The 288,358-nt window shown below is 38.8% G+C and overlaps 5 protein-coding genes across 14 annotated transcripts; 1 reads left to right on the top strand and 4 right to left on the bottom strand.

Annotated features, from left to right (window-relative positions):
* Positions 1–24,458: 24,458 nt before the first annotated feature.
* Positions 24,459–102,670, top strand: frem2b (FRAS1 related extracellular matrix 2b). The gene is made up of 24 exons (XM_047391437.1): positions 24,459–29,601; positions 30,690–30,779; positions 63,235–63,381; positions 67,552–67,782; positions 69,748–69,873; positions 72,308–72,559; positions 82,176–82,325; positions 85,465–85,674; positions 85,756–85,953; positions 86,060–86,224; positions 86,457–86,639; positions 86,730–86,860; positions 86,951–87,106; positions 87,807–88,110; positions 88,278–88,409; positions 88,923–89,254; positions 92,105–92,297; positions 92,430–92,534; positions 92,789–92,916; positions 93,813–93,947; positions 95,148–95,274; positions 96,264–96,451; positions 96,543–96,689; positions 100,318–102,670. Exons 1-24 carry the CDS (start codon positions 24,555–24,557, stop codon positions 100,819–100,821), a joined length of 9,381 nt encoding a protein of 3,126 aa, XP_047247393.1. The 5' UTR covers positions 24,459–24,554; the 3' UTR covers positions 100,822–102,670.
* Positions 102,671–103,516: 846 nt separating this feature from the next.
* LOC124884187 (tripartite motif-containing protein 3-like) lies at positions 103,517–124,176 on the bottom strand. Its single transcript, XM_047391937.1, has 13 exons — positions 124,021–124,176; positions 114,876–115,055; positions 114,038–114,278; positions 113,772–113,923; positions 113,472–113,652; positions 111,795–112,524; positions 111,607–111,710; positions 111,355–111,522; positions 111,091–111,259; positions 109,426–109,485; positions 109,125–109,195; positions 105,560–105,700; positions 103,517–105,464 (listed from the first exon to the last, which is right to left on the bottom strand). The coding sequence occupies exons 2-13, from the start codon at positions 115,019–115,021 to the stop codon at positions 105,312–105,314; spliced, it is 2,316 nt and encodes a 771-aa protein (XP_047247893.1). The 5' UTR covers positions 115,022–115,055; positions 124,021–124,176; the 3' UTR covers positions 103,517–105,311.
* A 1,527-nt stretch (positions 124,177–125,703) lies between these two features.
* On the bottom strand, positions 125,704–135,878 carry LOC124884222 (FH2 domain-containing protein 1-like). The gene is made up of 12 exons (XM_047391999.1): positions 134,074–135,878; positions 133,214–133,603; positions 132,331–132,392; positions 131,595–131,697; positions 131,405–131,490; positions 130,288–130,388; positions 130,120–130,190; positions 129,924–130,031; positions 128,889–128,959; positions 128,687–128,804; positions 128,432–128,596; positions 125,704–128,349 (listed from the first exon to the last, which is right to left on the bottom strand). Exons 2-12 carry the CDS (start codon positions 133,562–133,564, stop codon positions 127,069–127,071), a joined length of 2,517 nt encoding a protein of 838 aa, XP_047247955.1. The 5' UTR covers positions 133,565–133,603; positions 134,074–135,878; the 3' UTR covers positions 125,704–127,068.
* A 143-nt stretch (positions 135,879–136,021) lies between these two features.
* On the bottom strand, positions 136,022–142,813 carry LOC124884224 (arfaptin-2-like). Of its 10 annotated transcripts, none has more exons than XM_047392002.1 (10): positions 142,513–142,813; positions 142,280–142,388; positions 141,281–141,389; positions 140,795–140,863; positions 140,172–140,258; positions 139,935–140,035; positions 138,449–138,670; positions 138,219–138,376; positions 137,939–138,113; positions 136,022–137,340 (listed from the first exon to the last, which is right to left on the bottom strand). In XM_047392002.1, exons 2-10 carry the CDS (start codon positions 142,376–142,378, stop codon positions 137,185–137,187), a joined length of 1,176 nt encoding a protein of 391 aa, XP_047247958.1. In that variant the 5' UTR covers positions 142,379–142,388; positions 142,513–142,813; the 3' UTR covers positions 136,022–137,184. The 10 variants fall into 10 exon arrangements, with proteins under 10 accessions (XP_047247958.1, XP_047247957.1, XP_047247956.1 ...); XM_047392001.1 differs by having other exon boundaries at positions 142,563–142,813; XM_047392000.1 differs by having other exon boundaries at positions 142,589–142,813.
* Positions 142,814–173,263: 30,450 nt separating this feature from the next.
* On the bottom strand, positions 173,264–287,799 carry LOC124884088 (protocadherin-16-like). Its single transcript, XM_047391718.1, has 21 exons — positions 287,348–287,799; positions 275,102–276,922; positions 202,547–202,735; positions 200,283–200,514; positions 199,955–200,191; positions 198,806–199,834; positions 196,595–196,782; positions 196,426–196,522; positions 193,132–193,289; positions 191,038–191,887; positions 186,286–186,525; positions 185,546–185,668; positions 184,097–184,306; positions 183,122–183,988; positions 182,924–183,037; positions 182,617–182,828; positions 181,950–182,101; positions 181,522–181,652; positions 180,971–181,257; positions 180,716–180,857; positions 173,264–178,277 (listed from the first exon to the last, which is right to left on the bottom strand). The coding sequence occupies exons 2-21, from the start codon at positions 276,863–276,865 to the stop codon at positions 175,696–175,698; spliced, it is 9,804 nt and encodes a 3,267-aa protein (XP_047247674.1). The 5' UTR covers positions 276,866–276,922; positions 287,348–287,799; the 3' UTR covers positions 173,264–175,695.
* Positions 287,800–288,358: the final 559 nt, after the last annotated feature.

The raw sequence follows: 288,358 nt of genomic DNA, 5'->3' as shown, positions 1-288,358 counted from the left end.
TTATCTTGCAATACTGGTTTTTCATGGTTGAATCTTAAATCTCTTGCATCAGACTGTCCTCAGACATCCCAGGCAGTCAAACTGACACCTGTCAGCAGATCCAGGCAGTATACAACAGCTGGTTTAAGACAGTGTTGTAGGATTAACAGGTTAGTAGGCTACTGTTTTATCTCCTCTGCCCCTCCCCTCAGGAGCAGCAATTATTTAGTATTTTTCCTGAATTTGGGAATTATATTTTGCACTGGTGCTGTTCTTATACATTTTGCTGCTATTATTGCAGTTTTATGGTGAAGCAGCAGCACTTTAAAATTGATCAGGGAATTATAGGAAAAGTAGTGAATATTATTAAATAATGAAAAAAATACTGTCAGATGACTAATTAAATACTTACCGCCTGCATAATCTGAAAGCATTTTCTCCACTGAGGAGTATTTTCTGGGTGTTTTAGAAAATACTGTGTTTGAGAGGACAAAGCTAAGAATGAGACATGGATTTACATTCATAGATGGCTCTAAATCACTTTAATCTGTTCAATTCACAAAGCAAACAGATCTAGTGAGAGTTCAGCTACATTCGTTAGCAAAATTTGCAGCAAAAACGAAAGTATACAAGCTGGCAGCCACTGATTGGAGTAATTCAAAACATAGTTCATATATTTTTTGCCATCACTATTCTAGCTTTTTGTGTGTATAGATTATTCTGAGGACTGTTGTTACATAAAGATGTCACTTTTGCTAAGAAGTGAAACTCTAGTGCATGCAACAATCACAGGCACCAAGAGACAGTTTAACATAACCATCCCACCAGTGTCTCCACCAGAGAAGCCAGAAGATCTCAGTCTCTGATGTCATTATTCCTTTCTGCAGGCGAAAAGCTTACCGAGGATGCCTGATGACTTTTGGAAGGTTGTCACCGACTCCACAATCTGAGGAATCCACTTCCAGGATAAACTGGAAGGATGTATCGGGGTGAAAGGCATAAAACAATGTGGACTGGAGTAAAAAACCCTGGCACCTACTGAGCTGCCCTGAGAAATGTTCTGGAGTGGGGGAAGATGTAGAGAGAACAGATGCATTGGGGTTAGCACAGAAACGTTGGAGTTTGGAGTTTAGAATTTATTTAGAATGTCATGAAACTGATAGGTAAGATGGTTCAGCTTTAGGAAGACACCCTTTACAAACAATTCTTATTTGTAGAGGTTGGTCCGTAATTATGCCACAGAGTCTCGATGGACAGATTGTTCTGTCATGTTTGTTTAGGGGTGAGACTCTAATGCAGGCAACAACCACAGACACCAAGTAATAGTTTGAAGGGTTCATTGGCAAATGTGTACAGTGAGATGATTCTTCCAGGTTAATATCTGTGGTCCTGGACAGCACTAGGAGGAGAGGTAAGAGGTTAATGTCTGAAATCCAAGATGATTTAGATTCATTTTGTGATGAAGTGAAAATAAATACTACTGATGGAGGAGAAGATGGCATTCCAGGAGGAGGTGAGTACATCCACACAGTAGATGAGGTCAGTTGAAAGGTGGACAGGCAATTGTGTGATGGGAAATCCAGGTGGGATGTTCCAGGAGGGCGACCAGAGAAACAGAGAGAGATTCACTGAGGGAGTCCTGAGAAGAGTTCGCCCAACAGACACAGGGAATGAGGAAGCAGGCTGCTGTAGTCCAGGAATAGAACATCAACAAGGGGATGGAAATTTCTGAGAAGAACTTGAGGAGCGTAAATATGCACAAAGTAGACAGCTTAATTACTACTCATCTGTGTAGGGATCTGCCATTTTGGACTTTGTTGTGGTTTTGCGTTTGTTTACTCTTCAGTTAGGTGTTTCTATTTCTTTAGGGTTAGTATACATGTTTGTTTATTTCCTTCTGTTTCCTGATAGTTTTGTTCTCTCTCCTGCCTCCTAGTTTTAGTAAGTTCTTCTCTCCCCTCGCTCATAGTTCCTACTTTCTCATTTATTTATTACTTAGAACGGTTTTCTCCTTAATATTAATATTATTATTATTATTATTATTATTATTATTATTATTATTACAGTTCTCTTGCTTCCTTGGGTTTTCTAGTTTAGTTTCCCGTTTAGTGTCTCTGTGTTATTTATAGTTAGGTTATTTGTTTTTGCCACATTTTTCTAGTTTATTAGTTTATTTTCCCTGATACTCCTCTTGTTATTAGTTCCCCTTCAGTTATTACTCAGTGTTCGTTTCTCTTTATGTTTGTAGTTCTTCCCAACCTTATCTCTAGTTTAGTTACCCATGTTAGTTTTTATTGTTTCAGTTCCTTCTATAGGTTAGCTTGTAGTTATTGTTTGCCAGTGTACTTAGTTCCACTTATTGTTTACGTTTTGGTTTGCATTTATTCTAGTCTTTGCTTTCTCTGCTCCCTTCCCAGTTAGTTTCAGTCAGTGTTTGTTTGGGTTTGTTTACTTTTGCAGTTAGGGTTTCCTTTATGGTTTCTTTTGTTAATTCTTATTTGCCAGGTTCTTATATCTTAGGTTGTTATAGTTTTCTTAGATCTGTTTCTTTGAGTTTGTCAATTAGTCCCTTCTCCCATGGTTTAGTTTTGTATTAGTTTCAGCTGTATTTCAGCCTCCCTGCTTGCCTTGTCATACCTGTCCTTAGTTCTATTGATTACCTGTCTTTTGTTCCACATTCATTTCCCTCGGTATATTAGTTGGTCTGTTTTCCTTGTTCCTTGCTGGTTTGGTGCGTGACCTTCCCTTAGTCAACTTCATCAATTGTTTCTTGTACTCTGTCTGACCTGGACTCCTGCATACTCTCTGTTTCACCCTGCCTACCTGTTTTCTGTTTAACTGGAGTTTGGATTTAAATAAATCATCGTTCTGTTCGCCATGCCGTATCCTCGCCTGCCTCTGCATTTTGGTCCACAACAACCAAAGAATATGACAACCTGAGCAAAACAATCTGGTAGCTGCCTCAGGGAACCTGCTCCTCTTTAAGCTCCTCTTGATTTGACACGAGCTCCAGCTGGAGGACACACCTGCCTGAGAGGAGGTAGGAGAGACACACACACACCAACCTGCACACAGCTCTGTGGATATGACATAGGTAGCCTAGCCAATTGCATCGGTTGATTGATTATGCAACAAAAGACAGCAGCACTGTTTTGCAAAGTGAACTCCATTTAAATATTTTAAAATATAGTCTTGACTTTGAAAAAGTGTAGAACAACCAGCGATAGTGAGTTTTTTTCTTCGAAGGAGCTCTATAGCATATTACTATTTGTATCATTTCATAAGTCCCAGATCTCTTCAGCTGACTTTTTATTACAGGTCCTTCTCAAAATATTAGCATATTGTGATAAAGTTCATTATTTTCCATAATGTAATGATGAAAATTTAACATTCATATATTTTAGATTCATTGCACACTAACTGAAATATTTCAGGTCTTTTATTGTCTTAATGCGGATGATTTTGGCATACAGCTCATGAAAACCCAAAATTCCTATCTCACAAAATTAGCATATTTCATCCGACCAATAAAAGAAAAGGGTTTTTAATACAAAAAATGTCAACCTTCAAATAATCATGTACAGTTATGCACTCAATACTTGGTCGGGAATCCTTTTGCAGAAATGACTGCTTCAATGCGGCGTGGCATGGAGGCAATCAGCCTGTGGCACTGCTGAGGTCTTATGGAGGCCCAGGATGCTTCGATAGCGGCCTTTAGCTCATCCAGAGTGTTGGGTCTTGAGTCTGTAATGGAAATTCTTGCAGTAAGCATTCCAAAGTGTGTGACCTTTGGTTTACCTCACTCCAGTGAACATCTGTGTTAGGGAGTAAGCTGTAAAAGCCATTATCAGAAGTATAATGGTTAAAACCCACAGTTAGGATGATGTGTTGGGAAGGACAGATGGCTTCCCAGATAACTTTGTCACCTCTGAACTCGAGAAGGGTCTGGGGTCGTAAAACACAGACTCTTTGCAGTTGAGATAACACTGTCATGTTCTGGTATAAATACTGTGTGTAAATGTTGATCGGGGCTCTGTTTCACTGACTAACCTCAGTGTCAGGGTCTTCAAATGCTGAATGCCTTTGAATAAAACTTATAAAGACAAAGTCCGGATTTTCTCTTGTTATGAGTCAACTTCTACCCACTTTGATAAGAAAATTCCACAACAACTCTCTCAACGTTCTCTTCACAATATCCCACAGATTCTCTATGGGGTTCAGGTCAGGAGAGTTGGCAGGCCAATTGAGCACAGTGATACCATGGTCAGTAAACCATTTACCAGTGGTTTTGGCACTGTGAGCAGGTGCCAGGTCGTGCTGAAAAATGAAATCTTCATCTCCATAAAGCTTTTCAGCAGATGGAAGCATGAAGTGCTCCAAAATCTCCTGATAGCTAGCTGCATTGACCCTGCCCTTGATAAAACACAGTGGACCAACACCAGCAGCTGACACAGCACCCCAGACCATCACTGACTGTGGGTACTTGACACTGGACTTCTGGCATTTTGGCATTTCCTTCTCCCCAGTCTTCCTCCAGACTCTGGCACCTTGATTTCCGAATGACATGCAGAATTTGCTTTCATCCGAAAAATGTACTTTGGACCACTGAGCAACAGTCCAGTGCTGCTTCTCTGTAGCCCAGGTCAGGCGCTTCTGCCGCTGTTTCTGGTTCAAAAGTGGCTTGACCTGGGGAATGCGGCACCTGTAGCCCATTTCCTGCACACGCCTGTACACGGTGGCTCTGGATGTTTCTACTCCAGACTCAGTCCACTGCTTCCGCAGGTCCCCCAAGGTCTGGAATCGGCCCTTCTCCACAATCTTCCTCAGGGTCCGGTCACCTCTTCTCGTTGTGCAGCGTTTTCTGCCACACTTTTTCCTTCCCACAGACTTCCCACTGAGGTGCCTTGATACAGCACTCTGGGAACAGCCTATTCGTTCAGAAATTTCTTTCTGTGTCTTACCCTCTTGCTTGAGGGTGTCAATAATGGCCTTATGGACAGCAGTCAGGTCGGCAGTCTTACCCATGATTGGGGTTTTAAGTGATGAACCAGGCTGGGAGTTTTAAAGGCCTCAGGAATCTTTTGCAGGTGTTTAGAGTTAACTCGTTGATTCAGATGATTAGGTTCATAGCTCGTTTAGAGACCCTTTTAATTATATGCTAATTTTGTGAGATAGAAATTTTGGATTTTCATGAGCTGTATGCCAAAATCATCCGTATTAAGACAATAAAAGACCTGAAATATTTCAGTTAGTGTGCAATGAATCTAAAATATATGAATGTTAAATTTTCATCATGACATTATGGAAAATAATGAACTTTATCACAATATGCTAATATTTTGAGAAGGACCTGTATGTTCATTGTTTGATCTGACACAAAACATCTTAACTCATTTCTGTCAAAATGCTGCAGTTACTCACATTTTTCAAAGCACTAAATTAGAAGCTATTATCAGCTCCATTTCATGAGTACACCAATTTTTATTCTCATTTATTCAACAATACTTATTGTTATTTGGGGAAGAAAAAAAAGCATAAGGACTGGAAGGAATTAATTACCACTTGTTTAAAACGATCAAGACATAAAAACAATTTTTGCAGCATGCAATTTTCTTAACAAGAAAATGTATGAAAAAAAAAAAGGTTCAGTAGTGTCACAACAAAATGAGTAAGTACAGGTGTACAGATTCATTTGTCTTAAAGGCTGTGGGTAAAAATAAAATAATTTGTAACAGTGATGAGCTTGAGTAAACAAACTCTTTTATTTTCTCAATGAAGGCAGTGGAAAGCACATACTTTAACAGTAATGAGATGAATTATTTTAAATATTCTGTTTCCTGCAGCAATAGTTGCAGATCCAAGTCATAGAAAGCAGTCTATCACAACTACCATGATCTTCATTGCTCTACTCACTCTTCTATCTCATCATTTCTACTTTGCTTTGCTGTTTTCACACTAGGAAATTATTGATTTATTGAGCATGCTTTCAGTGGTACAAAAACCAAACAATTTCCAGCTAAGAGATCACAGTAAAGATCATTCTGTCTACTGTAATGTCAAAAAGACTATAAGGCTTTTTTGATCACAGATGCATTTTCTCTGGCAGTCACGTGTCAGCTGTTAACAGAACTCCGTTTTGTAAAATATTTTATCACCTACATTTTTTCTTTTAAGCGAGTCAAGGATGTCAGCTGTTCTACTCCTACCCTTCCATAATGACTAATGTTTTTGTGCTGATAATTGCAGTGTGTTCAGCTAACTTTATGATGTGGGTGAATGTAAACAGGGCAGAATGATCTGGTGTCAGCAAGGTGAGCAATAATGGGCTGAATAGACACCCTCTGGCTGATCCGTTGTTCACTGTGAAGGATTTAGTTTTATTGCTGCCAGTTCTGACAGTCTGGCATCTGGGTATTAAAAAAGGTCAGGATCTAGTCACAGCTGTTAAGAGTTTGCCTCCAACAGCTACAACAGAAGGCAGCAGGATTGTATTGAACACTAATTATCAGTGTCTGGCATAGTTGTGGATGCAAAGTCTTTGGGGCGTGGTCCGGATTGACGGGAAAGGCTGAAAACATCTGATTTCTGTATGACTAAGTTCAGAGGGAGGCATTCAGGAAGTCTATGAAGACGTCTTTCAGTTGCTCTGGAAAGTTCTTCAGAACATGCCTTGGTACCCTGTCTGGTCCAGTGCTGGGGTTGATTAAAAAGAAAAAAAAACTCTTATAAGCTAGCAGACAGCCTTATTGCCTGGCCATGTGGGAATGATGAAAGCTGGGATGTTGAGGTTATCATCCTGAGAGGAACCTTTGCACTCTGCTGTTATAGTGAGTTTATAGGATGTCACTGCCTAGAATCCTTGTCGATTGTGCTATATTTCTTTGTTGTCAGTGAAATGACTCACCAGTTTATTTCAGTCTGCCTTTGTTTCCCTTCCAGATGCTTCTTTTCTTCCATATTCTTTCTTCTTCATACTGCTGCTTTGTTGCCAAATGTAAAGGCAGTCTAAAGGCAGGGGGTCTCTGCTGTCAACCATGGATTTTTATTTTGTGATACTCAGTAGTTTTAACCATAGCCTCTTATGGGTTTTCCTGTTACAGCCTTTGAGTAAACCTCCACACTATATTGCCTCACCTGTCTCATTCTGAGTCTGTATGCAAACATCAGCATAAAATTAAATAGTGAAACTCTGCAATAGCTTTTCTTTAATGTATAAGTTGTCAATATCTTTATACTCACAAGTAAAGAAGCCTGAATTCTAACTGAAACAGGAAATATGCACATGTGCATTATCTTATGTTACGTCACAATTATTTGACCACATAACAAATTCAGCACATACAATAACAGATTTGCCACTAGATGGCAGTAAAAGATTGACCTGTTTTGGTCAATTTGTTGAGTGCTCACTTTTTTTCTTTTTTTTATGCATTCATATGACTTCCTAAAACCTCTGTCATGGAAAAATACACCTTAGAACGGTTAAAACCCGTTAATTACATTAAAACTTAAAAGATCGACATAAGCCTTAACTGTGTTCATTACACAGGCTTGATTTCCTTATTTGCCGTTGCTGTGCATGTGGGTAGAGATTCATTTAGCATCACAGTCCTGTCAATTAGATGCAGTGTAATGTGGCCAGGTTTTTTCTTTGCTTCTAAAAATGAACACAGATGCAATAGCCAAGCTAACAGCAGCATAGTCATTAAATAAGGATTTGAGCTAATTAGGCCTGTCAGCATCAGTGATGAGAGTACACAGCCACTGTTTGCAAATCTTTTGGTAAAAGTTGACCAAATGTTTATGGCACAGTTTCAGATATGTTAGTTAACAATTACTTTAACATTCAGTTATGCACTTTTAGCTGCATTTTCTTATTATAATTTCTTATTATAATTTTTATATTATCTTTGCAAAAGTATTCATACCCCTGGCACGTTTTACAATTTGTCACATTACAATCATTGTATTTTACAGTTACTATTGTAGTTTTTTAAGTACAGTAGTCGAAAGAAAAATAATTAATGCTTTTTTAGGTTTCCAAAGAAAAATCTAAAAAGCGTGGTGTCCGCAAGCATTTAGCCACACTGGAGTCAGTACTTTGCAAAACCTCCTTTTGCTGCAAAGGTTTGTCTCTACCAAGATGGGGTCAGTCATTTTTTTTGTTTTTAACCGTGTCCTGTCCGGCAGAGTAGCACTCAGAATTGTTGTCTGGGTCCCAAGAAAGAGCCCAACAGATTTACTTTCACAAGTGGAGCATTACAGCTAACACTTTAAAGTTCTGTTTGATATTTATAAATGAAACTTTATTAGAAACTGCTGTGGGATTATTTCAGTTGTTACGACACTGAGACACAAACGAAAAGAAAAAAATAAGAAGCACGAAACAGAGAGAGAGGTTGGGCAAAAAGGAAAAGTTGAGAGAAGAAGAAAAAATGGAGGAGAGAAAGAAGGATGAAGAGGTTACAAGATATCATCCTGCTTGCTTCTACACCTGCAGAAACATATATAACAACAGCTTTTTTACTGAAAAGTGCACGATACTTATGAATGCCAGATGTAATTAATGGTAAATGTGGCTCATTATAGAACATTTGTGTATCTGTTAACACCTGAATCTAAACACCTGTGGGTCTGAGTGTGAGTATACAAGGTTTCTCCTTTAAAAATATGCAATAGCGAGTGTGAGGAGCCACAGACCTGCCCCCCTTCAACTGGGACAGATACGGAGGATATCCAAGCCATAGATATCCAAAGGCCCCCCGGGTACCCCAGGAGAACCATCGCAGGGACCACCGCAACCCCTCCCAGAGAAGAGCAGGGGAGAGTCCCATGGGAACCAACCCAGCTGGACATATCACTCCCCAAGCAGAGGCCTGACAGACCCCAAATGCCATGAATCCCCTCTCCACAATACAGGGGCACATCCCCACAGGTAAGCTCCATCCCCAAAAAGCCGACAAAGCCACATCCATAAAGCACCAGCTCCTCATATAGCCCTGCTCCAAGCACCGCCGCTGCATACTGCCCCCCACCACACACCGCGCCACGATGGCAAGGCAAGGGCCCCGCACAACGCTACCCCAGCCCCCACCCACAGGCATTATAACGGAAACACCGACCCCACACCAATATGGGACAAACTCACCAAGCAAGAAGGTTGGCATCCCCCACCACGCCCCCGCAACCACACAAACACACCACATCCCCGCCACTGCAACAATAGCCCAGGGAGAAACATTATCCAGCCCAGCTCTACCATCACTGCTCAGCTGATCCAAATGCTTGTGATCCCACATCGAAGAAGCGGACACAACCCCCCACTCCACACGGTGCAGCCCCTCCACGCCACCCTCTAGCCCACCGCCCCGATCCCCCCCACCACCAGCTGGGTAATCAGGCCGGACAGGCCAACTGCTCCAGGCCAAGCACAACCCGCCAGCTGCCCCAGTGCAGGCACAAGACATACTCCGCCGCCCCACCCACCCGACCACCGACAGCAGCCCGGCACCTGGCCAGGGGCCAGAGCCACGGAAGGAAGCATTGGAGAAAGGCCAGTCAGCACACCAATGACAGGGCACCCTGTCAACCCCACAACCAAACCCCGGAGGTGCCCCAGCATGCCGGCCACCATCACTCCCACATGGTACACCCCATCGCACCAAGCAGGCAGCCTAGAACCCTCAATGTATACATGCAACTTAACCCTTAGAGGTGAGCACAGGCACCAGAGGTTAGGTTAAAATAATACACTCCCTCCCAACACCACAGCACGCCATACAATAGAGGACAGAACGCATCTAAGAGCCCCAAAGCAAAAGCCATGCACAAAGCCCACACCATGCAAATGCGTCCCCACCAGCGCCCCAAAAATAGAGCCCCCACACAAAAGTGCACCCTTGCGAGAAAAGACCCACAGCATCCAGGTCCAAGAACATGTTCGACACCCACACCCCTGCCAGAAGTAGCCCCGCATGAAAACCCACACCGATGCCCACAAAAGGCAGAGAGCCCACAGAGCCAAAACCAAGCCAAGACCAGCCCACCCCGAGATCAACCCCGGCCAACCCGCCCACCCAAACCATGCATACCCCTCCGACCCCCCTCCCCCAGACAGAACCAGGACTGGCATCAGGAACCGGAACTCAGACAAGGAAACAGAATCCGAACCGGAACCACCCAGGTCCAAACGATGCCTATCCCCACCCAAGGTCAACCAACCACCTCCATCCCAGAAGAAAACCTACACCCACCCCAACTTTCGAACAACTCCCAGAACACATAAGACACCCAGGCTGACTCCGCCCCACCCCCTCCCACAGACCCTCCGGCTACGAGCAGAATGCACTTCTTGAATGAGAGAGCGCCTGCAATGAGATGGTGCCTATGCCCTCCAAGCCAACCAATGCACCCCCAGCCCCGGGCGCCAGAGCATGCACTAGCCCAAAACCCAAGCGACATACCCGCCAGGACGCAAGCACCACAGGCCCAGCCAGGACCCCAGCCTGGGGGCGACATGCCCCAGGAACCCAAATCCCCCAAGCCCACCCCAGACCCGCCCAGGAGCAGCACGGCCACCAGGCCAGTAACCTATATCTGCCGGCACAGGCTCCACAAAGGCATCACATGCAGCCACGAGATGTCGCACCGAGAGCCACCAAAGCCCCACCCCGGTTGGGGCCACAGCCCAGGCACACCCCAAAACATGTCACTTTGTGACTCTTTGTCTGTGAAAAGTGCTACTTACTTACTTTGCTAATCTAGTTACTGAAATTTGGTCTTCTTTGCAACATAGAACATTTATTTACAAGTATTGCCACAGATTCCCAATTGAATTTGGATCTATACATTGACCTGGCCATTCTAACACAGTAATATGATTTGATCTAATCCTTTTGGTTGTAGTTCTGACCAAACATGATGTGAACCACAAACTTTTGCGTGTGTCATCTGAATTGTGGTTGTAAAGTTCAGGGGAGTACTTTTGTTAAGCATGTTCAAGTTTAATGACTTTTTTTTAATCTGCTAATATATTAAATACAATCACTAATCAAGGTTTTAATCATCCATATACTATCCACACATACTATTTTTATGTTCACTTTCAGACTATGCAGAAATCGGTTGCCTCTGTTTGATGGCTGCAGAATAAGCAATGATGTGTGACATCTTTGTTGATGTCTGTCTACAGCTTAGTAAAATTAATAAAAACCAGCAATCTGACACACCTCAAGTTTATGTGCCCGTGCTAACCAGCTGTCAGCAGCACACGTGTTTGTATTTGTGTGTGTGTCTGTGTGTGGTGCTGGCAGTCAGCGGGTTAAAATTCACTTGGAAGTCTTGTGGTCAAAAGGCAGATCAAGAAGCTGTAACAAACCCCTTGTTACAGCAGTTAACATAAATGATGACAGTTCGCTTTGACAACTAGGGGCCAATGGAAAGTTTAAGTCAATTATAGCTTGGCAGGGGGCTCAGAAATATTTGAGATATTCTCTCAGAAAAAAACAGCACCCACATACAGTAGGTACACCTTCTGTGACAGTAAAAGTTCTTCTGTTTGTGTAAAATAAAATAATATGGTGTGAGAACAAATTCTAAAATATACAAAACGGTAGGGCTTCTGCAATTTGCTTGACCAGCGTGTGCTTCTTTCTAATATAATCCTTTCTTATTTTTCCATCTGCTGGTGACATGACAATCTGCAGAAGGAACATTGTAAACATTATCATGTTGATTTTCTTTTCTCTTTCCTGTTGAGCAAAAACAGCCATTCCTCGGCCTAAAAAACTCATCAAGGGTAGGAAGGCTTGTGTGGGACACATCAGAAACCAAATTAAATGATGTAACGTTTGACCTGGAGTTTAACAGAACTCCACTTGAAGCACACAACATGTGCTATAATTACATATATATACAGAATCCAAAACCACAGTTACAGATGAATGGTTAAAGCCCTGCCGGTTGGTCTTGGCGTGCCACTGAATAAGTCAGGTTAGTTAGACTGTAAGGAGGCGGGTTTTGACAGAACCCTGTTGCCCCTACAATCTGCGTTTGCAATGTTTTACTGCTGAGGCTTTCAGGAACAGCATTATACATCATATTCCATTAAAATCCATTGGAAACAGGGAGTTCTCACAAGAGTGCTATGCCAGAAAACAGTGACTGTTTGGACTAGTTTCAGTAAAAACAACAAATGTTCAGGAATGATGTCAGTTTGTCCAAAAACCTTCTGCAGAATTCATGAAAACTTGAGACTTGTTGTGAACTCTGAACTGTTACATGGGCTTTAATCATTGTATGACCAGTTAAGACAGAAATCTTGTTTCTGTTAAATTTTTATTGTTTTAGTATTTAATTAGCTCCTACAAGAAGTGTCAGTATGTTTAAAAGAAATGCAGCATGCGTATATTCTTAGACACATTTCAGGTTGTAGATTTTTTTTCTTTTTATTGCCATCCTGTTCTGATTTTTTCCTAGTTTTTATCTTGTATAGTTGTGTAAATCTCGATCACCTTCACCTTAATCAGAGACTGATGCCTGCCTGGTTGATAATTTGTCTTCACTGATTGCATATTTGTTGCAGTTTGCAGAATGCTGACGTTCATATTTCTTATAAATTATGGATTACCAGCCAAAACACAGTGCTCTGTTGGCATTTGCAATCCGCAAATAAAGTTTTGTTTTGCCCCTCTGTCATCTGTGAGTCATTTTTTAAGTACTTCTGTGAAAACCTGCTTTCCTCTTCACCCCACCTGCTAAAACTCAGTCATCTGAACCTCAGCACCTGTCGATTGAACTGCTTCTCATTCCCTCTGGAAATGGCCATGAGATTTAGTAACCTAGTTTTTTCTCATACCGTGCCAGGTTGTCTCTCTTAGAGTTATTTATCACTAACTGGACTGTGTTAAATGTCTTCTTGATTCTGTATAGCGTAGCTTGCTTTTCATCTTTACTTTAACTAGAAGTTCATGAAATGTTCCTGTTTATATCTGGATTGCATTTTTCTGTTACTTATGAGAAGTGACAAATGTTAAATAAATTAATAAATCCATGATTTTGTTATTTCTCAACTGACTTGATGATCTTGCATCTGTAAAGTCAAACATAAAATAAAATTTACTGGCAGCATTGTTGTGTGTATATATATATACAGGTCCTTCTCAAAATATTAGCATATTGTGATAAAGTTAATTATTTTCCATAATGTCATGATGAAAATTTAACATTCATATATTTTAGATTCATTGCACACTAACTGAAATATTTCAGGTCTTTTATTGTCTTAATACGGATGATTTTGGCATACAGCTCATGAAAACCCAAAATTCCTATCTCACAAAATTAGCATATCATTAAAAGGGTCTCTAAACGAGCTATGAACCTAATCATCTGAATCAACGAGTTAACTCTAAACACCTGCAAAAGATTCCTGAGGCCTTTAAAACTCCCAGCCTGGTTCATCACTCCAAACCCCAATCATGGGTAAGACTGCCGACCTGACTGCTGTCCAGAAGGCCACTATTGACACCCTCAAGCAAGAGGGTAAGACACAGAAAGAAATTTCTGAACGAACAGGCTGTTCCCAGAGTGCTGTATCAAGGCACCTCAGTGGGAAGTCTGTGGGAAGGAAAAAGTGTGGCAGAAAAAGCTGCACACGAGAAGAGGTGACCGGACCCTGAGGAAGATTGTGGAGAAGGGCCGATTCCAGACCTTGGGGGACCTGCGGAAGCAGTGGACTGAGTCTGGAGTAGAAACATCCAGAGCCACCGTGCACAGGCGTGTGCAGGAAATGGGCTACAGGTGCCGCATTCCCCAGGTCAAGCCACTTTTAAACCAGAAACAGCGGCAGAAGCGCCTGACCTGGGCTACAGAGAAGCAGCACTGGACTGTTGCTCAGTGGTCCAAAGTACTTTTTTCGGATGAAAGCAAATTCTGCATGTCATTCGGAAATCAAGGTGCCAGAGTCTGGAGGAAGACTGGGGAGAAGGAAATGCCAAAATGCCGGACGTCCAGTGTCAAGTACCCACAGTCAGTGATGGTCTGGGGTGCCGTGTCAGCTGCTGGTGTTGGTCCACTGTGTTTTATCAAGGGCAGGGTCAATGCAGCTAGCTATCAGGAGATTTTGGAGCACTTCATGCTTCCATCTGCTGAAAAGCTTTATGGAGATGAAGATTTCATTTTTCAGCACGACCTGGCACCTGCTCACAGTGCCAAAACCACTGGTAAATGGTTTACTGACCATGGTATCACTGTGCTCAATTGGCCTGCCAACTCTCCTGACCTGAACCCCATAGAGAATCTGTGGGATATTGTGAAGAGAACGTTGAGAGACTCAAGACCCAACACTCTGGATGAGCTAAAGGCCGCTATCGAAGCATCCTGGGCCTCCATAAGACCTCAGCAGTGCCACAGGCTGATTGCCTCCATGCCACGCCGCATTGAAGCAGTCATTTCTGCAAAAGGTTTCCCGACCAAGTATTGAGTGCATAACTGTACATGATTATTTGAAGGTTGACGTTTTTTGTATTAAAAACACTTTTCTTTTATTGGTCGGATGAAATATGCTAATTTTGTGAGATAGGAATTTTGGGTTTTCATGAGCTGTATGCCACAATCATCCGTATTAAGACAATAAAAGACCTGAAATATTTCAGTTAGTGTGCAATGAATCTAAAATATATGAATGTTAAATTTTCATCATGACATTATGGAAAATAATTAACTTTATCACAATATGCTAATATTTTGAGAAGGACCTGTATATATATATATATATATATATATACACATCATATATCTGGTCTATTCATATAGCAGATTTTAATTAAGTAATTTCAATGGTTGCAAAAACACGATTCTGTATGAATATAATCAGTTTACATCAATAGATATCACACAATGACATTTCTAACACAATTTTTGAGGACATATGTCAAAGGTTTTGGAGAATTGTGTGCACTATGGAATGATGCACATCTTCAAAAATGACATTTTTCCCATTAGAGCTTGATTGTAAACCCTATAATGAGCAGTGATGCTGAAAAGGTAAGTGATTACCCTGGAAGAGGGCTTATTTTGGTTGCCAAAAAAGAAGATAATACCCCAGAGTTCCTCATTCTCTGATTTTGTAATTTAGGTAAGTATGGATTTCTGCAAAGTGCTTTGCAGTATACGTTACTGTTTTAAGCATTCAGTAAATAGACATGAATGGTTGCAAAAGCTGTAGATATGCTCTGGCCTTACGTTTATGTCTTAATAAATTGCTCCCTATATTCCTGGAGAATTTGCAGCCACAGATAAAGAAAATGATTAAACCTGACTGGTTCTGCTGCCTTTTTGTTCTGTAATATCCCATGAGGGACATAACCTAAGGAAGATGGATTTTGGTGTCGGCCGGCTGTGTGTTCAGCTTCTATAGAGTACATAATTTACTTTTATGGGGTAGGATTTCAGAGAGGTTGCTGCAATCATTTACTATATAGAGCTTCAGCTCAGAGTAGTAAATGATAAAGACAAAATAAGCAAAAAAATAGCTTTAATGAGATCAGTGAGTATGGCATTGTGGTGTCTTTTGAGATTAACCAATTGCATAATTTGTCCTAAATACAAGCACTTGTTAAAAATGTTTTGCTTTAAGAAAACTAAGAGAAAGATTGGGGTAGGACAAAAAGATACTGTTATCTAGAGCTTTTCTTAAAAGGACAGGATAATAGTATAATAGTGTCAGAAAGACAAAATATGGACTTGATTTTATTTATGTGGAATATGATCTGGTTTTATATTAAAATGCTATATAATGTCATATTTCATGGAGACACAATTTTCAATTTTAACTTTTTATTTTTATTAGTCCAGATCATGACTTCTTTCAAGTCGCTTTAGTCACCTTAAATGAATAAGTATTACTGAACGATAACATAGAAGCAGACTAACATAAATATCTATTGATTTTATTATAAGTCAACATATACAGGTCCTTCTCAAAATATTAGCATATTGTGATAAAGTTCATTATTTTCCATAATGTAATGATGAAAATTTAACATTCATATATTTTAGATTCATTGCACACTAACTGAAATATTTCAGGTCTTTTATTGTCTTAATACGGATGATTTTGGCATACAGATCATGAAAACCCAAAATTCCTATCTCACAAAATTAGCATATAATTAAAAGGGTCTCTAAACGAGCTATGAACCTAATCATCTGAATCAACGAGTTAACTCTAAACACCTGCAAAAGATTCCTGAGGCCTTTAAAACTCCCAGCCTGGTTTATCACTCAAAACCCCAATCATGGGTAAGACTGCCGACCTGACTGCTGTCCAGAAGGCCACCATTGACACCCTCAAGCAAGAGGGTAAGACACAGAAAGACATTTCTGAACGAATAGGCTGTTCCCAGAGTGCTGTATCAAGGCACCTCAGTGGGAAATCTGTGGGAAGGAAAAAGTGTGGCAGAAAACGCTGCACAACGAGAAGAGGTGACCGGACCCTGAGGAAGACTGTGGAGAAGGGCCGATTCCAGACCTTGGGGGACCTGCGGAAGCAGTGGACTGAGTCTGGAGTAGAAACATCCAGAGCCACCGTGCACAGGCGTGTGCAGGAAATGGGCTACAGGTGCTGCATTCCCCAGGTCAAGCCACTTTTGAACCAGAAACAGCGGCAGAAGCGCCTGACTTGGGCTACAGAGAAGCAGCACTGGACTGTTGCTCAGTGGTCCAAAGTACATTTTTCGGATTAAAGAAAATTCTGCATGTCATTCGGAAATCAAGGTGCCAGAGTCTGGAGGAAGACTGGGGAGAAGGAAATGCCAAAATGCCAGAAGTCCAGTGTCATGTACCCACAGTCAGTGATGGTCTGGGGTGCCGTGTCAGCTGCTGGTGTTGGTCCACTGTGTTTTATCAAGGGCAGGGTCAATGCAGCTAGCTATCAGGAGATTTTGGAGCACTTCATGCTTCCATCTGCTGAAAAGCTTTATGAAGATGAAGATTTCATTTTTCAGCACGACCTGGCACCTGCTCACAGTGCCAAAACCACTGGTAAATGGTTTACTGACCATGGTATCATTGTGCTCAATTGGCCTGCCAACTCTCCTGACCTGAACCCCATAGAGAATCTGTGGGATATTGTGAAGAGAACGTTGAGAGACTCAAGACCCAACACTCTGGATGAGCTAAAGGCCGCTATCGAAGCAACCTGGGCCTCCATAAGACCTCAGCAGTGCCACAGGCTGATTGCCTCCATGCCACGCCGCACTGAAGCAGTCATTTCTGCAAAAGGATTCCCGACCAAGTATTGAGTGCATAACTGTACATGATTATTTGAAGGTTGACGTTTTTTGTGTTAAAAACACTTTTCTTTTATTGGTCGGATGAAATATGCTAATTTTGTGAAATAGAAATTTTGGGTTTTCATGAGCTGTATGCCAAAATCATCCGTATTAAGACAATAAAAGACCTGAAATATTTCAGTTACTGTGTAATGAATCTAAAATATATGAATGTTAAATTTTCATCATGACATTATGGAAAATAATGAACTTTATCACAATATGCTAATATTTTGAGAAGGACCTGTATATGAATATGATAACACTAGATAACTCTGGTTCCAGATTTAGCTCATACTGAATACACAGATGGCCTGTTAATGCAGCTCCTTATTATGCCAGCATAAGGTCAACTTTATGTCACCTCAGAACTTAAGACACATTACATGATGCATATCTCTGTTAAGAAGATTATAAAACCCTAACAGTGGTGCCACTGACAGTTAGGAATGTAACGCCTATTAGTGTTTGGTTTGGTCCAACTGTCCTATGATTAAAAGATGGGAGATTCCGCTGTGGGGCGTCTCCGTAATGGCCCTGCAAAACAAAATATTTGCAGTTTACAAATGCATAAGAGTAGTTTGGTTACCCTTCTCCGAACTGAATTTATTATGTAAGTTTAACGGTAAAAGACACTTTAAAAAAATATTAAAATTCCAATAATTTTTACTTGTACTTGCTTAACAAAATGTATTTATATTTTTTTTAAGGAAATGAAAATGCAAAGTGTTTTTACAGTCGACAGGTCATAAACAACATGATAACATTAAAAATGTCTAAACTCAGAATAATTTATTCTTAATATACATTAAAAACCCACAAGCTCTGATTGACCAATACCTGATACAGGTAATGCAAGGCAAGATTATTTTCTATAGTGTCATTCATTTTCACAAGGTAATTCAAAATGATAAAAAGAATACAGTTTCACAGCTGTTGTCATGAGTGTGAACAAACCAGTTTTACGAAGGCAGAAAATAATCTCTATCATAGCATACACCTCCGCTTTGGCAGAACCATAACTAACAGGCACGTTCACTTTTTTGATTACTAAGTCATTTGGTTTGTCCTCCAAGAATGTGTGAATAAAGCTAAATAAGATGGTAATAAACATTTTAAATCTTTTTTGTTTTCTGTTGGACAATGAAGAACAAAAGATTAGCTGAACTGAACCAACATCTTCAGTTAAACTCTAATTAAAATGCTTACATTGATGTTGAAGTAGTTTTAGCCTCCTAACATATTTTTTCTGTTTTTGCTTTTTATTTTAGATCATCAAACAAAATTTGTAATTAGACAAAGACACCATGTCCTTTCCAGAATTGTTTTAGTTCATCCACTTCGGATGATTTTTAAGCATGGACGAGCTGTTTAAGGTAGTCACATCCTCGTACTCGTACTCGTCGTCTTCCGCTTATCCGGGACCGGGTTGCGGGGGCAGCAGACTCAGCAGAGACGCCCAGACGTCCCTCTCCCCAGACACCTCCTCCAGCTCCTCCGGGTGGAGCCCAAGGCGTTCCCAGGCCAGCCGAGAGACATAGTCCCTCCAGCGTGTCCTGGGCCATGCCTTGGGCCTCCTCCCGGTGGGACGTGCCTGGAACACCTCCCGAGGAAGGCGTCCAGGAGGCATCCGGTATAGATGCCCGAGCCACCTCAACTGGCTCCTCTCGATGTGGAGGAACAGCGGCTCTACTCCGAGCCCCTCCCGGATGGCCGAGCTCCTCACCCTATCTCTAAGGGAGTGCCCGGCCACCCTACGGAGGAAGCTCATTTCAGCCGCTTGTATCCGGGATCTCGTTCTTTCGGTCATGACCCAAAGTTCATGGCCATAGGTGAGGGTGGTAACGTAGACGGACCGGTAAATTGAGAGCTTTGCTTTTCAGCTCAGAGCTCTCTTCACCACAACGGGCCGGCACAGTGCCCCCATTACTGCGGCAGCCGCACCGATCCGTCTGTCGATCTCCCGCTCCATTTTTCCCCCACTCGTGAACAAGACCCCGAGATACTTAAACTCCTCCACTTGAGGCAGGAACTCCCCTCCAACCTGAAGAGGACAAGCCACCCTTTTCCGGTTGAGAACCATGGCCTCGGACTTGGAGGAGCTGATCTTCATCCCAGCTGCTTCACACTCGGCAGCGAACCGCCCCAGCGCATGCTGTAGGTCTTGGCTAGAAGGGGCCATCAGGACCACGTCATCTTCAAAAAGAAGAGACAAAACCGGTCCCCAAACCAGACCCCCTCCAGCCCTTGGCTGCGTCTAGAAATCCTGTCCATAAAAATTATGAACAGGACCGGTGACAAAGGGCAGCCCTGCCGGAGTCCAACATGCACCGGGAACAGGTCCGACTTAGTGCCGGCAATGCGGACCAAACTCCTGCTCCGCTCGTACAGGGACCGGATGGCCCCTAGTAAAGGGCCCCCGATTCCATACTCCTGGAGCAAACCCCACAGGGCATCATGAGGGACACAGTCGAATGCCTTCTCCAGGTCCACAAAGCACATGTGAACCGGTTGGGCAAACTCCCACGAACCCTCGAGCACCCTGTAGAGGGTATAGAGCTGGTCCAGTGTTCCACGGCTGGGACGAAAACCACACTGTTCCTCCTGAAGCCGAAGTTCGGCCGGACTCTCCTCTCCAATACCCTGGCATAGGCCTTACCTGGGAGGCTGAGGAGTGCGATCCCCTATAGTTGGAACACACCCTCCGGTCAGCCTTCTTATGAAGGGGACCACCACCCCAGTGTGCCAGTCCAGAGGCACTGTCCCCATCCGCCACGCAATGTTGAAGAGGCGTGTCAACCATGACAGCCCAACAACATCCTGAGACTTGAGGTACTCAGGGCGGATCTCATCCACCCCCGAAGCCTTGCCACCGCGGAGCTTTTTAACCGCCTCGGTGACTTCAGCCTGGGTGATGAAAGAGTCCAGCCCCGAGTCCCCAGCCTCGGTTTCCACCACGGAATGTGTAATGGCAGGATTGAGGAGATCCTCGAAGTACTCCTTCCACCGCCCGTTAATGTCCTCAGTTGAGGTCAGCAGCCTCCCACCCCCACTATAAACAGTGTTGGCGAAGCACTGCTTCCCCCTCCTGAGGCGCCAGACGGTTTGCCAGAATTGCTTCGAGGCCAACCGGTAGTCCTTCTCCATGGCCTCATCGAACTCCTCCCAGGCCCGCGTTTTGCCTCTGCCACAGCCCAGGCCGCAACACACTTGGCCTCATGGTACCCGTCAGCCGCATCGGGAGTCCCACAAGCTAACCACAGCCGATAGGACTCCTTCTTCAGCTTGACAGCATCCCTTACTGCCGGTGTCCACTACCGGGTTCGGGGATTTCCGCCGCGACAGGCACCGCAGACCTTACGGTCGCAGCTACGGGCAGCAGCATTGACAATAGATGCGGAGAACATGGTCCACTCGGACTCTATGTCTCCAACATCCCCCGGGATCTGGTCAAAGCTCTCCCGGAGGTGGGAGTTGAATACATCCCTGGCCGAGGGCTCCGCCAGGCGTTCCCAGCAAACCCTCACTATGCGCTTGGGCCTGCCAAGTCTGTCCGGCTTTCTCCTCCTCCAGCGGATCCAACTCACCACCAGATGGTGATCAGTGGACAGCTCAGCCCCTCTCTTCACCCGAGTGTCCAAAACATGCGGCCGAAGGTCTGATGATACAACAACAAAGTCGATCATCGACCTCCTGGCTAGGGTGTCCTAGTGCCAAGTGTACTGATGGACACCCTGATGTTTGAACATGGTGTTCATTATGGACAATCCGTGACTAGCACAGAAGTCCAATAACAAAACACCACTCGGATTCAGATCGGGGAGGCCATTCCTCCTGATCATGCCTCTCCAGGTGTCACTGTCATTTCCCACGTGGGCGTTGAAGTCCCCCAGCAGAATAATGGAGTCCCCGGGAGGGGCACTATCCAGCACCCCTGACATGGACACCAAGAAGGCTGGGTACTCCGCACTACCGCTCGGCCCGTAGGCCGAGACGACAGTCAGAGACCTATCCCCAACCGAAGGCGCAGGGATACGACCCTCTCATCCACTGGGGTAAACCCCAACACGAGACGGCTGAGCTGGGGGGCAACAAGCAAACCCACCCCAGCCCGCCGCCTCTCCCCGTGGGCCACTCCAGAGTAGAAGAGAGTCCAACCCCTCTCAAGGAGATGGGTTCCAGAGCCCACACTGTGCGTGGAGGCGAGCCCGACTATTTCTAGTCAATATCTCTCAACCTCCCGCACAAGCTCAGGCTCCTTCCCCCCCAGCGAGGTGACATTCCACGTCCCTAGAGCCAGCCTAAGCATCCGGAGATTGGGCCGCTGAGGTCTCCACCATTGTCCGCCACCCAATCCTCTTTGCACCGGTCCCTCACGGTTCCCCCTGCAGATGGTGGGCCCACTGGGGGATGGCCTCGCGTCTCTCGATCAGGCTTGGCCGGCCGGGTCCCGCGAGGAGTGACCCGGCCACCAGGCGCTCTCCAGCGAGTCCCGACCCCAGGCCTGGCTCCAAGGTGGGACCCCAGCTCCGCCGTACCGGGCAACGTCACGTGCCTCGATATTTTTGTCCTCATGAGGGATTCTTTAACCGCTCTTTTTCTGACCCATCACCTAGAGCCTGTTTGCCATGGGAGACCCTACCAGGGGCATTTAGGCCCCAGACAACATAGCCTCTAGGATCATTTGAGCACTCAAACCCCTCCACCACGTTAAGGTGGCAATTCAAGGAGGGGGTAGTCACATCCATTGGATTTAAGTCTGGACTTTGACTGGGCCACTCCAAAATGTTCCTATCTTTTGTTTTTAAGCAATTCAGAGATTGACTAACTTGTGTGCTACTGATCATTATTCTGCTGCATATCCCAGGGAAGCTTGATCTTAAGGTCACAAACTGAGGGCTGGACATTCTTCATCAGAATACATGCCTTGTGTTGTCAGTATTCCGTAGAATTGTTTAAATGAATGAGCTAACCAAAATCATATTTTGTTTTTGTTGATATAAATGATGTAAGCAGGTTTGCTGAGCTGAAATATTGCAACATTAGTTCCCCTTGCACCCTGTGTAACAGCTGAAGGATAAATCTGAACCTCAGGTGTGCAATTGCAAGCTTCAGTTCTTTATAGACTGACACTTCTATCTTCTGGCAAGGATTGGTCATTTACAATAAATTTGATATAAATGTAATATGACAGAATATCATCAAACTCCCCCTTGCTTGAAAAGTAAGCTTGAAAAATTGGGTATGATCCAATTCCCTCTATGCAATAATTGCTGTCAGAAAATTCTACACATCTTCTTTTTCATTTTCTCTTGTAACTAGATGCTGTCAAGGCCCAGGGGCTTTGCTGCGCAGTTTGCTTGGCTGTATTTATAATTGGACCCTGTCAACAGTGTCCAGTGCAGCTGAAGTGCAAGGTTTGTTATGGCATCTACTTTGTGCCAACTTCAACACATGGCAGCTGTGAGATGGTTTGTCTGTCATTAATGTATAACAATGGGATGGTGCAGACACAATAGTTGCCCCTACATGTTTGTGGAAGGAATGAAAATTATCTAAAGGGAATCAAAGGAGAGTGAGCACAGCTGAAGTCAAATCTTTGCTGGAAATATAAAGACCTAAGGTTGCACATTTACAGAGAGATACTAGTGTGTGTGTTTGTATACAAAGAATGGGAGGTGAACCAAATAATGAGGCCTGGTGTGCCCGTCAGTAACAGAATCAGAGACATTTTCTGCTGACATGTAAATTGTATGTAATAGTAGTGCCAATGCCAGAGGGATCTTAAATTTATCATGGCCCCATCTCTGCGTCAAAACTCCACATTGGACATGTTTCAGTCTCCCATGTTTTCAGCAATCTTTCTTTGTTTCCTGATCAAATTTCCTGTTAACCAAATTAAGGGGTTTGACCTGCTTTGCTGTTTCACTAAGTATCTGTGTGGGTGTTCTCTTAATTAGTGTGGGAGGCAAAAAAAAAAATAGAAGTTGTATCATGACTGAGCTTGTCAAGATGGAAATGCTCTGCTTGGCAAAGTGTCAGACACCAGGAGGACAGATGGAAATAGGACAACGTGATGCATGACTCCAAAAAGACACAGTAGAACCTAGATCCATTTAGAGCAAGGTGTGGGCAGGGTGAAACATGTTGAGATAAGACTGTACTGTAAAACACGTTTGTGGGTGAATCTGTTTATAATCACAGTGCCTTGTTCTATAAATATACATTTCTTAATAAATTCATGAGGTGTATGTGTAAATTAGCTTTTTTATGTTTTACATATAGGAATATTAGTGAGCAAACAGCGTCATGAACATTAATGAACCCACCAGACAGGTCAGGGGAAAAGTTGTGAAGAATTCTAAAGCAGGGGTTTGGTTTTAAAACAATATACCAAGCTGCTGTCAACATATCACTATTGAATCCATCATCTGAAATTGTAATAAATTTGACGCAGCTGCAAACCGACCGAGCCAGCCAGAGTCAGTGGTCTTCAAAAAAACACTCCACGCTTTTTAGCCCTACTGTTCTGCTCCACCACAATCTATCTATCAATGTCAATACAATCCACTGAGGTCAGTGGAAATAGGGTGACAACATGAGTACAAGTTTAAGGCGTGTTATGAAAAATTTCACAAGGCAGTGTATTAAGTTGGACGTGAAGAAGCCGCCTCTCCTTAACGATGCAAACCAGGAGGGGGAGACAAAGGTCCACTTCGATCCGAATAAGATTCGAGATAGTATTTCTAAACAGACCTGCTTGTGATTGCTTTTCTTTATTGTTATTGAGCGTGGCAGGGATAGTTTGGTGTCCTTGAGCAACGTTAGAGATCCTTTTTATTTATATTTACCTGTGCAGGATGTGTTGATAACATACCTCCTTTCATCCACACATCCTTAACTAGTAAGACTACTTCTCACGCGAATTTCATCTTATCCAATAAATGTTTTGCTTAGTGAAGCTCAAAGGTCTATCCTCCCCTCGTTCTTTCTGGCCGGAATGACACAACCTCCGTCCATTCAAGACCCGACAAACGCATTCCAGGGGAGACACTGGCCAATGGGGTGAGAGGAGGGCGTGACTTTTCTTTTACTCCAGCCAAAGCAGGAGTATGAAGTTTCGCCTAAGAGTGCACAGCTGCTGGGAGAGAATGGTGCAGCTTCGCGCTCAGCTCAGGTGCGTGATATTTTCTAACTCCGTTTTTATTTTCCTATAACTTCAACCGACGTTTGCAAGAGTGCATGCACAAAGTTCGGCGCTGTGGCTTTGCTTCCCAAATGGCTTGGATTTTTCCCCCGCATCTGCACAGCACTGGCGCTTCTTTGCTTCTGCTCGCACTGATTCTGACAGGTGATGCAGTTGCGAGTGTTTATGACAGCTATGGATTATCATACGCCCTGAGGCCCGAGCTCTCGGAAGACACGATACTGGTTGCCAATAATGGGATCCGTGTGCCTTTCGGGAGATCCGTTTTCATTGATCCGATTAACGATTTGGTGGTCCAAGTTCAGCCGGGAGACAGATGCAGCATCACAGTTTTGGACAACGACCCATTGTCTCAAAGACCAGGACACCTGTCTCCAAAAAAGTTTCCGTGTGAATTTGGCCCCAACGACTTGAAGTATTCTCACCTAGGCTCCCGGAGTCCCTCGAGAGACAGAGTGAGATTGCAGCTCAGGTATGACACCCAAACTGATACAATAATAATACCGTTCATGATGGAGGTGGAGGTGATCTTCACACAGCTGGAAGTGCTGACAAAAAATATGCCACTTACTGTTGACAAACTGCTGGGCACCAGTAATCCCATCGATAGAGGAATTTTGGAGTTCACCTTTGATAGAAGCACACAGCAATGCAAAATAGCTTCACTCACTAGTGGCAACGTAATTCCCAGATATGGGAAACTTGTGGATGAGGACAGTCTCGGAACAATAGTAAATTGTGATGAATTCATTAGGATGAACATCCGTTATCAGCATACTTTTGCTTCAAAGTCTCCAAACAGAGATTACATCCCTATGGTGGTGGAATTATATGATAAAGAAGGAAATGTACTTAAGCAGGAATTTTTCCAGATTTTGGTGAGAATAAAAGATGGAGAGGACAACACGCCCCCTAAGCCCAGCTTTGTTGCCATGATGATGATGGAAGTCGACCAGTTTGTAATGACAGCAATAACCATAGACATGCTGGCTGCTGAGGATGTGGAGTCTAATCCTGATGAATTAATTTTCAACATCACTTCCCCTCTCTCCTTTGAAGAGGGCTACATAGTCAGCACAGATGACAGGAATTTACCAATAACCTCATTTTACCAAGGAGACCTCAAAGAATTGAAAATAGCTTATAAACCTCCTGCTGTGGATTCAGACACCGAGAGGATTTTCCAGATTGAATTTGAAGTTGTGGACACAGAAGGGGCAGTGTCAGACACATTTGCATTCATGATTGTTGTCAAGCCTATGAACACGTTGGCCCCTGTGGTTACGAGGAACACTGGTCAGTTACTGCATGAAGGCCAATCCCGGCCATTGTCTAGTTCACAGAATCTTGAAATCAGTGATGAGGACAATTTAGAAAAAGTCATAATCAATGTTATTGCTGGCTTAAGGCATGGAGAGTTAACTGTTTTGGGGTCCAAGAAGAAATATTTTACCCCAGCTGACCTTGATGCTGGAGCAGTCATTTATCAGCATGATGGTAGTGACACATACAGTGATAATATTATCTTCCGAATGACAGATGGCACAAATAAAGTGGAGTTTTTGTTTCCCATCACTGTTGTGCCTACAGATGATGAAGCACCTATTATCAATGCCAACACTGGTTTAATTTTGTTCAAAAATCAAATCATACAAATCTTCCCATCTATGCTCAGCGCTGCTGATATCGACTCAGAAGATTCTACAATAACATTTGCACTGGAGCATCCCTTTTCAACAGTGGGACAGGTGTTGCTGCGTCAGTCTGAGGCACCAAAGGACCCATCTACTTGGAAGTTTAATACAGAGGATGAAATGTATGAGAAAGTAGTGACTGAATGGTTGCAGCACGATATTACTGATGGAAAATTGTTCTACAAGCACATAGGGCCGCACAGCACGAACACAGTCATGGATCAGTTTGTGTTTAGAGTACAAGATGACAATGATCCCCCAAATCAGTCAGGTAAGAGCACATTCATAATCAAAATTCTTCCTGTTGATGACCTCCCGCCTGAACTTTACCCTAGCACAACCTTGCAAATGACGGTACACGAGTATCAGGTCACGTATTTCCGGAAGAAATTCCTCCGCTACACTGACCTTGACTCTGAGGATCGAGATCTCAAATACACTATCATCCAACCACCTACAGACACAGATGGGAACAGCCCCGTTGTACTGGGAGCCTTGGTATTGACTGAAAACCCAAACATTGAAGTGACAACTTTCACACAGGCACAGATCAACCATCACAAAATAGCCTACAAACCACCTGATCTCGAGCTTGGAATTACCAGTCATGTTGTTCAGTTTAGGTACACTGTGGAGGATGTTTCTAGAAATAGTGTTGAGGGGATTTTTACAATATTCTTAAAGCCTGTGGACAACAAACCACCAGAAATAACAAACTCTGGGTTTACTGTGCTTGAACGTGACAGACATATCCTCACCAGAAGCGAGCTGGACACCACAGACACAGACACAGACACCAGCAAGATAATTTTCACTATTACACAGCCCCCTCTTCATGGCCAGATCCAGTTTACATTCACTGACATGACAAAAGGAGATACTTTCAACCTAGAGAATATTAGAAATGGGATGATCTCGTACATCAACAATGGGGATGAATCAACGTTAGACTTGATAAAAATAGATGTCACTGATGGGGTGCACATTGTTCCAATTTCTGTGAAAATTACAGTGAAGCCAATTGATGATGAGATTCCAAAAATCAACCTACCAGCTGGTACGTTAGGCTCCTACATAGATGTACTAGAAAATAAAGCTACAGAAATCACAAGTAATGTGATTCAGGGAAGAGATGAGGACACGGATGACCTCCGTTTGACCTTCATCGTTGAAGACAACCCATCATTTGGGCAAATCCTTGTGAAAGGGGTTCCATCGAGCACGTTCACTCAAGCTGATATCATTAACGGCTTTGTGGTCTATGCTCATACGAGCGGTGAGATTGGCATGAACACAAAGGAAGACTTTTTCAATCTGACTCTGACTGACATGTCTGATGAGTGGACTATAGGAGGAAATAAAATTACAGGTGTCAGAGTTCATGTAACTATTCTTCCTGTGGACAGCCAGGCTCCTGAGGTCTTTGTTGGGCCACAGTTCACTGTTACTGAAGGAGAAAAAAACGTCATTCAGATTCTTCATATAAGCGCTGATGATGTTGACACCCCTGATGATGACCTCCTTTGTACTATTATTGTGCAGTCAACTTCGGGGTATGTGGAAAACATCTCTCCAGCTCCAGGCTCTGAGAAATCCAGGTCTGGGACAGCTATTAGTGCCTTCACCATCAAAGACATTAGACAGAATCACATTTACTATGTTCAAAGCATTCACAAAGGAGTCGAGCCAGTGGATGACAGGTTTACCTTCAGATGCTCTGATGGCATCAATTTCTCTGAAAGGCACTTTTTTCCCATCTCCATAATCCCCTCTAATGATGAAAAGCCAGAGATTTACATGAGAGAATTTGTGGTTATGGAGGGGATGAACATAGTTATTGACACTCCCATTCTGAATGGTGCTGATGCAGATCTCCCATCTGATCAGCTCACGTTCTTCATCACCAAACCTCCCAGACATGGATTTATTCTCAATCAGCTCACTACTGGCACTCTCCCTGTGTCTAACTTCACCTTGGATCAGATCAGGGATGGCTCTAGTATTGTGTATGAGCACGATGACTCAGAGACAACAGAGGACAGCTTTGAAATTGTCCTCACAGATGGAAAATTCAGTGTGGAGAAAACAGTAATAGTTATGGTCATCCCTGTGGATGATGAAACACCGAGGATGGCTATCAACGATGGCCTAGAAATTGAGATAGGTGACGTTAAAGTAATTAACAACAACATTTTAAAAGCCACTGATCTGGACTCTGAGGATAGCACACTGACTTATATTATCAAATATGGGCCCGGCCAGGGGTATTTGCAAAGAACAATACCATCTGGTGAATTGCAAAATATCTCAGTTGGGATGAATTTTACACAGAATGAAGTAGACCACGGACTGATTTTGTACATCCACAATGGGCAAGAGGGAATCCGTGACCTCATCAAATTTGATGTGACAGATGGTATCAACCCTTTAATTGACAGATACTTCTATGTCACAATTGGTGGCATCGACATAGTTTTCCCTGATGTAATCAGTAAAGGAGTGGCTCTAAAAGAGGGAGGCCGAGTTACCTTGACAACTGACCTTCTCAGTACAAGTGACCTAAACAGTCCAGATGAACACTTGGTTTTCACAATCACCCGTGCTCCTGTGAGAGGACACCTGGAATGCACAGACACACCGGGGATGCCAATCTCATCCTTTACACAACTCCAGCTGGCCGGTAACAAAGTCTACTACATTCACACAGCTGACGACGAGGTGAAAATGGATAGCTTTGAATTTGAAGTGACCGATGGCTACAACCCAGTGTTCCGCACTTTTCGCATCTCCATTACTGATGTGGACAATAAGAAGCCTGTGGTTACAGTACACCGCCTGGTGGTGATCGAGGGAGAGAATAAACTCATCACACCTTTTGAACTAACAGTTGAAGACAGAGACACTGTTGACCGCCTGCTGAAATTCACAGTAACTCAAATCCCAGTTCATGGTCGCCTACTCTTTAACAATAGTCGGCCTGTCACCTCTTTCACAAAGCAAGACCTAAATGAGAACATGATCAGCTACAAGCATGATGGCACAGAGAGCGCAGAGGACAGTTTCTCCTTCACTGTCACTGACGGTACCCACACAGACTTCTACGTCTTCCCAGACACGGTATTCGAGACCCGAAAACCTCAAATGATGAAGATTACTGTACTGGCTGTGGATAATGGGGTGCCACACATTGTAGTTAACAAGGGCGCCCAAACATTGCGGGTGTTGGCGGGAGATCACTTGGGGTTTGTGATCACAAGTAAGTCCCTTAAAGCGGAGGACAGAGACAGCATTCAGGATTCTGTGACTTTTAAGATTACTGTAGCCCCAGAACATGGTTACCTGATCAACCTTGGCAAAGGAAATGCAACTGTCTCCACCTTCACACAAGGTAAGAGATCTGTTTTTAATACTACTTTTTTGTTCTTGCAACATTTGTAACATCCTGCAGATATTCTCTTTGAAGACACATTTTCAATGTCAAAGGTGTTTGATGCTAATCTTCTCTTTATATTAACCTGCTATGTTAAATGTGCTCCCCATTTGACACATAAAAGGAACCTTTCCTAACAAAGATTTTTATTAATGCTTCATCCATTTTTAGATAGAAGAAAAATTTTGGGGCCCCAGGCATACCAGATCTCGAGAGGAGTGTTTTTTTTCAAACAGTGCCCTGTGGGTTCACTTTTGGAAAGAGCTGGTGGAGATTTGTACATTACCGGAGAACTATTTTCAAAGAAAAACCAAGGGAAATATAGACATGGTGGTAAATAATATGAAGTGCAAACATGCTGAAGGGAGACTGGCTCAAAGGAAATCACTAGCTTTGTAAACAATACAAGGCTGTGGAGAAGTTATGTTTCAAACAATCCAGAGGGACATCTTGGTTAATGGTAAATATAGGTGTAGCAACACATTTGTTGTGTCAATATCCATGTCATTTCTGCTTTGATTTACGGAGCCACTGTGCAAAGTGCATCACTAGGTAATTAATATTTCAGCAGTTTTCACAAGTGTAGTTTGTAGATACAAACTATGCACCTGTAATAACATTTTAGTGATGCATTTTTTAACTCAATATATCATTTAATTGAATATAATTTGACATAAGTAACTAAAGGCATTAAGTGTTAAACTTTACAAACTACCCACTCAATCTTTACAAAGGATACACACATCAGAGTAACAGTGAATCACTGAATGCCATTCAGGATTTCAGATAAATATACAGCACTTTTTTAGCAGGTAGGTTTGCCTAAAATCTGAATATTCCAGGACTTTCAGCATGCATATTTCATCACATGGTCTGAGTCTGCATCATAAAGCCGTTTTCAAAGGTTGTTTTTAAGAAGCACATTGGGGAAGGAAAAAACAAAATATGAACATATTTTCTTCCATGGCATTTTTAAGCCAAATAACCCATGCAGATTTTTGTTTGTAGGATTTAGCTGCCACTAATCCAAATGCTTTCTTTTTCAGCCGAAATCGATGATATGAACATATGCTACATTCTGAAGGATGGTGACAATGCGACAAATGACATTTTCCATTTTTCCATTGAGGACAAGGGTAAGTCTGCTTTTCTTCAAACACCATCTCATGAAGATATTTGTTAAGTTTGACATAAATCCAGCTTATGCTGACATATGAGCCTGAAACACTGAAATATGTTATACTCTCAACTTGAACCTTGAAAAGATTGTCCACATGTAGGAAAGCCTAGCACGCATATCACAGTGTGCCTAATTAGGCCAGAGTTATGTGCAAAGATAGCAAGGAGTTCCAAAGCTATATTTTTACAAAAACATAAATTAGAGGGAAAGATTTACTGTTTACATTGTAAAATAGGTTTAGCCTCTGTTGTGATTTGTTGCTTTCTTACTTACAAACATTTTATCTAAGCTTGTGTTTTAGTTTACTGCAAATTACCCCATAGGTAGTATTGCCTAATGGCTCCAACCCATAATTACTGGTTATTTTTCAGAAAGTAATTATTCATTTAGCAAATGACTAATTAGTAAAGCAATTAACAAAGACTAGCAAAGATTTGTAACCAGGCACAGGCTCAGTGAAAGGTTTGGGGCAATGATGTCGGTGTTGCCGATTAGCAGAAGCAGCGTGCCTTACAGTGTGTCATTTTCAGTACCCTTCAGCTGTGTTGTGAGCACAAAGAGCTGCTCTATTAGGGGCCCTCTTTTCCCACAAGTACGTCTGTGGCCTCCGTATGCATATTCACGTTTTGCATTTTTTTTAGGACAAATCTGTTGCCTGGGTTTAAATCAATGGCAACAGGTGGATGGGGTGCTGATCAGTGATGACTGAAAAGTAGACGCTGGCTCTAAATTACAGTTCTTTACCTGAGCGGCTTGTTTGTTTTGACTGTAGGACAAACTTCTTTACTAGTGAGGCTTCATCAGTCACCTCGTTATTACCACACCTGAGTTATTTGTCAGGAATCTCTGCTGGTTTTCTTTCCTCTCTGTCACTCTCTTAATGACATACATGGCATCCATGCCAGTAGTTTGTATTCCAGAGCTGATAATTAGATTCACTTTCTCAGTTCTCACTGTAATCTTAATGTTGAGTTTGCACTTGAAGAGGTGATTCTAAATAATATGATCTTATCTGTGCCAATTACAGTTATATCAACACTGTCAGACAAAACATTCTGGGATTTGAATTGTGCTTCAAAATTTGAATTCCTTTACAAATCTCTAAATAGCTGGTCGGCCCATCCACAAAGACTCGTCATGTACTGCAGTGCAGCTGGTGAGGCAGTCAGTGAACATTTTTTCAATGAGTTTTGAGCTGCGCTGGTGGCAGCCCTGATTCCCCAGACGGAGCTTGCAGCTCTTTGAACAGTCGTGTCGTGGAGGAGCTGAATGTTTTACACTAGCACACAACTGCGCCATGCCATGTTAAACAACAGAAAACATTCTCCTCCTCAGTTCAACCTCATTTAGCCACTGCAACTCCTCAATGTTTTTTACAGTAAATAGTTGCTTTTCATGGTGGAGCTGCTTATGGTAAATCCTAGAGTTTGTGCCAACAGATGTCAACTATCCAGCTGTGCACTATTTAAAGAGCATGTGGACTAAGTGCTTTCAATGCTGATTGCCAGCATCCCAAAATTTGTGTTACTTGCTTGGCACATGTCATGGTTATGTAGTCATCCTAATCAGAAAGTACACCCTCGCTGACATCTGGCCTTTTACGTATCAGGACATCATAAAAAAAGATCTAGTTAACTGGCTTCTATCATTATTTAGACCCTAGTGTACAAGAACCTGTATATCCACACTGTCAGGATTTATAAAAGAAAAATAAAGTCAATTAGGACAAGCAGTATGTAAAAAATAATTTATCTCTGGCTTGTAGAACCAATTTCATTCAGCAGTAAGTTGAACTGATTATTTTCTTTATGTTTTTATTAGAAATTCAGGTTGAGATTTTGACTTTGGTGATTGCTGATTATTTAACCCCTTAGCTGTTTTGTATCTATATAATTCATTTGCAGCTTTTTTTGTTATGTCTCATCTGATGTTTTGTATCTACTATGCGTAGTACCCTTTCACAGCTGACAATGAGTGGAATTTTATATATTCCACTCATTGTCTACTGTAAGGAAAGCTGGTTACTCAAATAAATCATACTTATTATCAGGAGGTCACTCAGATTTTTTATTTTAGTTTGATCAGGGGTCATAATCTGATCCAAATGGGGATCAGAACCCAAATTAATGAAGGAAGAAAGTAATACAATTAACTTTTCTTATTCATTAATTGAAATGGTTAACCTCAAAGGAAAAATAAATTGAGACAAAAGGGTTTAATAACACGGGAAGTGGAAATAGGAAGGGACGATATGGCAACATGTTGATATAAAATCCGGTAATGAAATGGTGGACGGGGGTGAATTGACCTAGAGCCTTGCTGGGTCATTGGGCTACATGCATTATATGAGTTAAAAGACTATAATATCAATAATAATAGTAATATCCACATTTCTGACTTGATGTGTCTGAAAGAAGGGAGTGTTTAAATTTAATTGATGAAACTAATTTGTGCTAAATAGTTTTCTACGAGGAAATCTTCTAATGAAGCATCTATTTATCAAGACTCCTAAATGCGTAAGCCCAGTGATATAACCTTACATTTCAGGCAAAATAAGCCACCATTTAATCTTTTTGTTAGTCATTTCAAATGCGTTGGTTTACTATTCCAAATATAAATTTGCAGCATAGAATCCAATATTTCCATTATTCGGCTGAAGGTGCGGTGGGTAGTGAAATGTCACTTTTATCTATGTTCACCAACATCAGTACAGATTTAACCAGGTTCACTTTGCAGTCTGAAATACTTCCAGACTCCTCAAATACTTCTAGAAAACAGGGTGGTGAATCAATGTATCTTCAACATACATCTACATTAAGTGAGAGAAGGAGCCCACTATGATAAGCAAGATTTGGGTCTGAGCAAAGGGTTTAATTGATATGCTAGTGGTAACCTGACATATTAAAAAATCAGTAACTACTTAAGATCTGACTACCGTGTACCTCTCTCTGTAAAGTACCTCGTATAGGCTTCCTGCCAAACAAATACAGACTGAAGGATTGGTGTAAAAGTTTTAGATCATCTCTGTAAAAGTTTGAAATGAAATTACTTTACAAATTGCTTTTCTTATGTTCAGACATCTTAAACGCTGAAACTGAACAATTGTCCACCTTCTTGACTGCATGTATAAATAATTACATCAAAATGCATATTTGTACTCTTATTTTTGCATGTGTTTGCAACATTAGGATAAAAACAAAACAGTTGTCATCAATCTACAAATTAAGCACTGAATAAATACATAGTGACAAGCCATTTATTACACTTCTGTCATGTACTTAGATTAACTAGATTGCAGCCCACAATGTTACTTTGCTTTGTTGAAAGTGATATTAAAATTTCTCTATTAGCTGACTTGCCTTTAACTTTCTGTGACTTTTGTTTGTAATTGAGCTGACGGGGAATAGGCTTCCTCCCTGCAGCAAATAATCTACAGCTTTATACACTTTTTTAGAGTACATGGTTTGTTAAGGGCTCAAATTAAAATATCAAGTAAAAGTAATTAAAACTAATTTAAATTAGCCACATACAAACAAAAGAGGAATCTTTCAACTCCCATGAGCTACACAGTTTGATTAAACCCCAATATTTTCAACATCAGGATGTAAAATCGGAATTCTTTGTTGAAGTCCAGCTATCTCCTAGCTATCTACAGTTTTTTTTCCAAAGCTAAAATCATATACATCTAACGCTGTTTTAAAACATTTTTTTGCCCAAAAAAGAAGATAAGGCTTATTTTTAAAAGAATACAAATACATTTTAAGTTTCAGTTTACTACTTTGAAGAGACACAACACCTGAAAAACAAAGGTGCAACCACAGACTTGGAGCAAAAATCTCCATATTCATTTGAAAAGTGTTTTGTTTGAAACCAAATTGGTATTGGGATGTTTGTGTTTATGTGTATGTGGGTTCGTAAGGACTGGGGCCGCTCTTGTCAGTCTAAATCAGTTAATTGCTGTGTTTTGGTGGACTCCAGCACTCCCCTTGTCTCCTGGGGATTCAGGTGCATTCAGGTGAGCTTACCTGAGCACACACAAGCCCTAGCATTCCCAGGTAGTTGTTTATTGAGCTGAATCCCTGTCTGCTTCCAGACACTCAGTCACCATTACAGATGTTCCCAATGACAGACACAATTGCTATGGTCTTTGCTTTTCATTCCAGGCTCTTTTTTTCCTTTTGCTGGGGTACCTGGAGACTGAAATAGATTATTAAGAGCCCAGTTCTTAAAAAGGATGCCTGAAGACAAAAAAGGTTTCCTTGTTTTTTCATGCATGCAGTAGAGAGTGCACAGGTCAATAATTCTGATTTGTGGTGAAATTATTGAGAATAATAAAAAATAGTGGAAATTATTTGGTGAGGGCCCTCCTAACACTGAAAAATTGTTCTTTAATGCACTTCTATAAACTTAACACATTTGTTTTGTTTTCTATTTCTGCTCTATGTAATAAGATAAGCTAAAGTCACTGTGAATGCCTTTAGCTAATAAATCCTCTGAATCATTTCAGGCCCCTAGTAATATCTGACGTGTCGGTTGTCAACATCTTCCATGTTACCAGCGTGTAATCGCCTGTGACACTGAGCACATACTCCATCTCCCTTGTCTCTCATCCTGTTTAACTTCAGGTTTGGAGGGATTATCTTACTCCCCGTAGCGTGCTAAAGTACAACAAAGTAAGATAGAACATGCACTCACATGCAACTGTGAGGTTAGTATACTTTATTATTCCCATCACAGCTTAGGTGATGACTCTGCAAGTTCTTTTCTGTGTGCTTCTGTCCTGTTATTAATGAAACTGTCTGCCCTATACCTTTCTTGGGGGGTATCACATTCCTCTGTCCTTGGGACCTGTATGGTAGGAATCATTTGCAAAAAGCATGCTATTAAATTTAGGAAATTAAGGGGATTTGGTTATATAAAGTTATTTTTCGGTTTCCACGTGTGCTTATTTGTTTTTCATATTTTGTGACATTTGATTGCTAAGCTTTTCCTGGGAAACGGCAGCTTCATGTCGGGGATAAAAAAAACAAATTAGACTAAGGATTTAGGTTAATCCTTTTTATTTGGTTAGTAATTTGGGTCATTTTTTGCTTCATCACTATCTTTCTAATTTTCCCACCAGACTGCACTATTGCTATACTGCAGCATGCTGCAATATATTTAAAAGTTTATTTCCTTAAATATAAACATGCAAGTAGCAAAGTTTTTTAGGTCAAAGTATATCTGATAAGTCTTACAGCAACTAAGCAAAAATAGAAAGGATACTGCAGTTTTGAGTGCAGAGCTTAATTACTCGTGGTAATCGAATAGATTTGATACAGAGTAACTCTTCTATCAAACATGCTTAAATTCAGACTGACTTTGGCATTGATTAGCATGTGATTCCCTTGGTTATAATAACTTTGAGTAAAAATACCATGGTTTCCCGGCATCACAGTATTCAGACAGAAATTTTAAACAAAAATGTGTATAGTGATCTGATTGCTTGTATTTAACAGAAAAGTAACAATTATTCCTATTGCTGCTGATATAATTAAACATGTTGATAATCACAACTATATTAATGTTATCTGAAACATTTCCTTTTTGCTATTTTGAATTAGACATATAGACTTAGTCAGAAATCTAGAATAATGCCCACTAAATTTGGCAATAGTTTCTGCTGAACAGACATGCCATTTGGAGTTTGCCAGCTGTAGTTTTGAAACAGTGTTTTAAATATTAAAAGTGATGGGTGTACTCCTTTAGTTTCCATACCATGGCTGTTTGTGTTTTTATGTAACTGGACATATTTCCAAACAGCCAAATTTGACTGTGTTGTATAAGTAAGCCTACTTTCAGCCAGCTGACCCATGCCTATTTGTTCTACAACTGTGTAAACCAAATTATGTTAATAATAGATTTCATTCTTAATAAATTCAGCATTGATATATTGTCTTAAATAATTAGTGTTTTCCTTTGTTTTACACTCATTTTACCTTTCAAAAAATAAAAGGTAAGATAGGTAGATAATTATAATTTTTCCACTGCCTTAATATGCTATCAGTAAGTGTAGAGCCAAGGTTAACAAAGCAGAGACAAATTCCCAAAAGTATTGAAAGCCCATGCCCAGGCTTGTCCTGAGGAGGGTAATATGTGTCGTCATGACTGCCTTAGGATTCGGCATCTCCTTTGTGGATTGTCCCAGTTCTCAGAACTGGAAAAGCTGACAGCTACATGTACAAAATACAAATCCTATCAGCAGCCTTAACAAAGATTAACTCATCCCAATGAAACAAATAAGTATTCCGTCCTCTATGTTTGAAGTTAAATTAAAATGTCAGCCTCAGACATACTGTTTTTAAGGTTTTAAATGACTTGAAAAGATAGTTTTGAGAGAGTGTCATTAATGCTAAAGCTGCTGCAGTGACATACACTACCTGGCCAAAATAAAAGTTGAAACCAAAAAAAAAAATGTCACCCACTCTAATATTGCGTCAGACTGCCTTAAGCTTTGATTACGGCTCGCATTCACTGTTGCATTATTTCGATAAGCTTCTGCAGTGTCACAAGATTTATTTCCACCCAGTGTTGCATTAATTTTTCACCAAGATCTTGCATTGATGATAGTAGAGTCTGACCGCTGCACAAAGCCTTCTCCAGCACATCCCAAAGATTCTCAATGGGGTTAAGGTCTGGACTTCATGTTGACCAATTCACGTGTGAGAATGATGTCTCATGCTCCCTGAACCACTTATTCACAAATTGAGCCCGATGAATCCTGGCATTGTCATCTTGGAATATGCCCATGCCATCAGGCAAGAAAAAATCCATTGATGGAATAACCTGGTCATTCAGTATATTCAGGTAGTCAGCTGACCTCATTCTTTGAACACATACTGTTGCTGAACCCAGACCTGACCAACTGCAGCAACCCCAGATCATAAAACTGCCCCCACAGGCATGTATAGTAGGCATGATGGGAGCATCACTTCACTTGCCTCTCTTTTTACCCTGAGGCGCCCATCACTCTGGAACAGGGTAAATCTGGACTCAGATGATGGGTCCCCACTATCCTTCCAGTTTTTAATAATGCTTTGCACAGTTCTTAACCCAATTTTGGTAGTTTCTGCAATTTCCTTAGATGTTTTCTCTGCTTGATGCATGCCAATGATTTGACCCTTCTGAAACAGACTCACATCTTTGGACATGGTTGTTTAAGAAATCAGAAGCAGCTCATTGCACCAGTTGGGGTTAAACAACTTGTTGCCAACTGAAACATAATCGCCCATGCAGTAATTATCCAATGGGAGGCTCGTACCTATTTGCTTAGTTAAATCCAGGTGGCAACTTTGTTTTTGGCCAGGCAGTGGATTTTTTCTTACTGTAGCAAAACTTGTGTTGGTTTTGCTAAATCACTCTTGATAATGCGTTTTTTGGCCCCCAAATCCCAGCAGTGGGCTGGAGGTTCTCTTCTCAGCAATGCTGCACGTTAAGCCCCGGACAGATGGTCTGTAATGTCCTAGCTCTCCTCAGATGAGGCTTGGTTTAGCTATTTTGAACCCCATGCATAATACACCTGTTTTATGTGCAATTGTTCTGCACATTCACAGTGGCACTATGAAAGAATCCAGCCTGCACCCATTGTGGGGCCAGCTGCCTGGTTCTTTAATCAGAGAGCTAAAATCATTCATTAGAATTCTTGGCTACAACTGTAGTTGATGAAAAATTGTTTTGTCTTTGATTTCGTGTCATTTTCTGTTTTGATTACAGCTACATGAAATAGAGATCAGTCAGTCTTTTAAGTCAATAGCAGGTCAGTATTCCCAAAAAGTATAACATTGGGGTGTATTATTGTAAGTATTAAACAACCTAATCCAAACTCTCCAGATAATATTCATTTTTAAATACAAGAGTATGTCTGGTGTATGAAAAGTCAGCCTCATAAAGGGTGTTGATAAAATCTTTTGAGGATCGAGCTCCTGCTCCCCACCACATGCTTTCCATAAGTATGGTCTGAAAGACAGGATATAAGGTATCAGCTTGTCAAGAAATTGGAAGAAGGAACAAACTGAGGAGATGAAAGATAGAAGTGTTTTGCCAGTGCTGCTGTTGGTGAGAGCAAGGCGTCAAGTTTCTTCCTGTCGCCTGAAGTGATGGTGCTGATATGCAGTTCACTCCCCTAACACCGCCTGTGTTGACAAGAAGTGAAATGTAGTAGAGTAGTAGTAGCTTCATTTGCATATGAATAGAACTCACCAGTGACGTGATTAGCTGTAAAGTGAGGTGCATGCTTGTATGTGAAGTAGAATATTACATCTCTACATTTATGAGGATATTTGACTGCCTCAAATGGTGCGGAAGGAAGTCAGTGAACATTCTAGTTTAGCTATTTAGGGGCCAAACATTATCTTTGAAAAGTCAACCTTTAGCAGGTATAAAAAATATGATATCCAGTTGCAGCCTACAAAAGGAGTATTATCATATGACTGGTAATTCAAGTACAAGCAAGCCTTGTTTGTGTTAGAATGATATGTTCACTAATATGTTTTTTTTGGTTTGGTTACCAACCTGATTACTCTACAGTGCTTTATCCTGATACAGATTTCCTTTGTTTTTGCTTTTTTTTTGTCACACGAATCTTAACCCTTGTGTGGTGTTCATATTGTTTTTACTCAGCCAATGTTTCTGGGTTTGGTGGACCCGTTGCATTTTGTGATTTTTAATGCCTCACAATCAAACACTTAATTAAAATCATGATATGAGTGGAAACAAATTAACAATTAATTTACATTAATTGTATCATTTTTCCTTCACTAAATAATGAAAAGGGGTCCCACAGACCCGAACACCACACAAGGGTTAACAGACAAAAATAACCTGAATAAATACAAAAAGCAGTTTTTAACTGATAATTTTATTTATTAAGAGAAAAAATGTTAAGCTCACCAACATATGAGTAAAATGTAAATTCCCCTGAAACCTTATAACCTGTTGTGCCAAACTTGGCAACAACAACTGCCGTCAAGAGTGTATGATAACTGGTAATGAGCCCTTTCCATCGGGAATTACAGTACAGACCAAAAGTTAGGACACACCTTCTCATGCAAAGAGTTTTCTTTATTTTCATGACTAAGAATATTGTAGCTTTATACTGAAGATATCAAAACAATAAATTAACACATGTGGAATTATATACTGAACAAAAAAGTGTGAAACAACTGAAAATATGTCTTATATTCTAGGTTCTTCAAAGTAGCCACCCTTTGCTTTGATTACTGCTCCACACACTCTTGGCATTCTGTTGATGAGCTTCAAGAGGTAGTCACCTGAAATGGTTTTCCAACAGTCTTGAAGGAGTTCCCAGATATGCTTAGCACTTGTTGGCACTTTTGATTTCACTCTGCGGTCCAGCTTACCCCAAACCATCTCGATTGGGTTCAGGTCCGGTGACTGTGGAGGCCAGGTCATCTGGCGCAGCACCCCATCACTCTTCTTCTTGGTCAAATAGCCCTTACACAGCCTGGAGGTGTGTTTGGGGTCATTGTCCTGTTGAAAAATAAATGATGGTCCAACTAAATGCAAACCGGATGGAATAGCATGCCGCTGTAAGATGCTGTGGTAGCCATGCTGGTTCAGTATGCCTTCAATTTTGAATAAATCCCCAACAGTGTCACCTGCAAAGCAACCCCACACCATCACACCTCCTCCTCCATGCTTCATGGTGGGAACCAGGCATGTAGAGTCCATCCGTTCACCTTTTCTGCGCAGCACAAAGACACAGTGGTTGGAACCAAAGATCTCAAACTTGGACTCATCAGACCAAAGCACAGATTTCCACTGGTCTAATGTCCATTCCTTGTGTTCTTTAACCCAAACAAGTCTCTTCTGCTTGTTGCCTATCCTCAGCAGTGGTTTCCTAGCAGCTATTTTACCATGAAGGCCTGATTCACACAGTCTCCTCTTAACAGTTGTTCTAGAGATGTGTCTGCTGCTAGAACTCTGTGTGGCATTGACCTGTTCTCTAATCTGAGCTGCTGTTAACCTGTGATTTCTGAGGCTGGTGACTCGGATGAACTTATCGTCCGCAGCAGAGGTGACTCTTGGTCTTCCTTTCCTGGGGTGGTCCTCGTGTGAGCCAGTTTCTTTGTAGTGCTTGATGGTTTTTGCGACTGCGCTTGGGGACACTTTAAAAGTTTTCCCAATTGTTCGGACTGACTAACATTCATTTCTTAAAGTAATGATGGCCACTCATTTTTCTTTACTTAGCTGCTTTTTTCTTGCCATAATACAAATTCTAACAGTCTATGCAGTAGGACTATCAGCTGTGTACTGTATCCACCTCCTGCACAACACAACTGATGGTCCCAACCCCATTTATAAGGCTTGAAATCCCACTTATTAAACCTGACAGGGCACACCTGTGAAGTGAAAACCATTTCACCTCTTGAAGCTCATCAACAGAATACCAAGAGTGTGCAGAGCAGTAATCAAAGCAAAAGGTGGCTACTTTGAAGAACCTAGAATATGAGACATATTTTCAGTTGTTTCACACTTTTTTGTTCAGTATATAATTCCACATGTGTTAAATCATAGTTTTGATGCCTTCAGTGTGAAGCTACAATATTCATAGTCATGAAAATAAAGAAAACTCTTTCAATGAGAAGGTGTGTCCAAACTTTTGGTGTGTACTGTATGTACCATTCTTTGTTGCTGAATTGTCTTAAATCAGCCACAGGGGATGGTTTTCAAGCATAAACTGTCATTTATAGTCATGCCAAAGCATTTCAATGGGATTTTAAGTCTACACTTGAACTAGGCCACTGCAAAACGTAGAAGCTGCTTCCTCCCAGCAGCTGTTAGAGTTTATAACCATCACTGCTCCCACCACTCAATAAGTATTTACATCCCTGCTTTTGTTTCCATGTTTTTCCCATTTTGTGTAAATAGTTGTTTCATGGTTTACTACTTGTGTTTAAGTTTGTATTCAAGAGTCTCTGTTTTGCTCCAGCCATGTTTTGTTCTCTCCTGTCTGTTTTCAATTATCTTCATTCGGTTCACCTGCACCTAGCATTCAGTCTCCTCGTTTCACCTGGTTCTTGCTCCATATATACACAACTGTTCTGTTCATTCCTCACGGAAACATTTTGGATCATTCACTCACTCTGTTCATGTCTTGTCCTTTTGCTCGTGCCAAGCCTGTCTTGCCAGCCTGCCTATGTCTGTTTTTGCCATCACCTTCTGAAGTAAGTTTTTTGTTCATTAAATCATTTCACCTACAGTCATGTTGTGTGTCCGTCTGCATTCCGGGGTCCTCTGCTACACAAGCCATGACAATAATAGAACTATTGAAACTGAACCAAATAATGTGGTCACTCTGTTACTTTTTATGTACCCAGGGCTACCTTAGTTTTTTTTGCTAAATAAAAAAAAAAAAAAAGTTTATTTACTCAGGTTACCTTAGTTTTATTTAAAAAAATTGTTTTATGGTCTAAAACAATTATCTGGGACAAAAAAAACAAAAACAGAAGAAACCTGTTAAGGGGAAAATACCTCTTCACCACACTGTATATATTAATATACACTGTATATATCAATATAAATACTTGTATAAATACATGAAATTTTTAGTGCAACATTTGTTATACTTGATTTATAGTTGATGAGATTTTGCTTGATTGGGTATTTTGATCGTTTATCCCTTAAACTTTCTGTTTTCGTGATGGACAGACAATAGAGAAACTTTGAAAAAAACTAAAGGCAAAACACTTGTCCTAAAAATGTACTAATGAAAACTGTGCAGAGTTTAAATGAACCCTCCCCCCATGAAGCAAAATAGGAATGTCTTGCTGACTGAAATTAACTAGACCATGCATGGGCTTATCTTAGTTTTCCAGCACTTGGGCTGGGAGTGAAGAGTTACATATTAGCAAGCAAATAGGAAGATGGAAAAATAGACCAGAGGGTGCAGGTCTAGACAACTGGGCAGTCTCATACCGTGCTCCAATCATTCTTTAAATCCCCAAGTAATTGGCTTATGCATAATAGTTACCACTAAAATGCCTTGAAGGTTATTACTGGTCAGTGAAGAACAAGATTTTTGAAACGGGGGATTATTGTGCCCATTAGGCATTGTGAAAAAATCTAAAAGTAGTAATTAAAATTTTAAATTTAAAGAGCATGTTTAATACATGTTTTCTTTGAACATATGTGTTTTGACTTATACCTCACAATTATTGCATTAATTTCCATGTCTACAAAAATGTCCATGTCCAAAAAAAAAGTTAAAAAGTATGAAAGGAAAGAAGCAAGTGCAAGGCACCCAGGTACACACCCAAAACCTGTGGAAGAGTTGTGACGGTACATTTGGAATGCCAACCTTTGGCATCAATGCTTAACACAATGGCCAACCAGGACAAAACTAGTTATAGCAAAGCTTGAACTCAGCTTAATTTTGAGTGTATATAGTAAATTTTTATGCTGCGATTTATCCAGTGACCAGGAGCAGGTCAGAAGATCTGTTGTCTGAGTGGGTTTGGAGATTGAACAAACCGGCTTCTAACAAAGGATTTTAAAACACTCTGTGGTAAACCCTGTGGGCCTGTGAGTAACTAAAGTGGTGAATGATTGCTTGTGACAAAAGTTGTAAACAATGAAAACACTAAACCTGTGGCAACATTTGGGTTAGACGTTTGTTGAGTTTAAAAACTCTGCATGTTCCTTGATCTGAAAGAGTTACAAACTACTGCTCTGAGATGAGGATTTAATGGATCTCAGGATTCGGTTGCACAAGGACCCCTCTCCGATCAGCCCACCACACATGCTAAGTGTGCACGACATCATGAAGAAAAGGCAACTTTTCATACAGTGCATACATCCTTTATACAATAGATAGTGTGCATTAAACATAGCATTCAAACATATTTCTTTGCGCTTGAATGCTGAAAAGAATATGTGCATTTCCGGGGTTACTCTCATCACTGTCTAAACATTATTCTGAGGACACTGTCATACCATCTTACTCAATAAGTCTGTCATTTGTTACATTTTCTCACAAGATGTTGTTTGGCCCTAAAGTCACTGAAGGTAAGCTACACATGCTCTGGTTGGAAGGGAAGTTGAAAAGATTCGGTCATCTGCACTCGAAGACTTGGCTTAGACACACAGAAAAAGACCAATAATGTTACAGCTAAACATAGGTAAAATACTTTATGCTCACAAACAACTATTGTCGCCTCGTGGTCTTACTGTTTTGTCTCTGCTTGAGCTTAAACGGCTGTTTTTGTTTCAGAAAAGTGTGCTTTAAAATGACTTATCAGCTTTGAAAACCACTTAAAGGCCTCTTGAGACTTGAGACTTATTTATGTTTAATACGTTTCTCCAAGATATGATATGACGCCCTTTAAATATGAGCGCTAAACATATTTTAAAGGGCGTTCACTGTAACTAATATTTTGAAGAATAGACTGTAAAAGGGGAAGACATATTTCAGTTATGACAGTCAGTAACGGATAAAAGGGTCTGAGAAATAAAATACATTGCATTACTTTTGACTCCTTGACATGTGGATGGCCACCCACTTGCTAACAGGTTTTGTATTTTCTAGCAAGTTAATGTCTGCCACGGATAAATTAAAACCGTCTTCTGTTATGAACTACATTATAATGCAGATTGAAATAGGTTAGTGAGGTTTAAATTTGTCAGAGAAACAGTAACGTAACCGTTGATCCACTTGAAAACAAAACTGTTAGTTTGTTAGTCCTATTGGTGTATTAACAATCATTTATATGTAAACGCTGGATAAAACAATCTTTAACATAACATTTCCAAGCATTCCTAGAAGCTTTTAACTTGCCAGTGCAAATTTTGATCTAAGGGTTTGTTCCCCTGCACAGACTAGTCATCGGTCTAAGATTACAAGCAAGAGACAATACAAAAGGAACAGTAAATGCAGTAAAAAATAGTAAATGCTTAGAAACTTTCATCCCTCTTTTCATGAATGCAGAACAGAATTTTTATTTTTTACATGCAGATTTTTAAAGTTCTGCTGGATGTCTCCTTTTCATCAGCTGTAAACAAAGGACAAGGAGTAATCCAAAACCTATTTAGGACTCACCATTTCATTTTTGCAAGGAGCATTTTTCTTTCAGGCAAAAGCCCTTCCACATGTTGGGGATTTGCAAGTAACGACTGTGAAATGCAGCTAAAACATGTTCTTTTAAATGACTCTAGTAAAGGCCAACCTTGAGAACAGGCTCACCAAATTCCCAGCTTTATTAGTATGGTGCTCATGACTGTGGGACTGGGATGGGGTTTTTTATATTCTATGGCCTCACACTGTTGCTTTCAGCAAACAGTCCTGCATTATTCGGTCTGACAAGAGAACAAACACTTTGCATTCTGGGGTCAAGAAAAACACATCCTCTTTTGTCAGGTCCTTTCTTTCTGTATTTGTATGTTCTTTCTTTTTTCTTGCATTTTCACACTTACCCATGTCTCCTTCTTATTTCATGATCTTTTTTCCTCTTGGTGCACCATTACACAATGAAGGCATTAAGTTCGGCAGATTTTTCTCTTCGTGAGCTCATTCTCACTAACATTTTGAATAATTTATAAAAAATATTACTCATAAAATAGCTAAGACTAACTACATATTCAAAGGACTTTCACCACTCCTTTCTCAAATGGACAAATATGTCTACACAGCACAATTTAAAAAATATAATCTTTTTTCATATTAAAAAAAGCAGACACAGTGAAAGTGTTGGCAGTGTTGTGACTATGAATCTGAAAATATTATAGAATATTTAATATTAATATTTTTATATTTTATCAAATAATATTAGGGCCTGTTAAGGGTTATCCTGTGAATACCAGCCCAGTAAGGTGGTGGTATCAGAACAAAATAGAAAGGTGTGAGACGAGCTCTGACATTATTGAACAGCAAAACTCTGCACACACATGGAATAAATTCACACAATTTCTTAAAATACAAGAATTTATTAACAAAAATAAGTCAACTCAAAGTCAAACATATTTCAATCAACAAACTCTTTACTATGCTAAAACAATCCAACTAAACTACCAAGCAGAATTAAAGGATAATGAAAACTAATGGGTTATGTACAATATAAACAAGTTGATTAAAGATGATTAAAATCATGACCGAAAGAGTGATGCAACATTACCATGCAATGTTTATGTTTGAGAACCAAGGATTATCTTGAAGAATCTGGAAATGGAGTTAAGTTAGTCTTGGAACCAACTTAGGCAGTAATCAGCAAACATTTAGACAACCATTCACAATGCAAGATCAGATAAAATATTATTTTAATAAAATAATGTTTTAAAGAATGATCTGCTGAATAAAACCAGCCTTCTGGATGACTAATTCTCAACGGTGTCTCATTAGCTGCCTTTATTTATTAAAATATTTAAAGAAATATTATTAAGGAAAGGGTCAAATATTTAAGGAGGTATTTTGGAAAAGAACCAAATCTTTCTGGAGAAATGGACCTAAGTATGCAAACATGTGTCCTTACCTGTTAGCAGTGAAAACTAACAAAAGAAGCTTATAGCTTAGCACCAGAATCAAACACACACCTTTAAAATACAGTTAATAAAAGGGTTAACATGCATAAGCGCGGACGGCGCGTTATGGCCAATCTTCTGTGTTTAAAATCACCCTTTAAATAAAGATTGTCTTAACTTTAAAAACACATAAACAGAACACAAAACTGAGCATGTGAGCTGCAGATAGCCTGCTAACACTAAGATAGCTGAGTTTCACAAACAAAACAAAACTTCAGAAAATGAAAACGTTCAGATCATTTCACCCTAAATCTCTGCCCAAACCCTTACCTCGTTTGAAACGTGTTGAGGAGAAGTTGTCCGGGAGACGACGACGTTTGAAGAAAGCTCTGTGAACAAAGGGTTAGCTTCAGCTAACCTCCAGAGCAGTGACTGGAAGGCCGCTCTGTCGGCCGACCAAACTGTTTGTTACCACGGTGATGCGGCTCCTATTGTCCTCCTCTCAGACTGGGAAAACTGCTCCACTGGGCTTTGTGGAGAGAGCGTCTCTACTGGGGACTTCTCTGGAACACAGTTTGCTTCTGCAGGCCTCAGAGAGAGAAAGTCAACCACAATGCTTATACTTTAATTTCCCCTTTTTATGAATGAATACCGGGTACACAAACACTGATTCATTCGTACTTAACTCGTGCATATGATCGCGTGATCTTATGACACTCTCGGATCCAGTTGAAGAGTTTATGTCTGTTTGCCAGCAAAGAGACATTCGCACGCTGTCTCCCCGGCCAGCCTCGCTCGGAGTCCGGGTGGTAGAGATCGGACCATTGGGAAGGTGGGGGTTTTATACAGGCAGTGGCATCATGGGAAGTCCGCTGTTACCCCCCTTCCCCTTCTGAAGTTGTGCTGGAAGTCGGTTAAAGGCAATTTATTTTGAAAGTTCCAGAAAAGTCTGTACCGGAGTTTTTATGGTGCAATCCATGGCGGTGGTCCCAATAGCAGCAGTATGTGTCACAGGAGTGTAGACGTATGCAGTTTCCTTAATAAAACATTCTTCAGTGCAGCTAAGTGCAGCTCATGCATGGTAAAGCTTGAATTAACAGTCCTAATATGAACTAGAAAAGTTAGAACTGGAAATAACAGAATGCATTAAGCTGCCCCTTAATTCATTCGCTTGTCTCTGTTGTACCTGTAACCTTGACTTAATCCTTGCCTGCAGTAGGCTCCCACACAAGAACACACACAACTGGGCATAATTTAAGCTTTAAAGTTAAGGGAAGAACCTTCATTTTATTTTGGAATATTTAAGGTTAAGGGAAAACTATACATTAAGCTATATAAATAACAGATACACAAAAAGACAGAAGAATGTGCACAACAGCTTGAATCATACCCGTGTGCAGATATATACCGTTACACAGAGCAGTCACAAAGCTCTTCAGAGGAAGTACAGCAAATATTTTCTGCACAAAGATGTTGAAGCTTGTCCAAAACATTTCTCAGTTTATTGAGTATTCACTTCAGATAAGAGTGTCATTTAATGATGCTAGTAAGAGTTATTGCACTCATTACACTCATTTGAATTAATTTGTGCACAACATTGACATTCTGAGACCTATTTCACAGTGTAGTAGGTAAGGAACAGTTACCAGTATCAAGGTACATTAGCTTTTAAAACATTATGCTTTCAAAACTGCAAATATTTTCACCAACACTGTTTCTACAGTTCAAAACGCTGTTAGTAAGATGTTAATGAAAGTGCCTAATTGAACTGCGTTTTCTACAGCAGCATGGAGCAGCGTAACACAATCCCTTCCCTTCCCTTCCCCTTCCCCTTCCCCTTCCCTTCCACCTTCCCTTCCACCTTCCCCTTCCCTTCCCTTCCCTCCCCACCCCACCCCACCCATTGCTGCACACTGCCAGTCAGCTAGCTGAAAGAAGGCTACTACATTTTCTCTGTCATTATAGTTTTTGTAATTGGACCAATTGCAGACAGGAACTTAGGGGGATCATGGTGGCGAAAATTTAATGAACTCAAAAAGTTAACTCTAAGAGACCACGAAGAAAATCACCCAGTACCCAGAGCAAGAGCAACAGTAGAATCCAGCAGTGTGAAAACAAATCCAGGAGTGTGGGAAAGAAATCAATGAGCTTAAATGAGTACCCTGGAAACCAGGTGAGTACAATCGACAGAATGCAGAGCAGCTGAGGGAGAATCTAAGAAGGGAACCGAGTGAAGGCTGAATTATGGGCACAGTAGAAATTGAATAGAAACAGAGCATCTAACTAACCAAAACCTAAGGACTATTACCAACATAAGAGACTTAATCAAAATGCACAGAACAGAGTGCAAGAAAGAACTAAGAAGCTCAACACTAAAGAAAGATCTAATATGGAAAGACCCTAATGGCAATAACTTTAAAATGATCTATATACAAGCACAAGTGTGAACCAAATCACAAACAGATGTGAATCATGACATTCTCCTAGATACAGTATATTAAACAAAATTCTGGCTGTTTGGAAATATTTTTGGTTGCAAAAAACACGAACAGTCTCTGTGAGGAAGCTGAAAAAGCCTTCTTATGTTTATGAAGGTAACTCCTCTGTTTAAAAAACATTTGGCAAACTATTTTAAATTAAAAAAGCAAATGCATTTTTCATTTCATTTGCAGGTTAATACCATGGAACTACTGTATATTTTAAGGTTGTCATACCCTGAGAATCTCATGCTGACCCATTTCTAGTGGTTAACTGTATTTTTTATAAGCAAACATGTAACATCTTCTGCTACTAATGTCCTAATCTTGGCTGTGTTTGCAGTTGCTATGCAATCTGGAGTACAGTTGTATACCATACATTGCTATTTGAAAACAAAACAGAGTAAGTAAAAATATTTACCATAGTAAATTTAGAAAAAGTTACATAATCTTCATTTGTATCATCCGTAGGAAAAGAATATTTATCAAAACACCTTTGTTTGCTTGTGCAGTTCATGAAAGAGTCTTTTCTGCTTTATGGCAAACCTTTTTGGACGAAATAGGAATTCACCTAAACCGTTTAAAATGACTTAATGTTTTTTTGCTTAAAGACTTGCATAGATTTGCATTTTTATCCTCATGTGCTTTTAGTGGTGTGGAAACTGTTTGCAGCAGCTGCTTGAATAACCTGTATGTTCATCCAATAAATAATTGACTGGTAAGGAGTGAGAAACTAAATCCTCAATGACCTTTATGTGAGTGCTGAAAAAGCCCTGTAGCCGCTAATTCAGCCTTTTGTTGGTCCTCTCTTTTCTATTGAGACTTGAGGCTTTTGCTTCTTAAACCTTGCGGCTCACTGTTAATTAAGACACTTGAGGCTGCGTCCTCCTTGACTGACAGGAATGTTATTCAAGGGCAATCAAGGAATCTTTTTTCAGACCTTTTCTATCGATTCAAAGACAGCAAGCCACCTATCATCTGCTTTTATACTGTCAGGAGAAACTGACCTTTTATACACTTCATTTTTTCTACTATTATTTTTTGAGTGCACTAGTTACAAAATTATACAGCATGTACCTTTAAGAATTCTTCAAAAGTGACTTAGCATTAATTATGATCTTGCTATATGATTGGATTTTCCTGCACATGGAGGCTTCATCAAGAAGAGCTCCTGATCTTTAGAGCTTGGCAGGGCATTCTCTGTGCTTGATGGAGAAACGGCAAACCAAGCAGAACACCAAGCACATTCTCTAAATTGTCTGAAGTTTGTTTGCTAACGCAAAGTAATCATTTGGAGATTGCTTAGTTAAACATGTCCAGCCAAGTCTAATATAGTTATGCTTCAGAACCCATCAGATTTTTTAGTAGATTTTGATAATATTATTGAATAATTGTGGTATTTTGTGAAGTCAGTAAGTATGCTTTGAGTTATAATTTTCAAAACAAATATTCCACTGTATCATTCAAAACAAATTTAATTGGTGTTTTAATGACGGTTGTTGAAGTTCTGTTTGCTAAACACAACTGACGTCATGTCTGGCACTTTGTGAGGACAATGAACCATAAAGCAGACTGCCAGGACAAGAGTGACCTTTACCTATAATCAAATTACTTCCTCTGCCCTGTTTTTCTCTATGACCACAAATAAAAAGGGGCTTCATTTAAAATAAGAGCTCTATGGATTCCTCTTTGCCTTATTAGACATATGAGAGGCTCCTACTTTGTGACCAAAGATGACAGTTGGTGTGGTTTCTATAGCCACCTTAAATCACAGTTAGGAATAACAGAATGTGAATGGCAATGATGGTTTGCTTGCATTTTACTATGTTGTCAATCATGCAGCAAAGGACATCATTTCAACTTTATATGAAGTGATTTGTGTGAAATTATGCTATTTCCTGTCTTTCCATTTATGCTGGCATATTAAAAAAATGCATGTCATGTGGGTCTAAATGTGAGGAAATTAATAGGCCTTTGTGGAACATCAAATCCTGTCATGTCTTTAAAGTAAGTGTCACTTTTGATTAGGTCCTGTTTTGAATAGTGTAAAGACTGCATTGGATCAAGGTTCTGGAATTCAGTTTTGCGTCAGAATGGGAAACGTTACTTTTGGCACAACAACACCATCTTATTTTATTTTTATGTTTTTATATTTAAGAATAAAATGACCATCTGATACTGAAATTTACATGTTCTATGAGTGCCCCTAACTAGGCAGGTGGTAATTAAGTAAATTACTCAGAAAGTACAGCAAGCTGTTAGTTTCACTTTTAGTTTCAAGGATCCAGCTTGCTGAGGTGAGTGAATATCCATCAGTGAAAACAACATAGTGTAGCAAATGATTAAATAATGACATTATTTAGTCCTTTTTTTATAATGTTTGATTGGGATTTTCATCGATTCTATAGGAATTACGTACATATGTGGTATCATATACATGGTCCTTGTTAGCCTGTGTGTGAGCTTGGGTGCTCATGAGGTGAAATTTTACAACAAATCCAAAAATCCAAGGCAGTCTGTCTTGGCTGGTGATAAAATGTTATTTTCCTATAGTATCAGGTCTTTCTAAGCAATTGAAATGAAGCAGTAGTGTGACAGGTGTATAAGCTTTATTTTGTCATTATTTTCCTTAACTCACATTCTACTGATCAGTCATGGGTAGATTAGAGTCCATGACCTTTTCTTGAGCCAGAGTTTTAACAGTTTTAACAAATTAATCAGGTATATATAGAATATGGAGGACCAATTCTGACATAATTAAGATTAAATACAGATATAAATAAATAGCTTGATAAATGATTTACTTACCCAATGAACTGATCAATAAATCAGACATGAATGGGTATTTGTATTTTAGTCTTTAGCTGTTATAATTTATCTTTGTTCTCTTATTCTCGTTTTGTATTTTAATTTATCTTTTAATTTCTTTGTTTTTTTTCTTTTTTGACAGATGTATATATATATATACAGGGGTTGGACAATGAAACTGAAACACCTGGTTTTAGACCACAATAATTTATTAGTATGGTGTAGGACCTCCTTTTGCGGCCAATACAGCGTCAATTCGTCTTGGGAATGACATATACAAGTCCTGCACAGTGGTCAGAGGGATTTTAAGCCATTCTTCTTGCAGGATAGTGGCCAGGTCACTACGTGATACTGGTGGAGGAAAACGTTTCCTAACTCGCTCCTCCAAAACACCCCAAAGTGGCTCAATAATATTTGGTTTGGTGACTGTGCAGGCTATGGGAGATGTTCAACTTCACTTTCATGTTCATCAAACCAATCTTTCATCAGTCTTGCTGTGTGTATTGGTGCATTGTCATCCTAATACACGGCACCGCCTTCAGGATACAATGTTTGAACCATTGGATGCACATGGTCCTCAAGAATGGTTCGGTAGTCCTTGGCAGTGACTCGCCCATCTAGCACAAGTATTGGGCCAAGGGAATGCCATGATATGGCAGCCCAAACCATCACTGATCCACCCCAATGCTTCACTCTGGGCATGCAACAGTCTGGGTGGTACGCTTCTTTGGGGCTTCTCCACGCCGTAACTCTCCCGGATGTGGGGAAAACAGTAAAGGTGGACTCATCAGAGAACAATACATGTTTCATATTGTCCACAGCCCAAGATTTGCGCTCTTTGCACCATTGAAACCGACGTTTGGCATTGGCATGAGTGATCAAATGTTTGGCTATAGCAGCCCGGTCGTGTATATTGACCCTGTGGAGCTCCTGACGGACAGTTCTGGTGGAAACAGGAGAGTTGAGGTGCACATTTAATTCTGCCGTGATTTGGCCGCCGTGGTTTTATGTTTTTTGGATACAATCCGGGTTAGCACCCGAACATCCCTTTCAGACAGCTTCCTCTTGCGTCCACAGTTAATCCTGTTGGATGTGGTTCGTCCTTCTTGGTGGTATGCTGACATTACCCTGGATACCGTGGCTCTTGATACATCACAAAGACTTGCTGTCTTGGTCACAGATGCGCCAGCAAGACGTGCACCAACAATTTGTCCTCTTTTGAACTCTGGTATGTCACCCATAATGTTGTGTGCATTTCAATATTTTGAGCAAAACTGTGCTCTTACCCTGCTAATTGAACCTTCACACTCTGCTCTTACTGGTGCAATGTGCAATCAATAAAGACTGGCTACCAGGCTGGTCCAATTTAGCCATGAAACCTCCCACACTAAAATGACAGCTGTTTCAGTTTCATTGTCCAACCCCTGTGTATATATATATATATATATATATATATATATATATATATATATATATATATATATATATATATCACCATACTAATAATCCTTCAAAAGCTGAACTGTCTATAATTCATGGTTGATTTCTGTCCTGATTTAGAGCCTAGTTTCTATAAATGTCACTCAAAAGCTTTAATTCATATATCATGTGGAAAGTTTTAAATTAAAACCCCATAAACATGGTAAAATGAATAATTTCAGCATTTTATAAACATTTCAAAATAAAACTGTCCATTATCCAGACTGATTGTAGTCCAGATTAAAAGTTAACCATCTATAGATGTCACTCAAAAAACTGTATCCATTTCCATATGAAAATAAAAAAAGATCTCAGAAAAACTGTAATATCTACTGCCGATTGCGCTACTCTACTGCCAAATCCGTAATGCTTCTAAGTTCAATAGCAAAAACATGACAAGGTTAGCCATTGCTACCAGCTCCAAGCATCCATAATCAAACATGGTTTGGTCTAATCTAATATCATGTTTTTTCTGTTTTAACATTCCAGATGCATGTTGAGAAAGAAAAGACAAAACAGCAACCAAGGAATGTTAAAAAAGAATGATGGCAATAAATACGAAATCCATTGGGGAACAAAATACAAAAGGCCTATATTAGGGGAAAAAATACATCTATGTTTAAAAATTAAAAGGACAAAAATTAATCTAAAAAAATTATGTTTTTACAAACTTTGTTGTATGGAAGTTTAGTCAGTCATTTTCTACCGCTTCTTCCACAGTGGATTGCGGTAGTCTATGGGCGGGAGGGAGGGTACACCTTGGACAGGTCGTCGGTCCATCGCAACACAGACACACAGGACAAACAACCATGCACACACTCATTCACACCTAAGGGCAATGTAGAGAGACCAATTACCCTAAAAGTCATGTTTTTGGACTGTGGGAGGAAGCCGGAATACCCAGGGGGAGAACCCAGGCATGGAGAGCATGCAAACTCCATGCAGAAAGACCCTTGGCCGGGAGTCGAACCATGGACCTTCTTGCTGCAAGGCAACAGTGCTACCAACTGCGGCAACAGCACAGTGGCACAGTTGGTAGCACTTTATTTGCAGTTGGCAATTTATTTGTCAGGTGATAAATATGAAAGAAAAAATGGCTGGGAAACAAATATAAACAAAACACATCTGTCAAAAAGGATAAAAGCAAATAGAGAAAATTACAATTATAAAATGAGAATAAGAGCACAAATTATAAAAACTAAAGACTGAAATACAAATATTAATTTATGTCTGATTTATTGATCTATTATTAAATAAATTTACACTTTTTATTTTGTTGTATTTAATGGCACGCTAATTAATTTCTTAAATTATTTATTGGGTAATTCATTTATCAAGTTATTTATTTATTTCTATAATGGTTATGGCAGGATAGGTCCTCAATCTATACAGTGCTTATCAGAATCAACTTTTAGAATCCGAAACAAAAGTATTGCTAGACATTACTTTCCAAATTAAGAATAAGCACTAAGAGTTTAATCACTGTATTTGGTTAATCTCAGAAGACGGTCCTGCTGAGAGCACAGCTCTTCTTGCCTTAAGCTTTAAAGGGCTCTCTGACCCAGCATTTTTGTCCGTAATCACCTCTGGCCTTTTTGTTAGGCTCAACGAATGTCGCCTGAGAGGGACCACAGTGCTAGAGAGGCCACAGAGGCAGAATGGGTTTTGAAGAGAGGTCACATTTACTGCAGAGAAGTTCCCTTAGTGGGTTTAGGCCTTGTGAAATAATTGTGTGAAATCTTTCAAGCCCTAGCCAATTCCCCACTTGTTACTGCAGAGACAAGGCCTAGGGTGATTAGACCATATCATGTTTTCTCTCTCTGTAATCCTTCAACTGGATTACTATATCCCCATTCCCTTAATTGGAGAGGCATAGAGTATGCTGGTATGGTCTGGTACACTGAAAGGCCAGGCCATTTAGTAGATATACTATACCTAAATATTAGGATGATGAAATAATTTTCTCTGAAAGGAATGCATACTTGTTACCAAAACAAAAACATTCACTGTTTTTTTTTTTTTTTTTTTGGCTATTAACTTAGTTGATGGTTAAAAAATGTATACATCTTCAATGAAATATTGTTTTTGCAACAAAAGTGAAAAAGAAAAAATGAAACTCTTAAATATCTACCAACAGGTTGACATTTTGGCTTGTAGATCACAGTCTTCTTCACTGATATTAATAGAAGATAAAGTACAATGAAGGAGAAATTCTAACCTCTGAAATCATCCCATTTATTAGGTAAAGGCATCAACAGGTGGCTATGAGTATTTTTAGATACCTTCTATCAACATACAGTACAGACCAAAAGTTTGGACACACTTTCTCATTCAAAGAGTTTTCTTTATTTTCATGACTATGAATATTGTAGCTTCACACTGAAGTCATCAAAACTATGAATTAACACGTGTGGAATTATATACTGAAGAAAAAAGTGTGAAACAACTGAAAATATGTCTTATATTCTAGGTTCTTCAAAGTAGCCACCTTTTGCTTTGATTACTGCTCCGCACACTCTTGGCATTCTGTTGATGAGCTTCAAGAGGTAGTCACCTGAAATGGTTTTCCAACAGTCTTGAAGGAGTTCCCAGAGATGCTTAGCACTTGTTGGTCCTTTTGCCTTCACTCTGCGGTCCAGCTCACCCCAAACCATCTCGATTGGGTTCAGGTCCGGTGACTGTGGCGCAGCATCCCATCACTCTCCTTCTTGGTCAAATAGCCCTTACACAGCCTGGAGGTGTGTTTGGGGTCATTGTCTTGTTGAAAAATAAATAATGGTCCAACTAAACGCAAACCGGATGGAATAGCATGCCGCTGCAAGATGCTGTGGTAGCCATGCTGGTTCAGTATGCCTTCAATTCTGAATAAATCCCCAACAGTGTCACCAGCAAAGCACCCCCACACCATCACACCTCCTCCTCCATGCTTCACGGTGGGAACCAGGCATGTAGAGTCCATCCGTTCACCTCTTCTGCACCGCACAAAGACACGGTGGTTGGAACCAAAGGTCTCAAACTTGGACTCATCAGACCAAAGCACAGATTTCCACTGGTCTAATGTCCATTCCTTGTGTTCTTTAGCCCAAACAAGTCTCTTCTGCTTGTTGCCTGTCCTCAGCAGTGGTTTCCTAGCAGCTATTTTACCATGAAGGCGTGATTCACACAGTCTCCTCTTAACAGTTGTTCTAGAGATGTGTCTGCTGCTAGAACTCTGTGTGGCATTGACCTGTTCTCTAATCTGAGCTGCTGTTAACCTGTGATTTCTGAGGCTGGTGACTCGGATGAACTTATCGTCCGCAGCAGAGGTGACTCTTGGTCTTCCTTTCCTGGGGCGCTCTTCATGTGAGCCAGTTTCTTTGTAGCGCTTGATGGTTTTTGCGACTGCACTTGGGGACACTTTCAAAGTTTTCCCAATTGTTCGGACTGACTGATCTTCATTTCTTAAAGTAATAATGGCCACTCGTTTTTCTTTACTTAGCTGCTTTTTTCTTGCCATAATACAAATTAGGATTATCAGTAGGACTATCAGCTGTGTACTGTATCCACCTCCTGCACAACACAACTGATGGTCCCAACCCCATTTATAAGGCTTGAAATACCACTCTTTAAACCTGACAGGGCACACCTGTGAAGTAAAAACCATTTCAGGTGACTACCTCTTGAAGCTCATCAACAGAATGCCAAGAGTGTGCGGAGCAGTAATCAAAGCAAAAGGTGGCTATTTTGAAGAACCTAGAATATAAGACATATTTTCAGTTGTTTCACACTTTTTTGTTCAGTATATAATTCCACATGTGTTAATTCATAGATTTGATGCCTTCAGTGTGAAGCTACAATATTCTTAGTCATGAAAATAAAGAAAACTCTTTGAAGGAGGTGTGTCCAAACGTTTGGTCTGTACTGTACTTTAACCTTCTATGGGACACATCCAGTTATATACCGGTATACACCAAGGTTTTCAAAAGGTCACCATTTCAAAACTTTTACCTTCATAATGTTTTTACTGTTTGAAGTCCTTTTAATAAAATGCCAGAGTAAGGGCTGGAGTGAGTTTTCTCCAGCAATCAGAAGGATAGAGCTACCGGATTATGTTAGATGGCTAAAAGAGCACTGCTACACCTTCCCTAAATTACAATTACATTTTTGCTTAAATCCATGTATAAAATTGAAATAACAGTACATAAAAGTTAGCAACAATAACATTAGTATTATAATAAATATGTTTAAGTATTTCAGAAGCAATTGTTGATTTTCTGTTTTAAAGTAAAAGCAACTGGATGTAAAACATTTTTGTTTTAAATACCACATAAGGTTAACATAACATGAAAAACTTAAACCAACTCATCCTGTACAGATCCACAACACTGAAAATAAGCATGCTTTCAAATTGAATTGTGAGTGAATTGGCTTAAAACAAACATTTTATGGATTCCAGGTAACCATGATTTTTCTGTGCACAATGTTTGTCTTTAAAGCAAATAACAATGACCGCTTGCTTGTGTCCATAGTACACCGAGTTACTTAAATGTTACAGTAAGTAACTTCAAACTGAGTTGTTGAAGCAAAGCTATTTTCTGTTAGAAATTGAAGTTTAGTTTCAGATAGAAAAAAAGTGGCTGGCATAAAAACTGATTCACCAACAGTTATTATTAGTAATAATATGAAGCTATACTTGTCTTCAGTGAATACAGTGTTCAGATTTTGTGTTTAATAATTTAGAAAACCCTATAAAGTAAAATGATCTTGCTGCTTTTACTGCCAATGTAGTCAACAATATAGAATTTAATCTCTTTTTATTTCTCAATAAATAAAATCATTACAGCATAGTGGCTAATTTCTAAGCTGTTTATGCTGCAATATGTTGTTTCATAAGGGGAATGGACAGATTAAGTTTGAAAATTAATCTTGGCTGGATGATACATAGGTATTTTTAGGTGTGCTGTCATTTAATCAGTATTTACAGGTTGGTACCCGTTTATCCTGTCTGATGCTATCCATGTGGGCAAAGGGGCGCCTCTCTGTCTGCCGTGCTGAATTAACAGATGGCGGTCCATGGGGCATTACAGCTATACAATGGTTGAAGGTACCCAAATAAGGTCTGACTGCAACATGCATGCAGGGAGGAGACAGGGGCTCAACGTTGGCACAGTCGAGCCACTCACATTCTTTAGCTTCTCTGAAAAGCCTTCTGTCTCTCATCACACAACCACCACCATGTGAGCATAGAGAATGTGTACAGCTTAATGAACTGCACAATTTTTTAAATGGTTAATGTACAAGTGGTGAAAAAAAATTTAAGATTGACTCTTGTTGTAATTTGTACTACAATGCTAAAAAACTTTGCATATACCAGCCGGACAAATAAGCTGAATGAACTTGTAACAAAGCTTGCTCTATAGATATTTATATGGTGTATAATATATTTTAACAATTGTCAAGCACTATTCAGCAAAGTGCAGTGCAGTGAGAAGGAGTGGACAGAAGAGATTTTGATGTAGTTCACTAAATTCTGTCTCAGCGCTTTAAGGCCAAGTTAAAGATTAACTCTGGTGTTTTCCTTGGAGCCTCTTTGAAGTGGACTTACTCCAACCCCTTCTTATCTTAATTAGAAGGAAATTTGGAGGAATGAAGTGGTCCTTTCCAAACTGGCACCTCCACTCCCCAGTTTCCTGAACTCCATGTTACTGCAATGTTACCAGGTTGAAGTTTGCTCATGTTATTTTGGGATTGTGTATAAAACACTTGTAGCTAAACATGCTGCTATGCAATTTCTTGGGTTCCAAACAGTTCTTAATATACTGTTCTTAATATCTGAATATCTATTGATTCCAGGATTTTCTCATCCAGAATATATTTACTATGTCTTTACAGTGTTGTTTTTGGTCACAGTGTTATAGTGTTGTGCAAGTTCAACCTTATCAAAAACTAGTTCTAAGTTCCTGCAATTCCCACATTTTTGCCATGGCGTCATTGGACGTGAAGCAAGAGCTAATTTGCCAGACTAGGGATAAGGAAGAGGAATACACCTGTCAGTGTGGCACAGAGAGTGACTGGTTGCTCTGAGCAGTGTGTCACATATAAAATAATAGATGTGGAGACTTTTTCCAGCCAAGCAGTTAATTGTGTGGCACAGCGTGCGTGGTCGTAAAAATTAACCTTTGCGCATATATCCGCAGGATTAAGTATGCCCGTCTGTTCTGCCCTTTAAGATTATTCAAACATTTTCGTGTTTCTTATTCTATTTTTTACTATTATAGTTTTCACCATTTTCTGTAAGCTTAACATCTTAGCTACTAAACATATATAAGATCTGCATCAAGGGCGGTTATAGACCATGAAACTGGCCAAATATATTATTGGCAGTTATAGTTACTTCTGCCAGTGTACAAAATTTGTCTCTGCAGTAACTGCAAACCTGCAGTTAGCTCTAACTGCCTGGTGTGGACTAACAAACACAGACAACAACACTGCAGTCATCAAGCTCTTACTTTTAAGGGAAAATGTTTAGACTGTTCTCTGCATAAAGAAGCTACAGTTTGCTCTGAAGGTTTATTAGTTCATATCTTCACTTACAATTAAACCACCTTTTTTTACACCTATGGGAGCTGTGGTGGGTTTAGGTTTGCCATGTAAAAAAAAGGCACTGTTAAATTCAAAATTTTGCAAAAAGTTAATTCCACTGATGAACCTGCACAACACTAGTGTTATATAAACTAATATTTATAAAATATAGGCACTGTTAGTTACACTACTGCAATTTTTGCCCATATCTTCATTTGTATTTATATCTCCAAGATTGACAGTTAAATAATACACATTAGCTTGTGGGTTTGGGTTACACAATTTATGTATATGAGACGTTTATAGAAGTAACATCAAACAAATCAATAGAATAGGAGTTTATTATTTTTGTAAATAATTCCAAAGTCTTTTAACAACCTGCTGACATTTCCAAATCCCACATGGTACATGGTTTATAAGGGTTAAAGAGTCACATTCTCTCCTGCGTTATTACTATAACTATCCAGCATAACCTATGCTGCTCTAAATATTTGCACAGAACCCATAACAAATACATGTGTGGCAAGACTAAAATATCTCCAAAAAAGGCCATGCTGAGCAAGCTGACTTACCACCGTGCAGCCAACATACTGTCCTCTACCTAATTTGAGAAATACATCTGTTCATGCATATTAAATATTTGTTTATTTACAATTTGTGATAAGACTAATAAGTATAATGTGATAAGTATGATGCAATATCCAGCTTTTTGTCTGTAAACCTAAACTTCCAGAGTAAAATCGTCCAGAATATGGAGTCTTGATCAGCAGCACTAGCCTGATGGCCCATCCAGGAATGGATGTGGTCCAATGCTGATATTGGATTGAATCCATTTCAACTTTGTTTTTTGAAATCTGAAAGTGCATCAAGGGATGCATAATTTTCAGAAGTTGCTAAATGTAAAAGGTATATAGCAGGAATTACCAACTTTTGAGTGGAGCTTGGAGTTTTGGGGTTCTGGGTGCAATTAGTATTAAAAAAGTATGAACAAATTTATATCAAAATACAACAGGGTGTCAACAAAAGAGAAAAAAAAACAATGATTTGTTGCATTGATACTTAAGGTGGCTGAAACACTGACAAAATGAATATATGCACAGGCTGTTCTTAAGGTGAGAGCCAATTTATATGCAGCTCATATTAACATGAATGTCATGTTTTCATATAGTATGATGTGTTTGATCAGAAAACTGGATTTTTTTTCTTGTGGCAATCAAAGCTTTTTAGCATTGTATAAGGTGATTCAGAAGGTCTTGTTACCGATAATCTATACTTAATAATTTAATTTACATTGGTTATCCTTAAACAAAATCTCTCTGGAAAACATACACAAACACCAAAACTCTACAGAAAATAATACAGAGCTAGTGTGAGATTATTTTTAGCTCTTAGTTGTTTTAATGATAAATGATTTCCTGATTGATGTACAAAGATTAAAGAACCATCTTGCTCTTTATTTAAAGAAGTTTGGATCAGAAAATTCTGATGAATCAGCTCTGATTAATCTAAAACAAGTGCAATCACAAACTAGCAGATTTATGACCTTATGTATCTTCATGTGTATTCATGCAAACCTTCCATTCTGGTTCTTAAAAATCACTCCTTTTCTACACTCTTAGTGGTGTAGCAATAAAAAAGAAAATGTAAAAAGTACCCCTGTCTTTAGAATGACTAATGACAAACAGCATTGTGGGGAAATAGGTGTATTGCTTCCATTGCAGGCATTGTTTGGAGTGAGATTTATCTGTGCAAAGTGAAAGAGTGAGAAACAGAAAAAAAAGTTTGAGTTTCACTCAATAGTTTCTATTTGTAATGATAACAGGAGCTTAAAATTATTTTTCTTAGTAAGAAAAAGCCTCATTGAGCTTCAGTTTAAAGGACAAATTATTTCTTCACTGTCATGTAAGTACTGATTTGTAGTATATAATTTAATGATAGTTGAGATGGTTTCTCACTGTATTGGGTCATTCCCAGTATATATGTTTAACTGCGATTTGGATTTTTTGTATAATATTATGGTTAGTTTAAGTGTTTTTAGCTTCACTTATTGCAAAACAGTGGCCAAGAAATCATGTTAGACAGATGGCCAAAACTGTTCGTTTTTTCTCCTGCCTTGGTGAAGGAAAGGCTCCACAGCTCAGGGATCACACATGCAGTGTTTACTACTGGTATGAGTGCCACACTGCTGGCCTTAATCCACGTGGTGCAGTGAGGTCCTGTCATACAAAGGTCACCTGTCTTTAGAAGAATAATGTAGAACTCACAGGAAGAAAAAATCCTGCTCTGTGATAGACCTTAAGAAACCATGACTCATACAATGTTTTTAGTCTCCTATTACCAGACATGCTATACTTTTCACCAGAATACCCTTCATTCTACATTTGCACTTTTTAACCAAAACATTAAAGATAAAAAGTCAGTCTTGTTTTTTTGTTTTGTTTTGTTTTGTTTTACTGAATATTACTCAATTTAAAATCTTGACAGTTTTGTGCTCTGTGCTAAAATATGTCAATGTGCTCATAATGTCAAAAAACCTTAGATGTTAAGAGAATTAATGCTTTAGGGTGATTATACACAGTTACACAGGTGCAGGGGAGGTTTTCCTTTCTGTTCAAACACACTCACTCACACACACACACACACACACTCCCACATACATTCTCCCTCACACATAATACAACACCCATGGTGAGAGTGTAATGGCATTACAGCGCTTAAAGAAAGGAGGAAATGAATGCAGCGAAGTGGTTGGCTGGAGGTGACAGATTTACTGACCATAACAATAAGGGTGGTGCTGTGCAGAGACTTTCAGTTGTGCCTAACACAAACAACGGCAGCCCTCTAAATCTTTTCTGCATCGTACCTGAACCCTCTTCCCATTTTTGCTTTTATTCCACCAGTTTCAGTACTGTGAGCTGTTTAGTGGATCACTCATCTGAATCTCTCATGGCTCCTTCCTAATAGGAGAAGCCAGCAGGTCTTACTGTGCAGACTTTAACTTTTATTAACCTTAACAATTATTTAGGCTGCTAGCTACTCCAATGGCAATTAAAATATCAAAGTGTGATGCAGTGTCTTTATGATTCAGTGTGTGTGCTTCTTCCAATGTTTTGTGGTGGAGTTTTTGTGTCCTTGCACGTTTGATGTCTGTTTTTGTGCCCATGCTTTGAGTCTTTATGGTCAAATGGTAGCAGTTGTGCCCTTCGGTGTTTTGAGCTTACAGTCTTTGAATAGAACTTCAAAAGGGAATGATAAAACATCCCAGTTCAGTCAAGACGCAGACAACCTTTATCTTAATTAGAAATAAAGCAATTAGATTGCACAAACCTTGTTCCTTTGGCATAAGGGTTAAACACGCCTCATACCTCCCACTGAATCCTGGCTAAGACTCAAAATCAAGTTCCTAAGACGTCAAAGAAATCACTCCTAATACAGGATATTAAATTTCTGTGCCAGACTAAAACCAAAACAAATTTTCAAAATATATTTTGATTACTAAGTCGTGGTTGGGTTATTTCACTGGGTTTTCTTTTGCAACTTCATAAATTAAAAAGCATATTTTGCTTCTTTTTGCAGGAGGCAACAAACTGAGAAACCAGCATTTTAGATTAAACTGGGCTTGGATTTCTTTGGAAAAGGAACACTATACGGTGGATGAGGAAGTCAAGTTCCTAGAGGTGGTACTGAAGCGTCGTGGCTACCTGGGGGAGACTTTGTTTGTTAGTAAGTAGACTTTTTTCTTAACCTACATTTTAATGGTAATACAACATGGTGTCAATGCAATGAAAATTGTGGTCTTCAGAATTTTTTTGTTACTAACATAACTCAAGATCCTAACAAAGAAGCAAACAAAGAAGATATTGTTTGGCAAGCCATTATATTGATAGACAAGCAGATCCTTTGATATATTTTGCACAAAAGTAAGACTTGCTCAGATATTCAGTAGGGTCACTCAGGTTATGACCTTTAACCTCTCTCCTCCGGCCAGTGTTTGTGCTTCAATCAAACAAAGGCAAAGGGAAGTCCCTTAATGGTGTGCGTGCACATGCATAAGGTCCATGTTAGTGACCATAAAGGGATGCACTCAAGCTGGAAATTTACTGGATAGAACAAAACTTTTTTTGCATCTTGTATTTTTGGTAAAGGTTAAGCTATTATTGAGATAATTTCTTTTGATATTCTATATGTTTTATTTTCACATGGCCCCAGAACTAATAAAAACTAAAATGTAAATGTTGTAAAACTTTTTTGGCCTACATTTTACAATGTGTCTGCTCCACCCTAGTGACCTTACTTAAATGACATAATATGCAGGATATCCAAGTAGAAGAGGATGTTGGCCCCTGCTCTAGAGCCAGTTTTGATGCTCTGTCTTTAAGTTTCTGTTGCACATTTAAAGATTTAAAGATTTTTAGGTTAGGTTAGTTAGGTGTTCATTAACTTTAAGGTTTTATCCAAAATATTTTTTTCTGAAATGATTTTTGTGTTTGTCCTTTCTAAAAAGCTCCCTGTAAACATTGTTTCTAGAAATCTCTGCATCCATATAGGAACATTACGTAAAATTATTGTTACTTTGCCAGACCTATGTGTGAAAATGTGATGCAGTCACTGAAATACACCAAAAATTAAGAAGGTGTGTGCATATGCCTAAAGTTTGCAGTTGATTAACTTTGTGTACTTGTGGTGAAGACGTAGGTTTATGGCATCATCATTTTCTGATAGTTGCGTACTGGTTATCCACACTACAATTCAACAAATTACCAGCTGTTACAGTGATATAGGCTTATTTCTCTTTGGAGACATATAAAATGATCATGTTTTCAAAACATCAATTGATTAAAAGTATATTCAACTTTGTGTTAAGAACAAGAGAAACTAAAAACTGATCTAAAACAAATTGGCATCACAATGATATGAAACCACAAACATGTCTTTTTATTTGCTGCAGAATTAACATGTTTTATTGATGGTTGCATTTTTAGTTAGTGCTGCATTTAACTGTGCATGCTCCTGGATCAGTTTCTTGAGATAAAAAAAAAAGCTTTTGTTGTTGTATCTGAACTATTTGTTGTCTTCTGTAAAAGATCTAAAGGAAAATTGTTCAAATATTTAGAATGGAGGGGGGATTTCATTGGCGTCTCTGAAGTCACAGCCTCACTTTCGATCCGCCATCTTGGGTGTCTTCGAATCGCTTAATGTTTTTCACAACATTGCAACATTGCATACTTTTTCGACCATGGATAAGGCCATGTACCCCAACAAAATTGCGATCCTCAACAAGGTGGATCCATATGGTGGATCCAATCGTCATGCTAATCGTCGAAGATTTGACGCACATATCACGCAATTATATTGTGATGTACCTTGTGCATTGGGGGGAAACAAATCCATGCTACATTTAATATTGCCTTTTATTGGATAATTACATAATAGGTATATTACTAGATAATACATTTACAGTATAACAGTAAAGGTAAATTGCAGCCTACATCTAGCTGTGGTGAGTGCTACTTTCCAGAATATTATTTCAATACATGTAGATGAACATTATTTGTTTACCTGTCACAAAATGTGCACTGCTCACTCGGGCGTAAGGAGTGAGATTCAAGCCGTCCAAATCCGCCCTGGATATCCGATTCAGCCACAGTAGTCGACGTTGTGTACTCAGTGTTTTTGTTTTCTCTCACTCATTTTCTGTCACAGCTGGCAGACGATAGAATGAACTTTGGTCTCGACCACCACGCGCTGCACAACCCACAATTAAGCAAGATTTCACCATAGTTAATTTGAATGGTTCGGAGTTTTGCTTCACTGATCACGCTAAAACAAAGAAAACAGGCTTCAGCTACCACCCAAGATGGCGATCGCGAAGTGCCGTTACATGACCGCGATGTCATTTGAAAACCCCCCACTGGCTTCCTGTCTTTGTTTTGGTGTTAGCATGCTCACAATTTGTTTTGCATTTCCTTCAAGTTTTATATTGTCCTCTAACAGAGGTAACAGTACTTCTCTACTAGCTGTGGTTTAGAAGGTGCCAAAATCTTCTATTGGGCTTTTTTCTTAATAACATAAAGTGGATACATGTTGGCTCTCGAGTCAAGTCAGTCCCAGTAAATCCGTTTGTTTTGTTTGTCGTTTTAGTTTGTGAAGATACACATTTACAGAGTTGGGTTAGATATTGGGTGTGTTCTATACCAATGTTATTTGTAGCTGGTCATTTTAGGCAACAAAATTTCACTGTTTTAGTTTAATAAAATCTGCATTATTTTATCTTCAAACCATAGGTGATATTCCTCTTGCAGATAAACATCTAAAAAAAAAAATCTCCCATGACTTTCTTACTGCTAGTAAAGCAAGTCTTGGTAGCTTGATTGCATATTTCACAAAAAACCTTTTCATGAAATAGCTTCATTCATGACCTACCATGCCAGAGCAAACTCTGATCAAAGAATGCCCCCAGTGGTGGGCTATTGCTTCAATGCTGAACATACACAGTGAGGGTTGCACCAGTGTGGAGACTACTGTTAGCCCACCTGCCATGAATCCTTAGAATGACTGCTGTGATCGGGGACATTCATAGAAGGCCTTGTGTAGGGCATAGAATTCAGGGAAATTATATTTTCCCCTCTCATGGCTCTTTGAAGACTACCGATCTTTCAAACCCCATTGAGTGTGACTGTTTTATCTCTCCATAGATGTGCTGACATTCTCCCATTATCTCCACTTGCATATCAAAGTCCAGTTTCATTTCATTAAAGACTGAAACCACAATTTATGAAAAAGCTAACTTTGTAACCCCCAGTCTGCTGAATATATTGTTAATATTCACACAGATCTTTCAGGTTTCATCATTTTTTCTTCTTCAGCTACCTAACTGCTTAAAGTGTTGTTGATTTTTTTTGTGTGCTGCTATGTTTATTGTCTTTCCCTGATGCATGTTGTGTAAGGAGTTAGCAACCACAATGGAAAGGCTGTGTGACATTTTACTGGCCTCAGTGCTCCTGTCCAACAGGAATCGTGCCAGAGACACAGCTATGGTGACTACAAGTGCCAGTAAACAATGAGCAGACCATTTCTGCCAAGATCGGGCTGATTTTTCACTTTCTTTTGTTCATACCAGGATAATTAAAGAATTGTCCAGACGGAAAGTTTATCGATACAAGTTAGATATATTACTATTCATAGCTCAGGTGGTCTCTTTTGTAATCAAAAATCTAAGTAGTCTGATAACTCATCAGTATAGTTTTATTCATGTGAAACATGCATTAATAACAAAGAATTAGGTTTCTTATAAGTTAGGACTAGCATTTAATGAGAGAATAAACAGCGAAATGGATGACTGAATGTAGCGTGAAATGCTTTGGGGATCTTGATAAAGCGCTATACAAGTACAGGCCATTTAAATAAAACGAGCTGTCTTCCAGGCATTATTTTGCACATTCAATGTATTTTAAACATATAACCATTTTACTGAATAAAAGAAGACTTGCATTCAGGATTTAGACACAATAACCAATAAGTTAAACCCGACAGTAACTTTCGAACTAAAAAACATGAAAATAAAAATGTAAACCTTCGTGATGCCATGTTTGTTCTCATATTGGAGAGTTCAATTCAGCTGTATATGTCTTTCATATAAACAGAACAATACAAGAACAATTTAAAAGCTCACAAACACATTTTGTATTGATCAAAGTCATTACTTTGAGAAAAGATCTTTAACATCTTAACTAGCAGTTTATTTTCCCTAAATCATAAAAACTGGCTAAACGTAGTAGGCAGGAGAGTACAAATGCTCTGGAGATTAAATGTCAAAATTCAAAGGTTAGTTCACACTGCACAAAATTTAGAGTAGAATTATTACAAACATTTATTTCCACATCCTTTCTTAAGGTATTCGCACAAAGGACGGTTCTGCAGTGAAGGACAAAGACTTTCGTGGTAAGGCTCAGAAACAGGTGCAGTTCAACCCAGGCCAGACCACAGCTATCTGGAAAGTCAGAATCCTGTCAGACAGCGACTATGAGGTGTCGGAGACTTTCCAAATTGTTCTGTCTGAGCCAGTGATGGCTGCTCTCGAATTCCCAGAGGTTGCTACAGTGGAGATTCTGGATCCAGATGATGGTCAGTTCTTTTTCGCTTAAAACTTAACTGTGTGATTCAAAGCGTTTTTCCTGTAAATGAAACAAAACAAGTCATAGCTGGTGCTACAGTTGTCTTTGATTTCTACAAAGATCAAAGACTTCATCACTGATTTGCATGGAGTTAAGCATACTAAGAGGTTTATTTTAAGAGACAAAGATGTTTGTTATATTTTTGAATAAGTGGCACAATATCAAACATACACTCCCATGTCAAACTATTTGTTGTTGCAACAAACAACAGCATTTCCACACTCTGTCTTTCTATAAAATAGAACATGAAACCCTGAAAAACACAATGCATTTGTATGGGTCAGTCAGTCAATCCCGTTTTGTATGCATTTGTGTGGGCACTATAAAAGAATTGGCTAAACCAGCGATATCAAAATGGTTTTGTTTGTCATTTAAGCAGTAGACAGATCACCTTAAAAAAAATCCCATCCCATCAAAGCTATTTTCATGTTTGGATTTGATCATGGAAAGTCATCTTTCGTCTGAGGGCATCAAAGCTCTATAAATACGGTGCTAATCCAGAAAGTAAGTAGGGCTGACAAAGGAAAAATACTGTAAGCACCACCCTATTATGAAGGTAGGTGCAGGTTCTAATTAAAACAAAAACTGTGAGCTTTGAAGGTATTGTCTTTCCTCATATGTCATAGAACTATATCAGGGAGATGTGGTATTAGTGGCATGTGAAATGCTCATTATGATATGGAAGAAGCAGTGCTCCAACAGATAAAATGTTGCTGCTGAAAATGAGGTTGACTCCAGTAGAACTGGGGGAAAAAAATAGCAAATATTGATCCCACGGGGCTTAACTGAGTGAAAGAGTTTGCTACAAACATTGTATTATATTTAACATATTCAGCAAAAGCTTGCTTTAGGTAAACACTAGTCCCTGATGGCTAGTTAAAAAAATTAAAACTGTCAGCTACCTTTCTTAAGTAAAATATTTTCTTTCTTTCCTCATGTGCCAAGCAGACTCTGCCTTTCTACAGATAAATCAATTATCATATATTTCTACTCTTTATAGTTTACAAAGTATGAAAGTATTTCGGCCTCTCAAGGTCACATAAACTCCAACGGCCTATAAAACATTTCTGTTCTTTTTTTCTGAGAGCCGATAAATAGAAAAGCCACAGGACCTCCATGAAGAACCAGTACAAATGCATAATTTCAGACCAGACTGAATACACTAGCTCAAACTGGAAAGAACTAAGTATTGTGGAGAGTAGCTAAAATATTACTTGGGTATTGGGTTTGCCCTGGGTTAGGTAAGGCCAGGACATGTTTTGCTACCTGAACAACACTATGGCTTTCCCTGGGTGGGATACAGAATCTAAGCTGAAACTTTTCAGAAAGATTTCATAGCTAAAATGCTGCAAGCTTATTAACTTTTTGAATGTCCTACAAAACTCAGGAAATAAAACAAAAATATTGAGTGTTGTCAAAAAATGCTCATCAAAAAAATGTGATTTTCCAGTTTAGGAATAGGTTGAAAACACATTGTTATTCAAGCAAATGTATGCAGATAACTAGCAAGAAACCTCTTCAATGAAACCGAAGGTGTAAAAAGCAGATTAGCAAGATGTTTTAGTTTTAGTATCTAAAAACATTATTTGTGTTACACACATTTTCCACATTCACAAGTCTCATCTCATAGGTTTAAATACCACTGTATATATGGTAAGCGGTGTAAGCCAGTTATAGGTGATAAATCTGCCTCAGATAGATAATTTGCTGTTTTTGGGTTTGATTAATAAAATAACACTTGTACAGAGGATAGTGTTGTAATACAGTTGCTTTTTGTGCCCCCTCATCTCTAATTAAAGTTCAATTTCTTTAACTTCACTTTACATCCAGCTTATTTCAACGTTGTGCTGTTTGCATTCAGGTATTACAGTCAGATAAGATTTAACACAACTATTTAACTTTTTCCAACATACAGAGTCAACAGTGTTCATACCCTCAGCCGTGTACAACATAGAGGAGGACATTGGGGAGCTGCTCATCCCTGTACGCAGAAGTGGGGATGTCAGTCAAGAGCTTATGGTTATATGCTACACCCAGCAAGGTAGCACTATGCCTGTTTGCAATAATATAAGTATGCAAAACAGTTTTATTGTCTTAGTGATTGCTGATATAGGTCCCTGATAGATCCTAATATGTTTTACTATTGGGTAATCAGTAGAGATACACTGATCCGAATTTTGTTGTAAATTTCTTCTTTCTGGTTTTTATAAAGATTTGACCTGCCGATACAGATTGTAGTTGGCCATAGAGGTACCCACTGCTCATTGAGGAACTAAGAATGATATGTGCTGTTGTCTCTTAGAGTCTCCAAAACTCTCCAATAACACCAGAAAAAGTCGCTAGATTTATCACTGGTCGCTTTAAAAAAAAAAAAGAGTTGCCAGAGGGGTCTGAATACTTATGAAACATAGCAATAAAGTTGCTAAGTAGAAAAAGCTGTCTTCACTCAGCAACAATTTTCCTTCAACTTTTGTCAATCTGGCAAAGTGATCAGGTTCACTGATTGGAAAAAAGAAAGTTACTTTCCAGCTGGTTGGAGCACATCAAGCTAAACAACTCCCATCGGTCCTGCATGGGTGCAGCTCTAGTAATTAGTATCTACAGGTCCTTCTCAAAATATTAGCATATTGTGATGAAGTTAATTATTTTCCATAATGTAATGATGAAAATTTAACATTCATATATTTTAGATTCATTGCACACTAACTGAAATATTTCAGGTCTTTTATTGTCTTAATACGGATGATTTTGGCATACAGCTCATGAAAACCCAAAATTCCTATCTCACAAAATTAGCATATCATTAAAAGGGTCTCTAAACGAGCTATGAACCTAATCATCTGAATCAACGAGTTAACTCTAAACACCTGCAAAACATTCCTGAGGCCTTTAAAACTCCCAGCCTGGTTCATCACTCAAAATCCCAATCATGGGTAAGACTGCCGACCTGACTTCTGTCCAGAAGGCCACTATTGACACCCTCAAACAAGAGGGTAAGACACAGAAAGAAATTTCTGAACGAATAGGCTGTTCCCAGAGTGCTGTATCAAGGCACCTCAGTGGGAAGTCTGTGGGAAGGAAAAAGTGTGGCAGAAAACGCTGCACAACGAGAAGAAGTGACCGGACCCTGAGGAAGATTGTGGAGAAGGGCCGATTCCAGACCTTGGGGGACCTGCAGAAGCAGTGGACTGAGTCTGGAGTAGAAACATCCAGAGCCACCGTGCACAGGCGTGTGCAGGAAATGGGCTACAGGTGTCGCATTCCCCAGGTCAAGCCACTTTTGAACCAGAAACAGCGGCAGAAGCGCCTGACCTGGGCTACAGAGAAGCAGCACTGGACTGTTGCTCAGTGCTCCAAAGTACTTTTTTCGGATGAAAGCAAATTTTGCATGTCATTCGGAAATCAAGGTGCCAGAGTCTGGAGGAAGACTGGGGAGAAGGAAATGCCAAAATGCCAGAAGTCCAGTGTCAAGTACCCACAGTCAGTGATGGTCTGGGGTGCCGTGTCAGCTGCTGGTGTTGGTCCACTGTGTTTTATCAAGGGCAGGGTCAATGCAGCTAGCTATCAGGAGATTTTGGAGCACTTCATGCTTCCATCTGCTGAAAAGCTTTATGGAGATGAAGATTTCATTTTTCAGCACGACCTGGCACCTGCTCACAGTGCCAAAACCACTGGTAAATGGTTTACTGACCATGGTATCACTGTGCTCAATTGGCCTGCCAACTCTCCTGACCTGAACCCCATAGAGAATCTGTGGGATATTGTGAAGAGAACGTTGAGAGACTCAAGACCCAACTCTCTGGATGAGCTAAAGGCCGCTATCGAAGCATCCTGGGCCTCCATAAGACCTCAGCAGTGCCACAGGCTGATTGCCTCCATGCCACGCCGCATTGAAGCAGTCATTTCTGCAAAAGGATTCCCGACCAAGTATTGAGTGCATAACTGTACATGATTATTTGAAGGTTGACGTTTTTTGTATTAAAAACACTTTTCTTTTATTGGTCGGATGAAATATGCTAATTTTGTGAGATAGGAATTTTGGGTTTTCATGAGCTGTATGCCAAAATCATCGGTATTAAGACAATAAAAGACCTGAAATATTTCAGTTAGTGTGCAATGAATCTAAAATATATGAATGTTAAATTTTCATCATTAACTTATGGAAAATAATGAACTTTATCACAATATGCTAATATTTTGAGAAGGACCTGTATATAAGTTTGCTTCTGTCAGATCAGATTCTTGAATACTTGATGAGATTACAAAGATTACCTGCAAATTTAAATAAATGCTTTTAGGGAAGATAAGTGTATTGTCTTTAATCTCAGATTTGGATTGGTAATATTAGTTATTTAGGGTGTGTAGGAGACTTAATTACTTAAATAGATTGTTAGAAAAAATGCTGAATTTTAATCATTGTGGCAAAGTTCAGCTCATTAAATTTGTAGTCTGTAATTCTCTTTCTGCCCGTTCAGTTTCCGCTACAGGCACTGTCCCCACCACAGTGCTGTCCTACTCTGATTACATCTCTAGGCCTGAGGACCATCACAGCATCCTGCGCTTTGACAAGGGAGAGATAGAGAAATCCTGTCGGATAGTGATAATTGATGACTCCCTGTACGAAGACGAGGAAAGCTTCAATGTCACCCTCAGCATGCCTATGGGGGGACGCCTCGGCTCAGAGTTCCCCACAGCCAAAGTCATAATCATTCCAGATATGGATGACGGTAAGAGACCATTTCACTGATTGTAAGTGTGCATTAAAATGCAATCAGGGCAATAAATTACAGGGCTGTGATTTTTCTTTTTGGTATTTTATTCTACATTTTTTATATTTTTAGATACCGTATGTTTTAGGACTCAAGAAGCCACAACGTTTTGCTACTAATTGCCCTTCTTTACTTAGAGGTGTTCTTCATAACAGTTATAAAGTTTAAAGGTATGAATGCTTACAGCAGAAAAAATTAAAGCACATGAAAGGTAACCGTGTTTCTGTTTATTTTCCTTGTGTTTGTTTGTGTTTCACTGAATATGACTATGAGCACTATGACAGAAAAAGTTTGGGTGTTCAGTCTTCTCCTTGGGGGGTAAGAGTTTATTTCACATCTGCTGCCTCAGATTGTTGGGCTGCTGGCCCCCATATCTTCCTGATTCCCTTTTGTTCTCTAGCACCTGTCTGCCTCTCCTCACTCCCCTATCAGTCTGACAATCTCTGAAAGCACTGCTGCACAGTGAGGGCTACATGATTGCAGGCAGGTAACACCGGAGCTGAAAGTTTAGTCATAATAGAAAAACCATTGGTAGTTTACATAAATAAAAATGTATTTTCAGCCACATAATTGAAGTGATCAAACAACATATAGTTTAGAAAACTGTGCTTGCTCTAGGAAGCAAAAATATGACTGCTGGAAATTTATTACTGTGGTCAAAGCAGGAACGGCCCCTGGCCTCCAAAGCTCTGGGGCACTCGGGCGCTCACACTCAGGGACAGTCTTTTATTTGCATGAACGTACCATGGCAAACAAATACAACAAAAAACTACCAGATAATAGCCACCATTATATTTATAAAAGACCAAACTGCCAGTTCATCTGATTGTGTAAAATCCAGCACAGTAGACCATATTAGCAAAGCACACATGCAGTTATTTGATTTTTGATCAAATTACCATAAGTTACAGTTATTTTACTTGTTAATGGGTTCAAATAATAAACTATCTCGTTTCACCCACCTCTGTTGGACATTAGCCAATCAAGTAGGTTACCGATTGATAAATGGCTTCAGTAGTCGATGAAAAAGTATTCTCAAACATATTTTGCCAGAAAAATTAGACTGGGAACAATGTTTATTAGTGGGGTAAATATTCTGAGCTTAAATTTGAGATTTTTTTGTCCATCACTAAGAGCCTATTGGAGTATGGAGACTATGTCATCTACACAGAAAATCTCAAATTAGAAGCCAGATTTAGTGTGTTATTATAGTGATAATCCACCAATAGCAGAATCAGCTACTCTTACCTTTAGATCTGAGCTCTTACCAACAGATTTTGACATTTGTTTTTCTTTTTTCAAAAAATTTAGCAAAATGTGCATTTCAGTAATTATTTTCCCAGTAATGTTAAATTTGTGACTATCCGTATTATCATTTAAGATCTATACTTTGAAGTTCATATTTAGTTGATGAATTCTGTTTTATTCATCTGAACTAATTTGAGATGGAGGACGCCACGTGTTTTCAAACTGCTGTAGCCTCGAGTGTAACCTTTAGACTGAGCTCGGGGACTTTTGACTCTTAGTACCCTGGAGTGTTGACAGCAGCTGCCGAGAATTACCAGTCAGTTCTTACAGCATTCAGTGTTTTTTACAAAGACGTCCTTCTCTATTGAAAGTATAAAATTTCAATTTCACAGTCTTTGGCTTTAAATGTAACAGTGTCTTTCGTGGATGTCTTTTAAACTCCCACATGTAAAGGTGACATAGTAGACTGTGTCTGCTTGTCATTTCCTCTCAGAATGAAGAATCAAAGGCGTTTGAAAATCTGTTCAACAGATAAAGCACACAGATATTTGGGTGTGTTATGTAGCATGAGAATACTCAGTTTCTCTTTTAACAGTTTTAGATGAAGAAAACATCAAATTTAAAAAGACTAATCTCCTAATGGGGCACGATTTTGTGTTGTTGATATATAGCATGTTCATGGACATGCATTTCTATGAAGCTGGAGAAGGTGGACCACATTTGCTCAATAGAGTCAGCCAGAGTGTGTGATGTGGTGACTTTACTGACCATCTACTTGCTGATGAATTTTTAATCGTTAAAAAGTTAGTTCATTTGCTTCAATGACTGTTTTGTCAGTGACAAAAAACGACTTACTTGATTCTGACTGATAGCCGTCCTTAATAAGCTGCACGCAGCAACCAGGTTTATTCCAGTTTAATATTTTCAGTGTCAGGAAACAAGCCTCTTTTCAAAGAGTCAGCTATCATGTGCATGCTAGCTTTCTGCTGTTTTTTATTTGTTTTTAGATTTCTGCCAATTCTGGAACTAATATTTGTTTCTTAGCTCAGTGATTTCATATCATATCCTATCATATCATAGTCTCACATTTGAATTTACAAAGCACTTACAATTACAATAAATCTAAAATAAGGACAAGTGGTGTGCTGTGACTTAGAAAAGTATTCATACTCCTTGGAATTGTCTGCAATTTGCCATGTTACAACCAGAATAGTGAAATAAAATGGAATAAAAAAAAATTTTTTTGGGTGTGTATTTGTCTTCAGAACCCCCCATGTCAATACTTTGTATAGCCTTCTTTTTCTGTGACTGACACTTTTTTCTCTATGTCTCTAATTGCTTTGAACGTTTAGAGACTGAATTTTGTTGCTCATTCTTCTTTGTAATTGAAGCTCGGTCAGATTGAATGAAGAGTGTCTCTGAACAGCAATTTTGAAGTCTTGTCACAGTTTCTAAGTTGGGCTTAGATCTAGATTTTAACTGGGCTGGTTTTATCTAAACATTTCCATTGTAGGTCTGGCTGTTTGTTCAGGATTGCTCTCCTGATGGAAAGTGGATCTCCTCCTGGGTCTCAGATCTTTTGCAGCTTCTGAAAGGTTTTTATTTTTTTTCCAGGTTTGATCTTTTTTTAATTTATCCATCTGCCTATCAACCCTAAAAAGCTTCCCAGTCCTTAGTGAAGAAAATAATCACTTGGGCAGGATGCTGCCATCATCCTGTTTCACTGTGGAGACAGGTTGAAATGCAGTGTTAGACACACATAGCATTTTGCATGTAGAGCAATTCAAGAGCACCTCATTGCTATGTTCTCTACATGGCTTGGGGCAAATTGTAAATGGGACTGTTTATGGCTTTCTTTTGACAATGGGTTTCTTTTTGCCACTCTTATATAAGGGTTTGATTTGTGGAATGCATGGCCAAGAGATACCCTAATGACAGATTCTTCAACCTGAGTTGTTGAGCTCTGCAGCTCCTCCAAAATTACAAAGGGGCTCTTGGCTTTGCCTCTGATTATTGCTTTCCTTGCCAGCTCTGTAAGTTTTGGTGGACAGCCATGTCTTGGTAGGTTTGCAGTTGTGACACTGACCAGTGCTTAGTGAGATGTCCAAAGGGTGGGGATAATGTTTCATTACTTAACTCTGCTTTGAACCTCTGCACAAGCTTATCCATGACCTGCCTGCTGTGTTTCTTGAGCTTCATGATGCCGTTTATTCACTAAGCATTCACAGAACAGCTGGATTTATACTGAGTTTAAATTTGACAAAGGTGGGCTATTGTCAGGGAACGTATGAAGGCATTGGTTGCACTGTTTTTTTATTTATTTATTTATTTAGGTGCAGTAAATTGGGCTGAGTACAAATGTACACCATGCCTAGGTGGACATTTATACTCATAAAATCATAATAAAATATGTTGTTGCTAAGTGTCCGACTGTGAGAATGTTCAAGGGATGTGGATTCCATGTTCCCTGTATGGAGAAGTGCTGTGTTGCAGGGGTTATATTGATTGCCTTTTCAGCCTGAGGATTCTGGGTTCAAACCTAAATGGAATTTGTGACAATTCATTGTATACTTATTGCATTATTACCGCATCCTTCTGGGTTTATTTCTGCTGCACATTCCTAACACAATCCGAATACAATGTAAACTGACCATAGTGATAAGTGTTTGACCTTATGAAGGCTGTCCGAGTTGTGCTCCGCCTCTCAGTCAGTGTCAGCTAAGACATGATCCAATCACCCACTGCCCTAAACATGGTAAGGTTGATATGGAAATTGAATTATTGCTGTCAAAGCATGAAGGGTGAAGAGAAATAAGATGATGTCAACTCTTCATGTCTCCCCAAAGGAGCTGATAATGAAAAAGCTTGAGCACTGATGTTGAAGTAAACAGCTCTGAGGCAAATAGAATAAAATTGATCTCCTGTCTAAAAGAGTAGAGGCAGCAGAAGATTCATTCCCACTGTTAGTGCAGCTGTTCTGGCTACAGTAAAGGTTCTAATCTAGGCTCTAGACACTAAGTACGCATATGAGTCTAAGGCAAATGGGGGCATCACATCCTTCTTTGTCATCTCTTTTCTAGAATAGCTTTCAAGTGCAGCCCCTACAAGTGCAGAAAGAGTCTGTGCCCAGCCAAATACCTGACCAATCCTGAGATGTCTACATGCTCCACATGCTCCACGTCCCCAGGAGGCGTTTTAGCAGTGTTGCACATTTGTTGCCCAATACGTTTTAAACACAAACTACTGATTTAAAGAAAATGCATTTCAACAAGGCACTACTATGAAATTAGATGCAGGTCAATAATGTAAATGTTTCTTGCTTCACACAATGAGTCCTTGTCAGCCTTTAATAAAATAAATGCAATAAGCCATAAAGTAAACTAAAGGTGAGACTTTGTTTTAAAGTTTTTCTTCCAACGTAAATTAAAGTGAGCCGCTCTAATGCCCAGATTTGATGGCATTTAACAAGGAGGGGAGGGCATGTTTTCTTTACACCTAAAACAATATTAATTCACCTCTTGCATTCCAAGTTATCCAGAGAATAAATGATGTGTTAAACATTGCATTGTGAAAGCTAAACATGCAGGTATATGTTCCAGGTGTTAACAGTCCAAGTCCGTAGTCATTTTTAAATTGTTTGACATCTTGAATTGGTGAATAAAATTTAGGATTGAATGCCATAAGATGAAGATGTGTGATTATTTAACTTGATTTCTTAAGGACAAAGAAACAATTAGTTATTTTATAGTTGTGTGTTTTTTATATGTTTAAATTTTCTAAATGTGAATCATAAAGACAGATTACATTTACTACATCTTTCCTTTTATTATTAGTTTACATTTTAATTCAGGGGTGAGCTTTCATCCAAGATTTTTGGATTTCAATCCAATAACAATATTTATATTTATATATCTGCCAATTCAGACTGTCTTTAATCCAAAGTGTTATTACTTAAACATTTAAAGTAGTTTTTTCCTGGTGTTGGAAAAGTAAATATGAATAAACCCCATAGGTTATATTCAGCATTAGTACTGTGATTTGTGCCCAAATCTTCCATTGTATTTATGTTCACAACAATACGAACATTCATGTTTCTGCTGGCTGCAGAGCTGCTAAATATGAATAGAAACGGCTAAGAAAATGAGGACAGATCATAGCTTTAGTTTGAAAACCTTCTGCTGTCAACTTAATGACTTTAATGGGGTGTATAATGTAAATGGCTGGCACTTGTATAACGCTTTATCACGTCTGAGGGCTCCAAAGCGTTTAACACTACAGTCATCCACCCATTCATGTACACATTCACACACTGACAGTGGTAGGGTATATGCTAGGCTATATAAACATTGGGTTACAGGACGAACCCCTACCACCTGAGCCCCGTTTTTGTTGGTAAGATGGTCAAAAAAGCAGCATCTAGCAGCAAATTTACTTGGTAAAAGTGTATTAAGGTTTTTTTTTTTCATAAATGGTCATAAAAGATTTTTGAGCAGAATCAATTAAACACTTTGTTTACTTTTTTTGTGAAAAAGATCCAAAGCATTTGTGACTTTTTTAAAACAGATTGTAAATATTTCTGCCTTGTGTCAAAGTTTACCAATAGGCTGCTAACAATTCCAGGTCCTTTATGCTCCATTGCAAATGAAGGGGAATAGATCTAAAAAAGAAAATAAATTAAAGTTATGCGCTCCAATTAGCCGTCCTGTTGCTCCTGAAGCCTGTGTTGCTTCCATGTAGCGCTCCAGATTTCTCTCTTCATTTATTATTACCGTAACAATCCAATATAACTTCCATTGCTTTGAACGTTTGCTCAAACATCTGTCTTGTATTTGCACCTCTTTAACACTAAAAAGGTGACGCTGAACAACAATCTGTTCCCTCTGCAGTATATCCAGTGACAGCTGGCTTCTTCAACAAGTCTGCCTTATGTTTAAACTTTAAATAATCTGCCAAATCTAAAATGCACATCTATTGATATTTTTGAAACATTAAATTATCTACAGTTCATGAGATTTCTCTGTATGTTTAATTATTTAAGCATTCTTAAACATTATGTAAAGCCATATCAATGGCCTTCTAGCTGAAACCATTAAACTGGAAAAAGGCGGCTGATGAATTGTAACGTCCCATTTTTGTCTGCTAAAAGGTGAATTTTATAGAGCTAAAAGACTGGTAGGTTTACAAGCTGTCCAGGCTTTCTGCGTTATGATGGACAGCAGCAATCCTTACAACACCAGCTGTTTTCTCAGTCGCAGACAATAAGGCAGCCAAATCCCTGTGATTTCCACCCTGTTTTTTTTGCCTGCAACACTGTTGGAGAAACTTGTCGTTTCTTGTGGAGGTAATTGCTGTTTGATATTGACTCTGCTTCCGGGGGAAATGTTTTGGTGGGTTGAAACGGTAAGACATGAGACTGCTTGTACAGGTGTATTTATAGCCATGTGTCAGTTGCCTGTATATTTGACTCTGGTTCTGGGGGTATGATTATAAACCATTTTGACGATGGGCGGCATGAATCTGGGGGAAACTTCCAAACCCTGCCATCATAGCTCACCTGGACTCTTATTTCCACATGCTTTAACAGATGTCCACAACACTTAAGTGTAGAAGAGCTGTCTTTTGACAGTTTTTTGTTTTGTTTGAAAATTCAGGTGTTAGTCAACTTCTCTACCGAAAATAGCAATGCACTTTGTAAGCAATATAAATTTGTCTAGACTAGAGCACAGTTGGCAGTAGAGCATTTACCTGAGTTCAAAATGATTCTCAACAATAAAGAAGCTACTTAGCACTGTGGGAATTCTATGCAATGTTAAGCAGTATCAAGCTATCACAGGGAGTTTAACAATTTCACAAGGGAAGTCTGTGTCTCTCCCTATGTCTCCTCTTTTATTTTATGTTCACATGAATATAACATAAAAGATATTTACTTTGTTGAATGTTTTACTTTCATTTTGTAGATTATGTGGACCAGCATGATAACTATAACTATTTTTAATTTTAAGTAAGAAAGAGTCTGGATTTTCTTATTATTTAAGCAATCAAACTGGTTTGAACAGGATGTTTACTTTAACATTTTTAAATAGTTAAAACAAAACATCTAATTAGTCTTGATTTGGATCTTCTCCATTGACATCCATGTAACCCTATATGTGCTTTCTGGTGTCAGAGGTTGCTGCCAAACTGATGGAGATGAATGATGGTTTACCTTTCAGTTAATGGGCCTTGAGTCTTTGAAGGGTTTCTGTTTGTCTGGTGCACAAACCTTATCTGATTTCTGGGTTAGCACAACTGTGCCTGAGTTGCTGGCTGCCAACCTCAGTCGTGTAGATCTTATTACTCCTCCAGGTAGGGTTTGTGTGCAGGCAGCCAAAACCATCTTTATTTGGCTTCTCTGTGGGGAGAAATACTGGCAGCTGCAAGCCTCTTGCAGCATTTATTGTTTAGTCCATACCATCATAACATATTAAAACATAAAAGTGTTCTGCCCTTTGCTTGCACTTAGGTTTAGTGCTTTTTGTTACCATGTATTACAAAAAAGACTTCTCTGAGAGGTACACAATTGCTTTATAATCAGCCTATTTTCACCACCAAGAACTGTTTTTTAGCAGATAGTATATAATTAGGCAAAGTGGTTACAAAATTCTTGATTCCTTAGACAAATAATTAGATAGTATATATTAATATACACTTTTATTTTTTACTTATGAGGATGTGGGTCTGAAAAGTATGAATTGTTTTTGTATATGTATGTCTTTTGGGCTATGTCTTTGTTGGCTTTGCACATATAGAGACTGACATATTCTCTGCAAAACAGCCAAAACCCAGTCAGACTGGATGGAGAGCTTTGATGAACCTCAATTTTCAGGGTTTGCTTCAGATTTTTAATTGGATTTAGGTCTGAACTTTGACTGGCCCACTTTAACACATGAATATTTGTTAATATCTGTTTCTTGATAACTGTTTTGTTGTAGCTCTGGCTATATGTTGTCACTCATTCTGAAGCCTTTTGCAGCCTCTACCTGGTTTTCTTCCAGGATTATTTAGCAGTGACAGGGAAGTCACTGCTAAAGAAAAACAATCATCCCACAGCATGATGCTGCAACCAGTATGTGTCACCATTGGGATGGTGTGTTCAGGGTGACAGCAACATTTTCAATTTTAATCTCATCTGAGTACAGCAACGTCCTCCACATGTGTGTCCCTTACATGACTGGTGGCAAACTGCTAGAAGGACTTCTTATGTGTTTCTTTCAACACTGTCTGCTAATCTTCCATAACGTTTTATTTATACTAAGAAAATAAATAACATCCAGATGGACTCTATTTACAAATCAAGAGATTTCTGAAGACGATTGGTTGCTCTGAGTTTTATTGAGGGATATTAAAGTAAATGAACACCACATTTTTCTGATTTTTATGATCATTCATTATCTTGTACCTCACAAATATGCACCACTTTGTGTTGATCGATCACATAAAAACTTACTAAAATATGTCTAAATTTATTTGTGGTTGTAATATTACACACTGCAAAGGAATACTTTTGCAAGGAACCCTCAACAATTGCCTAAAACTCAAAATTCTCACCAGCATTATAAAGAGCAAGATTTGTTTGTCCTACTTCTAATTTTAAAAAAGGTATGGGAATGCACGGCTCTGTTGGCTAAAATTGATGAGCGATTGGTTTCAACATTTGTCTTTCCCTGTTCTAAATTTGCTAGTTGCTCACCAAACATCCCGAAAATAAACATCCCCAAGAGTCCAAGATCTTAAGCAGCTATTTCACAAACAACAAAACGGACACCACTAAAACAGGAGCGTGGTCCTTTAAAAGTTAAAAATCACAGTGAGGAAGTTTGGCTGCAGTGGAAACTCGTTTTATAGATACACTAATTGCAGTCACACAGGCCTGGGCTGGCACTCGAAGGCATACATCCCCCAGACCTCCTGTCAGGCCTCCTGTCTGCCTCTCAGATCCATCACTATCAAAGTCAGCAACTCCGCCAGGCTCACCCAAAACAGAAAAAGGAAGTCAGTTTTGCCTCAAGGTTGTTATTTTGCCTATTAATCTTTGTTTCAACATTAGAAACGCTTCAACATTGTGACAGGAAGTTTGAAAGTACAATTACAGTGCTGCTAATTTGATGGAAGAGAGTCTTCAGTTTTCCTGTAATTAGAGATAATGTGTGTGCAGCTATTAAGTATTCAGCTGTGCTACTAAATCAAAAATTAACTGTCTTTGTTTGACGAGTTTATTAGACTCTATACTGCAGTTTCCCTTTCCATATACCATATGTTTCACTCCCACCTCTTTTGTCATTCCTAGCTCCTGTTTTCTACTTTGGAAACATGGAATACCATGTGGATGAGAGTGATGTCTTTGTAGAGGTGCAGGTGTGGAGGACAGGGTCTGATCTTTCCAAAGGAGCAACTGTCACAGTGCGCTCCAGAAAAACTGATCCGGTTTCAGCTGAGGGTACGTACCTTTGTTAAACTTGTTTACTTGTCAGCATCCTCTACTACATGTTTACATTAATACACACCACATTAAATAATTGGCTTAAGTTGCTGTGCTGTCACTCTTTGTCTTTCTGAGCTCAACTATGAAAGATGATTTCCACTCTGGATATGTTGAGTGGATGGCCTGGGGAATGTAAACAGTTTAGGGGGGGAGTGATACTCGTACACATTGTTATGAATATAAAGCGAGTCTGACTGAGAACTGAGTTTCAGGTATGCATGCTGATAACTCTGCATTTTGCCAAGCACTTTGGAGAATAGGACTGATTGCTGTTTCCCCAAGTCTTCCCTGCAGCTCCTATTATCTCTGACCCCCAGGCAGTTATCCTCTTTCCCATGGATTCTTAAAAGCTGTTTTTCTACCTGTGCTACAGCTTAAAAACGATTATGCATCTAATCATGTGGCTATAATAAAAATCCAAGACCACATATAGCTAGGTTATAAATATGTGAAATATGGCCTGCAGGCAGAGGTTGAGCTTTCAGTACAAAGGATCTTTAGAGATTTCTAAAAGAAGAAACAGTCTACAGTTGGAGAGCTGTCCAGGCCCTGACAGTGTGGTTTTATTTATTAAATAAATGTATATATCTTTCAAATGCTACTGTCAAAATAATACCAAGTATTTTGTCCATGGTTCTTTTTAGTTTTGCATGTCTTAAAGGGATAGTTCAGATTGTGTGCAGTGAAGTTCTGTGAAGTTACTATCAGTAATATTTATCTTATACATAGTAGAAAGTTGGTGTGAGATTGAAGAAAATTAAAGAAATTCTCACAATAGACAGAGGCTAACATTTAAGTACAAGATAAAACAACTCAAACTTAAAATGTTAATACTCCTGGGATACAACGTTATATCAGAGTATATTAAACTTACTGCACTTTCACAAAAGACCGTTCTTTAATTTTTTGGTCCATATTGACATGATAGCATCACACAGATGCTGCAGATTTGTCGGCTGCACATCCATGATGCGAATCTGCCGTTCCACCACATCCCAAAGGTCCTCTATTGGATTGAGATCTGGTGACTGTGGAGGCCATTCGAGTCCAGTGAACTCATTGTCATGTTCAAGAAACCAGTCTGAGATGATTCGTGCTTTATGACATGGCGCGTTATCCTACTGGAAGTAACCATCAAAAGATGGGTACATTGTGGTCATAAAGGGATGGACATGGTCTACAGCAATACTCAGGTAGGCTGTGGCATTGACACAATTGGTACTAAGGGGCCCAAAGTGTGCCAAGAAAATATCCCCCCCACCCTTACACCACCACCAGCCTGAACCATTGATACAAGGCAGGATGGATCCATGCTTTCATATTGTTGACGCCAAATTCTGACCCTACCATCCAAATGTCGCAGCACAAATCGAGACTCATCAGACCAGGCAATGTTTTTCCAATCTTCTGTTGTCCAATTTTGGTGAGCCTGTGCGATTTGTAGCCTCAGTTTCCTGTTCTTAGCTGACAGGAGTGGCACCCAGTGTGGTCTTCTACTGCTGTAGCCCATCCGCCTCAAGGTTCGACGTGTTGTGTGTTCAGAGATGCTTTTCTGCATACCTTGGTTGTAACGAGTGGTTATTTGAGTTATTGTTGCCTTTCTATCAGCTCAAACCAGTCTGGCCATTCTCCTCTGACCTCTGGCATCAACAAGGCATTTGTGCCCACAGAACTGCTGCTCACTGGATATTTTCTCTTTTTCGGACCATTCTCTGTAAACCCTAAAGATGGTAGTGCGTGAAAATCCCAGTAGATCAGCAGTTTCTGAAATACTCAGACCAGCCCGTCTGGCACCAACAACCATGCCTCGTTCAAAGTCACTTAAATCACCTTTCTTCCCCATTCTTTGCTCCGTTTGAACTGCAGCAGATCGTCCTGACCATGTCTACATGCCTAAATGCATTGAGTTGCTGCCATGTGATTGGCTGATTAGAAATTTGTGTTAACGAGCAGTTGGACAGGTGTACCTAATAAAGTGGTCGTGAGTGTAAGTAGTGCTGTGTTCCTACGTTTTCAGGTCTCCTAGTGTTTCATTCTGCCAGACTTCTTTGACAAGGCCTCTACAAAGCTTTAATTTTGCTTTACTGAACCATTCATACTGGTGGACTTGCTGGTATGATTTTGATCATTATCCGACTGCTTAAGTGCTCTTTTGCTTTTGGTCAAACTGATTGCTGGACATTTCTCCTTGAGGATTTTCTCCAGACCATGATTTTTACCCAGTCTCTGTCCATATTGTTGTTAGGTCTTTTGTGACCTCTTGGATCAATCACCAGTATACTTTTGGAGTCATTTTGGTAGGTTGGCCACTCCCCTGTTCTGTTTTTTGTTTTTGATTTTTTGTTAAAAGCTTTCAGTTTGGTTCTTTTGAGTCTCAAAGAATTTGAAATACCTTTCCAATGCTTAGAGAATAATAGAATGTTACTGACTTTGCCATTTGTTTTTGGTTTTCTTTAGTTTGGTTCATGGTTGGTTGCTTTTTTACATCTTTTTTTCAATTTTGTTTTATCAGACTGGTTCTATTTAAGTGGAGTTTTTTTTATTCTAATGTCTGGCAGGAATCAAGCCTGGGTGTGGCTAGTGAAATTTTTACTAAAATGCGGTAAATCACAGCTAATTTATGATTTGCCAAGAAGGGAATATATATGTTCATGTAGGGCCCAGTTGATTTTTGTTAACAAATCGTCATTTGGAAATGTTTAATTACTCAGTTTTGTTTCTCTGATATAAAATTTTGTTTCATGCAAGTGTGATTAAAAAAAAGTGAAAATGTAAGAAGTCTGTAAGCGGGCTTGTTCCTAGCACTGTAGGAATGTACTTGATGGATGTGAACGTTTTTGGTTGTTTTTAATTTTATAAAAACAGCTTAAGTAGATAACCCTCTTTGGCTAGTTGTTAGCCTTCTGCTGCTTTCTGGATTTATTTGGTTTTCTAAAAAAACTCACTACAATATAACATCTTTCTAATATAAGTAAGGGAACCAAGTATGAAAATAACCTTTACAGAAAATCACTTCAAAAAATCTATCTCTTTAAATAATTTTCAAAATAATGTTGTTCAAAATATGCCTGAATTGTGTTGTGTTGCGGGGCAGCTGGCGTGGATTATGTGGGAATCAGCCGGAATTTGGACTTCGCACCAGGGGTCACCATGCAGACATTTCGCGTGACCATCCTGGATGATCTTGGTCAGCCAGTCCTGGAAGGGCCAGAAAGGTTTGAACTGGTACTGCGGATGCCAATGAATGGAATCCTCGGGGAGCCGAGCAAAACTGCCATCATCATCAATGACTTCATTTCCGACTGTGAGCTAAAACTCATTGTTGAAAATTACTCAAATGATTTTGCAATGTTTGTGATTTCTGGATTAAATTATTCTGTTTAAGTGCCCCAAGTGCAGTTCCGGCATGCTGTCTATGTGGTCAATGAAAACTCAGGACCGATCTCAGCTATGGTGTACCGCAGTGGTGACATCAGCCACAAGTCTACAGTCCGCTGCTACAGCAGGCAGGGGACAGCTCAGGTGATGATGGACTTTAATGAAAGGCCAAACACAGATGCGTCCATCATTACCTTCTTATCAGGTGGTGTTGCAGAACCTAACATGTGTCTGCTTTCTTAGCTACATACTTACTGATGCAAAGATTTGCAGGACCAAGGTACAGTTTTTCATTGTGATCTGTTTTTCAGGAGAGATTGAAAAACCTTGTTTACTTGTACTGGTTGATGACACGGAGCATGAGGAGGAGGAAGAGCTTCGTCTGGTCTTGGGGAGTCCCAAGAGTGAATCTCCATTTGGAGCATCTATTGGAAAGCAAAATGAAACACTTATTAAAATTAAAGATGATGCAGACAGTAAGAATTTTTTGCTCTTTTGTTGAATAAAGATGCTTACATTGATGCACATAGTAGTCAAACTTAAAGTTATTACATGTAGAAATTTTACTGTAATATTAATTATTTTAAATTAAATCAGATATTCCATAATAATGCATTTTAGGACGTTGCAATGTTGGCAGCATTTTCTGAGTCTCAGTAATGGTGACTGTAATACAGTATTTGGTTTCACTATGGGACATTTTTACAGGACCTGTTATTAGTTTTGAAGACACCAAATTCAGTGTGAATGAACCAAAGGAAAAGGGTCAAGTCTCCGTGGTAAAGATCTCAGTATTGCGTGTTGGAGACACTTCCAAGGTCTCTGTTGTTCGAGTGCACACAAAAGATGGATCCGCCACCTCTGGGGACGACTATCATCCAATATCTGAGGGTAAATATTAATATCAGCCTCTTTTATCAGGCCACCAGCTGAAATAGATTTGGTAAAAATGCTTATCAAATTTCTCTCCTTTTTCTGCAGAAATTGTATTCAAACAGGGAGACACAGAACACCATGTGGAGGTGGAGGTTTTATACGATGGTGTCAGAGAAATGAGGGAGGCCTTCACAGTCCACCTTAAGCCTGATGAAAACATGGTGGCAGAAACAAAGGTCCCACTTTAATCTTATTTCTTTATAATCAAATGACAAGTAACATTTTATTTTCCTATAAAACTAATTCTCTTGTTGGTCAATCAACAGATGACCAAAGCAATCATTTATATTGAAGAGAGGAACAGCATGGCGGACGTAACGTTTCCCTCCATTCCCATCGTGATTTCTCTGTTTAGTTATGATGACATCAAACAGAACAGACCTTCCCCGCCCATGGCTGGATACCCTGTCATTTGTGTGACTGTATGTGCTAAACCAATCTCAACATTCGCTTTACAGTGTCAACTGATGATTATCTTTGTCTTACAAGCCAGGCATATATATAGCCAAATCTGTCATTAAGTTACAATACAACATAAGTCTAATATTACACATGTAATTCAATTCAAAGAAAGAATCTGGTTGTGCAGTCATGTATGAAAGCATATGGAAAGTTGAGTGGAAGAAAAAATTGTAGTAAAAGGAGGGATACTTTGTCAGGATTGTGAAGCAAAGCACACACACACACTGATGATTTAGGGAGTCAGTCAGAGATCTACCAGGAGATTTTAGAGGACTTCATGCTTCCCTCTGCTGACAAGCTTTATGGAGATGCTGATTTCATTTTCCAGCAGGACTGTCAAAAGTACCAGTAGGCTACCCTGTTTAATTGACCATGCTATTACAGTGCTTGATTAGACAGCCAGCTAGCTTGACTTAATCCCCAAACCAAATCTATGGCATACTGTCAAGCCGAAGATGAGACGCATCAGACCCAGTAAGGAAAATTAACAGAAAAAAACATGTTTTTAATTGCATTACCTTAAAAAAATAACATATTTTAATCCACTTTCGGTTAACTTATAGAATGATAAGTATCAGCTAAAACTGACACAAATTTTGCTATGGAAATAAAAAAGTTTCTAATTTTCACTTACAAACACGTTTCTTTTTCATCTTCCAGGCCTGTAACCCCAAGTATCCAGACTTCCATAAAACAGGCTCTATCTGTGTGAGCGAGAACATCAACAACACTTTAACTCGTTATCGCTGGCTGGTTAGCGCCCCCACCGGCCCAGATGGTGTCACTAGCCCAATGCGGGAGGTAGACTTTGACACTTTCTTCACTTCCTCCAAACTCATAACTCTGGACTCAGTCTATTTCCAGGCTGGCTCCAGGGTCCAATGCGCTGCCAGGGCTGTGAACTCTAATGGGGGTGAAGGACTAGAACTTACTAGCCCCATAGTGTCAATCAGCATAGATGAGGGTGAGTACAACCTATTTCCTAATGTAAACAATGTACACTTTTTAAAGATACAGCAACATGAATAGCAGCTGGTGTCTTGTATTATGTCTCCCATTGATATTACATTTTCTTCTATCAGACTTTTTTGGGTAAAGGCATTTTATTTTTCACATATTGCACATTTTCAGGAATGTGTCAGCCTCGGGTTGCAGGCACTGTTGGGGCTGAGCCTTTCTCTGCCAGGCTGCGATACATTGGAGCAGAGGATTCAGACCATCCCAACCTCATCAAATTAACGGTCACCATGCCGCACATTGATGGTAAGAGAAACGGGTTTAAAGTTTAGAATATTAAGTACCTCAAAAGCAGGGAATTTTCTGGAAGCATTCTATTCAACATGTCAATAATATGTTACCAGTAAACCCATTTTTTTAAAAGTAGCTAATTTTTATGAACTGAAGGTTTTCAAACTTTTAAACAGATAAAAACTCTCAAAAGTGTGGCGTGCATATAGCCCTAATAAAATAAAGGACAGCTGACTTCAGAAATCACCGCATTAGTAAATAGAGTCCACCTGTGTGTAATTTAACCCCTAAACATTTGCCCCAAAATGTCCTAACTTTGCCCCTTAAGCCTCGGGGGCCCTTTCTTCCTCTTCACAATTATACATTGCTTTGTGTTGATCTGTACAATATAATACATTGAAGTTTGTCCTTGATAACTTGTGAAAATATGTTCAAGGGGTATGAATACTTTTGCAAGGCCTAATATTTTTACAATGCTTTAGACACTACTAGGACACTTTGTTACCCACTGTCTGTATCCTTCAACAGGAATGTTGCCTGTAGTCTCCACCCGACCCCTTTCTAATTTTGAGCTGACGCTGAGCCCCGACGGGACCCGTGTTGGCCACCATCGCTGCTCCAATTTGTTGGACTACACTGAGGTCAAGACCCGCTACGGCTTCCTAACTGAAGCCACCAAGAATCCAGAAATTATTGGTCAGACGGCACCTTACCAATTCAGCACTTCCGTAAGGGGGTCCAGCACTCTACGGTTCTACAGAAACCTCAATTTGGAGGCTTGTTTGTGGGAATTCACCAGCTACTATGACATGTCAGAGCTCCTCAGTGACTGTGGAGGCACCATCGGAACTGATGGACAGGTAAGAACTACAGCTTTTAAGCTTCAGCTCACCTTTGATCCCTTCTTTTCTCTATAAACATTTGGAGCTTCCACTCAGTTCAGAATAGCCTTTCTGCCTCTTGAGGACAGGAATGTAGCTTTAGGAGTTAAAGATGCAGTCTGTCTTTTTTTATTCATTATCTTATTAAAACGTCTCTTCTCTTTGATTCCCACCCAACCAGCCACTCACCCAACCAATACTCCAAAACTGAGTTCAAGCATGTCAAGAAGCCAATAATTGTTTGTAGGGTTATCCTCTCTAGTAATGTCTAAACCAGCACCTGCTCCCCTTTGTTCCCGGTAAAGCAAGTTATTTGTCTTGTGAAAGTGACAAGTAAATGGCTGGCAGTCTCATAAAAATCCCTGTTCACCATTTTTGCCTTTTTGCCCCGTGCACAAGCTGCTCTTACGCAGCAGCAGATGTTATACACAGCAAGAGAGGGAGGAAATCTCAAATCTCCCCTTGGCCTTCTAGCACACGTCTCACAGCCTTCAACATTTGCATTCACCTTGGAAACGTGCTCTAAGTTTACATTGAGTTAATTAAGGTAGAGAGTTGATAAAAGAGGTCCCTAAGAATCGGGGGGCACCTCATGGTGAAAAACTTTAACTTCCTTCGGAGGATCAGTAATTTAACCCTGAAGCACTGTGTCACTATATTCTATTTCCCTGCCTGTTGGAGTCTACCAGTATGTTTATTTTTCCAGTATATTGTGAGATTTTTATTTTACATAGCTTTTTGGTTTGTTTTAATAACAAAAGCATCACCCAGGTGATTCTCAACAAGTGAAAAGGTGTTGCCTGTAACCGCATAATGTACATGTGAATGTGGCTGTAAGGAACTTGTCTTGACAAGTCTCAGCTAGTATGCTGCCTTGCAAAAGTATCCATACCTATTAAACCGTTCCATATTTCTGCTACAGCCACAAAGGTTACTGCATTTTTGAGGGTTTTATGTGAGACTTGAAATGAAAATGATGTAGGTTTTAAAAAATCTTAAAGGTGTGGTGTACATTTATATTCAACCTATCTGAGTCAATACTTTATAAAACTACTAACTAAAAACTATGTTTTTCTGCAATCAGTTACAAGTCTATTGGGGTTTGGAATGTACAGTTCTTCTTTGCGAGCTTACAGTTATGTAGATCAATTTTCCCATCAATTTTTTTGTCTCACCACAGTTTCTCAATTGTTTTTAGGTAAGGACGTAGTCATTCTACCTCATGAAAATACTTAAAATTCAACCATGCTATTGTAACTCTGGCTGTATGCTTATGGTTGTTGCCCTGTTAGAAGGAGAACATCTGCCCTAGTCTCAAATCTTTTGTAGGCTCTTAACAGCTTTTCTACCAGGATTGCCATGTATTTAGCTCCTCCCCATCAACTCTCAAGAGCTTTCCTGTACCTGCTGAAAAAAAACCTCTCCACAGCATGATTCTGCCACCACTAGGGTTTACAATGAGGATGGGGTGACAGCAATTGCATGTAGACCAAAACGTTACATTTTGCTGTCATCTGACCAGAGTACCGTGTCTGCTGTGTCCCCTACATGGTTTCTGACAAACTGCAAATGGGACTTTTTGCAGCTTTCTTTTTTTGCCACACTTCGATAAAGGTCAGATTTGAGGAGTGCAGACCTAATAGTTGTCTTGTTAACAGATCCTTCCACCTTAGCTGTGGATTTCTGCAGTTCCTCCTTGGGCCTCTTGCCTGCTTCTCTGATTAATGTGCTCCTTGTCTGAGCTGTCAGTTTAGGTGGGCTGAGATATCTTGTTGGGTTTGCAGTTGTGGCATGCTTTTCCTTATTTTAGATGTTGCATTGAATTGCGCTCAGTGAAATGTTCAAAGTTTGGGATATTGTTTTATAACCTAACCCTGCTTACATGAATGAGCATACATGAATGAGCATGTTAATTGTATTTCCTTCGCTGATGAAAAAATGCATGAATAGTTAGGCCAAGGATAATTTATATGATAACTGTGTGTTTTTGTTCAGCCTCAATGTTTCCTCAAATCAGAGCTATAGGTAGATGTGTAGAATGAAGCTCCACCAGCACAGATTCAGGACATGCATGAGAGAATCAACAGAAAAGAGAACAACCTTTGCTTGCTGGTGCCCTGTGACCCAAGTGCTTCTTTAAGTGGGCTGGCAGGCTGATTGGAGACAGCTCAGTAGAGCTCGCTTTAGTGTCATGTCACAGTGCAGGGCTTAGTGGCCAGCTTAACAAGACCGCAGGAATCTATTAAAACCCAGCAGGTTGTGTCAGAAGGCCATTTAGCAAATCATTCAGCTGAGCTCTAAATGCCCAAAGGCGTAGGCATGTCTCCACATGAGCACAAAGCTAGTGCAGGCAGGTACCTCTCATAGGTCAGAGGAAAGTGCAGATACCAAAGAGAGGTCCCTTTGAGGATTTTGACCATTTTCGGATAGCTCTTTTTAGAGAATGAAATGTATAGTACAGCAGCCGTGATATTTGCAGAAACAGAAAATGCTGAACTCAGACTCTGGTGGCGAAGGTATGTGATTTACGTAGAGAATGCAATAAATATTTCAGCTACAGATCAATAAGTGAACTTTTTGCCTCCTTAATGAAACCTTTATTGCCATGAAGAATAGTAAATGGTCATTTAAATTCTCTAAAATATAATTGTTTATCTTTATCTGTTGCTTTGGTGCAACAGAACATTGATCAGCCATAATGCCAATTTACGGTTGTACATTTAGTATATTGCATGCATTCTGTATTCAGAATGTCTTGTCGCAGGAACACAAATCTTAACGATTATGTCTGTAGCCAAAAAAGTCACCATCATGCTATTTTCACTGCAGGTGCTGAATCTTGTCCAATCCTTTGTGACACTTCGAGTCCCGCTACATGTGTCCTATGTCTTCCATTCTCCTGTGGGAGCAGGAGGGTGGCAGCACTTTGACTTGCAGTCAGAGCTGAGGCTCACATTTGTGTATGACACCGCCATCTTGTGGAGAGACGGTGTTGGGAGTCCACCAGAGGCTGAACTTCAAGGAAAGTTTGGGGAATGGGGTTGAGTTGTTAATGTTTGATGTTTTAAAATGTAATGTGTGTCATGTATATTGAGAAAGGTGGTTAAAATGTATGAAGTTAATAAATGACAATAGTCTTTCACTGTCCCTGCAGGTGCCCTCTACCCAACCAGCATGCGTATAAATGGCCTGGGGCAATTAGTAGTTAACTTCCGCACTGAAGCTCGATTTAAAGGCCTGTTTGTGCTTGCACACCCAGGTACAGCATGTATGATAAAACCTACATTTAATGTGATAGATTATTTGACTTATAATTTTATTTTGAATAAAGATTATAACAAATAATTTATAAAATAAATATATATATATATATATAATTTTTTTTAATATTATTTAAAATATAGTTTTTAATGTGGAGGTTTGATACCTTTGATTTATAGTCCCTTTGTTTGGCAAATTTTCATATGCATATATTTAAAAAAATTTTCTCATGCATATGTTTTTTTCCATCAGCTTCACTACTGACCTCAGTGGTCATGTGTGCAGACCACCCTGGTTTAACATATAACCTTAGCCTCGTTAGGAGTGAGCCAACCTACAGTCAGCCCATTCAACAGTGGACATTCATCTCTGATTTTGCTGTAAGGAAGCGTTTTGCATGAGTATTTTGTATATATAAAAGCTTTGTGGAAAAAGTAAGAAATTTGGTGTTCATTGTTTTAATAATGCTTCCTGGCAGTAAATCTTAAACTGTTGGGAAGGCTGTTTATTTCCCTTTAGATGGTGCCACATTTATTAAGAAAATGCATTTGTAGGTTGTGCAGAAATGTTAAGTATGTACAGCTTTTGGCAGAGGCAACATGATGGTGTGGGGAGGCATTTCTCTTACTGTAACAACAAGACTAGACATCATTGGAGTCAATCCCAATGCAGAGAGCTATCAAGATTATAGCAACTAGAGGCAGTCCTGTATGTCTGCTCTTAGGGCCCGAACTCGATCCTTTAGTGGTCAGTGCTCACCCAATTCAAGGCAGGGTTTGTCAAAGACAACCTCCAGAATAGAGGATGAGAGAGAACTGAATGTTCTGCCTCCAATCAACCCCACTGAGAACTTGTGGTATCAGATTGCTTGTGCTGTTCATGGCAGTGACCAACATAACCATATTGGATGACTTGTTACAACTGCTGATTGAAAAATGGGATGCAATCCCACAACGGTGTGTAAACACGCTAGTGACCAGCATGAGGTAGATGTTCCAGGCTGTTGTGTACAGTTGCCTCATGCACTATTGAGGTCTCGGTTTGTTAAATGAATAAATTGTTCAATTGCCAACATGCTTTGTTTCTTCAGACTGCAATCATCCAAACCAAGAAACCACACCAAAAGAGTCAATAATATATTATGCAGTTTGGCATTGAAAAAGAGGATTTGGCAAGTTTTTCATGGACAAATAGAAATACTCAACTCTGCTGCTCAACCAGCAAAATGCATTTTCCTTGCAAACCTTGTTTGACATTTTCTAACATATGATCTCAGGTGCGTGACTACTCTGGCATGTACACAGTAAAACTGATCCCCTGTACTTCCCCTCTGAGCTTGGAGTACTCCCTTCCTCCGGTCTGCAATCCTAGAGAGCCTCTCACCTTTGATCTGGATATCCGCTTTCAGCAGGTACATTTACCTTGATGTATTTAAATGTAAAGCACCATTATTTATGCTCTGTTTTATCATTTAATGTCAGATCATAATTTAGGGTCATGATTTAGTTGAACTAAATTATTAATCCACAAAAGAGAAATTATAATTTGGCGGATTGAGCCCAAATGTACGCTGAGTCATGTATAATTTTCTTGATATACTGTCACGATGTGGTTTTGGATCGGACCAAAGTGCAGACAAGAGCTCGGCAGGATCATCTTTGTAATTCAAGGATTTATTTACAAGGTCAAAAAGCATAGTAAAATCAATGCAGGTTTCCCAAAGCAAGGCGTGGCAAAAAAACAAAGCATAATCATGGACGAGAACAAGGTGTGACGAACACAAGGAACCAGCAACGAACAAAGACACAAAACCAACTTATATTCTGTGAGATAACAAAGGCAGATAATCAACGGAACAGGGAACAGGTGTGACAAGGAGGCAGGGAAGCAGAAGGAACAGGTGAAACAAATACAAAGGCTGAGGATGGGCAAAGTAACTAATAAACAGAAACACAGACCAAGCAAACCTATAGACAAAGATTAATAATCAAATGGGGAATAAGAAAACTAGAATAATCATGACTAAAGTAAACAGAGAAAGTAGAGGAGACATAGGAACAACAATAACAACCTGAGAACAAACAAAGAACCCATAAAGAAAACAAACCTAACCACACTGACTGAATTAACTGGAAAGGAAACAGAAAATAAACTAGTAAACAAGAAGAGTGCAAAGGAACAAATAATAAAACACAAAGATACTAAAGAGAAATAAAACTAGAGAATCCAGGGAAGACCAAGAACTATAATAATTACAATAATAATAATAATAAACCATACCAAGTAATAAGAAGACAACCATAAAAGAACTTAAGAAGTAAACACTAGGAGGCGGAAGAGGGAGAAAAGAAAACATGAAACAAAAACCAAAATAGAAAAATCTAAGCAAAAGGGTAAACAAACACAAAGCCAACAAAGTCCACAAATGTCACTACGTGACATATAACTCTTGTTTTTGTATTTGTTATGATTTTCAGAAAATACATTTTCAAAGGATCCTGAAGATACACTTACTCTTTTCATGATTTATGTCCATAATATTCTTAGCTTTGTCTTTCTTTCTTTTTTTTTTTGTTATTTTACTTGTGCTGAATCTTCTGTGTAATTCTAGGTTAGCGACCCAGTGGCTGCTGAATTCAGCTTAAACACACAGATGATCCTGTTGTCTAAACGGACTCTCTGGCTCTCAGATGGTTCCATGGGCTTTGGACAGGAGAGTGATACTGCTTTCTCACAAGGTAAAGTACAACACAAACCCCAGCAACAGATGTCTTTTTTTACAACACATACATTTTTGGTTGCTCTACGCTTGGGATTCTTTCATTTAACTCACCAAAAACAAACATGTTGGTGTTAAATTTATATTTGTAGATATAGCAGATCTGTTTCACATTATTTTCTGACTTGGTGAGAAAAAAAAGAAAAGAAAAGAAGCCCTTCGGCTTCTTTGCTCTTCCTGAGAAAGGAAATAAAAAAATGAAGATTTCAGTCCAGGTCTGAAATTTAATATAAGTCAGAAATTACTTTAAATAGAATTAGTATCATCTTTTTTTCTCAAGACTGGTTTTTTTTGTATTTATTTAGGATCGAGGACACTCTGCCCCTTAGCAACTTCATAGCCCAATTTCCTACTTCCTTTTAATACCCATGTATTTGACTACCTTTTAACAGGTTATAGGTCTTCGTATTTAGGTATTTTGCATTCATTATTGATATGAATGATAACAAATCTGCCTAAATCTCATATATAATTTATTTTAATGGCATACTCTTTTCTGAATATATTATAATACCTCCTATTTCTGTTGATTGTGGTTCAGTTTCAGTTTTTAGCCAGTTAACTCCTATGTAATAAAATAGATTATGACCTCTAATCAAACCAAAGTAACTCTGAGCAATATCTTGCAGGTACATTTAAATGGAATCCCACAACCACATTTCTTTACAGTAGGTTATAGCAGATTATAGCAAATTACTTTAAATCCTCAGTAGTCAAAGTTTAAAGTACTCAGGTAAAAATAGACCAACATCTATTTCTTTATTTTAATTCCAAGTGAAAATTATTTACCAATAATAACTTGTTTTTTATAACAGCCATAACAGAAATATTTTAGCGACAGTCCTATAAAACACAATGTGAACTTTACCAATTTTTGTATTTGTTTTGGTTCCCTAACAGCGTACCTTTCTGAATGACTAAGACTAACATTTCCATTGTTTTTGTCAGGAGATACAATTTATGGCAGAGTGATGGTGGATCCAGTTCAGAACCTGGGCGACTCTTTTATCTGCAACATAGAGAAAGTGTTCCTGTGTACTGGTGCTGATGGATATGTCCCAAAATACAACCCGAGCAACTTCGAGTTTGGCTGCCTGGCTGATACTCTATCATTGCTGTACAGGTTCAAGATTATTGTGAGTAAAATATAACAACCCCTTTATTTTAACATGTGTGCTTTGTGATCATTCATACCTCAGTGTTCATTACATTAATTTGTCACTGTAGGACAAGGCCCAGCCAGAGACCCAGGCTCATTCATTTGGCAATGTTGCCTTTAATGCCTTCCTGGCAGTGGATGACCCTGGTGCTTTAGCTCTAGTCAGACAGTCTGGAGCAGATGGTTTCAGAATGGATTCGGCAGCTCTCTTTCAGGTCAGTGTTCACACTTTGATAATCCTGCGGGTATTTTATCAGCATTTTATTTGGCAGCTTAAACCCAGCCTTGCAATTTCCATGAAACTAGTATGATCAAAAAATTCTCCTTTGTAAGAAGCAAAGTATAAAGAATAAAAATAGATAAGAGTCACACAGTGATTATAACATTATTTTTATACAGACATTTATCTTTTAACAAGCTGTAAGAAAGGAGATTCACTGACCAGACTGTTCTGTCTCCACTTAAAAAGTTTACAGCAAGTACATAATCCTGGCTTCTAATGACCTTGAATAGCAGAGTCAATTATGACTCAAAGTTTCAACCTTTCATTATGTCTACATTGCGTCTTCTAGTCACAGAGTCAGTTTTTCTTGGCTTGTTAGGAGGAAAAAGAATCATGAGGTCTACAGGAAGGTAGTCTCCAATAGCCTGATTACCTCTCTGCTTTTCTAACCTCATTTCGCAATTTCTGGACTCACTGTTTGTGTGAAAATCACATCATATTGGTTTTATTAACTAGATAAACGCTAAAATAAATGTTGATATTTGCAGCAGTCTACAGCAATGAATGAGAGTTCCCCGGGTTCTCCAGAAACAAAGCGTTTTCATACGTAGATACCAATCCTTACCATTAGGCAAGACAAGGAATGATTTCTATAGCAATATTCACAAGGGCTTTACAAAAAAAAGAACAAAAACTGTTGGACATGTATTAAAAGAATTTTGTAAAACTCTGTAATATGAGCTGGGGGAGCATCTAGATTTTGAATAAAAGTAGTCTGATAATGGAGCCTTTAGGAACCCTACAGGAAGTGCTAATTTTTTTAATTAGAATCCCATGAATCTGCATTCCAATACCTTTATTTGAATACTATTAGTGTTTCATAATAGCTTATTCGCTTTAATTAGTTTCAATGAGCCCTGCAAAGTCAGGAATTATTTTATTTTATCTAAACAGTTAATTAGGACAGATATACAGGTCCTTCTCAAAATATTAGCATATTGTGATAAAGTTCATTATTTTCCATAATGTCATGATGAAAATTTAACATTCATATATTTTAGATTCATGGCACACTAACTGAAATATTTCAGGTCTTTTATTGTCTTAATACGGATGATTTTGGCATACAGCTCATGAAAACCCAAAATTCCTATCTCACAAAATTAGCATATTTCATCCGACCAATAAAAGAAAAGTGTTTTTAATACAAAAAACGTCAACCTTCAAATAATCATGTACAGTTATGCACTCAATACTTGGTCGGGAATCCTTTGGCAGAAATGACTGCTTCAATGCGGCGTGGCATGGAGGCAATCAGCCTGTGGCACTGCTGAGGTCTTATGGAGCACGGTGGCTCTGGATGTTTCTTCTCCAGACTCAGTCCACTGCTTCCGCAGGTCCCCCAAGGTCTGGAATCGGCCCTTCTCCACAATCTTCCTCAGGGTCCGGTCACCTCTTCTCGTTGTGCAGCGTTTTCTGCCACACTTTTTCCTTCCCACAGACTTCCCACTGAGGTGCCTTGATACAGCACTCTGGGAACAGCCTATTCGTTCAGAAATGTCTTTCTGTGTCTTACCCTCTTGCTTGAGGGTGTCAATAGTGGCCTTCTGGACAGAAGTCAGGTCGGTAGTCTTACCCATAATTGGGGTTTTGAGTGATGAACCAGGCTGGGAGTTTTAAAGGCCTCAGGAATCTTTTGCAGGTGTTTAGAGTTAACTCGTTGATTCAGATGATTAGGTTCATAGCTCGTTTAGAGACCCTTTTAATGATATGCTAATTTTGTGAGATAGGAATTTTGGGTTTTCATGAGCTGTATGCCAAAATCATCCGTATTAAGACAATAAAAGACCTGAAATATTTCAGTTAGTGTGCAATGAATCTAAAATGTATGAATGTTAAAATTTCATCATTACATTATGGAAAATAATGAACTTTATCACAATATGCTAATATTTTGAGAAGGACCTGTATAGGTGTGAGGTGGCCAAATGATGCTGTCAGTTTTATAGCAACTTGGTGCTTTATTGTGAGTATTTTACACAACTAATGGAGCAAGATGTGATTGTATGCTCACAGAATATAAACATGTTGAAAGTGAAATGCTTAAAGGCAGTAAAAAAAAAGGGCCAGCACAAAAAAATAAATAACTGCTTCAGAAATGCTAAAGAATGCTTTCTGTGTACCCTAAAGATGCCTCTGGAATTGGTTTTTTTTTTTTGGTACCAAATGGAGAAAGTACACTATTAGGCATGTTAAGACAGAAGCTTCTTCTTGTTAGGAATGCTTCATTGTTTCTTCACCTCCCACTGTTGTTCCCTGTTTAGCTTTTGATAGGGCTGGCTCAAAAGTTACTTATGTTACTAATGTCATACAATGTGTGGTAGACGCAGGGCCAAACTCCAGACAGGGACTTTGGATAAGCATAGTGAAGGTTTAATGAACAGAAAATCTACAGGTCTTGCACAAGGAGAGCAGGACATGGAAGTAACCAGCAGAAAACAATAAAAACCAGTTAACTTATATCGGAGTGGAGAATCACATTGAATCTAGGATATCAGGGGATTAGGACCAGCTGCGGAGGAGAGCAAACAGGCGGACTGAAGGAAGATAAATAATTAAAACAAAGGAAGCTGAACTAGACACAAAGAAACTACAAACAAGAGGGAAATAAATAAATACGAGAAATAAATCCAAGTGCACAAAGAACGGGACACAATAATGAACTAAGAAACTAAACACAAAGGAATGAACTAATATGGCAACATCTTTCAAGCAAGAATGCACACAGAGAAACAAACTGTATATGGCAACACTTGTTAAACAATAATAAAGAACTCAGAAGTGATTAAAGCACAAATGCAAATGAATAATCAAAATCCAAACAACCCAGTATCTTAATAAATTGATGTGATGAAACATGACGGAGAAGGAATAAGATAGAAACAGAAAAGGAGAGAGGAAAAACTGATTCACTTTTGATGTAAATGCTAATGTAAAATGCATTTTTTGTGAAACTAACTTCACTTTAAACAAGATTAAAACATATACATATCCAATAGCACATAGTAGTTTTTAATTCCATTGAGTTTAACCATTTTTCACTAATATAAAAATCTACAAAAAAAGTAAAGTAAACCATTTATACTAATTTAACTGGCAAGATGCTTGCTGTTAGCTTTACAGGGAACAGGAGAAAAATTAAAAGGTGCCACAAAATACTGAATCCACTCAAATGAATGGGGAAGCAGAGGAGACAAAGCTCTAGGTTCATGAAAAAGTTCTTTAATTTTCAATTTTGCAATTGATGGAACTGTTTTGTGTCCTAATATTGTGCGGAGATGGCTTCAAGCACAATTTAGAAGCTGTGCTGTATTAATAAATATATTTACTGAAAGGGTTGGTTAAATATTTTTTTGGGGTTGGACTCTTCACAAAGTTTTCCCAACTTTATCTAAAATATGTAGCATATCGACCACAAGGGGGTGCTGCAACAATGTTCTGAATGAGAAACACTTTTGATGTGAACTCCTTTTAAACCTATTCCAGTGGATCCATAAATGAATGAAATATATGTTCATTCTAATCACTTTTTTCTAAATCTTTTGTTTTGCTTTTGTCAGGTGGCTGCAGGGAGAGAGTGGTACATTCATGCCATCTACACAGTCCGTTCCCGGGACAATGCGAACCGGGGAATAGGGAAGAGAAGCTTGGAATATCATGTGATTAGCCAGCACTCATATCCACTTCCTAAGAGTCACCATCGCACTAGACGATCTGCCAACAATGAGCCTGACATAGTGGATGAGATCGGCGTGGAAAACAACCGCGGTACCAACATTTTGCACATTGCTCTGGATCGCAGTAGTCAGCAGAATACGAGTCCAGAGAGGGAGATCTTCACTAAAGGAATCATCCCCCATGAGCTCAACAAGAGAGACAGTGATGACGGACTGGTGTTAATCATTGGAATCTTTGTTGGATTGCTCCTCACTGTGCTTCTCATTATTGTAGTGGTGTTGCTGGTGCGGTCTAAGCAGGAGAAGAAAGAAGTACCCAGGAACTCCAGCAGTACAAAACCCATGATTACTCAAAACCTCAGCAACAATGACAGTTCTGAGGTCTAACACACCAATGATTTACAGATTTAGTTAATTGTTATTTTGAAAGTGCCTCACAGTTAGCTGTAAAATATATTAAGATTTCATGTGAAGCAACACAAACCACAAAAGCTTTGATATTATTCAGAAAACTACTTGAAATACTGCTTTACTTCCAAAGACAGGGAGTAGACTGAACAGTAAATAGGTGATGGACATAATCAGTCACCATCTCAAAGTCCTCTTCAAGTTGTCAGCACTCACTTGCTGTTATTGATTGGCCTTTATTGCCAATTGATCCAAAAAAAGATATTATGTTTCCAAAGGTGCTATAGGAAATCCCCCTTACCTTGAATGGCTTTGGCTGTTTTGCTGAGGAGTTCAAAAGAAGCAGAATTTTACGCTGAAGTTATTGAACATAGACTTTGTAGACAATGCCCACAGTTTGCTCACACACACAAAAAAAAAAAAAAAAATCTTTTATCAAGAATGAGTTGTCTTTAGATTCAGAGTGTGCCTAAGATGTTCCCAGGACTTTGAGGTTTTATTATGTAAAATGTTTGTCTGGTGTGATCAACTAAACATACATTTAAATGAAAGAAAACATTTCATTGGGGATTTTTGTGTTCATGTCTGTGCATGCTTTTACGTTCTGTATTTTAAGAAGTCTAACTGCTAATTTCAATTGAACTTGTGAGAAGTGTGTCTGATTTGCTCTATTTTCCACCACCAGGCTTTACACTGTATATCCCAGTATTTATCCATAGTTAACTGTTTGTATTTGCATTGCTATCCTGCTATTGAAACACTGTAAAAAAAAAAAAATCTGGATTTCATGATTAACACATGGCACTAAATCAAAGAAGAGCATTTTTTGATATTGAAGCAGATTTTAAGACAGCTGGTCTGCAGCGTACAGCTTTCCCTCATTTTCGTAGTACTCCCAGTACAATGACAATAAAGACTATTCTATTCTATTGTTATAGCAATGGTTCAAATCAATCGTTTTAAAGAGGAACCATTATGAAATTAATGAAATAACTTGTACACTTTATTTGTGTTGACTGGTGGAGTTATGTAGAGATTACTGTAGCACTAAAGCTTTGTGTCATCTGTGCTGTTTAGTTATTTTCAATCATAAAGGGAATTAAGTGTTTTCCTTTAATCACTGTTGTTCTCCCTAAAATATGATTTGCTACTGTCGAACATGTTAACTTATTTTCATTGCATTCTTTTAAGGTATGAATCATTTATGCCTTTTTTTGCTTTTTAAGAATGATTTTATCTGAACTTCCGTGTGACATGAACATTACGGTGCCTGTTTTCTTTGAAACATGGTGTACATGAGTTGAAACTTTGTATCTTTGCTCTTCTTCATCATATCTCGGCACCTGACTGCCACAAGTCAATTACCTCTTCATGCTGTTTTAAACGCTAACTTCAATATATATTTTATAAATGTTCCGCCATCTGCAGTTTATTTTGAGATTAAAAACGGTTCTAAGCTCCTTCTTTAACAGCTGCCACACGTGTATTTTGAGATTAAAAATGGTTCTATGCAACATTTAATCTAATACCTTTATTAAATGTCATTGATTAAGTATGTTTTTTCTTGTTTGTTTCACACTCAGTTTGCTACCTTACATTTAACCCTATGTTTATCTATGTCTTGTGGTTGTTTTAACACACATGCTTTGATTGCATTCAGAGAGTTTTATGTATTTATGTATATACATATTTTACACATAAATGTACCATTTGGAAGTTTTGGGAATGGTTATTGTTATAAAAAGGCATACTGTATTTGCTGTAAGAATTTGTAACATAGACCTGAAGTTTATCATGGTCTGCAAATAAAATAATTTTTCAAGAAAAATGTTTGAAATCTATTAGTTTTACAGAAAACAATATTGGTAAAATATAGGTATGTTTGAGAAACTATGCAAATTCATGAATAAACCATCCTCACCCATGGTACAGATCTGTGAGAAGCCTTAAAATAAATATATGTTAATTGCAGTAGCATAATCTCACAATGGAAAATTCAGAAAGAGCCAAATTTTAATTTGAGCAATTTTAAGAAATAATTGTTTTCAACAAAATGTGATTATGGCTTATAGGCAAACAACCCCCCCACTATATTCTGTTTTGCAGAAAATTGGAATATAATCCAATAAAAACGGTTATTTAATATAAAACGTTATGGCCAGCATAATAATATAAGATTGCTGATTTGACAGTTCCAACAGACAGCTATATCTACACCCTCCACAAGGAGGGTAAGCTACAAAAGGTCACTGCTAAAGAAGCTGGATTTGGTTGTAACTAAGCATAGAAATGGAAAGTTTAGTGGAAGAGAAAAGTGTGGGAAAAAAGCCCATTCAAGATTTTGTGAAAAAATTGCAATATATGCAAAACACTGTCAATGAGTATTGTCATGAGAAAGATGAGAGAAACCAGAGCTGACCTGGACTTCCTTTATACTTCAGCGATGTCATAGGCTTATCGCCTCCATACCACGTTGCATTGATGCAGTAATTCAGGTGAAAACATTCCAACCAAGTATGATGTGGTTATACTGTACAGAATATGGATATTCTTATTACTAATTATTGAAATAAATTAACATTTTGATGTTATTCTAATTTATTACACATTTATATCCTCTTCACTACAATTGAGATAAGGTGCATTGTTCTAAAAGCAACATTCATTACTATAATTCAGTAAACCATGTGCTTTTATTACCAGTGCATATTCATTGAGAAAACAAAAATATGGGTAAGGTGGAAAACTTTGAACACGTCTCAAAAAAAGTTAAAAAGGCGAGCATTTGACTCTTAAAAGAGGTCATTGCTTCTGTTTGGCAACAGGTCAAACAACAGGTTAAGTGCATTAAAAAAAAAAACTTCCAATCATACTTAACCAGTGATAATTGAGCTCAGAAAGCACCACAGCATGAAAGGCTAAATCAGCGATTAGACGATAAACACAGCGCTGTGGATAACTGAGTGGAACCCGGAGCCTGTCTCGACCACATCCTTCTTCTCTGCTGCGGTTCCTCTGACATTACAATGAATGAACATGAGGAGCAGCAATAGCAGCAACACCACCCTCTGTGCATCTTCGCTTTGGACTTATGGTTTGGCATCATGAAGGAAGGAACGTAGGCAGAAAAAACAGGTAGCTTATAAAATAATGATTCTGAGTGGAGTTTTAGGTGTCGATGTGTTCACTAGCCAATCCCATCTAATATAGAACAATGTACAGAAAAAGGTTGTGCGAAGCCACAAAAAATGCAAACACCCTGAAACAGAATTCATATCCCATTTTGATAATTCACGTGATTTTAGTCTGCCAAATCAACATAGGTTTGTGCATAAAACATAAAAAATTCATACTAACATTTTATATAAACTTGGTGGGCTTTCCTGAGATCTGTGCAGTGTTATTGCCAGGCAGTAGCACTCAGACAAAAATAGATATTAACTAACTTATTAAAGGACATAATTTAAATTAAAATGCTGAACCTAAATTTTTATCAAATCAAATTGGCTGCGGAAATAAGCAACCCAGCTGCACAAATCTTGGATCATTGAATTCTGCTTCAAGGCGAAATTCTCCCTTAAAAGTTTGAAATAAAAAAATAGCACATAAAGAGAAAAAAAAAACAGAAAAATAATCTCTATAGACTGAGCTAGTAGAAATAAAATAAATTAGCATTTTACATAATTTTCGCCTTAAAAACAACAGTTGTAAACAAAATAATCATTGTGCTGCTAACAAAAGCATCTATAGGACACTCGTCTCTAATATGTGTGCTGGGTGTGTTCACAAAAGCTCCTTCTTTAACAGCTGCCACATGTGTAAAAAGTCCAAGAATCCTTCATTTGCTCTGAAAAGGCAAAAAACTGCGTGTTCCAAAATCAAACAGCACTTACAGACAGGGTGATCTAATATACACAATGTACATTCATGTACAGTATATACAGTACGTACATCAAACCAATGCACAGATGGCAATTACGTTTTCAAGATAGATGCCGGTAAAGGAGAAATGTTTACGATTCATCCCAATGCTGAAGAAGCAGAGCATTGTTTACATCACTAAGTAAGGTAAAAACAGCAAATGTGCACTATGCCTTTGTCTAGGAACTGAGGGAAAAAGAAAGAAATTTCATGCATCTGGAAAGGTTTGAGCTGATTAAATATATCCTATAGTGTTACTGACAGCCTGGTTGTATAATATCACACAAAAATGCCTTTGCACATTCTCCGAAACAAGTCCAAAGATTTGTGTGACCATTTGTCCCGAGGATGCTACATTACTGAGCTTGAATAAAAAGAGAATCAACCTTCAATACACATCATAAAATGTAAAACAAGTAGACAGTTACATCTGAGAAATATGCTGATGTGCACGTCAAAAGGCTGTACTGGAAATATCGTTGCACCCTGTGGATTACATTTGTTGTGTCATCAGTGCTCGTAGTGGTGGAAATAGCCTTCTCGGGTCTCTACTGCAGGTAGCGGTAGACTTTAAAGCAGTGGTTCCCGGAGTCTGCCACCGCCACATGGCCGTCAGATGTAAGGGCCAAGCCCTGAGGGCCGTAAAGCGGATCAGCGGACGTGTTGATGTAGGAGAGGAAGGACCCTGAACTGTCAAACACCTACAGCAAAGAGACCACACCTAAGATGAGTGACTAATATTGGACTAATATTGTGTCCTTTTTGATTTTATAGAAGTCTGTATTCTAAAGCAAACCTGGATGCGACTGTTGCCCCAATCAGCAACAATAATGTTTCCATTGGCATCAACAGCCACGCCTGTTGGGGCATTGAACTGGCCGTTCCCCTCACCATGGGAACCAAATTTATACAGGAACTCCCCGTCAGCATTGTACACCTGTCAGTGGGATTAAATGTGGAAAAGAAGAAAAAAGAAGCACTGTTACTAACGTAGAAAATATGCATACAAAAAGAAAGAATACAAAGCCTATTCAATTCAATTCAGTTTATTTATATAGCGCCAATTCACAACACATGTTCCTAATCCATTTGATAGCAACCAACCAGTCAGGTGAGACAACTGCTAGACTTCTGTTTCTCAGGTTGTTTGGTTAAACTGCTACTTTTCACACTAAATGTAAACCTTTAGCTGTAAGAAGGAGACTGGAAAATAAGTTGAGGAAAACTTTACAAACCATATATAAGAAGCCCCAGCAAGTTATTACAAGTCTTCCCAAAAGCATTTATGAGGTCCTGATGTCTGTTTAAAAAAACTGTTTATAAAGTAGTATCTCCTCTGCCCTCTTAGACCCACAGCTCCTTCAGACTCTGTTGAAGGTGTCATCATCAGCATAAATGTCGTTAATTTGGGGATTTTAATCATGCATTTGAATGGGTTTTTTTTTTTTTTCAGGGTGTAACCATTTTACAACGTACAACTTAAATAATTTTTATAAACAAGAGTTGTCTGCAAAGATTTTAATTTGTGGTCTGTTTACTCTTTACTCACCTTGGGCCAAAATTATACATACATATAGGCTCAAGTAAATACATAATCCTGGCTGGATTTTTGTCCACTATTGTTGGCCGAATTGATAGTAGTTTTCATGTAAATTCGTTGGTTCTGGGGCACTGTCTGGCTTTGGAGCATAGTCCATAAATTCAAATATGGTAGAGGTCAGAGCCATTCCAGAAAAATAATGTTAGGTGCTTACTCATCCCAAAACCATTTATAATGTTTGTCTAGGATCACTGACCCTATTGGAACACCCAACTGTGTCAAAGTTTTACTCATCTGACCTACTCACTGTCACCGTGAAAGGAAATAGATCAAGATGTTCAAAAACAGCCTATTGACCACCAAGGCTCAAGGTTATCATAAATTGGAAGAAGCTGGAACATCAGTGTCCCTGTCCATAGTGAAGAGAGTTTAGCATAAACATGGACTGCAAATATGTCGACTAAGAAAGAAGCTGAAGCTCCAAAATTAAAACTTTCAAGCTTGAATGAAATTTGTAGTTGCCAACATGGACAAGCCAAGTGCCTTCTGGAGTAAAAGTTTATAGTCAGAAAAGACAAATATTGAACTATTTGGCAATACAATTACAAGAAGAATGTTTGACGGAGCTAAGGCGAGGCTTTCAAAATAAAGAACACTGTCAACTATCAAGCATGGCGGTGGAAGCATCGTGTTAAAGGTGTACAGAAATAATGGAGATGAAGGATAACCTCCAAATTTATGAAATGCAGCTAAAACTAACAGCTAGATGAATGAAATGTGGAAATATCTGGGTGTTTGTAAAAGACAATGATGCCAAACACACATCAAATGAAATGGATAAAACAGGCGCTTCTGTAAACGGCTTCCCCTCTATGCTGGGTCCATGTCAGGAAAATGACAACTATAAATCAGTTCTATCGTTTCTGATAAGAACAGGGAGCTTGTTGATGGCAACAAGTGGGGATAAGAGAAACTCCACAAAAAAATTCAGAAATATGCACCCAGGTCGTCTCCTTGTACAGTACAGACCAAAGGTTTGGACACACCTTCTCATTCAAAGAGTTTTCTTTATTTTCATGACTATGAATATTGTAGCTTCACACTGAAGGCATCAAAACTATGAATTAACACATGTGCAATTATATACTGAACAAAAAAAGTGTGAAACAACTGAAAATATGTCTTATATTCTAGGTTCTTCAAAGTAGCCACCTTTTGCTTTGATTACTGCTCTGCACACTCTTGGCATTCTGTTGATGAGCTTCAAGAGATACTCACCTGAAATGGTTTTCACTTCACAGGTGTGCCCTGTCAGGTTTAATAAGTGGGATTTCAAGCCTTATAAATGGGGTTGGGACCATCAGTTGTGTTGTGCAGGAGGTGGATACAGTACACAGCTGATAGTCCTACTGAATAGACTGTTAGAATTTGTATTATGGCAAGAAAAAAGCAGCTAAGTAAAGAAAAACAAGTGGCCATCATTACTTTAAGAAATGAAGGTCAGTCAGTCCGAACAACTGGGAAAACTTTGAAAGTGTCCCCAAGTGCAGTCACAAAAACCATCAAGCGCTACAAAGAAACTGGCTCACATGAGGACCGCCCCAGGAAAGAAGACCAAGAGTCACCTCTGCTGCGGACAATAAGTTCATCTGAGTCACCAGCCTCAGAAATCGCAGGTTAACAGCAGCTCAGATTAGAGAACAGGTCAATGCCACACAGAGTTCTAGCAGCAGACACAACTCTAGAACAACTGTTAAGAGGAGACTGTGTGAATCAGGCCTTTGTGGTAAAATAGCTGCTAGGAAACCACTGCTGAGGACAGGCAACAAGCAGAAGAGACTTGTTTGGCCTAAAGAACACAAGGAATGGACATTAGACCAGTGGAAATCTGTGCTTTGGTCTGATGAGTCCAAGTTTGAGATCTTTGGTTCCAACCACCATGTCTTTGTGCGGCGCAGAAGAGGTGAACAGATGGACTCTGCATGCCTGGTTCCCACCGTGAAGCATGGAGGAGGAGGTGTGATGGTGTGGGGGTGCTTTGCTGGTGACACTGTTGGGAATTTATTCAAAATTGAAGACATACTGAACCAGCATGGCTTCCACAGCATCTTGCAGCGGCATGCTATTCCATCCGGTTTGCATTTAGTTGGACCATCATTTATTTTTCAACAGGACAATGACCCCAAACTCACCTCAAGGCTGTGTAAGGGCTATTTGACCAAGAAGGAGAGTGATGGGGTGCTGCGCCAGATGACCTGGCCTCCACAGTCACCGGACCTGAACCCAATCGAGATGGTTTGGGGTGAGCTGGACCGCAGGATGAAGGCAAAATGGCCAACAAGTGCTAAGCATCTCTGGGAACTCCTTCAAGACTGTTGGAAAACCATTTCAGGTGACTACCTCTTGAAGCTCATCAACAGAAGGCCAAGAGTGTGAGGAGCAGTAATCAAAGCAAAAGGTGGCTACTTTGAAGAACCTAGAATATAAGACATATTTTCAGTTGTTTCACACTTTTTTGTTCAGTATATAATTCCACGTGTTAATTCATAGTTTTGATGCCTTCAGTGTGAAGCTACAATATTCATAGTCATGAAAATAAAGAAAACTCTTTGAATGAGAAGGTGTGTCCAAACCTTTGGTCTGTACTGTATATTCATTCCAACATGGAAAAAGAACTGTTCAAATGCATCATTAAAGCTATGAACTATGAGGGGAACATTCATGCTACTAATGGGTGTATGTAAACCCCCAACACTGTAACAGGTTTAGCTTAGGTTGTGAGTGACATATATTCATCTGACATTAAGGCAAAGGGTCTTACCTTGACCGAATGGTTATGAAAGTCTGTTACCACAATCTCATTTTTGTTATTAACAGCCACAAAGTGAGGACCTGAAAACAGCAGAGCGAACAAAAAGGGGAAAAAGTAACTATTAGCTATCACCTGATGTACAACATGCAAGAGGAAGTCCCACAAACTTTGAAAACAAAAAGAGAATCCTCTCAGCGACAATCAATAGGTTGATGTGTGAAAAGACGTGAGATGTGACAGAGCTGATGAATAAACATTTAAAAGAAGATTTGTTTTTCCAGTTCAGACTCATGAGGAATTCATTACTTACTGAAAAGAGGGCCAGATTTACTAAGCTTTGATTCCAGTGCAATGTTTGCACCACTTTTCTCTAAAAGAAAAAAGAAGTGAGATTTAAAGAGCATGTGAGTTTCAGCTTAATAGGCCCAGTAACAGAGGGACAGCAAAACAAGCAATACTCATGTTTCCAGCATCTCAGTGAGGCACAAAGGCTATCAATAACATACCGCTTCATACATACGTTTTCTGTCAGATCTATGTGTCTTACTGGATTTGGTTTTGTGTGACAGGGAGTATATGACTTGCTAGATTATTTATACAGTTTGAACTTTCCAATGTTGTTACATTACAACCACAAACATCAATCTGTTGGAGATTCTATCATAGACTATCACAAAGCAGTGCATTATTATAATGTGGAAGAAGAGGATATGTTGTATTTACATGAGTTCAGCCGTGCTGAGTTAATACTTTGTAAAACCACCAATCGCTGCCATTAATGCTGCAGGTCTTCGGGGGTATGTCTCTACTGACTCTGCACATCTACAGAACAAAATTGTTGCCCATTCTTCTTTGCAAAGTCATTCAACTTGTGTCAGATTGGATGGAGAGCGTCTGTGAACATAACTTTTTAAGTCTCACCACAGACTGTGGATTGGATTTAGGTCTGGACTTTGAGTGGGCCATTCTAACACAACATTTATAGCTCCAGCTGTATGGTCCTGCAGGGAAGAAAAAAATCCAGCTCAGTGCCACATTTTTTTGCAGCCTCTTTAATGTTTTCTTCCAGCATTGATCTTCAGTCATCTTCCCATCAAGTCCGACCAACCTCCCTGTTCCTGTTGAAGAAACACATCCACGCAGCATAATGCTGCCATCATCCTGTTTCACTGTGGGGATCTTCTGGTTGATGTGGAGTGGGAGTTTTTAGAATATTTTGGATAACAGCTAAAGATAATCTGTATTGGCTTCATCTAAACCAGAGCACCTTCTTTCACAAACTGGACTTTTTATGGTTCTTTCATTGCTCCCCCTTCTTGTCATTCCTCCATAAAGGGTAGATATGTGGGGAGCACAACAAACACCCTGTTAACAAATTCTTCCACCTGAGCTGTGAGTCTCTGCAGCTCCACAGAAGTTGCTCTTGGCTGTTTCTCTGATTAATGCTAATTTTGTCCAACCTGTTAGTTAGGGTTGACGACCATTTCTTAGTAGGTTAGCAGGCGTCCCACCCTTTATATTTGGATTATAGACTTCCCATTTAGTCGACTTCTGGGGGTTGCACTGGATTTTTTAAAGGGGTATCAGTGTTAAGCGGGCTGAGTATATTCATATCCATAACAACCGCATATACGTTCTCCTTCCTCTTCACAATTATATACTACTTTGTGTTTGTCTATCACATAAAATCCCAATAAACAGCAAGTAGTTTGAAGCTATAATGTGGCAAAATTTGGAGGTGTATAAACATGTTTTGGGTTATCAGTGCAAAAACAAAAGTAAACATGCAGATACTAGTGAGACCCTAAACTTAAAGAAACAGAAGCATGCTGATAACCGAAGCACTTTTAATATGAAACATTAATATGTGTAAATCTGGTCCATATCATGCTGCTTCATTTGAAGTACATTTCCTCTTGTAGCAAGCATTGATTAAACAATTACACTGCATGTTACATGTAACAGCACAAAATACCTGCAAAGTGTCTCTCCGAGGTTCCTCTGGCTCCAAACTTTGTCACCAGCTTCCCATTTGATTGGAAGATGAAGACACAGCAGGCTTTGTTATCAACAGTGATTATATGTCCATTTTTATCCACAGCCACACCTTTGGGTCCCATCAACCTCCCAGCACCAATTTTATTCTGTGGTGGTCAAAGGGATATTTTGATCATTCACCTTACACTCTTCACATATAGTATGTATCAAAGAAAACTATTCCAGCCAAAAAAACGCTCACCTTAAACTTGCCATCTGATGAGAAAATGCTAATCCATCTGTTGTCATAGTCGGCCACTATTATGTCTCCGTTCATGTCCACCGTTACACCCGTGGGACGCTGCAGCTGTCCTGGGGATCGACCCCGCACACCAAACCTCATCTTAAACTGGCCGTCATTAGAAAATACCTACACACACACAAATAAAAAAAAATGAAGTTGCAGGGGGAACTAAAAGGAGATTTATTTTTTCAGGTTATGATAAACAATGACCTGTATACACTGGTTGTTGCTGTCTGCAACCACGATCCGTCCATTGGTGGAGGCAGAGATGCCCTGAAGGTTTGTGAACTCGCCTTTGTCCCGCCCTCGTGTCCCTATCATATAAACATACCCTTATGGGCCATTTTGAATTTATATACATTACACATTTACATTACATTCAACAGTTTTCCACCCACCAACTCTGTAGATCAGCTCGTCCTCTATTGGGTTTTCCTTTTTCTTGGTGGTGCTGTACATGCTGGAGGGCCTGCGTACAGCCTTCTGTCGGACATGGCCCCCTCCTCCACTTGGGGACTTTACTCTTCTCTTCACATCTTCTGGCGACTGCAGGACATCTGACAGCTTGACAGCCCGGAGGCGGAACGGGCTTCCCCTTACAGGCTGTTCATATAACAGCAGAGAGAAGGTGAATTCTCCCTCAGAGCGGAGGGAATACCCAACCTCGTAGGTGCCATTCTTGTTGTCTACCACCTCTGCTTCAGTGCAAACTCCATCTGCAGAAACTATTTCTGCCTTAAGAACAGCGTTCCCAGATTTCACCAATTCTCCATCCTTGTCTTTGGTGGTAACAGTTATGGTGGTGTGCTGGCCAACTACTGCATGTCGCAGGCCTTCACCAGTGGCGACACTGGTATGGCCTACGGCCCCAGTTGTAATGAGGACCCCCAGGTTCTGAATAGAGCGCCTAAGTCCATCTGTCTCTACCTGGCATTTTAAGTGTCCATTTTCATGAGGATGCTCAGGGAAGCTGTGTCTTGCCAGAGCGCTGACCCGCTCGCCCATTTGTTTCTGAACCAGCAGGATCTCAGTGGCACTGCCATGGCTAAGAGCATGTTCTGTGAAGCTGCCGCTGCTTTCAATGTTCTCTTTGCCCTGAAGCAAAGAGGCCAGCTGGGTCTGAAGCACCTAAAATGCATCAACAAAGACACGTGATACAATAAGCAAGGCACATGCAGTGCCTTGGATAAGTATTCATACCCACAGTACAACCACAAATGTTAATGTATTTTAACAGGATTTTATCTGACAGGACCAACACAAAGCAGCAAATACTTAGTAAAGATATAAATAGTAAAGAAAAATGATACACTGTATATTTTTTACATAGAGAAATCTGAAAAGCGTAGCACATTTAGCCCTCTTTAATCCGACACTCTTATATAAATACCCGTGCAACTAACTGCCTTTAAAAATCACCTCATTAGTATATAGTAGAGTCCAGCTCAGTAATTAAACTCAGTATAAAAACAGCTTTTCTGTGATACCATTTGAGGTTTGTTAGAGAATTAGTAAACAAACAGCACCAGGCAGATCAAGGAACACAGCAGACAGGTAAGGTTTAAAGCATGGATGTCTAGGTCTTAAAACACCTGCTTTAAAATATCTCAGAGGATAGCACAACTGCTAACCTACCAAAACATGGCCGACCAACTAAACTGCCAGGCCATGCAAGGAGAGCAGTAAGCAGACAAACATTCAAGAGGCCTATGGTAACTCTGGAGGATCTGAAGAGATAAACAGCTCGGACTTTCGGTGTGAATGTGTAAAGCTGGTAGAGACATACCCTAATTCTAACTGGAGCGAGGCCAAAGTTAAATTAGTATAAAAAAAATGTCTCTTTTTTCTTTCTACTTTACAATTCTTGGCTACTTTGTGTTGGTCTATCTCATAAATTCCCCCAAAAGGTTCTGGAGGTTGTGGTTGTAACCTGACAAATTTGAAAAAGTCAAGGGGTGTGAATACTTTTGAAAAGAACTGCATTTAGGCAAGCATTGCTTAAGCTAATGCACTTAAAATTATAGCATGTGCATCTTCTACCATAATACAAATCATTATAATCATAGCTTGCTGACCTTTTGCTTGGTGCTGCAGATGTTTTCCACCTCTGTAATAAGAGCAGTCTTGCGTTGGTGCAATGCCTTCTCAAGCTCGTCAAAAGTATTACTGATATCCGTCACTGCCTCGTTTTTCCTCTCCGTTAGCTGCTTGGAGATCTCATTTACCAGCCCAATGGCAGCAGTCAGCTGAGGTAATCTAACAGAGAAATAACAAACGCAGGTTAAAAACTTTCTAATCTATTTGGTGTCAATGTTTCTAAAAGCTCCAGAAGGAAACCTCAGATTTATGATTTATTAAATCCCTGAAAGCCATACCTGTTGCGCACAGTGTCCAGCTGGTTTTTAAGAACCGACTTGTGCTGCTCCAGCACATCCCTCAGAGGAACGGTCACATGTTCCCTGTGTTCCCCTTCTGTGCACTCCAGACACATGGCTGTCTCACATGACTCACAGTAAAACTCCATTACCTACAGAGGGTGCAATACAGCATCAGACAAAAGAGGAACAAATTCATCAAAACTGATTTAAAAAAAGTGTAAAAGCTCTGTTTTTAATGTGGTGGACATTTTATTCGGGTTTACTTTTCCTTCGTGGTTGGGGCAAGAAAGGGGTTGACAGGCTGTGACTGCATTGGCTGACTCGAGCACGTTGCACGCCTCGGCTCGACTGCATTCTGTGTCTCGTTGTAACACTTCCATTAGGTTTGTGATGAAGAAGTTGTTCTGTAGGGCTGCCACGCCCTTCTCCGGCAAGATAGACGTCTGTCTGCATACTGGACAGGAGAGTGTCAAAGACTGGGGAGGGATGTAGTTCTGTAGACATCTACAAGAAAAACAAGAAAGTATGGAAATACAGCTATGATTAGGTGTCAGCAGTCTGAATCATCGTTTCCATTATTTTCACAGATCTCAAAAGCTTGACAATATGCTGTAAACTACAGAAATCAGTTTTATCCAATAACCCTAAATAACTGAAATGGCTAATAAAACATGAAAAAAAAAAACTCCAGACACAAATGTCCAGAGTTTTCACTCCATTTTAAATGGTAAAACACAAAACGTTCACTTCGAACTACAGTGGGGGGTTTAAATAACATGCAAAAGCCAGAGACTGGAGGGAAAGACAAAAGGAAGGAAAGACATAAGGAAGGACAAAATGAGAGAAAGGAAGGGAAAAACAGAAGGTCATGTGGAAGGTAAGAAAGCAAGGCAAAAAGGAAGGAAGCAAAGGTACACAAGAAAGAAACTGAAGAAAGGAAAGTAAAAAAGCAAGAAAGAAAGAAAATATAGAAGGAGGGAAAGGAGAAAATGGAAACAAAGGAAACCTGCAGTTCAGAATATGTGTGTGGTCATATCAATCACAGTTTTCCAGTCACTTGACAAGAAAACTAAAATCAGATCTGAATAACAGAGATCTTACCTCTCACAGAATGTGTGCAGGCAGGGCAGAACCTTGGGGTTGTGATACCGGTCCAAACAGATGCTGCAAACCAGGAACTGCTTGTCTATCTGCCTGACCACGGGGCTGGTGCTGCCAGTCTCACGCTTAGCCATAATGAGTGACATTCAAAAGAGGTGGGGGGTAAGCGGACCACTTAACCTGCACACATGAAGAGGAAGAAACAGAGGAAATGTTAAGAAAAACCTCGAGGAAATTGTCATAAAGGGTGAGGAGGGTGTGTTTGCTTGAACAAACTGAGGAGAAGTGAGTCATAGTTATGCTGGGATTATAAAACCTCCTTTAAATCCTGTACCGGCTGGTATTCTATACTCTCCCTCTCTCTCTCTTAACAAACTTTGTCCAAGGTTTAAAGACATTCAGGCAAAGGTCATTTGACTCGACATGTGAAAAAGTCCAACAAGTTAGGGCAGTAGAGGAAAGAAAATCATGTGATCAAAACCACAGCGTAAAACAATGAATCATAAAATCTTCCTTGATCCAACATCCCAGTGCTTAGACTGCTCTGTACAAATGTTTATAATAAATTTACAATATTCATCTCATGTTTGATTCCTGGTAATAAATTGAATTCCAGATAAGAGGCTGTTCCACTGGTTCTCTGCCTAAATGTAACAGTATCACTGGGTCAAGCACAGATTAACTCCGCATGTCTATGATGTGATGTACATCTGTCATGTTGCACACAAGCACCATTAGAGATTAAATCAGATCCACAAAACATGCAGCAGACATGTTGCATCATTAAGAACAATCAGAACGGTTATGAAAGCATCAACCTATATTTTACATCTGAGTCAAATTTCAGGTCGCAGCTTGAGAGAAAAAGCAAATAAAAAAACAGGAACAATGTGAAGCCACACTATTCCTCCTCATTTACTGTAAAATATTAATAGGAAACCTCTCGCTATATCAGGTTGATATAAAAGCTAAAACTAAAAGAAGCATTTTTAACCTTTTGCTCTAAATATATACTAATCAGGCGTTTTGTGGCCGATACCAATTAAAGTTTTCTGTGAGGTCTGACCTGCATATTCTGATTTTCTTTTTAAAAAGGAATACATTACATATGAAAGAAACAAAGTGTGCTATAAGTTCTGTGGTAGAGGTTTCAAATTCCCCAACCTTCATCAAATTTTTATCGAACCCGAAAAACATGCAACCAATCACATGGAAAGTTTTTAGTTTTAATGCAGTTAATAGGAAAAAAAAAAGACAGATCTTTCAGTATTGACCAATTCCAAACTATGGTCAATAGCTTGTTGCATCTCTACAAGGACATATGCAAATGCATCCTCCTTTTAGTAAACATAGGAATTAAACTCATCCGGAAAAATAAATGTGCATAAACAAGCAAAACCAATACCAGAGTAAACTGTAAATTGCATCATGACTGACCTGATGCAACCACAATTTAAATAGTAAACCAAACACTAGACCCAAATAATACTCTGTTACAGATATTACTCTATCACTAAGTATAAAACATGTATTTTCTCCAAGTGATGATACAAAATAAAAGTTAAGAATGCTTAAAGGTTATGGATGTAAGGACATTGCAAGTTAAATATCGTGGTGATTGATATTGTTTGTGATTAAAACACATTTTCCTCACTAATCTCTCCCTTTTCCATCATTATCATGTCATATTCCCACCAGTCTCCCTGACGTTTCTGATCTTGGTCACTAGGATCTATCTCAGATGTGGGCATGAATGACAGTGGAGGTCCAGTCCAAGCAGCTAAATGTATTATTGAGAAGGAGTTTCAATGCATGGGACCTAAAATATTACAGCCTGCCAGATTTTAAATCGATGAAGCCCTTTGTTACTGTGATATTGCACACACTGCGACACCGCAATTCAATAGATTTTGCAGCTTTAAAGAAAATGAATGGATCGAGCACATCCTGCTCCCTGCAGAGCTAAACACTGATAACATGAGTCTGAATCCACGCCTTCTTGCAATATTAGGTTCAATCTAATTTCTTGTTAAAATTTAAGTTAACAATGGCTTAACTGATCATGAAAAAATGATTTGGCTAAAATCCAAGCAGAAGGTTAAAGCTTACTACACTTTTAGCTTCTACATTTGCCTTAAAGACATGAGATCTTTTTCTTTGACAGTAAAAACAAGGAAATAGGAAGCTTTAAAATCACCCCTCCCCAAATTCCTTCCAGTTCCTTCCCCTGACTCCTAGCAGGCTGATTTCAGGAACCACCTGTCTGCCTGCCGAGGATGAGGGGGGGGGGGACTCCACTGCCTGTCTCACTCTATCTAGCAGGGCTCAGATGCAGCTGTTCCTCTCTGCAGCAGTGAAACAGCTTCTAACAACAATATCCCAGCTCTGCTCACAGCTATGCGCCATACTTCATCGTCTTTTTTCCCCTCTTTCAGTTGTATAAATGCACTCATAGCAACAGAAGGGTTCATCTTAACCACAGACCTTTTGCAAATGGAGGATTTTCTCAGGCACACAGATTATTTCTGCTTCCCAAGTGATTAGAAGTAGATTTCCTTTCACTGTCCACACAAGGCCTCACCCAACCATGTAAGCCTCCCCTTTACTTGTCTCCCCTGACTGACCCTCCCCTCCCTGTGTTGTCTTCCCTGCAGCATGAACAGAGACATCAGGAGGAAGCTGGATGAGCCAAAGCTTCCAGGCTCCTCCCCCTTTCGGCTCGCTAGCCGCTCATGCTTTTGGATTGCAACCATCTCCCCCACCTTCGTTTCCCTTCCTCCCTGCTTCTCAGTTCTTCCAGCAGCCCTCCTTGGCTCAGTTCCTCCCCCTCGTCTCACCACAGAAAGATCATCTTTCTTTAAAAACAGTCTTAGCCTGACAGCAGTCCTTAGAAGTTCCCTGTCTACTAAAAGAAAAGCTTAATAATTAGAGCAAAATGAACACCTTAAAACCTATAAATAAACCAAATCATAGACCAAAGCTCTTTAGGATTTACATGTTACAAAAGCCACCCTGAAACCAAATCAGTCTCAAAAGAAAGAGGGGAGATATGTGAGGTGAGCTCATTAATATGAATTTTCCAGATATATCAACATTGGCATCAAAGCAAAAAACAAGAGTTGTAGTATCAGCAACCAATTTTGATTGATGATGAACATGTATAGAGACTTGCTTTATTAATACAAATGCACAGTGACCACTTCTTATATTGTATGTTAACTTTATCATTTCTATTAGCATACATGGCTTTCTGCTATGTGCAGCATCCAAATGTTAGTTAATTTAGCTGTTTGACTGCAAAGTATTGTTTGGCACTCTCTCCCTGTATTTACAGTTAAGTGGCTTAACGCCCTCCTGCGGGGTCAAGTCCTGTCTGCCATCTGGATTACTGGATCTACCAGATTCAGATGACACCACTGAGCTCATTTAACTTAAATCTGTGGTAAAGATAAACTCTTCATGTGAACAGAAAATATTAAATCACTCACAATGGTTTTCATCAGACCACATTATGCAAAGATTTGGTCAAAACTTTGATTTTAGTATGCTTTTTATGGGCGGAATACATTGTTTGTGCACTCCACACTATTTTATTGAAGGCCAATGTGTCACTCTTTAATTGAATTCAAAGAAAGTGAATGTGGCTGGATTTGGATTCTTAGACGGGACACGTGGCAATAACCTCCTTGTGATTTGTGTGGTAAACTAACTTTACAGCTTTCACTAGATTATCACTTGTAAGCACTTAAACGTTTTGTGTAATAAATGTGATTTATTTTACTCTTACAGTGGTTATAAGTCACTTTGCCTTTAGATAGCAGTTTAATACCTGTTTCAGTTAGGGATGGGCAATATGTATTGTTTAGAAGAAAAATGAACATAATAAGAATTATTGATATCGATAAACTATGATGATGTTTGCAAATCTTAAATGAATTGTCATTTTTCCTCTTTGAACAATTTTTCCACTGTTGGGTCCATGACATCAATAAATATTGTGTTTAAGTTTTTAAAATGTGATTCAATGTAATTATACTACACTGTTAATCAGTATAGTTCCACTACTTAACTGGTAAAATGAAATAGTCGTTAGGTCATTTTTATTTCTGAAGCAAAAGTTGTGTTTTAAGAGCTCTGACTGTATGCAGTAAACATGGACTGGAGTAAGATTCCCACTGTATTATAAGCACGAGTAAAAACACCCCAGTTTCACAGTAAAATAGTATCAATTTAAAATTTGTAAAGAAAAATACATAACACGATCAAACCGTGTTTATTTAAAAACAGCTTGATGACCAGCCCCTACCTTACCAGCTAGTTGTCAAACAGCGTTACCTTAATATGAAGGCTGGCGTTTCTTTAGTTTTTGCAACACGAGGAAATATGTTTTTCACTATCAGAAATATTTCCACTCACCTAAATATGAGTTTGTTGTATATAAAGGCTTGAGGCCTTTTTCAGCCAGCCTATTGGCAGTGCACAGCAATGCATAGGAGAGTGGCAGTGCTCAACTGAAGAAAACTCCAGTCACCCCGGCACTTTCACCAGCATCTTATTAAAGTGACATGACAAAAGTTTTTTGATGATTTTGCTTTTTAAAAACTTCGTATACCTTGATACCTGTAACCGACCCATTCCTAGTATGTAATGAGACATTTACAGCCCAAACAACTGAAAGATTTAGCAATATTTATAGCCACTTTTATCATCTTCACAATAAATGCCATAAAATATTGTTATGAAGTTTTAAGTCATTATCACCTCTTTCTGGTTTAAATGTTTATCTTTAATCCTGTAGTCATTTTATTTAAAAAAAAATATATATAATGGCAATAATACTGAATTGTGTAGGACAGTGGTTAATTAAAATGTAAAAACTGAGCACATTTTGCCCATATCTTTTCTACTACTACATTCAGTCTATAAATGTGTATAAAAGTAAAATATTAAATATTAGGGATGCACCGCTGTGAAAATTTGGGCCAATAACTTAATAATGTTGCCGTTATGCCCGATAACGATTTTTACTATATATTTTGCTATTTATATTATATACATTTTCCGACCCTTTCAACACCGTGAAGAAAAAACGACCACCTCACTGACATTGCTTCTCTGCTTCAGTTAAAAGCAACATAATCCTGCGCTGCATCTCCAGCACATCACATCACCAAACAAATACCGAATGGCCAACCCTCTCCCCTCCCACCTCCAAAACATGAACACAAACGGCAACAAGATGGAAATAAACATCAGTTATTATTATTGACCCAGCTTTACTCATTGGACCGATACGATATGTTAAAAAAAAAAAGACTAACACCAGCCGACACTGATGTTAATGCAGAAATATCGCGCATCCCTAATAAATATTTAAACATTTTTCTACCTCTGTGCTAGACTGCAAGCGATATCCTAATGATAGCTTTGTTCTGCTGTACTCTGTATATGACACTGCGGCATAGGAAACCTGGGACAGTTTATCTCTGCTGCCGGCTGTGTACTGAACAAGCAAACTTTGCCAAAAGCCTCACTGACCTGAAATCAGAAGTGTTGGCCCTCTGTGATGTTGTCAAGATGGGGTTTAAAAATAGACTGCGGTTTACGTTTCAGCCGCTTGCTCACATGTCATCATGCAGTAATTGTTCCTACAGTCTGCTTGGATAGTTTGTAGTTTAAAGGAAAGCTGCAGTGCATTGCACAGAAGTAAATAGTAGTCAGGCAGAAAGAAATAAAGAGCACAGATCAAAGTGAGGATGGCAGCTCAGGAATTGCTCTCTACATTTATCTAAAGTCCCTTGTTAGCAGTAATGCTTTAACTATCTTATTTGAAATTTGAATCTTATGGTTTTGAAGCAAAGTATTCACTAAACAGTAAATCTAGAAACAAGCTGAGTCTATGGAACCTCGTTTAAACAAGTCAAGAATATTGACTGCATTGTTTAATTTGTGATACCAGTAACAATCCAGGGAATGGGAACTGATAGTGACGTTTGAAAATTGCCCACCTTTTTTACTTTTTAAAGGTACGGCTGTGAGGCCATCAGGGGTGCTATGGCTCCATAATGAGTCATCAGTCATTATCCACATACCACACAGTACCTTGTACAAAAACTAACTAGCCCTGCCGCTTACACTTGGCAGCATCCGTTGAAGGAATCTGTCAGAGGGCATCAGCCTCTGTAAGAAGAGGCACGGCAATGAACTTCAGGATGAATGTTAGCTTTTCTTTACAGGAAGAAAACAGTCTGTAGCGTGACAGATCAGGCATCCAAGACTGTTCAGCATAAGACATGATTTGGACCACTTCTGCTTGTATTTTATTATTTTTAAGGAGTTCATCTTGAGAAAAACTGAGTCCCTGTTTTTATTCGTGGACTTCCTGACACTGGACTGGCTTCCTGACACACTTAACTACAAAGAAATGGAATGCATAAGATATCTAAATATGCTCAATACTGCAAATGTATTCTATTTCCTCACTTAGAATAAAAAAAAAATCAAGTAATCGCATCTGTTAGACTGTTAAACTGTGACAACCTCTAGATGTTGATATGAAAGTTACCGCATCATGTTGGCAGATATCACTATCATCATGTGACCCAGTGATGATAAACATTGGCAGAAGACAATACAGCATGCTGGCCTGCAGGCACAACATGCACTGCAGACTCTACGAAAGGTTGATCAATGCATGGCCAATGCCTGCAATATTCATACACCTGCAGAGAGAGCAACAGAACAACTCTGGGCCCTCAGTTCGTGACACGTATTACATAAATAAATACGTTAGCCTTTTGGAACCACACCGTTAATGACTTCAATGACTCTATGACGAGTGAATGTTCAGAATCAGCGATTCAATTAAAGGTTCATTTGAAAATACGTATCTTTGGTTTGGTGAAGCTAAACTTTATTGATACCAGGTAAGCAAAAAAAACAACAAAAAAAACATTTTACATAGCCTTTTATAAAATAAAAGTAAACTTAGTAAATTATAGAAGAAGTGCTGCATGTTAAAATTATATAAAGGGCTGGTTTTACACAGCTTTTGAGCAGAATAAAATCATTAAGTGCTGATTAGATTTCCTAGTTTAAAAGCTAATTAATCCATGTGTTGTGATCAAAAGTCATATTGTACTGACCCATTTTTTTATTGTCTCTTTTGTTGTTCATTATACCAGTTAAAATGCATGGCTGTGCACTGCAGTGAAGTTCAATTAAGAGCCCGTTAAGTATTTACGGCAAGAGCATTTAAAAAAAAAAAAAAAGGTCCAAGCTTGTGTAGATCTCCAATATGTAAGAATTTGGCATCATATCATTCCTACTGTTTAAAGTAATTTTCATTAGATACCATAAAAAGTGCTGAAGTGACCAGTGTTTTCTCTGATCACATAGAGTGCCCCTCCCCCACATGTTGCTGCTCATTGCCAGTTAACTTTCCCTTTGACATTCAGTCACTTAGGAACATTTCTGGCCTCCAAGAAAAATCTTAGTCATATTGCAAAAATTTAAATAGCGCCTCCTATAACTGTTATTACTGCAACGCTGTTTTAAACCCACCCTTGGTCAACATCTAAAAGGCAGTTGACTGCAGGTTCTACTGGAACTGATAATCCGATTCATTAACCAGCTAATGTTGACTTACTAAAAATGTGTCACTCTGCAAAGAACGGCAAAAAGGTGTAATACTCTGAAATTCTAGATTTTTGTAGAAGTATACATATCAAAAGCAAAATAAATGTCATAGATAACATCATTGTTAAAGGATTTTCTGACTGAAAACTATTTTTGGTTTGCTCTGAAGACTGGTTCACCTGTAATTATTAGTATAAGAACAAACATGATCATATTTAAACAGCACATGGAACAACTCTTTTCTTTTTTAAATGATAGCAGTAAAATCAAGTATACATTGTTGCTTTACTGTTTTGTATAAATACCGTGACACAGTGCTCCCAAAGTATATACACATAAGGTTATCGAACTGGTCCATGCCTCCATACAGCATGAGAAATAATAATGCTTATTAGCAGTTTGATCCAAAAACAGAGACACACTGTTTAGGGTATTTTATCAGTCTGTCAGTTATTTTCACAGAGAAAGTTGATTTTACAAACATGGAGTCCCTGATGGATCTTCTTTATTTACAAATAAAGAAGATCTGGGTTCAAAGGTCATGCTGTATCTGGTCAAACTGAAGATACAATTTAAAATCAGTTTCAGGAAATGCACTGTAATCAGTCAGGTTTCCTCAGTATAAACACAAATAAAAAAAACAGTCTAAAGACCATCACCCCAAGTATGAAAACACTAAGAGAAACCTGAATCCCTGACACAGATATGCAACAACTGCTAAGTATCTGCCCTCTGGCGCAGCATCCAGCACCGTCTGGCAACCTCTCAGTGACCCAGTGAAAGTAGCCAGCAGACAAGAAAATCAGCTCAATGCCTCTATAATCTGCTCTCATTAAAGTAACCTTTTAACAAAGTTAAAGAAGCAAGATACGAAATGATATAAAGAACCACAAACACGTCAGCTCACAGTCTCGACCAGGGGTGCAGGAGTGATGCATTGCCTTGCTGTTGCTGCAGTCCAGTCTCACAGGGCTGCCACAGGCAAGCAGAGTGCTGATTTATATGAGCCTCTGAACGCTTCCCAGCTGCAAAACTCTATACAAATTCAGATCAGAAACGCAATCAAGGATCCCCCTAATCCTCTAAACAAAAGAGCATGTATGGCTGATTGCAGGGCCCAGCCCTCAGACTGCAGCAGAGATGCCCACCTGCCACAGAGCCCAGCCGGCAACCAGCTCAAAGCCAAAATGGAGAACTGAGTGGGCTGCTGGAGGAAGCAGAAAAGAATCAGAGCATAGCAGAATATTTTAATGCATAAAAACCTTCCACGAATTCACAGCGTTGGATAATAAAGAGAACATATTCCATAACAAAGTACGCCAGATGATCAAAAATAAGAGCCTCTGTGGATTTTATCAGTGCACGGCTGCTGCTTCAGATGAGTCAATCAATTATTCATCTGCTTCCTCCCTGGTCATTGCATTATGGAGGTACTCCAAACAAGATGAGAAAGCAGAAACACGATCCCACTAAAACAATTCAACAGCACAGATTGGATTGTACTCACATACACTCCCAAACAGGAGGGCCCGGAGGGTCAGCACTGCATGCGGCGGAGAAAGATCCCCATTGTCAGGCTACCCAATTCTTAACGACCGATCCCACAGACAGGGCGACAGAAAGGAAAGGGCAGGGTCTGTCTGGACGAAGACGGGGACAGTAAGGAAGAGGACGAGGGAAAGGAGGAGACAAGAGGCGTGGATTACATGCGGTATTGGTCAATTCCACAGTGGGAGGAGTTGAAGAGCCCAATAGATGAAGGCGGGGGCAGGGTATATGGAAATAAGCTGACATCTCAGGATCTGACTGAAGGGAGAAGTCTGTCTGGTGCAAAGGGGCTTGGCTTTTTTAGCAACCACCCATTACCCTTAAAAGGACAATGGATACAGTTTATTGCATTGACAACTTAGATTGCCGCTATGCAAAACATTGTTGGGCAGTGAATACAAAAGAAACCTGGATCTAAATAAAATAGTTCTCTAATAACCGGTTTTATTTACCAACATTGAAGTTTCATTTTCCTCAACTCTCTGTGGAGAGATGTTTTTTTTTAGAACTACAAACAGGGAAGTTGTCAATCACTCAGTGTGTGATGTGATGTCAGTGAGAGTCATTGCCATGCCTGGATTTAAGAGGATGGGGGCCTGTGGCTTAGCAGTGGTGCCACTGGGGTAGGGGGGGGGGGGTTGTCATCAGCATAAATGTGCTGCCCCCAAAGTGGCTTGTCTTGTAAGAAGAATATTCCTTATGCATGAATTTAAGACAGAAAATGTAACACAACATTTATTTAACTAATGTGCTTTTCGTTCTTTAAGGTGGCATTTTTTTGAACGTATATTAAATGTACATAATAAATCAGACAGTTTTACTTTGTATGAACTTACATAAACACAAGTTTCTTTTTTGCATTCAAAGTACAATAGTTTGATAGTTAAGTACTGGTGTTTGCTGCTTATGCTCATAAAAACAGAATATTTCCAAAATACTTCCTAATTTCTTTTCTAAAAGTTTTCTCAGCTGTAGAAATGTCTTAAGACACACAAAAAAGAACAACCTGAAATGTTACAGTAACTTTGCTAGGGCTCCAGGCCGGGATGTAGCATGATTATGGAAAAACATCGACTTTGAACTTTAAAAGATTAAAACACCTCTCATGGATCTGGGCTTGCACCTTTTTGAAACTAAACTATACAGTAGATTGTTTTTAAATGAACACTGACCAGGTTTTTATACTGGATGAGTCTGCTTTCACCAAGGATACAGAAGTTCATAGACAATAGGACATTTCTTAGAGATTCAAAACATCTAGTTAAAGAAAAAAAGCCTAACACACATAACACCTTTGAACCTTCTAACGCTATGAGATTGTTCAAAAACTGCATCTTCTTTGTTGGAAAAGACATGAAAGACAGAAGATGGAACTGTATTGTGTCTGTGATGAATGTGCTGATACATTCAGTGGGGAATATACTGGGGTGGGGGTGGGGTCTGGGATTAAGGGCAGACAGACTTCTTTAGCTTTACTCTGCAACGTGGTGTTGCCATAGAAACTGCCTCCAGCTTAGTCAAGATGGCTGCTGCGGTCTTGCAGCAGCAGTGAACAGAGCACCAGCAGGACTGAGATTGCCTGAACATATCACAAATATTATATACAGTTACAAATAAGGAAATGATTCAAATTTATGACCAATCATTTTCATATTTTTAATAAATCAAACACAATTGGAAAAAAAATTATCACATATTATACTTAGTATTAAATAACTATACTAAAATTTTGAGTTAAGGTTGTACAAATCCATATGGAATTTGTGATTGTAAATATACATAAATACACTTAGTGGGACACTACACACCACTGCTTTTTATATATGCATACTAATCTTATTTACTGAATTTATTTCTTCCTACATACTGATAGTGCTACAAAGAAACTGACACTACACAACCTAATTCACAATGTTCTTTGTCATTTGAAAGTGAATACATCTCAGTCATTTTAATATTCTATTACAAATATTAGCTCATTCTCATTACATCGTAGTTGCTCATAAGTGGGACAGGCAAATGAAGCGTGAAACCAGTTGGATAATCTTAGTCACGTTGCAAGAGTTTACAAAAGTTGAAGACACCTTAGGAACTCATATGCTACCTTTTGCCTCTTCTCCAAATTAAAGGTGGACAATGGAGGTGTATTTAGCTGTGCTGTAGGATCACAGGTTCTCTTATATTATTTCCATTAAAGTGTTTTGTTTTTAACAATATGAAACATATCTTCTCAAGTTAGATTCGACATTCTTCTCTTTGACGAATACTGCCCCTCATTCAGCTCGCCTCAAATACAGGCAGCCTTTGTAACACTGACCCATTTCACGTAAAAACAATAGCTGAATTCAGCGTGACTGAGAGCAGCGACAAGCGTCTGCCACTCTGCTGAGCTTCAACAGCAACAAGGCTGGGAATCAGAGGAATCAGAGCTTACAAATACAAATCATTGCACTATGTTAAATTAACTGTAAACAAACTTACATTACGTTTAAACACTACAGAAAAAATAAACAAATAGAAATGTTAACACATTTTCTTTTCTGAATTCTAACCTTAACACTCTCAGCACTTCCTCTGTACTTTCTGTTTGGTTTAATCCAGACTAAGTACACACAATGTAAGATTTCCTAATTTATTCAACGTGTGATTGAATGTAAATATGTTCAAAGATTTTTTTTTTTAATAAATGGAAAAGTCTTACAATATGTGTGTCTTTCTTTTAGCAATCAACAACTTACAAACTGCCTGCAAAGTCTCAAAGCCTCTACAACTTACTTAGTGTCAACTCTCGCCATCTAGTGGTAAAACATGCAAAATACCTTCTTTTAATAAAACATTCGCCAAACAATTATTCACAACTTTCTTCATATCTTAAACCTTCTATCAAATTCAAAAATAAAAATGCTAAACTGTTATGACCTAACGAGTAATTAATCATTATATTTATCTCTGATTAGGTAACACATAAATTACGTTTATATTCATCATTTATGAATATTTTTATAGCCTACACACTGGAATCTGAGCCCTTTGGAGTGGTTTCTTTGCTGTTGGGTGATTTGCTTATATCTCCAAGGCGTCTTAAAAAGCTGAAAAAAGATCCAGAGGTTTCAGTCTTAAACCACACACTCCTGGGGAGAATGTTTTCAACAATAGTCTGTTGGTGGCTGTCTGTGTACTCCATTGACTTTTGTTCTTGGTTTTCCTGAAGCCCTCCTTCTGACAACAGGCCTGAAGAACCATTTGGTTTACTTTTCTTTTCCGCAGATGGAGAGCTCTGATCCAGACTATGAGATTGCTTTATCTTGATAGAAGTGTCAGTGAAATCAAAAGCTGGTTTTGAAGGTGTGTGTCCAACATCCTGTCCTGGCTGGGGTTCTTTGATTTGTGCCGGATGATCTGGACTTCCAGCTGTAGCCTGAGGCTGCAGATTTTCTTCCTCTCCCTGAGTTTTAGAAACATTAGTAGGAAGGGTGTTGCGGCGGCCAAGGTTGCGTTTTGTGGAGGACTGAGGGCCAATCAAAAACCGAATCAAATCCTCATCTGTTGGGTCTCCAGGATACCTTTGCGTTTCTTCATCAAAGGTGAGCTGACGAGCCATGTTCTTTCTGGCAGGAGGGGATTTCTGGTTTTCCAGAGAGTGATCCACAGAGGAGGTACTTCCACGACTGTTCTGGTACTGCAAAACCTTTTTAGAGGCTTCACGCAACTTCTGAGCCTCTTCCTCATTATTGTCTTGTAAATCTTCCTCCTCATCATCATCACTGGTGGCAGAGAAAGACCTAATTGTGGGCAGAGGGCTGGGAGTTGCTTTGGATTGGCTCGTTAAGTCCTGAAAATACTCTCTTTTGAACATTTTTCTCTTTTCTTCATAAGTAGCCATGTTCTTTGAGTTATTGTCTTCAACATGTGACTGTGCTTGCTTTTGTGAGAAGTTCTGTGTGAGTTCAGTTGCAGAATTCCACTCTTTTTTGAACTGGTTATTTTCTCTGAAAGTGTTCCTGTGGTTCATAGTTCCAGTTGGAAGGTTTTTCTGAGAACTGATCTCTGACAGGCTCCCATTAACTGGGCTCCCTCTTGTGGGGCTTCCATTGTTTGATGAAGACTTTCCTGATCTCCTCCTAGAGACGCGATCAGTTAGAACGTTCTGCAGAACATACTCTAATGCAATACCCTCCATTTCCTTGTCTCTACTTGAACAGGTCGCAGTGGACCGGCGCTTGGCTGCACTCTGTAATCTATCGATGTGTTTCCGTTTTATCTCGGCCATCTCTCTGGCCTTGTTTTCCTGCAGAAAAATCTCCATGTTAATGAATCAAAGCAAGATTTTTTGTTATTAAGATAATAGACATATCAGCATGTAGATTTACCTGCATAGCCCGGATAAACCTTTGGCAGAAAGATTGAAAGATGGAACAACATTCCTCCAGTCTAAAAGTCGTGGGGTCTTCACAGAAGTACTCAGACACAGAGTCACTTACAGCCTGCAGTTCCTCAAAATCAGTCTCTATTTCTTCCAAACAAACATCCGCTTCCTAAATCGAGTCCAAATAAGTCATTAGAAAACAGACTCATTATTTTAATCAGAATTACACAAATGTACCACTGCTGAAGGCAACGCTTACCTTCAGAAAATCCTCCATCTGCGCCTTTAGTTCTTCCTGTTTCAAGGTGTCTGCTTTGGCGACTTGTACCTTCTTCTTCTGTCTTTCAATCTCAGCTTCAATGTCACCTTTAGTTATCCTAAAAGAATGTTAAAACTATTCAGCAACATTCTGACTACATTGCAAATAAAAAGGGAAAACAGATTATTTTCTTTAGATTTACCTTGCTGCAGCTTCAATGTGTTTGAGTTGTTCTGGGAATTTAAGCAGCGCCACATCGACCTTCTGTGCTTGCTGTGGTAAAGAAATAAGTCAGCTTAGGAATCTCATTTGTTCTCAAATTCAGTCACACTTCAGTAGGTACATTTGGTCAATTGTTTGCAAAGATAAGTAATAAATCAGACAATCTCATTGTAGTAACTTAATGTATTTAGACCTCTAGACATGGTGAAGAGATGACTTCCTGAAGTTCAAACTAAGCATCGGAATGAGGAATAATGTGGATTTAAGTGGCTTTGAACGTGCCATGGTTGTTGGTGTCAGACTGGCTGGTCTGAGTATTTCAAAAATTGCTGATCAATTGGGATTTTCACACTGAAAACAAATCTTTTAAGTTTATACAGAATGGTCCGAAAAAGGAAAATTATCAAATAGTCCAAATAACAACTGGTTACAATCAAGGTATGCACATTTTTTTTTAAACAAGACATCTACTTCTAGCAGATTAATGCTAGCTCAGATATTCTCCAAATGTTTTTTTGAACAAGATAAGGAGTTCATGGCCTCCACAGTCACCAGATCTCAGTTTAAGAAAGCACATACTGGAGATTTGTACCATAGATGCACAGCTGATAGATATGCAGCAAGTCTGAGATGCTATCATGTCAATCTATCCCATGTAGTTCTTTAGGCAAAAGATTGTCAATGCCATACTAACAAGGTAATAATGAATGTAAACTTAGATAAAGAAACAGGACTTCAAATTACAATTAATCATTCATCCTTCTATCCATGGTCTATACCTGCTTGTCCTCACAGTGTCATGAGGTGGCTGGTGCTTATCTCCACCAGTTATTAAATGAGAGACAAGGTACATCCTGGACAAATATACAGGCAATTTAGACTAGCCAACTAACCCAACAATCTTGTTTTTGAACTGTGCGAGGAAGCTGGAGTACCCATAAAGAACCAAAATATTGCTAACAACTGCTCCACTGTGCAGCCCTAAAGTCAAACAAACTAAATAAAAAGTACTTGCCATCACAACGTAATGCATAAGATTCATTCCAGGTTTGTTTGCTTTGGTATCCGCCAACTTCAGGAGAGATGACATACGGAAGCCGACTGCACTGCCTGCATAGCCACCCTGTGAATAAACACATATCTTCAGATCAATGATGCAAACCACAAAGGAAAATTCTCCAATAACTCCACAGTGCAAATTAAGTGCTTACAGCATTCATGTAATTTCCTGTTTTCAGCACCAAGTGAATGACAGAATGTAGATTATCACACTCCAACAGCTCTAAAAGAAGAAATATAGTGTTAGCAGTGAAACTCAAGGGTTTCCAGTTCTACATTATCAGTCTTGTTTATGGTGAAACTAATTCAAACAACCATACCTTTCCCAGCTGATGTCAGAGTACCAATGAATTCTCTTATTTCATTCATGAGAGCGAATAATTCCTCCTTCAGCACCAAGCAGCTCAGACGCTCTTCATAACTAACAGACCACACATAAAACAATATTTAGCCAGCATTGACAGTTTTCAGATTCCCTGCACTTTTGCTCATTTTGTCACATTACAGCAACACACTTCTATTTATTCTATTTCTATTTCTAATAGCATTGTCTGTGACCGACCAACACAAAGTAGTGAATAATTATGAAGTGAAATGAAAATGGTGCATGGTTTTGTAAAAAAAATAAAATAAAATAAAAATAAAAAACATGAAAAGTATGGTGAGCATTTGCAATTCACAGCTCGTGTGGAAGAATATGTTGACAGGAAAACTATTAGCCTGCCTTTATCGAGGAGTGGCAAAAAATAACGCATAAAAAGGCAAAAGAAGTCCTATTTGCATGTAGGCATGCAGCAAACAAGTGGAAGGTTCACTGGTCAGATGGACTGAACTTTTAGGTCAACTTGTACAACACTGAGTGGTGAAAACTAACAGTGTAGATAACCACAAACACCCTATCCCTACGATAAAACATGGTGGTGGCCGCATCATGGTGCGGGCATGCTTTCTTTTAGAGGGGAGAGGGAAGCTGCTCACATGTGACAGAAAGAAGGATGGAGCTAAATACAAGACAATCCAGAATGAAAACAAGGTCAAGGTTCGAACCTAAATCCTATTGAGAATCTGTAGCAGATCTTGAAAATTACTGTTAATAGATCCTCTTTACCCAAACTTAACCAAGTCTGAATGATTTTGGAAAAAGACTGGACAAAATTAGCCAATACAGCAAAAGATTTCAAGTTATAATTTGCAGCAAAAGGTTGTTTTGCAAAGTATTGAGTCAAAGGGGGCTGAATACGAATGCATGTCAGGCATTTCAGGTTTTCATTTATAAAAGAAATTTGAAAAGTTTGCTTTCACTTCTCAATCATGAACTAATTGTGTTGGTCTAAGTGAAAAAATATCAAGGTGTATCAACACTTTTAAAAGGCACTGTACATCAGGCTACCTAAAATTAAAATGACCTATTCATAGAGGTATTTCTGGACTGCTTACCTGGGCATCTTTATTAGCATTAGCATAAAAAGATCAGCTTCAGGAAGGGCCTTCGGGTCGCCTTTGAAACCCACCAACTGCTTCATCTGAATTGTTGAAAAATAAAGTGCAAATCTTAAAACCTTTAAACTTTTATTAATACTGTAAACATTTAATGAAAACAATTAAAATAAGAAATGGAATGAAATACCTCTGCTTCATCTGGCAGCAACTTGCACATCTCCCGCAGCTTTCCTGTGCCAAAACTGAGCCCATTTCCTGACTGAATGTCTTGAATCAGATCCTTTACAGGCCTGTGGATGGAGGCGGAGATATGGGAAGGGCCCAGTTCACTAGTCATCAATCATAATGTAATTAATGCTTGTGTCGGCCTGTAAATCATGAGCTGTAAGTCCATGTTAAGACCATCCTTTTGTATGTTTGGAAAAAGTTCAGTTACCGTCATCTACAAGCCTCTGCCTGTTCAAAATCATTTGCAAAAGCACGATTTCAATCATACTGCTGTAGAGGACTTAAAAATAATGGATTATTCTAATAAAAACATGCTTTTGGAGAAGTAAATAGTGATACTAGACACAGTAACATGCCTTCCACGTGTTCTGTTTGCACTGCCGTAGAGTGGCCGGCCAGTTTTACAGGATGGTATACTTCTATTTCCTGTTGGGTCTGTTGTGTTTCCCAAACAGCCTCAGACAATACATTTACAAGACTTTTCAGTTACTGATCTGTATTGAACTGAATACCGCAGTAAGATTACAGCATAGATCAGACCTGTCTGGGCATGTTGTCTTCCAAAGGCTTGTTAGCATCATGTAGCCATGTCCCGCACAAATCTATCTGGCTCATCATGTGTTGTTCCACACTTCAATATGAAGAAATCGTTGTGCAAAAACACTTACACCCTAAAAGCATAACCTCTGACTCACCGCTTGAACTGCTTCAGGAATATTCCAATGTTCATGCTCCTCTTGGAGCTGAGGATAGTAACCTGGAAATGGAAAGAGACCAAGACATGGCTAAAATCAGCATCAGTTGTTAAGATAGTTTCACTATTAGCTTGAGAAGCATCTTCTTTTATCACATACTTTCGGCGTTCCAAAAAAAGACAGCTGATTCCAAAGGTTATGGTTTCTTTGAGTTGTTTGTATCGAACAGTCTGAGTAAAGATAGCCTTGTATTTTGAAACAGCAACGTATTTACTTAAGGTCCAATTCCAAAAAGCTACAGAAGGCCAAGTAAAACATGTTTCAACCTACTTTATACGAAAAAACTGGAATCCTTCAAATTCATTCTATTACTTATAATATAGTAGAGGACATTTAAGGTATAAGGAGCCCCTTTATAGGTTCTACTGTTCTCTGAGGAAACAATTATGCCTTCCTTTGGCAAACATGATCAATAGTGAGACTCCACCCTTGTACTGAGTGATCCTTATACAAAATGTTCCAAACATACATTACTGTTTCCAACACAGTTGTGGTAAAACATTATTATTATCAGTGCAATTACTTCAGTTCATAGAAACAGTTAAAGGGTATTAGAAATCCCCGCGTTATAAGAAGCTAAACAAGCGATCACTTCCTAATAAACAGTTTGAAGCACAACAGTCAGTAAGAATTTGTCAGAATGTTTTCTGTTTATCTCGCATGCAAGCGGGGTGGGGGGGGGGGGCGATCAATCCAGGTCAAAAGAACAAGTTTTCATATCTTAATATGACACTGCAAAACTACCGACATTTCAATCTATTGCTTCAACGCCTTGAGCTCAAGTTTCTAAATGAGAAACAGGACACTGTCTGGCTAAACTCACCATCTCTCCTCCAGAGCCAGAAGGTAGCTGCCCCCTTACACTTGAGCGGTTCAGGCCCTTTGGATGTGGCTGACCATTGTTGTGGCTAAACAACTCCTCCATGTGATCAGTGTCCAGCTCATACTGCCCATTGGTCTTATCTGCTGTCCAGATGTTGTGCTTTCCTATCACACTATGTTTAGGAAGAGTTTCCCAGTTAAAATTGCGCATCCTGGACCGCCGGCGGTCTCCCCAGTCCATGAGGCCACCTCCATGCTGGGGAAGTCCAGAAGCTGGAGGTGGTGGTGGGGGAGGTGGTGGTGGTAGAGGAGGAGGAGGAGGTGGAGGAGCAGGAGGATTTGCTGGTCTCATCTTCGAGGTTCTCAGCAGGTTTAGGGAACATTCAAGATCCTAGTTTAACACATGCAGGATGTTAGCTTGTATAGAAGGTACACTTTATTTTAAGACTTGAAGTGAAACAGTGAAACTGAATATAGAGTAGATATGGATAATAAAAACACAAATCACTGCAACAGTTTTATTTTAATTCAAATAAATCTTCTCAATGAGGTCCTGAAGCATGAAAAAGGTCATACTTTTTCTGTAGTCTGCGCCAGAGCCTGAATCCACAGGTCATTCTCTTATTAACATGTTTTTTTTTTTGTTTTGTTTTTTTTTGTTTTTTTGATGGGGAACAAACAAGGTCTACCCAACACATGATCATGCGTCAAATAGACTAGAAATCAGTTTTTTATTCAAGAAAAAAAAAAATCAACAAACGTTTACAGACTTGAGGGTTTTCTCTTCTATATTACCTTAAACTGACAACAATCGTAAACTTTCTTCAGTAAGGAATTAAAAAAATAAAATAAACAACTTACATGTAAAAGCCTATTAGAAGCAGCTCCATTATCCTTCCTTATGGTCCTTCTGTTGAAACCTACAGAACACAGTTACATTAACCTGGAAATAGCAGAGCCGAGGCGTGAGTGTCGAAATTCACTGCGGGTTTGACGACACGCCCGGGTAGGTCACTTGTTTCCATGATATTCCACGCCTTCCCAACACGAGATAGTCCGGGAAGTTCGGCGTTTAGACCGAAGTCGTTGCTGTTTTTGGCATGTTGGCCAGAGTCTGTGGCCGCACTATTTTCTCTGTCCAACAGCCAAAATTCATGTGAGCAGATCGCTGGATTCAAAGACTGCCTGATAAGTGTCCTATCTGAATTCCTATTGATTTTGTGAATTTTTGAACGATTACGCCCAGTCCAGGTAAAATAAGTCACAGGCTGTGTAACGACTAATTTCTTCTTAGCCATTTTTCTATTTTATTCTTCTTTTAATTCTCACTCTCCTCCTTTCTTTTCTGTTCTGCTTACTGTTCAGGGGTTAAACATGGTGATGGACTCACACGGAGACGATCTCAGTTCTAGTAAACAGTGGCAGGAAAACAAATGTTAATCACAGTTAATGCATTTGGGTAACTACATTTTTTGGAAAGCTGAGTTTAAGTTCCTTATCCACACTCAGATCTGATTTACCTTTGAAGAAATACATTATAGAGTACCTATCTGACATGAAGTAGGCTTACGGATCTTAAAAAGCAACACATACACCGGTCTATAGAAATTTAAGAACAAATGAGAAACAAAGTCAGTAACGTTTGACAAAGAACCACAATGAGCACCATTATCCACAGATGCCTTGGAACAGCGGTGAACCGGCTTACCAAAATTACTCCAAGAGGTCACTGAAAATTTACCCATGTCACAAAAGAACCCAGAACACCTACATAATGGCAGACTGGTATCAGTTCTGTGTTTATGCTTTAACAATAAGAGTTAAGGCAAAAATGGCATCCAAGAGAGAACACCCTGGGGAAAATATTTTGCACACTGACAAAACAGAAGTGGACCATTTTAGATTGGCATTATTACATCACTTATAACAGTATTTCAGACTAACCTTACCATATTGACAGTAAAACAACTTACTTGGTGGTATGTTGATGGTCTGGGGCTGTTTTACTGCTTCAGGACCTGGATGACTTGTGACTGATGGAACCATCCATCCTCTTCCTTACCCAGGGAATCGGGAAGGAGAATGTCTGGCCAGCAATCTGTGACCTTACACACCCTTGGGTTAAGCAGCAGCACAGTGCACACAAATACACCATTAAGGCCATTACTGAACTGTTCACAAAATAATAATAAATGCAGGTGTTGGAGTGGTCTTGTCAAATTCAGTCAACTTAAATCAAACTGAGATGCTGTGCCATGCTCTTAAAAACCTCTACAATGTGGCTAAAGTAGAAAGATTCTGGAAAGCAGAGTGGGCCACAATTCCTCCACAGCAATGTGGAGAAATTCTTCTTTAAAAAGATTCAGTTAGGAATGGGTGTTTTAAAAAATGGCTTTTGAACGTGACCAATATGCATTTCCACTCTCTGGGACCCAAATACATTTACTGGGTAAAATAAAAAATGAGCATATAACATCTTGGTAAAATTATTATTTTTTCTATTAGTGCTTTGGTTAGTTTTACTAGCTATTCAATAAGCAAAACATAACAACGATAGAGTGCTTCTTCAGTCTACTCATATCACCATAAAAACAGCCACACTAGTTATGGGGAAATGCATTCCGTTTATGCAAACAATCCCATTACCAGTTGATGGAATGAATGAATAGACCTAGAAGTCATGATGATATCATTTACTGAATATTAAATATTCATAGAAACCACATCATATACATATAACAAGGTTTTAGGTCTGAACAGTTCTTTGAATGTGACAACAATAATATACTGAGGTTAACCACACAGTTCATGAAACTTCTAACATCCAGCGCTTTATTGGAAATGCAGGAGGGAAAACAACCAATCGACTACAACCTTGAAGAACCCTCAGTGTTACACACTGACATGTTACAAACCAGTGAATAAATAACAAAATATGAAAAAGCTACTTTGTACATTCTGTCTTGGAAGGGACACTGACCTTTACATTTATTCTAAAGTGCATTTGGTATTAAGTGTTTACTGTTTGAGTTTTAGGGTTTGAGACTTTAAGAATAAATTTGGCAGCCTGTTCATAGCTTCACACAGGCACCTCCTGTTCTTACCACACTCAACTTGGCTGACACTGGATTTTGATCTTTTTTAGTCTAACTCAGATCTACGCATTTATTATTAAAGGATCAAAAATATGCACTTATGCAGAGTACAGGAAAACATTATATTAAAAGGAGAAGATTTATGTGTGTGAACTCTGGAATAGCAAAAAGAAAGCAAACACATAAGCCTGTAGTGGTGCTGCACTCATTACAACATACTAGATCTGGGGATAACCAAAGTTAAAAAGACCAAAGTGATTATGATTGTTTTTCAGATCAAAACAAAAACATCATTATATTCCCGATATAAGTTCACTGTAAGACCGTTCTTCAGAAAGGTACTTTTAACAAAGTGACAGTAGAAACAGTAGGTTAATTCGGAGAAATGTTCTATATCCTGATATCTTGGACATAAAATATTTTAAAAGGTGAAGAACGTGGTTTAGAAAATAAATACCATTATGGATGATATGTCCTAACATTATGTACACTTTCTCAGTGTTCTGTTCCAACTTTTGGAATTTCTCAAATATACACTGACATGTTAATGTATCTTTAGGCAAAATTAAAAGAATGTGCAAAACTGCCCAAGGGAACCTCTATACTAGACCACAATCTTATACACAAATAGGTGACAGGTAGGTAAATGATTGCGCTAAATATAGCAAAGAATAGCAAAATAAGAGTTTGTGATGTAACAAAAGAAGAATATTTCCATCTATGCCATAAATGATACTAAAAAACATTACAAAGGGTTTATATCGTGATCCTACAGATTCTACAATAACCTCCTTTAAACAATTAACTTTAATCCCTCTAACCACTCATCAGTGGTGTCACCGAAAATGTCAAGAAGCAAGTGAACCTTGTGCGCCCATTACTGTTCCTCCAGCCAGGATGGCTTGTCTGACCCTGGAGGCTTTAACTTTACATTGAACTGTATAAGAGTTTGTTCCAACTGCTGCTGGTTGCCAGCAAAGTAAGCTGAGATTGCATTATGGAAGAGAAGCAGCTGCTTGTGCATCACCTTCACCTAAAGAAAAAAACAAAAACAGGAAAATTATCTTAATGCAAACAAGATGGAAAAGAGATCATTTAAAAATTCACACACTGGGCTGTACTTTTAATATTCAGAAAGATTACGGCAAACTAATTTCCAATAGACATTGAAAAGCAGCGCCTTATTCTTCTCCTTGGTTTGAAGCTTTGTGATAGTTTCATGTCAGGGACCACATCAAACATCAGCGAGCTCAAAGTTTGGGTGTGATCCCTGCGTATGTGTAACCACATCCAACAGTGATGTCATGGAGTCAGCACTAAGGCATGGCCAGCTTCTAATGACTCCATGCTTACATAAGTATGATCGTAATCCTATTCAAAGACTTTTTAAGGATTAAGCATAGAATATTTTTAAGGCAGAACAAAAGCTTTTTTTGAATTGAAATAATAATAAATCAAAATGGAAATTGATGTAGCCCAAAGTCATTAAATGTTGAGACTATCCAACTTGCATTCATTTGACAAATCTTCTTAAAAATAACTTTACACATTGAGAATTTGCGTTCTTTGATAACTGGGGTTTTCAACAGAAAAAAAACAAGGTGGAAGATGCATAAATTTGTAAATCAAACCTTATTTTCCTCCAGAAATTTAAGTTTGATGGAGACATCACTACGAAGCCGTTCGTATTTCTCTCTGTAGATCTGGTATTCCTGCTGAGCCATCTCGATGCGAACCACAGCAGCGGCATCCCTTGGACCCAAGCTTAACTCCTCCAGATCAGAGCGATAGGCGTCAAATTCAAGTCTTCACACATGAAATTTGGAACAGAAACAGTAAAAACTTTGTCCAAGCCATAACCTAACATACATTTTAGTAATGTTACTAAACTCTTAAGGTATCAGGTTTTACCTTGCATTTTCATACTGTCTGATTGTCATCAGAGTATCCTCCATTGTTTTATTGACCAAGGTGTTAATGCTGGACACGAAGAAATTGATGGCACCGAGCAAAGCCTCGCCATTCTTGCACAGCAGCTTTTGTGTTTCTGCATTATAGCCAAATTCATCCTGCAGGGAAACACACAAATGTTACCCATCTGTTTGACACCATGCCACGTGGACATTTTGTCAGGAGTGTACCTGTAACTCAGGGGACTTCTGACTCAGGTCTGTGAAAGTGTCTCCGAGAGCCTGCTGCGTTTGCACCATGCTTTGGAAGTGAGTGATGAGTGCTGTCGCCAGTCTTAAAATGTTTTCATATTTGATCTTTGTGTCCCTCAAAACGTCGATCTGGGCTTCCAGTTCCAAGTCCACCGTTCGGGAACCTCTGCCGAACTTCTCCGAGAACAACTGCTTTGTACACTGACAATACCACAAAGATTTAACAAAAACTATATCGAAGCCAGCATACAGTGTTGCGAAAAAACTAAAGAAATATTCGGAAGGCACAAAAGTGTTTCCAAACGTTTATTCCAAACAACATGTACGATGAGCTTTAAGTCTTTGCTCAGCAAATATTCCTGCTCCAGGGGCAATTTCAGTAAATTAGAAACTTATCAAAAAGTTACATTTATTTCAGTAATTCCCTTTAAAAAGTGAAACTCATACAGACTCACTGCACACAGAGTAATATATTTGCGGTTGTGGCTGGAATCAGTGGTTAAAGAGTCACCACACACAGATGGAACCAGCACATGAGCTTCAGCTGTCGCATTCCTTGAGTTAAACCACACCTGAACCAGAGACGACGTCAGACGTTTCTTACCTGAGCTACAGAGAAAGACGGAAAGAGCAGTCCAATGGCCTCTTTTGATGAAACTAAACTTTACGTTCATTTGGAAATCAAGGTCCAAGAGTGTACAGAATTAAGGTTTATCTCTGATGAGGTCCAATGTGAAGTTTCCGACCTTCAGTGGCGATATGAGCCATCCCATCAGCTGGTGTTGGTCCACTGTGTTTTATCAAATCCAAAGTCAGTTCAGCTGTCTGCAAGATTTTAGAGCACTTCATGCTTCCTTCTCCTACAAGCTTAATGAAGATGCTGGTTTCATTTTCCAAGTGGACTTCACACCTGCTCACACTGCAAAAAGTACCAACGCCAGCTTTAATGAGCAGGCTATCACTGTGCTTGACCGGCCTATATCCATCGTTTCTTTATGGGGTACTGTCATGGGGAAGATGAGAGCAAGCTGAACCAAACAGTGCAGATGAGTTATAGGCTGCTATTTAGGCAAACTGGGCTTATTTAAGCCTTACCAGAACCACAGGCTGATCTTTTCTAATACTCTTATGTAATATTCTAACTTTCTGAGAAACTTTGGGTTTACTTTTTCAATGGAATTACTGAAATTAACTAACTTTTCAATAAAATTGTAATTTATTAAGACGTACCCAATTCTTAAGTCACTTTAAGTCCTACAAACATAATGTAGCCTGGTTTAGTCATGCTGGATAAGGTCATATATGCTATCCAATACACATTATTTAGGAACCAATGATTTCAAAAGGTAAGCTTCCAACTAATTTTACAACTATTGGGCCAAATAGCGAGCAAAGTGACATTAATCTATGTAGTAGTATGTAACAAATTAAATTAAAACACACATAAATACACAGTTGAAATTACCTTGTATGTATTAATGCCCCATTTCTTTACAGTGTCCAGTTTCTCCACCGCTACACCACGAGAAACTTCTTCGGTTGAATTAGTGTTATGATTCAATGACCCTACAAAGAAAACAAAAAAAGGGGGGACAAAAAAGAAAGTAGTATACACCGGACATGAGGAAACCTTTCAGGGTGATGGTTTATTACATGGATTATGACAATGGGTGAGGACACTTGGTGATAACGTTAGTGATACCTGGATGCTGGTTTGTGTGATGGGCAAGTCGACTGGCTGAAGCATTACTGTTAGGCAAGTTAACACCCCTGGATTTCAGGCGAATGTCTGAAATGAGCATGGTACCGATGAAAAGCAGGAATGAGAAAAGGTCACAGAAAACGAGGAAGAAGAGATGATAGTGAAATATCAAGCTGAAGGAAGACATGGAAACCTAATTAAAAAAATGTGGGGTTTTGTGATGATGCTGTTATTTTGTGGTTTGGAAGACAAAACAGTCCACGATGCAGGTTTCTCATGCAAAATAAAATTCCTTCAAGAAAATAAGACAATGCACAATTTTAGGGTTACAATGAAGGTGCAGAGTAACAACAACCTAGTCACCCAAAGCTCATTTTACAGCCCACAGGGGTAAACTGGACATGAAGTCAACATTTTAAGCGACAAAACCATAATATCATGTTAGTGCATCCCCAATTCTGAAAGCTGCCAAGACATTCCCTTTTGCTAATGCTGTGAGTCAAGTAGATACAAGCATGGTTGCATACAGTTCTTAGTCAAGCAATACAAAAATAAATCATCTTGAAGAAGGTTATAAATCTCAACTTATAAAGGTTAAAAACAAAAAAACTGTCAGAACACACAGCCACCTAGTCCTGGTGCAGGGGCTCGTCTTCTGTCCAGATACTCTGGGTTGTAGCAAACTGCAGGCCCTATGGAATATGATGTTTGGAACATGAACCAACAGCTTAGAGGTCATGAGTTCCTTAGAGGCACAATAGCATACTAGGAGGAAACGTTCTAGCTCTGCTATGGCTTCCTAAAGGTACATTACATTATTGAGCTACTTGAGTTGCTTAAAAGGCATTCAACAACACTGACAGATCTCTGGCAAAGCTCAGAGCAGCCTGCAGCTGACAACAGAGTGAAAACAGACAGTGGATAAGACAGTGTGATACTTAAAAGCCATGTCTCTCCTGGAATGGTACATATATAGTCATTTTTTTTAACATCGAGCTATGAAATGGTAACTCAGTGTATCTACAAATTTGAGCTTTTAAAAGAGTGTTCACTTTGAAGAAAAGACATTAGGGCATGTTGAGAATGACAGTATGATCTGCTAACAATACCTTTGATGGAGCTTGTAGGAATGATGCCCCCGGCGGGTCCTCCGTAGCCCCCTGAGACAATACTGGTTTCATTCAGGTTGGGTCCAGACACCATCACCTGCTGCAGATCCTAAGGGATTTACATCCCAAAAAATAACCATACATAGGGTTTACAGGGCAGACAACAGAAGTATATTCGCATCTTTTCATTATTTTATGAACTGGGTTGTGTGCCATTAGTAAACCGAGTTCTGTTGATGGAAAATAAAAGACAACATTATTATTATTTTGTTTCACAGTAGTGTAAGCATGATCCATCCTATGTTTTATTCGCGCAAGATTCGTTTGTATGTTCAGTTTTTTGTTGTCTTCAGTCACCAAAAACCCCAAAATGATCATCAGGTGCGTACGAGCAGAAAAGGCATAAGATGTCCTCCTTGAGTTCACAAACCTACTTTTATGTTCTCCAAGTTTGACATTTTCTATTTACTCCAGTGGGTTTTTGGAGGTACACATTGGTCCCGGGCTGAGCTTATTTTGCCCCGGCACTACTTCAAAACACTCTTACAGGTGACGTCCAGGTACATGATGATGTCATTACAATATAAATGCTATAGAAATACTTGCTATTATTGCAAAAGGTGTGCCATTTGAAAAGTGGCTTTAGCCACAGAAAAGAAACATTGCGGCTATAATTTTAGTAAAATGAAATTGTATGATCCAAGCTGACCTAAACTCAGTCGCAACTACCTGTTGAGTGACAGAAATATGTTGTTTTTACTCAATCGTGCCCATGTTATTTGGCAAGTGCTTATCATGAAAGTGGAATATTAATACTTTCAACAGATGCAGGCCTTTGCTTGGTTGAGCTAACATTTGGCCTTGACAGTTTAAAACCTAAATACAAAGCCAGGTAACAAGCTGATCAAAAAAAAAAAAAAAAAAAAAATCCCCTCATAGTGCCATCATGTATAAAAATGTCAAGAAGCTTTCAGCGAGGTGGAATAAAACTTGTCTGACCTGCTCCAGGCTGTCATCCTCAGTCAGAGTCCCTGTATCTCCATTGCTATTAATGGGGATCTCCATGGTAGCAGCCTTGCTCATGATATTGTCTGCCATGATAAAATCTCTACAAGACACCAACACAAGATGATGAAATGCTTTTACTTTGGCAAAAGTTTAGCTTAAAGCTCTTTAAATCCACACAAAAAAAAAAAAAAAAAAAACAGTAGCTAAATAACACAGATGCTAACGTGCGTGACTGGGAGCAGCGGTGTTGATGTGGCTGCCTACTGCCTGCTACCTGACAAGCTAGCCTCCAATCCTCACCGCTGTGTGTCGACAAGGCAAATCCACTCTTTCGAAAAAGATCGTAGTTCAACGGAGAGGGGAAAAAAAAAATAAAAAAATGTCAAATGAATTTAACAGAAGTGCGACATTGTTATTAGCGTATTATCGCCGGGAGCAAACATTATTAATCCAAAATCGTTCACATGATTTTCTCTCAGCAGCCATTTAATTCAGACACAAAATCCCTGCATCTACCCAGCTAGCGGCTTTGATGAAATCCCTTCCAAATAAAGGTCTCCATTTTATTTATTTGATTTATTTAAACATGCATCTTGTGTAAAACATGTAGAAGCATAAAATATGGAATAAAATCGTAGTTTACGCTGTTATGCATGTCATGCTTTGCAAAACAAGAGGGTGGGATTGGTAAAATCAATCAGATGCTCTTATTGTGAAATGTAATAAGCTTAACACAGCATCCCCTACGAGCTCCTCCATCCCCTCGCTCCATCTTCCACGTAGTAGTGTTGACGTAGCCATGCAGGGTTTGCATCAGTTGCAGTTATATAACGATCCACTAGATGTCACTATAAGTTCATAGATAATTTGAAAAATGTCAGCTACATTTTCTATGGGGTCTATCGACTAGTAAATTATATTTAATTAAGCCTTTAAAATCAAGTTTGCTCCTCCTAGTTCTGATGACAATATCTCCAGTAATAGCCGTTTGTTTTGAGATGTGAACTGCCTGAAGATAGGCTTAGTAGTAAACTAATCACACTTTATATTATTTGCCCCATTTGTTCTAATCAGGGATGCATGGGAATTGCACATGGTTTCCAAATGTGGAGGTTTTTCTGTAATTAATCTCTAAACAGAGAACCCTCCCTCATGCAGATACATGCTCAAATACACACCTACACACTGATAATTTTGCTATGGTTGATCGTCCTTGATACTCTTTTCTTCTAAGTCACTTTCTTTTCACAAACGCTTAAAATTGCTTGTTTGAGAACACATCTTTGAGAAAAGAAATAACAACTGCAATTGTAAGATCAAAGCCAAAAAAAGCCACACGAGGGAGGATGCTGTGTTATTGTTTCGGACCTAATCAACAAATGAGCACGTCAAAGACTTGCAGATTTATATGATTCTGTTGTGCTATCACCTCTAATTTTATTAAGCATTCGAATGATAAAATAAGTTAAGTTAAGATATACTTTATTGATCTCACAATGGAGAAATTTACTTGTTACAAAATCTCATAGCAACACACAAGTAGAGTGCAGATAGTTCTGAAAAAATGTGCAATCAAAGAAGAACAAGGTAGATGTGCAAAAACAAGTAGTAATAATAGAATAAAATAAAATAAAACAAAACAACTTGTGTACAATAAGTAGTGGATGTTATTGTTCTAACGTGACAATGACTGCAGGTATTTACAAATACAGAGGTTATTACACGACTTATTATACAGTAGAATTGAACAGTCGGACAGCAGGTGGCGATGAAGAAACTGCGGTAGCGCTCCATCCTGTACTGAGGGTGTCTCAGTCGGCCACTGAAGGAGCTGCCCCGCTCCTCTATAGTCCGGTGCAGTGGGTGAGAGAATATGTCCATGATGGATGTGAGCTTGGCTAACATCCTCCTCTCACCCACCACTTCCAAAGAGTCAAGTGGGCAGCCCAGGACAGGGCTCCTAACCAGCTTGTTCAGTCTCCCCCTGTCCACAGGCTACCACAGAGTCATACAAAGTCCTGAGCAAAGGCCTGCACACCCTGAAGGAACTCAATCTCCTCAGAAGGTGGAGGCAACTCTGGCCCTTCTTGTATGGGGCATTGGTGTTATGGGACCGGTCCAGTTTATTGTTGATGTGAACTCCAGGGTACTTAAAACTGTCAACTGTCTCAAGGTTCTCCCCCTGGATGTTCACTGGTGTGTGAGGTGGTGTCCTTATCTTGAAGTCTATCAACATCTCCTTCGTCTTACTGGTGTTCAAGCACAGATGGTTGCACTCACACCAGTCCACAAAGACCATAATGACCGACCAGTACTCTAGCTTGTTCCTTTCAGACACATAGCAGACAACGGCTGATTCATCAGAGAACGTCTGAAGATGACAGCTGTCCTTGTTGTAGGCGTAAGTCTGCTATGTAAAGGGTGAAAAGGAATGGGGAAAGGACAGTACCCTGCGGCACCCCAGTGCTGCAGACAACCACCTCTGATTCCAGGCTGCACAGCCTCACATACTGTAGCCGGTCAGTCAGGGTAATCAATGGTTCAGGCAGCAAGGAGTCCATCCACTCCCACGTCCTCCAGCTTCCCTCGTAGCAGCACCGGTCTGATGGTGTTGAAAGCGCTGGAAGTCAAAGTACATAACTCTCACAGCGGTCTCTAGGTGGGTGAGCGCCCGCTGCAGCAGGTAGGTGGCAGCGTCCTCTCTGAGGTAGGGCCTGCAGGCAAACTCTCGCGGGTCCAAGTGCAGAGGTGGCTGAGGATGAGCTGACCCACCGTTGCTGCCTCCTTACTGTTGGACTGATTGCAAGTTATGAAAGGCCTAAGGATATTGCCGTTAACTGCTTTCAACTTCAAATCATTGGCCCTGTTTGTTTTTGTCAGTTTGTTTCATTGTTACTCATGATTTTCCTGACAATTCAGCAGTCTTTTTGCATGGTGTAAGATTCTCGGACTGCTCGGTAACAGGAAGAGCAGAAAAGTGGATCCACACCATATTAAGCATTAACAACTGTTTACTCAAAGATTAAAAATAAAAAAATAGGATTATTTGAAACCTGGACAAAACTATGTAAAGAAAAGATCTTATATTATATTGAAAATTCTGACCTTAACGTGCATTTAGTGTATAAACCCAGACAAGTACACCTTTGATTGGAAAGGAATTGTAATTGATTTATAATCACCCCTTCTGCAAAGTAGTTGCCTCTGTTCCAGGGGTTTTGGATAATTGGATCCAATGTTTTGTAACCTGTACCACCTCAGTAAATCCCACTAGAAAGTCTTCTAAAGAATATATTCCATGTGGGAAAATTTGAGATTTTCGAAATTTGAAAATTTCTGCCACGTGTTTCAAACAAAGAGATAGCTACTATAACAAACAGTTTATGTGTAGTTCTGACAGTTTGCATCTCATTAAATTTTTTCTCTCATGTATATTACTGCATGGCTGCTGTTACTGAGCATGTTCCTTTAGTGGTTGGCTAAATAAGATGCAATGAAACACATTCCTGTTAGCTCATATTGATAATAGTAGTACTTTATCACTGAGTACAGCAGTTAGCATTTCCCACTAGGTTTTCCAATTTGTAAATGGAACATGAATGAACTGGTTATTACTAGATCCATGATTTGTTTTTAAGGGCAAACATTAGCCACCAGCTCTCCTAATTGGTTTAGTGTTGTCTTCTTCATTTTAACAAATTTCTCAAAATGTTTGCTGCTCTATTTCTGTCTCAATGATCGTTTTTGCTTCAACAACAACACTCGGCTTTGGCTGTGGCTTATGAGCTCTACATCTCAGAAACTTAGTTTTGTGTTTACATTGTAAACTGTTGATACCAAACTGTCTTCTTACCACTAATAGCAACCCAAGTATTGCCAGTGGCACTTGTACCACAGCTGGAGAACATTTTAAGTAAAACAGAATGATAAGCACATTGTTTACAAATGTTTTGTTTCTGATTGTTTCTGTTTTATCTTGTAAAAGCAAAACCTTTGCAAGTTGCATAAAATGCAACGTGTTCCTTTGTGTTTCCAAGAAGTCAGTGCTTCATGAAGTACCTGCTGACGTCAAATACTTGATGTTGATCAAACAAAAGATAAAGCTCACAAAAGGTTCAGGTAAATTGATGAATTTACTTAGTAAGTGAAGTAGAACTTTTCCACTCAAAGCAAAAATATTTTTTCTCCAAATTGCTGTTTAGGATTCAGTAAAGACAACAATATTTAGACTATTCTCACCAAATTCCTAGTCACTTTGCAGATCATGTTGGTGGTGCTGCCTCAGTGCTCCACAGGAACTCAGTTGCTCAGGGTCCCCTGGAAGGTGCAGCTGATGTTTTGACTTCTGTCTTCATTTTATAAGATCGTTTTGTTTCACTTCTACTTTAGTCGTTTGATGGTTAAGTTGTGAGGTTGTGTCCTATGTGTCACATCCTTAGTTTTATCAGCATTAAACCAACAAAGGTTTTGGTTCCATTCTTCTCTGCTCCAACTAAAACTGAAATAAAAGAATATTTTGTCAAGGTAGCTGTCAGCTCTCCACAGGGCTGTGTACAGGTTAGTGTGTGTATGTCTCTACCTCCTCTGATTGCAGGGTGTGACCAGCAGGTGTTTCCTCACAGCTGGAGCTGGTCAAGACTAATCAGGAGGAGGTTATAGAGGAGCGGATTCCCTGAGGCAGATGTCATATTGTTGTGCTCCATGAGTGGTAATCAGGCCTACTTCTTCTCAGCTCCTGCTTTCTTTGATGTTTTATGCTTACTTCTTTGTTGTCTTCTCTCCAGGAAACAAGTTTTACAGTTCGTGCTCTGTTCCTGGATTCCAGTGCTCTGCCTCTCAGAACTCTCATTGAAGAAGTCACCTCAAGACTTTCTCTCTGAATCTTCTCACCCCTCCTCGGGCTGCTCCCCTGACTCATGCTGTGAGCAACCCTTTACAACCATCCATTGTTACTCACCTGCCTGTCCACCCTGTCTTTGGTGTCTGTATGTGTTGCCTTCACAATGGTCTCAGACATGACCAACATGACAGTAGCATGATAAGATTGTGTAAGATAACATTTCTGTCGGTCAGTTTGCCAGACATGTATTAGATAATACCACTGCAATATTTTGGTCAAAAGTATCTGGTTTTGACATACATGTACATGTCACCACATATTCCCAGCACTTCAGCTCTTTAGTGGGACAGCTTACTACTAGACTTTGAATACTATTGACCATGTAGGCCTTGGTTCATAGGAAAGTAAACTAACAATTTCAAAATGATATTTCCCTTCTATGTCAGTTATATAAGTCAGATGTATAGAAACACAACTGATTATGCTTTCAGTTGAGCCACTTGCATATGTGTGCATGAATGAAGCAGAGAAGCTAATGCTGGGATTAGACTGTGAAGAGTTTTTACACTTTTTTTGGGGACAAGGCGGCAAATGCTCGGGCACAGATGGTATCCCCTCCTATATTTTCCACACCAGTCATAGTCTCTTGCTCTGTTTTTCACCAGTTTGAGCTGGTGACCTTTAACTATTTGGGAGAGTATCGATCATCTTAAGCCCTCTGGTTCTCCCATGGATGTGCTCTCACCAAGGTTTTTTAAAGAAGTAATTTCTACTTTGGGGCCTCCTCTTGTTGATGTTATTTGCAATAGTTTGTTCTCGGGTGTTTTTATAAACGATTGGAAACATGCCATAGTACAGCCTCTGATTAAAGCCGAGCCTAGATGCAACTGTATTGTCAGATTTTAGACCGATCTCCAAGCTGCACTTTCTTTCAAAAATTTTGGAGAAAATCGTCTATGTACGGTTGATGGTTTTTTTTAACTGCATTACATTCCTGAGGTTTTTCAGTCTGGCTTTAACTCCCTGCACAACACACAATCTGCACTGCTCAGGGTTTTTAACGAGATTCTTTTAGCTACTGATCCTGGTTTTATTGGATTTGACAGCTGCGTTTGACACTGTGGATCACAGCATCTTAATCTCATGCTTAGAGCACCTCATCAGTATTCGAGGGACTGCCTTTGAATGGTTTAGGTCCTACCTGTCTGAAAGGGCTTTCTGTGTTGGCTTAGGAGATTTTAAATCATCTTCTGCTTCCTTCTGTTGCGGGGTCCCGCAAGGCTCAGTTCTTGGGCTTCTGATGTTTTCATTATACCTCCTTCCCCTGGACTCTATTTTCAGGAAGCACAGTTGTGCCTTCCATCTTTATGCTGATGACTGCCAGATTTATGTTCCCCTGAAAAATGAGGGAACCTACTCTGCACAATCACTAGAGTGCCTTGAGGAAGTAAGACTCTGGATGACTTACCTTCCTTAATTTTAAAGACAGAAGTTTTGTTTTTTAGTCCTGGAGTTTTCACTGGGTCGTCAACCATAGAGCTTGGCCCTCTGAACCAGTATATAAAACCCATTATCGACAGTCTTGGGGTAAAAACGGATAGTAATTTTAATCTTGACAGGCAGATCGGCCCAGTGGTGAAATCCAGCTTTTATCAACTGAGACAACTGGCAAAGGTGAAATATATTCTTTTAAAACAGTGATCAACACTTTTATCACAACACGCCTCAACTACTGCAACTCTCTGTATTTTGTGGTATCGCAGACAGCCCTGTTTTGTCTCCAGCTAGTGCAGAATGCCGCTGCCCGCCTTTTAACTGGTACACGAAAGAGAGCACATAACTCCTGTTTTAGCCTCATTGCACTGGTTGCCTGTTCAGTTTAGGGTTCATTTTAAGATTCTTTTATTTGTTTTTAAATCTTTTAATGGTCTGGCCCCACCCTACCTCTCAGCTTCTGCAAGTGCATTGCCCTTCCCACTCACTCAGGTCAGCGGACCAGCTTCTCCTGGACGTGCCAAGGACTCGGCGGAAGCTCAGAGAGGGGACAGAGCTTTTTCTGTGGCAGAAAATTATATTATGTTTTATTCAAGTTGTTTATCATATTTGTACGTGTTTTTATATTACTCTAGTTGTTTGTAACTTATTTTATGTGTTTATCCTCTATGCTGTATATATTTGTTCAGCACTTTGGTCAGCTGTGCTGTTTTTTTTAAAGTGTTTATAAATAAAGTTGGCTTGACTTGGCTTGGCTTGGGATTGAAAAACAAAAAAAGGCACCAACACATGAGATATTTATATATGCTATCTAAAAGTAACACATAAACATTTTTTCCTTTTCTCCCTGTGACATTTATCAGTTCATATTACTAAAATTATTTCAATATGCTAAATCAGTTAGTCATTCATTTTTCTATACTGCTTCTTCCATAGTGGGTTGCAGGGAAGCTGGTGCCTATCTCCAGCAGCCTATGGACGGGAGGCGGGGTAAACCATGGACAGGTTGTCAATTTGCTAAATGCCATTATCTATTTTAATATATAATAGTATTTTTTTTATTATTACTTTCTTCAAATTTAGATGTTCTCTATTATTTTTTATTTTAATTTGTTTTGTGCTTTTAAACAATGTGGGACATCCAAGACACTGCTTTCATATGTAACATTAAGGGAAGTCAATAGAAATTGACCAAGATATAAGGAAGAGAATTGTGAACCTAACCAAGCCTGGTGTAATCCTTGGTCACAATTTTCAGATGCCTGAAGCCACTTTTATCTATTCTAACAGGTGTAAGCAAAAAGCAATTACTCCAAAACGAACATGAAAAAAATAGTTTTCAAATGCACTCAGAGAAAAGGACTTTAATAATTAGAGACATTTTATGTAGTCTTGCCCGAATGATAAGTCTTACATCTGTAAGAATAAGGGTGAAGCTTGCAAGCCTGAGATGTGACTGTAAAGTGCGAAGGTGGAAGCATCATTTTGTTTGTATCTTTTGCTGGTTGAGGGTATGGCACACTTCATAAAATAGATGGCATAATGAGGAAAGCTCATTCTGTGCAAATGTCTCAGGAAGTTAAAGTTTGGGCACAAATGAGTCTTCCGAATACACAATGAGCTTAAGCATAACAATAAATCAGCTAATAAGTGGCTTAGGGACAACAGTTCCTGTTTTGGAGAGTCCATCACAAAGTTCTAGCAGTATTTTAAAAAGTTGGGGGCTGAGCTCAAAAGCTGTTCAAACAATGTATCGTGAGAGGTTTGTGGAAGGAAACCCGAAATGTTTGACTTAAGCCATACAGTTTAAAAAATGATTCTACCAATAAAATGTCTCTCAACTTCTGAAATTGAAGACAATAAAAAATAAATCTCTCTCTCATTATCCTGCCATTTAGCAAATACAGTTTTGAAATTCTGAATTGATGTAAAGCAGGAAAAGATTTGCTTGATTTAATGCCAGACAATGAGGAGAAGCCTGTTCATCGGACCTGTTCCCGGTGCATGTTGGACTCCGGCAGGGCTGCCCTTTGTCACCGGTCCTGTTCATAACTTTTATGGACAGGATTTCTAGGCGCACCCAAGGGCCGGAGGGGGTCTGGTTTGGGGACCAGTGGATTTCGTCTGTTCTTTTTGCAGAGGATGTGGTCCTGCTGGCCTCCTCTAGCCAAGACCTACAGCATGCGCTGTGGCGGTTCGCAGCCGAGTGTGAAGCAGCTGGGATGAAGATCAGCTCCTCCAAGTCCGAGGCCATGGTTCTCGACCGGAAAAGGGTGGCTTGTCCTCTTCAGGTTGGAGGGGAGTTCCTGCCTCAAGTGGAGGAGTTTAAGTATCTTGGGGTCTTGTTCACGAGTGAGGGAAGAATGAAGCGGGAGATCGACAGACGGATCGGTGCGGCGGCCGCAGTAATGGGGGCGCAGTGCCGGTCCGTTGTGGTGAAGAGATAGCTGAGCCAAAAAGGGAAGCTCTCGATTTACCGCTCGGTCTACGTTCCTACCCTCACCTATAGCCATGAATTTTGGGTCATGACCAAAAGAACGAGATCCCGGATACAAGCGGCTGAAATGAGCTTCCTCCGTAGGGTGGCTGGGCACTCCCTTAGAGATAGGGTGAGGAGCTCGGCCATCCGGGAGGGGCTCGGAGTAGAGCAGCTGCTCCTCCACATCGAGAGGAGCCAGTTGAGGTGGCTCGGGTATTAAACCGGATGCCTCCTGGACGCCTTCCTCGGGAGGTGTTCCAGGCATGTCCCACCGGGAGGAGGCCCAGGGGACAGCCCAGGACACGCTGGAGGGACTATGTCTCTCGGCTGGCCCGGTAACGCCTTGGGCTCCCCCCGGAGGAGCTGGAGGAGGTATCTGGGGAGAGGGACGTCTGAGCATCTCTGCTGAGTCTGCTGCCCCTGCGACCCGGTCCCGGAAAAGCAGAAGACGACGAGGCGAGACAATGAGGAGAAAAAGTAATGTTTTATGCAGTGTATGTAAACATTTGTTTTAAATGTTGGTTCCCAGATGTGCTCAATCGGATTCAGGTCTGGGGAACGGGCGGGCCAGTCCAAATCTTCAATGTCTTCATCTTGCAGGTACTGCTGATGCACTCCAGCCACACAAGGTCTAACATTGTCCTGCATTAGGAGGAACCCAGGGCCAACCATACCAGCATATGGTCTCACAAGGGGTCTGAGGATCTCATCTCTGGCAAGCACATGGAGGGCCATGGGGCCCTCCAAAGAAATGCCACCCCACACCATTATTGACCCACTGCCAAACCGGTCATGCTGAAGGATGTTGCAGCAGATCGCTCTCCACACTGTCTCCAGACTCTGTCACGTCTGTCACATGTGCTCAGTGTGAACCTGCTTTCATCTGTGAAGAGCACAGGGCACCAGTGGTGAATTTGCCAATCCTGATGTTCTCTGGCAAATGCCAAGCGTCCTGCACGGTGTTGGGCTGTGAGCACAACCCCCATTTGTGGACATCGGGCCCTCATACCATCCTCATGGAGTCAGTTTCTAACTGTTTGTGCAGACACATGCACATTTGTGGCCTGCTGGAGGTCATTTTGCAGGGATCTGGCAGTGCTCATTCTGTTCCTCTTAGCATAAAGGTGGAGGTAGCGGTCCTGCTGCTGGGTTGTTGCCCTCCTACGGTCTCCTCCACGTCTCCTGGTGTACTGGCCTGTCTCCTGGTAGCGCCTCAAGGCTCTGGACACTACGCTGACAGACACAGCAAACCTTCTTGCCACAGCTCACATTGATGTGCCATCCTGGATGAGCTGCACTACCTGAGCCACTTGTGTGGGTTGTAGAGTCCGTCTCATGCTACCACGAGTGTGAAAGCACCACCAACATTCAAAAGTGACCAAAACATCAGCCAGAAAGCTTAGGTACTGAGAAGTGGTCTGTGGTCCCCACCTGCAGAACCACTCCTTTATTGAGTGCTTCTTGCTAATCGCCAAAGATGTCCCCCTGTTGTCTATTTCATTTGCACAACAGCTGTGAAATTGATTGTCAATCAGTGTTGCTCCCTAAGTGGAGAGTTTGATTTCATAGAAGCTTGATTTACTTGGAGTTATATTGTGTTGTTTAAATGTTCCCATTATTTTTTTAAGCAGTGTATTTGTCAAAACAGATCATCCATCAAGAATTTACTTGAACGATATAAAGAGAAATCATAGAACCAAACAATTTTCCCAAGGCTAGATGCCACTGGGATTTCTGAACTCTTTTTTTTAATTACTGCAGTTCAGTAAGCATATCATTGAAATAACATGTTTTACCCAAAGCTTTTAAAGCACTGACTAACTTAGTATCTTTTAGTATAGATACCTTTGAACTCCATAAGTATTCTGTTTTTGAGATATTGAAAAAAATAAAAGCAGCTGTTTTGCTGATCAGAGCAGAAACAAAGGAAAGATTGCGCCTATATATCAGCAGTGCAAAAGATTGCAAGTTGCAATTAAGAATAATTAAGCCAGAGTTGAATGGCAAATTATCTCATGATTAAGCATGCTAAACTGTTACACATCACAGATGTAACTTTACAACAGCTAGATATTTCAACAAGGGAGTGGTTGGGGCTGTGCAGTAAACCTTTATTTTCACCCTTGGATAGAAGCATTAATTTCTCACGCAGGAGAAAGTAAGTTTACTGTTGGCTATAAATTTAGAACAGGGCCAAATTAAACTTTAAAGAGCTCAGGCGAGGTCTCCTCTGAAACCAGACTGCCTGTCACAAAGGCAGGGTACAAAATCTGAGGGGGGAGCGTGAAACCCAAAAGGCAGTCTACCCCTCCCTGTGTCATTTTAGAAAATAGTTCATCTTATTTTTCAGTGATCATTAAGCATGCTTCCAGATGTGGGGAGTGAACCTCATCTTCTCACAGTCATCTGCTTTATAGCAAAAAATAAAAGGCTCTGGAAAGGGATAGTAAAACTAAGAAGAAAACAATAGAAAACAATGCAGCTTGCATACAAACTCCATTAGTATTAATAATGTTTCACAATTCTTATATGAGAGTGTATGGAAGTGATTTTTTTATGGTGTCTTAAATACCATTCAAAAACAGTCAATCAACCACTTTTCCAACTGGCAGTTCAATCACCAAAGAGAGTAATTCATCATTATTTGGGATCTTTGAATGCTGGGATTTTCAGCGACTGGATTTTTAAAGACGTAACTCACCAACAACAGCGTATTTTTTATATGCTTCAACATCAGTACAGCTTAAACAACAATCATAGTAATGAAACTACAAAATCAGCAGGGACATTTGGTTCTATGTGATATTACATACAGTTCTGTGAAAAAGTATTTACCCCGTTATAGATTAGATTTTTCTAGTTTTGATTTTGGCCACACTAAAATGTTTTAATCTAATGAATTTTAATAAACTGAGTAAATACAGAAAGCAGTTTTCAAATGATGATTTCAGTCATTAATGGTAAAAAACCTACTCAAACCACCCTTGTTCTTTGCAAATTATTTAATAATAATGATAATAAATTACATCATTAATTACAGGATTTGCTATAAAATCCAGATCATGAAGCAACAAAGCAGTCCAAGACCATTACACTGCCATGACCATGCTTTGGTGTCACTATGGTGTTCAATTCAATTCAATTCAATTCAGTTTATTTATATAGCACCAATTCACAACACATGTTGTCTCAAGGCACTTCACAAAAGTCAGGTACATACATTTCAATTAATCCTAACCATTGAACAGTGCAGTCAGATTCAGTTATTTATTCAAATTGGATAAAACGTTTTTCTGTCTAAGGAAACCCAGCAGATTGCATCCAGTCAGTGACTGGATCCCCTCCTCCCGGATGAGCATGTAGAGACAGTGGACAGTCACTGGCGTTGACTTTGCAGCAATCCCTCATACTGAGCATGCATGTAGTGACAGTGGAGAGGAAAAACTCCCTTTTAACAGGAAGAAACCTCCAGCAGAACCAGGCTCAGTGTGAGCGGCCATCTGCCACGACCGAATGGGGATTTGAGAGAACAGAGCAGAGACACAAAAAGAACAAAGAAGCACTGATCCAGGAGTACTTTCTATGGGAAGGAAAAGTAAATGTTAATGGATGTAGCTCCTTTAGTCGTTTCATCTTGAAAGAAAGAACAGATAAACTCTGAGCCAGTTTTCAAGGATAGAGTCTGAAAGAGAGCACATAGAGTTAGTCACAGTAAAAGATCAGTCAATTGCCATGTCTAGGAGAGAGACTGGGTTAAACACTGAAAGACAAGGCCAAGTGGGTCATCTGTAGAAGGTGAGCATTAAGTTGTTGCCAGCAGAAGCTCGGACGATGCCCCCCTCCAGAAAGGTGTCACAGGTAAACACAGAGTCAGGCCAGGTGTAGCTTCTAGGAAAAGAAAAGAGAGAGAACATAGTTAAAAGCTGAAATAACAGCAAATAATGCAAAATTCGAGTAGTGTGAGAATGTAGCGAAGAGGGTGAAAGTGGTCATTATGTCCTCCAGCAGCCTAAGCCTATAGCAGCATAACTACAGAGATAGCTCAGGATAACCTAAGCTACTCTAACTATAAGCTTTATCAAAAAGGAAAGTTTTAAGCCTGGCCTTAAAAGTAGACAGTTTGTCCATCTAGAGCCCACTGATGGTCATTGTTATACTAAAAACCACAACGATTGGGATACCTCTCTCTGTCAGATTGACCATAACCATTGGAAAAGAGAGGGGGTCATACAGGTAGCAGAAATGGAGGGTGTTGTCTGACTGGAGCACTGTATGTTCTCATTTTAAAATGCTGTGAAATGCTATCTTCAACAAGTGTTACACTTTTGCTCATCAATCCACAGAATATTTTCACAAAAGTCTTGGAGATCATCAAAACTTAGCTCAGCAGTGTTTTTTTTTTGTTTTTTTTGCCTTGGAACTCTCTTATGAATGCCATTTTTGCCCTGTCTTTCAATGTTGAATCATGAACACTATCTTTAACTGAGAAAATGAGGCTTGCAGAGCTTTAGGAGTATATTGTGACCTCCTGAATGAGCCATCAATGCACTCTCAGAGTAATTTTGGTCTGAAGGTTTACCACTGTCAGATAGACATTAGTCACTTTGTTCCTCATCTTTTCTCAAACTTTTCAGAATCAGCACATGTTGGGTTTTCCTCTTTTGGACATTTAGTCTTACTGAATGCTGTAAAACAGGTTCTGTTTAAATGAATTCTTAAAGTCTGGCAGTAATCTGCCAAATTTGAAAGCAATTGTTATTATTATTATTTTTTTTATTTTGCATAGAGCCAGGTTTGTTTTTATCACCTTAAATTAAATAAAATCATAATTTGAAAACAGTTGTTTATAATTATTCTGGTTATATTTGAATGAATACAATTAGTTTGACATTTTAGTATGAAAGAAAGCAAAAACAGAAGAAATCTGTAAGGGGCAAATATTTTTCTGGAGCACTGTATGTTCCAAAGGCAAACATCAAAAGGAGAAATAAATTATTATAACTGGCAGATGCTTTTAAATGAATTATTGCTGGCACAGGGAGACTTAGTTTCATTTTTGAATGTGTTAATTTGAGAATAAACACGAGAGCTGTCACGTGTATGTGTGTTTAAATATTTATTTAGACAGAGCCCCAACAACTCAGGAAAGTCATATCTTTAAGCCCACAAAAAAAAAAAATAATCCATTGAATTATTTAAAGTGTCAACGTGAACAGTTTTCACACCATTTTTCACAACAGATTACTTTATGAGCTTACAATTTGGCAGAGAAAATGAACTTCAGTGTATGGCGTGAGAGCCGTGGCATCTGTGAAATAAAGGCATTGCTGTTGCTCTGATGTTTCCACTCAAATTCACCTGCATAATAAGAGAGACGACTAGTCAGCGGCCACAAATGAACTGTGAGCAATTTCAGAATCGTAAACTCCCCAAAGGGATTACTGGCATTTTCAGTAAAGTGTTAAAGTCACAGTTATTTGTTTTCATGAATGCTACCTTTGGTAGGCCTACAGAAGCTGTGGTTAGTGCAAGCACGGAAGGCCGCATCTAGTTTTCTTTCTTCTTCTCCTTTGCATACTGTTTACTTACTTTCTCATGCAATTTTCTGATGCAGACGTCTAATTTTGTAGTGCTTTTGGATGCACGCTCTTTTCCTAAGGATAGAACAGAAATTCTAACAACACATTTAAATTAAAGGACACAGAAGGTTGACGTAACTTCTTTCTTTATGGCAATACATGCATATTGATTAATGGTTTGCATGTTTCTAATTTTCCATTTTAAAACATGCATGTCTTAAACCTGACCTTCTAGGGAAGTTTAATTTTATCTCAACAGCAAGAGACGTGGATGGGTGACATTCTACTTATCCTAATAAAGGCTGAAAATGTAAACCATATGGAAGCAAAATCTCTTAACATTAAAACATCGGAACAGTTTTCATGCCTAGATTAATACACTATTAGCCATTAAAATAAATGTTTTAATCTTTTACAATTGTCACCACTGGTGGTACTTCGGCTGCTACAAGCTTGGGGTCTCTCTGCATGTAGTTTACATGTTCTCCTCTGCCTGGGTTCTATGTGGGTATTCTGCCGTTATGAAAAAACCCCCATGCATTTTAGACTAATTGGTCTCTTTAAATAACCTTTAGAAGTCAGTGTGTGTGTATGCATGGTGCTCTGCGTGTCTGTGTTCCCCTTTTATAGACTAGTGACCTGTCCAGGGTATACCTTACCCAATGACCTCTAGAGCACCAACTCCCCTGTAACCCTGCACTGAGAGGCATGTATAAACAATGGATGGACAGACAGATAACTGTAATGAACAGGATGATAGATACCGGTAGTTCACCAGGAACTAGGTGGTGAAATATACTGTTTTCCTTTTACATTTCAAAACCTGGATTTAGGAATGACATTAAACCAAATTTAACCGTGATCCAGTTACTAGTTTAAAACCTAAAGGGATTTAATAATTAATATATTTAGTCAACAGGCTAACTCCTATTAGCAAGGTAATAAAATATTTTACTGCCTTTTGTAGTATTAAGGACAGGTGAAACAGGTTCACCAAGTTGCATAGCGTATGAAAACACAGGAAATGATCTTTCCAGACTTTGGAACTTTGACCCAAAGTTTGTTGGAGACCACTCATCAGTGGTCTAGCATCATCACAGTGTTGCCCAGGTGGATTCCTATAAATACCTGGGAATACAAATGGAGTTTAGATGAAAATTCAGAATGAAAAACTCACCTTCACCACCTCCACCTTCCAATGACTCTTCTGTGCGTCTCCCGGCCTTCCAATCACCTTCCAACGCCTTGCTTTTAAAGGACCTTCAGCTGTGTTCATCCTCGCTTGTCAGCTGAGCTCATCCCTCCTCCACTCCACCTCCACCATCTTCCTTCACATCTACTCCTGGCTTCCTCGCTCACTGGCCGCCAATCCACCACCAGTGTCGGATCAGGGGGAAGACATCTCTAAATCTAAGCCTTACAAATGATCATCTTAGCTCATGTCATTCTCAGCATTCATGTCTTCCTCCCAGGTCCGAGCGACAAAGAAATAACCATGTAATTTCTCATCATTAAAACTTTTCTAATTGCCATCCCTTTCTTTGTAAGTCTTTTCAGATTGAAATAGACAATAAACTCACATGGTATGCTCAGGTTGACTATGTCTAGACCAGGGTCCAGCAGCAACTGCACCTACACCGCAGGCTAAGGGCCTTCGACATCAGTCAGAAGGTGATGCTGCTCTTTTACCACGCCATAATAGAGAGCATCGTCAGATACAATATCTCAACCTGGTTCAGTAACCTGTCTGTCCAAAAGAAGGCCCAGCTCACCCAGCTCATACAAAGCACTATTAAGCAGATGGAAGTCAAGCAGCATCCCTCACTTCAGAATATCTTTGACAAAACAATAACCAGAAAGGCCCAAAAAATTATCTCAGACCCCACTAACATCCTTTACTCAGATTATCAGCTCCTTCCTTCAGGTCGGCGCCTCAGAGTTCCTGCATGCAGACTGAACCGCTACAACAACTCATTTGTTCCACTCTCCATCAAAGCCTTAAACAGCAATAAAAACATTAAATTATGATTACAGAATGTACAGATAACGGTCAATAGTACTTTTAATTATTTAATGTGTTTTTATTGTATGTATTTGTTTCATTTTAATCTTATACATTTAGTATTGGCATTGAGCAATTCGCTAAAGGGGAAGTGGATATGAGTGAAAATTTTAATTTGGGAGTAAAAGTGGAACACATATAAATGATGCAGTCCAGAAATATGAAAGTTTGTTTTGTTCTGTTTTTGTTTCTCAAATATACCACAAATGGAAACTAAAAAAGTGAAAAACTGCCTACTACTTCTTTAAACAATCTGTAAATATGATGGTACCTGGTGAATGTCTTTCCATAAATGATACCTGTTGATCCACTTAGTTTGATTCTAACCTTCAAGCATCAAAACAAATAATTTTCTGTATAAGTCTGAGTCATGCTTAAAAGGTTACTCACACACAGCACGCTCAAGTTTTACTGGCACCCCGTAAAGATGTGTACAAAGCCTTAAAAGTAATTCATCATTTATTGCAGATGTAAAATCTCTCCCTGAAAAATTGCTGTAGCTGTCTTACAGTGAGCTTTGGGAAAACAGTTTTTACTTACTTTTACAGTCTTCCTCATTGTGTGTTGTGGCAATATAAATTTGGTTACTCCTCTGACTGTAGATGTATGTAATGCTAAAAAGGACTTTGAGTTTAGTTTTGCCACCGTTGTTCTTGACAGTTGGGGGTTTTCTTGGGTTTCCTTGATAGGTTTTGTCTTTGATGTCACCTCTAGCATTTGTAAGTCTGTTCTTGTATTTTTCTTTAAGAGATCCATTCCTGTATTATCTTGCCTCCTGCTTAAATTAGAATCCTCTGAAGGAATGTCTTATGACAATGTGGGCCAGTAATTTCCAGCACCTTATAAAAGGTTGTTATTTAAAAAGAAAACAATGTCTGACCATCTCATCTCAACACAAGGCAAAAGAACACGGGGTAGTAAGTAATACAGTTCTTTACTTTATCTAAATCAAATGGCCTCTGTGAACATTTAAGTGTCCTTGCCTATTAAAGTGCTGGAAAGGGGAAACAGTCATCATTGTGGTCCAAACAATCTTTATCCAAATCTGAAGCTCTGTTTAGCCACAAGATGGTTGGTTCTGCAATTTGTGGAGTTACTATAATTAAAGTTGGTCAATCCTTCTACCTTAAAAGTCCAGCTGGATCAGTGACACCTCAAAATGGACCATGGCCTGGACACAGTTAGAAAAGTCATGCTTTTAAATTTTTCTTTTTCACACGTAAATCATTTAGTTGTGGTCGATATAAAGTGGAACTGCAATACTTTGGTCTCAATTCCTTGATACTGTAGCTTCACAGGCCCTCTCTTTTACCCCTGTCCTGAGGTGTGTCTGAGAGCAACTCCTTTTGGTGAGGTCTCCTTAAATGTTACTGAGGCCCATCACACCCCTCCCCCTTCCAGGTCAAAGAGCGTTCAGAGATACAATTATCTAGTGGCGCAGAAACATGACAATAACAGCAAAAACAATGCAAAACTGTTAATGTAATAATACTGTTCAAAATACGCAGTACGATTATGTCCTCAAGGAGCTAAAAGGAGCACACAACACTATTATAAACAGAAGGCACAATGCTACTGCCATCAACACTCAATAAATTAATGTCTAATAAAAGTTTATTGTCATTTTAGCGTAATATTCTGCTTAATGCTTTGCTGTGTCCGTCGTTTCCATAGACAGAAGAAACTGACCCCTTAATTAGATGAAGTCTCTCAGCAAAACCTTCTTGATAATGGCGGAGGCTGCCAAAAGCATTCGTCCTTGAAGTGCTGGAATTGTGTGGGTTAATACACCCAACAACCGAACCAAACGCATCCTCTTGAAGTATAGGCAGACTTGAGCTTGGACTACAAAACTGCAGCAGGAAAAAAAAACGGCGGATAAATTGATAAGTTGGAAGTCCATGATCTTATTAAGCTGTTCCACAGCAAAAACTGTGATGTAATAGTTCAAAAAATGTAACATATGTAAGAGAAAACTTAATGGACTGAAAATTATGACCCAAACAGAATATAAAGATATCTTCACAGGACATGGAGAGACTAAACTCAACTTTTCTGCATTTCTACAGACTCTAAGTACACAACAAACCCATACACACACACATGCATACACACATGCACTTAAAAACTATGAGTAAGGTTAGTTACTAAAACTGGCTTGTTTAAGGTGTCCTGGTAGGTCATTCATCCGTTACAATGTGAAACACTGCTAAAACAAAGATTATTCAACTATACCACACAAATTTGATAGAAAAAAAACATTGGGTTCTCTATAGATTGTGTTTCTAAAAATCTGAAAGCATGGTGAAATAAGATTTTAACCTTTAAACAGTATAAATCCTCATCATCTAATATCGCACAGAGGCATAGGTCATAGATTTTCTTTTTTGCATTGTAATGCGTTTTTTCTTATCACATAGGACAGAATTCCTATGGTGTGCAAAAAAAGTGCTGTGACACGTGTTAAGGTACTACTGACTAAATCACAGCAACCAGTGAGAAAACCAGTGAAGCTTAAGGACCTGTGTTGGGCTGATCTTTTTCACTCATTTGCCAATGCTTCAGACACCCAGAGCCCCTAGAAACTGATACTATTTTAAAGCCTAATATAATACTAAAAGATTCAATTATTGTAGTACAATCTGTGTCAGCAATGTCCTCTTTCAGCTTATGGGCTAGCAACAGAAAGAAATTGCCCATTTTTCAGGTTCCCACATTTTTACTTCATGAGTGTCAGAAAATGATAAAAGTGATACACAAATCATTTGAAATAGCAATATTTGGCCCAGTAATACATTAGAAATAATGAAAGCAGAGAGATATTTCAAGAGAATAAAATAAGAGCAGACACTTAGGGAAAAAATACAGTGTTCATACCTTCAGTGAATTAATTTTGTTTGTGCATACCTGAAAGCAAAGGCATTACCAGCCACATTTATATCTGACAAGTATTCAAAAGCTTTGGTTTGCAGCCCTACCCTTTTTATGTTCATGATCACATTCACATTGTATGTGTTGTGGATTTTGTGGCAATATTTAATACCCCTAACTTCATCATGAGGTGACATGAGAGTTGAAGAAATGCAGAATGCACAAATGGCATCAGCATGAATCTGATATCCCAACTTACAAACAAAAGCATAAATACTGCATAGCAAGAAAATACAGAGTTGAAGAAGGTAAAGTAATGGGTGACAAGGTAATCACAATGATCTAGCAGACATGAAAACAAACTGAAATTAATGTATTTGTTGAGAAATGAACAAGTGGAAGTCAACAGGTACCATTTGTGAAATGCAGGCTAAAATATTCTACAATGACAGAAAAGGGACCATGGTTTTCAAAATAAAACAGGAAATGAACCATATTCTGAGTGAACACTAAATAACCCATCTCCTCTGAGGTATCCAGACCACACACCCTCTTCTCTACAACTACATTTTGACATCCTGTCCATGAACACCACAACCAGGATCCATGAGAAGGTGGAGCAGTTGCTGAATTCAGTTGACACAGTGGATAGCCACTAAAAGCAACCTTGTACCAAAATTAATTTGAGGACATGGTCATAAACCTGCAGTTCCAGAAAACACATGGGGACCAGACAAACTCTGTTTTCAAACTCATATGAACTGCTCAGCAACTCCACGAAAGGTAAAGATCTGGGCCCATATTCACAAAGACTCTCAGAGTCCTCTCAGAGAGCTCCTATCGTAGCCTAAAAATTCATGGCAAGGACTCCTAGCTTAAGAGTGATTCAGCTCACTGCTGAGAGCGCCTCTAAGCGAGGAGACGACAGAAATTACTACCTTAGTGAAGAGGTGTGGTTGGCTCGTTTGTTAGGTGTGAAGCTGTCTTCTAAGAGCTGTGATTGGTTGTTATATATATATATGTATATATATATATATATTACTGTGATCCCCTTCTTGTATAAGGAGGTTTAGTTTGATAAAATGACCAAAACAAAACAAGGGGAAAAAAAGGTGGAAAACAATTAACTGAACAGAGGAGCAGAGCCTGCTGGTGGAAGAGAAGAGAGGAATGTTGAAAGGTAGATTTGGTCCCGGGATCACGGTGGGAACAAACAGGCATTACCGAGCAGATCAATGCGTTGTTCCCTCTGCTTTCAGCACGAGCCTGGAATGTGAGCAGCTCTGGTACCTGCTGCAATCAGTAGCTAGAGAGGAGATAGCAGCACACCAGAGAACCTTTCCACAGACGGGAGAGCGTTATAAATGACCATTTAGGCTTAGGCTGCTGACATCATCATGTACAATACAGCAAATACTTATTCACATCATTTAAATCTTCCTTCTATGTATATAGTGTTTAGATTATTGTACTGTATCTTGTCTAGAGTTTGTGTTTATGTATATTTATATTTTCTCGAGTTTTTCCAAATTGTTTCCAAATTTATTTTTCAAAAGCATTTTACAATCTGTAAATATATAAATAATCCTGTACTATATTGTTTGTAATTTTGTTCACTTTTTATTCATTCTTATTCAATATTGTTTCAATAATTTATTTGTCCTTGCTAATATTACATTACTAAAGGTGCACCTTTAATCTGTCCTGCTGCTGAACTAGGGGCTACTTTCAGTCTTAGGATTCTTTGTGAATACTAACCCTGGTCCACTGTTCCATGGCCAAGAAAGCTGCACTGCTTCTCCTGAATCTGAGGTCAGACTAATGGTCTGAGCCTCTTTTCCGCCACCCTGAAGTAAGTTTTCCCAGGGACCCTGGGAAGTGTGATCCCTCAGTAGTTGAAACAGACTAGCTGGTCGACTTTTCTTAAAAACAAGGAGCATCATTTGTGTCTGATATACAGTAGGATGAAAGACATTTAATTCTATTTTTCAGTTTCAATTGAAAGCTTTTGAAGATTCTGCAAATGGACCAGGTGTCGCAAAACTGTTGGTTTGAAAATAGACAAAATCTTGTGAAGCTCAGAAGGCCATTACACATTGTTCGTGCTTCGTTAACTTCTAGTGGAGAATCCTAATTCATGTTCCATTCTGTCAAAATAAAACTGTATTCTTTGAACTCTTAAATCACATTTGCAACGAGAAAAAGCAGCACATTTTGATCAGCTCAATCCAAAAGGAATCCTTTAAGACTTTTAACAAGTGGAAAAGTTCACCTTTAATACTGCATCTCATATCCTTTATCAGAGAGCATTAATTATACACAAGCTGCACTCAGGTGGTCTAATTTACCTTTTCACATTTTATTTTTCATCAGTTTCTATCAGGAGTTTTCAGTAATTAGCATATGGGCTGATATCTTGAATTTAAAGCTCTGCAGACCCGCCATCATCAAAGCTTGATTCCATTTTAATTTTTAATAAACATTACATTATTTACATTTCATTATTGCACTTGCTTATTCTTTTGATCTTTATCCTGCAACAGATGGATCATGAGTGGTACAATGCAGGAAATCACATAATCATATTTAAAACTGGTCCTACATTTTGACTGCTCCACTCTGCAGTTCTTCATAAAAAATGCCAGAAGCAATCTGTACTCTGGTATAATGTTTAAATTTAGAAATTTATACTGCTTAAGGGAGACAAATATGGTGAAAGGCTTTTTTATTCCTCTCTGTTTTAGGGAAATTATAATTATTTGTGTTAAAATGAGACTTTTGCAATGGAAAATAAATATAACTGCTTATATTGTGTCACTTTAGGCGTTAAAGAGGTGGATGGTAACAGTTTCAGCAAACTATGTGTGAGAATAAATTTCACTCCCTTTGTGTTACATTTTTGCAAACATGTGAGGTTCTCCTTACGTCAAAGGAGCAAAACTGTTTCTCTGCATGTATCAGTTGCATTACAATCCCCGTTTTAAAGTTTCAAACTCAAAAAATCCCTTTAAGCTGTAAAAGGTTTACATTGATGCTAAGTGCATGTGATGAAAATGTAAACTGAATAGCCTATGGTCATGAGGGAAAATCTGAGGAAAATTAATATTTCTGAGGAATACTGCTGTGTAAAATGTGAATCATCGTTACACTCCAGGCAGTATCTGTACACTCAGAGGATCCAAGTCAAAGCAGATGGGGCTGTAAGTGGAAATTCTTTTCACTAGAAGTGTGCAATGCTTAAACGAGTTTACTCAGTAGCTGGGTTTATTTTAGACGTGTGGCAAGACAAATGAGGCTCAAAATACTTTGGACTTCACCATTCTTACCACACTGTTGTTTGGTTGCACTGATTTGCAAATGAATTCTGTCTCCTTAGCTGATTGAAACCAGGAAAGATAAGAGGACTGGCAGCCTGAAAAATATAGACAGTACAGAGTATGTGATCTTTTTCATATTCTACACTCTACATATGAAAGAAAGAAAAAGAAATCAATAAAAAAAGCACCAACTGAGAGGATGTTGAGATTTTCAACATAAAATGTTCCCTTCTTATGCCGTCACAGATTTCTTCTGATTTTGCTTTTCTGTCACACTTAACCTGAGTTAATATTACTCAAACAATTTTCAAATGATATCCAACCATATGCAAAAGAGCAATTACCCCCTAAACCTAGTTGAACTGCTTTGCAGCAACAGTTGCCATTATGTGTTTGCGTTGACTGACAATAAGTCTTGTATGTTGCTGTGGAAGAACTCTGGCCCACTCTTCTTTGCAGAATAACTTACTTCACCATGCTGGAGAGTTTTTGAGCATGAACAGTCATACTCCAACATCTTAATTCGATTTAAATCAAGATGTGACTTTGCTTTGGATCCATGTTTTGCTGCAGAATCCAAGTGCGCTTGAGCTTAATGTCATGAACTGAGGGCCATTTTCCTTCAGGATTTTCTGCTAGAATATGTTCCATTAATTATGGCAAATCGTCCAGGTTCTGAAGCACCAAAGCAACTTACGGCCACCACACTCCTGTCAAAATGTCATATATTTTAATGTAATATTCCATATAAATATAAAAATATTTATTGAGAACATTTTTCCAAATTTCTTCTATACCATGATGTTTTCGGAGAATAAAAGGTTTGGTTTCCAATATTCCACTGATGGTTAAATAACCACTTGGCTTTGTGAAAGCTTAGCACGTAGTTTAGAGTTATTCACAGTTGAATGAGACTGCTGGGTAGAAATCATTTAAACTGTTGAAAGACAAATCTTCCAGCAACCTAAACAATTTACAACCATATTCTTTTTGCATTTCTTTGGCTTATGCTATTGTTTTCTTTTTTTTTTTTTTACCAGGATCTGTCCTTTAACTCACTAGATTGCCTTAATTCATCCCTAAAACTTGGATGGTGGAGAATTGTAAGTTTCCATTATTTTGAGGTCCAAACAACTTTCTTTAAAAGCCTCCAGCTGATTCAAAGGGCTGCAGCAGGAGTTCTGAGTTGAACTAGATCATAAATCTGCTCTTTTTAGCTACTCCTCATATGCTCCCTAAAAACCAGAATAGATCTTGAACACTTCATAGAAGCATATTATTCCAAAAAAGCACTTTTCTCTTGGAGTGCAGACTTGCTTGCGGTCTCTAAAATTTCTAACAGTACAATGTGTGTGCAAGCCTTTATGCTACTACTGCATGTCACTATGTGGACTCTCTCATTCTCTCACCCACAGTTTGTGACTTTTGCATCTGTATTTTTTTTTCAAGCAAAGATGATGGGTGTTTCCCCATGGGCTGCTACATACTATAAACTTTTCATGCAGTATTAAAAAAGAGAATTTAAAAAAGATATTTTTTTCTGTAGGTTTATGTATCTCCATTCTGTACTCGATAAACCTTCACCCAGATGGTTTGTGTCAGCCCTTTTCTTTATTTTTCCTTCAATCAGTCTGACTCACATTCCAAAACAGAAAGTAATAACATGGAGTTTAAATGTTGGATCATGGATGAAACAAGATTAAATGTGAATAAAGCTGATAGAATAAAGCAGATAGTTGAGGTGTAAATAATTAAAAATAAAACTGTGCTTCCATATGACAGGCTCGTACAAAGGATGCTAGTATCAGGTTGACATGATAGATGAAGTTGATGTCGAGGCTTCTTTATGTTTTAGTTAAATTGGTCTTTGCAGTTAACAGGCAAACTGGAAAATAAAAGACAGAAATGGGATGGCTCCCTGTATTTTCTTCACCTTAAAGCTGGCAGGAAACTAGTTTTGTGTCCAACCCTGGCAAGGACGCTATGACTAAATCTTTACCAGCTTATTGATGACTGAACTGGCTGTTGAAGGAGAACAGTCGTGTTCATTGAGTTTAGGTTCAGCTTCAACTATGTTGACTGGACTGCTTTATGAAGTTTCTTCTGTAATTGACCCATGAAAGTTATACCAGTCTAGTCCAGATGTAAAACAACACATAATATATACATACCCATAAAGATGGATGTGCACTAAGGAGATTATGATCCCTCCACTTCTGTTGTCATCAAAAGGCATTCAAAGCCCAAAGGGATATACAATTTGATGCACACCCGTTCATGACAGATCTCATATTTTCTGAGCACGGTGTTCATTTTGGCAATGATGATAATATTTGACTACAGATGAAACCCTACACTGAAGACATAATTCTAAATCAGTTTCTTATGATGATATACACTGGCACAGAAACAGCAACAGATTGGTCCCGTGGACCAATTTTACCTTTTATCTTTACAATTTTACTTTATTAATGAATTAAAATTGAATGATGAAATATTAACCTTTTTTTTTTCATTCTTTTGTTCGGTGCCACCATGAAAAAACAACGGCGTCACTGTGGCTCAAAATTTGGTCTAGAACTGGACGTTGTTCATCTAAAAAATAAAAAGAAGTCTGTGGCCAAATGAGGCTGAGCAACTACAACACAAAGAAGGCACAAACAAAACAATTCGAGGGAGACTTAAACTTTAGAAGTCTTGACCTCATTCAAGTTGTCCAGTGCCATAGACCATAAAGTGTAAAACAACATTGTAGAAAGCGTCCAACATCCAGAGGCACCCGCAGCAGTGTACTGGTTACCAGCTAGGGACCAAATAAGAAGACCTGAGAGCAGGGGTTTCAGACTCCACTTTCTGGGGACCAGTGTCCTAAAACTTTTACCTGCACCTCGTCCGACTCACCTGAATCAGACGGTTGAATTACCCCCTCAGCATCCAAACAGATTATGCAAAGTGTTACTAATGACCTATTTATTTGAGTTATATGTGTTGAATCAAATACACATATAAAAGCTGCAGGATATTTGCTCAAGTTAACTAAAGTTTGAGAGCCTAGGCCCAGAAAACCATTGCTGACATAAAAATTATAATATTGTTCCTACTATTTTGACTAATGGTGAATTCTACAGATGGTTACACTAATTCAGCATTTAGGTATTACATAGTACAGTTTAACTTTAACATTTTCAAACAAAAAATAATTATGTAATTATCTAGTTGTACTAATTCGGTATTGATTATACCTAAAGGATAGTTCTGTATAGAAATACATATATAGAAAATAAATGTATCTTTTAATTAACATTTTTGTGCCCTGCTGAACATTTATTGTGCTGAAATTGCTTATAAAGTGTTTATCGCTGTCCTCTATTGTCGAGCAGGCTTTATTTTAGCAGACTCCAAGAGATTGGTTAAAATCTGCATTGAATTTATTTTGACTCAAATCTTTCTCTCAAGTCTGTAAAATTCTAAATCAATGAGAATTACTTCCCATCAGCACAGCATATTGCTGTGAGTCATTGCTCGGCAACCAAGAGCCTCATTTTCATTCATGCACTGTCTACAATGTTTTTTCCCCATCAGACTGACAGACTGCACTTTTTTTCCAGGAATTGAATAATTGCAGCTGTTATCATATAAACTTGATCTAGAGAATATAAACAACTGTGGAAACAATTCTGAATTAATTACATCATGTTTTTTTCAGATTTCAGGATAACCACAAAATCTGAACTTGAAATGCTCATCCTAATTGACAATAAGGACAAAACATATGTCATATATTAAACATTGTTAACAGATATTGCTGTCAAATTGATCTGAAGGGTAGTTTTTTTTTTTTACAGGGTTTTCACTGTAGGTTGTAATTTCTTAGTCTCTCACGTCATTGTATTGCAGTCTCAACAGCTACTTTAAAGATATTTGAACACTACTTCTACCTCTGCCTTCAGTTAAAATACATTATTCAAAGATTTCGCAAGCAGCACTTGTAAAAATGCCTTTCAGACCTGCAGACTATTTTGAACGAACAATAAGAGAAAAATTAACATACAATTATTTAAAAAAGGTGAACTCAAGACAAGTTAAAAAGGGTAGAAACAAATCAAAACAAAGTAAAGTCTGAAACACAAGCAGATGGCCTGGTAATGGGAAGCAGGTTGGCCTTGTTGCTAAGTGACAGGGGCTTAGAAGAGAGACCATAGTTTTGGCCACGGTTTTGGAGGAAAAGCACTTCTCCCTAGTCTGAGCCACCCTCTTTCCCCATAGTGCTGTGGTTCTGACGGCAGTGGGGCAGGATGGAAGGCAGGCCTGGCCAAATGAGAAACAGACACCCTTCACCCCAGTATTGCCTATTTCTCCCTGTGGCTTTTTTTTTTTCTCTTTTTTTTAAAGAATTCTCTCCAAAAATAGATTTGGGGCTCGCGTGCTATTGGGTTTTGAAATCTTTTTTTCCACTCCCTCTAGTCACGCAAGTAGCCTGGCAAGACCTTGAAGAAAGAGCAGGGGAAAAAACACAACTCATGAGAGACATGAAGATCTTAGAAGGGAGAAAAAGTCTCTTTGAAGAGTTTGTTGTAAGGATCATGTTAAACTGAGGATGGAGCGTCTTTGGAACTTAGCCATCTGTTGAAACAACAAGAAGCAGAGACTTCCGTGCAATCTTCAGGTATGAGGTGTTTAAAGGTAATCCAAGCAAGAGGAGAAAGACAGTGCTCAGCTCCGGCCTTGTAATAAATGGACAGAAGCCTGAGCTTCACCACAGAGGAGTTGTTCTCTACCAAAGCACAAATGCAAAGATTCCCATGTCCTCTCTTGGCATAGATTGGATGTCTGCATTCTTTTTATATAAAATGTCATCATAATGAGATCACTACAAGCATGGGACCTTTTTTAGGATCTGCTCTTAGAAGTCTGTCTGTTTTGGCTGAGTTGCAATAGAAAATACCTTTAAACCTAAAGTGTTGAGAGTGACACATAGCCAAAACATCTGTGAGCTTAATGTGGGTTATGCAAAATTTATTTGAATGCTTTAAAAATGATTTATGAATATAAATGCTTTGCACAAGTTTAAATCTATCATGTTTACTGACAATGTGAAACACACAGAGACTTAGAAAATGTAAATACATCCTCTTATGTTATTAATGTAATAGTGATGATAGTTTCAATACCTAGTGATTTGGAAAACAATATTTTTTTTTCCTGTCCCCTAGGAGACCTTGAAGAGGGGTATCTGGAAACTGTACGTGTTATGGCCAATGGGTTTTATATTCATTGTGTCATGGTTTATGTTTTTGGCTCTGTGTGTCATGATCCTTGAGATTTTCTTGTTTTTGTGTGTAAGTCTGGCATTTTCAGATGTATTCAATTGTTCTGTTTTGTGGTTGAGTTTATTTTTTTGTTTAATTATAAAATTGCTTTGTGCACCTCTGTTTTTTCCTCCTCCTGTTTCTGTTTGCTTCTATGTTAGCTGACTCCCCACACATGTGGTTTGTTAGATGATTACCCCTGACAAGAACTTAGTTTTCTTTGTTGTTGCCAGCATGTCATCAATGTTTCATCAGTGAGTTGTTCTTTGTTTCAATCTTGTTCAGATGTTTATTGGTGGATTTAGGATGCTATTGTCTGCTTTTTAGTGTATACCTGCTTTGATTCTCACAAAAAAATGTATGTTTTTTGGACTTTTGGTCCTCCTGCTTCTGCTCGTGAGTCTGCATTTGGATTGTACACATGCAACCCACACAGTCTGCCAATGTTTAAAGATTTGTTTAAAAACTCTCATTAAACTGACAAACAATACACTGGGAAAGTCCAATGAGCTCACAACAGATCAGACAAGAAAGAAAGCTGCTCAAGTTTTATAAAATGCAATGGAATAATAAGGGATGTCGTTCAAATGGTCTGCTATCAGGTGATCGGTAACAATGTGTTTCTAAATTTGTAGCCAAGCTCTGCAGCACAATAAACTTGCCATCTTCCACAAAACACTTACCAACAAGTAAAGACATTGAATCTCAACAGCTGAATTAAGCTTGAAAGAATTGCAACATTGAATCCATTTAGAAGTGTGAAACGCAGGTACCAGGGCAAAATTATTCAACATGTAAGAAATAGCATATTCACTGATCAAAGTGTGTAACTGATGAGCATGAGTAACAAGGTTTTCTTCTCCAACAGGTTTAAGGATTTCAAAGAATTAATGTTTTTTTCTGTAAAACAGCTTTAAGCAGGAATATTATAAGCATAGAAAGCCACGCAAACCATTGCTCTACTACATCTTGCTCACACCACTGAGAAACTGCAAAACAAACATCAGTGGTGATATTTTTCAGTGTAAAACAAGCAGAGGTACAAGATTTGTATACTTTCTACTATGTAGTCCACCACAGCTTACTTACAGTGTCTCGCAAAAGCATTTATACCCACTGAACATTTTCACATTTAGTCATCTAACAACCTAAAACCTCAAAGTATTTTGTATGGCACTTCATGATGTGTAAAGAAAATGGTCAATGTGTTCTTTTACAAATCAAAATCGGATATATGTGGCATGCATTTGTATGTAGACCCCCTGTGACACTACTTTGCACAACCAACTTTCACCAAAATTCTTTCAAGGTTTGTCGCTACCAGCTCTATAAATGTAGAGGTGGACATTTTGGCCCATTTTTCTTTTCAAACTAGTTTAAGCTCAGTCAGACTGGGTGGAGAGCAGCTTTGACCATCGATTTTCAAATGTTTCCTCCAATTTCAAATCTAGTTGAGGTTTGCACATTGGTTAGAGCATTTTCACACCTAAAATGCTTCTTATCTAAACCATCTTGATGTAACTCTGTGACCCTGCTGAAAAAAAACATCCCCACAACATGATGCTGCCGCCACCATTTTTACCATGGAATGGGGTGTTTGTGGTGTAAAATTTTTTATGAAGGCTGAAAAGGTTGGTCTCATCTATTCATACGATCTTATTCGACCTGCGTCTTTCGTACAGCCTGCAGCAAACTGCCAACAAGACATCTAAAGACTTTCTTTCAATAATATCACATTTAATAGTTTGTTGACAGATTCTTCAACCTAAGCTGCAGATCAGTGTAGCTCCTCCAGAGTGACCATAAGCCTGTTGGCTGTTTTTCTGAGTATTGCTCTTAGTTTAGATGGACATGTTTTGGTAAATTTGTGGCTGTGCCATACTCTTCATTGTTGGATCTCAGAATGACCTATGGTCCATGAGATGTTCAAAGCTTGGAATATGGTTTTATGACCTAACCCTACTTGAAACCTTTATAGAACTTCACCCCTGACATGAATGGTGTGTTCGTTGGTCTTCAGGACTGAACAGGGTAGCTGTATTTAGATTAAACTGCACATAGGTGAACAGTTTATACTAATTAGGTGACTTCTGAAGGAAATGGGTTGCATTGAATTTTATATAGTGGTATCTGGCTAACACAAGACTGCATGCACACCACAAATGCACATCACATCTTTCAGATTTTGTTAGTAACAATTTCTAAAAAAACATGTACCTTTTTTTTCCTTTCACTTCACAATCATGCTTTACTGTAGTTTGTGTTGATCGATCACATTAAATCCCAGAAAAATACATTAAAGGTTGTGGTAGTATTGGGACACAATGTAAAAAAGTTACCAAGGTACTGTATAAGGCTTAAATTAATTTAAAAAAGTAGTTTCTTTATGGATTTTTCACCTTATTGTTATTTAAAGCACGGAATATGATTTTTAAAATCACAGGCATGCCAGCAGCAAAAAATCTCTAAAAGCCACAATTTAAGTAAAAAGGCAGCCTTGCAGTGATGATTGCATGTTAAACGCAAACCTTTGTGTATTGACTTTGTGTTGATGGGAAAATGATAGACTTCATTCAATTTACACACAGCCTTTAATTTAAGCTTGAGTAATGACTTGCCTTTTGCCCTCTTACTCAATCATCTGAGCTCTGTGTATATACACTGGCTTCTGATCCAAGGCTCCGGTCACAGAAGTTAGTTCATAACCTGAGCCTGTTATGGAACTGATGCTTGTGTCTTCAGCTTGGTACCTGATTCTGTTTACTTTGTCTTGAAGTAAACCAACCTTGCCAGTCTTGTTGAGAAGGTTTGTTGTTACATTTGTGTCTCAGAGCCACTTCTTTTTCTTCTTCTTCATATCTGAGAAATCATCTGGTGAGACCAGAATTGGATGATTTTACAATTGACTGACCGATCCAATTTCTTTTATCCATTAGTGAACACACCATACTTCAGCACTAACAGACCGCATTGACAGCAACACTCTTTGGTGTGGCAGTGGTAAACAAAGGAAGACAACTAAAGTTAGCCATTTTTAGTGAGAGGTTTATTTATTTTTTCCAACAGGCAAATCAGCAGTTCATTCAGGCTGCTATAACAGGGAGTTAGATTTTAGCTGAATGCATTACAACAAAGTTATTCAGTTTTATTTTATGGAGCATGTAACCTCTACCTGTTATGGAACTTGCTGCATTTGGAAATGTTGGCAGCCATTTGGAAATATGAGAGTAAAGGTAAGGACCAGCCGTCTCTAGTGAATACACAAAGCCTGCTGTTTATAGTGATGGTCACTGTGCTACTGTAGCAACAGTGAGCATTACTAACAGATACTTTGGAATAATAATAAAATCCTGTTTAAGTACAGAGCTGTGTAACACCAAATGCTTTTCTCTCACTCACACTTCGTGACACTGCCTCTGCTTCAAATGAAAATAATTAATTATCAATCCCAAAAAGGCACCTCAAGGTGTCTGTATAGTTCAGGTAAATTAATACATAAATTAATCACGTCTGATAGCTTTTTCTTCTCAATTGTTAGGTAGGACCCTTCTGGTATTTATTTTGAATGGATCTTGCTTAAAGAATATCTCATGATATGCTGCACGTCTTTGTTTTGAGGTGTGAGAAAGGTTATTAGAATATCTTGTATAACAGCAAAGATATTTTATCATACTTTTTAGTTCAGTTTTATTTAGATACATCTGCATCGCTACTGGCGATCTTGCTCATACTTGGTACATTTGAAAGGCTTGGGAGTGGGACACAGAAGATAAATGTCCATCTGAATTTTCTAAATAAGAAAACAACTTTTAAGGACCCACCTCTAAAAGCCACATAGCATTAGACAACTGCTGTTGGTTCTGCAAATATTGTTTTTGAAAATTTCACACATTGCAAAAACCAGCAGGTGCAATGTATGGATAATTTTCACAGCATAAACATGTTTAGATGATTGCTAGTCAACAAGGTGAGCTGAAAAAGATGTAACAGAAGCAACGATGTGATCTCAAGAACTTTAATCAGGCACTTTTTTTTAAAACATGACTCAGGACAGATCTAGATTGATATGTGGGAACTTATTTGCAGTAAGCTCTGTTATGATTTCTCCTTTAAGGTAGGCAAGTTTATTTTCAATATCTGTTAAATAAAAATGTTATAAAAAAAAGGTGCCTTCATTCAGTAAATATGTAGTGCTTCTTTGTATTTTGTAATGGTCAGGATATTCTAACATTCCTGTAAATAATTTATCAAGCCCCTCTTTTTCAGAGTGTGTCTTAATAAGAGTACTGTAAAATGTTAGATGATAACACAAGTATTAAACTGGCTACTCAGCAGCGACACTAAGTTAAAGAAGTATACACTTTATTTTATTCTGTAAAAGGTTGCCAAAAAACACATTAAGGATCATGAAGGTGATCGGATGTAGGCATCTGTGTAAAAACATCTGAAACATTTCAATGAGCTGCTTGAAGATCTGAAATCTAAAATTATAAAACTTGTTAGTGGCTGATAAAAAGTCAAAACGGACTAAACACTGTTTAAATAACGTACAAAAACAAATTATCAGAAAAAATTTTGTCTCAAATTAGAATAAAACAATGACCCTTTTAGAGTGTTCTGGATTGGCTCTGCTGCTGACAGAACAAGTTATTTTCCATTTTCCACATACCTGCTGAAGATCTTCACAATAAAACAGGGACAAACAGTGAGGCTTAAAGTGAGAAATTAAAGCCATTGCTCTTGATGTACAGGAAGAATATGTGTCAAATTCCCCTTTCCTCTGCACAGTTTGGAGGGATGTGTTAAAGACTTTTCAGCTTTTCACATTCATTATTATCAGTTGAACATTGGATCACAGAGCACGTTTTTCTGGCTGATATTCTATTTAGAAAACCAAAGAAGTCTCCTGTACTACAAATATTTACAATTATTTGATACAAAATTTAAACTCAAAACCTTGAGGAGGAGCTTCATTTTAACCACAAGGTCGAGAATACATAAAATGTCACAAACACACAGTACGAACAAGTATACAGTACAAGCTACACATATACAGATATATTCTGAAGTGTGTTCTACCCTTTGACACTTTAATGTTTTTGACAGAAATCACATGTAAGTACAAAAATATAAACAATGGCTTTGTACAAAATATTGACATCAGGTATAAATCTCCATTTGAATGTGCAAATTAACACCAATCAACAAAATACACATACAGAAAACACACTCACACACAGAAAGGCATAATTCTTTTTGGCTTGTAACTGGTGTTTCTTCATAAAAAGCACCACAGCCTTAGCTTTTTGGTCTGAGTGTAGCATTGTGTAGTTGTTTTCTTGAGAAACGGAACAGAAGAGAGTTTAAAATTACAGCTTTCAAGTTGCAGTCTGTGGTCCAACAGTAGCACGTGTTTTGAACAGCAGTGACTGGGTTTTAATCCAGCAGTTTAGTATTTAAATCTGCAGGTCTGCCTCCTCGCTGTGTTCAAAACTGTGTTCAGTTGTGCTAATCAAGGAGGCAGAAGGGCCCTGAGAGACACTGAAGGGTGTAACTGCAGGAGAACGTGCTGCCAGCGGTGAGAGAGATGGGGAAAAACTTGGAGACATCGCAACCGAGGAGATGGACCCCTCAGCGCTGATGGGAGATCTTCGTAAAGAGGCCAAATGAGAGAAAGTCCTTGATATAGCGGGCTTTGGGGGTACAGTCTTAGCCCCAGGGTGGGCCACAGAAGTTATGAGAGGCGGAGGGTCAATCCTGGACTCTGCTTTTGCTTTGTGATGAAATGACCTGCGAGGATGAGGTGGAGCAGTTTCATCTTTTAAACGTGCTATTTCAGTAAAAACATTAGCTAAGGGTTGGAACTGGGGGCACCAGTTTAAAAGGTAGTCCCAGTTGTAGCTGCCCCTTAGCTCCTCATCACTGGCCACAATGGCTGTAAGGGAACCATCCACAGGGGGCTTCCCATCCTCTGGGAAGGTATAGTCTTTAGGCTGGGACATGCTGAGTCCTCGCCCAACACCCACATACCCACCACGTTCGTCCCTATAGACTGGCACCTGGCCAGCTATTACAGTACTATTTGTGCTGCTTAGTTTCTTTCCTTTAAACCAGTCTATGGGTGGTTCACAGGAAACATCTGACAGCTGATCAGCATCCTGTTGAATTCCAGAGTCTGGACCTCGGGCAGAAATACGCTCCTGCATGGAGGAAGAGATGCTTGACACTCGAGGATATTCATTAATCATTCGGATCTCGTCATCCTCTGCTGCCTCTGCAGAGCCACGGCCACTAGAGTGGGACGGATCCAGGGATCCCCCACGAGTGTATGGACCCCCAACATTACCACTCTGATCCGATGCATACCCGGGAAGAGCCTGGTGGTATATAATTTCATTTGATGATAGTTTTGTTTCTTCAAAATTGTGCAGGAGGGTGCCTGCAATTGGGTTTCTCTTATGGGTTCTTTGCTCCCTTTTATGGTGTCGCAATCTAACAAAAAATAGTGCCACAGCAGTTACTATTAGAATCATTATGGTCCCAAGCGAAACAGCAATGACGCTGACGAGCAACATATTCATGTCTGTAGTAAGGCCAAAAGATGTATGGCTCACGTCAATGGAAATTTTTGCGACAGCCGTGCGGGAAGTCTCTAGAGGGCTGTGAGCGGTTATATCCAGGGCAACCAGACGTATTTCTCTTTTAGAGCGACTCACATGTCTAATGTTGCTGTCCATCTTTAAAGAAATTTCTCCAGTTGATTCATTGACTTCAAAGTAAGGCGAATGTTCTGATAATGAGTAAAGGATAATGCCATCCACGCCTCCGTCCTCATCTGTGGCTTGTACTTTGCCAATGATCTGACCTTTCTTTGCTCCTTCAGGCACTTCAAACAAGAAGTCTGATGAGATGAAAACAGGATCATATTCATCCTCCCCTGTGACATAAACCTGTAATGTTACGGTGGAAGAATAATTGCCAGCATCCATGGCAACAGCCACAAAATAAAAAGAGTTGACCTTCTCAAAGTCAAATGTAGAGCGTGTTCGTACTTCGCCTGAAGTTTGATTTATGAAGAAGTCTTGTCTATCTTTAGATGTATCTAACAGGTAATATTTCAGCTGTCCAAAGACTCCTCTGTCATGGTCAACTGCATGCAGCATGGTGACTAAGGCATTGGGGGGTTGGTTCTCCTTGACACTTGCAGTTATTGATTTAAGGGGGAAGAAAGGCCTGTTGTCATTTATGTCTTTAACCTCAATATTGACTGTGGCCAAAGCATAATGACCTTGACCGTCAGTAGCCTGGACAACAATCATATGGGACAGCTGTGTTTTGCTGTCTAGAGGACTCTGCAGCCTCAGTACTCCAGTCCATCTATCCACCTCGAACAGATGTGTCTCATGTCCTGAGCTTATAGAGTACTGAACCTCTCTGTTGGGAGCAGAGTCTGGATCTGTCGCTGATAGATGCAAGATCTCCGTCCCCATTGCTGTACCCTCACTGAGTACAACACTGTAATCTGTTCGACTGAATGTCGGAGGGTTGTCATTTGCATCTGTAACACTGATTAGGACCGGCACGGTGGAGCTACGCTGAGGGATCCCCCGATCTGATACCACAACAGTCAGGTTATAAGTTGGGACCGTTTCAAAATCAAGCTTTTCCACTAGAATCAGGCTGGCAACTGTCTGGAATCCCCGGCCCTCCAAGAAGTGCACACTACTCTCAATCTGGAAGGTATTACCAGAGTTGCCACTGGCAATGGCAAAATCAAAACCACAGTTTTCCCGATAAAAGTCTCCATCCACAGCTTCTAATGTGAGAATGGTTGAGCCAGGAAGGCCATCTTCAGAGACAGTGGCTCTGTACTCTGACTGGTGAAAAACGGGAGCGTTGTCATTTACATCAGACACTTGGACCTGGACAGTGGCGATGGATGATAGAGATGGAGTACCATGGTCCCGTGCCTCAATCGCCACAAGGATGGAGGGATGTTCAAAATCCAGTTCTGTCTTCTGGTTGATGAACAGAGTTCCTGTAAAAAAAATAAAAAAATTTAATGACATTTAGTCACATTACAACCTTAGATTTGAATGTAATTTTTATTGGGCTTTCATGTGACAGACCAACACAAAATAGTGCACAATAGTAAAGTGGAAGGAAAATTATAAACAATGTATTTTACAAATAACAATCTTAAAAGCATGACATGCATTTGCATTCCCCTGCTTTTACTCTGATGGCCCAAAATAAAATGTAGTGCAACCTATTGGCTTCAAAAGCCAATTAATTAGTAAACAGGTATATGAATACTTTTGAAAAGCACTCTAGCAACTAAGCAATAACCACTCAATAACAAAATAGTAATAATAGCTATTAGGGCTGAACAATGTATTGGTCATTCAACATCATCAAAATATAGACTTTGTTTATACCATATCTTCACCAAAACATTCACCAACATTTTCAAATACTCCATGTTTTCATGACATCGCTGTGCAACCCTGATGTCTGCATTATCATGGATTTATTCATCTATGATGTTACACAATCATTATACAGGTCCTTCTCAAAAAATTAGCATATTGTGATAAAGTTCATTATTTTCTATAATGTAATGATGAACATTTAATATTCATATATTTTAGATTCATTGCACACTAACTGAAATATTTCAGGTCTTTTATTGTCTTAATACGGATGATTTTGGCATACAGCTCATGAAAACCCAAAATTCCTATCTCACAAAATTAGCATATTTCATCCGACCAATAAAAGAAAAGTGTTTTTAATACAAAAAACGTCAACCTTCAAATAATCATGTACAGTTATGCACTCAATACTTGGTCGGGAATCCTTTTGCAGAAATGACTGCTTCAATGCGGCGTGACATGGAGGCAATCAGCCTGTGGCACTGCTGAGGTCTTATGGAGGCCCAGGATGCTTCGATAGCGGCCTTTAGCTCATCCAGAGTGTTGGGTCTTGAGTCTCTCAACGTTCTCTTCACAATATCCCACAGATTCTCTATGGGGTTCAGGTCAGGAGAGTTGGCAACCATTAAACCATTTACCAGTGGTTTTGGCACTGTGAGCAGGTGCCAGGTCGTGCTGAAAAATGAAATCTTCATCTCCATAAAGCTTTTCAGCAGATGGAAGCATGAAGTGCTCCAAAATCTCCTGATAGCTAGCTGCATTGACCCTGCCCTTGATAAAACACAGTGGACCAACACCAGCAGCTGACACGGCACCCCAGACCATCACTGACTGTGGGTACTTGACACTGGACTTCTGGCATTTTGGCATTTCCTTCTCCCCAGTCTTCCTCCAGACTCTGGCACCTTGATTTCCGAATGACATGCAGAATTTGCTTTCATCCGAAAAAAGTACTTTGGACCACTGAGCAACAGTCCAGTGCTGCTTCTTTGTAGCCCAGGTCAGGCGCTTCTGCCGCTGTTTCTGGTTCAAAAGTGGCTTGACCTGGGGAATGCGGCACCTGTAGCCCATTTCCTGCACACGCCTGTGCACGGTGGCTCTGGATGTTTCTACTCCAGACTCAGTCCACTGCTTCCGCAGGTCCCCCAAGGTCTGGAATCGGCCCTTCTCCACAATCTTCCTCAGGGTCCGGTCACCTCATCTCGTTGTGCAGCGTTTTCTGCCACACTTTTTCCTTCCCACAGACTTCCCACTGAGGTGCCTTGATACAGCACTCTGGGAACAGCCTATTCGTTCAGAAATTTCTTTCTGTGTCTTACCCTCTTGCTTGAGGGTGTCAATAGTGGCCTTCTGGACAGCAGTCAGGTCGGCAGTCTTATGCATGATTGGGGTTTTGAGTGATGAACCAGGCTGGGAGTTTTAAAGGCCTCAGGAATCTTTTGCAGGTGTTTAGAGTTAACTCGTTGATTCAGATGATTAGGTTCATAGCTCGTTTAGAGACCCTTTTAATGATATGCTAATTTTGTGAGATAGGAATTTTGGGTTTTCATGAGCTGTATGCTAAAATCATCCGTATTAAGACAATAAAAGACCTGAAATATTTCAGTTAGTGTGCAATGAATCTAAAATATATGAATGTTAAATTTTCATCATGACATTATGGAAAATAATGAACTTTATCACAATATGCTAAATTTTTGAGAAGGACCTGTACTTGGCAAAGTTTACAGCAGGTTTGGGCACAAGGTGAAAGTGTTAAAAATAGTTGAGGCAAATTGTTTAATTCAATGAAAGTGACAGCAGTAAGTGAGGCTAGAGTAGCCCTTTTCATTTTAGTGGAGATTGCAATTAAAACAATTGTGTTAAATTACATTCTTAAAAGTCTGTTTAAATTCTGTTTTATTAAACAAAATGCTAAGAAATATTTTGCTTTCTTGTTCCAAACATGTACAAAACTCAGTAAAAGCATGTATTAACAAGAATGATTTATTAATTGAAAAAAGTGATGAAGCACCTAGAAAAATGCACACATTTTTCTCACCATTGCTTGGATCAATGAAGAAAGCACCGTTAGTGGATGACATTACTCTGTAGGTAATTTTTCCATTCTCGCCAGAGTCACGGTCAGTGGCTGTTAAGGTGATTAATGCACTGCCTGCTCCTAGGTGCTCTGACACTGTCACCTGTTCAGAAACACAATGCACATCTATAACAGACATCTAAATGATTTTCCAACAACAGATTGCTACAAATTAGATATGTAGGCATGATTATACATGTTTAAAGGTAGTTTTACCTGGTACAAATCCTGGGTAAACGTGGGGGCATTGTCATTCACATCGTCTACTAGCACAGTGAGATTGGCTTCACTTTGATGTTCGGAGTCAGATGAGCGGACTGTCAGAGTGTACCACGTCCTTTCCTCATAGTCAAGAGAGCCAGTCAAAGACACTCCTCCCCCATAATGATGAACCCCAAACATGCCTTGGCTGTTAGCATCAAGGAGTAGTGTATAGGAGAGCGGTGGTCCTGAGTCCACATCATTTCCTGTGACCTGGGTGATAACTGTTCCAATAAGAGTATCTGTATGTATGAGGGATATGGGAAAAGAAAACAAGTCATTTAGCCTGCATTCAAAATGAAGCATAGAGTCTTTGTAATGAAAAACTGTTCCCAGTTCTAAAAACCCTTGACTGAAGACACAGGAAATGAACACAGAAACGCTGGCAATAACTTGTTTCATAAAAGGGGTCTGAATTTTCTCACTGAGCCCCAGTGAGCTGCCAGGAAGCATGATGCTGGGCTTTATGATAAGATCACTGAACTAACTTCCACTGAGATGCTTACCCTCAGGCACCCGGATCTCTCGAGGCAGAGGAATCATGGGGCTGTTGTCGTTGAGGTCTACAATGATCACAGTGAGGGTGGCAGAGCCAGCCAGCCGTGGGGTTCCCCGGTCTGTTGCCACAACAACGAGCCTGATGCCACACAATGAATATCAGTATCTGAACTGTAGTTGAACTCAGAGGCATAAGCCATTATAGCAAACAAGACAATAAAGAAGAGCAAGGTCAAGCATGAACATTAGGATATAATTATTTAAATGAATAACTCAAATGCTCTTTTTAATGTCTATGGTGTAATTTTAAACCTGAAACCATTTTTTAACTATGTTTAACTAAACATACTACTGAGAAAAATATGTTTTATTCTTGGTTTGATGAGTGAAGCAGGGGATTATATATAGAGACAGAGTAAAAAAAAGAAAAACTCACTTTGTTTGTGTCCAGATCTCCCGGTCCATGATGGCGCCAGTGGTAATGCTGCCAGTCAAGGGGTCAATTTTGAACAAACCACTCATGGATGATGACCTAATGGAGTATGTCACCTGACCATTCTGACCCTGGTCCAGGTCATCTGCAGCAACCTGAAGTAAAATTACGATATTGGAGGAAATCCATTTTTAGAAATATTAGCAATAGTAATAAATAGCAATAGTAGCAAACGTATTTTAAATAGTTTTATTGTTTAAAATAACAGGATTTTTTTTCTTTTTACAAAATGAAAAACATTACAAAATGATTCAAAATGAATTCCCATAAAAATAATAATCTTAATGTAAACTATTACTATTTACTAAACACTGGGTAACAGTTCAGTTCAGTTCGAAAGTATATATGGCAGACTTCTAAAACTACTGCTCTGTGAACAAAAGTGCAATAACAGTTGTTTAAAGGAAAAGACAGGTGCATAACAGACAGCTCAGCTTCAATCATTAAACCAACAACTTACCACATATGGGGGGACCACTAGGGTGGCCAATGTTATTCAAGGGGGGCCACACAACGCCAATCCCCACCAGACCTTTCTAGACTCCAGACTACAATTCACTCTTAAACTCCATACAACTATAAGAAACATGTATAAGACTGGGTACTGCACCTGGATAATGGGAGAATTGTGGCCTTGTGCCTCCCTGATGTATGCCACATAGTTCTGGAGCTGGAAGCGGGGCAAGTTGTCATTCACGTCCTGCAGAATTAAATTGACAGCCGTGTAAGAGCTGGAAGATGCTGTCTCTGCTTTCACCACTAGGCGGAGTTTTGGAGTGTCCTCAAAGTCGAGTCCTTCGGATTTCTGCACCCATATTTCACCTAGTTCACAAGAGAACATTCACATCAGCAAATTTTTCAGGAAGTTGAATTTGAAAATACTTCATTGTAGCATGTGTAGCCATAAGTAAACCTACCAGTCATGGTGTTTATCCCAAAAGACTGCAATTTATTTCCACTAAAAATGCTATAGATGATCCCATTTTTAGAGCCATCAGGATACTGGGCTTCAGTCTTTGTCACTACTGTGCCTAAAGCATCAAGAAAATACAATGTTGGAAAATTTCAATTGAATTTATTGTTTACATCATAATGTGTTGTGCATTTATTCAAACCTTTAGCAGCGTTTTCTTGCAAACTAACATCTCTAGCCATACGAGAAAAGCGGATCCCTCTGTAGTGTTGCTCCTTTACATAAATAATAACTACTCCCAGGGAAGACTGAGCAGGGTTTCCTTGGTCCATCGCCTGAACAATCAAAGTCCTTTGCGTTTGGGTGAGAGTCTGAAGCTTTTCTGTGGCCTGGATGTCTCCTGTCAGCGAGTTGATAGTAAACGCCCTCACTGGGTTGGCAAAACGATAAAAAACAGATCCATTAGCCCCAAAGTCCTTATCCTCAGCCCTCATTGTGGCTAAAATTCGCCGACTAGATACACTGCTGGCAGAGATGTTCAGAATAAGTGGATCCTGGATGAAAAAAGGGGCATTGTCGTTCACATCTTGGATGTAGATGGTCACTTCAGCAGTTGAATTTAGGGGGTTGGCAGGGGAAGAGTCAGTGGCATATACCTCAAAGGTGTAAGAGGCAGTTTTCTCTCTATCTAGGGGTGCTGCTGTGATAATGCGACCTGTGTTCTGGTCTATGATGAACATGCTCTGAGAGCCATGGCTCAGGAAGTAGAAGATTTGACTGTTGGGTCCATCATCCAAATCAGTGGCCCTGACCTCTAGAACCAGGGAACCAATGGGAACATCTTCTGAAATGTCGGCAGTATAGCTACTGCTTTCAAACTGGGGCCTGTGGTCATTAATGTCCAGAACTGTCACTTCAACAGTGGTGCTGCTGCTGAGTGGAACACTGCCTTTGTCCTGAGCTACAACTGTTAAAGTAAACCCAGGTCTCTTTTCCCGATCCAGAGGTCTTGAAGTGCACAGCACGCCTGATTTTCTGTCAATGTGGAAGTTTCCAGATGGATCCCCAGCTGCCAAAAGAGCAAAATATGAATGTTTGACAATGAAACATCATCCTCGTAAATTATAAAAATGACAAAAAAACATGGAGAAAAATAAGCATTAAAACATAGTCACACCTGCTATTCTATAGCTAATCTGTCCACTGTCTCCTGCATCTGGATCTGTGGCTTTAAGGGTGAACAGAGGTAATGCCTCCAAATTTTCAGGCACCTCTATGCTGTAGTAGAGACGTCCAAAAACAGGAGCGTTGTCATTAAAATCAAGGACCTTGATCTTCACTGTTGCTTTAGCATAGTTGGGTGGGAGGCCTCCATCTTTTGCATATACTGGCAAAACATTAAAAACACACAGTATAGTTAGTTCGTCTCACCTAATGAAAACCAAACATTTGATGTTCATTAAATTTTAAAACATAGTGAAATAGTTTCTTGCAAAAGTATTAATACCCCTGTGACCTTTTCACATTTTGTCACATTACAGCCACTATCATCCATGCTTTTTATTGCAATTTAAACCAACACAAGGTACTGCATAACTGTGAGGAGAGAAGAAAAATATACATATATTCCAATATCTTCCGAAATCAATCAAAATGGGAAGTGTTGTGAGCATGTGTATTCAGCACTGTTGAGTCAACGCCTTGTGGAAAAACTCCACAAAGTATTGGCAGCAATTGCAGCTACAAATCTATCAGGGTGTCTCATAAAATTTCACCTTTGAAGAAAGAAACTCTTCTTTGCAAAACAGTTCAAGCTTAGTAAAATAAAACGTAGGATGTCTGTAAACAAGCACTTTCAAGTCTTGCCTAATCAGATGTCGGGATTTTTATTGCGGCATTCTAAAACACGAAAAGTGTTTGTTCAAAACCATTACAGTGTAGCTCTGGCTGTAAGTTTACGGTCAGTGTTGTGCTGAAAAGTACAAATACTTTTGCAGTCTCTAACAGGTTTTCTTCCAGAATTGTCCTATATTTAGCCTTTGTCTTCCCATCAACTCTAGCCAGTTTCCCTATCCCTAGGAAAGAAAAGCATCCTTACAGCATAATGCTGCCACCACCATGTCTCACCGTGGGGGTGGTAAATTCAGGACGATGAGCAGTGCTGGTTTTCTCACACACATAGAGATTTGAATGTAGGCTATAAAGTTCAGTTTTGAGCTCTTCTGACCAGAGCACCTTCGTCCACGTGTTTGCTCTGTCTTTTACAAGGCTTGGAGCAAAGTTTAAACAGTACTTATTAATTTATTTTAATGATGATTTGCTTCTACCACTCTTTCATAAACCAGATTTAATGAGTGTACTGGAATTTTATTTTAGGTGTATCAGAGTAAAGGCAGCAGGATGAAGATGTACTCCACACTTTTCAGATTGTAATTTGTAAATAAACATTTTTTTTCCCTCCCACTTCACAATTCTGTTCAACATTGTGTTGATCTATACCCAGTTTGCAGTTGTAACATGAGTAAATGTAAAAAAGTTCAAGGGGTGCGAATAGTTTTGCAAGACACCGTAGATGTTAAAAAACACATTTTATCTGTGATGCTTTGGGACAAACAAGGGACAGTACCTGTCACCGAATAATAATCCTGGAGCTCCCTATCCAAAGACTTAGTGGTTGTTATGACGCCTGTGAATGGGTTGATGGCGAAACTTCCCTGTGAGACACCATATGTCACAAGCCCATTGGTTCCTACAAAGAAACAAGCAGTCACAACTCTTTAACTTAGAGACCGGATGTAAAAAAGCAAAACCTTCGTTTGTAAAATCTGCAAAGGAAGTCAAAATTGCTGTCTCATTTTAAGCCTTTATTCTTGTTGTTTAAACTGTTTAAGCATTTGGCAGTGATAGCCCTCCTTCTGTTGCATGGATGTCAGATTGCGTGCTAAAGGAAAGTAGTTTGGCAGCCTCACTTGTTTACTTCACTAATTGCTTTTAAGTAGAAAGTTTATAATCCTTCTGTTTTATGCGCTTTTAGGTTCAGGCCAATACATTTTCTCTGTATCTCCTGCGAAACCTTTAAGTGGAAACAACTGCTAATGTCAACGGGGTGTCTGTTTGATTGAGGTTGAGTAGAGATACATTTTATCTACTTTTGTGCTCCAAATTATTTTACAAAGTTTAATAATGGTCCTATTTCAGATTAGCATTTCCTGTATACATTAAAACAACATCAAAAATTATGATAATATGCATTTTGGACATTTAAAATAAAACACAAAACACCCTCAAATGCCCAAATCAAGACTGCACAATCAAGACTGACACATACAGTAGGATTACATGTTCTATATTAGTTGTATACTTCACCTTGATCCAGATCAGAGGCAGACACTGTTAATACACTTGTTCCTGCAGGTTTGTTCTCAGTGATTTGGGCTTCATAATGGGTGTCTTCGAACCAGGGCACTTCATCATTGACATCAATCACATGGATACACAGCATCTGGCTAGATGTGCGTTGAGGGATCCCATGATCCTCAGCAATTACAGTGAGGTTAAAGATGTCCTGCTCCTCACGGTCCAGAGGTTTGAAAATAGACAGAGAGCCTGAAAAGAAATGATGGAAAGGTCGAATGTGACAAGAAAAATCCCATGTATCTGTTTGGGCTATAATACAGCTTGTTTTACAAAGTCAGTTACATACAAAATCTTCAGTGTGTTATCAAAGGCAGTACAACTAACCACTTTCGAGGATTGTGTGACTGCAGCTTATTTAGGAAGTAAGTGTGAAAAGTTGCCGTGTGAGGGCCAAATCAAAGCTAATATCCTCCACACACACAGCTTTGTCTACCTGGGTGCTACCGCCACCACTGTTCTAACAGCCCGACCGGTCTGGCCACAGTTTACGAGATTTTCCATTGAGGAATACCACAGCCATCGGGAAAGAAGCCGTAAACACACACTCTAGACACGCACAGCCAGGCCTGCCGTGCTCCGGAGAAATTAGGGGCACCCTCGCCTTTTCATTATCCTGCCCTTAGAGGTTAGAGCTTGCGTTGATTCAATTTCAATTTCATGCTATTAAATGAGATGCAACTGTTTAAGGCAGAAAGGGCAAAGACTGCTTTGTGTTTAACTTCTTTATATTTTTTCACTTTGTGTTTTGTTAGAAATAATAACTTGCCCCTCAGCTTTAACCTGGTAAAAGTTAAGGCTGTTTTTTTTTGTTTGTTTGTTTTTTTACCTAAATTTGACTCTTCTCTGATCCTGCCATGCTCTTAGACACTGGTGACATAAGGGAAGGAAAACAAAGTCTGTGTCTTATTCAAGAAAGGATTCTGGTTGTTTTAATTCCAATGTCTTACACCTGTGTAGCTTTATGGCACCATATTCTAACTGTGATGGTTTTGACCTCACAGCTGCCTCTGATACAGTTGACCACAGTATTTAAATATCCTGTAAGGTGCGCTGTGGCATTAGAGGCACTGGATACTCAGACAGTTTACATCTTACTTCTCTGGACTTCTGTGAGAGAAGTAACCCTTACTAAATGTTTTTTTTCCATCAGCACTCTTCTCTTATGGCGTTACCAAGGTTCAACTCTTGGACTAATTTTATTCTCTATTTACATTCTCCCTGTAGGCTCCATTATAAGGAAATACCTATTGTTATAGAGAGGCATATACAATAAGACTCCAAATTATTGACATTCTGGCAGATTTAGATATAAAGTCTTTTTTTAATTTCACCAACATCTTTCTTCAACCTGAAAGTAATATTAACATAGTGCAGTGGCCTAACCAGAGTCCTAGCTTGGATCCATAGAGAATCTATGGAGGGAGTAAAAGATTAGGGTCTTATAAAAGAGGCCTTCCAGCCTCAAAGATATGAAGCTCGTCGTAAAAGATAGGTCAAAAATTGTCAAAAATACCAGTGGAGATATGCAAACAAATTGTCAGCAATTTAGGGAAGCATTTTTAATGACACCCTTGTCTTATCTTTCGAGAGATGCCTGTTTCAATTCCAATCAAAAACAAACTTCTTGTTTGAGTGAAAATAATGTTAAATCTAAACCTGACAGGCTATGAAAATTGAATATATCTATGGTAATTGCAGCATCCCTCACACAGATCTGGTTCTAATTGAGACTTTGGTGTGACACTTCATTCTAGCTGTGACTGTAAAAAACAGATTATTTCTTTAATAAATGATTACATTTTTAACTAAAGCTTTTATCAAAGTTTTTTATTTTTTATTTTTATAGGTCTTTGAAAAGGTGATCTATATTTTTACTACATTTCAACCATTCTTATAAATCTGGATACATTTCTGTTAATCAACACTGTCTTTCATGGCTGCAGTTAATCCAGAATTCTCCAGCTTGGCTTCTATAAGACTATTTTCCCGATGCTCGTTTTCATGACAGGCTTTCTGGTTGTTTTAGGATTTACGTATAAAATCTTACTGTTGACTTATTATTCACACTTCATGGACAAATGTCGGACCTCCTCCAGTCTCCTAGTTCCTCCAGATCTGAGATGATCCCTTGTTTTAAGTTGCCGCAAAGTCTAAGTTGCTACACAGAGGTGTTCTGCTTGTCACTGTCGTAGCTCTTGAGCTGAGGAATATTTAATCTCTGCATACTAGCATTTAAATCTAATCTCAAATCTTTCTTTATTCACCAGCTGTTAATTCAATATGAGAGTAAATATTTCTTTTCAAATTTTGTAAGGATTTATGAGTTTCATATCTTGTTTAACTTGTTTACTTAACTAATTTACTTACTCTCATTGGTCTTTATGGTTTACTGTTTTAGGTGATTTGGTCATGGCAGTTGTCTTTAAATTTGCTTTATAAGTAAAACCTGAACTAAAATTTTCTAAATGAGCTTGAACCTAAATTGAACTGTACATTCTTCTACTTACTCTTATTATTGACTGAAAATGTAATTAATCACCCCTGTTATGACATAGAGCGATAAATATGAGTTACATTCTTTGACTCTTCAAGATTCCCGATAATTGGCTTGATGGCTCTCGCTAAAGGGGTCATCACTGACACTAAAGTAATGGAAACAGTGCGATCACTTGGTGCAAAATCCAGTCAGTGATCTAAGAACAGGAGCAACCTAGGTACTCAGTGGATTAAATTTGTCATCATTTAAGGAAATAACCAGTGTGCCTGAACACAATTCAAGATGGAAACACACTGGGCAGAAAAAGTAACGTGCATGACAGGTTCTGAATGTTTCCATCCTCTCAGAGGGGGGAATCCTGGTTGGGACTTGAAGTGGAGGTGGAGCAAATGTTGACACGCGTCTCAAACACCACAACAAAGCCCACAGGACCAAATAGCTCAGGGTCAGTGTTGACTAAGGGGAAGGGTAATGCAAGCACATAAACACATGGTGGAAGTGCACGCCTACAAACACACACGCGTGCAGACACAAACACAAACATGCGTAACTGATCCCTTCTCTAATGGTTCCCAGAAGCCTGGGCAGGAGGTTCTTTGGTCTTTCATGGGAATAGACCTACAATAACAGATGATAGGTTTTTGTGTGTGCATTTGCTTGCACATTCCCGTGTGTGAGTTTATTATTTGGCAGGCTCCTCTGTTCAGCTTCCAACTGAGGGAGATAACTGAAAAAAGTTAAACCAAGAGTGTGTTGCACTTCATTGTAAGTAAGCAATGTATTACTGTTTCTGTTTGTGTAGAAGGATCCGTTTGAAAGCTATGTCACAAAACAGGTTATTAAATTAGGTTAATTAGTTAATTTTAAGAAATATTTTGGAAATACTTGTTAATATCAATTACTGGTGGCACCATCTTTGTTACTGATAACAGTCAATTGAAAACAAATAGAATTGAGGACTTTTTAAATTAATATTTACTAATTTAATTTGTACACAGTTTCAAGAACTTTCAGATTATTAATCTACAATTTTCTGTTTCCCCCTCTTAAGTGTGGTGGATAATCTATGACGTTATGGGCCTGTATTTCTATCATACTCAGGATGCAAACAATGATGTCCCCAGTGATTTTGTTAAAACAATTATTTTGCTGTTGTGGGAATATTTTTTCCCCTCTAAGTAAATTATCTCAAATTAAAGATCTATATTTTTCCAAATTTCTTGGAGAGATTATGTTCAAGTGTAAAATGTTAATTTATTGGCATTCCAGCAGTGAAAAACACTTTTCCCTGGCTCCACTCGACCAGCTTTGCAAGCGTTTCCAGTACTGTTTTTTCTATACTGGTACCGGTTTCCTTCCTGCTGCTGAGCAGGTATGTTCAGGTCTGAGTAGGGACTAAATGTGACGCGAACAGACTGCTGTTCACTGATTGGCCATGAGACCAGGACAAAAAAGAAGGTTTTCACTGAGATAGTGCAAGGAAAAGTTAATAAGACTCTACAATCATATTAAGGACCACAATGGCCGGAGCGGGTCAAACCGAAATATAATTTTAATATTTACAAATCATAAACCATGCCTACAGGCTGAAAGAGAATTAAAAGGACACACCAGCTTTCTGAATCACATGTAGGTGGTGCGCTGTATTTAATAACACATAAAAGCAGCTGTTCAGACGCACAAACGTTTCTCCCAGAACACACAAAACAAAACCACCATAACACAGCGTGTTTGGTTCAGCAACGTATTGACGGTCCTTAAGCGAACCAGCACCAGTATGAGGAGGGAGCAGGCAGAAAGCATCTGCCCCTAATGCGACTGGCTGCATCCGGTCAAACGGGAGGAAGACCCAGCTGAATCCGCGTGCACAAATATACAATCTCCAACTTAAAACTAACTTCAATGCGGTCAAAAATTCACGGTTTTGTGCGTTAAAGTCCTTGTCCTCATTACTGCCATGACAAAAACTTCCTTATATATCCCAAAATTGTAACTTCTTTAAGCAAACTTTGGAGCATCACCAGTCCAGACAGCGGTGTCAATGTTAAAAGCGGCACAGCACACTACATTACTTTTTATAATTTAACTCTGTGGCAAAAAAAAAAAAACTGAAAGGAAGAATAGTAGGGAAGACATTGCAGTTTTAGTTTTACCTGGAAAACCAAAACTTTTGGTGTCTAACTTCCATACTTAACTGAACGTACCTGTGTTAGGGTTGAGGGTAAATGTCCCCCCTGTGTTGCCTGAATGGATTCTGTAGGTCACTCTACCATTCTCCCCTTGATCTGCATCTCTGGTCATTAGAAAAAGCACCACAAAGCCCACTGGCTGGTCCTCCATGACACTGACAGCTGTTGGCGATATGAACACCGGTGGATTGTCATTCTCGTCGGTTACATAGATCCTTGCTGTGACAGAACCCCAACGCCTCTGGCTGGCATCCTGGGCTGAATCTGTCGCCTTGACAACCAGGATCATTGTGGATGTAATCTCATGATCTAGCTTTTGGCCCAAAGAGAGAATACCAGTGGCAGGGTCAAGCATCAAAAGGCCAGGGGTGGTTGGCCACTGGTAGCGAATAGAGTATCTTAGTTCACTATTAGGCCCACTGCCATCCTTATCTGTTGCCTGGAAAGTATAGACAGAAGAGCCAGCTTCCATGTTCTCAGAGATGACAATTGTGATGGGGTCCTCAGCAAACTCAGGGGAGTGGTCATTGCTGTCTTTTATGTCAATGTGCAAGTTGACAAGTGTGCTTCTAGGGGGGACCTGCGAGAAGTCATCCACTTCGATTTTCAGGCTGTACCGTGTGTCTCGCTCATAGTCAAGTGGACGAGCCAGGTACACATCACCAGTTAGGCGATCCACAACAAAAGTCCCATCCCGATCAGTCCCCCCTATCACTGAGTAGGTCACCTTGCCCTCTTCTGTGGTTACTCTGTCATGGAGGCGAACCGAGCCAATAATAGAGCCAGGACTAGCCTCCTCCTCCACAGAGTTGAATAACATGGAGTGCGAACTCGTCTTAGTGGCTTGACTGTTTTTGCTGATAATCTGTAATTGAGGAAAACCAATATATTTTCATTAAAATGCAAAGCAACAGTAGATCAATAGATGCGTCGTTTATGTAGATCCCTGGGCAAACAACAGCAGATTTTACAAAATCCTCCCTTGTGCTGACTGTGTTCAATGAGAGTAAATGAATCCAGTCAAAAGAGCTCTTTTATACATAAAAGAGCTACTACTATTAAGCATTTTCAATAAGATACTTGTATTACGGTCAGGAAAAATAACAGATGATAAAAGTAACACAATCAAAGAAAGAAACAGTTCAAGGATTCGACATCAGCACTGGGAAACTCTTCTTCTTGTTCTTCAAAGATTAAAGCATTGCATTAAAGCGCACATGTTTAACTAAATAGCAGCAGCAGAAAGAAAGAGACTCAGTCTTTACTAATCAGTTTTTTTGCAAAAATCAATTGGCAGTTCTTTTTATTATTTGGATCTCGCAATTGATTTCAAAAAGCCCAGCTTCCTGAGTAAATAAACTCCAAAAAGCTTTAATATTAAAAATCAATTAGAATAAACCGCTGATATTTCCACATTAGATGGACAACTAGTGCTACCTAAAAAACAGTTGAAGTTAAAAAAATAGGTTTGGAAGAACGATTAACGGAAAGCTTTATAAATGTGTCAGCAAGCAAGAAAAACACAGAAATGTTTGATCGAATTAACTAATAATTATGACTTTCATGTTTTTTATGTTATATTTGGGGACAAAAAAAAAAGAAAAACTGAACTGGTATTTGATGGATATGCCAGTTCAGTTTTCCAGGGCCCCATAAATTGTAGTTCCTTCCAGGACTTGTTCTTTGTTTCCATTTCTGGTCCATATTATATATTACCTTTAAATACCTTCAGTGCTGTGTTTTCTGTTGAGTGTAAGTAAAGCTCTGCAACGTTTCGTAAAAAGGGCTACTGTACCAAAAAGTGTTGAAGTCATTGGGTATGACCTTGATCTGAGCATTCTACAGCTGGTCCTCATCATAAGCCAGCTGGGAGTATTTAATTTAGACCCACTTTTCCATTTTAGATCAAAATTTCCCTTTAGAAAATTCACAAGAGGAGAAAAGGGAGGAGGGTAGGAGGCGACCTTGTCAGAAGTGAGGCTGATATGTCGGCAGCTAGTCTGAGGGGCCCGGAGACATGGATCCTCTCAGCCCTGGGTCCGATCTTTGATATTAAATAGGTGTGTAGTGAGAGTGTTTGCGTTGGCTGAGCTCCAGTAGGAGTCTGACCTGAATTGTGAGAGAGCAGGAGGCACTACGCGGGGGTAGTCCTCTGTCAGTGGCTGTCGCTGTCAGAGCGTATTCAGCTCGTTCTGAGTGGCTAAGAGGGGATGATGAGTAGAGCTCGCCGGTGATTGCGTTCAAAGAGAAACGCTCAGCCCTGGGACCTTAGAGAGAAGCAAAGTTTAACATTTAACAAGAGATGATAAGTGTAGGAGGGCGAAATACACAAACCTGAAGTGTTAAAATGAAGCCAACCATTTCTAATTTGGACATTAAATATGACAATTTATTATGGCCACAGTCTCTGTTGTTTTACTACAAATCGAACAGAATTTACATATATGCTTAAATGTGACGGACTAGTGAGGATGTGATGAGAATAGGTAGTTTTGTTTCATTTACAGTCTTATTAAAAAATATATTTTGACAAATATTAATGAAAAGTTAATTTATTTCAGTAACTCAATTGAGAAACATTATATTTCCGCGTATACCTAACAAAAACCCAACATTTAAGATTTGAACATTACATCAGATCAATAAAAAAATGTGTCAAGTGAAGTGGAAGCTATTATTTGTTAAAGTGTCATCTACTTCAATTTTCAGGCTGTACCTTGGGTCTCGTTCCTAGTCAACAGTACAAGCCAGGTTCACATAACCAGTCCCATCCTGATCTGTGCCCCTGATCACTGTTTAAGGTCACCAAGTGAGTGCTTTAAGCTTGAAACCCTGTTGTATCTATGTACGGGATGCAAATTTTGAAGGTGAGTATTTCTTGATTAACCGTTGTACTGAAAGAGTTGGCTAATAAAGAGCTGGCTTACAACACTTACTGTGAGCTGCCATTTGCAGCTAACTATGCTAACATTAGAATATGCTTCGTAGCGTCTAACTAGATTTTGGGCTGTGGTTCAATGGGAAGAGTGGTTGTCTTGCTGTCTGAAAAGTTGTGGTTTTGATTCCATCTTCCCCCTGCCACCTCCTGCTGTGTCCCTTGGCAAATCATTTAAGCCCAAGTTCTCTACAGATCTGAGAGTGATTGGGTGAATGAAACTCTAGTGTAAATCTCTTTGTGTTGTCAGTATGACTAGAAAAGTGTTATACTATATATATTTAGTCCATTTAGATTCTTTAAAACACAGTTAATGATTGGGGAAACATTTACTCTGTGTAAACAAAAAATTTGGGCTTCTTAGTTTTCTCAGATATAGTGTTAAAATCTCATCTTGTTCTTGGAAACCCAGTATTGTCTCTTCCTGTGAGCTGGATGAATTGTTACACCCCTACTAACTAGCCGACTAGCCTTTTATGCAAGTACAATAAATTAAAAAATACAGATGGTGAAAATAATTGAGTACATAGAAGAAACTATAAGATTGAAGAAAACAATTGTTCACCAACTGTGAGGAACAACATTCCGTAAAATGAAATAAATAAAAGCACTGATAAAACCAGTGATTTTTACTTCTCACAGCATACAGTATGAAACCAACACATTTTCGGTTGTGTTGTTTCATTTAATTTGTTAAAATACATTCAGTTTTGCACTTCAGGCTTTCAACACGTCCCAAAACCTGTATCAATACATACAATTGGAATATTCTGACATATCAAACTTTACATTTGGGTTGTTTCTCTTTTATTTCAATCTATATTATGTGTATGTATGCTATGAATGACTGTGTCTGTGTATATATATATATATATATATATATATATACATAAGTGTGTGTGTGTGTGTGTGTGTGTGTGCATGTATACAACTTTATATAATACTAATTAAATTTCGTTGTGCCTTTTTTGCACAATGACAATAAAGGGATTCTGAATCATTTTTCCAACACTCCAAGAAATTCAAGCAGCTGCATAGATGTTTCAAGTGTTATTTTATCACATTCCTCCTGGATGTGATAAAATAACATTGCATTTTTTGCATGCTTTTTTTGTTTCAAGAATCTTCACACATTCTCTACTGAGGACAAGCTGGGCCAGTGGTGGCAATCCAGCAGTGGATTATATATGTGTATTTTTAAAAATGAAATTTTTGTGATTTATATTTTTAACTTGATTATTGTACATTACTTTGGTCAGCCTTGCTGTTGTTTGTAAAGTGCTTTAAAGAAGAGTATGGTATGGCAAAAACTTGCTTTACAGTGGTCTTGCTAAGAAAAAAGAATAGAATAGAATAGAATAGAAATATCCTTTTTTGTCCCTAAGCAGGGAAATTCAGATGTATCAGCAACAAAATGAAAGGCAAATGGAAGCATGCAGAATCACACAAAGAGTTAAAATATAAAAACAAAAAAAAGAGTAAGAGACTTTACAGTAAGGGCAAGTTTACAACAAAAGAAAATAATACTGTACAGAAATGTGCAACTGAGTAGGGTAATTTAAACAATTTACAAAATGTAGGTAGTTCTAATGAAAGTAGTACTTTTTCTAAAATCTCAGTGTACCTTTCTGCTTTAATGTATCATATTTAACGTGTAAATAACTTTTCCATGGGCAGCTGATGCAAAATCCATACCTATCTATCATAAAGTTTGGCTGCTGAACCTGTTGCTAATAACAGGCTGGACAGTCCTTTTCTTCTTTGGCATAGAAAACACTGTGTCCATTTATTCCAAAAAGAAATCTGGAATACTGATTCCTCTAACCACAAACCACTTTTCCATTGTGCGAAGGTCAATCTAAGATTCATTTGCTCACTGAGAAGATGATGCTGCCTTTAGACAAGGTTAACACAAGGTTTGGCCATTGCACAACACAATGAAAGTTGAGAATGTAATTGCGTATCGTACTACGAGACGTTTTCCTAAACTTTCCCCATGCCCAGATGGCCGCACCAACAACTGACACATGATGGTACTTGATACAGTGCCATTTGAGGGATCAGAGATTGTCCAGTTTAAGCTCCCTCCCACCTTCTCCAAATGGAATTTGCCCAAATTCCTCCAGTATGCAAATCCCTTTGTTGGAGAAAACATCTCACACATTTGTTGGCAAACTGGAAATTCTCCCTTTTAATTTTTATTATTATAATAAGTATCACTTGTTGAAGGCATTTGGTTTTTTTTTTGGCTTTATTTATTCATTTATTTTTACCCTATTATTAAACCCAAACTTGTCACATTTCACCTTTTTGGAAGGTTTTACATGTGTTGAAGCAGAATCAAATGTGTAACTTAAAATTAAATGAACTTCACACAGTTCATGGATTTATTAAACACATTATGTAAACTTATTGTTCATACATAAATCACTGCACAGATGATTAACTATATATTATGCATAATGTACCTGACAAGGAGTAGACTATTGTGCCGTTCTCTCCTTCATCTGGGTCTTTGGCTTGCAGTGTTCCCAGCACAGTACCAACAGACTGACCTTCTGTCACCTATTGGTTAAAAGCAAACATAAGATTTTTTCCCTTTTTTGCCCATCCATTCCCCTGGTCTAATGACATCACCTGGATGATGATATTTTTGCCCAATTGACTGTGGATGAAAGCTGGGTTGTTGTCGTTGTCATCGAGTACAGTAATAAAGACAGTGCCTGTCGCAGAATGAGGGGGTGACCCTCCATCTTGTACCACCACCATCAGCTGATAACTTGACTGCTGCTCTCTGTCAAGAATCATCCTTGTACTGATTTCACCTGGGGAGGAAAGGGGATGGATGAAAGAGAGTTTATGCAGGAAGACTAACACAGTGGAATATTGATGAGAGACTTAGCAGTTAGCAAGCTTTTATCAATGACACTCAGGAGTAACAGACATACACAGCATGCAAATTTATGCATTCGCACACACACACACACACACACACACGCACACAGTCACATCTATGTGGATAAGGATTGGCAGGTGCTGTAGAGGCGCATAACTAAGCCATAGACTGATCATAAATCAGAGCATCAGTCTCTACTCCAAGATCAGCAAGCTCAATGGGCCAATTAGAGCCCAGAAAGATACTCTATGCTGCAGTAACTATTATCTTAACTTATTTATGACCATGATCAGGAGGCAACCCTCCTGTGTTCTCATCTTTAAAACATTACTCAAAACATTTTAGTTGACTAAACATTGTTTTTTCCCAAAGGAACTCAAAAAATTCACAACATTGAAAGAGCCATTTATTTCATTTCAGTTTTAACTTAGACTAAAAACGGCTGTAATATACAGGGGTTGGACAATGAAACTGAAAAACCTGTCATTTTAGTGTGGGAGGTTTCATGGCTAAATTGGACCAGCCTGGTAGCCAGTCTTCATCGATTGCACATTGCACCAGTAAGAGCATTGTGTGAAGGTTCAATTACCAGGGTAAGAGCACAGTTTTGCTCAAAATATTGAAATGCACACAACATTATGGGTGACATACCAGAGTTCAAAAGAGGACAAATTGTTGGTGCACGTCTTGCTGGCGCATCTGTGACCAAGACAGCAAGTCTTTGTGATGTATCAAGAGCCACGGTATCCAGGGTAATGTCAGCATACCACCAAGAAGGACCAACCACATCCAACAGGATTAACTGTGGACGCAAGAGGAAGCTGTCTGAAAGGGATGTTCGGGTGCTAACCCAGATTGTATCCAAAAAACATAAAACCACGGCTGCCCAAATCATGGCAGAATTAAATGTGCACCTCAACTCTCCTGTTTCCACCAGAACTGTCCGTCGGGAGCTCCACAGGGTTAATATACACGGCCGGGCTGCTATAGCCGAACCTTTGGTCACTCATGCCAATGCCAAACATTGGTTTCAATGGTGCAAGGAGCACAAATCTTGGGCTGTGGACAATGTGAAACATGTATTGTTCTCTGATGAGTCCACCTTTACTGTTTTCCCCACATCCGGGAGAGTTACGGTGTGGAGAAGCCCCAAAGAAGCGTACCACCCAGACTGTTGCATGCCCAGAGTAAAGCATAGGGGTGGATCAGTGATGGTTTGGGCTGCCATATCATGGCATTCCCTTGGCCCAATACTTGTGCTAGATTGGCGCGTCACTACCAAGGACTACCAAACCATTCTTGAGGACCATGTGCATCCAATGGTTCAAACATTGTATCCTGAAGACGGTGCCGTGTATCAGGATGACAATGCACCAATACACACAGCAAGACTGATGAAAGATTGGTTTGATGAACATGAAAGTGAAGTTGAACATCTCCCATGGCCTGCACAGTCACCAGATCTAAATATTATTGAGCCACTTTGGGGTGTTTTGGAGGAGCGAGTCAGGAAACGTTTTCCTCCACCAGTATCACATAGTGACCTGCCCACTATCCTGCAAGAAGAATGGCTTATAATCCCTCTGACCACTGTGCAGGACTTGTATATGTCATTCCCAAGACGAATTGACACTGTATTGGCCACAAAAGGAGGCCCTACATCATACTAATAAATTATTGTGGTCTAAAACCAGGTGTTTCAGTTTCATTGTCCAACCCCTGTATATACTGAACCAAATAAATGTTCTACATATTCAAGAATACACCTAACATTCTGTATTAGAACTAACTGTAAATTTTTTCTAGTTCATATTTTTTTTTTTTTTTTTATCACTGACTGATGTTTGCATCAATATACAGACTCCCCTTTTATATATCCTGAGGTAAACCCAAGCAATCCTCAGTTGTAGTTTAAACAGTCCTCTAATTGACTGCATAAGTTTTTTGCAAACCTGTGTTGGTGTTTATCTGGAAGTGGCGGTCAGTATGCATGAAGCGGTAGCTAAGGCGTCCATTGGACCCGCTGTCCCTGTCTGTGGCCAACATGTGACCAAAACCTGTTCCTGCAGGCAGATTCTCTCTCACAGCCATGAAAACTCTCTGCTGGGCGAGCTGTGGACCATTGTCATTCTCATCTGTCACAGATATGCGCACTGTGGCGCTCCCCGTTTTCTTTAACCCTCCGTGGGTCACACTGGCTAGCACTGTTAAAAGATACATGTCCTTCTGCTCCCTGTCTAGGGAACTCTTTACAAACAGCCAGCCACTGTCCGCAGCAATGCCGAATCCTGCAGCATCTCCATCTGGACGAAGGTGATAAATCAGCGGGCTCAGATGACCTGAGCCTGGGATCTCTCTGCTCATAGCTCTGACTTGCAGGAAGCGAGTGTTTATTGGCGTTCCTTCTTTTAGTTCCACTCGGTAGGTGAGAGTATCAAACACAGGACCCTGGTCATTCTCTGCTTGCACATGAACCACAAGCATAAGGGTGGCACTAAGCTGGGGCACGCCTTTATCTCTGGTAGTCACCAAGAGGTCATAACGGGGGTTAGTTTCATAGCACAAGCTCCCAACCAATCGAATCTCTCCAGTGCTGCGCTCTACGGTGAAAATCCTCTGGACTCCACTTGGAGAGGAAAGATCAAAGCTAAGCTGCCCATTGAATCCTGAGTCTCTGTCCTCTGCCTGAATCCGATATACCACTGTGCCCATTTCTGTGTTTTCTGGCAGCAGCAGGGACTCTGAGGATGAGGGCAAAAACACAGGAGGGTTGTCATTGATGTCTGCGATGCTGATGTGTACACGGGTCTGCCCAAATGCTGGAGGGTTGCCGCTGCGGGCCTGCACTTCTAAATCAAGAACTGGCTGGGCTTCATGATCCAGAGGCAGACTGGTCCTTAAGGCTCCAGTGTCAGAATCCACAGTGAAGTAACCTGCTGGGTCCCCAGAGCTTATTGTGTAAGCAATTCCCCTGGAATTGCCTGGGGAGAAAGAAAGACATCAAAACAACAACTGACTTTCAAGTTCTGATTGAATTATCCAACATGTAATACTGCAGCAGTGGCTGATTTCTGATAAGTGCTTGCCTCCATAGTCCTCACCTGTCTTACTGTTGGCCTGGACGATGCCTACCACTGTCCCACGCAGGGCATCCTCTGATACAGTAAAGTAGTACTGAGTATGTTCAAATACAGGTGGTGCCACCAATCCTGCCACCACACTAATGTTGACCATTGCATTGTCTAAGGCCAAGAAACCACCACCATCTTGAGCAGAGATAACCATGGGAATAACAGAGTTGGCTTTCCCATAGACCGACCGAGACAGGGAGATAACACCTACAAAATGGTTAAAAACAAAAGATTAATTTATATAGTTATAGGAAATTAAACCATGCGTTGGCATAAACAAGGAAGTCGTTTTTCCAACCTGTGTCTTTGTTGAGAGTAAAATATGGGGAGGCTCCTCCAGGTAATGTTTTGTAAGTAATTTTGCCATTCTCGCCTGAGTCTGGGTCATAGGCCATCACTCTGACAACAGATGTCCCAGGGGCACTCTGTGTGCTCAAACTAACAGCATAATTGAGTGGGTAGAAAGCGGGTCTGTTATCATTAATGTCAACCAGGTCCACCTTAACGTAGGCTACAGAACTCAGTCCACCCTGCAGAGGAAACAGAAAGATCTATTGTTACACATACACCAAACCATGAACAGAAAACCACTCAATTGAAAGCAGGATTCTGATCAGACTGTTACAAAACATACACCACATTAAATATTTTGTTAAGGGGCTCTAACCCCTTAATGCAAAGTTTAATGGTACATGCTTAAAATTATTCAACATCATTCACTGATTCAATTGGGGCTATTATACTCCCAAAACTAATTTTTATATTTCAGAACCCAAACTCAGATATTGTGTTGCTGCTTAGAGGCCATGTTGTGCAACAATGGCAGAAAACAGAAAAAGTAATTTATTCATAGACCATAAGGAAAGCAACAAAAACATCAGAAAATCTTCCAAAAATTACAACAAATTATAAAACAACAAACTGAATAACACTAACAGATTTACATACATGACTTGATGCAGACTTTTTGTATTCTCTATATGCTGTCGTATTGATTCTCATGCTTTGAAACTTTACAAAACAGTTTTTCTGTGCTGTGAAGCAGCACATTACTTTTACCTTACCTGCTGTAGAACTTCAATCCTAAAAATATTGTGCTTGCAAACATGATATTTATGAACCTTTAACCTGTAGTCAGGTTTGCAGAGAAGATGATGAATATTTATATGATAGATTATAGTTAAGTAGGTGTGCCATCAATTATTGTCCTGTGTGAAACACGCACATGTAAAGCTATTCCACTATGAGTGACCGAGCAGAACAGTATACTTAGTAGCTTATGAACTGAAAAAAATAAAAATGTAACCTTACAAAGTCGGGACTTCTGCCAAAGTGTGGAAATTTAAACCGATATCCACAGGATACCTTTATTTTTAAATAGCATCTAAAACAATAAAACAGTAAGTAATGATCCACAAAATAATTGTGAATCATTGAAATAAAACACATAAAACTGCACATTGGTGAGCATAAAATACAACCTACATGTCATACAATTAATTGTTTCTTCTGGAATAATAGTTGATCACATGATCAAGATTAATTAACTTGGCTGGACTGATGAGGTTTTAAAAACACTTTCAAGGTTTATTTTTGTTTTGCATGTTGTGGTTCTCTTTCCAAACAGTAGGAGTTCATTTTTGAAAATACAGCATGAATGACTGCCTTCTTGAAGCTCATTCGCAGATGTAATTTTCATCTTCAATCTTAATGGATCAAATTTGTATGATGCAAGCAGTTAACACATAGCAGATCCATCTAGAATTCATGCAAAAATTGCATTTTATTATGACTGCTCTACTGAAGTACTCGCACGGTCTGCGAATCACTATGAAACTCTTAATCCTAACATTTTTATTTTACATGTTCTGTTCTCAGTATCACAAAGGAACACTAATGGTAGCGCAATGCAATGCAACGCAAACTTGATGATGGTTAAAAGTTTCATAAAACAGCATAAACCTGCATCAACTACTATGACATTGTTGAGACAGGAGTTATATTAAAATGGTAGACTTCAACATGACTCAAATAAACAGATTTGTGAACGTACACATATTAATAGCTTCCTTTGGGAAAGGGAAATACTTCGTGATCCATGTTGGTTGTCTGTTTCTAAGACACCTGAGAATATTTCATTGGATTTTTCTTTGAAAAGAATACAATGCATGCATTTCACTTGGACCAGGTGGCAAAACCGAAGGAGGTGGCAGTCCAGCTTGTTAAAGTATTACTCCCTGACAGTTGAGGTATTTCTCCATCTGATTGCTTTAACATACCCATAGTCATTTTCCTTCATTTTAAACCTTTCCATCTTTAAGTATTTTTTGGCAGCCGGCGAACAGGATGGTTGAGCAAGCCTACCTACCATGGAGAGCTTTTCAGACTTTTACTTTTTACTTGGCAGTTGACTTCAGAGTTTTTTCTCCTTTTTTATTTTTTGCATTGCTGGTTCTGTCTTTGCTCTCCTGTCAGTAAAAAAGCATGGCTGCTGTGTTTATAGGATTACAATGTGACTCAGAGGATTCATATTAAGCATAATTTCAAAGGACAGTGGCTTACCCCGTCTACTGCAGTTACAGTAAAGTCGAAACTGTCCGGCCCTTGATCCCTGTCTAGTGCAGCGTTCGTGCAGATCTGGCCCGTCTGTTTGCCAATGGTAAACTGAGAGGGAACAGCACTGTTACTGCCAGAGCTGAAAGAGTAGGACACCGAGCCAAAGGAGCCACCATCTGCATCTGTCGCAGTCACCTACAGCAACGAAAACATATCAGTGGTTAAGGATTGCAAATCCTTGGCACATTAACATTAGCACATTTAAGCTACACTAAAATGGCAACATATTTAAAACATTTTAATATAGCAGGATGCAAGTGGGATGGCCAGTAAAAAACAGGAGCATGACACCAGGAGCCTTTGAAAGCATCTTTGGACACTCTCTGCCGTTTATGTAAGCCAAACAGGACTTTTGGCAGAATATGTGTCTGAGGAAAAGAACATTTTTGGCAGAATGTTGGTGGACTTCAACGGGCTCTCAGAGAAAACTGCCAACAGGAAATACAGCCTGCTTCATGCATGCATGAGTGGTGTCTTTCTGAAAGGGATGGCGATAGGGGTGGCTGGGCAAGTTACGATACATTATGAGTGGTTTTATTAATTCTGCACATCTACAGAGATGGAATCACTAGTTCACAAACTGTCAGCCAGGAAGTGGATTTAATTACTGCAGGATCTCCCAGGACAGCAAAAGGTAAACAGACCAATCAGATCAGGCCTCTGGGCATCGGTGGTGTAATTGTTAGCAAGTGTGGACTCTAGATTACTTCAGGGGTAAACCTCACAAGTTGATTAGATTTCACCTTCCTTCCATGTTTTATAAATGGAGCTTTTGAGGAAAACATTAATGGGAAGAAATGCTTGGGTGCTCCGGCTCTCGGTGGCACACTCGTCAAGAGCACTGCCAAGAAAAATAAGGCAACCCGTGCTTATCATCAAACGTTAACATTTATTTTGTATTTAAGATGGCGTTGGAATGACTGAGTAGTTGGAAATCATTCATTCGAGGTGATGAGTTTGGCTACACTCATTGAGCCTCCATCTCTTTCCTGAGCAGATGGCAGACGGGGGCTCAGCAGAGAGCATGGCCCACACTCTTGAATGTAACTCCTAACAGAGAGTGAGTGGTGTGTAGGAGTGAGAGAGTTGTAAAGCTGGCAGCAGCGCAACCCGAAGAGAAGAATAATAAACCACATGAGGAAAGAGGAAACCGAGCGCAATGCAAGAAGGCTACTCCATTTTTTAAGATGTAGGGAGGCTGCAGCTGACTTCAATATTTTATTGTATTTTGGAGAATGTGATTGTTTGTGTCCGTAGGTAATGGGAAGGGTATTTAAAAAAAAAACACACATGGGGGAGCATTTTAGTATTAATGCCTGAATCTTGATGAGACAGACAAGCCAGTACTTAGACAACAGTTTTTTACAAAGATGAGTCTGAAAACGCTGTCCTTTTTCATAGCAGACAATGAGCTATATGAGAATACTCCCATACGATAAATGGACCCTCCAAACACTGGACATACATCAACATATTTCACTGGCTCTTTCAGGTTGGCCAGTCCTTGCCTTTTTCAGACCAGATAATTCTGTTGGATACTCCATCATACTCCATCATAAGTTCTCACTGATTTCTAACACATAAAAAGCACACCTTCTAAAAACGTATCATTTATATTTTAAATTGAGGAATATTTTTAAGCTTATTACAAACAATTAAAAGTGATACCAAACAAGTTTAACTTCAGGCAAGACATTAGTGACTGCTGTGTAATTAAAAGTATTTGTGACTGTATTTGCAAGCATAGCTTCTTCCCCTTTGTTTAATATGCCTCTAAAAAAGACTATGAAGCAGTTTCCCTTAGCTCATCCCATCTTAGAAATGTAAGGGCTGAGAAAGATGATTCATCATTTCACTTTTTACCCATATTTTCACCTTGTTTGCATGGAAGACAATGTTGGTTTTTTCATTGTCTTTACAACAAAATTTTGCTCAAAGGATGAATTTTTAAAGAACCTACTGTACATGAAGTACATTAACACCTGAACGTTCTCCTAATTTCATACTAAAAGTTGAGCAGGGGAAAAAATACAAAGATTACCTATTTCCAGTTGGTCTTCTTTTAATAGTTTTTGCGATTTACTCTGAGGACAATTTTAGACATAAAGGTTTAAGCTATAAATTGTTTTTGCTTTAGAAATACTTGCCCACTATTCAGTTACAAACAAAAGTCAGTGAATGATTACAAAGGGTAAAAATGAAAGTAATTTTATGTTTTTCCAATAAGCAACAGCGTAGGTGATTTGGTTTTATGATTTAAAAAGCAGAAAACTATGTTTTCCATTAGTTTAGTGTTGAAGAAGCAAATTTAATATAAATCACTTAATAACTTTTGCATGAAGTACAAGTACATTTTCTGAAGCAGTTATTTTGGGTTCTGTTGAGACTAAAAGATCAGCTCTCGTATTTAGAGTTTAATAGCAGCATCTTAATGTCATCTTACTGGAACACTGAGAATTTCTCTGTCTAGGAGATAATCTGCCAACTACCCTTTTGAAAGCACACAAGGGGCCATAAGCAAATTAAAATAAGAATTAACATTTCCAAACCACAAAGTATAAGAGTGAGAGTGCAACTTGAAAATTAACCTCTGGCATTAAGATTTTTTCAGAAGATGTGATACAAAAATTAAGCATAAGTAAGAAAATCTAAGCAGATGAAACAGGATTTCATAAAGTCTTCATGTGATTAAGCGGAGTTTGCTAGAAATATCCAGGAGAGTATTATATGCTTACAGATACATCAAAACAATGTTTAAATTGTCAATAGTGGGCTAAAATCAGGATACATTAGGTCTAAATCTGAATGCACTTTTAGATGTCTAAATTAGGTCTAAACATAGACCACTAGTAAATCACCATTAGAAAAAAGCTAAAAACTCTGTGATCGAACACAGGAGCCCTAAATTACAAGTCCAGTGTCTTAACCAGTTGAACTACATGACCACACACCTGTCAAGGTCCAACAAATACAAATGTCCAGGGCTTTTATGCATTCCAGACATCGTTTTGTTGTCCCAGACATCGTTTTGTTGTCATTGTTGTACAATTGGCTGACTTTTTTGTTAACAAAAACCATTTTAACTTTATTCTTCATCTGCCTTAAAGATATTCTGCCAGTGCCACATGATCTCTATGTTATGAGGGTATCTCAATAAGTTCCCTTCAAAGGTTCAGAGGTGCTGTCGTAGTATGATGGTGTATTAGTTCTATATAGAAACAACAATTCATCCAGAAAAAGTCACAGTTTCCTTTTCTGATAACTCAACTTCATCTTAAATAATACCCAGAAAGCATTTTGTCCTCAGCCCGCACCCTGTAGACGCCCAATGTTTAGAAATAAATATTTTAGAGAAAAACACATTATGTATCCATCCTCCAGTTCCAATGAACTTGTGCGATTAATCACGAACACTTTCACAATTCAATTACCGGTATTGTAAATCAGACATTTATATTCACCCTCATCAACATGGAAAATCACCAGCAGGTTTCGAAAGGCTGGACGACTGCGTGATTAAGGGGACGCTCAAGTGAGAGCATCAATGAAGAGGCTGAAGTGAGTGACGAGATCCTGAGGCTGTTCAATTCGGACACTAAAGAACAGGAGTTTGATGATTTAGTGCGCAGGAAGAAGATGAAGAAGGCGATCAATGACTTTTGACCTGGTAGGCTGCAGTGTATATCAGTTAGGAGATATTGGAATGTTGTTCGTGCACTGTTCAGTGAAAAAGCATAAGCAACGAAATTTGTGTGTTACTGATAACGTACGTATATTTAAAGGTAGCTGTGTTACACCCACTGTCCGAAAAAAAGCATTTGTAATATACATTTGTTTATATTACCATACGGATTAAGTTAAAAGTTAAAAAATTCCTCATGTGTAACATCTTTCTGTGTAAATCATATTACAATGTGGGACACCCGCGGGTTAACATCCGGTGCGGCCTGTACAAGTACAAAATTGGTTTTCTTTCTAAAATTAGAGCATGCGGCTTTTAATCAGGTGCACTCTGTAATCCGAAATTTACGGTAGTTCTTTTGCAGTTCAGACTTGGCAATTAGAGAGCCATCATTAGCTCAGATGAATATTGAATTTACTCCTGATAAAGGAGTTAAAGTTATTTAGCTCAAAACCAAGACTACAACCATTGTCAAAGTAAACATTGCTGTTTAACTTGACATAGGTATGAAGACAGTTTCAATGTCCAAAAGAGTTCCTAATGCTTCCTTGGCACAGTATAGGTATTACACAAAGTGTGTTTTCACTGGATTAAATGTTTGAAAGCAGAAAGTAACCCTAGCTCATCTGCAGCAGCCAGAAGTATTCTCCCTACACTTCATGCCTGTGAGTGAGGCATGATGGGGCTGTCTTATCAGCGGGGAAAAGGCAATGTTTATTTAAGTCTTTCATAACTCAAGTTGGTGGAAATCTAAAGATAAGTGGGGTACTTCATGGTTGTAGAATCATATTCAAAGAACCTCCAGACAGGAATTTTTGATTGACTGTCCAATAAATAGAAGATGACTTTCAGCTCGCAGTACACCTCAACATGTTTTTCTATAATGTGTCTCAATGGAACAATGATCTGTAGGCTTTCAGTTTTTCTTTAGTTTTCGGGCCCATAAGGTAAGGCCGGTTCTTAAAATAGTTTTAAAAAAGGCCTGGATTATGGTGGATTTTGTCTTTTGATATGAATTTCATAAAGAAACTGTCACATTTGATGCCATTAATAAACCAATAGGACTTTTGCATTCCCGTTTCAGTGGAAAAAGCAACTACACTGCAGCATAACCTTATTTCCCTCATTTACTTCGCATGCACATGTCTAGTGAATGCACCTTAGATGTATGGGACAGACACAAACACAGGAAAAAAAGCGATTCCTCATTTCAGCCTCATGTCGACTGTGCAGCAAAATACCAGGAGCAGGTTAATTCTATGGTTGGATGACGTCAAAATAAAAACATTTCTTGAATTCACAGCAATGAGACAAAATACACAACACCGGTGAAGAAGAAAATTTTGTGATGCGACAAACCACTATAACAGCAGGACCACTGTAGTTCAAGACTAATCACAGTCAGCAAAACACTGATGATACACAGATCATTAAAAGACAGCAAGGACAAAGATGAAGGCGTAGGCTCAAGGAAATCAAACAAGTGGGTGAGTTGTAAAAGTCTGGAGTGAGAGATGCTTTGAGATGTCACAGCTGGTGTAAAGCCATGCTCACTCCTTCTCTGTCTTTTGTCCTGGCATCACTTCAGAAGAAAGCAGATGTGAAGAAAATCAGCCCAATGCCTCCCCTCAAGGCCTCTTTCACTACATGCTAAAGCAGGGGAGATGCGTGGCTCAGAAATGTTCAAAACCACACGAAAGAGCTGGTCAGAGACCACAATGTGCCGGTGGAAGGAAGAAGCCCACACAGCTGTTGACATATGTCAAAATAACACATGTTTGAAGCTCAAGCAGTATTGTTTGTATTCAGACCAACCATATGTGAAATATTTGGTTGGTTACAACAGGACATCAGGACATTGAATAAGAGTGTGATGTCAAATTTGCTCTGAGATGTTTGGGTCTACTTTGTGAAAAAAAGTTTCAGGTTGTGGTTAAAATTTAAAAGATGTAGAGCATAAAACATGACATATGTTACAGTACTACTCACCTTGATGCTGATGGAAGGCTCATTGACCACTTTTGCTACTTTTCATTTATGCTTTCTTAGCAAATATTGCTGCCATTCATTTTTAATTTTCTGTTCTCCGTTTGTTATTTCTATACAATGTACACCTGGCCTGGTACTTCTATGTTTGGCTGTGCAGCTTTCCTGGAAGAAACTGGGTTATTGACAAAGTACATTGTGTATTCTTTGTTTTTCATTCCATAGAAAGTAATCTGGGCCCAGCCCTTCTGTGCTTTTTCTGTGCCTGCTTCCTGTTGTTAAAACACTTGGTGATGGCAGCAGATAGTCGCTCATAATGAACCAGATTCTTATGGAGGTTACTTTCTGTTAAAAGGGAGTTGTCCCGTTCCACTGTTACTTCAGGCTTGCTCAGGATGAGAGATTACGGAAAAGTCAATCACTCAATGGAATTTGCTGGAGTTCCTTAGATAAATAACTTTATTCCCAATCGGCAATAAATTTGAATGCATTGTTCTTATGATTTCTGAATGTTTTAAGAGGCCATAATAGTTTTAGCTCCTCAAAGTCCTAAATGGGCCTAGATTTTTGTTACTAAGTCCTAAAATATAGTTAACCATGACTTAAATGTGTATATTCATTCTTTTATTTTAGAGATAACTGGCAGCATTCACTTGTTCTGAGATATAGAGCTGTGACTGAGGAATTCGGGTGTAATTATATGTTATATTATAATTGTATATATATATATACATTGTAATAACAAAACCATACCCCCACAATGCGGGTAAGCATTAAGCCCTATGAGGACTTTATCCCTAGAAATGTACTCTTTCCCGCAGACCTGTGAATAACTTCCAATCTGGAAACTGATTCCTATCTTAAACTTTTATGTTTAGGTGTTTAAAATTTAAACCTTTTTGTTATTTTATCCACTACCAGCTTCTACATCATGGTAATGTACAGTACATATTTAAAAAGATTTGGCTTGAAAAAGAAATTTCAATAATTAGCTAAAACCTGTTTTCAATAACTGAAGCGTACCATATAATGTATGATGGCTTTGAATATTTATGTAATTATGTAAATTTTGTGCCAAAGCACTAAAGTCATATTCCGGAGCTGTTTCGTTGTCCGATGAGCTAACCCCTCCCTCCTACTTCCCTATGTCTAAAGGGATTGCTCAATCCAGCTCTCCATCCAACGGGTCCGGACTTCCCTAAACCTGAAAGATCTTACTAAGCAGGTTTACTGAAAGTTCTGTTTAAGCTGGTGTCGGGAAATGACTCGCCTAGCCTCTGACAGCCTTCATACAAAAGTCTCGCCCTTCTTCAACTGGAGGTCTGGACGACTGAGTAGCCCACCGCAGTCATATTTGAATAATTATTGTATGGATTACACATAAGGATATAAGGATATTTATTGTAACTTTTATGGAGTTAACTTTGAGCAGTTACTAAATGTTGCATGGATTGCATGGAAAGATCTCACCTTATTTTGACACCTGGAAAATACCAATTTACTTTGACAAAGTAATATTTAACTTGTTGAGGTTATAAAATGAGTTCTGAAGGTAGATTATACTGGACTGTGTGTAATTGGACCTGGATCTTAAGAATTTTTAAAATACTAGCTGGTTCTGTGACCGTGGGACTTAAAATGTGCCCTGAGATGTCTGTCTACTTTGGACCAGAGTCTGATTATATGATAATTAAATATGATTAAATTTGTGCATTGAGCTGACATTTGTTGTGAGTTGGTGCTATATAAATTAAATGAACCCAAAGTCAGAACAGAAACCCCAATGTACTACAACAAAATCCAGTGGCATGCTTTTGAAAAGTGTTGCAGGAAAAAGTTAGAAACTTTCTGTTAACGTTATTAATACTTTTCAAATTTGACTCAGATCTTTTGGTTTTAATAATAGTCAGACTTTAAATAGGTTAAGAACCAGTTTAAACAACAGTTCATAGGAAGGGCAGGGATAATGCAAAACAGCATGATTTACCCCTGGGGACCATAAATATCCACAGTGAATTTCATGGAACCAGGACACAGCCAACTGTCAAGGATACCTTATCATTTGCATGTGTTGGAAGAGGCTAAATGTTGACCTAAACTGAAGTTCAAAGGGCCAAACATGGGGTCAGTGCACTGATGCACAGCACCAAGCTTACACTTCACTGATTTACTGAAATAATGCTGTTAGTTGGGGGTTGATCTCTCTTGCAAGGCATGCCAAGCAAATTCTATCAAAGAAGAAACATTCTGAAATCTGAAAAATCACAGTAACTATTTATTTCAGAGTAATATCCTTTAAAACAAATTACGTTGTAAGAAACCTCAATATCTATGCAAGGACAGCAGCACTGGCACAAATTACATATTGCAAAACGCAAAAACATCCGTCAGAATCCCTGCATGACTGTAACATAAACAATCTATTCCAAATTTAACAAGTTAATTCTCTGTGCATTTTGGTGAATTAGGGTATCCCCATGAAGCACAGTATAACTGTCAAAGTCAATAACTATCTTAATCACACAGAATTTTAAAAGACGTACCAGTTGCCAATTGTATCCTCCAGAACTCTTTCACTGTGAAAATAGGTTCCAACTGTCACAGTAATGATTTAAGCAGACATGAACTGCAGATGTACACTAATAAAATATGCCGCACATGCTGCAGGGTAAACATGACAACATTTAATACTTGTGGCTAAATGTTCACATCTTGACACAAAGTAGATGCTCAGTTAGACAGAGTAACATTTGGCTGCCTACAGAAAAGCTGTGCATAGCAACATGTACTTTTCACTGCAGCAGTTCCTACAGTCCATAGAACTGGATCAGTTGTTCCCCAGAATAAATTATGCTGCTTCCTGACAAAAACAGGAAAAAGAAATGTTTTAATATCAAGTCAACAATGGACCCCTGAAGTGGGATTTTACATCGTTATGTACAAGAAGTAACACATTTATGTAAACATGGAGAAAGCAGGTTAAGGATAACAGGTTAAAACGGTGTTCAGTCCAAAACTCTGGCAGCGGAACAAAAGTTTGGTAATATATAGTAACTTGCAGCTGCTCACTTGAGAAAGTATAAGATTTGCAGCTCTTCCCTGCCATACATTGTTCTCTGTAACCAGCACACTGCTGGAGAAAATCATAACAGAGTTTCTGTATTTCTTACCTCAGACAGAGTTCAAGTCAATGTGCTGAAGAACTACTTTTAAGTTGTCAAAGAAATTCTTTTTCTCTCCTTCTGCACATAAATCCCCTAATGTCTTGCCAACTTTAAGATCTTGACTATACAAACTCTTAGCTTTACAGTCAAAGTAAAACTAAAGGGCACCTTGTTTAAATGCTAGGGGTTTTCTTATTTCGTAAGTATCTACGATTTTCAAATTTACCTTTTTAGAGATTTTTCTACAATAACTGCATATTTGTATAATACATAACAGTAAAATTGGTGGTGTGTGTAGTTTTTGCAAACTTGAGGTTTGATTTAACAAATTTTAGGACATAGTAAAAGCAATAATATACTTTCTTTTTTGTATTAAGAAAAAAATCTAAAACAGCAAAATGCCTTTGAAAGACGGCACACTATAATCTATTTTCAGTATCAGTGATGTGTTAAAAATTAAGTCTGAGGAAGCACAAATATGTTACAAGCTACTTAGTAAGAAACTGTATTTTTCTGTGATATGTTGAGGCATGTGTGTGATTTATTAAGCCTGTGAGAGCAAGACTTTCAGCAAATAACAGGAAAAGTAGATGGAGTAAAGCAACGTTTCTTGGTTTTATCTGTTTGAGATTTCAAGCTTTTTCGGTTATGGTACATGGTGTATTTGGAAAATGTTGGAAGCCTTTAGGAATTCTCTGAGTTAAGGTAAAGGTCTATCATCTCTAAGGCAGGGTTCTCAAACTCAAATACACTCTGGGCAAAAAACAAAGACTTGGAAATAGTTGCAGGCCAGCCTTAAAACTTATTGGAAAAAATATATATGTATTATAACATCATATATAGATTGCTGGAGATAGGCACCAGCTTCCTGGCGACCCACTATGGAAGAAGCGTTAGAAAATAACTGACTGCCTGACTTCTTACAACTAAATTGGCCAAATTTGGATCACGGCCTGAATCAAACACAAATGCTCTAAGGAGTACACACAGAGGCTGCTGTTCTAGCACCGTTAGCTAAGTGCACTAATCACTAATATAAGACAGTGCTGAGCAAAAGGTTTTAAAATACTTGTTCAGTATCCATCCATCCATCCATCCACTACTCACAGGTGCTGTTCTCATCTTCTTTCATTATAGTTATTAAAGAGAAATTGGAACCAACTGAGAATTGACATCTCTGATCTCTTAATTTGTTTTTTGGTATTATCGCTGTGAGTCATGTTTCAATAAAATCCCCATCATAAACAAATGCTGGTTACATGAAAAGGGAAGTGTGACTGGGGTTTTCAACACAAGACTGGATATTGATTCACAACTCCATCTCAAATCATTCCCATCTTTGTATTTATTGTTATGTATTTTCCATATTTATACATCTCTAGTAAAACCAAAACATTTTGTTATTAAATAAATTAGCAAAACCTTGTACTTCAATAAAGAGGAAGACGTCTAGCAAAGAAACGAATATTATCTATATCTTAAATTTTAATAGTCTTGGCATTTTTTTGTAATTTAGGACGTATCCTAAAGTTCAGGTTGCTGAAAGTTAGGTGGTCTGCGATTTTTAAGCTTTCATTAGGCTTTCTTCTAAAACTCTAGTGTCTGTTTCTCATCAGGACTTTACATCTGGAAGTCATTAGGCATCTTACCTTGTAAGGAAAAAAGTAGCCGTAAAAAAACCAAATGAGCAGAGAGAAAAGATATTAAAGGTGAAGCTAGTGGATCTGAATGGATGCGAGTGTGCAACCTCAACAAGATATGCAAAACTAGCTTTTAGCTTTAGAATCACAAATGCAGCTTAAAAAAAAGCACACTCCAACAATAGTGACAACAAAATCTCCTACAGCATAAAAAGAGTGGATACACACATGCAACTGCCCTAAAAACCACTCTGTGGTATTGGATATTTACAAACATGGACCAGATTATTCAAGATGGAAAAACTGAAACAATCCAAATGACTGCAATGCAAAAACTTTAAAATATTTCCAAACCATTCTGGTCAAAATCAAGTCAGTTTTCATTTGGCTTGAGTCATAAACTGATAACACCAGATTTGTAAAAAGAAAATGTGCTGAGATACACAGTAAAAAAAAAGTTTGATTTGTTGATCCTGTATTGAAAACTCCATGGATAAAGGTTGGAGAAGGGAAAGGTTAAAAAAAAAAGACTACAGGACTGCTGCATATTAACCACTTGCTCAGAAAAAATTATGATAATTGTAAAGAAGAGTCTTAAAATGCTTAGAAAGATTAACATGAGAAAAACCCAACTGGATATGTTAAGTGTGTTGCTGATGTGGCATTAACCCCTGACCACCTAGAATGACAGATGTTCCCTCTGAGACGCTTCTGCTCTAGACATTAACCTTTTTGTTTTTCAAAGGTCAAACAGAATAACAAACAGCCACATATTTTTTCAAGGTAGACAACAAATATTTATCTAGTGGAATAAAGATTTTGACTATACTGAAGATAAATGATTTTACTAAATATTTTGAATATATAAAATATTTGCTGCCATATGACCTTACATCCAACATTTTATTGGCTTTAAATATGGATGCCTACAGCTGCTATACAGTTTTTTTGTTTGACTAATATTTTAAACTAGTAAATTTTTTTAATCAAGTAAACATACTTAACTTTATATATTAATTTTGTGGCCATGAACAAAGAGCAGACATGACAGGATGATTACCACTTAAAAAAGGATCACAGCACATTGTTGAAAGTACCTCCCATAAACCCAAAGTTTAGTCTGGTAAATGTACTGATGTTAGAAGCTTGCTGACAAGATTTACTGAAAAGACTGTAGGGAGGTAAGCTCATATCAGACACCCAAGAAGGCAGCCTTGTCAGGCTATTATTTGGCTGTGTTTCAGCTACTCATCCCTTTCACAGTATCCAATAGCAGTGCTGAGGCCTGGTCTGGTGAGTCAAAGCAGGCAGTGAATTGCAGAGACTGGGTAGGTGGGAGGTGAGCTAATATGAACCATCCACAGCATGGGGGAAACAAGAGCACTGATGTGGATTAGGCAAGTGCTACAGCTGCCTGCAGTGGGTGGGAGAATGCCTACTGAGCCCGGCATGCACAAACAAAGTGCAGATGTATATGAAGCATCAGAGTGTACCTGGGTACCATAACTCAATGAGTCTCTCAGTGGTCTCCCCTCTCAGCCCTTAGGTGTATGAATGAGTGTGTGCATGGTTGTTTGTGTGTTGCCCTGCGATGGACTGGCGACCTGTCCAGGGTGTACCCCGCCTCTCGCCCATAGACTGCTGGAGATAGGCACCAGCTCCCCCGTGACCCACTATGGAATAAGCGGTAGAAAATGACTGACTGACAATTAATGACATATTTAAAACTTTAGTGATTAAGTGTCAGTATGCACTGACTTATACAGCAGGTATTTTGCCGCCCACTTTACTGACTTTAATAGAAGGTCTTGATATTACATTGTACTACCTGAACCTGAAGCAAATACATCCATTCACTGGCCACTTTAGTAACATGCACTATGCTAGTACTAGCTTGGAGTCCCTTCTGCCTTCAGACCTGCTTCAATTCTTTGTGGCATAGATTCAACTAGATGTTGGAAACATTCCTCAGAGATTTGGGTCTATTTTTACATTACAGCAACACACAGATGCTGCAGATTTGTCAACTGTACATCTATTTTGCTAATTTCTACTTCTCCCACTTCCCAAGGATGCTTACTGTACTGAAAACCATTCACTGTGGAGGCCATTAGAGTACACTGAACTCATTGTCAAGTTCAAGAACGACAATGCTCAATTGGTGCTAAGGGTCCTGAACTGTGCCAAAACAAATATCCTTCACATTACTATACCACTGGCCTGCTTCAAGGTTCAAGGCGTTTTTCATTTATAGATGGTATTATGCATACCTTGGTTACAAGGAGTGTTTATTTGAGCTACTGTTGAGCTACTATTTTTTCATCTCAAACCAGTCTGTCAGTTCTTCTCTGACTTGTGACAGTAATAAGCAATTTTTGACCACAGAACAGTGCTCACTGTCTATTTTCTAACAAACCAGAGCAATAAAATTAGAACAAATGATAAATACAGCACTGTTGCCTTGCAGCAAGAAGGTCCTGGGTGTGATCCCTGGCCGGGGTCTTTCTGCATGGAGTTTGCATGTTCTCCCCATGCATGCGTGGGTTTTTACCGGGTACTCCGGCTTCCTCCCACAGTCCAAAGACATGCCTGTTAATTGGTCTCTCTAAATTGCCCTTAGGTGTGTGAATGAGTGTGTGCATGGCTGTTAGTGTGTTGCCCTGCGATGTACTGGCGACCTGTCCAGGGTGTACCCCGCCATAGACTGCTGGAGATAGTTGCCAGCTTCCCCGCGACACACTATGGAAGAAGCGTTATAGAAAATGACTGACTGACAAATGATAAATACAAAAAGCTCTCACTATCATTTAAAAAGTCTGCTTCCAGGCATTGCTTCTAAACTATACCAAATTACATATTAAAAAGTAAATGCTTTTCTCTTTTTTTAGATTTAAGGTACTTCAAATCCTGTTAATGTATATAAAAAAAGCTAATAAATTGAAAGACAAACTTCGAATTATTTCAGTGGGCCGGAAATGGGAAAAACATAAAATGAGAGAGCTACTTATAGAACAGTTGATTTTGAAGATGAGGTTGTCAAACAGTGTAAAATATGTTTGTTGACAGTGACTGTGCCATGGTAATTCTTTTCTGGAAAACAACAATTAAACCAGGATGCTTGGTAAGCAGAAACCGAGTGCTGTATATTATTATGTGTTTCTGCTTACTTTAAGAAGGTCCGGTCCAGTCTTACAAGTAAAGTGCAGACATTTTAATAAATTTATTTTGTTGCAAAAAAGCATGAAATTATAGACAAGATGCTTAATCATTAAAAATATATATTTCTGGTGTTTTAAATGTGCTATTTATCATCCACCTGTTTAATATTGTGTAACTTTTTATATAATTGGTGGGTCCAGCTGCTGTCACTGTTTCTTATCTTGCCACATATAATTTACATGAACAAATTAAGTATGATTTTCCTAAATGTCCTTTAATATAAGCAACCTGGACTTCTTTCTCTCTCAGCAAAAAGAAATGGACCTGGTCAAAATCAGAATCAACAGGTAAGACTTCAACAAAACCTGAAATCTGTATCAGCTACAAAAAGCTAAATCTGTGCATCTCAAAGATTTCGCAAACTTGTCACTTTCTACAGCTTGTCTTTTTGTTTCCCATCCCAGTGATAAATTAAAACATCCATGTAAACATAGGTGTGTGTTAATGTAAGCCTGCTAATTAAAAAGAGCTAATTACATACCCACTCAAGTCGTACAGGGCTACACTTGTACTGAAATAATCAGTCCTGAAAAAAAATAACTGGATAATTCTAAACTGGAAACTGCAAAGCAAGAAAGAGATGAGGGAGGTGGGAATGGAGGGGTGAGCCTCGACTAACAGGGTCATGAAGGTCCACTGGAACGACAAATATAAACATACTCTGTCACTGGCTGATAAACACTACAAACAAACCAAAACTGCTCAGGCTGTGCTCTGGCGTGAGCTGCATTTCTCCTGTAAACTATGTTCAAACTACAAGCCCAGAGCTGAAAGTTAGATGTGGGTTAGACACACAGAGACAGCACGCTGTGGTGTTGGACACTGTCCAGATAGCTGACTTTCTGTTTAGATCTTTTTATTACATTTCACCAACTCGCATAATTGCAATTCAACATAAGCACATCCTGAGATGACAGAGAACCACGTACAGATATCCAGATGAATTTAGACACAGTAATATGCAACAGCTGTTATACCGGTGGCTTGTCGTCATCACACATTGAATCCCAACTTTATTCCTGCTGGAGAAAAAAAAAAAAAAGATTGGATTTTCCATATTTACACTTACAGATTTTCCATTTTCATGTAAAACCCATGTTTCCTTCTTAAACCTGAATACTTTCTGTTATGTTAGCGCGTTGTTCCTGTTTGGCATGTTCAATCAAATTTCTAGACGTCACTTGTGTGTATCAGCATTTGATTTATGAGATATATTTTCTTTTCACATAAATTCTTCGAAGTCTTAAAATCATAGGCAGGATTCATTTCCTCTCGACGATATTTATTTAGCTCTCAGTTAAATATTTAGGTGATAGAGTAATTATATTTTATCTTGTATACATGTCCAACCCTCTCCTTCATGTGATTCATTTCAAACAATCTCCTCTGAGTATACATAAGGTAGTCAGTGAGCACTTTAGTTGTTTTTCAGTGCAGAGGGGACGTCCACACTAAACATGTCCTTCTAAACAAGCTCTTAAATGCAACACGCACAAGTCTGAATAAAACATTTTTCAACTATGTAAATGATAAGATTCTGTTTGGGTTACACAAAACAAACCTTTGGCAAGGACTGAAAGTGTACTTACACACACCTCAAATTTACCTCCCTCACTATGCAAGAACACGTATTTATGAGCCAGTATCTGCTCAGTGATTACATTTCCTGCTTTCTGTAAAGCAAGGAGGCTTGCATAGGATGGAGTTGTTATCATCAAGTGTCTGGACATATGCTTCAGTATTAATTAATTTTCCAGCTTCGCCATTGAAAGAAGAATCCATGAGGTGTCAACTCAGTGAGCAACAATGAATGATTTTAAACTGAAAATGTTTTATCAGTAAGTTTTGAATTTGAAAAGTACACAACTAAAGGTTCAAATACTAAATAAAGCTGCCGTCACACTATCTTGCCATGTATGCTGGCCCATTGACACATGTGCTTTAGATGGGTCTAAACATATGTAAATTAAGATGGCTTAGTGGAACATCCTGTCTTGTGATGTCTTTGTAACATGTGTGTCACTTTTAGTGTGGCTCATGATTTGAATAGTGTTTGTGAATTGGAATCAAGGGTGTGGAAATTACAGTGTTTGGCTGAATCAGAGTGTACGTTACATTTAATTAATATGGCATCTTGGGGTCTTTTGCACAACTAACCATCTTGGATTAAAATTTTACTAGAGGCCAGATAATTATTAGCTGAATTAATCCTAAAGCAGGGTGATCTGTCAGTTTTACTTTCAATTTCAGGCATTCCAAGCTAAGTAAATATTCATCAGCTTATACAGTATGTTTGTATAGTGTTGCTTGAGGGTATAAACTGTTCTTTAAAGTGTTATTGGGTCATTGTTCCAATATCAGCTTAGCTGATGTGTAACTGCTTTAGTAATGGTGCACATGTGTAGCATGCATGACTTGTGATAGCTGTAGCGCTAATGCTGTGGCAGTCTGGCTTAGCTGGCAATTAAATTGTGTATGAGACAGTATTAAATGTGTTATTTACCTAAGATAGTATATCTCCCTGCATTTTTTAAACAAAAGGGTGATTGATAATAATAATCTTTCAGTTCGATTTATTGACTAGTCCCAGACCAATCAATAGTTACAATTCTTTTTAATATTTAATCCTTAGTTTTCCTCATCCAAATTGCAAAGCACTAAAACCACTCCTGTTTGTTGTTTTGTACTGTCCACCAGGTCCTTACTCTCAATTTTTAGATCAGTTTTCAGACCTTTTATCTGATTTAGTGTTAAATACAGATAAGGTTATTATAGTGGGGGATTTTAACATTCATGTTGACACTGAAAGTGATAGCCTAAATATAGTGTTTAAAGCTATCTTAGACTCAATTGGCTTTGCAAAAAACAAACCTACCCACCTTTATCTTCATTCTCTGGACCTTGTGCTGACATATAGCATTGATTGTAAAGACATAACCATATTTTCTCATAACCCTGTCCTGTCTGACCATTTCTTAATAACCTTTGAGTTTAATTTAACCGAGTACTCCACACCTGAAAGAAAATGTCATTATAGTAGATCATTATCAGACAATGCTGTAACAACCTTTAAACAATCTGTTCCACTTTTAATTTATTCCTCATCACAGAAAAGCACAGTGGAGGGAAATAATTTTGTTTCTGCCCCTTCACAAATTGATTATCTTGTTCATAGTATTAATTCATCATTGCGTGGTGCATTAGACAATGCAGCCCCCTTGAAAAAGAAGGTAATTATTCATAGGAGGCTAGCTCCTTAGTTTAGTTTAGATCTGCGTAATTTAAAGCACAATGTTAGAAAATTGGAGAGAAGATGGAGCTCTACACACCTAGAGGATTCCTACTTAATCTGGAAAAATAGCCTACTGTTGTATAAAAAGACACTTCACCAAGCCAGAACAGCTTATTTTTCAACATTAATAGAAGAGAACGAGAATAATCCTAGGTTTCTCTTTAGTACAGTTGCTAAACTTACACAGAGTCATAGCTCTGTTGAGTCATCCATTCCCTTAGCTCTTAGCAGTCATGACTTTATGGGATTCTTCTTAAATAAAATTGATTCTATTAAAAAGAAAATCTTTGACATACTCCCGAAGATGATTACTTCATCCTCAGCAAGTGAGACAACATTGGAAGTAACTGTAGAACCTGATCTGTGTTTGGACTGTTTTGATCCAGTGGAACTTTCTGAGTTATCAGACATATTAGCTTCATCTAAACCATCAGCTTGTATGTTAGACCCAATCCCAACCATATTATTTAAGGAAGTGTTCCCTCTGATTACCAGCCCCATTTTAGATATGATTAATCTATCCTTAGTAAATGGATATGTACAACAGGCTTTTAAGTTAGCTGTAATTAAACCTTTACTTAAGAAACCTTTGCTTGAACAAGATGACTTGAAAAATTACAGACCTATATCCAATCTTCCATTCTTATCTAAAATTCTTGAGAAAATAGTTGCTAATCAAATGTGTGAGCATTTACACAGCAATTACCTTTTTGAAGAGTTTTAGTCAGGTTTCAGAGCTCATCATAGCACTGAAACAGCTCTGCTGAAAGTCACTAATGATATTCTTATGGCCTCAGATAATGGACTTGTGTCTGTTCTGGTTCTGTTAGATCTCAGTGCTGCATTTGATACAGTCGATCACAATATTCTCTTAGAAAGGCTGAAATATGCTGTAGGGATCAGGGGAACAGCGCTAAGCTGGTTTAAATCTTATCTGTCTGACAGATTCCAGTTTGTTCATGTAAATGATAAATCATCTTTAAACTCCAGGGTTAATTGTGGAGTACCATAGGATTCAGTACTTGGGTCAATTCTCTTTACTATATATATATGCTTCCAATAGGTCAAATTATTAGGCAGCATAGGATACATTTTCTTGATACTCAGCTTTACTTATCCATAAATCCTGATGAGCCCAACCAGTTAGATAGACTACAAGCATGTCTTGAAGACATAAAAACTTGGATGACTTAAAATTTTCTGCTTCTAAATTCAGACAAGACAGAAGTTGTCATCTTTGGACCGGAGTCTTTAAAAAAGAAATTCCTTAGTCAATCAGTTAACCTGGATGGCATTAAATTGATCTCCGGTAATAAAGTAAAAAAACCTTGGTGTTATTTTTGACCAGGACATGTCATTTAAATCCCATATTAAACAGGTTTCTAGGATTTCCTTCTTTCACCTCCGGAACATTGCCAAAATTAGAAATATTCTATCCAGGAGTGACGCTGAAAAACTAGTCCATGCATTTGTTACTTCAAGGCTGGACTATTGTAATTCTTTACTATCAGGATGTCCACAAAATGCAGTTAAAAGCCTTCAGCTGATCCAAAATGCTGCAGCAAGAGTTCTGATGAAAATTTAAAAGAGAAATCGTATTTCTCCTATTTTATCTTCCCTTCATTGGCTCCCTGTTAAATCCAGAATAGAATTTAAAATTCTCCTCCTCACATATAAAGCCCTTAATGATCTAGCTCCATCATACATCAGAGATCTGATTGTTCCATATGTTCCTAACAGAGCAATTCGTTCTCAGACTGCAGGTTTACTGGTAGTTCCTAGAGTCTCTAGAAGTAGAATGGGAGGCAGATCCTTTAGTTATCAGGCTCCTCTCCTGTGGAACCAGCTCCCAGTTTTGGTCCGTGAGGCAGACACCCTGTCTACTTTTAAGGCTAGGCTTAAAACTTTCCTTTTTGATAAAGCTTATAGTTAGAGTGGCTTAGGTTATCCTGAGCTATCTTCCTTATTTTTGTTTACCTCCGCCTTCCTCCCTCCCTGTTGGATGGAGTAAGGGAGAGTCAGGTTTAGCCTAAACCGGCTCAGTTATGGTTGAGGTGCAAACACACCCTCCATTTCTGCTACCTGTATGACCCCTTCTCTTTTCCAATGGTTATAATCAGTCTGACAGAGAGAGGTATCCCAATCCTTGTGGTTTTTAGTATAACAATGGCCATCAGTGGGCTCTAGATGGACTAACTTTATCAGTTTATTATTTTACTTAGTGCCCCTACACGTGGCCCGTTCTGGGGTGGCTGGGCTCTGGCACTCGGTGGTTTGATCTGGCCTCCCTGGTGGTCCCGCGCCGTTCCGGACCCTTTGTGGGATGCCTTGAGATGACATTGTTGTATAAAGGCGCTATGTAAATAAATAATCTGAACTGAAACTATTTCTGTAGTTATGCTGCTATAGGCTTAGGCTGCTGGAGGATATAATGACCACTTTCACCCTCTTTGTTACATTTTCACACTACTCTCCAATTTTGCATTATTTGCTGTTTTTTCAGTTTTTAACTTTATGTTCTCCCTCTTTTCTCTTCCTAGAAGCTACACCTGGCCTGACTGTGTCTACCTGTGACTCCTTTCTGGAGGGGGGCATTGTCCAAGCTTCTGCTGGCAACAACTTAATGCTCACCTTCTACAGATGATCCACTTCGCCCTGTCTTTCAGTGTTTAACCCTTTCTCTCTCCTAGATATAGCAATTGACTGAGATTTTACTGTAACTAATTATATGTGCTCTCTTTCAGACTCGAACCTTGAAAACTGGCTCAAAGTTTATCTGTTCTTTCTTTTTAGATGAAACGACTAAAGGAGCTAAATCCACCAACATTTACTTTTCCTTCCCATAGAAAGTACTCCTGGATCAGTGCTTCTTTGTTCTCTTTGTGTCTCTGCTCTGTTCTCTCAAACCCCCAGTCGGTCTTGGCAGATGGCCGCTCACACTGAGCCTGGTTCTGCTGGAGGTTTCTTCCTGTTAAAAGGGAGTTTTTCCTCTCCACTGTCGCTACATGCATGCTCAGTATGAGGGATTGCTGCAAAGTCAACGCCAGTGACTCTCCACTGTCGCTACATGTTCATCCAGGAGGAGTGACTGTTACAAATCTCTGACCCGATGCAATCTGCTGGGTTTCCTTAGACAGAAAAACGTTTTATCCAATTTGAATAAATAACTGAATCTGACTGCACTGTTCAATGGTTAGGATTAATTGGAATGTATGTACCTGACGTTTATGAAATGCCTTGAGACAACATGTGTTGTGAATTGGCGCTATTAAAACTGTATTGAATTGAAATTGAATAATAGTGTGATGGGGGTATAAAGTTTAATTATTGAGAAACCCAAAGTTGTCATTCCACTGTTGCACAGATGATGGTAACATCTATGCCCAACTCAAAAATAAATATGTATACTACGTTCTTGCAAAGGCTTCGATCCAACTCGACTTTTTGAAATTTAGAGTAAGAGAGAAGTGAGAGAATGGTTTTTGTAGCACAGCTGAGATTCTCCCTATAGATATACAGTACGTTCCTTGGCCCATTAGAGTAAGTCAACCATAACAAACTCTGTGGTTAAAATGAAAGCAGATCTTAAATTTGACATAGAGATCAGAGCAGATCAAACTTTTATCAGTTGAGGCAGCTGGCAAAAGTAAAGTCAATTTACTCTAGGAAGCACTTTGATATAGCAATCCACGTCTTTGTCACCACTCAGCGTGAATGTGTTTTTTGTAGAGGTTAGTAGTCTGTCCATTGCTTACCAACAGTGTGTGGAAAATTATGCTGTATGTCTTTTGACCAGTAAAGTCCAGCAAAGATTTTAGTTTTATTCAACCTGCTGTGCATGCGTTTAAGAATTGATATTAAAGTTTTTATTTGTTTTTTCTAGCCCTCACTTTTGCTGTTACAAAATTACAAAAAAAAACCATTGGAATGACTTACCTTTCCACAATAAACAGGCCTGTTTTCTGTTTAAAAAACAATATCTAAAAAATATCTCTTTTCCCCAGACCTTTGACATAGTCTGAGATGTTTATCTTATTCAGAATCAGAATCAACTTTTTTGGCCAGGTTTGCGTGCACAAACAAGGAATTTGACTTTTGTTTCCATCACTCACATCGTATATCAACATTAGTCCAACAACAATCATAATGTGTAAAAAGAAATAAATAGGGACAAGAAAAAGTATGTACAAGTGTGTGTGTTTTAATTTATATAAAAGATGGGAGACAAATATGCTTATTTGTTTGCAGCAATAGCTGACTACTGTGGCTTTGAGGTGCTTGTTGTGTTCATCAGAGAGACAGGCTGGGGAAGAAACTGTCTCTGTGTCAGCTGGTTTTTGTCATTAGAGCTCTGCAGCGCCGACCCAAAAGTAAAAGTCTACACAGTTTGTGTCCAGGATGTGTGGGGTCTGCAGTCTGCAGAGCTGTTAGCAGCCCTTTTCCTGATGCTAGACCTGTACAAGTCCTGGATGGAGGGAAGGTCAGCCTTGATGATTCTATCTGCCGACCTGATAGTTTGGACCTGTCCTGCTTTGTAGATCAGAGCCAGACCACACAGTGATGGATGTGCACAAGACTGACTGAATGATGGCAGTGTAGAAGATGACCAGCATTGAATTGTGTTTTGTTTTGTTTTATTTAATTTATTTTCCATATCATGGCTGTTTGTATTTGATTGCTTGTATCTGTGTTATGCCTTTTATTTTCTTCTACTTTCTTTTATTTATGCTTCTGTACAGCACTTTGGTCATAAAATGTACTTTATAATACACCTTTTTAAAATAGCTGGACTGAAAATCAAATTTGATATTAATATAATCTCATGATGCTGTGATCATCAGATATATTTAATGTTTTTTTTTATTTACCTATGCCTACAGCCTAGTTCTGTTTCAAATGCTCTTCTAACATTCTCAAACAACTCACACACAGAGTATGTGATAGAGGTGTGGTAAACATCAGTGCTCTAATGACAGAAAGCTGGAACAAGGTATTCAGACCTTAAAGCCAAGTTCTTAGCCAGACAGTGTTTCTCAGAAGTATTTCAACCAAAGTGGTTTAATTTAAAGACATTTCTACAAAAATATAAATGAGTTTAAGGAGCTCTTATACAAACCACTTTTTCCTTTCTCTAAAAAAAACATATCTTGCCTCTTGACATAAATATGAACATGGTGGTGCATCACTGAGTGTTTGAGCTGGTTATGTACTCATGTTATGTGTGTATGTGATGTTATTCCATTCACTAGGTTGGTCTGTCATGGTAAAAAATCTGCTTTCTGTGGCAACAACAGACACCACAAAGTTTGCAAGGCTTTGGGTGACTCGGTGCATGTTGCTTCGGGTGGCCTCTGTGTATAACAAGTTCATTAATGTAAACTGAAACTATCTTGTTTATGCGTGTTTTTGAACCTAAAGGTTTGAACAGCCCTTATTTTATACTGGTGAAAGATCACAATACACAGCTTCAATGTATTTATAACTGTAAGCCTGAAAATGCAGGGATGAGAAAATGCATCTGCAAGTTGCAGTAAATCCTTGATTTACACCAACAGAAAGTGATGAATATGTGGTTAAAACTGTGGTGTACAAGGCTCTTTGTGGATAATAGTTGTGTACCGCACATTTACCAATGGCTGCATTTACATCAGATTTCTAAGGCACAAATAATAAGAACAACTATGGGCCTTTTGGTGTGCCTGCAGTGGTGCCATGTGCATGTCCACAACTGAGACAAATGCATCCCATACAGAGAAAGAGGTTCAAAGCATGCCTAATCCAATCCAATGCAGCAGAAAGTTTTGACTAATATGTGAGTTCCTGTGTCACAGGTCAGCTAAATGTCCAGCTGCTTATTTTGACCTCCAGTCTGCACATCATCTAACCCTCCTTTCATGTGTCGGCCAGCCGGCCACCACTTCATAACTATGGCTATAAGGCACAAAAAGTGAATTATAGTGCCGTTAAATAAGGAGAATTAATTTAGATCACAGATAAATTGGCACCTGACGTCTTCCCAGAAACCTTTGTGCTCTTCCATGACCCAGTGAGTTGTAATAAAAGACTCCACTGATATTATAAGGAACAACATTAAAGGCCATCTCAGCCCAGCAAGCAACCTTCAAACACGCCACAGACAGTAACCCCCTTATTAAACAAGGAAGGCAAGCAAAAAGCAACCCACTATTTAATGCCTTAATATGTTTTGCTATGGTTCTGCAGCATTGAGAGTCTATCATTTGGATTTTGGATTTCACGCTTCATTGGCTATGCTGGAATCTCATTTTCAGGAGTCACTAGCATTTCTTTTCATCTCTATTTGTAGCTTGCCTCTCTATAAGTAATGAAAATGATAAATCAAACTGAACAAACTAATCAGATTAAGCGGACATAGGAACCAAAGAAGGAAGCTGAATCATAACTGAATGCAAACCTCATGTAAACAACAGTGATAATTAGCTCCTTATCTGAAAACACTCTAAGCAAGTTACTGTGTCCTTCTTTGTTGGTTTTAATTGTACATTGCTCATGAAAAACATATGTTATAGTACTATGATAAATCTGAATTAGAAGTTTCTTCCTTTTGCACCAGTAAAACAAATATTTTGTTGTCTATGTTTACTTGGGATGTCCCAATCGGATCACAGCATTTTAAAATATCTGTACCTGAAATTTCTGATAAAACTCAACTGCTCATACCTGTTTTTAGTCACCTGTCTGTGATTATGTCAGCCCTACACCTAGCGATGCACTACCTGATAGGTTTTGTTGTTTAATTTGTTTCTTAGAATTAATCCACTTGGAATCTAAGCCTATTTACCCCTAATAGTGGCATCCACAGTGAATGGGAGACTGCAGCAGCTCCCTGTCTGTATGTCTGTCTGCTTGTGTCATGTGACCTGCTCTATCTGCACACAACTATGACTTGTCAATAAGATATCAAAACTGAAGTGAACATGTTAACATTGGCTTGATACAGAAGTAGCCCAGCTATGGATATTTCACATGACACGTTGTCAGAAGATTGCAGCAGCTTTCTTAACTGAGCTAACCTGTGTTGGAGAAACCTAACTTTGTTTGGACAAAATATCGGTTTGCTTTCAAGATAAGGAAGACTAACAGAGACTACACCTGCCAGAACGTCATTAGAGAGTGAGATGTAATACTGAGCAAATGCAGTGATAAAACTGGGCATTGATTTATTTTCAATTGCCCTCAAACTGTCACATTTCTTGACACCCGAGCAGCAGAGAGAACAGCCTAAGAAGTCAATGTAACTCTTTGATCGGGCAATAAATGTCCAGACTTGTGGAGGTAAACACCTCTCTTGTTGATATATTAGTGGATGACTGTTAATTCTCCCATAGTGCCAAAAAGGAAGCAGTGTGTTTCACTGATGTACCTCTATTTAACTCCAGTGTTGTGATTGAAAAATATCGCTCATTTGGGCTTAATCCTAGTGTATGTAAACTTTGTAATTTGGAGAAAGTCATAAAGACTTATCAGAAACTTTCTCTCATCATTAGTGAAGCTGGTTTAAATCTTATCTGTCTGACAGATTCCAGTTTGTTCATGTAAATGATAAATCATCTTTAAACTCCAGGGTTAATTGTGGAGTACCACAGGGTTCAGTACTTGGGCCAATTCTCTTTACTATATATATGCTTCCAATAGGTCAAATTATCAGGCAGCATAGCAAACATTTTCACTGTTACGCTGATGATACTCAGCTTTACTTATCCATAAATCCTGATGAACCCAACCAGTTAGACAGACTACAAGCATGTCTTGAAGATATAAAAACTTGGATGACGTTAAATTTTTTGCTTCTAAATTCAGACAAGACAGAAGTTGTTGTCTTTGGACCGGAGTCTTTAAAAAAGAAACTGCTTAGTCAATCACTTAACCTGGGTGGCATTAAATTGATCTCTGATAATAAAGTAAAAAACCTTGGTGTTATTTTTGACCAGGACATGTCATTTAAATCCCATATTAAACAGGTTTCTAGGATTTCCTTCTTTCATCTCCGGAACATTGCCAAAATTAGAAATATCCTGTCCAGGAGTGATGCTGAAAAACTAGTCCATGCATTTGTTACTTCAAGGCTGGACTATTGTAATTCGTTACTATCAGGATGTCCACAAAATGCAGTTAAAAGCCTTCAGCTGATTCAAAATGCTGCAGCAAGAGTTTTGATGAAAATTAAAAAGAGAGATTACATTTCTCCTATTTTAGCTTCCCTTCATTGGCTCCCTGTTAAGTCCAGAATAGAATTTAAAATTCTCCTCCTCACATATAAAGCCCTTAATGATCTAGCTCCATCATACATCAGAGATCTGATTGTTCCATATGTTCCTAACAGAGCACTTCGTTCTCAGACTGCAGGTTTATTGGTGGTTCCTAGAGTCTCTAGAAGTAGAATGGGAGGCAGATCCTTTAGTTATCAGGCTCCTCTCTTGTGGAACCAGCTCCCAGTTTTAGTCCGTGAGGCAGACACCCTGTCTACTTTTAAGGCTAGGCTTAAAACTTTCCTTTTTGATAAACCTTATAGTTAGAGTGGCTTAGTTTACCAGGGAGCCGTCCTCCCTCCCTGTTGGTTGGAGTAAGGGGGAGTCAGGTTTAGCCTAAACCGGCTCAGTTATGGTTGAGGTGCAAACACACCCTCCATTTCTGCTACCTGTCTGACCCCTTCTCTTTTCCGATGGTTGTGATCAGTCTGACAGAGAGAGGTATCCCAATCATTGTGGTTTTTAGTTTAACAATGACCATCAGTGGGACCCTTTGTGAGGTGCCTTGAGACGACATTGTTGTAAATAAGCGCCGTTTAACTAAATAATCTGAACTGAAACTATCTGTGTAGTTATGATGCTATAGGCTTAGGCTGCTGGCGGACATAACGACCACTTTCACCCTCTTCGCTACATTCTCACACTACCCTCCAATTTTGCATTATTTGCTGTTATTTCAGTTTTTAACTTCATGTTCTCCCTCTTTTCTCTTCCTAGAAGCTACACCTGGCCTGACTCTGTGTCTACCTGTGACACCTTTCTGGAGAGGGGCATCGTCCGAGCTTCTGCTGGCAACAACTTAATGCTCACCCTCTACCGATGATCCACATAGCCCTGTCTTTTAGTGTTTAACCAATTTGAATAAAAAGCTAACTCCGACTGCACTGTTCAATGGTTAGGATTAATTGGAATGTATGTACCTGACTGTTGTGAAGTGCCTTGAGACAACATGTGTTGTGAATTGGCGCTATAAAATAAAACTGAATTGAATTGAATAGAAATTATTTTGGTAATCACAACTGACCTAAAATAGTCAGTTTGGTCTAATTTAATGCTCGTTGGTGAGGACAAAATGTTTTGTGTCTTTTTATACGGTGCATGTAAATATCTGGTTTCATCACGGTTTGTTGATGTGCACCCAACCATTTGCTGAATAATGCAATTAAATGAGGCACTAACCCTGGGAATCAATGTTGTTTTTCAGTTGACATTATTATTTATAGCTATACATCTGTCTTCCAAACATGCCCATAACAGCTAAACTAATGAGCCCATTAAGGCTGTATTACACCAACACTGAATGGAGTAATATGTTGCATCCTGCTGGGATAACCCAAATCCTAACATCTGTGACTCTGTTGAGCACTTTGACTCAAGACATCTGTGAAAACGGCAGAAATAAATCAGAGTTTTAATCCTGGAGAAAGATTTATTTAAGAACTCAAATGTGTCACATGGTGTGAAAACTGCTACACCAAACAGACACAGAAAGAGAGAAAGGTCACAGTCTGCATTCCCTTTCTTTTTATCGAGAAAATGAAAATGAAATGGTCACCATGGTGCTACCTTTCTGAAATTATGATTGAAAAGAAGTATTAAAAGCAGTCAGATGGTCATGAAGTAAAGCAAACAGTATAAAATGTGTACTACAAGCTGCACGAGTTAAATACTAGCCTTCATATATTTGGTGGCTTTTTGTGAGAGGACAATTAAGGAAAGAGAACATTTATTCAGCTTTTGATGGAGCAATAAATTGCTTCTTTTAAGGATTTTTTGTAGGCAGCAGACATTCACTCACTTTGATTTAGGCAAATATGATATCAAGTAAAGGGAGTGTGTATTGCCTCAAAAATGTTCATCCCTTCTTTCTTGATAAGTAAGTAACCCACTTTTATAACTTCAGAATACTTTTCACATCTAATATTCATCCTGTTGTCCTTCTTTTGCTTCTAGGGTATAAGATAGAAGAGCTAACTGTGATAAAATGTCCTTGTCAGAACAGGCATGTCTTTTTGGTTCTAAACTGACTGCAGATTTACTCTCATATGGTTTTTATATTACAGGCACATATTTGAACAGACTCTCTCAGCACCTGTTTTGTGAAAAACGGTCAAAGCATCTGGCTGCTTTATACTTCAACAAAGTATATTCCTAATATAAAACTGTCACTGTATTTCAAGTTCAGTGTTAGTGCAGAAGCCAAGGTGTATCTTCAATTGGTGATAACAACACTCATAGTAATATTTCAGTGTAATAATACAAGAGAGGTCATGGGAGCAGTAAAGCAGAGAGGGAGTCAGGACACAGACCTTGACCACATCAAAGAGAGGTTTACTGAGGATCTATTGTGCATTTCAAGTCCTGTAGTAAGGATATAAAGCTGTCTGAAAAACACTTGCCATTCTGTCCTACATTTCAGGTGATTTTATGATATAGCAAGGGAGCTGAGATAACTACACGATGGATAACATACGATGCCATGTAAAGTCTTCACACCCCTGAAACATTATCACATTTTGTTAAATTAAAAACCCCAAACGTCTGTGTATTTTACTGTGATTTGATATGATTGACCAACACAAAATGGCAACAAATTGAGAAGTGGGAGAAAAGTGAGATATGGTAACATTTTTACAAACAAAACTCTGTCCCTGAATAAAATGCAGAGCCACCACTTGCCTTCAGAAGTCACCAGATTAGTAAAATAAAAGTCCACATGTGCATAATGTCTTACCTGTAAAAATACAACTGTTCTGTAAAGGGTCTTCAAGCTATGCTAGAGAACATTGGTGAACAAATGGCATCATGAAGACCATGGGAAATCACCAGACAGGTCAGTGATAAAGTTGTAGAAAGAAGTGTCGAGTAAGGGTTGGTTATAAAACAATATCCAAAGCTTTGAACATCTAACACAGAAATGTTTCATCCATGGTAACTCTAGAGGAGCTGATGGGATCCAATCCTTGGGTGAAATCTGTCAGTTGAACTAGTAGTTGTGTTGTATAGTCCAGTTTACATTTTGTCACAAAACATGCAGGGGTGAAATAAAGTAGAATAAAGCACAAAGAGATCATGTATGCAGAGAAAATAGTTATAAAATGTTTTCCCATGATAATGACAAAAGCTGAGTGGATCTTCCTTATTCTTACCAAACCAGCTCTGAGCAATCAAGGATATTGATACATTAAGCTTTTTTGTGACCAAGAATGCTGTGTTTCAGTTTCCCCTTACCTTTTATGAAAATCAAAGTGAATTTATGTGTCGATACAGCAGCACAAATGTAGGTATATGACCTATTATTTTGAAGCGTGTTTGTCAATAATAATGAACAGCTACTTAAATCTGAAAGTCAATGTTGTCTGAATGTGTGAAAGGGGGCATTGTCCAGGGCCAGGAGCAAACTTAGTGGCGTCTTAGAAAGAAAGGAAACTGGAAAAAGGCTAAGTCTGAGTACCCCGCCACCATTCCAAGTATCCTGTCAGGCCAGGGTTGTCTAGGGCTCATTCAGCAACAACTATACAGTGTTTTTCTTCTCTTTAACAGATTACCTCAACACACAGAGTCCACCCCCTTTAATTGCAAACATTTGCTGCATCTCACAAATCTGCTGCCGCCGTGAGGGGCTGCAACCTTCATAGATCAGCCTGATGTGAGAGACACGTTAGAGTACACACAAGTGGCACAGGTCATTGCAAAGGGCCTCTAAAGAAGGGCATTTTATACATTTACTTCACTGTATTGCAAATCCTCAGCTTCAGGCTGCTTAATCCATCAGCTCAACAAGACCACATACAAACCTTGCGAATATTTTGATAAAAGCCGAAAAAGTGGGGTAATGAGGAATTAACTGTGGTTTTCATAAAGAAACTTGAAGCCATGTGAGGTGTTTTAGAGTTAATTGCGGAAAAGAAAAACAACAGCACAAAGAAAACATCATGTAATCCAAAAAGCCAGTGGGTTTTGGGGACTGTGGATTATTGGCAAGTCATGGGATCTCTCCAACTTTGCCCCATTAGCATAGCCTAAGCAACCTAAGCTTGTTTAACAGGTTTAGGATTCAGATGTCACATGCTAGATTCTTTTGAAGGGAAACAGGTTCTGTGTGTAGTGAGTTGACAAGCTGATCAAGCAGCCCTCAAAAAGATTACAACTAATTTCAGAGGCCAAAAGTTCAGAAAAAGGAACTATACAATTCACTTGCATGGCCAAAGTTGGAATGATTATGTAGTATTTAGTAGTTTCCTACAACCTCCATGTCACAATTCTATGTTTTTCCAAACTTTAACTTTTCAGGCAACTTTTGAGCAGTTGTCCAAGTATGATTAAAAAGTTCACCGTGATATTTTCACTTATTGGGTTGTAATTATGGCATGTGGAAAAACCTCAGACTTTAAGGAATGTCAGACAGACATATGGATTAGTGACTGTTAAAAGGCAAGACTGATTAATACAATGTAATAATTAGATCATTGGCCTGCCTAAATTGCCTCTTTATTAGTATTCATCTTATAAACTTTACTGCAACTGAGGAATTATTCTATTTTCCCCTTTTTGTAGAGTAAATCTATCACTGATACTGCAAGGCAAACAATCCAACCATACTGTTTGCCTATGCAAAAACCTTCTCTCATCTTTATCTTCTATTTGATTTACCTATTTACCATCAAACTTTATTGTATGGCATATCAGTGCCATACTATACAAACAAAAAATAGCATCAAAACTGTGTAGTGTCACACAGCAGAATGATCTTCCTATACAGGTCCTTCTCAAAATATTAGCATATTGTGATAAAGTTCATTATTTTCCATAATGTCATGATGAAAATTTAACATTCATATATTGTAGATTCATTGAACACTAACTGAAATATTTTAGGTCTTTTATTGTCTTAATACGGATGATTTTGGCATACAGCTCATGAAAACCCAAAATTCCTATCTCACAAAATTAGCATATTTCATCCGACCAATAAAAGAAAAGTGTTTTTAATACAAAAACATCAACCTTCAAATAATCATGTACAGTTATGCACTCAATACTTGGTCGGGAATCCTTTTGCAGAAATGACTGCTTCAATGCGGCGTGGCATGGAGGCAATCAGCCTGTGGCACTGCTGAGGTCTTATGGAGGCCCAGGATGCTTCGATAGCGGCCTTTAGCTCATCCAGAGTGTTGGGTCTTGAGTCTCTCAACGTTCTCTTCACAATATCCCACAGATTCTCTATGGGGTTCAGGTCAGGAGAGTTGGCAGGCCAATTGAGCACAGTGATACCATGGTCAGTAAACCATTTACCAGTGGTTTTGGCACTGTGAGCAGGTGTCAGGCCGTGCTGAAAAATGAAATCTTCATCTCCATAAAGCTTTTCAGCAGATGGAAGCATGAAGTGCTCCACAATCTCCTGATAGCTAGCTGCATTGACCCTGCCCTTGATAAAACACAGTGGACCAACACCAGCAGCTGACACGGCACCCCAGACCATCACTGACTGTGGGTACTTGACACTGGACTTCTGGCATTTTGGCATTTCCTTCTCCCCAGTCTTCCTCCAGACTCTGGCACCTTGATTTCCGAATGACATGCAGAATTTGCTTTCATCCGAAAAAAGTACTTTGGACCACTGAGCAACAGTCCAGTGCTGCTTCTCTGTAGCCCAGGTCAGGCGCTTCTGCCGCTGTTTCTGGTTCAAAAGTGGCTTGACCTGGGGAATGCGGCACCTGTAGCCCATTTCCTGCACACGCCTGTGCACGGTGGCTCTGGATGTTTCTACTCCAGACTCAGTCCACTGCTTCCGCAGGTCCCCCAAGGTCTGGAATAGGCCCTTCTCCACAATCTTCCTCAGGGTCCGGTCACCTCTTCTCGTTGTGCAGCGTTTTCTGCCACACTTTTTCCTTCCCACAGACTTCCCACTGAGGTGCCTTGATACAGCACTCTGGGAACAGCCTATTCGTTCAGAAATTTCTTTCTGTGTCTTACCCTCTTGCTTGAGGGTGTCAATAGTGGCCTTCTGGACAGCAGTCAGATCGGCAGTCTTACCCATGATTGGGGTTTTGAGTGATGAACCAGGCTGGGAGTTTTAAAGGCCTCAGGAATCTTTTGTAGGTGTTTAGAGTTAACTCGTTGATTCAGATGATTAGGTTTATAGCTCGTTTAGAGACCCTTTTAATGATATGCTAATTTTGTGAGATAGGAATTTTGGGTTTTCATGAGCTGTATGCCAAAATCATATTAAGACAATAAAAGACCTGAAATATTTCAGTTAGTGTGCAATGAATCTAAAATATATGAATGTGAAATTTTCATCATGACATTATGGAAAATAATGAACTTTATCACAATATGCTAATATTTTGAGAAGGACCTGTATTACTGCTAGATACAATGTGCAGAAACAATGTTTTCTATAAAATGTTTAATAAGATCCTTGATCTCTGATCTTTCCATGCGCTGAAGCATCAACCTTTCAGCATTTTTTATGCCACATTCCTTGAATCCAAAAGCAGAAAGGAGGACCCAAAAAATTCAGTGATTAATGTTTAATGCAGAATGATATCAGCATTTATTTGAACCATGTGCACATATTACTTCACAGCACCAACAAGATCTTTAAGTACTTGTGGGTCATGATTACAGCAAGTCCTGTTAAGCAGTTTTGCGGGGAAATAGCAATTTCTTTGCCAAAAACTTGCTTTGGAGATCAAAGCCTCAGTTTTACAGATATTTCCTTTTTTGTTCTGCACACTGTGTGGCCTTTGCTGAAAGGTTCAAAGGAGTACAGTGCTGAAAACACACTTGAACCATTCAAAACTCCTGGTGTTACGATTATGAACTGGCATAATGAGGGCTTTTAGCTAGCCGAAGGCTGACTTTTTCTGAGCTTTTCTTTGATTGATATTTCAAGCCCTTTTGAAAGCATCTTCCTTTTAAATAAACCATTATCTGCTCACATCCCATAAACTCGTTCTTAGTATGAATCTAATTTCACCTTATATTATAGCCTGGTACTCAGTGTGCCAAGTTTCAACACCTTGGATCCTTTTTTGGCTCTTTCCACAGTTCATTGTCTGCTAGATCACTGTTAATGTAGGAACAATGACATGTGGAGGTGATTGTTAGCACTCACAGACCTGACCTCAGCACAGTTTATGGGGTGCTTTTTAAGTGTCATGATGTCAGCTGTGAAAACATGTTTGGCATCATCTGCAGTGTTAGTGCTGTACCCAGGGTAGCGAGGAAATGTTCTAAGGAGGTAGTGGAGACTGGGAAATAGGGAATCATCATGCGTTGAAAAAGTAATAGTTACTTTTGTAGAGCTCTTTTGTATATAATCAAACTTTTTTTTACACAATTATTGCTTGCTAAATATAGTAAAAGCATTGATCTAAGGGAAACCCTGCATACGTTTGTCTAACATTGGAGCTATGTGCTGTAAGAACTTGGAATTTTAATAACAAAGTCTCAACAGGTTCTGTTTAGCTCTAACCTCTTTGATTAATCCCGACTTTCTCACAATAGCTATTTAGCAACAGATCTATCAGAGAAAGTAATCTGTCTTTACTCAAAATTCATTGCTAGGTTGTAAGCATAACTCTCTTTCATTATTATGTATTTTGGATTACTGTTTTTTTTTGTTTTAAACACAATTATTTTGCACAGTGCCAACTGCACGGTGGCGTAGTTGGCGGCACTATTGCCTTGCAGCGAGAAGGTTCACGGTTTGACTCCCAGCCGGGGTTCTTTCTGCATGGAACTAAATATAGCAACATGCTAAGGATGAGGATGAATAAGGATTATAATTAAAAGTCAGAAAGAAATACATTCTAACCAAAAATGATTTCTTACAAAGACAGACCAGAGATACAGTCTGGTGGTGTTATTATTGGGATCACAGCATTTAATAATTACAATTAGTCATTTGTCCAATGTTATTAACCAAAACCACGCTAAATGTCACTGTTATCAACCTTTTAACCGAATGGTGGAACACTAATCTTATTTTGACACATAAGCACTCTTACACTAAATAAACACAAACTCTGTCTCTGTGAAAATTTATTAAACCAATAGTCCCTCTTATAATACGTTCACTTAATTAAGCGTGCACTATTCTACCAAAGGGGTAAATTAACCATTTAAAAAAAAAATGCGTACTGAGTATAAATGGAGATCAAACCAGCAGTTTATGGACTGAGTGGAGATGTTGATCCTAGATCCTAGATGTTGATCCTAGATCACTCTACTTTTCTACCTCACCCTGCCCAGACCATATCAAGAACATGTCAGATTAATACGAAAAGAACGAAATTACTTTGACGTCAGCTTCTTTCTCTTTTGCGGAGTCTGAGGATGGATTGTAGGTCTGACATGTTCGGGAACAACTCAAAACAGTCAACTTTTCCTCCATGGTCCAAACTGGGAAAAATACGATGAACAGTGGCAGTCGACTGAAACAAACAAGAAGGAAATTCATCTCCTTGGAAAAACCTCTGTGGGTTTTCACCTTCGCCTGGTGGCGGCTACGGTCTTTGATCAGGATATAAATCTTCTGATCTTCTTACATCAGACAGATTTCTAGCTTTGTCAAGCTCTTCCGGGGATGGTCAGGTTGGAGGAGTAGTAAACCCGCCCGCAAGCTTCTATTTCTCCAGATATTGCTTCCTTTGCGTAACTGATGAAGGTTCACACTGAAATAGCGCCAAGGATTGGCTTCCGCTGCCATTTATCACTTCTGGTGGTGAAGTCAGAGCTGTAATGCATGCTGGGAGTTGTAGTAGCAGTTCATTTCCTGTCAAATGGACAATAGCCCAACATTATAATACTTGACAGCAGAATGTGTCATGGTGATAAGGACTGTGTATTTTGGTATTTGTGTTCTGTATTTTTAGTTCTGCTTTACTTTCCATTCACAGTTTCACAGTTGTTTTTCATTTTTTTGTGGTCATTCTGGTCATTTTGTTCTGGGTTCTTTCTGCTTCCTGTTTTCTTTCACCACTGTTTCTAAGTTTCTCTCACTGTAAGTTGAGTTATGTTCTGTTTGTGTAGTCTTTTCTAGTTTCTGGTCTTTGTGTGTTCTGCCATTCATTTCATTAGATTCCCTCTTTCTCTGTTCCTCTCACTCAGTGGCTCTCACCCTGATTTATTAGTTTCCCAACTGTCTCTTGCTCCACTGATAACCCCTCCTCAGAATATATGTATTCCTTTCTGGCTCATTCAGTCTCTGCTGTTTATTCTGTTATCTAGTTTCTGGATTTACCCCTGGATTTGGATTTCTCTCTGGTTTTGGGCTTGTTTTATGTTTTGGATTTTTGGATCTTGGACATTGTTTTTGTAGGTTCTATTTGAAATAATTCACCTTTTACTTTTCCCTTTCACTCAGCCCTTGACTACATTTGGGTCCTCCACATCTTCATGACAGAACAAACCATAAAGTGCTCACACAGTCATTAAAAGAGATGACATGGGTCCCCAACAGACTACGGAAGCTTCACACTGGACCCCAAGAAGGTTGGAGTCTGTGCCAGAGTTTGGAGGAAAACAGGTATCTGATTCAGATGCGGCTTATCAAAAGGAACGTCAAAGATATAGCCCTTGTCCTGGATAGTTCAGTGTGAGGTGGCTCTTGATGCATTGATTCTAGCCGCAATCCTTTCGTATGTCCTCCAAAAGAGGCTTTGCCATACGTTTTTCCCTTTATTCAATTTTTCCTTGATATGCTGCTTCAGCCATAGCTTTCTGTTGTTTATCATCCTTCTGGAGGATGTCAGTGAGGTCTGGGTACCTGTCAAGTCTGCAATCTTTCTTACGACTGTGTACACCATAGCATACCATTTCTGTATTAAAAATACTTTTTTAAATAACATACCTTTTTTTGTCGTGAATTTAAAGAATATATGAATATTACTTCTTGAATTACTAAAATAAATTAACTTTTCAATTAAACTAAAGAATCCAGTAGTAGTTTGCAATGTCAGAACTGATGCTACTACACAAGGTAAAGTGACTTGAAGAAGTGAGTTGGCAATTAGTTCTGAATTTATGCTCAGGAAGATAAACTGAAGCAAAATAGGTGGGCAAGGCCGTACGTTGGTTAAAGGATACACTCAAATAGAGAGATAATGTTTGGCAGAGCAAGTTACATGGCAGCTTTAAATCTTACTCAGTGTGTTGTCGGATCAAAACCGAGGATGTCACTGTAGACTGCAGACATTGGATTAAATATATAAAAGATAGCCCAGTAATCCCACAGAGTGAACAGGGGCAGACAGGGAAACAAACTAACTAAAGGCAGCAAGTGAGTTCAAGGAAAAATACACCCACAAATGAAAACATCAGAAGAGGTATTAAAGTGAAACAAAACAGAAATAAATAAAATGTAATCCGGAGACCTATGGAGTCACACAGACAGTGATGCAGAACAAAAGCTTTTGATGTTTGATGTCTTAGTTCCTTTATAGAATAAAGCAGGAAGACAGGAGCTGAGCAGGAATGAGCATCTTGCATGATTAGTAAAGGCGCAACACATTATTCTGGTATGTACACTATTATTTTGTGAAAAACACAATGGAACCGTTTCGAAGACAAATCATTAAGGATGCTATTTTTGTTGTTGAAAGTTAACTATGCCCTATGTTTCTCTTTTTAAAGGAAGTGAGGATGTATCAACAGAATCATGAGTGCAATGAGAGCATGTACTGTTTCAAATAGCACATAAATGAAAGGGCTAACAGAAAAAAAAAAAAAATTAACTATAAAGATTACCCAAACCAAAAATTATTGCACATACTACTGTCAGTGTTTGATGGTAATTTAGAACAAAAATCCACTATTTTGCAATATCATGAAATACGGATGTGGCATTAAGTTTTCAAAAATATGCAAGATGCATACTTTGAAAATAGTTTTGATTTTCTGTTTCTTCTTGTGTGACAGATTTCCAAAAGCAGGTGGGAAAGAGAACCCACTCTCAAACCCAATTATTGATCTAAGCACGTACTGTCTTTTGCACGCTAAAAGAAACTTGAACTGTCAAAGTTAAACACATTGACAAACTGAATGGGCATTCTCTTTATGTGCTGGTATATTAAATCTAACATCAAAAAGACTGTGCCAGTATACAGAGACAGAAGGAGTATACATTTAAGAGCAATATTTGGATTTCCTCTATTTACAGTTCAGTGAACGGGGTACATTATCTGTGGTTGTCTTATAGGAACTTTGATGAAAAATAACAGTTTCACATTTATCTTGATCTACTGAATTCACAGTGAGTATAGCACTGCTAATGTCTACTTTTATAAAGAAAAACATAAAAATACCATCATCACACCTTGGCCTATGCACACATGGTTCAGTCAAAAAGACGTCTACACTTTCTTAACTTTTTATAATATTGCAATATTATTTATTAACAAAGTTCAATGTAATACAGCCAAAACACGAACACATACAGTTTACTTTCTCTTGGTGATATACCAACAAAAGGTAGAGAACAATAAATGCTGATTTAGGTAGAAAACTAACACAAAATAATGTGTTCACCCCGAACACATCATCCCCACCATGAAATATTATGCTATGGGGATTCTTTTTATTAGAATTGAGGGGATAGCAGAGTTTAATAGAAGAGCGGTTGAGCTAAATACAGAGCAATCCTGGGAGAAAACCTGTTAGAGGCTGATAAAGACTTAGAGATGTTTTGCCTTCCAGTATGACATTAACCCTAAACATACAGACAGAGGGACATCATAGTGATATAGGTGAAAGCATTAGAAGGATTTCACTAAATCCTTCTGAAAATCTGTGATGAATCTTGGGAATTGCTATTCACAGATGCTCTACTTCTCTTTGCAAACACAAGAACGAAAAAACTTCATTTCTTCTAGATGTACAAAACTGGTGTATTATTTAATAAGTGCACCATGCCTATATGAACTCATTTTGTTTTATTAATATGCTAAAATTGGTCTATCTGTACTTAGAGAAGTTGAGGCTTAATGGTTTTTGACAGATGTTTTTCTTAAATCAGTGTTTCACAAGTCTTTAAAACTAAACTGACAGAGTGACCATATTCCCATTTTCCTGGCATATGTTGCCCCAAAGACAGGGAAGCATGCCTAAAGTTTTGCTATAAAAATTGGTTCTTTGACATATAAGGACCTCAGGGAGTTAATACATGTGCCACTAGAAGCACAACAGTTGTTGTTTCCAATATCACCTTTCAAAGATTGTTCATTCCAATGTGTCACACATATCAGGTTTGCATGTACCTGAATGACCGTCAAAAGATCTAAGCGTCATTGTCTAAGTAGTACAGATTAGGGGAGAAGAAAATGTAAGGGTTTGTGGCAGAAATATGTTAAACATTTCTATGTTCTAAGTGGTAAAGACCCACAACTGTGAGGCATTTTTTTCTAATGTGTTTTCAAATGGAAATCACTGAAGTGATTAATGCAGCTACAGTTGATGGAATTAATTTGATATGCATCTTAAACAATACTTCATAGCTGGGACGTGAATTGTTATCTGACCCAATATGCGCTGTGGATTTAAGATGTTAGGGGAATAAGGGCTATTCATCACTGTCTTCTTAATAGTGTTTGATGCAGATTGCAGAGTGGAGAAAATATTCCTACAATTTGTAAGAAAAATAGTTCAGGAAAGCTTTCTGGCAAACTAAGCTGGGTGATTGCTCTGCATCAAAGAACTGGTAAAGTCCTCCTAAAAAATTCTAAATTAAGTCATGCATAGATGAAAAACATGACTAATCTTTACATTGTAACGTTCAATATAAGGGATATCCAAGAATTTCACCTTCTTAAAAGAGTTTAAAGACATAAGTGCAAAATGGCAAATTTTAACAAAGTCAAACCAACAGAACTTTAATCAAAGAGGAGTAGAAAAAAGAACTGATACTCAGCAAGAACATGACAATAAATGTTTCTTTTGAACCTAAACTCTAAACAAAAATATGTAAAAAAAAAAAAGCTTTTGTGACAAATACACATAAAATGAGAGCTTTGCTCAAGAAATGTATGCGTTTTATTATTCTCACACCTATAATGCAGTTAAAACCATTAGGCTGGAATTATGCACCACATACTTGTTGAGCATATTATCTTGCAAATGTTTCACCACAACATATCCTTATACTGTGGATTAGGACCTTTGTAACACACAAAGCGAGTGAAGGGAGACCACCAAGCAGAGGAACACCTCCTCAGATCTAATTAAAGGCTATATTAAGCACTAATCCTCCATAAGGGGTTATTAAAGCCAAATATATTGTAGAAGGCAAAGCAATAGCAGTGAGATATTCTTATTCAACATGCTGCTTGAATTTTCTCCCATTTTATTACATACTGATTTATACACCCAATCGACAAACACTGCCCTGCATATGATCTTGTCTGTTTTGGCTAAGTGTCTCATTAACAAAGCAAGTAGTACTACTAATATAATAGTGTAAATAAACCCTTCACTCTGAGTAGCTGTAAGAAACTTTGTCTCTCTTTGTGTTACATTATTGTTGTCCTTGTCTCATAATCCGAATATATATAAATATAGTTTGACAGAGAGTGAAAAAGTAAAAAAGGGGCCATGGAGTTCCAGGTAGTCTAAATTGTAAACCAAACCATTCAATACTTAACCTTCAACTGAGTGCATTTGACAAAGCAGAAGGAAAATAAAAGAAAACCTCAAGTAAAAACCAGGAGAGAATGAAAAGAAAAAGAAGGATATAAAGAAACAACAATTTTAAGAACTGGTTGCTACAAAAATATATGCCATAGCAGCCTCCTCATAATTTCCAGGGTTTTCTGATGGCACATTCCCTGCATGTAAAAAATTAATTCAGCCACTACATTTAAGGCAGAAATAAAGAACTCCCTACCAAATGTCAGTGTGTGGTGAATAAAAATGTCTCTAAGCATCATTTTTTATTAAAAATTAGGTTTCATGATTGCCTCAGCCTCTACATCTTTAAAATAGACTTTGCACACAAACTCACACAAACATGTTTTCTATGCATTTTGTGGTGCAATGCTTTGCTACTGATATAATTCTCTGCCTAAGCCTAAACCTGACCACACCAACAGAAAGTCTGTATCTCAAATCTATTATTGATTTTTGATATTTAATCAGATATCTCAAACTTATATGTTTGTTTTCCTTTTGAACTGAACCACAACTAAGGAACAACTCTAACTATAACTGGAACAAGCTCCTGAATAAATACTTTATGTTTTCAGTAAATCTTTTGATCTTTCAGGACATGACCTGTAACTTGAGGCACAAAAACGTCCTCTTCCATTTGAGGGGCTATTGCTTTTCATTGTTCTTTAGACCGGTCCGATGTTCAAATTTCTTCTTGGTTATGTCTGTGCTTTTATCTCCATCTGGAACACTAAAACCTCTGCTGCTCAGAATTGCTTTGGATAAATTAGTGGAAGTCGTTTTCTGTAGGGTTATTTATGATTACCTTTAAATATACCTAAAGGAGGCTTTTAAGTTGTACTAAAATAAAAGAACAATACTGGTGCCCTTAGCTTGGATTCATTTTGCTTATTCTCTTGATTTTTCAGAAGCTTCAGTCTGAACTAAAGTAGAGTCCCAAGCTTCTCATAGCTGGGCCTCTTTAGGGAGGTGAACAACAGCTCAAAGACACATTGCCTACTCTGTAATCTTATCACTACGACCAATATTTTTGGACAGTTTGCCCAAACATGAGCATGATTATGGCTTTTTACAGCGACAGAAATGCAATTCACCAGTGTGATTTCGGTTAGATTATTAAAACAACATGGTAGATATTTTTAAAAACAGTTTAATTGCACCTTTATTGGCAAAGCACCATTTTTAAGAAGCTTTTACATTTCATGTTAAAGCTTTCAGCATTAAAATACTTTTTTTGTCTGATCCAATGACACGCTAGTTTGATTGGTGGGGAAACATTTATTTAATGCTACTATTCTAACACGTCAGCCTGCAGTCACAGAATAGTCTATTTTGACTAATCCTGCTGAGATAATAGGAAGAAGCCTTTGATTTACGGTGATTTCAGGTAATAGTTTCCAGAGTCATTCAGCTCAGAGGAATGCAAAGTAACCTGCTGAACTTTTCAGAAGATCCAACAGGGTCCTCACCCTCATAACACCAGCCCACATTTACATCCCTTCACCATAGCAATTCAAAAGCAATGAAGGGAGAAGAAAAAAGGGAGGTAGTCACACATTAGTGAGTGAACAATAGTGGCCGCTCATTTGGACAATGAATTCATGTCACAGTGCTCTCATCAGCACTAACAACTGGTTGCCTGGCTTTAATGAAAAAAAAAACGTTTAACTCTTAGATGGTATTTTGCTATAAAATTCAAAATCCAACTCATTTCTTTTTTAAAACACAAATGTTCCAGCCAAGTGTTTTAAATATCACCATGGCAAAGGAAAAACAAATCTTCAGCAGTCAGGGCTGTTCTGCAGTGATCTGAGCCAACAAATTAAGAACGCCTGGTGTACTTTGTGAAATCTTGTTAAGGAAACTGTTGACGGACAGGAACTTTGTCACTGTGTGGACAATGGCTTTACTCTGTTGCCGGGTCATTTTCATTAATTAACCGATGTGGCGCTCAAAAGTTAATCCAATCTCTCTGCCTTCCCTTCTCACGGTTTGACACCTGGCTTCTGGTTGATTCCACCAGACCTGGCGCTTGACGCCACGAGCAATGCAACAACGCACGCTGCCTACAAGAGCTTTGAGGGAGGATCGAGGATGGAGAGAAGGAGCAGAAATGACAAACTTCTCATGAATAAACTAGAAAAGGCAAGAACAAGGACTGCTTCTCCCAGGTTTTAGTTTATTTAAAAAGGCCACTAAGCCTTTACAGTGAAAAGTGACTGAGTTCACAGCTACTGTGTGTTATGTTGAAAGAGCTCAAATGTCAAATCTGTATTTTGTTGGTCCCTTTTCATCATGCAGGCCTCCCTCACAATTTGCTTGACATGCTTAAGCTCAGACATTTTCTCTGCACAGAACAAATGCTACAGTGTTGTGAAAATAATTCATCCCTCCCTAGATTTGATTTTGTGATTTTAATACCAGACAAAGGTAACTAAGAGCAAATAGGAAATATAGTTTCAAATTATGGATTTCATTTAGCAAAGAAAGCACGTCAAAAAATCCCAGACCATTAAACTACCACCACTATATTTGATTATAGGTATGACATAATTTTCTGACATGTTGTGTTAATTTTACACCAGATTTAACAGAAAGTACTCCTACCAAAAGGTTCTACTTCTGTCTGATCAGTCCACAGAATATTTCCCAAAAGTCTTGGGATCATTAAGATGCTTTTGGAAAATGTAAAATGGGCCTTTGTATTCTTTCTGGTTAAAAGTGGTTTTTGCCTTGAAACTCCCATGGATGACTGTATGAATATGACATTTTGTAAATTTTTTCTATATTTGTTTTATCAATATAGAAATAAATTGATTACTAAAATGTGTATACCATATGCCAATATAACAAATGCTGCTAACAGTTTGACTTATTCATTCAGACAAAGTGCCTCAGGCTTCCTTGGGCTAATGGATTTAACAGATCACACAAACTGCAAGAGTGAAAGATAAAAGTTGAAGTGGAGAAAACAACAGAGGCAGTAAACTTGTAGAGAGACCCACTCAGGGTTGAATTTCTTCTTGTTTCCATTTGGAAAAAACTAATTTGACTGAGAATCCTGGAGCAAAGCTTAGAAACGTATGTCTCTAATTTATGAGTGCTGGCTCTGGAGAGCTGCTTAGCCTACCGTTGGCCATCCTCTCACCTCTGACCTTTGCCCTTAACCACTCTGCTCTTCTGCTCCAAGACAAAAACAGAAAAACAGGTCTGACCTAAATTCTTCCTAATGAAAAGACTATTTAATTCCTTCACCTTTAAAATACCTTATTTACAAGAAATATCGGGCACCCAGCATTGAAAGTCAAACAGCGGCAGATTTCAGCAGTGCAATCAGTTATGAGGATTTTGATTTATAATTATGAAGGAAGGTTTACTTCCAAATAGGCAAACAACTGCAGGATTAACCAGAAAACTCTGTAACATTGTTCATCTAATAGCCCCATTTTTACAACTCTGCACTTCAGATTAATGGAGCTGATGGATAACATATGGGTTTGATTTTGTACTAAGCTTGCAACATACAGAAAAACAAGAGTGAACTCCTCGGCTGCAAATTTCCATTTTGAATAGGCAAATTAAAATGTTGAATGTTGGTATCTGACACCATATCTTAGCACTATCAGGTCCAGCTGGCAGCTAAAATCTTCAGTGTGGAAGCTGTTTCTAAGTTAACCACCGATTTTAAAAGAAGCACGTTTTTCTCTTCTTCAGCACTGCCTCAAGTCTCAAAGAAAAATATGTTTCCTTAGAAACATATAAAGAGTTTTAAGTTTTATTAATGTCAGAAAATCAGATTGAGTTGATTTTAAAAGAGTTTAAAAGAGAATTGAGCAGTTGCACTGAAAAGGACAACCTTTATGGTACTGTAAGTGCAAATGAAGTCTGTAACACCAAAGAAATTACATGCTGGAGATATACCACCCAAAGAAAGTAAAACAAACCCTTGGTTACACTATTACCACCACCATCTTGGTGCCTCCTGGAGATAAAACTAAACTTCACAGTAGCACATCACATTAAACTGAAAAAAGGTAAATTTCCAAACTCTTACGCAGATGCAAAAAAGAAGATGAAGGAAACGAGAATCATGCAGAGTAGTGAGGAAAGGGCAAAGCTTAGTCTGCAAGATCTCGTAGTTTTGCCTATGCTGGCACTTCAGGCCAATCTTGAAAAAATATTTTTTCTTCAGTCTAGCCAGATCTCAGCAAAGTGCTGGACTAACTCAGTGTGACATCTGCTTCTAGCACGAAAAAAAGTAAAGAGCCCCACCCCTTCAAGATGCAATCCTGAAGACCATTCCTTCCTCTTAGACAAAACTCATACAAGAAGCCCAAAGAGCAGGAGAGCAGGCCTACTGTTCACTGTGTCACTGGGGAATCTGCAGGAACATAGAGGTGAGGGGGGCACCAGACCCTGCACGCTCAGATTTGTCCCAGCAGGGTCCTACGCTACTTCTATTTCACAAACAACCTAAGGACTGCTTGCAGGATGCTGGAAGTGGAGGAGCCAGCTTACAAAACACAGAAAAAGATAGAAGTCTGAGTCTGGCATGAGACCAGCTTTATATCTCAGTGACTGAGCCCTGACAAGAGGAAAGGGGAGGAAAGCTCTTAGCAAATTCAAATAACTTAAAACGGAGATTTCCTGCTTAATGATGGCTTAAGCAGCTGATGTCAAATAATGATGAAGTTAAACAACTGAGATCCGAAGCTCATTTATTCTGGGCTTTACCTTGAAAGAAACTTGAATTTTTATTATGACTGTTCCTGGCACAGGAGTGTAAAGTCTTCATGCACACAATTTACATTCATTAGTCATAAAGAAGGGCAATTTTTTAAATACAGTATTATGATGAAGACTAGTTCAATCAAAAACACAAATAGCTTTTACTTAAATGACCTTCTCAACCTCTTTAATTTTACAGTTTTGTTTTCTTAGCAAAATAATACATACAAATGTACTTTAAATGTGTTCAGCAATGACTTACTCCTTCAAGTAGTTACTCATTTGTTGAGATTCAAAATAATACAAGTTTTGCTCAAAGGGCTCGGGAGATGCAACATAGTAAGACGATTCTCAATCAGAGTGGAGCCATAACCCTAACTGATTGGAATCAGCGGCTGCTTTCCTCTGATTCACTTGGTCCTTGCTTCATGCAGGTAAAACCTTTCATTTAAGTGATGTAAAAAGGCAACTAAATAGCTCAGCCTACTTTATCATCATAAAAAGCTAGGCAGATTCTCGGTCAGCTTTACAAAAACCATAGGTCAGAAATCTGCCACAAAATGATTGGTGCTTGTCTACATTTTAAACACAATCTAAATTGAATTAGGGTTGTGCAAGAGCAGTTGGGAGTTAAAGAGGCTTTAAAGTTTTTCAAAATCTGCACTACACTCTTACTGGAATCCATGTTGCGTCATGTGGTTAACAAAGACTTCTTTAACATGTTGCTTCATTTCTCTGATCACCTTCTTTAAATTGTAAGACTGATTGTCCCCTGCTCAGTTTTTTATTCTTCCCATTATTTTACCAATCTTTGCTCTTTGTATATTTCTAGTATTCCTTTTTCTAGGAGTAACAATCTGTCTCATCTAAAGCCACAAGCCAAAATAGCAGATGCCAGTCCATTTTTCTGTCTGGCTCATTTTAACTGGCTTTATTTGGACACCTCTCATTTCCTTCTCTTAAGTCCAGTAAGGACAGACATCCTGCATCCCCCAATCCCATGATGAAGCCCTTCATTGACCTTAGTGATGTGACACATTGCAGCTTTAACCATATGCCTACTGCTGCAGGCAGGAGGCAACACATCACATCTTGGGCTGCTTTTCATCTTTTCAGACAGACACTTAATATTACCTTTTATCCCAGGTCTTACTCTTTAAAGTTATGCAGATAGATACTGGTTTAAGTTCGGTATATTGCTGATGGCTGTCCCGTCCTTCCATGACCTGCTGTGTTGTTATCATCTGTCTACAGGCTCAAGAACATTTGAATTGAAAGGCATGGAACCAGTTAGCCAGTGCAGATAAATTCAGCTCCACAATGCGATGACTTTAGGTGGAATTCATAAAAAAGATATTCAGTCTAGTCACTTGAAGGATTACATATGGTGCGTATAATCTGGCAACAATCACTTACATTGCATGCGCACAGGACCCATTTTCTCTGTTTGCACTGGAGTTTATGCAATCTGGTGCTCATTTTCCACATCAAACCCAAACACAGTGTGGTGACTGTATCATGAAACATGAAAGAGCTGTATACGTATTAAATAACCACATTTAACTGTAATCCTACTGTTATGTTAGAAGTAATGAACAGGCAATACGTTTAAAAGGAGAAAATGTGTTTCATTTAATGCTCCTCCCAAAAATAAATAAGGGGGCTTTTGAACTGATCTTATTTTCCTGTCTGCCTAAATGCCATTATACACAAATGAAGTTTAAACTGGTATTTTCCATTTTAAAAGTACATTATACCTCAGTGAGTTTACACTCCCTTTCACATTTCATTGCGGCAAATGACGGTAGCTGATGGGTCTGGGGTTTTGGTGACTGAAAGCACAGAAGGAGATTGCTACCAGATGAAAAGGTCTTAGAGTTCAAAACTGTGGTTTTGAATGAATCTATAACTCCATAGTTTCCAAGTTGTTTTATCAACTAAATAACACCATGACGTGGACAGAGAAAAAACCTGGCTCCAAACAGTCTGATCATGAGACTTTCAAGGAAATTACCAAAGGACAGTGTACTCTGTAAAGCTAAAGGTAATTGGAGTTTAAACTTTTTTAAAGGACAAATTATAAATTAACCTCATGACTTTCTTGTGGTTTTCATTTCACTTTGGTTTTTAGATAATGAAGTCCAAGAGCCATGATTGACCTCTGGAGATAGTTATTCTTGTGAGCTTCCTTTGTTTGAATTACTGTCTTGAATGGACTCTGCCTAAGCAACAAGGTAAACCTGAATTTTTAAGGTTTCATTTTTTTGCCCGTTATTTGTCACACATGTATTTGTCAAGTGCCAATTTTCATGACATCTTAATTTCTGTATTGCTTGCAGTTTCCTTTGTGTAATTTCTAAGATAGCTCTGAAGATAAACATGCCCAAGAAGGACAAAAATATTTCAGGCCAGACATTCAGACATTTTTAAACTATGGTACAGTCCCTTTAATCTGCCTATTATGTGAAATTCAAAAGTTTTTAAATTTTGTCCCCCTTAATCTTCTCCAGATGAGTGAACATGTTGACTTGTCAAGCTTTAATCTCTTCTTGTCAGTAAATATTTCCCAGATGACAGTGTCGACATCCTGATTAGGATCAATTGTTTCTTTATAAAGCATTTTTACTTGCTGTGCAATGCTGATCTAAAGCAGAGAACTGGTATCAAAACTTTGATTTGATCTGATCTGATTGATCAGATGTCTGAAATTTGATTTCCTTTCTACACTGAACATTGTCCAGAAATTAACCTTTACCCTTGAGAGGAGGATACCAATGGATAGTAGAGATGCAGAGATTTTGTGACCAATTTCAGATTTCAACAAACAACAAGAAAATACTTTCATTGTACTTTCTGGATAAAATGAAAATTAACTTTTTTAACTATAAATGTTTATAGTAAATATAGAATTTGGCTAATATTTCCCAACATAGAAAATAATTACATTTTAGTTAACATTTTAAGATCACATCTGTTCATTTTGCATAATTAGCATGGCTAGCACTGCTAACTCTGTTTCCCTATAGAGTAAATAGACCTTTACCATAACTGTCTGATTATAAAAAAGCAGCCAATATTTCCACATCCAGTTCATGCAGGAGCATGCTTTGCTGTAATATGTTCACCTTTCTGTTATTTGTATAAGATTAAAGATTAATCTTTTTTTTTTCCCATGCTGACCAGAGTTGATCTTTGAAGCAGTTGTTATGATAATTTCCAAAATAGGTGAAAAGTTTTGTACCAAACCCTGTTGATGAAGTTATCCAGAGAAACATTTTTTCAACTACTCTATTGAATAATTTGGTTAAAAGCGTTGTGCGTATTATATGAATTTTACATGCAAAATCCATGTAATATGCATATGAGGACACAAAGAAAAGTTCTGTGTCTAGGTCACCGCAGCTTCAGACATGCGGTGGTGATAAAAAGCTGATCCCACCCATGTCTAGAGAATAGTGGCTGCAGTGGAAAATGAAACACTGTACGGCTGTGATGAGTAGAACTGCACCAAACAGAATGGAAAAACACCATAAATTAATGGTTCACTAGGGGTTTGAGTCTGTCTGTTTATGGTTGCATGGTAGTTTTTTCTGATGGGTCTCTGTTTTGGTTTCACAGTCTGTCTGTGGTGTACCCCATCTCTCACCCGATGAGAGCTGGAACAGGCTCCAGCCCCCAGGCAACCCTGAACACGACAAAGCAAGTATGGAAAATAAATGGACGACTGACGAAGACATTATCAGAACTTACTGATAGCCAAGGCACGTTGCACATAATTACCTGGAGAAAATCTAAGATGTTTGGAAACTCAGACTTAATGTCTACATTGGTCAAAATAAAAAAAAAAGAATGACATAAACACTATTACAGAACCTAATGTTTTATTTTAGTTACCGACTAAAATAAAACATTCACTCCGACTTCCTCAACAAGTTGGTAAAATACAAGAGGGGTTTTATGTACTCCTTTGTCTTGTTTGATGCAGTTTTCGATAAAGTTGATGATGCTGCTCTTTTGAACCACTTCCAGAATAGCATTGGAATTCATTGTAATGTCTTTTCTACACTTTTAAGCTGAGAAATTACTCTTCCTCTACAGCTGCCTTAGGTTCTGGTGTCCCTCACAGATTCATCGTTGAACCAGCTTTATTTACATTATACTTACTTTCATAGGGCTACACCTTCCATAAAAACAATATTTTAATTCATTGTTATGACATCATAGATGACATGCAAATTTAGATGTCCTGTCCTGATGACTCCACACCAGTACAATCTATTGGATGGCTTCTAACATTCTACAATAAAATTATATTTCAGAGTCATCCAAGCATTTATTTTTCAGGTCCAAGCCAAGGATCATCATGTCTTGCGAAATGTAGGAACCACAACCGAGGCTGAAGTGTTGCGTAAAACACTAGGCTTGTTTGGCTATGAATGACTAATAATAAGTGCCAAAGGCAATTATTAACAAAGTTAGTAATTTTGGTCAAAATTACCAAGTCAGGACACCACCTGATTATCAAGAATTAATAGCCAAACAGCTCTCTGTCTCTGTCATTTATTGTTCTATGAATAATTCACTGGTGAGGTGTGGTAAAATAGAACAATAGATTAAGGAGTGAGTTTGTGCACTAGCTTTCTCAAACAGCAATTCCTACACACATACACAAAATTAACACAATAATTTAACCAACAGATTAACTCTGTGGTAAAAAGTTGTTTTGTACAACTCAAAATGCTCTACTGGTCAAACGTTTTAGATACACTCTCTCACTTAGTGGCTCTTTTTATTTTTATGACTATTTAAATCAGATTCTCATCAAAGGCAACAAAACTGTAAATGAACACATCGTTAAATTTAATAGTAAACAAAAAGTGTGAAATACCTCTAAACATTTTTATATTTTAGATTCTTCAAGATACCCACCCTTTGCCTTAGTGACTCTCCAGGAGCTTCATGAGGTGGTCACCTGAAATGGTTTTCCAAATAGGCTTGAAAGAACTTCCCAGGGGTTCATTGAGAGATGGCCAAAGGTCAATATTTCAGTCATCACAGCAAAGGGTGGCTACTTTAAGGAATCTAAAATATAAAACATAGTTCTTGTTTGCTGCATAATTACATATTTGTTCATTCACTGTTTTTATGCCTTCAGTGAGAATCTACATACAATGTAGTCATACACATAAAGAAAACCCTTAAATGAGAAAGGCATTCTAAAACTTACCGATAGTGTATTTCAAAGATCAAATCTATTCTTATAATAGGGACATGAAGATAGTTATTACTTCAAGATTTGATTATTGTTTCCAACTGAAACCAACAGTGTTAGCCTTACTCCAGTGGCTTACTGAGATCTTTGGAGTCTTTCGACTGTTTTGAAGCATTGCATGGTTTGGCACCAGAATATAATTCTGGATTTATTTTAATTAATTAATTTATAATGCTAGAGTTCTTAGGTCATCTGAGCAGTTCCTTCAACATGCACCTCGTTTTAGATTAGTCAGTATTTTCCTGGCTTTTATTTGTTGTAAATATTTTTGGCACTTTACGCAATTTGCAAATGCATTTGTGGGTCATATTTTTAACTTATGGTGTATGTCTTTGCTTTTGTTTTCCTTCTAGTGGTTTTGTCCATGGTAATGTCCTTCAGTTGTTCTTTATGTTATGATTCTGGCACGTCTGCTCTACCCTGTCTCCCTGGCTGCAATCAGCAGATTAGATGCACCTGGTGGCTGCTGCAGTGCAGTGCAATCTGTGGAATGCCAAGCACCTGTGTCTTCTCTGATATATACTGACTCTGACAAGCAGACAGTGCCAGATTTTTGAAAGCCATTGTGTGAGTAGATATCCAGCGTTCCTTCCTGTCTGATCATTGTTCTTGACCTTGCCTTGCCTTTTGGATTTATGCCTCTGCCTGCTCCCTGTCTGCCCCTTGCCTGACGCCTCTTGTTCCGATTGTTGACCCTGTTTCTGTCCTTGTATTATTGAGCCTGGAGTCACTTCTTACCTGTGCTGTGGAGATCACCGCCTGCTGCCCACTGAGGTTTCCCCTCTGGGTTTCAAGTTCCACTCAAGACAAAAGCAGGTTAGTGGCTTTTCTGATCCGTGCAAAATCTGGAGAGACTACAAGTCACTAATCCCTCTTTCTGCCTCAGTGATTCCTGGAAGCTGTGAGGAGTGTTACCTGTGTGACGTTTTCCTGTGGCTGAATAAACCTTTTAAACTTTCAGTACTATGTCTGGCTGAATCTTGGGTCTGCCTTTTTCTGATTCATAGCACTTTACTTGTTTATCTGGCAGATCCTACTCTATTAAACTGTGAAAATTATCTTTCTATACAGCGTGTGCTCTGGTGTTCCTCAAGGATCTATGTAGGGGTTAGGGAATTTGGGTTGAATTTTCAACAAAATCACACACATTTATATGCCCTCAATGTTTTTGTATTTTTACCTTTTGAGTAATGTCTAATTTACTTTTGAAAAGTCAGTCTTAACAATTAGACCTCATGTCTCAAAGAGATTTAACTTTATAAATGGAGGTGAAATAAAGTACAAAATGAATTTTTGGGGGTATTTTATGTCTCACTCTTCTGTCGTTTAATGTTTGCATTTGATATCTTTTGACTTAAAAGCTCAAGGATATCTGCACACATTTTTGTGATGGAGGACAAATCCTACTCCTGGTCTTAAAAAAATGGCGAACAATAAGACAAATGACCAGTGTTTAGATTACTGAACATGACCTATGAAATATTTAAAGGTACTAAGGTTTATTTTGATGTGAGTCCTTGGCAAGTTATCCACACATCTATAAATCTCCACGATGGGGAGCAAGTCATGGGCGATAAGGCTCTGTGTCCAGGGCGGCAGGGTATGGGCGGAGCCTGACCAAGCAAAGAAAATTTAGCTGGACTAGGATGCCCCAGTGTGGTGTGCACAAATTCTTTGCTTTATAGAATGGGTGGCTGATTAAGCCGAAGTAGGTTTTTGATTGAGAGCTCAGGCTGATAATTTAAAATTGCTATTTCAGTTATTTCTAAGGAGTCTGGACTGCATTTGGCGATCTCCTGTTCAAAATCGTACATATTTAGATTGTTCAAAACTCAGCTAGATCAATTCAAACTGAACAGAAATTCTTAAACATGCAGTTTGTGATCTGTAAAACCCATATTCTATTTGTGAAAACAAAGAACTTTTAAAACTTTAGCATTAATACAAACTTAAGAGTGTGAAAAGCACCATGTATAGACAATGGATTAACTAATTTTTACACACATCTTGTGGAAGATTTAAAACACATCGGGTGGATCTTGTTGAAGGGTCAGAACAGATAATTGGACTTCAGCCACTGATAGTTTAATCAGAGGCATTAATCCTTCAAAACAGAACAGGTATGGATGCTGCACCTTGGAGCATCAGCCATCACCAGATCCCACAAGTATGGGTTGTTTCAAAGACAATTATTGTGACCATTACAGAATAAAATGTTTTTGCAGAACTGGCTTTGTTGGGGAGTGGGCTAGTGTTTGGTTGTGCATAGGGATGCACAATGAGAAGCTCGCCCAGGTCACCAGTCATGCAAGACCCACCTCTGATACACAGCTAAAAAGAGAGAAAAGGAAAGAAAAACAATGCAGTCCAACCTGTCACCTGTTGACTTTTGCCACCAACTCTTCTCTGACTTACAGGAAGTTGCTCTGTCACAAAGAAAAAGGAAAAGCTTTGTTGTCTCTTAGTCTGACACTACTAACCCCCCCAAAACCAGAAAGCGGGGCTGAGGTGGCTTGACGCTGGAATCTTGGGGAGTCTTGGCGATGAGAAAGATCTGTGGTGTGGCCCCTCCTTTTTACTGGACTGGGATAAGGCAGGGATTGTGGCGCCTCTGGGGTTAGTGGGCTGTCTCATTGAGACACCATCTCCATTATGAGGCTATTTTTATTCCATCTTCTCGTTTTCTCTTTTTTTTTGTCTAACCTACCAGACCACGGTTGCATTTTTTTTAAACTTTCAAGTTCAGCCCTTTGCCATTTTTCTCTTCACCACTGTCTTCTTTGTCTCTGATGCTGCGCTGTCTGTCAGTGTGTATGCATAATGAAGCCCAACAAAAAATATCTACATGGTTTGGTTTTTGGATCCGAGTATGTACTTGCTTTTTCCCCCCTTTCCTCTGTCTCGTAGGAACTTGCCAATACGGTTTGAGCTCTGTATCACTGGTTTGGTAGTATCACTGCAGAGCAAAATGCTCAAATTCAAACAATTAAAACTTATGTTTTGTGTTTTAATTAAAAGTTAATTCAACATTTGACATATTGCAATGATTTTTAGTGAGCTCCAGAATTATTATGCAGGATATGCAAGGCTAGAAAAAGACTGAACACTCTTTATTGGCATCATAATGCCTTAAATCACATGATTGTACTTCTGAGAGTGAAAGTTCACTGCATTTACCCAGCTAATCCTACATGTTGAGTTCATTTGCATGCAGTGCTGTAAGGCCCGTGAGTCAACAGGGGGCTGCCAACTTTCAGGATGGGAGTTTACCATCATAAAGCAGCTGTCCCACATCAACAGTTCCTGCAGACACAGACAGTGCAATGCTTGTGCCATAGCCCATTCTACACAAACGCAATCCTGCAGCATTTTAGCATCCTGGCAACAGCAAGCTCAGGGACTGAAAAGGTGTCTAGACCAGCCTTCTCAAGAGACTTTTAGTTCACATTAGCACTTTAGGTTGAAAGAAACATCACAACAAGGATACTAATGAATATGAACATAATCCCTTAATTAGGACTCCAAATTGGAATTAACTACAGTAAATGTTGTAAGTAGTATGAGAGGGGAATGAAATAAGAAAACCCAAAAGCATACCAAATCATCTGGAGTTTTTAATATGTCTTTGGTACGAGTAATGAGTCAGTTAAATAAATCATTTGATTTATTTAGAATAAATCTGTTTTCTTCTCAGCAATGTCCCATTAGTCACCAAACAACCATAGCTAAATGAGCTCTGTATCTCCAAAAAAAGAGTTTTACACAAAGTATGCTGTCAGCTGTCCTGGCAGAGCTGAATTCATTTGAATAATTTACTTACACAAAGACATGGAACTGGGGAAATGGTTTATCCATCAATCTAGTCTGACAAAGCTTGAGAAAAACGCATTTTCTTCTCCGTTTGTTGTTTATGTTGATCTAATGACGTTAACAAACAGCAAATAGAGCCAGTTATATAATAACGTCTTTTTTGCGGGCCTGGAAAGTAATCAAATGCTATGAATCAGTTTGGTGCTGAATGAGCACACCGTTTCCTCTCTGTCATCCAAAGAGCACCCCACCATGGTGTTCATTCTCTCCGGTTTCCTTCAGTAACCACATCTAATGATTCCCAGGCTCAAGCAGGGACTGGAAACTAACATACAGTCCAGTGTGAACACAGTTATGTGCGCAGACCAAGTCTCAGAGAACACCAATAATCCATATTACTCTACCACCCAGGCCTTAGGAGGACCACACCAAATCAAGAGACTCTACAGGAGTGTTAATCAACTTATTACAAACCGTAAACTATAGAAACTGACAGAAATCAAAGAATTAAGAGCTATATCCCAAAACTAGAGACATAACCTGACATTTTTTGTAGCAAGAAAAATAAATCTATATTTAAATCAAACTTTAAATAATACTCATATAGCTTTTTACTCCACATCCTTTTAAATGCAACAGAGCTGTTGACAGGTTTTTATTTGCTCACCTCACAATTATTATTTACTAATAATTTGGTTTGGAAAGGAAATAAAAACATTTTTATCAAAACATATTTGTTTTATAGTTTTTTTTTTTGAATTTTTTCGGTAGTGAGTAACTCATTTTAAAGCAAATGATATATATATTCATACGTTTTCATATACAAAATAACACTACATAAAGACAACCTGGAATAATGAAAGAAAAACATTGTATATCTTTAAGTTCACTAAAACTTCTAGAGAATATCCACACAGTTTTTTTTAAAAAGACACTTTGGTCTAAACGTACCTTACAGATAAAACTGAGATATTTTAATATAATGCTATGATAGTGATGATTCTAACAAACCAGCAGCTCTTCAGATGACACAAAGCCCTAATGAAACAAATTATTCTCTCAGGTGATTCATGTAGTGCCACGAACACCAATTCAGAAGAGATCAAAACTTCTTTGGGACTGGACCCTCTCCCACCCGTTGCTGCAAACAGTTGTTCCGCCAGTGGGCAGTAATAATAATAAAAGACTACAAGCTTTTATTATTATTATTATTATTATTATTATTATTATTATTAGTAGTAGTAGTAGTAGTAGTAGTAACAGTTTTGTTTAGTGATAGTAGTATAATATTTTGCTCAATAAGTATTTTTGTGGAATTTTATTTAGAATTTGTGCTTGTCTGTATTTCAGAAATGATTAATTATTATTATTATTATTATATGTGTAATCATGACTATGTCATATTATTATAACAGTGGGAATATTTAGGTTGGTTGCTTTTCTTTTTATGTTGTTTTTTTTAATATAATGTCTTGAACGGTGGGTTGTCAGAATTGTTGCCTTGCTGCAAGATGAGTTCTAGGTTTAGATCCTGGCCAAGGGCCTTTTTGCATGGAGTTTGCAGGTTCTCCATATGTAAGTATGAGTTCTCTCTGAGAACTCTGGCTTCATCCCACAGTCCAGAAACAAGAATATTAATTAGCCACTCTATACCCTTGGCTGTGAGTGTTTGCATACATGGTTGTTTGTCTATGTTTGACTGGATGGATGTTTTTATTTTTCATTTTTTACTTGTTCAAAGGCATCTCTTCTTTAATTGTCTTCTTTTGTAAACAGTTGTGCACGTTTTTATGATGTGTTATTCATTTTAACAACATGTAAATTTGTCTTACGAATTCAAACTTCAAGTATTACTGTAAAAATAAAACACTTTTTACTACTGTGATTAAACTTTAGTTTATTTTGTTCTTCTCCTGCTGGTCTGTATGTATCTGCTGCGACTGAAGCTTTGTCTGTTGTATGTCCAGGCCAAAAATCTTCTGAGCTTGTGTGTTTTGGCCTCATCTTGATGCACCCTTCTCCTGCTGCACAAACTCTTGCCAAATCCTGCAGCTTTGTTTCACCTTCCCAGACTGGGAACAGAACACAAAATACTGTTGCACTCTGTCTGTCTCACTCCCTTCAAACATAGAACTTATTCAACTTTTGTTTTTGTTTTTTATTTCTAATATTTCACATAAATTATTTTTATTTTCCGTTCAACTAAAAACTTAAAAAAACTCAACTTTTGTTATTGCTTTTTATCCTAATATGCAAATAGTTTCCATCAGTATAGAGAAGTATCAAAACCTACCAAAATACACACAGAACTAGGGCGTTAAACATCTAAAACCAATGTCTTGTATTAACACCCTCCATGTATCAGAACGGTGCAATCAAAGTCCACACAAAAATTCAACTGACAATTTGTGTCACAATTTGAAAACTGAAAACAGATGTTATTCTATACTATTTGCAAAGAAGAATATTTTTTAAAATCATGTATCATTTTCCTTCCACTTCACAAATATGCACTTTGTTGTGCTGGGCTATCACATAAAATATATTAAAGTTTATGGTTATAATATGACAAAACATTGCAAAGCTAAAGGGTATGGATACTTTTGCAAAGTTCTGTGCAATAATTTAGCATCAAACCAATGTCAGTAATGAAATGCCAGTTTACCAAAGAAAGCTTTCCTTAAGAGGTGACACTGTTGTTTGGCCTGACATAAACCATTTGTGTCTGTTTCCTCACATGGCTAAGCTGTGGTAGATAAAGTCAAAATGATAAGCGACAGTCTGGCAGCTTTTGCAACAGGAGACCGTACGGTAGGTGTGGGATAAGCATGTTTCTAATGGGAAGTGTTTTTCAGACAGATAGTCCCTCCCTTGCAAGAAGAAAAACAGGACAAATTGAATCTAATCATGCTAGGACTTCATTAAGGCGCCCCCTATCTATTATCAGAAACCAAGGGTAGTGGAATGAAGAGGGTGAAAAAAAAAAGTCCAAAGAAAGACATAAAAAGCAGGCACAAACATGTCTAAGAGAAGCTTGGGGTTTGGAAAGAAGGGGACCACATGAGCCTTCTCTCATTTGTGTCCATTGTGACAGATGCGGGGGCCCAACCACAGTCCATATGTGAAGATTGGAGACTTACAAGGGTGAATGTGCTGATATATTAAGTCTGCAACTCTCATATCCTCTTGAAATAAAAACCTCAGCAGATATACAATATACATTCATCCGATAGCTAAGTTTATACTGTGTGTTTATACAAATATAAATGTAACCCTTCTAGTCAGCAGATCCTGCAAACATCCCTGGTTCATCTATGCTCTCCAGGCTTCTAGCAAATGTTGAAAATGTCATGTGAAAGCTGAGACAGCCACACGCTTTAACAGAGAAACAGGAATGAACCCTGCAAAAAATGGGACAGCTTACCTCTAAATAGGCCACTAGATTTGGAAAAACAAAAAGTCAAAGAACGATGTTTGTACAAAGCTCAGGTTTCCAAGTTTAATAAATTAGCTCTCCTCAGTAAATTTAGGACTCGTTCTACGTAAACACGCCAGTGCAACTGCAGTTGTAAACCAGTTAATTCGGGAAGATGATTTGCTCATGAAATCGGTGGGATCTCTCTCTCTTTATGCTAACTTCTACTCTCCCCATTTTCCAATATTACCATGGTAACAAACCACCACTGTAGCGTCATATAAATGCCACTCTTTCACTCACACTGCATGAGGTAAATCTCCTATTTCCTCACAGCATCAGCTTTGACTGTTTCCTCCTGCTAAATCACACATTTCTTTCTGTCATTTTACACCATCATTTAGCCTTATTTTCTGCACATCTTTTTTTCATTATTCAGTCTTGCCCAATTAAATATCAGAAAAAGGCTAGTAGAAAATTTTAAAAGAGATGATTTTAAAAAGACAATTTAAAAGTATGTTTAAAATCTTGTTTAGTTTTGTAGTTTCCTCTGCAAATCAGAAAATAAAACTACAATTTTTACTGGTTTGACTTTCCTGTAGTGTGTCTGATATTGGAGGAAGCCTTTACAAGCAATGGAGTCCTTCCCCCACTCCTCAACAAAAACATTCACCATACTTCTGTGTGTCAGCCGTGTGTCAGCATGATGAATAAAGAACGGAACCAGGGCATAGGGTGACTTCACACTTAAACAGCCCGTTTACAAGTAATTTACAGAACTGCAGGAGAGGGGAGGCCCAGTGGAGTTTCCCAAATAAAGTTCTCAGATATACGAAATAAAGAGTAAAGAAAGGCTTCGGAAAAACTTTGAGTAGGCCAACAGGGAACATGTACCCTCTTAAATATGGTTTCCTAAACAAAAAGTATTTGTTCTATTCTTTCTTTATTGAGATAATTTTTGTTCAGTTTAAAAGAAATATGACACTAGAATAAAATCTGAAAATCTGCAAGTCAGGCAGTATGCTTGAGGTTAAAAAATCCCAGGAAAGGAAAGGGTCATAAATAAAAAATGGTGCAGCAGAATGGTGACAGAGAAAGAGCTCAGCCTCAAACGGGCTTACAATCAAATCCAGAACACACTGATTTTTTCTTCTTTTCTTTGTACAATGATGACTTTTTTAAACAACTACTTTGTACAGTGTAACTGCCGAAACACTTGCTTTACTTTTCCATAACCTGACCTTAAACTTGTACAAACAGAGATGTGCCACTGCAAGGATGTGCACATGTAAAAGTGGATGAAAATGTTCTATTTGATACTTTTGGCACATGGAAGTCAGAAAACTTAGAGCTAATACAATTTAATTTTAAGCAGACCTAAGGAGTTGAAAAGTGGCATGATGAAATACATAGGCCTTGGGGAGAAATGACCCTTTTAAAATAATGCTGGCTTTTTGAAACAAAAGCTGACTTAAAAAAAAAATAACATTTTGAAATAAAAAACTGCTGGGATTACATAAAAATAGCCTCAACAATAATTTCAATTATTGGGTAGAAATTTAATGTAAAAAACATTTATATTAACAAAGCTAATTTTAAAAGGAAAATGAAATATATTTCATAATAATAAGATGAGAATATAATATGCATTCAACTATTTCCCGATTTCATTGTCACATTATATGTTTATCTATTATTTATTGATGTAGATACTTATTTCATAATGTTTCATTTGTTTATTTAATTTTGAGCACTTTGGCGTTCCATACAGACCCTGGTTAAAGTGTTGCAAAAAAAAAACAAAAAAAAAAACAACACAGGCAATTATAGGAGCATTTATGTAGAGATGTATCTCAATAAAATCAAAAACCTGTTTTAGAAATTCAATTTAAATAGTAAAGCTCAAAAATAATAGGGATCTATTGTGCACAGACTGATACCATCCAAGTAGATATTTCTACAAGTTTAACCAATAAAAACAGGAGGTTTAATCCATACATGTTTTGGCCATGCCATGAGCAACACAATCATGGGGAAGACTGCTGATGTGAAACAGTTGTCTAGTGGACAGTCTCTGATATCATAATTTTTGTCCTTTTTCTTATTGGTCTTCTATAATATTAAAATATTCTGTGATATCTCTGATATCTCACTGTGAGTGTTATGAATCTATATAATTTATGAGTTTCACTTTCTGAGTTCAATTAGTGACGTAAATAACCTTTTTTATGAAATTGTAATTTATGGTGTGGTGCGAGCCTTTACAAATCAAGAATCTCCAAATGGTAGTGCAGAAGGTTATTTTTCATCTACAGAATACACATCTAATAGCTGCCAGTCATCACCTTTAAGGGGATGGGCAGCACAGTGTGGCAGTGATTAGCACTGATGCCTCACAGCAAGAATGTCCACACTTTCTGTGTGTGTGTGTGTGTGTGTGTGTAATTTGCGTTCACCCCATGCACCAGTGGGTTTTCGCCAGCTTTACTGGTTTCTTTCCTCAGTACAAAACAATGTTAGCTGAACTTGGGATTCCAATGTGTCCCGGGATATGATGGTTGGTGAGAATCTTGTATATCTCTGTGCTGGCCCTGAGGATGGACTGGTAACCATGTCATGTACTCAACCTCTTGCCTATTGACCGCTGAACAGAGGCATCAACAAGCTTGCACCTTACACAGGATGAAGCGTTTATGGACAATGAATAATTCAGTGAATGAAACAGTGTGCTCCTAGTTTTGAAAGGTGTGCTCCATTTGAATTTTGAAGTTGAACTTTTTGAATTCCAAGAGAGAAAAATCAACTGGAGCACCCCTTCATTTAGTTTCATTAAATCTGTTGTACATATAGTGTGGTCCAATGAAAATGGTCTTTCAGTGTTTAAATGCATATTATTGGGAAAAAAAAAAATACTGGCTTATTTTACTGATAGCATTTACCCTGGTCATTTAACGACTTTTAGCGCAGTGAGAAAGCACAGTAAGACTTCTGTATCGTTTCCCACATAAACAAAACCCTGTTGTTGGTGTGCAGGTACTGGCATTTATACAATTTTTTGGGTTTTATGCATTAATCCATTGTTGCTAATAGATGAATTATCTCTCTAGAGATAAAAATTGCCCTTAGAGTTTTAAACAATCTAAAGAGGGAATGAGTAAATCCCTTCAGATACAACTTTCTCCTTAACTTTAGACATCCAACCAAAGATCTGAGCCAGTTTGCAATCCAATATAATTTACATGTGCACACCCCACAGCCCTAATCAGTGATATTATATAAGACAATCAATATTGAAAAATGAGGATTTGCTTCAGAGCATCAACAATATTTATAAAATAATTCTCAAGATGTGCTGTGTTTCTTATTTGAACTAAGGAGAATAGACAGATAATTAGGGAGGTCACTTCTTTGTATGAAAAATCGGATCAAATCGGATCAACAAATGTTCAATCTAATACAATAGTCTGTGGATATTTCATATGGGGATTTGAGGCTTGTGTGCAACAGAATCTGAAAAAAGTTATAATGTATAATTTATGTTTGAATGGAGGCAGCGTCTCATGCCAGTTGTCTGGATGCTTTAGTCCTGGGAATGCTGCACTGAGTTTCTGAAATCATCCGCAACTTGTTGTGCCCTGGCTTTTTTACTGTTCAATGTCTGCATTGATCTGAGCATTAAGAATGCTTTTAAAATGTCACAGCTGACTATGCACAATGTATCTGGATTGCAAACTATTAAGAACCTTTTTCATGCATCCTTCAAGGTTGATCGGCTTTGCTCGAAAGCCAGGAAGCATGCCTATGTGCAGTGTGCTTAAGGGACTTGCAGTTAAACAGAAACATTTCAGGCCACATTACATGTGCTGCATTGCAGTAAGGGTTGTCACAGCTCCTACTAGAGATGATAGGCTGGGAACATTTAGCCCTCAGCCTGAGTTTTAATGAAAGATTGCTGCAGAGCAGCTATGTGCCCAACTTTACTTTGGTAATCACAAGTAAATCTATTCCTATGTCTTCAAGGTGCTTTGAATTCCACAAACAATTATTTGTGTAACAGTCTCGAAGTAAGGTAGGCCACTGCATAAGGATTTACTGCCACTTTGTCAAAAACTTTGTCTACAGTATGACATGAACAAAAACACATCCCAACCTGGTTTTCTGTTGTCTGCCCCGAATCTCAGATCTCGAGTCTGGCATGCCAGCTCAAGCTAATTACAACAGAAAGTCCCACAGCTCACTCTGCTCCCTGCAGACTTAAACACGCACCAAGCCTTACACAGCAATCTAAACACAGGTTTGGCCTTTCAACACAATAGTTAAAAGAAGCAGCAACATAAATCCAGCAGCACCAGACCAAATTAGCCTTATTGATGAGGTACACAACCCGGTGGTAATTAGTTCCCCTGCTGAATCTTTAAATCACCTCCCAGAACTCAGAGGAAATCACCATTAAGCCAAGCGGTTGTCTTTTTATTACAACTAATCAAAGGGTCAGGTATATTATTACAGAAGAGAAAATATTTAATTAGTTCTTCAGACTGATTTTTTTTCTTCAAATTTTAAATGTATGCAAATTCATAGTTGTATTATTTAATATTTCTCAATTAAAGATTGTGCACTGCAATTAAAGAAGAAGTTGTTTTAAAGCTTTTTACACATCTTTCCAGGGATAGACATAAATGTGGCTCGCACTTTAAGAGTGACTATGGCACATGAGCCCACACAGAATGGGAATCTGGTTAAAACAGTCTTGAATCCACTTTTGTCTGAAGCCAATAGAGACAACAGTGGTAAACCACAATGTAAAAGTAGAAGGTCTCTTCACACAGTCCTCACCATCTGTGCGGTGTATCTTTCTCTCCCACGTGCTTTGCTTTACAAGGCTTGGATAAACGAACATGTTAGAACCAGGCCAGGTAGAAAAAAAAACAGAAAATGTTTTACTTAGGATTGTTTTCTATTTCCCTACTCTTCATTGAGCTTGGGGAATTTCAAACTGGGAAAGGCAATTTTATAAGGAATGTGTTTAAATTAATAGCCATGTAGTCATATAATTAAAATCTGTGGCTTATAGAAGAATTAAAACATCAAAGTTGAAGGGATATGTAATTCTTAGTCCTATTGTGGTTCAAAACGAATACAAAATTTAGATATTTTACAGGTCACATAAAAATTAAGGAATTTAATAATGTAAATGTTACCGATCTGCAAAATATCCTACAATGCCAGAATAATAATAATTCCCATATAATTTGATCAAACATGCCAATTTAATATCTATTCCTACTATTGCTTCAACTTGGAAACCTATCTATGTAACTCCAGCAACTTGCTTGGCCAGAAAAATGCTCAGTAAAAAATGCTCAGTAACTCTGTGCTCCACTACATGAATGAGTTTGTTAGGCTGAGAAGCATTTTTCTACATCATTATGAAGCAACCGGGGGTGTTGAGGTCGCTGGCATTTGCGAAACCAATGCATTCTTTGTAATAGTAGTTCTGGATATGGAGACATTTGCTCAGTGGTTAAGATATTTAAAGGTTGTGTAATATATAACTGTTTCTTTTCTAGTAAGATGCAATTTTGCCATGACTAGAAGATTTAACATGCTGGCAACTACAAACAAAGCATTATAAAACATCTCACCCGGTTTTGTGTGTTCTGGTTTAGGTGGTTACAGATTTTTGTTACCTGGCAAGCTGTCACTCCGCATCTGCTTTCCAGTCTGGTGGCTTCTGATGGACGGCAGGGGCTTGGATGGATGATTTAGTGCAGATTTGCTTTTGAACAGAGAGAATATCATGAGCAGATGATGCTTCCTGATGCCCAGCTTGTTCAGTTATGCCAAGTGCCTTGCACATGTGCCGTAGTACTGAGGGGGTGGTGAGAACAGAAGGTCTGGCAGCCGCCAGCACAGCCAGTCTCAAGGTCTAACCCCCTCTCCATTAATTTGCCTCAAAGAAGGAGGCAAAGTGAATAATTGCCCCTTTTAAAAGGTCAAACAAAGAAGCTCTCATTTCTGAATGACACACTGTGAAAACACATGCACCTGCTTTATTCAAAGGCAACCTTTTTTCTTGCATAAGCTGAACACAAATCGCACTGAGACCCACAAGTCAGCCTACTCTGGTCACTCTGAGGAGGACTAAGCATCCCCAGGCAGGCAGATGTGCTACTATCCCCTGCTCTCATCCTGATGTCACCACACCACAGGGAAACAGGGGGAAGCAAAGAGGCATAACATTATCACAGCGGAGACACAACAATGTGGGAATAGGAAATTGGTAGAGATAAGAAACGTGGTGAAACAGACAAGGCAAGGAGTGACAACCAGACAATGAGACAGGACACCTCAGCGTCAGAAGATATATGTTACAACTGGGATCAACAATTGGATCCCGCAGCTGAACCAGAGCTTTGTCACTGCTGCCAGAAGCCGAGTTCCTCTGTGGACTCTCAAGTGTTTTTGCTCTTTTTCTCAGACTATGTTCTTTCAAAACACCAACACTCTTTCAGATAAACCTAGTAGTCATACTAGGAGGTCTGCTTCACCTGCAGCAGACAACTTAGGAAAGAGACTGTACTGATGAAATTTCATATCCCACGGGAGACATATATAAAACCATCTCTTTCCAGCCAGGTATAAGCAGGAAACCCCTCCAGCTGATTTTTTATCTATTAGAACATCCAGTTTAATGGCAATACCACATGTGGCTGCACCACAGCCTCTTCACAGCATGCTTCAACATTGAGTTATCATGATAACAGACAATAACTGACAAATTCAGACAGCATGTTTTGTATTCACACTACCGGTCAAAAGTTTTAGAACAGTTTTTTCATTTAATAGTTTTCTTTATGTTTGCCTATTGACTGTGGACTATGTACATTGTACATAGATTCTCACTGAAGGCATCAAAACTGTGAAAGAACACATATGTAATTATGTTGCAAACACAAAATTGTAAAAATAACATTTAAATATGTTCTATATTTTAGATTCCTTAGAGTAGCAGCCCTTTGCCGTGATGACTGAAATAAAAGGCCCTTCAAAATGCCCTTGCTGGACTCTTAGATTTAGTCGAAACAACCTTTTGCACCCATGTCAATAACATCCTAAGACTTCAAGTGTTGCCTGAACGCCTGTGAATACATGTCAGTGTATCTCTTACATTGTCTTATTTTGATAAGAAGCTTAGAAAAAGGTTTCTAAGTAATTCATTATAAATTAACTTTAAATAGTGGTTAATGTTCTAAACTTTGGATATAAGAGTCATATTAGCCAGCCGATAAGAAAACTAAATTCTAGTATTTTGACAGATTGTCTGAATAATTTAGATATATTATTCATACAGTCAGTTCAAAGAAGCTATAGCAAGAATCATAAAGAAAGGGGGATTTGTGAACTGATACCTAAGGTGTATGGGTTAGCAATTAAGATGAAATGACAAACCAATCAAACATTGGTCATCAAAACTGGAATAAAGTGAAATAAATATAGTTTCACAGTTTAAAATGAAACAGAAAATTAATTACCAGCTATAAAAAATAAGGATTCAGAGTCATCAGAAATTATTTTGTGTGTTTTGACCAATTCTTTGAGATGCTTGGACTGATGAGATGTCAGTCCAGTTTAAGAGAATCTCCCTAGCCAGAAAAAAGGCGAATTTAGCTTGATTAAACAAATAGACTATGAGAAATCAGAGGTAAAGATGTCAGATAAAAATACTTTGATTATTTTCCAGCTTTGATTATTATAACCAGCATGATAAATTGTGCATCTTTGACTCCGATGGCACAAACTGTTAAAGCATGACGACACTAGCAGGGAGGTAGAAAATCAATTTGGCTGCGATAAACTGTAGCGACCGTGCGTTTGTTGATCCCAGCTGCCCAAATTGAATTTTTGTCGAAGTACCAGGTAAAAAATAAAGCAGATGTTGGTGTTTATCCTGAAATCTATCTGTCTGCCCTAGCACAAAATCATTTCACAGAGGATTCACTGACTACTTTCTTGGGTGCATGTGGGCTCTTTGAGCTGGTGTGCTCTCCTCTGTTTAGTGAACACAATTGTGTCCTTCTTCATCCATACTATGTAACTCCACTAACTATGTGCAGATACAGTAGCGTACCATCCTTGGTATGGGAATGTTAATGTTATGCCCCTGAATCCACTAAGCAAGAATCTGGTTCCCTGAGTTTTATCTTAATATTCTCTGCAATTTAAGTAGCCAGCCAACTGCACCAATTTGCGACAGCTAGGGAAGATGTATTTCTGCAAAGTGGGCAGAACTGTTAGGTAACTACGTGCCAGATAAAGACGTTGATAACATGTGTAACATGTTTGGGATATAACATTGTACTGAGTTGCGCATAGCAAGGCCCAGTAAGACAACTGAGCCTTGGAAACAGCCTTATAAAACACTCATTTGTGTAACACTCATCCTTTTTTATAACTATGCTAAAGTACCAACTAGATAGGGGCAATTTAACAATATCTATGTATGCCAGGCTTTGAAAACTTTGGGGGATACAAAACTGCAAGGTGATGTGGCACTCTAAAGGGTTTAAAGTTATTCTAATGAGATGCAGAGAAAGAGACTTCTCTTTCTCTAGCAAAGAGTTTTCTCCAGTTTATGGAGCATAGAAAACCACATGATTGCCCTCCCTCACCTGTTGCTGTACACTGTGAATTAGCTGGCTAAAAGAGGGATACGTTTTCTCTTGCTTATAAAAAGATACATTCAAATGTTTGGAACAATTTGCAGCAGCTTTCACAGCATTCATGGACACAATAATGGATATTGAACTCTGCGATTCTAATGCATCTCAGACTTGTCATTGTTGTATTTACAACTGAAGCCTCGACAAAAACGACATATATCTAGTTTTGTTCCAAAAAAAACATTTAACCACCTCATCCAGAACATAAGTTTCATATTGTTGAATTCCATTTCGTCCTAAGGTCTGCGTTTAGTAATTGCTGTTAATGTTTTCCTCATAACCTTTTCCACAACTCTTTCCAAGCTTTTGCTGTGAGACAGATAGTGGATCCACAGATGTCTAAACAAAAAAAAAATGCAGCCAACTGTCTGAAGAAACTAACCTGAACACCCCACCTTCTGTTCAGTTGTACATTAGTGTTTAGGTTGTTGGGACCATACAGCCATGGATTTCAACTAAAACTCTCCAAAGCCATACGATCATCGATCATATGCAAAGTTAAGTAGAATGAAATACTGTCTGTGTATCCGGTATTTTCATTCATGAACGGGGAAATTAAGGTGTAAGAGTTGCTTACATTTTCTCTTCGAGGCCCCACAGAAGCAAACCTGTGTCGAGGAGAGACCCCGGTGGAGAAGCTGTTTCTACAAGCCCAGTCTGAAGGAAGTTACTACGGCCTGCACAACCGTGTTACGGTAACGAACAGCTGGGCAGCGGACAGGCCGAGCCGCCAGCTCTCCGGAGCTAACTCTTTTGTTCACAGAGCGAACGCAGAGGTTAACTACCGAGCCAACCGCTTGTTGACTGGATACCTTCTTCAAACTTCGCCCTTGGACAACATTCCCTCAACATGGTCAGAGGTTAGGTTTGGGCAGATTAACAGATATGTTTAGGATGAAATGATCTAAAGGTTTTCATGTTATGAAGTGTTGTTTTGTGGGACCTGGCTATCTTTAGCGCTAGTAGGCTAGCTACGGCACGCGCCGGTTCTGTGTTCTTTGTATGTTGTAAAGTTAAGATAAGCTTTATTTAAAGGGTGATTTTAGATCGCTCATAACGCGCCGTCCGCGCTTATGCATTTTAACCCTTTTATTAACCCTGGTATTTTAAAGGTATGTGTTGATTCTGGTGCTAAACTATCTGCTTCTTGCTAGCTTAACTGCTAACGGTAAGAACACGTGTGTGCTAGCATTAAGGCGACAGAAAAGTTGTTGGTTTTCAAGCTAGGAAATAATAGTCCCTGAACATCATTTACTAGAGTTGTTAACTAAGTAAACACCATTAAGCCCCATTTCTCCAGAAAGATTTGGCTCTTTTCCAAATTACTCAATAATATTTCTTCAAATATTATTTCAATAAATAAAGGCAGTTAATTAGACACCGTTGAGAATTAGTCATCCAGGAGGTTGGTTTTATTCGGCAGATCATTATTTAAAATATTATTTTATTAAAATAATATTTTACCTGATCTTGCATTGTGAAGGGTTGTCTAAACATTTGCTGATTATTTCCTAAGTTAGTTCCAAGACTAACTTAACTTCACTTCCAGATTCTTCAAGATAATCCTTGGTTCTCAAACATAAACATTGCATGGTAATGTTGCATCACTCTTTTTGGTCATGATTTCTAATCATCTTTAATCAACTTGTTGATATTGTACATAGCCCATTAGTCTTCATTATTCTTTCATTCTGCTTGGTAGTTTAGTTGAATTGTTTTAGCATAGTAAAGAGTTTGTTGATTGAAATATGTTTGACTTTGAGTTGACTTATTTTTGTTAATAAATTCTTGTATTTTAAGAAATTGTGTGAATTCATTCCATATATGTGCAGAGTTTATGCTGTTCAATAATGCCAGAGCTCGTCTCACACCTTTCTATTCTGTCCTAATACCATCGCCTTATTGGGCTGGTATTCACAGGACAATCCTTAACAGACCGAAATATTATTTGATAAAGTATAAAAATATTAATATTAAAATATTAATATTAAAGATTAAATCATATTCTCAGATTCATATTTACAACAAGGTTCACATTACCGCCTCAACTCAGGAGTAAGTGTTCAGGGAAGTATTACATTCACGAACACATAAAGTAGCACATCCAGTTTCCTGCAATTTTGGCATTCCTGGAAACTACTGCTATCCCACAGAGCCACAGCGAAGCTTAGTTGTTATGAGGAGGAAAAAGAAACAGAAGTAAAACCAAATGCACAGTCAGCTATCCTTCAAGCTAAACCAGTCTCAGTGAGACAGACTTGTCTAGCATTAAAACTGACAAGTGAACATTTCATTTGACACACACAATGCCCAGACAATTTTCTGGTGAGAAATGATTGCATGGTTTGTGTACCAAAATACGACTCTGAAATTGGCATTTTCCTCACATTTCCATAATTAGTTTCTCTTATTTTCAAAAAGCTGAAGTCTTGCAAGATCTTAATTGTAAAATATAGTTTGTATGCATGGAGCATGTGTGCTTTACCTGACAGATTTGCTTTCTGCTAATAAACAAATACTGCATTTACAGTATGTGGCTCTTTTGCAGAAATATAATTTGGATAAAGGTCATAACAAACAGTGTTTATGCACTATCCTTAGAAGCCCTGGCAAAATAGAGACATTATTAAACAGCAATAGAGGAGAAACTCTTAGTAGACCCACATAGAGCTAAAATTAAAAAAATCTGGTAATTGCCTAAATAAGCAAAGGGACAACGAAACTAATTTATGTTTCAAAAAGGGTACCTGTATTTTTTTTAACTTCATTTCTTATCAGGTAACTTTTTAAGTTCCGCTTCAGTTTTCAATCTGAACTAATGACTCTATTATAAACACCACACACAAATGTGCAAAAGGAAAAAACATTTTAAAAAAATGTAATACATCTGTGCAGACCTTTTGAAAGTCTATAGAGGAAGCATGAACAAAAGGTGCTTTTGCAATTAAATTGTGCACTGATTGTGGCGCAATAAGCATAATGACTTTTTTTAATTAACAGAAGCCACTTTTTTATTAGCAAACACCGGTGAGGGGAAATGGTTTTTAAGCATTAAAATTAGCACTTTAAGTATTTGGCTGCTGGTTACCAGTAGGTGGCCAGTGTAGTAAAAAGACCGGAGAAACCATGATGGGCTGGTGTGAAAGGAAAGACATTCATTCAATCAGTCATACTTTTTCTCCACAGTAATTATGAGTACTCCTTTTCCTCCACAGACCGGCTGCTTTTATGTTAGTAGGAATAGAGAAGTGATTTAGAGTGGCACTTCACTGAGGTACCTCTTTCAACTACCCTGCCTTTAAAGAATTCAGTGTGAAATAATGAATATGTCTAAGGGTTGCTGTTCGTATGCTGGGAAAGTCTTTGCAGCAGCACTTTTCTAAAATAAAAAAATAGCAGGACCACACTTTTGTATGGAAAAACAAAGTCATGGTCATAACAGACAACCCGAAAAAGAAAAAAGGCACAAAAACACAAAACACAAATAATACTTTTTAACGAAAAGTGATGTTTATTGAAATCACAGAGGAAGGATAAACTTTTGGGCATCATTCTGAGTCATGGCCGCAACAAAGAAAAGTTGTTTTCTCCTTTAACGACTGCAATCGGTGTTTGTCTCAAATGGCTGAGGGGGATGGAGCGATGAAAAAAGATCCATTCTCTAATGAAAATGGGGTAGGTGACATAAGAAAACTTATTATAGGCCTATCATCACACCTCACTAATGAAAAATGAAGGGGGATCAGATAAGAATTTCAGAAGGAGACAGACTAGCAGACAGAAAAGGAAGCCCCCCTGCTTATGTCACCTCCGCCAGTTCTGCGAGTGCTTGTCAGGGTTCATTTCCCCCACAGCTGCCAAGGGACCCCTCTAGCTTTTCTGCTGGAGCACCCCCCCCACACACACACACAAAAACAAAAAAAATAACAGACAGAGGAACAATTCTTTGCAGAGACCTTCTATATTAACCCTTAACAGCAATGATATTTGTAAATTATTCGCCAGTGAAACATGCTGACATAACCAACTGAAAAGATTTATTACGTATATGTATTATAACACATAAAACAATAAATGACTAGCTCCTTAAGCCAAGACAACTTCACTTTACTCTACACTGTTTCAATGAGTTAAGCTGCTGAAACATTGTCTTTTATCTTGCCACAAAAGTTGGCCTCTTACAGGTACATCTAAAAAATTACAATATAAAAGTGCAATATTTTTTGCCAGTCATTTCAGAAAGTGAAACAGTTATTTGATAAAAATTCATTACAAAATTAATTTTTTCAAGCTTTTATTTCTTATTATTTCTTATATAAGCTTCACTTTCTGAGATGTCTACCAAAAAATATTGCACTTTTATTCAATATTCTATTTTTTTTGAGATGTGCCGGTATATGGGGCTGCGCAATTTATCACAATCATATCGTGAGTCACCTCTGATGTGTCTTGCATTGTACAAGATGTATATATTGAGATAAAAGGTGTCAACTGTACAGTGTTATGCAGCATCAGAACAGTAAATGTTATTTTTGCTGTGTCACCAAATCAGTATTTTGTGTGAATTTATCAGAAGGTAGGTCAGACATGAAGCTGCTCCAACCTTTTGGCATCCTAAGGAAGAGTTGAGTCTTCATTACAACAGACAGAGCATGAGCATAGCATTTGATTATGAAAAGTTATTATTTCTGTGACGTAGCACTGTCAATTCTGTTGCAGTGCACATACTGTATACATGGCATCTAAGAAGCCCCTTTTAGATCATCCATTTGTCTGGTAATTAACACATGTTCTTTCTACCTCGTAGTCAACTGAAAAGTATTGACAGGGAATAGAGGACTGAATTCTGTGCCACGCAGCAAAAGGTAACAAACCCAAAATATTATAAACTGGAAGGGCTAGTACACGATTACGGAATCAGAGTGATATAGATTATAAAACAAAACAAAGACAGCACATACTGCAACAGTAACCTGCACTGCACACAGAATAGAGGCAATGTACGATTGTCCAGTGTCTATCTGATCTGAACAATAGGTAGATCAGAAGAATCTTTGTCTTGATTCAAAGCACTGAATACATCTGAAAAGCCAGCTTAAGGACTGCAACAAAGAACTGAGCTCTGAAGGAGAATTCCCCCCAGGGTAAATCTTCCACTTATTATATCACATTATTATTATTACATTTATGACATTGCTTAGGTGAATACTGCAAGTTCTAAACCAAACCCTTTTGGTTCCATAATCCCTGCTAGACAGTCTACAAGCACACGTCCTGTTATCTCAGCCGATCAAATTGTGTGATATAAAAGGACAAAGTGATCTATAATTAGGAGGGTTCATATTTTGGGTGTTAATTGTAAAACTGTGATCTGAAATGAGTTCCAGTTGTGGTACTTGATGCTGGAATGTTAGGTAGATTCACATTAGTTTGATGGTGTTTTAAAAATGTCTCTTCCTCATCATCATTCATAATATTTTGTAATATTGGCTTTTATCTCCCATTTATTGATTCAGAGTTGGTGTTGCCAAGACCTTGTCAAATGACCATAATGTAACAATACCACATTATGACAATTGGATATGCAATTTGGTCCCTCTATAGCATTGGATTTGCTGTGTAACAATTACATTTAAGCTCCACATTATTCAGAAAATTTGCAAAAGTAGGAAGAATCAGGATACTATTGACTCAAGTTGTCTCAAATTAGTAATGCCTCATAATACATTTTGGTTTATAGCTCTATGTTTGTAAAATGTGGTTTTTCATGTCATACTTGATTTACCCGCCAAAAGAACTATTTTCTTTGCAGCCGATCTTCTATATTGAATTACAAGACTGACTGAAGTTTTATTTTCAGTTATCTCTCAACCCCCAACATCTGATTATAAAATCATCTTAAAACCAAGTGATGTATAGTGGAACGTGACAGAATAGCACAGGCGCAGAACTGTGGAGCCAGATTTCATTGGAATAATCCTAAACTGCTGTGCTGGTGACCACAGAGCAAAATAAATAGAGAAACTTCAAACCTCTGAATTAATGATCACAATGCCCTTATTGTAATGGGTTTTTTTGGACCAGAACTGTGGATGGAAACGGGACAGACACAGTGAATTGCCACTACTGAGAAAAAAGGCACTGATCTGATGTCTTGCTGTGATGTTTGGATGTAAAGCTGGCACCCTGAGTAAAAGCAGTCTGTTCTCACATGGCCCGCCAAATACACATGTCTGCAACATCCAGGCATGCCAAAAAAAGCTTAAAAGCAATGCCGTTTAAGGTCTACCTCACATTTAGGCACCCGATTATGATTATGGTCCACCCTAAGCACAGTGATCATGGAGATTCATGAGTTTGCCAAAACATACATATACTTGTTTGGTTTAGTTCAAATTCTCACTACCAGTTTCAGAACACCTCAAAATTATAAGCAAATTCTGTCAAGACCTTTGACAGATAACTGGAGGCCTGAACAGAGTGACGTAATATTGATCTGCTTATGCTTTGAGATTTTGCCATGTTGTGTTTTGAAATGATGGCAACATTTTGGAAATCTCAGGTAAGGTATGGATCTACACTCTATAGAGGGCACACAAAGAGACTGCTGTTTTTGTTGTGCTAGTTGTTCTAACTGCACTCATAGTTATAAGATGCTAAGGCCAGTTCAAAATGTGCACTCTGAAACAATTTTGACGGAGCGTGTCGCAGAGACCCAACCCCAGGCCTGGCTCTAGGGTGGGGACCCGGCCCTCCCTTTGGGAACACCTAGCCTAGTGTTCTTATATATTCTTAAAGTATAATAAGGAGAAACTGAAAACTGGCTAAATCACGGCAGGTCACGGCAGGTCAAAGCATTATAAAAACCGGTGATAGCGTTGTCCACAAAATTCTAAACGGTACAAAATGAACTTGTGTACCTTTACTCTTGTAAGAAAATAAAACTCATCAAAGATTAATGACTTGAATGACAATAACACCTGATGGATTTCTTTCCCATTGTAGTATTTGTGTTTTTCATTAAAACTGCCAGTCATAGTTGAGAAAACAACATTTCCAGAGAAACAAAACTACAGTTGAATAGATGCCTGTAATTTGTCTGAACTTTAATTAATCTTGTCGTCTATGGCCAATTTTCTTCACAATGAACAAAGCTAATTAAGGTGCTTTTTAAAGGTGACATGACATATAATTCTTTAGATAAAGCCATGAATTTGTCTTTGCCTGTGTATGTGAAAAACTCTTTTGTGTCTGAGCTGACAGGGTAATCTAAACTGCCCCTGTTACTCTGGAAACCTTTCAAGAGGTGAAGAAAAGGACAGCCAAAATGGAGATCATCTTGGCCTAAAATTGCAGGTAAATCCTCCATAAGGTCGTCCAATTTCAACAGCTTTACCAATAAAAATAATTTGTGTCAGAGGAATAAAATGACTCAACAAACCCATCAAAACATTGTCTACTACTGACCCTATAAATTTGTTTTATTTCCAGAAATGCGTGTGATTTGCATGCAGCACCTTTGGAACTTGGCCTACAACTGGAGGAGTTCTGATAAACATCAATCTCTCTACAAGGTTTTATTTAAATAGAAACCAAGAAAAAAAGTCCTACCTGAAGAATGCAGGTCCCTGGAGCTGTGTTCTCCTTGATGGACACATTGTAGAAGTTTCTCTCAAAGAGAGGCTCGTTGTCATTTATATCCTGAAGTAAGATGTTGACCACTGATGTGGAAGAAAGGGTAGGTTTCCCTCCATCTGTGGCTACAACAGTTATACTAGGGCTAGGGTTCTTTTCATAATCCAGCTGGGATAGAGTGGTTATAATGCCTGTAATGGAGTCTATACTGAACCAGCTGTAGTAGCCACTTTGGTCTGGCAGGATGCTGTACTTAATGTCCCCATTTGGCCCCTGGTCTTTATCTCTTGCAGTTACCTGCAACACAAAGCTGCCTGGGAAGACCACTTCAGGGATCACTTGCCTGTACAGCGGCTGATCAAAAAGAGGAGGGTTATCATTGATGTCAGTCACCTTGATGACAAAGGAAGACTCCGCCCTGAGCGGAGGTGTGCCTGAGTCTGTTGCCATCACCCTCAGCTCATAAGTGTCCCTCTCTTCCCGATCCAGAATCTGGTCCACACACACAAGATATATGATACTATCTTTCGTTGTCAGGCCAAACTTTCCATCTCCTCCTTCTAATGACACATTCACATTGGCATACTCTCCATAGTCTGGGTCAGTGACTGAGATCCGTGCTACATACTGGCCAGGCTGTGCACCTTCTGAGATTCTAGGAGACCCGTCCTCACTCAGAAAGATGATGGTCATGGTGGGCTGGTTGTCATTGTAGTCTCTTACATGAATGGTTACAAAGGCATTGGTCACCTCTGGATGAGTTGCATTGTCTTGAGCCTGGACCACAATCTCATGGACTCTTCTCATCTCAAAGTCCAGTGGCTTGTTCAAAGTGATGATGCCAGAGCGAGTGTCCACGACAAAGTATCGGTTGGGGTCACTTTGCCTCCTGTTGATTTCATATAGCACCAACCCGTTATCTCCCTCATCAGCATCTGTTGCAAACACCTGCAGGATGTTACTTCCTGGTTGTAGATTCTCAGATATGATAGCATGATAGCGGCTCTGGTTAAAAACAGGAGCATTGTCATTTATATCTTGTACGCTAATATCTAAGGTCATCTGATCAGTTCTCTTGGGTGAACCACCATCAAAGGCCTCTAAAGATAACGTGTAGGTGGATCTTTTCTCTCGGTCTAGAATGCCGTTGACCACCAAGTCCAGGAAGAGAACCTCACTGCTTCCCCTCCTTGTCTCCAAGGTGAATGCCTGGCCAATATTTCCATCCTTGATAAGATAGCCCTGTGTTGTGAACTGTCCTTTATCACTGTCCACAGCTGGCTCAAGCGGAAATCTAGTGCCAATAGCTGTCTGCTCAGGAATTTTAAAAGTTACTCTTTGTCGGGGAAACTTCGGAGCATGGTCATTTATATCATTTACCTTGATAGTCACTTCTATGGTCACACCTGTCATGGTGACTGCAATAAAGCTGTATCTATCTCTCAATTCTCTGTCCAGAACTTTGGCGGTTTTAATTATACCCGTGCTTTCATCTATGTCCAAATCACTGCCCACTCCTGTGCCCTCATGGTCAGAGATGAAGTACAAGGAAGCTGTGACACCAGGAGGAAGTCCCACGCTGATATCACCCACTACTGTGCCGGCTGGTTGTTCCTCATCTAGCTGCAGCTCAAGAGTCCCAAGGACAAAAGATGAATGGAGACTTAAAAGCTGCAAGGCCACATAAATTGTTAGCACTATCCTTGCGCCAAACAAACTCTCAGAGTGCAAAGGATCCATTTCTGACTTTCCAAAACTCTTGGTAGCTGTCTTTATCTTTGCTTCTTCGTTTTAAACCTGAAAACACACAAAGGGAAACTTAAGTCATATTAAAATATTATAACACTAGGAACCAAGAAAATATTTATTTTATATTTTAAAGATATTTTCATAAAAAAAATGGAAATGTCTTCAACACCTTCTCATATGTGTTTTGGCTGCTTTCGCCACCATACCACAGAAATGGCCTAGTATATAACATTTTCCAACACGTATTAGCTCAGCTAATAAGTCAACACCTTGTTCCTTTTTGAAAACTCTTCTTTTATATGAAAGCAGCAAAAGCCTAGGCCACAACAAACCCCCTCAGACAGTGTGTCTGGGAGTATGTCTTTCAAAGAAGGTGAGAAAATCACATTTGCCTGGACACCTTGCATGTTTCCTGTAGAAACACATTCTTTGTAAAGCTGGAAGGGAATGTTTCTGTTGCATTTAAAGTGGATATGAACAGTCTACACACTACCTTTAACGTGACATATGTCCTGTATTATAAAACAAAAACCAATAAATCTTTTAGAAGGAAAATGTAATAAAAAGAGAAGCTGCAATAACCTGATTACATAAGTGTGCACTCCCTTTAACTAATAATTTGTTGAACCCCCTTTTGATTCAAGTCCAGGATTTCCATCTTCCATCAGGCTTTCAATTATAGAGAATCTAAATAACTGTAAATAATGTTAAACTGTTTTGAAGGATTTTCTTGACATTTTAAGGAACAACCATCACCTCATTGTTAAAGGTGGCAGTCATAAGGTTACAATAAAGAGCATCATAGTAAAGACAGTTATAAATAACTACAGAAAGTATGGAAGAATTGAGGCATTACAAAAACTAGACGTTTCTCCTTAACTGATAAAAAGACATGACTATGTCATGACATCATTATAGGCAGACAGAAACACTGATACAGCTGCAGGAATTTCTTTGTGTTCTGCATGTGACAACAACCTCCTGAACTCTCCATACAGGTCCTTCTCAAAATATTAGTATATTGTGATAAAGTTAATTATTTTCCATAATGTCATGATGAAAATTTAACATTCATATATTTTAGATTCATTGCACACTAACTGAAATATTTCAGATCTTTTATTGTCTTAATACGGATGATTGTGGCATACAGCTCATGAAAACCCAAAATTTCTATCTCACAAAATTAGCATATTTCATCCGACCAATAAAAGAAAAGTGTTTTTAATACAAAAAACGTCAACCTTCAAATAATCATGTACAGTTATGCACTCAATACTTGGTCGGGAATCCTTTTGCAGAAATGACTGCTTCAATGCGGCGTGGCATGGAGGCAATCAGCCTGTGGCACTGCTGAGGTCTTATGGAGGCCCAGGATGCTTCGATAGCTCATCCAGAGTGTTGGGTCTTGAGTCTCTCAACGTTCTCTTCACAATATCCCACAGATTCTCTATGGGGTTCAGGTCAGGAGAGTTGGCAGGCCAATTGAGCACAGTGATACCATGGTCAGTTAACCATTTACCAGTGGTTTTGGCACTGTGAGCAGGTGCCAGGTCGTGCTGAAAAATGAAATCTTCATCTCCATAAAGCTTTTCAGCAGATGGAAGCATGAAGTGCTCCAAAATCTCCTGATAGCTAGCTGCATTGACCCTGCCCTTGATAAAAACACAGTGGACCAACACCAGCAGCTGACACGGCACCCCAGACCATCACTGACTGTGGGTACTTGACACTGGACTTCTGGCATTTTGGCATTTCCTTCTCCCCAGTCTTCCTCCAGACTCTGGCACCTTGATTTCCAAATGACATGCAGAATTTGCTTTCATCAGAAAAAAGTACTTTGGACCACTGAGCAACAGTCCAGTGCTGCTTCTCTGTAGCCCAGGTCAGGCGCTTCTGCCGCTGTTTCTGGTTCAAAAGAGGCTTGACCTGGGGAATGCGGCACCTGTAGCCCATTTCCTGCACACGGTGGCTCTGGATGTTTCTACTCCAGACTCAGTCCACTGCTTCCGCAGGTCCCCCAAGGTCTGGAATAGGCCCTTCTCCACAATCTTCCTCAGGGTCCGGTCACCTCTTCTCGTTGTGCAGCGTTTTCTGCCACACTTTTTCCTTCCCACAGACTTCCCACTGAGGTGCCTTGATACAGCACTCTGGGAACAGCCTATTCGTTCAGAAATTTCTTTCTGTGTCTTACCCTCTTGCTTGAGGGTGTCAATAGTGGCCTTCTGGACAGCAGTCAGATCGGCAGTCTTACCCATGATTGGGGTTTTGAGTGATGAACCAGGCTGGGAGTTTTAAAGGCCTCAGGAATCTTTTGTAGGTGTTTAGAGTTAACTCGTTGATTCAGATGATTAGGTTCATAGCTCGTTAAGAGACCCTTTTAATGATATGCTAATTTTGTGAGATAGGAATTTTGGGTTTTCATGAGCTGTATGCCAAAATCATCCGTATTAAGACAATAAAAGACCTGAAATATTTCAGTTAGTGTGCAATGAATCTAAAATATATGAATGTTAAATTTTCATCATGACATTATGGAAAATAATGAACTTTATCACAATATGCTAATATTTTGAGAAGGACCTGTATGTTTAGACAAAGGAGAAGGGCTGAAAGACTGAATCCTTTTATTCCTAAGAAAACCAGGCCTGCCAGAAATCTCCAAACTTTTTGTGGAAGACTGTGTAATGATCTGGTGAAACCAAACTAAAATGTCAGTCAGTTTCTACCGCTTATTCCATAGTGGGTTGCAGGGGAGCTGGTGCCTATCTCCAGCAGTCTATGGGCAGGAGGCAGGGTACACCCTGGACAGGTCGCCAGTCCATCGCAGAGCAACACACAAACAACCATGAACACACTCATTCATACACCTAAGGGCAATTTAGAGTGACCAATTAACCTAACAGGCATGTCTTTGGACTGTGGGAGGAAGCCGGAGTACCCAATGAGAACCCACGCATGCACGGGGAGAACATGCAAACTCCATGCAGAAAGACCCCCAGCCAGGACTCGAACCCAGGACCTTCTTGCTGCAAGGCAACAGTGCTACCAATTGCACTACCGTGCAGCCCACCAAACTAAACTAAAACGTTTGGACATAATTCAAAGAGTTAAGTTTTGCACAAAAACAACCCAGTATATCACCAATATATATGGGAAATTCCCTGGTGACAGGGACTCTTCATGCACAGCACCTCATATCCTATGCAGTTTTTTGGACTGGTAGAATGCTGCAGGCAGCAGGATTTGAACATTAGCTGATTTGTCTCCAGTATCAGTGATGTCTCCATTTAGCTTGATGTTGTTTCAAGTAAGCAATTCAGTGAAGTACAAGGCGAGCTACGTACATTATTGCTATAAAAATGCATATGCTGACATAAAGTTTCGGTTTGACCCACTTATCTTTCTCTACTGCAACTGCATTAAAAACCTTAATGTTCACAAATTGCAGAGTTTAGTGATAGCTGGGGGTCTTCTCAGTTTTGTTTTGGTTTGTAAGGCAAAGTTGGCTATTATTGACAAGTCAAGATGTGGGTTGCTGAGAGAACAGAGTAATGTTTTTTTTATTTCACAGGATATACTGTATTTGCCTTAAAGGGAATAAATACATTAGAGAGCCAGCTCATGTTAGATATATTATAGAGATAAGGCCAGAGAGGCCTGAGAGAGACAGTTTGGACATGTAAAGAGGAGGAATAGTGAGTACATCAGTAGAAGGATGGTGAGGTTGGAACTGCCAGGCAGAAGGCCTAGAGGAAGACCAATGGGGAGATTTATGGATAATTGAAATAGGATATGAATGCGTACTCTTGCAAAATTCAATTTTCAATTCAATTCAATTCAGTTTTATTTATATAGCGCCAATTCACAACACATGTTGTCTCAAGGCACTTCACAAAAGTCAGGTACATACATTCCAATTAATCCTAACCACTGAACAGTGCAGTCAGATTCAGTTATTTATTCAAATTGGATAAAAGGTTTTTCTGTCTAAGGAAACCCAGCAGATTGCATCCAGTCAGTGACTTGCAGCATTCACTCCTCCTGGATGAGCATGTAGAGACAGTGGACAGTCACTGGCGTTGACTTAGCAGCAATCCCTCATACTGAGTATGCAGTGACAGTGGAGAGGAAAAACTCCCTTTTAACAGGAAGAAACCTCCAGCAGAACCAGGCTCAGTGTGAGCGGCCATCTGCCACGACCTACTGGGTGTTTGAGACAATGAACAGAGCAGAGACACAAAGAGAACAAAGAAGCACTGATCCAGGAGTACTTTCTATGGGAAGGAAAAGTAAATGTTAATGGATGTAGCTCCTTTAGTCGTTTCACCTAGAAAGAAAGAACATATAAACTCTGAGCCAGTTTTCAAGGTTAGTCTGAAAGAGAGCACATATAATTAGTTACGGTAAAAGCTCAGTCAATCACCATATCTAGGAGAGAGAAAGGGTTAAACACTAAAAGACATGGCCATGTGGATCATCGGTAGAGGGTGAGCATTAAGTTGTTGCCAGCAGAAGCTCGGACGATGCCCCTCTCCAGAAAGGTGACACAGGTAGACACTAAGCCAGGCCAGGTGTAGCTTCTAGGAAGAGAAAAGAAAGAGAACATAAAGTTAAAAGCTGAAATAACAACAAATAATGCAAAATTGGAGAGTAGTGTGAGAATGTAGCAAAGAGGGTGAAAGTGGTCATTATGTCCTCCAGCAGCCTAAGCCTATAGCAGCATAACTACACAGAATGTTTCAAAATCTTTTCTTCTTGTGTGTTCCTTAGCCCTGCACCTAATTGCGTGATTTCATTACTTTTTCATAGATTTTTTGTTTTATCAGAAGGATTACCAGCGAAAACCAAACAATATTAGTAATAGAAAATTTGGACTATAGCTGCTCTTACACCAATGACCCAGCTTTCTTAGTTAGACTACAATGGACTGTTATTACTTTTGTTCAACTTCAGTACCAGTAAAAGCAATATATTATTAGCACCTGAAAATGTGGATTAAAGCTGTTTTGTACCAGTGACTCAGCTTCCCTAGTTAGAATTCAGTGGAATGAGGAGACTATCAATATTATCATCTTCTTTTGGCAAAAGATGCTTTATTATTAAGAGTGGCTTGGAACCAATTTCTACCAGTAAACCCGGAAGGATTATTAATTATTATTACTCCCAAGGATTATTAGTGTCATTTGATTTATTTTTCTGTGTTTGATTTTCTGTATCATTGTAATGTTTTTCCTCGTGTACAGCGCTTTGAGTGCCTTGTTGCTGAAAAGCGCTATATAAATAAACTTGACTTGACATGACTTGACTTGAATGTAGTGTGTGTGTGAGAGAAGAAGGTGCCGAAGATAGGGTGGGATGGAGTCAGATGATTCATTGTGGCAACCCCTGAAAGGAAAAAACTGGAAGAAATGTAGTTTTAAAATGATTCAATGTGGTCTAATGTTTTACTGTTTTAAATCACCTCTCGAAGAATCTGAGAAACAACTCAGCAAAACAACTATTAGCAAAACAATTATCAGTAAAACATGCTCATCTGTCCCTTAAATAATTATTTATTTTCTTCTAAATGAAAATTATTTTTTTAAACAAAGTTTTTATAGTAGAAACAGCAGAATTGGCATGTCACCCACACCCCAACAGACAGTCTGTAACCGAGAATGGGAGACACTGTGAAGCTGTGTGGAAACTGTTCAACAAGATAGCCACCATCTGCTGAATAATCCTGAACCACTAAGTGGCTGGCACACAGAAAATTATTGGGTCTCTTCAAATACAGAAACTGGCTTCCCAGTTGTGTGTGGTTCTGTCTAGATCTAAGTAATTCAAAACTACTTTCCTTGTTTTCAAAAGAAGTTCTACTTTAATTTGGAGGAAACATATAAAGATGAACATAACACAGTATTGAATTTCTAAACAGCAAAGTTTCTCAAGAAAGCTTTCCAAGACTCCCCCCAGTGGTTTGACAAACACTTACATGAGAGCACTCACAACACGTCTTTGTGTGCATGTGTGTGTTTGTGAGTATGAGTGTACCCACTAAATCCCTCCCATGTGTCTGTGAGCGCAGTGTGGTGATCTGTCTCAGCCACGGTAGTAGCGGTGCGTTTGAGTGACAGAGTAGTAGGCTACAGCAGAATTGAAGGGCTCCACACAGTCTACCTCTTTCCCTTTTTCTGGCTCTACAGCATTATAATTGAGGTCCTCTGGATGTTGGCCATATGTACACAAGATTCCAGACCTAATTTCAGTCTGCCATAATTCAAAGCCCACAACACAGAAAATGCTAACATTTTAATGTTGTAAAATCCATTAGTGTAAGCAGTAAGAAACCTATAGGCTCATGTTATAAAGTATGTAGTTTGATAAAGTGTTGCTGATGGCTTTCTGTCGTTGGCCACAGAAGGAAATTCTACCCTAATGTCCTACTTTAAGTTCAAATTCATATTTCTTTCAAGAAGACAATACAAACTCCAAATAATATGACCTTAAAAGTCAAGCACTAGAAACTCACTATAACATTCCATTACTTGGATTGTTTTGCAAGTTCTCTTCTTGGCAAAAATATATAAGCACACATCCATGACAGCCTGAAAATCTTGACTGCATGAACTTAGTAGTCTCAGTATTGATTTACTTTACTGCAATACTGGGGATGAACTTCAACATCCACAGCACAAAAGGGAGCATTTTAAGGCCCAAGTCTTTGACCAAATGCCACGACTGAAATAATGCATTTTCTACTTGAGCTCCAGCAGAGGACCTCTGCAGAGCAGCTCAGCCTAATGGATATAGCAGACACAGCTGGTTAGGACAATTGCACAATACCAAGCATGTGGTTTAAAAAGGTTTATTGAAGATAGAAAGCAAAATTTCTTTACTAATGCCTGTAAGTACACCAAGTAAGTAGCAAACACTGTCGCCCAAAAACAGGCATTATAGGTTTAATTTCTGAAAAACAGAGGTCCAAAGTTAGGGAATTTTATTCATGTAATGGTGATAAGGGACACTATTCTGTAAAAGAAAGTAATTGCTCTTGCATTCAGAAAAGAACCATATTGTTTAATGCATCATAGCCATAGACCATGTTTGATAATTTCCACTAGAACTAGAATTTATCTCCATGTATCAAATACAGTAAAAATGTGGGCAAATGTGCTCTGGTGGGCTACAACTAGACTGAACTATTTGGTCCTCATGGAAAGTGCTATGAATTTATGACAACACTATAAAATTCAATTTCACAGATTCTTTTCTCATTTGACAAAGAAGAGGGGGCAAAAAAAAGACTTGCTGATGTAATTACAGTGAAAGGTGGTGCTACAAATATTAATTTGTGGTGAGCTGAATTCAAATGCAAGCGATACTTTTAAGAATTCTAACTTTCAATTCTGAAAAACATGCAATATTTTCCTTCTCCTAAATAAGTACACACCACTTTATGTTAATTCACTACAGATAATGCAAATAAAAATCATTGAAGTCTGTGGTTGTATGGTGACAAAATTGGAAAAAGGTCAAGGGCAATAATTTCATTTCCAGGCACTGTATGTGTGTGAGACTGTTAGTAATAACCTAAGCACTGACACAGTTTCTTTCTGAACCCTTTAAACTAAGCTAGTCGACCAAACCATACCAATCATCTGTAGGCGTTATAAATATGAAACATCTTTCTGAATACAGACAAATATCATTCTGAGCACTTTGTCACATAAACTGAATAGAAAGAATGCAGAAAAACAGGTGATGTTCACACCTTATAATGGAAAATGTACTCCATTTTGTTCAGAAAACATAATTGCCAATTTGTACCTGACATATCTCTCAAGTATTAGCTATGTCTTGCACCAGACACAGCTCTGGTTAGGCATGTTCCACTAAAAACAAAAGCGACGTCTTTCTCTAACCTTGAGCAAATACAGACACTGCATAAGATTAAAACAACACTTACACAAACCTTTTTTAGAATTTGGAGATAGTGGAAAAATGTTATGCTGCTGTAAATGAAACTAAAGCAACTGCTTTGCAAAGAAAACCAATTCCAAAATATAATATTTGATCTAGCAATTAAGGATTGTCCACATACAAGAAGTAAATAAAGGCATGTTCTTTAAAAGCAATAGGACAGCTGACCTACTTTAATTAACACAACTAAATCATAGTCACTGTCATCAGACCAAGAGGGACAACTATAGTGACAGACTTTGTAAAATGAGCATGTCAGAATTCCAGTTAACTCAAAGAAAACGCCTGTGGTTTCGAGACCATGCCAGCCAGGCAAGGCTCAGCAGAGCCATAATGCAAACCACAGACAATACAGCAGATTGCGTGGACATGAGGATGACAGGCTTAGCACAAAGCAAACTAAACTGCTATGAAAGTTGGCCAAACTAAGTGCTGTGTTTCTGTGCCTTGCATTAGTCTTTGAAACTTCACTCCATGTGCATGTAAAAAGAGCAGGAAAAGCCATCATGGGCCTCCACATGCAGTTGTGCTACACTGGTTGTAACAAACACTGTGTTGAAAAGACACACTTTCTCTTTTTTCCCCTCTGAGCCCTTTAGCCCAGGTTTATGAGGGTGCGTGACAAGAAGAATCATCTTCTTACCACATCAAGAGTAGCATGGGTCTGTTTAACTATTTGCTTCTAGCTAAAATAATGATATATTTTAAAGTGAAACTTTTTGTCACTGCACTGGCAATACGAAGGATTGCATCAGTAAAAACATGTGCGTTTAGTTACAGAACCAGTGATGCAAGAAGACAACAACAAAAGCAAAAGCTCACTTAATGTGAGAATATTTAAAGGAATTGTTTAGGATTTTCTGAAGTAATGTTCTGTTATATGCAGCAGTATATCTACCTGCAATAGATAGCTCCCTAGGCATTTCATTTTGCATAAATCCAGATTAGTTGGTTTCAGGGGCTAAAGCCTTTTGCTTCCTGTGGGGGGCACAAACACATAGTTGTGTGAATATCTTTGGGATGATGTATTGTATAATGTATTCTATCTTGATGTTTTCTTGTTTGTCTTTTTGTTTTAAACTTTGTTAATTTTATTTCTTATGAAAATAATCACATTCCACGTAGATAACCGCCCAAAGTAAACACAGTGATGATTAAAATTTTGATAAAATAGCATTTGCATAAACAGCTATGCGTATTTTTTTAGATTTTCTTCAGCAAGTGGCCTTTATTAACAGTAAGCCAACAGGGAAGGTAGCAGCAAGAGGAAGGGAAAGATTTGAAGGAGTAATCTAGAGTAGGGAGTCAAGCCCTCAAAGGCTGTCTCAAGTAAGGTGCTTCTGCTCTACTGCTGAGCTTCTCATTACCCCTGCAATGACGGTTTTTAGAAGGAAGTTGTTTTAAGGTGGTAGCAGTCTCCTATAGTCTTGGACTGCCTGTTAAATTTAACCCTGAGACCAACTAATTGGGTTAAATGAAGGTGCCAAGAGAGTTTTTATATTACATACTTGTAACCTTTTAACAGAGCCTAAGTTCAAAAATCATTTACTATCTCTTTAAGTACTTCCTGGAATTTATATATTTTTAGGATTTAAAAAAAGTTTTAAGCCTACTACACCAATACAGCAGAAGGGGCCATCAGTAAAAATGGAATTTGGTACAGATAGTTTCAGTAATAAATGGACAAAAAATTGACTATATTCAAACACATTCTCTGTCTTCTCTGTGTGATACAGGCCTGGTCTGCTTGCAAATATGGTATTGTTTAAGGTTCTGGACTGGAGTTGGTAGTAAGGGTTACTATGTGTTTGAACACAGCAAACCATAACCTTGCATTTGTCCTGGCTTTATTTAAAAAATGCACCATAGCAACCAAAACACCCACAACTCAGGTTCTAGGCGAAGGAACCCTGTGGAGATTTAGTGAATGTATTAATTGAAGGAAAGGAAGCCCCATTCACGGTTAATGAACATAAGTCTACCGTCACAGCCATTGCGTCGTCATGTGGAACCGTTTGGTTTGGGCTCAGTTGGCGCAGGAATGAGGCGTAAAAGAGTCGCTGCAGCGGCTGCAGCAGCTCCGAGGACAATAACTCCATGCTGCACAGTTCGAGAGGAATGTTTCCGTCTCAGGGGGGCTTTAATCACAAGCGACCAAACCGGGCAGTAAATCTTTGGTGGTTTTTTGGCCGCTCTTTAAAGTATTGGCTATGTGCGCGGCTTTTTTAGTATTACAGAGTTAGATGTAAGATATGGTGTTATAAAAAATGCATCATTTTAGAACATCGTTGGAACTTCTATTGTTTTAAACTTTTTCAAGTAAAAATGAATTTTTCACCCACTAATTTGCAAAAAGAAAGATGTCAAGATCTTGATTCATTGAGATTTTACTAAAAGCAATCACTGCATCTTTATAATCAGCAACCGCCTAGACTGCACTGGCAGTCAACCTCTTCTCATCTGGTTAGGCTATGGAGTGAGAAGATATTCAGTGTGGATGATACTCACATTTATCTATTCCTCTGTGGTGATTTTCATGCAGAACTACAAGATGTCCACACTCTCACAAGTTTCCCGTTATGAAGCACAAAGTGAAAGTTACATCCATCTCAGAAAAAAAGTCGGCTCTCCTTCTTCACTGAGTATAGCCTAAGGAGATCTTCTCTGCAGCGCAGAATTGGTTTCTTTGAAGAAATCCTTCACAACCTATTTCGGATTTTTTCAAGAAAAAAAAAAACAAAAGTGAAAATGCAAAGTTGCGGCAAAACTTTCCTCACCAAGAGGACGTTATCAGCTCTGTGGCAGCCTGTGCCCCTCTGTCTGTCTGTCTGTCTGTGTGTAAAGCTCCTGCTGCGGCTGCTACGCGCTAACTGAGACCAAACGATGTGGGGCCGAGCAGTGGACGTCCGTCCTCAAAATCTGATTTTTTCAACACGTGACGGGCTCCAACCTCCTACTCCTCTCCTCTTCACCGCTGTTGCTGCTGTATGGCGTCAAGGGGTCCCTGCTAGGATGTAGTCCAGGTTTGTGCTGAACACTGGCGCCACCATCCTATGCAAAAGAGAACTGTAAACCACTTTGCATGCAATTCTTTTCAATAAATACTAATCAGTGGTCTATTTTTCAACTAACGAATGCACAGTTGAATCTTAATAAATTAGAATATTATAGAAAACTGATTTTTTTCAGCAGTTCAATTCAAAAACATAAACTTATATATGTGGTTTCATCACACACAGTGATACATTTTATGTGTTCGTTTTTGTTCATTTTGACCAACTGACCGCAAAAAGCCATGGGGAAAAAGCTGGTTGTTCACAGTGCTTTATACAGGAATAATAATGGAAAGTTTAGTAGAAGGAAAACGTATGGTAGAAAAACACACTCTGTATAACTGGTGCTTTCCTTGTGTGAACATACTCCTGAACCAGAGCCATTGTCCAGAGCATGTTAGGCTTAGTAGATACAGGACTAGATTCGTCTTACTAGACTCTTGGTCCTAAGTCTGCTTTTCAAATG

Source organism: Girardinichthys multiradiatus, chromosome 18 (genome assembly GCF_021462225.1).
Source record: "Girardinichthys multiradiatus isolate DD_20200921_A chromosome 18, DD_fGirMul_XY1, whole genome shotgun sequence".
Lineage (NCBI taxonomy): Eukaryota > Metazoa > Chordata > Actinopteri > Cyprinodontiformes > Goodeidae > Girardinichthys > Girardinichthys multiradiatus.
This window is presented reverse-complemented; position numbering and strand designations above follow the sequence as displayed.

Excerpts from the sequence above, each read along its gene's own strand:
- LOC124884088 (XM_047391718.1), bottom strand. The coding sequence starts at position 276,865 with ATGGATCCTTTGCACTCTGAGAGTTTGTTTGGCGCAAGGATAGTGCTA. Across the intron at positions 202,736-275,101 it reads CAGGGACCTGCATTCTTCAG|GTGACTGCGACAGATGCAGA; the intron begins GTAGGACTTTTT and ends TCGTTGCTGTAG. Across the intron at positions 184,307-185,545 it reads GGATTATTATTCGGTGACAG|TATATGCAAAAGATGGAGGC; the intron begins GTACTGTCCCTT and ends ATGTTTTGCCAG.
- LOC124884224 (XM_047392002.1), bottom strand. The coding sequence starts at position 142,378 with ATGGCAGACAATATCATGAGCAAGGCTGCTACCATGGAGATCCCCATT. Across the intron at positions 140,259-140,794 it reads TGCACCAGGACTAGGTGGCT|ACATTCGCCTGAAATCCAGG; the intron begins GTGTGTTCTGAC and ends TGCTCATTTCAG. Across the intron at positions 137,341-137,938 it reads AATTTCTGGAGGAAAATAAG|GTGAAGGTGATGCACAAGCA; the intron begins GTTTGATTTACA and ends TTTTTTCTTTAG.
- LOC124884222 (XM_047391999.1), bottom strand. The coding sequence starts at position 133,564 with ATGAGACCAGCAAATCCTCCTGCTCCTCCACCTCCTCCTCCTCCTCTA. Across the intron at positions 128,960-129,923 it reads TTATGCATTACGTTGTGATG|CAAGCACAGAAGGTCGATGT; the intron begins GCAAGTACTTTT and ends TCTTTACCACAG. Across the intron at positions 128,805-128,888 it reads CACATTGAAGCTGCAGCAAG|GATAACTAAAGGTGACATTG; the intron begins GTAAATCTAAAG and ends ACATTCTTTTAG.
- frem2b (XM_047391437.1), top strand. The coding sequence starts at position 24,555 with ATGCACAAAGTTCGGCGCTGTGGCTTTGCTTCCCAAATGGCTTGGATT. Across the intron at positions 63,382-67,551 it reads GGGGGAGACTTTGTTTGTTA|GTATTCGCACAAAGGACGGT; the intron begins GTAAGTAGACTT and ends TCCTTTCTTAAG. Across the intron at positions 95,275-96,263 it reads TGATACTGCTTTCTCACAAG|GAGATACAATTTATGGCAGA; the intron begins GTAAAGTACAAC and ends TGTTTTTGTCAG.
- LOC124884187 (XM_047391937.1), bottom strand. The coding sequence starts at position 115,021 with ATGTCACTCATTATGGCTAAGCGTGAGACTGGCAGCACCAGCCCCGTG. Across the intron at positions 113,653-113,771 it reads CTGGACACTGTGCGCAACAG|ATTACCTCAGCTGACTGCTG; the intron begins GTATGGCTTTCA and ends TTTCTCTGTTAG. Across the intron at positions 109,486-111,090 it reads CTCGGAGAGACACTTTGCAG|AGAAAAGTGGTGCAAACATT; the intron begins GTATTTTGTGCT and ends TTTTTCTTTTAG.